This window comes from Erinaceus europaeus, chromosome 2 (assembly GCF_950295315.1).
Source record: "Erinaceus europaeus chromosome 2, mEriEur2.1, whole genome shotgun sequence".
In the NCBI taxonomy this organism is placed as follows: domain Eukaryota; kingdom Metazoa; phylum Chordata; class Mammalia; order Eulipotyphla; family Erinaceidae; genus Erinaceus; species Erinaceus europaeus.
In genome coordinates, this window is record NC_080163.1 from 35,933,132 (window position 1) to 36,221,489 (window position 288,358).

Sequence of the window (288,358 nt, forward strand, 5' to 3'; positions counted from 1 at the left end):
AGTTTGGTAACTAGCCTGAGGTTGGATAAGAATATTGTCTGAGGGAGTCAGGCAGTAGTGCAGCGGGTTAAGCACATGTGGCACAAAGCACAAGGACGGGGTAAGAATCCCATTTGAGCCCGCACTCCCCACCTACAGGGGAGTCGCTTCACAAGCAGTGAAGCAGATCTGCAGGTGTCTATCTTTCTCTTCCCCTCTCTGTCTTCCCCTCCTCTCTCCATTTCTCTCTATCCTATCCAACAGTGATGACATCACTAACAACAACAATAATGACTACAATAAAACAAGGGCAACAAAGGGAATAGATAAATATTTTTTAAAAAAGAATGTTGTCTGAGAGAATGGTGTCAGAGTGGAGAAAAGGGCTAGAAACTTGGATTAGGGCAGGTAGTAACTCCCATTCTTAGTAAAAAAATTCTTGTAGCTACAGTTTACTATTTACCTCCATCCACCTGTTCCAGGGCCCATATATAAATACGGATTTATATTTAGTGCCAAAGCCTGTGTAACCTCTAAATTCCTACTGGTCTGAGTTTATAGCTCATGGTCATATCTGAGGAACATTGTAGGCTGCACTTATTTCAAGACCAGTCTTTTACGAGTGACTGGGCAGGATACCCCCAGATTCCCTTTGGAGACTGGGGCTATCCCTACCGTCATTACTTTATGGTAGAGCCAAGGTCCTGGGAGGGTCCACAAGATGCTGTTCCTTATGGAAGCGACCAGTGGTGGTGGAGAGAGGGACCCTTTAAAGTTCAAAGCCCATCATATGTGTATGGAAATCCAAGGATTCCCTAACTAGGGCCCCAGATGATCAGGTGGTATGATACTGACCAAACAGGCCATTATTAAGTGGGCCAGTCTCCTTATCCAACTTTTGTAGTCCTCTGTTTATCTGATTATCTTGGATTTTCTCTCAGTTGTTTAGGCATTGAGTATCATTTGTTGAACCCAGCCAGAGTTAGGTTTTGGAGTTCTGTCTAGGACTGATATTTTCATATAAAAAGAGAGAATGAGACAGAGGGAAGGAAGCAAAGACATCACAGCACTGAAGACTCTACCCATGTGGGAGGGGCAGGTTCAAACCTGGGTCATGCGCACAGCACTCTCCAAGTGAACTATCTCACCAGGTCTACGTTTGTTTTTTGTTGCTACCAGGGATTCACTGGGGCTTTGTGAATGTACTCACACCACTGCTCCTTACAGACTTTTTTTTTTTCTTTTCCCACATAGAAGATGAAAGACAGAAAGGTAGAGAGAAATACAGAGAGAAGGAAGAGATACCGCAACACTGTTTTACCACTAGTGAATCTTTCCCTTTGTGGTGAGTGGGGGCTCAAACCTGGGTCCTTGTGCATGGTGAAATGTGCTCTCTCCCAGCCCCTGCCCTATACTTTTTTTTTCTCCCAAATGAAACTGTACATTATTTTCTGCATTTAAAATCCATTGTATATACATGCTTTCATTCCACCAAAGATATGTTGAAAGTCATATAATGTAAACAGATAATTGAAACACCATGTCGGGTGTTGGAATATAAAGTCTGTTAGACAACAAGTCCATTCAATTTCATAGAAGGAACACTTTCAGCAAAATGTCTCTTGCTTGTTTTTATGATATACATGGATATCATAAGAAATTATATTGTGAGTTTCATATGAAATTATCATGAGATGTATTAATATGTATATATTCTTTCATTTTTCTCATTCTAAAAATCAATTTCACAATATAGGCTATAATGTAATAGTCCTGTAAAATTAATTACTAGGCATATTTTAACTAAAGTAAAAAGAGATGTTCATATGTGTAGAATAGTACCACAATATTTATAGAAGTAGTGTTAGGATTTATTATAAAGAGAAAAATGAATGTCCAGGCTAATGTCAAAGTAATGTATTGTTTGGAGACTTTGAAATATCTTCTCTAGGACTTTTAAGATTGGGAAGTTCAGGATAAGCATGCCTTCAATATGCATAGAGATTTTTTTATTTTTTGCCTCCAGGGTTATCGCTGGGGCTCAGTGCTTGCACCACAAATCCACTACTCCTAGAGGCCATTTTCTCCATTTTGTTGTTGTTATTGCTGTTGGATAGGACAGAGAGATATCGAGAGAGATGGGGAAAGTAGAGATGGAGAAAAAAAGATAGACACCTGTAGACCTATTTCACTGCTCATGAAACAACTCCCCTGCAGGTGGGGACCAGGGACTTGAACCGGAATCCTTAGGCTGGTCCTTGCGCTTCCTGCCATGTGCATTCAGCCCGGTGTGCTACCACCTGGCCCCCTACATGGAGATTCTGAGGATATATTAGTAAACATGGCTTTTATGATTTATCATTTTATATAAGTTACATTTTTTTCCTCCAGGGTTATTGCTGGGGCTTGGTGTCAGCACTACAAATCCACAGCTCCTGCAGGACATTTTTTCCATTTTTTAGAGGGTAGGGCAGAGAGAAATTGAGAGAGGAGGGGAAGACAGAGAAGGGGAGAGAAAGATAGACACCTGCAGACCTGCTTCACCGCCTGTGAAGCAACCACCCTGCAGGTGGGGAGCCTGGGGTTTGAACTGGGATCCTTGTGCATGTCCTTGTGCTTAAAAGTTATATCTTTTGGGGGCCAGGCGGTAGCACAGCATGTTAAGCACATGTGGTGCAAAGAGCAAGGACTGGTGTAAGGATCCTGGTTGGAGCCCCCAGCTCCCCACCTGCAGAGGGGTCGCTTCACGAGCAGTGAAGCAGGTCTGCAGGTGTCTATCTTTCTCTTCCCCTCTCTGTCTTCCCCTCCTATCTCGATTTCTCTCTGTCCTATCCAACAATGACAGTAATGACAATAATAGTAGCAACAACAACAATAAACAGCCAGGGCAACAAAAGGGAAAAAAATGACCTCCAGGAGCAGTGGGTTCGTAGTGCAGGCATCGAGCTCCAGTAATAATCCTGGAAGCATAAATAAATAAATAAATAAATTTTTAAAAGTTAAATCTTTCAGACAGCAGCTCCATAACTGCTTTGATAATACAAAGATGGTCATGTATTGGCTTAAGTATATTTGAGGCCAGAAATCTTTCAACAAACTCTTGGTATCTGTTTTTCAAAGTCCAGGAAAGCATGAATCACTGCTTATATACAAATATCTGTTTAAATTATAAATTTTCTCTTGGGACAATTTTGTTTGTCTTGTAATTATGCATTGAATTCACCACACTTGTCCAAAGGTAGAATTTTATTGGAAGACAACCATGAGAAGAAAGTATAGACAGAAGGGTATTCACTGTCTCATATGGAAGTTCCTGGCGGGTAAGGTCTCTAGGGAAGCCTTGTTGGGGACTGGTTGTACCAGGGATTGAATCAGAATTCCCATCCAGATTAGCATTTCCTGGGCTGTTACATTTCTACTGAGTACACATAGATCACCTTTTCCCTACAGGCACTGGGTGACACCAGTCTCTGTTTGCTTTTGATCATAATTACTCAGCTTTTTTCCTCTAACCTAGATCCATGCCCCAAGTCTGCAATGATTCTATATCTTGGTCTGCCCTCACTAGATATTACTCACATGTTTGTGAACAAAAAAGGAAAAAAAAAAAAAAGATCAATACAGACCTCTGTCCTTTCCTGCCTACTCCAATGGTCCTAAGACAGACAAGTGTAGTCAAATGACCACCTTTCTGGTCTCCTACAATTCAGATAAAAAATGTCCCCTAAGCTTTATTTTGGCTCTCAAGAATAGAAATCAGAGCTTGGGAGATATCTCACTCAGTAGAGTACATGCCTTATTGCAGATGAGGCTCTAGGTTTGTGCCTTAGTACCACAGAGAACCACCATGGATTGGACCAAAGGAGCCCCAAGGATGAGGAAGCCATGCGGTGGTATCTCTATCTTTCTATCTACCTTTCCCTCTAACCTCCTCTTGTCTTTCCCCCTCAAAAGAAATTGAGGATGAGGCTAGAGAGACAGCTGAACACATAAGAGCATAGGTTTGCAAGGCTTGAAGGCCTAAGTTTGATCCCTGGGACTGCCAAATGCCAGAGTTGAGTAGTGTTCTGGCCTTTTTCCTCTACCCCATTGATTGCTATCTTATAAAAATAAACATATTTTTAAATAAATAAAGTGACTAACAAAATAACTCTCTTGGATAGTGTACTGTTTTTCCATGCATGTGACTCAGGTTTAAATGTGGTTCCCACTAGATTGTAAAGATGCTTTGGTGTTATGGTTTCTTTCCCTTTCTCTCTGTCTTCCTCCACCCCCCTCCAGGGTTATTGCTGGAGCTCGGTGCCTGCTCTATGAATCCACTGCTCCTAGAGGCCTTTTTCTTTTTTCCCCATTTTTTTGCCGTTGTTGTTGTTGTTGTTGTTGTTGTTATTGTTGCATTGATGTCATTGTTAGATAGGACAGAGAGAAATTGAGAGAGGAGGGGATACAGAGAGGGGGAGAGAAAGATAGAAACGGCCCCCCTGCAGGTGGGGAACTCAGGGCTCAAACTGGGATCCTTGCACTGGTCCTTGTGCTTCACGCCATGTGCGCTTAACCCACTGCGCTACTGCCCGACCTCCTTTCTCTATCTGAAAAAATAAACCCAGAGCAGTGAAGCTCTGGAGATGGGGGGGGGGGGGGGGAAGAGAGGAAGGAAGGAAGATTGGGCAGAGAAGGCCACAAAGACCATGGGTATATTCTTTGATGCTGCATTTAGAAGAGTAGAAATTAACTCAGACTCTAAACTAGACCTCAAAAGTAATTATTTTCTATTCCTTCTGAGAGAGAATGGCTCTTTAGAGGTTGACTCATGCTCAGGAACAGGCAAACTACCCCATTTTATACTCATACTCTAACACAGGTATGTGATGGTCTCTGAAATTTCTCCTCTAAAAGTGCCTTGCTGTGGCCCATGAAGTGGTAAGTACAATGAGGAGCATGTTCAACTTGTAAGCATAAAGTTTCAAGTTCAGTCCCCAGCATCATATATGCCAGAGTAGTGATCAGATTCTCCTCTTAATAAATGAAAAAAATGGCACTATTTGTTTTACTGTTTTTTATTAGTGATTTAATAATGATTGACAAGATTGTGAGATAACAGGGGTACAATTCCACACAGTTCCCACCACTAGAGCTCTGTGTCCCCTCCCCTCCACTGAAAGCTTTCCTATTCTTTTTTTTTTAATATTTATTTTATTTATTTATTCCCTTTTGTTGCCCTTGTTGTTTTATTGTTGTAGTTATTGTTGTTGTCGTCGTTGTTGGATAGGACAGAGAGAAATGGAGAGAGGAGGGGAAGACAGAGAGGAGGAGAGAAAGACAGACACCTGCAGACCTGCTTCACCGCCTGTGAAGCGACTCCCCTGCAGGTGGGGAGCCGGGGTTCGAACCGGGATCCTTATGCCGGTCCTTGTGCTTTGCGCCACCTGCGCTTAACCTGCTGCGTTACAGCCCGACTCCCAAGCTTTCCTATTCTTTATCCCTCTTGGGAGTATGGACCAAAATTCTCTTTGGAGTGCAGAAAGTGGAAGCTCTGGCTTCTGTAATTGCTTCTCTGCTGGACATGGACATTGGCAGGTTGATCCATACCCCAGCCTGTTTCTATCTTTCCCTAGTGGGGTAGAGCTCTGGAGAGGTGAGGTTCTGGGACACACTGGTTAAATTTTATGCCCAGGAAAGTCAGGGTGGTATTTGCAACTTGGTAACTGAAAGGCAGTAAGATATAAAGTGGGACAAGTTGTTTTAAAAAAGGAACCCAAAGGTGGGAATAGAGTAGATGAAATTAGGGGGTTTTGTGTTGAAAGAAGCTAGGAAGTCTATTTTAGGTAGATTCCAAGGGGCCCACTGACTTCAGTAATTTTTGCCTGACCCTAAAAATATTGTGACCTAAAAATATTGTCTGGGAAGATAGTGTCAGAGTTTAGAATAGGGTTAGAAAGCTGGATTAGGGCAGAGAGTGCTCCTAAACATGAGGAAAGTATATAATTTTTTTAAAAATTGAGTTCAATTTAAATCTCCCAGCTCTTTGCTTTTAAAGGAGTCACCTGACCTGCATTTTCCCCTCTGCAACTGCCATGGCTTCACCATACCAGGCATCCTTCCCTTTCCATTATTTATTTATTTATCTTGTTTGTTTTTTGCCTCCATGGTTATCATGGCTCGATGCCTGTACTAGGAATCCACTGCTCCTGGAGGCCATTTTTCACATTTTTGTTGCCCTTGTTGTTATTGGCATTGTTGTTATTTGTTGCTTTTGATGGATAGGCTAGAGAGAAATCGAGAGAGGAGGGGTAGAGAGGGGGAGAGAAAACAGACACCTGCAAACCTGCTTCACTACTTGTGAAGCGACTTCCCTGCAGGTGGGGAGCCGGGGACTCGAACTGGGATCCTTACCCAGTCCTTGCACTTGACACCATGTGCACTTAACCGGGTCAACTACTACCCACTGTCCCCCTTATAGAGACAGAGACACAGAGAGCAGAAAGACACCACAACACTGGAAATTCCCCCAATACAGTGAGGACCAGGTTTGGACCTGGGATGCATGCATAGCAAAGTAAGCATACTAGTCAGGTGAGCTGTTCTGCCAACCCTGGTCTGCATTTCAATAGGAAAGCAGTCTTAATTCTAGAACTCTAAGTCCAAGGCTACACATCAAATTGTGTGCTAAACTTGGGACAGAATTGGGTCACAGCATACCATGTGCATGTGGGATGAATTTTGGACATAGGCCCAGAATCAGATAATGCATTTCTTAAATATTTATCTAGAAAATTCTGCCAATTTTATAGAAGATTCTGATCAGCCATGAAAGGACACATTGTTTTAAAATTTATGGGTGCCTGCTTTGCCATGGGTGGAAGCCCCCCTTACACCACTTGAGAATACCATAGCACTGAGAGAAACTTCGTGCTCTGATGTCTCTCTCCATGCCCCGCCCATTTAACAAGAGAGAGAGAGGGAGGAGGGTGAGGGTGGAGAAGGCCACAGCACTGAAACTTCCATCCTTGCAGTGGGCCCTGCTTGAACCTTGGGTTGTTCACATGGCAAAGCAGCACACTACCTAAATGAGTTGTTTTTGCTGGGCCCAAAAGTTTGTTTATGTGTTTGTTTTTGCCAGAGCACTGCTAAACTGAGGTTATATGGATGAATCTGAGACCTCTTGTGCCGTAGGCATGAAAGTGTTTTGTATAACTGCTATATCACACCATACCTCTCCCTTTCTATCCAAAAAATTCAGCTCCAAAGTGGTGAAACCCTGGCAAAAGGGGAAAAATAAAAATTTGCAGGTGTGTATGTTCAACATCTCATGGACCATGTGATTTTAGAACCCTGCCAAGGGTTGATTATAATACATACATCTTTGTTCTTCAAGGGAAATATCAAGTTAAAAAAAAAAAAAAAGAAAGGCTGAAAGTTACTTTTGACTTTCTTAGCAAATCACTCAGCAAAATGAAGAGTATGTTCATTAATCAGGTGATAACATAGGATGCTGAGACAAAGATCAAAAGCAGGCTTACTGGCTAGCCTGTGGGTTCTCACCAGGAAACAGGGACAGAGGAGTGTTTGCTAAATCAGTGGACTCAAAGTACTAGATGGCAACCAGCTGAGTGAGAACAAGAGCGTGAACACATAGGCTGGCAGACCTAAGTGTTAATGACCCTGGAGATATCCTGACCTTTCCAAGCCTCCATTTCCCATCTATAAAGTGGGGGTACTGCTTTATATTTGCCTGGTAAAGATTGAATGAAGCCTGGCACCACATGGGGGCAACACGGACTGTACTGGGGGGATACTAAATGAGATTACGCATATAATTCTGCACTAGGCCATCAGTGAACTCCTTACTTGAACTTCTCCTATGGAGAATATAATCTTAATTAAATCCAATTCCAGTTTTATCTTTAGGGGTTGCTTTCTACACCAGAGAGCTCCCTTAAGCATCCCTGAGGCTTTTGAAAGTTCTTTTCTTAAATTTTTCTCACTGCCCTCAAACATCTAGTGAACATCTGGAGCCTTTCTTCCAGGTAGTGGAGGGAGGGAATCCCATGTGGTGTACATCTGTGTACACTGAGAACTCCTCTACCTCCTCCTCCTCCTAATGAAAAAGTCAGCCAATCACAGTGCAGATCTGAGACCTAGACTTGATATGGAGGATGCTCCTACAAAGGGCTAAGGCTGTCATATGAGTGACAGAGTTGCAGGGGCAATTGGGAAGCTTAAGTCTTGGGTAGTGATGACAGTGGTGGTCCTAACCTCCCCCACCCTGTCCTCTTGCTGCCCTGCCTCCTTTGTTCTGTGGACTGATAGACAATCATACACACTAACTCCTTGTAACTTGACCCTCCTGCTTTGTAATCAACCTTGTGACCCACCCACCACACCTCCTCCTAATACATTTTTATTTAAGTGAGTTAGGCAGAGCTTGAAACTAAGATACTATAGAGCTAAAACACTTTTTAAATACAGTGCCTGTGTTAGGCAGGAGGAAAATCTACCCATATTTTGGTACTCAGAGTTACCTTTCCCCTGGAACAATAATTACTAGGCAAGAGAGCAAGAGATATCTCCCACAGTTGCCCCAGGGCTCAGGGGATACATTCCCTGCCCTTTGATGTAGTTGAAAACCCTCAAACAGGCCTTGCACTAGCAATTCAACACTGGCTCAGGAAACAGGATAAAGTGACGCAGGAGAAATACAAGGCAGTTAAGTTCCTTGTTCGGAGCCACAAACTCCTGCTGTACAAATGAAAACAAAACTTCCTTCAATAAACAAAATCAAAGGCAAGAAATTTTGGGGATTGGATTCTTTGTCCTGCACTAAACAGTGTTGCCCTGGATTCTACTATCTTTGTTTTGTTTCCACATTAGCATGGTCCAGAAGGTCAAGCTAATGTCAGGCTAAGGTGGATGACCCGGGAGAGGCTGCCACCCCATCGCTGATCCCCACAGACAATTCAGGTACCTGCTGAAATTTCTTTCCCTTTTTTTCCCTTCCCCTACTAGCAAATGTCCCTGGAAAAGATCCATGCTGCTGCTGAATCGCCCAACCCCTGATCCAAGCCTTGCCTAGGCAGATTTCATTACTCCCTACTCCACCTAGTACTATCTTGTAGAATGTATGGCCAGTGGTCCAGGGGTTGGCATAGTAGATAAGGCTTTGGACTCTCAAGCATGAGGTCCTGAGTTCAGTCCCCTGCAGCACATGTACCAGAGTGATGTCTGGTTCTTTCTCTCTTTCCAATCATTTCTCATGAACAAATAAATAAAATATTTTTTAAAAGAATGGTCATTTACTTGTCTGTCTATCCTCTTAGACAGACTATGAGCTTTGGAAGGCAAAGAAGAAGCCTGGCAATGTCAAGCTCAAAATTAGTATCAGTGCCTGTTGAATGAATGCATATGGGAGACCAGATCCCAGGTGAGCAGCCATTTCATTCCTCAGTTCTGTGAGCTAATGGCTGGTAGCAACAGCCCAAGGACAGCCATGGTTCTAGGATCAAGTGATTAGCAAGTATATTGTGCATGTATGTGTACTTTGGGAAGGCATAAGGGAGAGTCCAGGCAAACAGCATTCTAAGCACCAAGAGTCTCTCTTATAGACATGATTGTGTAAAAAGAATCATTTAGTCAAACAGCAATTATTAAATGTCCAGGTACCAATCACTGTAGCTTAAGAGACAGAGGACACACATTTTAGGGACCAGAAAGGAAATCATCAGCAGCTTGCCTTCCACTGAGAGCTGCTGCTAGCAACAACCCGTCCCCCACCCCAAGCTGGCATTAGCCGTCCTTGGACTACCTGGTGACTGTGCCCAGGGACAGACTTACCAATGCTCACTAGGGAAACAAGCACTAATGCAACTTTTCCTTCACATCTCTATAATTTCACCTTCTTTCTCTTGCTCTTCTCCTACTCCTACTCCTCTCTCTCTGTCTCTCTCTTTCCCTCTCTCTCCTACTGCTATGATCCTCACTTCTGTACAACCCACTGCTCCAGACAGGCATCTCTTCTCTTTCTTAGATAGAGGATGACAAATAGAGAGACCACTGTGCATGAAGCTTTCCCTGTGCTGGTGTTCCCATGTAGTGGCCAAGGGCTTCAACTCAGGTCCTGGCACATGCCAGTTTGTGCTCTACCAGGTGAGCTATCTTGCAACCCCCTCTTACTCTCTCCCTTTTGTTAGTTTAAACAAACAGATGTGGCTTGCCATACTAGACAGTTTTTTTTTCCCCTTTTGTTGCCCTTGCTGTTTACCATTGTTATTATTGCTGTCATTGTTGTTGGATAGGACAGAAAGAAATCAAGAGAGGAGAGGAAGACAGAGAGGGGGAGAGAAAGATAGACACCTGCAGGCCTGCTTCACCACTTGTGAAGCGACTCCCCTGCAGGTGGGGAGCCGGCGATTCTAACCGGGATTCTTATGCTGGTCCTTGTGCTTTGTGCCATAGGCACTTAACCCACTGTGCTACTGCCCAGGCTCCCAACATAGTTTTCTTTCAGAATAGATTGCTTCAGTCACTTACTTGGGCACAGCAAGAATAGTCTAGCAGTTCTCGCCATGGATGAAAGCAAAGATCTCCAGGAGAATTGATTTGGCTTTCCAAATCCTCTCTACCAGCGGAGCTATGTCCCCCAGTCATACACTTGAAAATGAGAAAAGTGGACCCAGGAGGTGTCCCAGTGGCTCGACTGTTGGACTTAAATAGGATAAGGTTGCAAGTTCAACTCAGAGCATCAGTGTACCAGAAAGATGTTGATTATTTTTCTCTCCTTCTCTCTCTTATGTTAATATTTTTTAAAAATAAGATAAAATGGTGAAGATGGAGTGATAGTTCAGCCTATTGGAGAACCTACTTGCATGCCCGAAGCCCCAGAGGCCACAGGTCTAATCCCAGGCACCACGTGCCAGAGGTGAGCAGTGCTCTGGAGCCTCTATCTCTCTCTGTCTTTCTCTGTCTCTCTGTCGCTCTCTCCTCTCATTTTCTGACAAATCTTAATAAAAATGGTGAATTTCTCTTTGTATGTATATTTAGGTATACATACATACATATAGTTAAGGTTTATCACCAACATTGGTCAATTCTTGTTCAAGATTTTCATATACAGTGCAAGAGCAGCTCTGGTTTATGGTTCTTCTTCTTCTTCTAGCGTTTGCCCTTCTTCCGTAGCCAGTCAACAGCGTCAGGTTGAGCCTGATGTAAAGTTTCAAGACCTCCTTTGAATCTGGAGAGGTGGCAGTCGCTGACTATGTGGGTCATAGTCTGTCTGGAGCTGCAGGGGCAGTTCGGGTCGTCTCTGGCTCCCCAGCAATGGAACATAGTGGCGCACCGGCCATGGCCTGTTCGATAGCGATTGAGGAGGGCCCAATCATAACGTGCTAGGTCAAAGCCGGGTTGACACTTGCAGGGGTCTGTGATGAGGTGGGTCTGTGGTTTATGGTAGTGCTGGGAATTGAAACTGGGAGTTCAGAGCCTCAGGCTTGAAGTCATTTGCATAACCAGTATGTTATCTCCCCACCCACCCCCACCCCAAGGCTACTTGGTGAAATCATTGAGACTATCTAAATTATTCTCAGGACTATCAGGTCAAGACAAATCCCAATTCTGACACTGCACATTATCTGCTCATATGGGTATTTTTCATGAGAGGAAATGATCTTTAGAACTAAACCCAGTGTCTTCCTGCTGAAGAGAGTAGTTCCCTGTGTTCTATCAATTTCTTTGGCTGGGAAAAAAGCAGATAATCAGACCAAACTGAGAATGCACTCCAAAGGTAGCAGTTGTTTAAAAAATATATATTTGTTTATTTATTCCCTTTTGTTGCCCTTGTTTTATTGTTGTAGTTATTATTGTTGTTATTGATGTCATCTTTGTTGGATAGGATAGAGAGGAATGGAGAGAGGAGGGAAAGATAGAGAGGGGGAGAGAAAGATAGACACATGCAGACCTGCTTCACCGCTTGTGAAGCGACTCCCCTGCAGATGGGGAGCCGGGGGCTTGAACGTCCTTACGTGGGTCCTTGCGCTTTGTGCCAAATGCGCTTAACCTGCTGCGCTACCACCCGACTCCCGAGTTAGCAGTTTTTAAAGAAGTTTCCATATATTGCTTAAGGCTATACACCTCTCCTCTAATTGTGACTGTTTTCACCAAATTCGTCTTTCATAATCAGAGACTCTGCTACACTTGGGCAACTCAATTAAAAAGAAGTACATTCAAATATCAAGGAAAAAGACCTACTGTGTAAGAAAAGGGAAATGTATTAGATTAATAAATATATAGTGTGAGTACTTTAAAAGTGTTGTGAGCTTTATGGTGGGGAGGGAATGATATTAGGGTAGAGTTTAGAATGAAATCATGTAAGGGAGAACCCAGTGTGCTGTCTAATAGAAATATGTACATGGAGCTGGGGAGATAGCACGTTTATATTAGATATTAGATTAATAAATATATAGTGTGAGTACTTTAAAAGTGTTGTGAGCTTTATGGTGGGGAGGGAATGATATTAGGGTAGAGTTTAGAATGAAATCATGTAAGGGAGAACCCAGTGTGCTGTCTAATAGAAATATGTACATGGAGCTGGGGAGATAGCACGTTTACCTAAAAGACTCTCATGTCTGAGGCTCCGAGATCCCACATTCAGGGTCCCATGTTCAATCCCCAGTGCCACTACAAGCCAGAGCTGAGCAGTGCTCTAGTCTCTCTATATATCTCTCATTAAAATAAAATTTTTAAAATTTTATGTGTATAGAGTGACCTGGGAGATGGAACAATGGATATAATGTTAGACTCTCAAGCAAGAAGTCCTGAGTTTGATCCCTAGAATCACATGTGCCAGAGTGATAATTTGGTTTTCTCTTTTATTAATAAATCTTGGGGCGGGGGAATTTTAGGTCCTGGTGCATGGTAAGTAGAGGAGGATTTAGGCTGGAGGCTAGAGTATTTTGCAGAAAACTGAGAATTTTATACACGTTGTACCAACAACTGTATTTACTATAAACCATTTACTATAAATCCCAATAAAACTATTTTAAAATAAAAATCAATTAAAAATAAATCTTAAAAGAAAATTTAATATAAATTCAACATATCAAAATGTCATCACTTCACTGAGATATTTTAGATTCTTTTTCATAGTCTTTAAGGTCTGGGGTGTATTTTACACCCATGGCTCATTTTAGTTTTGACTGGACATGCTTAATATGCTCAATAGTGCAGGACTTACATGTGTGAGGAACCCAGATTTTATCTTTAGTACTACATATACCTGAACAGATTTGTGCTTTGGTCTCTGCCTTTCTTTTCATAAAGTAAGATATTTCATAAAATAAAAAAAGATCACAAGTCTGGGGCTTACTGTTGAATGTAAAACATTAATTCCCCAATAAAGAAATTTTTTAAAAAAAATTTTTATTAAGTGCAGGTGGCACAAAGCACAAGGACTGGCATAAGGATCCCGGTTCGAGCCCTGGCTCCCCACCTGCAGGGGAGTCACTTCACAGGCGGTGAAGCAGGTCTGCAGGTGTCTATCTTTCTCTCCCCTCTCTGTCTTCCCCTCCTCTCTCCATTTCTCTCTGTCCTATCCAACAACAACGACATCAATAACTACAACAATAAAACAACAAGGGCAACAAAAGGGAATAAATAAATAAATAAAAAATTAAATTAAAAAAAAATTTTTTTTAAGTCTGGGGCTGGGTGGTGGGGCACCTAATTAAGTGTACACATTACAGTGTGTAAGGACATGGGTTCAATCTCCCAGTCAGCCTCCGGCAAGGGAGAAGCTTCACAAGTGGTGAAGCAGTGTTTTAGGTGTCTCTCTTTTTTACTATTCTATTTCCCCCTTCTCTGCTCAATTTATCTCTGTCCTCCAAAACAAGTAGATAAATGATTTTAAAAATTAAAAAGTTCAGGGTGCCGGGTTGTTGTTTTCGACGGGTTATGTTGTTTTCGCCAGGCTGGCTTCACGGGCAGGTAACAGACGACCAGGGACTCATGGTTGAGCTGTAGGCAGTATCTCTTTATTCATGCAGGACGCAGCACAATCTAAGACGAGCTAAGCTAAACTCAAAGTAAAGTACTCTAAAACTCACAATGCTGTCTTTATATATACTTCCCAAGTAGGGTGGAAACAGGGTGTGACATAGAGAGGGTGGAGAGAAAAGTGACTGGTGACAATCAGAGTGTGACAAAGAGGGGGCAGAGTAGGCGAGAATCCTATCACTGAGCCACAAATGCCCTGGAGGGAGGGTGGAACTTGTTAACAGTGGTTATGTAAATAGAATGAAGTGGTTATATAAATAGAATAGTGTTAAGCAGGGGGGATTTAAACCAAATGAAACAGAAGGGGTCTCATGCATACCAACACCGGGTGGTAGTGCAGTGGGTTAAGTGCAGGTGGTGCAAAGCACAAGGACTGGCATAAGGATCCTGGCTGGAGCCCCCGGCTCCCCACCTGCAGGGGAGTCGCTTCACAAGCAGTGAAGCAGGTCTGCAGTTGTCTCTTTCTCTTCTCCTCTTTGTCTTCCTCTCCTCTCTCCATTTCTCTCTGTCCTATCCAACAACAATGACAACAATAATAACTACAACAATAAAACAACAAGGGCAGCAAAAAGGAATAAGTAAGTAAAATAAATTTAATTTTTTTTTAAAAAAGAACAAGTATTTTGCAACTGAGTAGCATGTTAGGCTATGTGGGGTTCCATCTCAAACCCCAGCACTGCTTGTACCAAAGTATGTGCTGGCTTCTTCCTCTACTCTCTCTCATGTGAAGCCCTCTCATATGTAATCAGTAAGAAATCATATTTTTAGGGGGCCAGGCAGTAGCATACCCAGTTAAGTGCACACACTAACATATGCAAGGATCTGGGTTCAAGTCCCTGCTCCTTACCTGCAGGGGGTATGGTTCACAAGCGGTGAAGCAGGTCTGCAGGTGTCTGACTTTCTCCCTTTCTGTCTACCATTCCCTCTCAACTTCTTTCAAATAAAACAAGAAAAGAAAAAACTAACAAAAAAAAAATGGGAAAAATGGCCACTGGGAGCAGTGGATTCATAGTGCTGGCACCGAGCCTCAACAATAACCCTGGTGACAATAAAAACAAGAACAAAAAGAAATATATTTTTTTAAAGGAATAAGTGTCTTATGACTTGTTTGCAGAGTCATTTATAAAGCTGTCTTTGCACACCAGAGTACAAGTAGTCTTAATGAATTCTGCCTGTATGTAAATGATATTTTGTCTTTTTGTTGTTGTTGTTACCAGGGTTATCACTAGAGCTGGAACTGGAGCTGGGGCTGGGGCTGGGACTGCTGCTGCTGGGGCTGAGCGCTGGCACTAGGAATTCACCATTCCTGGCCATTTTTTTTTCATTTTTATTTTATTTAACAGGACAGAGAGAAATTGAGGGGCAACGAGAGATAGAGCAGGTGGTGGAAAGACACCTGCAGACCTGTTTCACCATTTATGAAGTGTCCCCACTACTGGTGGGGAGTAGGGGCTCCAACCCGGGTTCTTGTACATGGTGATAAGTGTGCTTAACTGTGTGTGCCACCACGCAGATCCTGTTTTTTTTTTTTTTTCATAAATAGTTCCCTCATTCAATAAATACTCCCTGTCGCTGACTATGGATAGGAGTTGTATGTGGTTAAGAACAGACCCTGTGTAGTCGGGCGGTAGCGCAGCGGCTTAAGCGCACGTGGCACAAAGTGCAAGGACGGGCGGAAGGATCCGGGTTGGAGCCCCCGCTCCCCACCTACAAGGTAGTCACTTCACAGGCGGTGAAGCAGATCTGCAGGTGTCTTTCTCCCTTCCTCTCTGTCTTCCCCTCCTCTGTCCATTTCTCTCTGTCCTATCCAACAACGACAACAATAATAATTACAACAGTAAAGCAACAAGGGCAACAAATGGGAATAAATAAATTTTTAAAAAACAAATAAAAAAAAAAAACCAGAGCCTGATATCACTCATTGGCACCAGAAAAATATATAGCCTACCAAAAATATAGACTTCCTTTATTACCCAAAGTTCCATCAGCATTGATCACCACTGAACATTATATGGAGGAATACATACACTTTGGGGCTGTACTTCATAAGCAGGCTTAATGAATATGAAATTATCTTGCCTTTAGGTTAGAGTTTTAAAAATTAATATGAAATTCTGTCTAATGGCAGAAAAAATTGAATTAAAGTCTATCTTTATAAAAGGAGACACAAGCTTCATTCATTAAAGGCAAAAGAAAAGGTTAATGTGACCAGCTTCCATTGCATTATTTGCCAGGGAAATGTGGGCTGTAAACTTTGGGAAAATCATTGCATGACCAGAGAAGAAAGTGTTCAGGTTCACAACTTTTCATTGTGTGCCTGTCCTTGACCATTACCTATTTGTGAAATATTTGTAAAGGGCTGAAGCAGGTTGTAAAGCTTAAGAAATCCTGGACATTTACTGAGTTGAGGCCATACAATGTTTACTTCTGGGAACTAAAGGGTTTGTAGTCTCATCTTCTTCAGATCCTTTGACAAGCAAGTGAAGTAAAATTATTCCCAGCAGAGCCCTACTTGTTTTTTTTCACCACTAATTAAAATCATTCTATAGAGAAGGAAGCAGAATTCCTCCAGGGAACATACCCATTAGAAATAGGAACTCTGCACAAAGCACAAGGACCGGCATAAGGATCCTGGTTCGAGCCCCGGCTCCCCACCTGCAGGGGAGTCGCTTCACAGGCGGTGAAGCAGGTCTGCAGGTGTCTATCTTTCTCTCCTCCTCTCTGTCTTCCCCTCCTCTCTCCATTTCTCTCTGTCCTACCCAACAATGACAACAATAATAATAACTACAACAATAAAACAACAAGGGCAACAAAGGGAATAAATAAATTTAAAAAATAAATATATAAAAAAAATTTTTTTTAATTCTAAAAAAAAAAAAAAGAAATAGGAACTCTATGGGAGTTGGGCTGTAGCACAACGGGTCAAGCACAGGTAGCGCAAAGCACAAGGACTGGCTTAAGAATCTTGGTTGGAGCCCCCAGCTCCCCACCTGCAGGGGAGTCGCTTCACAGGCGGTGAAGCAGGTCTGCAGGTGTCTATCTTTCTCTACCCCTCTCTGTCTCCTCTCCTCTCTCCATTTCTCTCTGTCCTATCCAACAATGATGACAACAATAACTACAACTTATTGTTATTGGAGAGAAAGATAGCAACCTGCAGACCTGCTTCACCAATTATAAAACAACCCCCCTGCAGGTGGGGAGCCAGGGCTCAAACCTGGATCCTTAGGCCTGTCCTTGTGCTTTGTGTCTCATGTACCTATATATACTGTGTTCACCAGCAGTTTGAGTTATGGTAATAAAGATAATAATGCAGCACTTCATAAGAATCTACCTGTTCACCAGGACCTGTGGAAGGATCCCAGTTCGAGCCCCTGGCTCCCCATCTGCAGGGGAGTCGCTTCACAAGCAGTGAAGCAGGTCTGCAGGTGTCTATCTTTCTCTCCCCCGCTCTGTCTTCTCCTCCATTTCTCTCTCCATTTCTCTATGTCCTATCCAACAATGATGACATCAATAACAACAACAATAACTACAACAACAATAAAATACAACAAGGGCAACAAATGGGAAAAAGCAAATTAAGAAAATGTTAAAATAAAATTGCTATATATTCATTTTTTTTACATCTAGATATGAAAAATAGCTTGTTAGGTAGGGTACCTGAGTTACCATGATTATGATCGGGTTTGAGTCCCAGCACCCATGCGAGGTACTATGACAACAGAGGAAACTTCAGTGCCATAGTGTTTCCTCCACTTTCTATCTGAATGAAAAAATGTGGCCTGACCAGGGGTATGGACTACCCTGCCAACGTCCATGTCCAGCAAGAAGCAATTACAGAAGCCAGAACTCCTACCTTCTGCACCCCAGAAAGAATTTTGGTCCATATTCCCAGAGAAGGGAAATGATAGGGAAAGATGATCAGAGGGTTCTGAACCCCAACTCCACCAGGACCTGAAGCATTTGTGACCAGGAATCTTTGTATACCATCACGGAAAGGGAAGTGAGTCTGGAAAACACCAGAGGAAGTCAGGCACTGTTTCACTTATCTGAGAGGGAAGAGGAAAAAACGAACACCTGTAAGTTATAACGTGTAGGTATGACTTAGAAAGTAAAAGGAGCTCCAGTGGTGCAATTGGTTAGCACACAGTATGAAGTAAGGGGCCAGGCAGTGGTGCACCTGGTTAAACACACACATTACAGTGCACAAGGACCCAGGTTCAAACCCCTGGTCCCCACCTGTTTCACAAGTGGTAAAGCATGGCTGCAGGTGTTTCTCTGTCTCTTTCCCTCTATCTTTCCCTCCTCTCTCAATTTCTCTCTCTCTGTAATCCAATAATATATAAATTAAAAGATAAAAAAGGAAGTGAAGGTAGAACCATATAAGTGAATAAAAATAGAATATATATGCATATATATGTATGCACATACACACACAGGGCCAGGTGGTGGTGTACTTGGTTAAGTGCACACATTAGAGTGCACAAGGACCTGGGTTCAAGCCCCTGATCTCCTCCTGCAGGGGGAAAGTTTCACAAGTGCAGAAGCAGGGCTGCTGGTGTCTCTTGTCTCTTTCCCTCTCTATGTCTTCCTCCTCTATATCCCTCTCAATTTCTCTGTGCCTATCCAATAAATATATTTTTTAAAAAGAAATTTTAAAAAGGGACTGATGCAATAATACACACACAGTGGTCCGGGAGGTGGTGCAGAAAATCTGGCTTTGGACTCACAAGCATGAGGTCCCGAGTTCAATCCCCGGCAGCACATGTACAAGAGGGATGTCTGGTTCTTTCTCTCCTATCATTTCTCATGAATAAAAATCTTTTAAAAAATTTTTAAAAAAACACAGAGTGAGATATGGATGGATGGATGGATGGATGGATGGATGGATGGATGGATGGATGGTCAATCCATATCTGTGATGGGGCAAATTACTGCAGTTTCCACAGGAGGGGGATGGGGCCACAGGACTTTGAAGGTGGGAATAGGTTGGAATTATACCCTATTATCTTATAATTATGTAAGTAATTACTAAATCACTTGTAAAAAATTTTTTAAATGTTGCTTAGAGCAATAATATCATAAATGCACAAGATCCCGGTTCTACCAAAAGATATATATGGAAAATGAAAGTAGTGCGCTTTCATCTATCATTTTTATTTATTTATTAATGGGGGAAACAAAACCAGAGCATCACTCTAGCATATGAGCACATGTGATGCTGGGAATCAAACTTGGGACCTCATTCCTGAGAGTCCAACACTCTACCCACCATACCATTTCCTGACTATTCATTACTCCACTTTATTAGCTACAATGAATCAAGTTAAGCTAAAATTTGCTACAGTATTAAAAAAAATTCTTTTTCGTCATCATCAGGGCTTCTATGCTACAAACTAACTTTTTTTTTTTAAGATAAAGACAGAAAAGATTCCACAGCACTTCCTTCATGCAGCTGAAGCAAGACATGAACTTGGATCATGTGTGTGAAAAAACAGGTGCACTATCTTGCCACCTCAGTATTTAAAATTTTTATATAAACTAGGTTTTCTATTTCAGCATTTCTCCATCATTTTATATATGTGCTCCTTTACCTGATGACAGAATGACTTTATTTTTCCCACAGACAGTCTAAATTCAAACGTATTGAGTGGCTTCTGCCCCTGAAACTGATTAGTAAAGTACAAGTATTCAACTTAACAGAGGAACTGATTTAAACTAAGAAAGAGCAGGAAACTCAGAGCTGAAGGTGACACCAGCTCCTGGCATGCCCCATTGTTCTCTGGCATACTAAAGCACTCATCATGCTAGGTGACCGCCTATCTCATCTGGACTAAATACCAAAGCTGAATGCATCAATTTAAGGGTGATGTAGCCTCATCCTTGAATTTCCAGATTAAATCACTGCTGTCCTTTCTCATTTATTTTCCAAACTGGAAGCTTTTTAAAAAAAAAAAAAAAAAAGTAACAGAAGGAAAGCAGGTTTCATATGGGGGAAGCAGTTGGGAGACTAGTATGTCCTCTTCAATTGTGTAGAAGAGAATCTTTGAAGTTTAAATAGAGCAGGTACATTAGTCTTGAATATTAACATAGCCAAATGAGGGGGAAAAAACAACTAGATTTACATATAAAGCCTAAAAACAGGGGGTGGGGCATGAGCCAAGCTTATTAAGTCTTCAGGCTATCCTTTCTTTGTTATAGCATCAAAAATATGCACATTTTTTATTTACCTATTTTATGAGAGAAAGAAAGTAACAGATATAGGGAGAGATTGGAGCACTGCTCAACCATATGCAATGCCAGGGATAAAACCCTGGTCTTCACACATGCACACCATGTGCTCCACCCACTCTGCCTTTCATTTTATTTTTCTCAAAACCTTCAGATTTCAGACCACATTCCATTCTTGGGTTCAGAACTAGATTGTGTGTGTGTGTTTCTTTTAAGCCAGTGCACTGCTCAGCTCTGGCTTATGGTGGTATGAGGGATTGAATGTGGGCTCTGGGAGCCTTGGGCATGAAAGTCTGTTTGCATAACCATTATGCTGCCCTCCCTGACCTAGATTATATTTTTAAAACAAGTAAGCCAAAGAAACCCCTAAGTATCTGGGAAGTGGTTCGCTGTTTGATCAAATGACTTTCATGTGGAGACCTCTGACATTATGTAAGAATAAACAAACACTTCTTTCAGAAAGAAAAAAAAGTAATAAACAGCATTGATGGCTATGAATAATCCTTTAAGATGCTCTGTTTTTCATGCTGTCTATTTAAAAGCAGCTATGTAGGGGGTCTGAGCAGTAGCGCAGTGGGTTAAATGTACATGGCACATGGCATGAAGCACAGGACCAGAGTAAGGATCCCGGTTGGAACCCCCAGCTCCCTACCTGCAGGAGACTTGCTTCACAGGTGGTGAAGCAGATCTGCAGATATCTATCTTTCTCTACTCCCCCCCACCCTGCCCCAGCCTCTGTCTTCCTTTCCTCGCTAGATTTCTCTCTGCCCTACACAACAACATCAATAATAACAACAATGGCAACAAAATGGAAAAAATGTCCTCCAGGAGCAATAGATACATAATACAGGCACTAAATTCCTGTGGTAACCCTGGGAGCTAAATAAATAAATAAATAAAAGCAGCTATGTTAAAGGAAGCTATACTTTTAAAATTTATTTATTTTAATAAGAGAGACACAAAGAGATCAGAGCACTGTTCAGCTCTGGCTTATGGTGGTACTAAAGATTGAACCTGGGACCTCAGGACCTCAGGCATGAGGTTGTACATAGCCATTATGCTATCTTCTCAGCCCAGAAGATATACTTTTTTTTTTTTTAATTACCAGAGCACTGCTCAGCTCTGGCTTATGGTGGTACAGGGGATTGAACCTGGGACTTTGGAGCCTCAGGCATGAGAGTCAGTTTGCATAACCATTATGCTATCTACCCCTGCCCAGAAGATATACTTTTAAATAAGTTCAATTGCATATTGTCACCATTAATCATGTTCTTTCCATTCCAGATATATATATATATATTCCCCCAAGAAGACAAAACTGAGACTTTCAGCCTCACTAAAGAATAATAATACCAAGGATCCCGGTTTGAACCCCGGCTCCCCACCTGCAGGGGAGTCGCTTCACAGGCGGTGAAGCAGGTCTGCAGGTGTCTATCTTTCTCTCCTCCTCTCTGTCTTCCCCTCCTCTCTCCATTTCTCTCTGTCCTATCCAACAACGACAACAACAACAATAATAACTACAACAATAAAACAAGGGCAACAAAAGGGAATAAATAAAATAAATATTTTTTTTAAAAAAGAATAATAATACCTTGTAGTCTAGGAGGTGGCGCAGTGATAAGACTTTTGACTCTTAAGCACAAAGTCCTGGGCTTGATTCCTGGGCAGCACATGTGCCAGAGTGATGTCTGGTTCTTTCTCCTCCTATCTTTCTCATAAAATAAAAATCTAAAAAAAATGATACCTTCATAATAAAGAATAATTACACAAGAGGACTGGCATTTACTTTGAATCTGGTTTACCTAAAACTTCTCCCTTTGTTATATTCCCATTTCTGGGAGGGGAAATGTATTTGAAAGGGAAAAATCGAAAGCAGGCAACACAGTATTTCTATCGGTACGCGCATGTTTGCGATGTGTGTGCAAGATAGTACCAGTAAATAATCCAGAGATGAAGGCCATAAGGATAGCTCGCCTGGAAAGGGTGTCTTGCTGTGACTTAAGTTCAAACCAGGCTCCCACAGTACTGGGGGAAGCTTCGGTGCCGGATGTCTTTCCCACTCTATGCCTTTCTCTTTCTATCTGAAAGTCAGCCCAGAGGTCAAGCTCCAGTAATGGTAGTAGTACTGGAAGGTACTCTGGTTTCTCTTTCATGAGGAACTTTTTTTTTTTTTTTTTTTTTGTAACCAGAGCACTGCTCAGCTCTAGTTTATGGTGGTGCATGGAACTGAACCTGGGACTTTGGTGTCTCAGGCATGAAAGTCTCTTTGCATAACCATTATGCTATTTACAACCTCCCTATGAGGAACTCTTTACTATTTCATTTGAAAATAACCTTTTTGGGGCTGGGTGATGGTGCACCTGATTGAACACACGTTACAATGCACAAGGACCAGGGTTCAAGCCCCAAGTCCCTACCTGCAAGGGGAAAGCTTCACAAGTGGTGAAGCAATGCTACAGGTGTCTCTCTGTCTCTCTACTCCTTCCTCTCATATCTGACTGTCTCTATCCAACAAAGTACTAAAATATAATAAAAATTTAAAAATGAAATAAAATAAGTTGTGGCATATATATATATGTATATATATATATTTCATATATATATATATATATATATGAAAATAAGCTTTTTTAAATCAGTAAAGGAAGGCTGAAGAGATATCTTACAAAGCAAAGTGAGTGCTTTGCCATGCAAGCAGCTGAAATTCTAACCCTAGCACCACACAGAACTTGTTATGGCACTGGAGAATGTGCTGGTGCTGTCTTTTCTTTCCCTTTCTCTACCTGAATGAAAAAAAAAAAAAATTAGCATGTGAGCAGGCTGGGAGCTAGCTCACCTGGTGGACTGCATACTTTACCATGCATAAGAACTGGAGTTTGATCCCCCAGACACCATATGGAAGAACCTACACAAGGGGAGCCTCATAAGCAGTACTGTGACATCCCTCCTGTTCCCCCCCCCCAACAATTTCTTTTTTTCTTTCTTTCTCTTTCTTTCATCCTTTGCCTCCAGGGTTATTGCTGGGGCCCAGTGCCAGAACTATGAACCCATTGTTCCTGGTGGACATTTTTTAAATTATTGGATAGGACAGAGAGAAATTAAGAGGGGAGGGAAAGATAAGAGGGGGAGAGAAAGGGGGAGAGAAAGATAGACAGCTGCAGACCTGCTTCACCACTTGTGAAACAACCCCCCTGCAGATGGGGAACCAGAGGCTTCAACCGACCTCTCTGTGTGGGTGCTTGTGCTTTGTATTATGTGCTCTTAATCCAGTGCATACCTCCTGGCCTCTTCACCTTCTCTCTAAAAAGAGAGAGAGAGAGAGAGAAAGAGGGAGGGAGAGAGAGAGAGAGAAAAAAGGGTAGAGGAGTGGTAGAATTATGCAGGCATGGAGCTCCAGGAATAACCTTGGCAAAAAAATTAAGTTTAATATGTAAGGCAGAAAGGGAGAGAAATAAGAGCACCACCACAGAACACATGTGCAATGGGTAATTCTGGGGGCCTTAGACATTGCAAGTCCTGTGCTCTACCAATGCTCACTGACCATTGCATTGTATACTTCAAATTCTTATTTTTGGGGCTGGGTGGTGGCGCATCTGGTTGAGCACACATGCTTGGATGTGCAAGGGCCCAGGTTCAAGGGCCTAGTCCCCAAGGAGTTAAAGCCTTGCAAGTGGTGAAGCAGTGTTGCAGGTGTCTCCCTGTTTTTCTCCCTCTCTTATCTCCTCCTACCTTATCAATATCTAGTCATCTCTATCCAATAAATAAATATAATTTAAAAATTCTTATTTATTTCTGATCAGAAGACTGCTCAGTTTTGGCTATTGGTAGTGCCATGGACAGAACTTGTGACTCTGTTGATCAAAGTCCTATGTTCTACTGATGTGCTGTCTCCCTAGCCCTGAAGTTTACTTTTATTTTTTTTTTCTCTTGTCACCAGGACTTCACCACTGTGGGATGACTTTTTCAGGGAGAGACAGAGGGAGAGACACCACAGCACTGAAGCAAACCCTTATCCTAGTGCTATAGTACTTCCACGTAGCGTACTGAGGCTTGAACCCAGGCTGTGCACACGGCAAAGCAGGCACCCTCCCAGGTCAGCTGTCTTGTTAGATTTGAAGTATAGACTTTAAAAAGCTAAATTTAGGGAGTTGGGCAGTAGCACAGAGGGTTAAGTGCACGTGGTGCAAAGCCCAAGGATCGGCGTAAGGATCCTGGTTCGAGCCCCCGGTTCCCCACTTGCAGGGGAATCTCTTCACAGGCAGTGAAGCAGGTCTGCAGGTGTCTCTCTTTCTCTCCCCCATCTGTCTTCCCCTCCTCTCCATTTCTCTCTGTCCTAACCAACAACGACATCAACAATAACTACAAAAACAATAAAAACAACAAGGGCAACAAAAGGGAAAATAATTTTTTTTTAAAGTTAAACTTTGTATGAAAAGACAACTCACAGAATAGGGGAAAACATTTGGGATTTATGTCTAGTATGAGACTTTTATCTAGAATATATTTAAAAAAACCTTACAACGCCATAAAAAATACAAATAACCCAATTGGAAAATAGACAAGGGGGCCGGGAGGTGGTGCACCTGGTTGAGAGCACATGTTACAATGCACAAGGACATAGTTCAAGCCCTGGTCCCCACCTGCATGGGTAAAGCTTCACAAATGGTGAAACTGGGCTGCAGGTGTTTCTCTGTCTCCCTCCCTCTCTATCTTCCCCTTATTCTCACTTTCTAGCTGTCTCCATTAGATAAAGAATAAATTTTTAAAAAGGAAAATAGTCGGGCGGTAGCCCAGCGGTTTAAGCGCATGTGGTACAAAGCACACAGACCAGCGTAAGGATTCGGGTTCGAACTCCCGGCTCCCCACCTGCAGGGGAGTCACTTCACAGGTGGTAAAGCAAATCTACAGGAGTCTTTCTCTCCCCGTTTTCCCCTACTTTCTCCATTTCTCTCTGTCCTATCTAACAACAATGACCTCAATAACAACAAAACAACAATAATAACTATAACAACAATAAAAAACAAGGACAACAAAGGGAAAATAAATAAAAATATTTTAAAAATTAAAAAAAGGAAAATAGGCAATGGATCTAAATATTTCTTCAAAGAACATATGCAAATAGTTAATAAACACATGAAAAAATGTTCAGCATCATAGTCAGAGAGACAAATTAATAGCAAAAGATATGCTATACACTCATTAGGATGGCCAGAATAAAAATGCTAGTTGGGGCGGGGGGGGAGTTATATACAATTTTGTTTAATGAGAAGTACAAAGAGAAAGACACAGAAAGAAAGATGAAAGCATTGCTCAGTTCTGGCTTGTGGTGGTGGTGCAGGGTATTGACCATGGGACCTGGGAGCCTCAGGCATGAGAGTCTTTTGCATAACCATTACGCTGTCTCCCCAGCTCTCATTTTATTTATTCATTTGTTCATTCACTCATTTATAATTATGACAGAAACAGAGAAATTGGGAGAGTGAGGAGCGAGAGAATGAAAAGGAGGAACAGAGACAGCTGTAACATTGCGCCAGAACACGTGAAGCTTCTCCCCTGCAGGTAGGGGACCAGGAACTTGAACCCAAATTCTTGCACTTGGTAGCTTGTGTGCTTTATCAGTTGTGCCACCACCTGCCCCTCACCCAAAAATGCTAGTTAAGAGGTAATGGAAATGAAGAGACCCACACACACTGCTGTTGAGAATGTAAGAAGTTTCAGCTGCCTTGGAAACAATCTAGTAGATTCTAAATGGCTAAACAATGTTACGGCTCAGCAATTCCACTCCTAGGTGTTTATCAAAATGGAAATGAAAATATATGCTCAAATAAACACATGTATCACCATTATTCATAATGGTTAAAAGGTGTAGACAACCAAAATATCCGTAAACAAACTAATGGATGAAAAAACAAGACACTGTCTTTGACATACAATGGAGTATAACTAGCCCATAAAAAAGGAGCTGATACATACTATAACACAGATGAACTTGCACCAGGTTAAGTGCACATGGCGCGAAGTGCAAGGACCCACATAAGGATCCTGGTTCAACCCCCCCCCCCCCGGCTCCCTACCTTCAGGGGGGTCACTTCACAATCAGTGAAGCAGGTCTGCAGGTGTCTATCTGCCTCTCCCCCTCTGTCTTACCCTCTCTAGTTTTCTTTTTTTTTTTTATTTAAGAAAGGATTAATTAACAAAACCATAGGGTAGGAGGGATACAATTCCATACAATTCCCACCACCCAATCTCCATTTCCCACCCCCTCCCCTGATAGCTTTCCCATTCTCTATCCCTCTGGGAGCATGGACCCAGGGTCATTATGGGTTGCAGAAGGTAGAAGGTCTGGCTTCTGTAATTGCTTCCCTGCCCTCTCTAGTTTTCTTTCTATCCTATCCAACAATAACAAGAGCAATAACAACCACAACAACAAATAGAAAAAAAAAAAAAAGAAAGTGGCTATCAGAAGCAGTAGATTCATAGTGCTGGCACAAAGCCCCAGTAATAATGCTGAAGGAAAAAGAAAGAAAGAAAAGAAAAGAAAAGAGCTAAGTGGAGGTGGGGAGATAGCAGTAGTGGCAGTATAGCAGAATTGTATGTTTGATGCTCTGAGGTGAGGTCCCAAATTAAATTCCTGGTACCACTATTAGCCAAAGCTGAAGAGTGCTCTGGTCTTTCATTTAAATAAATGTCAAATCAGAAAGCTAAGTGAAAGAAGCTAATCACAAAAGACCACATTCTATGGATCCATTCATATGATAAAGTCCACAACAGGGGAATCTATAGAAACAGATTATTGGTTGCCCAGGGCTAGGAGAGGAGTGAGAGGGGCTAATATACTAAAATTATTAAATTGTGCGCTTCAAATGGATAAAATGCATGGCGTGTGAATTGTAACTGAGTTGATTAAACAGATTCCACTAAGAAAAGATCATTTACAAGAATGAAAAGAACACATTGCATCAGGAGTTACTCTGGGTTTGCAGATCAGGGTTTTAGAAATTCTGCAACAGAAATCATTGCATCAGCCCTAACTCTGTGCCCCTAGGGTCCTTTAAGGTAGAGATTTATTGAAAGCCACATAAAAGCTCTCTTATTTAAACAAGGACCGCTCTGTAATGTAACCTAGACGCTGCCAGCTTTTCTCAGTGGCAGCAGTCTTAAATCCATCTAGGAAGGGGGGAGGGGAACCCTCTATGGTGGAGCAGAGGGCCCTAACTGGGGGGGTGGGAGCAAAGCAAGTGAAAAAGATACTTGACTTCCTTCATAAGGGTAGATGTTTTAAACATATAAAGTAGAAAGTACATTTGAACAGCCTTGAGCATTACATTTTCTTGGGAAATTCTGCAAGGCAATTTTCTATAAATAAAAGCGACACTGCTGCTTTGCCATGTGTTCCACCCAGGTTCAGGCCTGGTCCCACACTGAAGGAAGCTTTGGTGTTGTGGTCTCTTTCAATCTCTCGCTGCCTTTCTGCCTTTATCTAAAATAAGTAAATACATAAATACACAAATAAATGGACAAGTGGTGGCCCAGGGAATGGCATAGCAGCAGATTTTCAAGCATGATGTCCTGAATTTAACCTCTGTCATCTTGTAGGCCAGAATGTTGCTCATCATCTCATGAAATAAAACATCTTTAAGAAATAGAAGTGGGTGGTCCGGGAGGTGGCACAGTGAATAAAGCATTGGACTCTCAAGCATGAGGTCCTGAGTTCAATCCCTGGCAGCCCATGTACCAGAGTGATGTCTGGCTCTTTCTCTCTCCTATGCTTCTCATTAATAAATAAAATCTAAAAAAAAAAAAAAAAAGAAAATAGAAGTGGTGGGTGCTGGTTGGTGGTGCAGCAGATTAAGCGCACATGGTGAAGTGCAAGGACTGCCTTAAGTATCCCGGTTCGAGCCCCCGGCTCCCCACCTGCAGGGGGATTCGTTTCACAGGCAGTGAAGCAGGTCTGCCGGTGTCTATCTTTCTCTCCCCATTTTCCTCTCCTCTCTGTTTCTCTGTCCTATCCAACAACAATGACAACAACAACAATGACGATGATAAACAAGATAAACAAAAAGGGGGGAAAAAAATAGAAGTGGCAGGGCCAGGTGGTGGTGCACACACTACAGTGCTCAAGGACCCGGGTTCAAGCCCCTGGTCCCCATCTGCAGATGGAAAGCTTCTCAAGTGAAGCAGTGCTGCAGGTGTCTCTTTCTCCCTCTCTACCTCCCCCTACCCTCTTGATTTCTGGCTGTCTCTATCCAAGAGATAAGATGTTAAAATATATTTTAAGGGAGTCGCGCGGTAGTCCAGCGGGTTAAGCGCAGGTGGTGCAAAGTGCAAGGACCCGCTTAAGGATCCGGGTTAGAGCCCCCGGCTCCCCACCTGCAGGGGAGTTGCTTCACAGGCGGGGAAGCAGGTCTGCAGGTGTCTGTCTTTCTCTTCCCCTATATTCCCCTCCTCTCTCCATTTCTCTCTGTCCTATCCAACAACAACGACATCAATAACAATAATGACTACAACAATAAAAAGACATGGGCAACAAAAGGGAAAATAAATAAAAATTTTTTAAAAATACATGTTTTAAAAAATTAAAAGTGACCTACATGAAGATGGATGAAAATGAATGAATACTACCATATGCATGACCCAGCTTCAAGTCCAACCCCTGCTGCACTGAAAAAAGCTATGATACTATGGTATCTCTCTCTGCTTTTTTAAAAAAAATTATTATATTTATTAATTTATTGGGTAGAGACAACCAGAAATCGAGAGGGAAGGGGGTGACAGAGAGGGAGTGAGAAAAGACACCTGCAACCCTAATTCACCACTCAACAAACTTACCCCCTGCAGGTGGGGACTGGGGGATTTGAACCTGGGTCCTTGTGCATTGTGATATGTGCATTCAACCAGGTGTGCCACCACCCAGCCCCCTCTCTGCATCTACCTAAAATAGGTGGCCTGGAGCGGTGAGTCTCCAAAGACAACAAACAAGGAGACAGGCAAAATAGCTCACCTAGGAAGGTGCCTGCTTTGTCATGTACATGAGCCGGGTCCAAGCCTGGCCCCCACTACACTGAGGGAAACTTTAGTGCCATGGTATCTTCCCTTTCACTTGTCTCTCTCTCTCAAAAAAGTTGGCCTGGAGTGGTGAAGGCCCTGTGATAACAAGGACAAAGTTTTATTTAATGTGATTAATGACTTATACAAACCTCTGAGCAGCACAGCTAGATTTTATTTATTTATTTGAAAGATAGGAGTAGAGAGAAAGAACCAGACATCACTCTGGTACATGCGCTGCTGGGGACTGAACTCAGGATCTTAGGGTTGAGAATGCAATGCTTTATCCACTATGCCACCTCCCAGACCACTGAGCAAAATGGATTATGTTTTGTAATCCCGAGGCCTAATAATTTCACTTCATGAAGATTTAGGTTAAAAAAAAAAAAGTCTCTTTTACAGAAGTCTCTTTACTTACAGATCAGAAGTTGAGCCCAGACTAGTTTTTAGATATGCTACATTCCACTCTTTGTATTTCCATCTAAAAGCAGTTTTAATCCAAAGAAAAATAAATACCACAGACAAGTGTTTATTCTCTTAAGACTAATAGCATTCTGAATTATCTACATAGAGCTGCAACTCCAAAAGAGTTGTGTTAATTACATTTTTTTTCCTTACACCAAAGATAAGATTCCTATAAAAAATTCACTCAATGAGAAAAATGTGAAGTGCCCCCAAATGATTACATTTGCCTTTGGAAATATAAAAGGCTGCTATTTACCACTTGACATTGCTCCATGGCCACAGAATGTGCTACCTACACAGCTCCTTACAGAACACACATTGCCACATTGCCTCCTAGTTAAAGATTTAGCACAGGGTCCTTTCTCCTCAAGGAAGAGATAGGCACACGTGATATTTATTTTCTCCAAGAGGGTCAAAGTTTTATTTCTGAGGACCATAGGTCAACGACAGGTGCATTTAGTGGCTATCATATCTTCATATTCCTTATAAGCAATTGAGCCATCAGGCTCAATAGTCAAAACACTCAAGGGGCTGTATTTGGCAGGTACACATGATGGTTTGGGCACCGAAGAGTCAAGCTTCTCATAGATGATGTTCTGTACCATGGTGTGAACTGGGGAACCATACCGATGCCCAACTGCCCTTGGACACTCCCCTTTACAATATTGAGGGTTATATCTGTGTGGAGCTACAATCCAGTCATCCCACTTCAGCTGACTAAAGCTAAGTCTAAAGTCATGGAGTTCACACTCATTTTGGGGGAAAAGAAACTGTTTAAAGTATTCACTCAGGTTGAAAGAAGCAGGTGTCAGTGGCTTCCTCAACACAGAGCTTACAGGTAACTGATCTCTTCGGTGCCGGGAAGATTTTACACCCACAGCAGCCTCTCCCCTAGAATGGGCAGACAGACCTCTCTTCTGGTGAGGACACTGTGAAGTTACTCTTTTATAGTGGAGAGAATACCACCTGTGATAAGCCTGAGCACTTGTGTCATTCAGATATAAAAGCAGTAAGGGGCGAACCAGAGGAGTCAAATTAAACGAACTGTTTTGTTTTGAAGGCTGCTGCAGCTGGTCTTGCACACAAGTGAAATTTACAGATATGTGAATATTTCGCTTGTTGGAGGTCACTAAAGGCTGAAGGAGAGTGGTCACATCAATCTCAATCCATTTGCGTTTCTTTTTCAATTCCAACTGTGAATTAAAGGTAAATGAGTACGGTGCACTGGGGAGAGTCTTGTGAAAAAATTGTGGCTCTTTTGTCACCAAGTTGCACTCACATTTAACAGCAGAAGGAAGAGAAACTGAGGTGTTGAAAGTGTAGAGCAAGACTGACTTGAGTAAGTGCTCAACAGCAGTAACACGATCCAGATTAAACAGCAGGTCCACTGCTGGAAGGGTTCCTGAGGAGAAAAACAATCCACCAGTAGTGCTTGAATATTAGTTGAACAGTATAGGAAATAAAGCTAAGGAACTAGTCGTTCATAATATGCTTTCTTTCCCTTTAAAAAGAAATATTCGGGCGGTAGTGTAGCAGGTTAAGCACACGTGGCGCCAAGCACAAGAAATGGCATAAGGATCCCAGTTTGAGCCCCCGGCTCCCCACCTGCAGGGGAGTTACTTCACAGGTGGTGAAGCAGGTCTGCAGGTGTCTCTCTTTCTCCCCCGTCTTCCCCTCCTCTCTCCATTTCTCTCTGTCCTATCCAACAGCAATGACATCAATAATAGTAATAACTACAACAATAAAACAAGGGCAATAAGTAAGTAGATATTAAAAAAAGAAATATTTATGAGAGAGGAGAGGGAAAAAGCAGAAAGATATATATATATAGAGAGAGAGAAAGAACCAGAGCACTGGTCAGCTCTGGCATAAGGTGGTGTCAGGGACTGAACCTGCAGCCTCTGGACTCTTAGGCATGAATGTTGGTACTTTGACAGCCTGATCTATCACCCCGGCTCTTTCCTTTCTCATCTCCCAGGCAGCCATGCAAAAAAAAAAAAAAAAAAAAAGGTAACCAGTACCATAATTAGTTGCCAGCAGCTACAACTGGGTATTTTATGACCAGAAAAAAGGAACAACTTTGGTGGTGAATTAAAGGAGCAGGAAAATCATTATATTCTAAAGTAGAAATCTTAAAAATTTGCTCCAAACATAGATAAGTCATTCTTTTCTTGGAATCTCTAGAGGGGGAGGTGGGGGTGGGGGACACACAAATTTGTTAAGACAACATTCTAAGGCCCAATGGATAGAGTAAAAAAAAAAAATTGGAAAATTTGAGATTAGCAACAAATGGGAGTTACTATAACCATTACAATAAAACAGGACAACAATGAACGTGTGGGTTTGAAATAACCAAAACTGACCTGCTGAATTAGAATCCTTTTTTTTTTCCCTAGCCATGAGCTAGTGAATATAATACCCACTCACCCACCCCCTCAAAAAAAAAAAAAAACTGCTCCTTTCTCTAATATACACAAGGTACAAGCTTAGGAGTCAAACTGTTTGCTAACACTTTGTTCTTGTAAGGACTAACTGTACTAAATGGGGATTTCAAAGTTCCTCTCACAGAAAGCAACAAGGAAAAAAACATCCTGTTTAACAAAGCACAACAACAACTATATGAAGTTCTCTGGGCACATTTCAAGACTCGCACTTGTAGAATGAAAAGAATAAATGACTGGAAATCAAAATACCCGGTTTCCAGTCTTGGTTTTGTGACTTGGATAAGATGCTAGCCTCCAGCAACACCTCTCAGCCTTTTGGGCCATCAAGTCTTCTAACTCTAAAATTCTGTTATTTTAGCCACCCTCTCCCTAGCTCCTGAGAGTATTAGAAATAATAAGATCAGGTACCACTTTTATTTGAATTTAGAAACTAAACAGCAGACAAAGTAAAACACAATTCAAGGAAAGGGGCCTAGCTCCTTTCTGTAATCAAAATGCAGAAGAATTATTATTTTCCCTCCACCCCTGCTCCTACACACCTGTTACGTGGTCCCCAGGAGTCTGTTTGTGCTGGGTACAGGGGGTGAAGAGGCGGACAGTGTTGTAGAGGTGACTTCTGTTGGATTTAGGGATCCCATCCTTGGTAGCATATGCCTTATAGAGCCTCTTCATGTAGCGCAAAGCTCTAGAGTCAGGCTTCAGCCGAGGGGTCTCATCTTGTCCGTCATATAGAACCTTGAAGAGAGGGGGAAGGAGGCCAGGTCTATCCCTCCTGTCTAGGGGCTGCAGCAAAGACCAAGTCTTAGCACCAGATTCCAACTCAGTAGTAGCTGCATTCTGAGCATCTCTTCTAGAAGGCTGAGAACTAAAGCTATTAGGAAAGTAAAGCCAAGCAAAGCAGCAAAACCAAAGGAATTTGCTGAGAAGCCCCATCTTTTGGAAGAACCTGGAAGAAACACTCTTCCCAATGTTCTTTTGAGAAGTAAATGCCTCCATTGGCCTTTTAAATGAATTTTAGCTGTGTAGATGATTGGGGTCACTTCTGTGATCAGACCTCAAGTATGCCTAGCTGGAGATAATTTTTTTTTATCTACTGTATGTCAAACAGCTGATCACATCCTTTTAATCCAATTCATTAGATACAGACTTATTTAGTGCTCTCCCTTTCTCTGGCATTTATGTTAAAGCTCTTAAGTAGTTATACTAAAAAACAAGCTTCGTCCTTGAAAACCCCGAGAAATTGATTGGTCATCTTAAAATGCCCCCCCCCCCTTTTAAAGTTAGGATTCTTGAAATGTTCCTTAGGTACTTGCTGAAGCTTTTAACAAGTAGAAAAGCTAACTAATTATGCATGATGATAGGCAGTTCTGTTGGTATGCAATTTACAGCACTGCGTATAACATTACAGTATTACCCTACCTCTGAGTTCATCCCCACCACCTCTCGAACTGCCAGTTGCTTAGCTACTTACTGTACATTAATTTGCCCAGGAAAAAAAAGTCACAATTGGCACTGAGACTAGATAGCAGAGAAGTGTTAAACTTCCTAGTAGCTTAATACAGTATAGAAAATGAAGTTGCACTATTGTGATGTGCACTAAATAACGAGGGCATCACCTTTAACCCTGCCTCATTTAAGATCTATCCTGATGTTTTCATTTCGGTGTGCACATTTACCTAGACATACTTTGGTTGAAAAGGGTATAGTATTTGCAGGGACTAGCAGGTATGGAAGTTTACTTAAAAAAAAAAAAAAAAGTTTCGGGCTTGCATTTAATCATTCAAATGGTGACAGAAATTTTGCATATATATATTGCTCTTAGCTGTTTTAAGTATTTATTGGAGGGGAGAGCAGGCTAGATTTGCTTTAAGGAAGTGAGAAGCAGACACACACATACACAAAGGTGCACCACAAGTAGCCGAAAGGAGAGGATATTCAGTTTCACCCCCAAGGAGATTATTTGCTGGAAGAAAACAGCCCAGGGCTAGTTTAATGGTTATGCAAAAGACCTTCATGCCTGAGGCTCTGAGGTCCCAGGTTCAGTCCCCATAACACCATAAGCCAGAGCCGGGCAGTACTCTGGTATCTATGTGTGTATCTTTCTCTCATTAAAGTAAAATATTAGAGAGGCCGGCGGTAACACAGCAGGTTAAACACACCTGGCGCAAATCGCAAGGACCAGCATAGGGATCCCGGTTCGAGCCCCCGGCTCCCCACCTGCAGGGAAGTCCTTTCACAAGCAGTGAAGCAGGTCTGCAGGTGTCTTTCTCTCCCCCTCTCTGTCTTCCCCTCCTCTCTCCATTTCTCTCTGTCCTATCAAACAACAGCAACAGAATTAACAACAAGGGCAACAAAATAGAAAAAAATGGCCTCCACGAGCTATGGATTCATGGTGCAGGCACCGAATTTCAGCAATAACCCTGGAGGCGAAAGAAAGGAAGGAAGGAAGGAAGGAAGGAATTAAAAGAAAAAAAAAAAAAAAAAAGTCAGCCCACATAAGATACAGGACCAGTTTGTGCAGTACCTTAGTTGATAAAACATAAAACCATGTTTGCAAAATGTGGACTGGTTGCTTGCCAAGCCTCTCTGGTCCATGGCTAGTAAATAGGGTGATAAAAACACATCCCAACTGTTAAAATGACCAAGTAATCCTAAATTACTCTTGGCCAGCGTGGCCACAAACACAACATTTACACTCCCTCTGCATCAGGCGAGAAAACCAGTCAGCTGCACGGATGGCGCCTCTCTGCTGCAGAAAACACTCACTTCACGGGGGTGTCGGGGCCACTTTAAGGGCGGGGTGAGTGCAGTAGAGGTGGTCCCTTCCTACCCTCCAACCAGCACGAACAACCGTGTGTTTATTAATTGCTTGACAAGGATGTCCCGAGGACATAGTTTTTGTCTCTTGGGGATCCCACGCCAGTGGGTTCTGAGACAGCGGTTCCTAAGAGAAGCCTTAGGTCGGTGACCCCGGTTTGCGTGCTGGGGTCGCTGGCAGGTTGCAAACAGCCTCGGCAGGGTTTCAGCTGCTGGACAAGAGCAGACAAGGCTCGCTCTTCCCCAGGCCTGGGGGGGCGCTCTCCCCGCACAGAGGTCGGCGGAACGCTGTCGCTCGCCGTCATTGTCTGGCCCCGCACTGCCCGCGGCGGCTACTTAGAAAGCAACGCCGCGTGGGGGGCTCAGAACCCGCCCAAGTCCAGTCGCCTTCGACCAGTCTCCACTTTCCGGGCCAAGCACCGCCCACACACCGGGGACGAAGGGGGGGCGGGGTGTTTACTGGGCCAGACCACTTTTCTTCAGATCTGGGGTGTGAGGTGGGTACAACAGTGCTTCTTCCCCCCCAAAACCTTGAGGAAAAATGGTGCTGTCCGGAAGTGACCTCACCATCTACCAGAGTCACTTCCGATTTCACCGGAAGTAGCTGACCGGTAACTCCGCGGGTTCTGGAGGGCGAGGTGACCCCGGTACGGGCATGGGCTGCCGGTCTGGGGTCCGACCCCGATCGCGGTGGCTCCTGGGGGAGGGTTGAGGCTCTGCCCGGGCTGGGAGGGCTGAGGAGAGGGACGCGGCCTGCGGCGGCGCCTCCCGGATTCTGAGACGAGCGGCTGAGTCCACCCTTGGGTTCTGCAGGTGCTGCCGTGACCATGGGCCGCCAGTTCGGGCATCTGACGCGGATGCGGCATGTGATCACCTACAGCTTGTCTCCGTTCGAGCAGCGCGCCTTCCCGCACTACTTCAGCAAGGGCATCCCCAACGTGCTGCGCCGCATGCGGGCTTCGGCTCTCCGCGTCGTGCCGCGTGAGTCGCGGGGGCTAAGGTCCCACGGGCCCCAGGGTCCTGAGGCTGCCCCTGCCGTTCTCCGAAGGCTCCCTGACGTCGCCGTTATCCGCAGACCGCCGAGTGGCGAGCTGAACTGTGTGCGATAAGCAGTGGGCTGTATACTACGAACCACTTTTTAAAAAAAATACATAGTTAGTGTGGGGCCAGAGGGTAGATAGCATAATGGTTATGCAAAGAGACTCTCGTGCCTGAGGCTCCAGAGTTCCAGGTTCAGTCCCCTGCACTAGCATAAGCCAGAGCTGAGCAGTGCTCTGGTGGAAAGATTAAAAAGTATATATTTAATTTTGGGTAGAGACAACGAGAAACTGAAAGGGAGGGGGGATAGAGAGAGACTTAGGGGGCCGGGCGGTGGCGCACCGGGTTAAGCGCAAAGAACAGCACCAGGATCCCGGTTCGAGCCCCCGGCTCCCCACCTGCAGAGGGAGTCGCTTCACGAGCGGTGAAGCAGGTGTGCGGGTGTCTGTCTTTCTCTCTCTATGACTCCTTCCCCTCTTGATTTTTCTCTGTCCTATCCAATAAAATGGGGAATTCTTTTTTTTTTTTTTTTAAGAAAAAAAATGACTGCCAGGAGTGGTGGATTCCAAGTGCCAACACTGAGCCCCAGCGATAAACCTGGAGGCAATGAGAGCGAGAGCGAGAGAGAGAGACCTGCAGCACTGCTTCATTTCTTGTGAAGCTTCTCCCCCACCCGCTTGCCAAGGTGGGGACGGGGGATTGAACTCTGGTTTTTGCACATAGTAACGCATGCGCTGTACTGGGTGCAGCTCCACAAATCACTTTAAAAAATTTTTTATTTATTCCCTTTTGTTGCCCTTGTTTTATTGTTGTTTTGTTACTGTTATTGATGTTGTTGGGTAGGACAGACAGAAATGGAGAGGGGGAGAGAAAGACACCTGCTTCACTGTTTGTGAAGTGACTCCCCCGTAGGTGGAGAGCTAGGGGCTCAAATTGAGATCCTTACCCTGTTCCTTGCACTTTGTGCCACCTGTGCTTAGCCCGCTGCTACCGCCGGACTCCACACAAATCAGTCTTACATGTATACCTCGGGGCAGTTGGGTTTGCTCACCTAGGAGGGCACCTGCTTTGCCACATGAGTAACCCAGGCCTGAATCCCCTGCTCCACATGGGAGGGACTATGACACTGATAATAGCACATTTCTGTGCTGTTGTGTCTTTTCATCTCTTTCTGGTTGAAAAAAAAAATGCTTTGAAAATGGGAGCTGGGAGAGAGAGACATGGTTGGATGACAAGTTCTTCCTGGATATATATGGACTATGTCGTGTCATCTTTATGGATCATCAGACTTCTTAAAAAGTATTTATTGGATAGAGATGGAAATAGCTGCAGGGAGAGGGAGCTGGAGGAAAGCTTCCTGCCTGCAAGTGAGGACTAGGTATTTGAATGTGGTAACAAGTGCACTCAAAAGATGTGCACCGCCACCAAGCCCCCTGCACCATCATCAGATTTAGAGGTGGATTCTTGGAGGGCAGGCAAAATAGCTCACGTGGATAGTGCATCTGCTTTGTCATGGTGCAGGACAGCAGGTTTTGAGCCTGAACCCCAGCTCATTGGAGGTAATGCTATGATGTCGTTGCCGTCACACTCCCATATCCCCCTCCACACACACACGCTCACATATCTAAAAAAGTTGGCTGGAGTAATGAAACTCTGCACTGACAAGATGGGAAAAAGTCTCTTAATTTAATAGCTAGGGTAGTAGGGTTGAGTCTGCTATGAGTCAGAAAAGAGGACTGTAGTGCATTTGTCTTATATGTAATCGCGGTTTATTCTCACTTTTGATTTTTCAAGCTTTTGTGGCAGCTTACCTTATCTACACGTGGGGGACCCAGGAGTTTGAAAAATCCAGGAGGAAGAATCCAGCTGACTATGAAAATGATATGTGAACAGCTCACTTGGAAAGTGGTTTTCAGTCTCCAGAAGACCCTTCTCTGGGAGAAAAGCCTACATGCTAATGTCTTAAAGACAAAATAAATGTGTGATGGTCTACACTGTTGTGATTTTGCAGTTTTCTAAAGATTTACTTATTTGACTTAATCAGAGACTAGAGCATTGCTAGCTCTGGTTTATAATGGTACTGGGGATGGAATTTGGGTTCTCCAAGCCTCAGGCATGCAAGTTTGGTGTGACTGCTAGTATTCAAGTTAGTAAACTCTGTTCCTTAGCATGAGTCCTGAACAGTTGTATCTATAGTCTTGGGGCTTAATAAAGGATAGCTGCCTGCCCTGTGTTCTATAATCTACAAGAAAGTAGCTATAGCTACTCCTGCATCAGAGCATAGTGTTGTTTTCGACGGGTTATGTTGTTTTCGCCGGGCTGGCTTCACGGGCGGGTAACAGACGACCAGGGACTCGTGGTTGAGCTGTAGGCAGTATCTCTTTATTCATGCAGGACGCAGCACAATCTAAGACGAGCTAAGCTAAACTCAAGGTAAAGTAAAACTCACAATGCTATCTTTATATATACTTGCCAAGTAGGGTGGAAACAGGATGTGATATAGAGAGGGTGGAGAGAAAAGTGACTGGTGAAAATCAGAGAGTGACAAGGAGGGGGTGGAGCGGGCGAGAATCCTATCACTGAACCACAAATGCCCTGGAGGGAGGGTGGAACTTGTTAACAGTGGTTATGTAAATAGAATGAAGTGGTTATGTAAATAGAATAGTGTTAAGCAGGGGGGATTTAAACCAAATGAAACAGAAGGGGTCTCATGCATACCAACAGCATAGGAGTGCTGACCCTTAAGTCCCAATATAGATCTAGTAACTATATTGGGATTACTATGTATTGAGTACTCTTCTGAACCATTTGCACAAATAAAGTCTTAAATCACAGCTACCTTTGAATTAAGTATTATTATTCAGCTCACTTTGCAGATGAGTATAGTCATAACTAGGATAATTTGCCTAGTTAGTGGTGGGATTTAGCACTGAAGCTTATGTTTTTTAAAGCTATACTATACTACCTTTCTTCCTTAAAGCAGGCCCTATTTAGCCTGAAGGGGAATCTGCTATAAAAAAAGAGGGGTAAAAATGGCCCCTTGATCTCTAAAATGGGTCAGGAAGCTAGCTACAGAACCCAATAGTGGTTTCTAGATTGTATGTTGCCCATAAAGCCTAAAATATTTACTCTGGTTTGTCACTGGAAAATGTTTACTTGTTGTAGAGCCTTTGAATTATTTTTTTCATAGAAAAGTTACCTTCTCCCTTCTGGAGATGCTAGACATATGCGTTGGCAGGCTCATGCTTCTAGTCCCTACTCCATTTCTAGAAACTGCCTCCTAGTGATAGTTTGTGCTTATCCAGGGCAGCAACTTACATAGTGCACCTTGTCTTCTGACCCACACCATCTTCCTATTTATTCTAGTGATTCCCTCTTTTAGGAACAACGTTAAAATTACTTAAATTTGGGAGTCGGGCTGTAGCGCAGCGGGTTAAGCGCAGGTGGCGCTAAGCACAAGGATCCGCATAAGGATCCTGGTTCAAGCCCTGGCTCCCCACCTGCAGGGATGTCATTTCACAAGCGGTGAAACAGGTCTGCAGGTGTCTATCTTTCTCTCCCTCTCTCTGTCTTTCCCCTCCCCTCTCCATTTCTCTTTGTCCTATCCAACAACAATGACAACAATAATAACTACAACAATAAAAAAAAAAAAATTACTTAAATTTTGCGGGGAGAAATGCCTAGGCATTAGGCAATAGCTCACCTGGTTGCCATGTTCAGAATTGTACATTAAAGCCCTGCATCAGTCACTAGGGGAACACCCCATGGATGGTGCAATGAGTCATGCTGCAGTGTCTACCTTTCGATCTGAAATCTGAAGAATAAAAATAACAGGAATGTGTTGCATGTGTGTGTGGAATGGGAGGCAGTATAACTGAGTTTGACTGGCCTAGACCCTTGAACTTGTCTCCTTATGATACAAACAAGACAACTATATTCCAGAGCTTTGAATTCCTCACCCATAAAATGGGTTAATACAAAGCCTTAAGATTTGTGGCAGGGAGTCTGGGTGGTAGCACAGCCAGTTAAGCATAGGTGGTGCAAAGTGCAAGGACTGGCATAAGGATCTGGTTCGAACCCCCTGGCTCCTCACCTGCAGGAGAGTCACTACATAAGCGGTGAAGCAGGTCTGCAGGTGTCTGTCTCTTCCCCTCCTCTCTCTACTTCTGTCTGTACTATCCAACAACAACAACATCAATAACAACAACAATAAAAAACAAGGGTAACAAAAGGGAATAAATAAATGAGATTTGTGGCAGTGAGGACTGAGATGGTTCACCTGGTATTATTTATACTTTACCATACTTGAGAACCCAGGCTCAAGCCCCTGGCCACCACATTGGAAGCACCATGTGAAGAGGAATTTTTTTTTTCTTCCATGCTTATCAGTGGCGCTTGGTTTCTGCACGATGAACACTGCTCTTTGTGGCCATTTTTTCCATTTTTGTTGATGCTGTTGTTATATACAACAGAAATTGAAAGAGGAGGGGAAGAGAAAGACCTGCTGACCTGCTCCACCATTTGTGAACTGACCCTCTTGCAGGTGGGGAGCCAAGGGCTTAAACTGGGATCCTTGCAATTCTTACTATGTGCACTTAACCTGGTAAGCCACCACCCAGCCCCCATGAAGAGGAATCTTAAGCAGAGGAAGCATGTTGTGGTTTCTCCCTGTCTTACTATCTGGGAAAAAAATCTGCCCCACAAATCTCTAAGGAAAAAAAAAACAGTTTTGTAATGAGTGCTGAGTAATGGCAGGGCAATACCAGTTTAACAAGGGACAGAGAATGTACATGTACGTGACCCAGCGTCAGGCCTGGCTCCCACTCCACTGAAGGAAGCTTTTGTGCAATAGTCTCACTGTCTTTTTTTTTTTTTTTTTTTTTTGATAGAGAAATTCAGAGGAGAGGGTGAAATAGAGAAGACACCTGCAGCCCTGCTTCACCACTTGTGAAGCTTTCCCCCTGCAGGTGGGGACCAGGGACTTGAACCTGAGACCTTGTGATGTGTGCCTTTAACCAGGTATGCCACCTCCTAGCCCCCTCTCTTGTCTCTTAAAAAAATGTTTTGGGGGCCAGAAGGTGGTTCACCCACTTAAGCAAATACAGTGAGGATTGAAAGAGCTCAGCAACAAGAGAACAGAATGACCCCATCCAAAAATGGAGAGAGGATATGAACAGAATAATCACCACAGAAGAGATTCAAAAGGCCAATATACATATGAAAAAATGCTCCAAGTCATTGTCAGAGAAATGCAAATAAAGAACAATGAAGGGAAGGGAAGTGAAGGCAGGCACCACAGCACTGAAACTTTCCCTAGTGCCCAAGAGGCTGGTGACTCAAACCTGGGTTTTGTGCACACCAAAGCGGGTTTGCTTTTTAGATGAGTTAACTATTTTATTAAAATATTTATTAAAGAGAGAGTGGGGGGGGGAAACCAAGCAATATTCTGGTATATGCAATATTGGGGATGAAACTTGGGACCTCATTCTTCCAATGCCACTTCCTGGCCCATATAACTGGGTCTCTCTCTCTCTCTGACACCAAGATTTTCTTTGAGGCTGCATGTGTGCACAATTCCTCCAATTGTAGCAGATTCTTGCCTTTCATTTTCAGGTAGAGGATGAGACCAGCAGGGATGCTGCAGTGCTATTCCACCGCTCATGCAGCTTGCCCACGTAGTTACTCCCGTGTGCTCTCCCAGGGCTCCAAACCAGGTTCTTGCACATGGTGAACTGTGCACTCCACTAGCTGAGACATGTCCTGGCCCATCCTGGCCCTGATCCATTTAAAGGATCACTCTATCTGTCCAAATCCGTAAGGAGGAGATGTCTTTTTGTTGTTTTCGACGGGTTATGTTGTTTTCACCGGGCTAGCTTCACGGGCGGGTAACAGACGACCAGGGATGGTTGAGCTGTAGGCAGTATCCCTTTATTCATGCAGGACACAGCACAATCTAAGACGAGCTAAGCTAAACTCAAGGTACAGTACTCTAAAACTCACAATGCTGTCTTTATACTTGCCAAGTAGGGTGGAAACGGTGTGACATAGAGAGGGTGGAGAGAAAAGTGACTGGTGACAATCAGAGTGTGACAAGGAGAGGATCAGGGTGTGACAAGGAGGGGGGGTGGAGCAGGCAAGAATCCTATCACTGAACCACAAATGCCCTGGAGGGAGGTGCTTGTTAACAGCGGTTATGTAAATAGAATGAAGTGGTTATGTAAATAGAATAGTGTTGAGCAGGGGGGATTTAAACCAAATGAAACAGAAGGAGTCTCATGCATACCAACATCTTTTTTGTTGCCCTTGTTTTATGTTGCAGTTATTATTATTGATGGCATCCTTGTTGGATAGGACAGAGAGAAATTGAGAGAGCAGGGGAGCAGGGGAAGACAGAGAGGGGGAGAGAAAGACACCTGCAGACCTGCTTTACCGCTTGTGAAGTGACTCCCCTGCAGGTGGGGAGCCAGGGGCTCAAACTGGGATCCTTACACTGGTCTTTGTGCTTTGCGCCACCTGTGCTTAACCCACTGCACTACCGCCTAACCCCCAGGAGGAATGTCTTTTAAGGAAGGAGGGACCATTGCTGCTATGGGGCCCTGCCTAAGCCCAACCACCTGGTGTCCCCAACCCAACCTTGTGTGGCTGCTTTACTTGCTCCCCATGTGCAGAGAGAAGCAGAGAGAGAGAAACACCACAACACTGGTGTGTCCTTTTGTGCCATAGCCATGTGTTGCCTGGGCTGGAACCTGGGTGTTAGGTATGATGACACATGTCCGCTACCTAGTGAGCTATCTGTCCAGCACACTTTCTTCTGCAGTGCTCCTGCCCCAAGGGCTTTTATCTTTGGCCTGTTGAACTACAGGAACTCTCCAGTCTGCCAATCTACCTGGTGGAGGTCCAGAGGTCTGTACCAGTTCCAGCCAGGAGGAAAAACAAATACACTTTAGCTTTTTGTTACTTATCTGGGAAGTATTTTTCATTTCAGAACTTCATTTTTTTTAGTGTGCACCTCCTGCTCAGAACAGCAAACAAGCTCTCCTTAGGGAAAGCCCATAGGATCTCCTTCACCTGGAATGTGTTTTAAATAGCTGCTTGTGGACAAGGGAGATAGTATAATAGTTACGCAGAAATTCTCATGCCGGGGACTGGTTAGGCGCTCATAGTACTAAGGACAAGAACCTGTACAAGGATCTAGGTTTGAGCCCCTGGTTCCCCATCTGCAGAGGGGATGCTTCACAAGTGGTGAAACAGGTCTACAGGTGTCTATCTTTCTCTCTCTCTATCTCCCTCTGCCCTCTCAATTTCTCTGTCCAATGGAAAAAAATGGCCTCCAGGAGCAATGGATTCATAGCGCAGGCACTTCTTCTAGCGTTTGCCCTTCTTCCATAGCCAGTCAACAGCATCAGGTTGAGCCTGATGTAAAGTTTCAAGACCTCCTTTGAATCTGGAGAGGTGGCAGTCGTTGACTATGTGGGTCATAGTCTGTCTGTAGCCGCAGGGGCAGTTCGGGTCGTCTCTGGCTCCCCAGCGATGGAACATAGCGGCGCACCGGCCATGGCCTGTTCCATAGCGATTGAGGAGGGCCCAATCATAACGTGCTAGGTCAAAGCCGGGTTGACGCTTGCAGGGGTCTGTGATGAGGTGCTGAGCCCCAGCAATAACCCTGGAGGCAAAATCAATCAATCAATCAAAAGAAACCCTCATGCCTTGGGGCTCCAAAATCCCAGGCTCAAACCTAGTAACACCACCAGAACTAAGAGCTGAGCAGTATTTTGCTAAAAAGCAAGAGCAAAAACAAAACATAACCTGCTTATAGCTATACCCTCTCTCCAGTTTCATCCTTGACACTGACCTCAGGCAGAAACAAAGTCCCAGGGACTTGTCTTCAGAGTAGCAGTCTATAAGCTATTGAATATGCTTTAGTCTTATTTTCTTGTAAATTAATCATTTGAATCCCTGAATGTCTGTGACTGAGAGGCCTTAGAAACCAATAGAATAAGACTAAGAAGGGAAGAGCTGGCCTATACCCCTAATCAAACATATTTTTGTCCTTATGACTGAAATTTTTAAAGTTGCTTTAGGTCTTTCTGCTCCAGGAAGGAACATGCATTTACTGTGTTTGTCCTTTCAGTGAAATGCTTGGTTGTTGCTGGAGAGATGTAGCAGCACTTGTGCACTAGACTTGCCTGTCACGTCGGAGAGGCTCCAGCTTCCACCCCTGGCCCTATCATATGCCAGAGCTGAGCAGTGTTCTAGTCTCTGTTTCTCTTTCATGAAAATAACTTTTTTCCCCCCTTTTTAGTGGAAACAGGGCCTTGAACATGCACAGTTCCACCTCTCCAGGCCACTTTTTTTTTTTTTTTTTTTTTTACTCAAGGGAAGAGAGAGACCGAGACCATAGCATCAAAGCTTCCTCTGTTGCCATAGCACTTCCCATGTGGTGCCAGGGCTTGAACCCGGGTCATGCATATGGTATGTACTCTACTCATTGAGCTATCTCACTAGCCCTCACTAGGGTTTCACTGCACTGGGCTGACTTTTTCAGATAGGCAGACAGACAGAAAGATACCGTAGCACTGAAGCTTCCCTCAGTGCAGTGGGGACTGGCTCAAACCTGGGTCATGTTCATGACAAAGCAAATGCACTATTCAAGTGACCTATCTTGAGGGTCTCTCTCTCTTTCTTTCTATCTATATATTCATTTATTAATTAAATTCATCTTATTTTGATGTGAGACCAGAGCACTGCTTAGCTCTGGGGATTAACCTGGGTCCTCTAGGGCCTCAGGTATGAAAGTATATTGCACAAACCACAGTGCTACCTCCCTAACCCCAGCTCAAACATATCTTAATTAAATACTTGATTGCAGAGAATCCATGATTTTTTTTTTAATTTCAGAGGCCTTTGCAACTATTTAAGGGTGTGAGATGGTTGTAGACAAATGGTGTCACTTTAGCTTAATTCTGTCTAAATGCTGCATTTTCTCTTTCCTCTCTCTCTCCACCAGGTTTATTGCTGAGGCTCAGTAGTGCCAGCACTATGAATCTACCACTCCCAGAAAACTTTTTTTTTCTATTTTATTTGATAGGACAGAGAGAAATTAAGAGCAGAGGAGGAGATAGAGAGGGAGAGGGGAAAAGAGATACCTTCAGACCTGCTTCAGCATCTTGTGAAGTGTCCCCTCCTTTAGGTGGGAGTGGGGCTTGAATCCAGGTCTTGGCACAATGTAATACATGTGCTCATTACCCAGCCCCCTTTAAGTTTTTTTTGAAGTTGGCAGATAAATCACCAGGAAGAGTGCACACGTTACCATGCTTGAGGACCTGGGTTCAACCCCCCCAGCACCACATAAAAGCACCTGCATAAGTAGAGCAGTGCCATGATATCTCTCCTGTCTCTCTGACTCTGAAAGTAAAGGGAAAAAATACACCCCTGGGGTTATACAGATGTGAAAACTCACACACACAAAAATCAGTGAATATATACATATGTATTTTGAGAGCGAAACAAGGGCACTACTTTGCTCTCGTAGGTAATGTTGCCAGAGATTGAACCTCTGGAGCTCTGGAGTCTCAGCCATGCAGTCTTGTGTTCAATGGCTTAGCTATCTCTCTGGTCTGTGTTGCTTTCAAAGGGTTTGATTTTGTTTCATAGTTACTGTAAATATGCACACCGCTACAGAGTTAGGGCAGACATTTGAGGATATACTTTCCATGACAATGGTTCCATCCACAAGCAGTTAACTCATGGGTATTTTTTTTTTTTTAATTTTTTTTTTTAGGAGCCAAGGTAGCATACAAGAGAGGGGCTTGAACTGTACAGGGGAAGATATCATTCCCATGGAGAAGGTGGAACTTAAATGTGATTACCGGGAGTCAGGCGGTAGCGCAGTGCTTAAGCAAGGGTGGCGCTAAAGCTCAAGGACTGGCGTAAGGATTCTGGTTCGAGCCCCCAGCTCCCCACCTGCAGGGTAGTTGCTTCATAGGCAGTGAGGCAGGTCTGCAGGTGTCTATCTTTCTCTCCCCCTCTCTGTCTTCCCCTCTCTTTCCATTTCTTTCTGCCTTATCCAACAACATCAGTAACAACTACAACAATAAAAAAAATGTGAATACCATTGTTTTACTGTGCTTTTTTTCTTTTCTCATTCTTCCCCAGTCTTTGTCTTCCTCTCCTTCCTTCTTTCTACTCAGCTTTGACTAATAGTGGTGCTGGAAGCTGAACCTGGGACCTCAGAATCTCAGGTATGAAAGTCTTTTGAATATGGGTCGGGCGGTAGCACAGCCGGTTGGGTGCACATGGCACAGAGTGCAAGGACCAGCATGGGGAATCCCAGTTTGAGCTCCCAGCTCCCCACCTGTAGGGGGGTCACTTACAAGGAGTCAAACAGTTCTGCAGGTGTCTTTCTCTCCCCCTGTCTTCCCCTCCTCTCTCCATTTCTCTCTGTCCTATCCAACAACAATGACATCAACAACAACAATAATAATAACCACAATGATAAAACAACTAGGGCAACAAAAGGGAAAAAAATAGCCTCCTTGAGCAATGGATTCGTGGCACTGAGCTCATCAGGAGAAGTGAATTTATTGTGCAGGCACTGAGCCCCAGCAATAACCCTGGTGGCCATATGTGTGTGTATTTTTTAACCTTTTATTTATTATTAGGGAGAGAGAGAGAAATTGAGAGGTGAGGGAGAGATAGAAAAGGAAAGAGATAGAGAGATACCTACAGCCCAGCTTCACCACTTGTGAAACTTTCCCCCTGTAGGTGGGGACCAGGGGTATTTTTTTTAATAGAAAAAAAACTACCCGTATTTGGTGCAAGCAATTTCCAAATCCTATTTTTATATCACTCCAGCTTTAGATCATTCCAGGTTCTGGGGAGGCTGTACCGAGTCTGGACCCAACTGACTCTAGGACATTACACTGTTCAGAGGTGTGTGTGTGTGTGTGTGTGTGTGTGTGTGTGTGTGTGTGTTTCTTTTTGCTTACTAATCAGATTTGTATTCTTACCCAATGTTCACTAGGTCACTGCATAGCCTCTTCCCCACCCCACAGAAGGTTGTTCAGTATCCAAGCTCAAGGGTAAATCAGCTAACTATTTTCATACTTGCAGGATTAGATAGGTTTGACATGAGGAAGGTATGCTGTTCAGAGTTCCTCAAATGCAAGCAATGGTATCTCTTTCTAGGCCTGGATGCATGGTCCTGAGTGAGGATTGGAACTAGGACAGAAAGATCTGTGGAAAGGCACCCCTTCCAATCCCAACTCAAAGGTCCATCATGCTATCTGCTTCTCCCTTAGCAGAGACCATGTTGCATCTCCACTTTTCTTGGGGGAACAGGCAGGCTCTTACCAAATAGCCAACCTATAAAGATACTAAAGGAAAGAGGAATCAGTCAAATGTCTAGGTAGAGATTTTTTTTTTTTTTTTTTTTTTTTGCAATTTCTCTCTCTAGCTTATCCTTCTGAGTTACAGGGAGATCTATGAGCCTCCTTACTTAGAATTCACATAGTCATCCCTACACCAAATGTGAAAGTTCTGTCATTTATTAAGTTCCTAGAACTATTCTTGGTCTAGAGACCTGTGGCAGTTTAGTACTCAGACTGATGTTTTGGGTTTTGAAGTTATCTCAGCCCTGTGCCTGCTTTCATAAGGCTGCTGGAAGGTTAGTTATGCTATGTAGGAAACTCCAGATCACTACTGGGAGGAAAGCCCTTTAACTCAGGGTTTGCAATCTTGTTTGTCACCACCACAAAAACTCTCCCAGTGACTTGGGAGCCCACACTCCCTCCTCATTGACATTAAAACAAAACAAAAACAAACAAACAAAAAAACCAACTTATATTCATTTGGCTCACCTGTGGTTTAAGTCCATTGGTTCTGATTGCCCTTCTGGGAGAGGGGAGGCAGCTAGTTTTTTAACTTTTCACAGCTTGATCTCTTTTCTCTCTCTCTTTTTTAATAGCAGTATTTACTTTTTTTTTTTTTTTTTACTTATTTTTAAAAAATATTTATTCCCTTTTGTTGCCCGTTGATTGTTGTAGTTATTATTATTACTGATGTTGTTGTTGGATAGGACAGAGAGAAATGGAGAGAGGAGGGGGAGACAGAGAGAGGGAGAGAAAGATAAGACACCTGCAGACCTGCTTCACCGCACATGCAGTGACTCCCCTGCAGGTGGGGAGCCGGGGTTCGAACAGGGATCCTTACACCAGTCCTTGACCTTTGCGCCACCTGCGCTTAACCTGCTGCACTACTGCCTGACTCCCTTTTTTTACTTATTTTAATAGAGACAGAGATATCAATAGAGGAGGGGGGAAGATAGGAGATAGGCTAAAGCATCTGATCAAATAGTTTCTACTTAGACCTAGACACCCTCCTCACCTACTTCCTGTTCCATTTCCCCTCAATCACTCCAAAGCTAACCTTGTCAAAGTAAGGATTACAAAAGCTGGATAAGGGCAAGAGACTGGCAAATTTAAAGATGTATCTTTGGTCACTAGCAGGCTACCCCATCATCTGGGGCCCTAGAGGAGCCCTGGGATTCCTACACAGACATGATGGGCCTAGACCTCTAACGGATCCCTCTCTCCATGGTCACTGGTCATCTCCATCAGGAACAATGTAGGGGACCCCTTTGCAGGCTCCTACAGGCCCTGGCCCTTGGTGTGGATCAACAATAGTAGGAAATGCTCTGTTCTCTGAAGGGAGGTTGGACAATATGCTTTACCAGTGGAGGAAGGTGGGTCCTGAAATTAGTGCAGCCTGATATGTTTCTAGCTATGACCACAGAATGTGAGCTCAGACCTACAGGGATGCAGAGGTTACATAGGGTCCTGTGCTGACTATGGGCCCCAGATCAAATCAACAAGGTTTACAGTTAACAATATTTATATACTTTCCCGCATTTGGGAGCCACTCTCTTCCCTGATCCAGCTTTCTAATCCCTTTTCAACTATGACACCATCTCCCCAGACAATACCTTGGGTCCACATGCATGTTAGTTGTCAGACTCAGGCAAAAAAGTAAAGTCATGGGCCTCTTGGAATATACCTAAAATAGACCTACTAGTGTTTTCCAAAAAGGAGACCCCCAAATCTTCTTCTGCAGTATTGTCCTTAGGTTCCTGATTAGTCAACAATTTGTTCTGTTTCATATGTTAAGTTTTTTAGCCACCAGGTTCCAGATGCTAACAGGATGCCAACCTGACTTCCCTGGGCAGATGACCCCACCAATGTGCCCTGAAATCCCTCCTCCCCAGAGCTCTGCTCCACTAGGGGAAGAGAGACAGGCTGGGACTACGGATAGACCTATCGAACACCCCTGTTCAGTGGGGAAGTAATTACAGAAGCCTGACCTTCCACCTTTTGCACCCCATAATGATCCTGGGTCCGTACTTCTAGAGGCATAAAGAACAGGAGAGCTTTGGGGGGAGGAGGTTGGAATACAGAGTTCTGGTGGTAGGAATTGTGTGGAATGGCCTTGTCAATATTTCCATTTTTTAAATAAAAAAATTTAAAAAAAGGGGATAGGTTCCTACAGCACTACTTCACCACTCATGAAGCTTCCCCCGTGCAGGTGGGGACCTGAACCTTGCACACGGTAATTTGCACTTTACTGGGTGCACCACTGCCTGGCTCCTCTATAGCTCTATTTAAATTTTTAAGATTTATTTTGGATAGAGACAAGAGAAACTGAGAAGGAAATAGGGAGAAACACCTATAGCATTGCTTCACCGCTCATGAAGCTTTCCCCTAGATCTCCATTCTTTTAAGGTGATCTGGACCAGTTAACTAGGCTGATGGTCCCTTTACATAAACAGGTGATCTGAGGTACTGCAGACCATGACTGTCAAAGCACCTTCCCACAATATGAGAAGTACCTTATTCAACTGTAACACAATAGCTCAGTCCATCTTTCCTGGGCAGGGCTGAAGTGTCAGTGCTATTTCTGAAGACCTCATTACTGGAACTCAATTTTGATTACGTTGTCCTCACTGAACTATTTTTGGTATCAACATGTGGCTTCATGCCAAGCCTCCCTCAGTGGCTTCATGTGACTTTCATAGGGAAGTGGGGGCAGTGCTAACTTTTTGATAAAATGGGTAAGGGTCCAAGCCAACAACATAATCAAAGTCCAAATGAGAAATCAGTAAATGCAACGTGCCTGGAACGTAGGCCTTGAGCACATTCACTTGGTGGTCATTAACTTATTAAATCAATCCTGATCTCAAATATAAACTTTGCCCTCATTTCACCTGGCAGTCTATAAAAGGATACAGGAACAAGTCCCTGGATTTCAGGCTCCAACATCCCCCGTCAAGATGTGGTACTTCAGACTCTTCGCAGTGCTTATGATTTGCCTCTTGTTGCTGGGCCAGGTAAGAAAACGGTATGTGTGAGGATGTGGTAGTGGAGGAATTATAAGGGGAGTCTGAGAGCCAGACTCGGTCCTGAGGAATGGTTCCTGTGCTTTTGAGACTACAGCATCCTGGATATCACTCTTGCAAGGCATGCAGCAGGGTGCCAGCTCTTCTTGCCCAAGGTGAATTTGCCTTTGCTCTACAGGGAGATGGGTCCCCAGTATCAGAGCTAAGCTCATTGAAGAGAAGGCTGAGGAGAATGACCCCATTTTGGAGAGGCATTTCCGTCAGGCCCATTGGGGCCTCTTGCAGGGATGATTTGGAATGCATCACAAGACTATGCAGGTAATCCACAACTAGGGAGCAGGGCTGGGACAGGAGCTTGGCAAGTGAGGCAGAGGAGAATTAACACACCAATATAAGAGTCAAGGTGGGGTGGTGGACTGTTTGGGTTGAAGTTGAAAACTCCATGGAGAACTCAGTAGTTAGGACTCAAGATAAATCCACACAGGTACCATGGAAAAGTGGTAACTTTTCTGTCTTTGATTTTCTCTGAGGTTGGACAGTAGAGAAAGGAAATTAACAGATGTGTTCCTGAGCACTGTTAGAACTTTGTCTTACGGGAGCTGGGTGGTAGGGCAGCGGGTTAAGCACAGGTGGCGCAAAGTGCAAGGACCGGCATAAGGATCCCGGTTTGAATTCCTGGCTCTCCATCTGCAGGGGAGTCACTTCACAAGCACTGAAGCAGGCCTGCAGCTATCTTTTTCTCCCCCTCTGTCTTCCTCTCCTCTCTCCATTTCTCTCTGTCCTATCTAACAATGACAACATTAATAACAACTATAATAATTAAACAAGGGCAACAAAAGGGAATATTTTTTTAAAAAAGAACTTTGTCTTAAACAAGATTTTTCTTTTCCTCTAGAAAAAGCCGTTGTTCCTTAAGCGTGGCTCAGGAATGATGCTCACACCAGAGGGAAAGTGGACAGCTCTCGCCTACAATGCTCCATTCTATGGAATATTGAGACTAACTGAATTTTGACTGGAGATACTTAAAAGTGAAACAATCTTTGTTTTTAATATTTAAAGATAGCACATCTGTGTCTTCTTAGAATGTTGCCATGTAGATAAGCCTAACTAAATTTATCAATTTATTTTTCTATGTATACTATTAAATATCTCAAGGTGAAATTTTAGCAGTCTGAAACTCAAAACTTTGGATGGGTAAAAAGATTCACTTTGCACAGTATATAGAAAAAAAAAGCAGCATTGCTTAAATAAGGTGCCAACTTCCCAATCTGGAAAGTGTTGTAAGAGTTAATGTTTTCTGAAGAATTAACACACTAATAGGGTAAAGGCAAAAGTTTAGCAATAGTTTCATGATTAGTGCTGGCAAGTTTATATGCTGGCACTCTTTTTATTTATTTATTTTCTCTTTTGTTGTCCTTGTTGTCTTTTTATTGTTGTTGTATTTATTGATGTCGTTGTTGGATAGGACAGAGAGAAATGGAGAGAGGAGGGGAAGACAGAGAGGGGGAGAGAAAGATAGACACCTGCAGACCTGCTTCACCACCTGTGAAGCGACTCCTTTGCAGGTGGGGAGCCAGGGGCTCGAACTGGGATCCTTATGCCAGTCCTTGTGCTTTGTGCCACGTGCGCTTAACCCGCTGTGCTACTTACTGCCTGGCTCCCTCTGGCACTCACTTCTAACCAACCCTTCACTCCACATAAGGAATTCTGGAGTGAGGTGTCATAAATAGGAAATGCTGACACTTGCTATCTGATGATGTGTCCACTTGTTTATGACTGATCATAAGGCAGAACTGGAAGAAAAAAATCTAGTTAAATGAAAATAACAAAAAGCAAGTCACCAATAACAGAAAAAAAATTGATATTAACTGTTGGAGCAGGGTAAATTTGGATCTATTCTATCAGAGCCAATAAGCTTAAAAATTTTCCTGTAATAAAAAATAAGATCTGAAATGGTATGACCAAGATTTGTAAAAGGACCCTCTAAACTGGACTCTAAGATGCAAAACAAAATAGGAGTTGAATAAGTGTAAAGAGCACAGTGTTTATAAACTTTAATACAGAAAATCTATTTGATATTTATTAAACTTAGTTTCTCCAGCTATGGTTTGGCATTATACAAAGCATCTTAATGACACAGTAGAGTTAAAAAGATCTTTACAAATTGAAATGTGATACCCTTGTCTCCAAATATTTTAATTGTCATAAATTTGTTTAAAAATACACATAAACGCATGTTTGACACTCTAAACTTTCTATAATCTCAATACCACAAAATACATATAATATACTATTCAATATACAGATGTGAAAAATCTAGTTAGTATATAATACTTTGCTCACCATTAACAGCTTTATTATGTGAAATGCACATACTGATTTAGAAATTCTAGCTTTTGAGCCCCAAAGTACCTCTGAAATTTTAATGTATTGCAACAAATAAAAATCACAGTATATAATTGAAATTTTGGTTGAAAATGTCAGATGCCTAAATATTTTGGATAAAAAAATGTAAAACAAAGATTTGAATCATGTACAAAACAAAGGCATCCTATCAGACACTAACAGTACCTTTCTGCAGAATCAACAAGGCTTTTATTAGTAACATTACGTCCCTTCCAAAACCCTCCCCCAATATCAAACCATTATTAACCAAATAATTTTAATTTCAAATAAAAGGATTTTCAATAAATATATAAGCATTTTCATCCTCCATATACAAAATTTCTTAAAACCATTCAAAATGGAGGTTAGTTAGAATTTTTCGTAACTGTGCTTACCAACCTCACATCTGGTCCTCATAGGTGGTGCCTTTTCATGCACTGCCAATCGGGCCAGCTCTGTTGGTGAGCCCTGCCCAACCCTGTCCCACCCCCCCACACCCCAGTACTGTTGAATGCTCATTTCAATGACTTGCCAGGTGTGTGTGTGTGCATAAAGTTGTAAAAAGGGGACACTTCTTAAACAGCAACAACAAAACTAACAATATGGATAATCAATGGCATTGACTTGGAAGGCAGCATTTCCAAATATGTATTTCGTAAAGAACATAGCAGGTAGACAATTCCAGTGGTTGAAAACTGAGAAGAAACTCCACGTGAAAGCAGTCAAGTCAAAAATGAGTAGTATTAGAATTTCTTGCTGGGAGTGGCGACCAAATTTCATTGAAAAGAAGAGGTTTAGATTCTTTTCCCATTACCTTTTCTAGAGGCAGTTTGTTCTTTTTTAACTAACTATTGGGTTTATTTGAATAGAATCAGCATAAACATTACCTCTTGTCACCTGCCAACTTGGTTCTAGGGTCTAGAAGTCTAAATTGAATTTCTCTTATTAGTCAGTATAAAAAGATATGCTTACAAACATAGTCAGTTTGGCCTCATGTTACAATATATTCCACAGTTATTCAAGACTTGGCTCTTCTATTAATTTTAATTAAACCTTAGATGTGTGATTTTCTTATTGGGAAAAAGTCTGCCTCTCCAACATATGATACATGAAGTTGAAATTAGTTTAACGTGAAATGAGTTATAGGAGTTTATATGGATTTGAAATGTTTTGCTTTCCAATTAACTTAGGCCCTTTTCTTTTTTAAAAGAAAAAAAAATATATCATCATAATGTGCCTAAAACAGTCATCCCCAGTAGATATTCCTTGAACCCAGAGGCAAACTCTTGTAATTCAAAATATATAATGAGGCCGTTTTGTTCAATCAGCAATTGGAAAATTAAATCCTTCCCACCCTGTAAGAGCCCTATTATATTACAGAAGGGCTCAAATATACTTTAAAAGTCAATTTACTACAAATCATCGTAATTAAGCTTTAACAATCTAAAAGGAATACACATTGCACCCTTGGGCATTAATAGTCAAGGTGTCAACAAGAAAGTGTCTTAGATCAATTTAATAAATAATGTGGAAATAGTTGCACTAAGCTAAAATACTAAACACACACATTTTTGACAAACTAATTTCATACATACGTACATATATATAAAGTGTGTATGTGTACATAATTTTAAAATCCCAAAGTTGCATACCCTCACACCTAGAAGAGTGCAGTGTACCTCTCCTCTGTATAACTAGGCATCACTGGCTGGAGCAACCACTGGCTGCTGAGAAGCCCCAGAGCACTGCAGGTCTCCAGAGTCACAACTTTCATTTATAACAGGTGTCTTTTGTAGGCTCTTGCTTTACAAGGCAAGCTCATATATTAAAGATAATTTACCAAAGCTTCTGTCATAAATACAAAATGATGCTGTCTGATCTAGCTGATTAAGCCTTTCTTTACTGAAAAGAAACGATTTATAAACAACAACAACAACAATAACAACAACAGTGAATCTAATAAAGCCACAGATGTGTCAAAGAGCAGCCCAGATGTATATGGGTCCATCCATGCAGGAGCTCTCCAGAGCACAAATGTGTGGGTGTGTGCACACATTACTCTAGATTGATTTTACTTTGGAGAGTTAAATTTGTGATGGTCAATCTTCTCCACTTTTCAGCAACTACAGCTGTAAATTTATCTGAAGTACTCACTGCTAATAAAGTGAGCTCTTGGCTACTTGCCCAGAAAACTGTGGCACGTAGGGAAGAAACAGGCTGACTGCTCCCTAGCCAGACTGGGTTTGGGCTAGGCGGTGGAAGCTCCCATCAACTTAGAGGACTGAGTTCTCTCCACAGCCAATCCTAGGCTGGGCAACTTCAGCCACAGCAATCTGTTCACTGGTTCCCTGCAATGAGTCCAATGGTTTAAGCTGCTGCCTCCTGGCAGACAAGTGTGGTTTAAAGAGCACTCAACAGAGTAATTTTTAAAATAGTTGCTATTTCTACAATTAATTATATATTAGATACAAGTTTCAGACTCAGTAAGTTTTTAGCCACTTGTCAAATTCAGTTTAAAATGGTGAGAGAACACTGAAGACATCTATTGAGGAAGGAGGAATGGTTAGCTATAAAGAGTACAAAGTATGTGCTAGAGCAGATAAAGATGAAGAAAAACTTCTGAAAAGACAGACGCAAAAAAGAGGGAGTGGTATTTCCACAGATTATTACATTAAAAATGACTGGAGCTGGAGGATATAGCACATCAGTAGCACACAAGACTTGCATGCGAGAGGTCTTAAGTTCAGACCCCGGCACCATCAAAATAGCCAGAGCTGAACAGTGCTCTGATGGAAGGAAGGAAGGAAGGAAGGAAGGAAGGAAGGAAAAAAGAAAGAAAGAAAGGAAGGAAGGGAAGGAAGGGAAGGAAGGGAGGAAGGAAGGAAAAGGAATCCAATTACTCAGGATAGGAGTTGCTCCATCACCTATTACTACCCCCATGGGAAAAGTCCTCCATAATGAAAACTTGAAAAATTCATTCTCTAAGAATTTAGAGAATAGAGAACAGAGAGTATTTTAGAGCAGCACCATAAAACATGCAGCAAATTCTCCTTCAATAAAGTATCACTGTGATCACAGAAACACACACTCCTGCTACCTTTCAGAACACACAAGAGACTAGCGTATACTACAACTCAGGGAGCCCCACAGTCTGATGTTACAGGTCTAAAAGTATAGTGTATACTTTTTCCAATTCTGAAACATCAGTGTAAAATTAGGAATCAGAGTCATGAGAGTTAGAGAAGGACAGGACATACATCTATGTGATTAACAGTGACAAGTTTCTTACTACTATGATCACTGAGAAGTTGTCCTTTTAAGGAAAACTGTTCCTAAATTAGAAAGCTATCAGAGACAGTTTCTCCAGGGGAAAGGGGTCAAATTCCACATAGTTTGTGGGTTTCAATCTTTAATAATACGAAAAAAAAAGTGAGGTTTAAAAAAATAGCTAAGAAGCACTTTAAATATGAGGCCACAGGACAATGAAAATTTACTAGTTTCAGAAGTATAAAGGAGACTCAAACACAGAGGATTTACTGCACCACTGGGCTTGGAGACTTTTTTTTTTTTTTTTTCTCTCTTCCCATTTTAAGCCTTAGCAATTTTCCAGAAGTAGCAGGCTGATATTTTTTCCTGATTTGATGGAATTTTTTTTAATAGGAAGGATAAGCTTTTTTTTTTTTTTTTGAAGCAGCATTACCCAATAGGTGAAACTACATTGTATAGACAGGCATTAACTTTTTTGAAAGAATTCATCTTTGTGTGATCCTAAATAAAGAGTTTAAAGAAAAGCTAATTTAACATATGAGAGAAGACCAATTGTATGGGTGATCTGGCCCTAGCGTAAAATCTTCATCTGTAAACAATCCAGTCTTCACTTAAAGGTAAGATTCAAGGCACACCAGACATGACAGGGGCACTAAAAACAAAACACAGAAGGTACAACTCTCACTTTTGACTCCTATGCACACAATGTAGGGAAAGATACTTTGATAAACAACTTTTATTGGGTTGGCTTCTTAAGACTCTACTTCCTGCTCTACTCATCTTCCCAAGTGAGCTCACTTTCAAACACATTAGATATTTTTCTAATGTGAATTTTCTAATCCCATCAGAAACATACAATAACCAGAGTCTTCATAATATGAAGGGAGCAAATATAATATAGGTTTAAAAGGAGAAATTAATCATTTCAATATTGGGCATCAGAACTTGTATAACAAAAGCACACATACCAAGCCCCCAGCCCATTCCTATTATCACTCATTACAAACTCTAACACAAAAGCACAATCTAGTGTGAGGGGAATTTTTAAAACAGATTTCTGAAGAGAAATTTTACCTTTCAAACATCCATGAAAAGAGATGCAAGCAGCAACCATCAGGAGTTGGCTCATTCTTGTTCAACAGTAACTTACTGTTTCAATTAACTGTCAAATGATTAGCAACAAGAACAGAAAGTACATGGTTTTAATAAAATCCATATAACGTTCAAGATTGTCCTTTTATGAAACTTCACACGATATGCTTCTCCTATAAAGTTTGCCTGTCTTTTTATGTAATGCATTAAATGCAAGTTATAGTCACCTTGTGATTGCTATAGTGTTATTAACACATTCACAGTTCTTGAAGTAATGCATACTAAACCAGATACATTTCATTTTACAACCGTGTAGAATGCCATCTTCTGATCGTTAAGTGATTTTCATGCGTAGAAGAATAGCTTTAACACTAAGTATAAATTCTGTAATAATAAAATTGTAGTTAAGATTTGAAATAATATCAGGTAGTAGGTGTAGAAAGAACATGTTCATATTTTAGGTGAACCAACTCTTACTCTTAGAAGAGCTATCACGAAGACATTAGGTAACAAAGCTCCCAAAGTATATAAATAAAAATGTTTACATTAAGTTTATCCTAAATATTCAACAGAGTAAATTTATAGGCAGAAATAACTACATTTCAAAGTATCCTCAAACTGGGAACTTAAAACATTAAAATAAATAAAATTTCAGTTAATACAGTCATGAATTGCAATTGAAATTTCAATCTTACAGTAAATCACTAAAACCATCTTATTCAATGTGCTGCAGATTTAGAAACATTTAAATAAATTTTTCATATGGGGGAAAGAAGAGGTCAACTGACATAACGGCTTTGGGTTGTAAAAAAACAAACAACAACAAAAAAACACAATGCATGAATCAGGGAGGAGAAAACCATTCCTCATTCTTAGTGTCGACTAGGTGACGTATTATGGCAGTTTTCCTTCGTGATGTGACACAGTGTTGTGGAGAAAATCAGAGGCAACGAGGATGTGTTCAGTTCAAGATATCAACTTGGCATCCTGGCGAAGCCAGTGCAGTCCCTGCCGGGTATAACGAACTAGGTCTGTCATGATGCTTGCGTTAAAGATCAGAGGACCCATTACTTTATCCAGTTCAGCAAAGAATTCTACAAAACCAAAAAGACTCATTAAAAGAGGCACACTTTTATGAATTACTGCTTTAAATATTACTCTATAAGATATTATCAATTAAAAGAAAACTTCCCTTCCATACTAAATGCCTGTCCATGTTTAAAAAAGTCATCCCATGACCTCTCAAGTTACATCTTCCTCTTAAGTCACAGCATATTTAAGACAGGCTGTTTGTTCAGAAATTGTTTTATATGAAACAGTATTTATTTTCTTTAATTTCATGAGTGATTGACAGAATTGGAGGGAAAAAGGGGAAGTAGGGGGGAAGGGAAGGCAAAAAAACATCAGAGCAACACTCTTATCTAATAAAATGAGAGAAAAAAAAATTAGGTACTCTTGAGATTAGACATATAGCCTATTCCTAACCTTCCTGCCATAACCATGTCATAAAATCCTTTTTTTTAAAGATAATCATTTTAAAATGTAAGGATAGGAATGCAAGAATTCTCTCATGTAAACAATTTTTTTCTTTACTTTTATTTATTTTCCCTTTTGTTGCCCTTTTTTAATATTATTGTTGTAGTTATTTTATATTATTGTTGTTACTGATGTCATCACTGTTAGATAAGACAGAGAGAAATGCAGAGAAAAGGTAGAGGGAGACAGACAGAAGGAAAGACATCACAGCACTGCTCTAACATTTGTGAAACTTCTCCTGGGCAGGTCTACTTCCATGTGGTGGCTAGGGGTTCAAACATGGGTCCTTTGGCATGGTGTCTGTGTGCTTGTGTGCATCTCTCTCTCTCCCGCTCCCCCACTGCCTTTTCCCTCCCTTATTTATGGTGGTACTAGGGATTAATCTGGTACCTCAGGGGGCACCAAGCATGAAAGTAACCGCTGTGCTATCTCCCTAGGCTAGTCAAATCTTAAAAAAACTGTAATAAGAAATAAGCATTACATATTTTGCAATATGACACAGTAGCAAATGCAGGGGACACTCTTAGCTAAAGTAAATGAAAATCATCTAGAGACTAGCAGGTGGTGTGGCCAGTAGAGCAAATACATTATTATGTATATAGACTCAGGTTCAAACCTCTCTACTTGCAGGTAGGAAGCTTCACAAGTAGTGCTGCAGGTATCTCTTGCTTTTTAAAAATTGCCTCCAGGGTTATTGCTGGGGCTCGGTGCCTGCACTATGAATCCACTGCTCCTGAAGGCCATTTTTTTCCCATTTTGTTGCCCTTCTTGTTGTACTTATTGTTGCCATTGACGTTGCAGTTGTCAGACAGGACAGAGAGAGGAGGGGAGAAAAAGAGGGGAGAGAAAGACACCTGCAGACCTGCTTCGCCACTTGTGAAGTGACCCCCCCACCCCCGCGGGTGGGGGGCCGGGGGCTGGAACTGGGATCCTTAAGCCAGTCCTTGTGTTTTGCGCCACTGCGCTTAAGTCTCTGAGCTACCGACCACCCACCCCCATCTCTCGCTTCTTATGCCTCTGGTACTCATTTGTTATCAAAGAAAAAGGGGAGGGGAAAAAAAGCCACTGGGAGCAGTGGGGTGGTTGTGCTGGTACCAACTCTTAACAATAACTCTCATGGAAAAAATAAATAAAATCAAAGTTTTAAAACAATAAGTATTTTTAAGTGACCTGTTAGTATAAAGGAAATGAAAGGGACAGAAAAATAAAGTAAATAGGGGCCGGGTAGTAGTGGAGCCGGTTAAGCACAAATGGTGCAAAGCGCAAGTACAGGTGTAGGAATCTTGGTTCAAGCCCCTCGCTCAGCAACAGAGGAGAGTGGGGAGGTGGGGGGGGGGCTGTCACTTCACAAGCACTGAAGAGACACCATAGCACTGGCCCACACAATTCATGAAGCTTTCTCTGATGCAGGTAATCCCATGTGATGCTGATGGTTAAACCTGGGTCTGTCTACAGCATGGCAAAGTGTATATTGCCTTACAAGATGAGTTATTTCCTGGACCCCAAACTAGTACTTATTAATTAATTAGTTAATTAATTTATATAAGATTTATATTAGAGCACTGCTCAATTCTGACTAAAGTGGTGCTGGCCACTGAACCTGAAACCTGTGAACTTCAAGCAAGAAATTCTTTTGCATAACAATTATACTACCACCTCAGTCCCCAAAGTTAGTTTTTAATAAAATGATATGTGTGTATGTGTAGCTGGGGCCTCACACATTCGATTTAACCACTATTGAACAGTTTTTTCATTCAGATAGACAGATAGACACAATGCCAACAGTGCTTCCTCAAGTGCCAAAGCACTTCCCATGTTGTGCTGGAATGTGAACCTGGGTCATGTGCTGGCTGGTGAACTCTCTCTCCAACCATAAAGACTCAACTTTATGTTAATGTTGGCATTTCTTCTTCTACCATTTGATCACTAGTTCCATTCTTCAGGGATAGAAATCTTGAGTACTTCTCTACTTTCCCACATTTCGTGGGAAACATTGTATCACAGGACATATTTCAGGCATATGGACTGAGATTCCCTATACATAGATTGTGAAATGACTGTTTCAACAGGCACACATAACATTCATCTTTTTTTTTTCCTTTTTGTGCCTCCAGGGCTATTGCTGGGGCTTGGTGCCTGCACTACAAATCCACTACTCCTAGAGGCCATTTTTCCCTTTTGTTGCCCTTGTTGGTTATTGCTGTTGTTATTATTATTACTGCGATCATTGTTGTTGGATAGGACAGAGAAATCGAGAGGAGGGGAAGATAGACCCCCCCCTGCAGGTGGGGAGCCAGGGGCTCAAACCAGGATCCTTATATTGGTCCTGGCGCTTTGCACCATGTGCGCTTAACCCTCTGTGCTACTGCCTGACCCCCAACATTGATCTTTTTAATATGATTACCTATTCATAAATGTAGTCTGTGATCAAAGGTCACAATCATTGACACTTCAGTACTTTATAAAGGATCTACCTGAAGAAACACTATACAAACATATTTGTAAATAAAAATGACTAAATTAATATGGGATTTATATACCACTTTTCTGCAAGAGCATTAAATACCTTGTAATTTTCAATGAGAGCAATTAAACTTAAGACACAAAACCTCAAATGACCTAATACTAAGGAAAATTAGAAATCTATTCATTTTGTAATCTCTTTTATCACATAACCTTCTTCCAACATACCTAAAAATGTAATATGGACATTTCATATATATAAATCGTCTGGATGCAATACTGCGATTATAGCCAAAGTGACTATTAACCATCCAACAAATATATTATGTTACAAATATTATTTTTATAGTATGAACTACATTTAAAGGTTTATTTATTTATTTATTTATTATCTTTATTGGGTAGAGACAGCCAGAAATCAAGAGGGAAGGAGGGGGGGATAGAGAGGGAAAGAGACAGACACCTGCAGCAATGCTTCACCACTTGTGAAGCTTTCCCCCTGTGGTGGGGACTGGGGACTCGAACTTGGGTCCTTGCACATTGTAACATGTGTGCTCAACCAGGTGCGCCACCACACAGCCCCAAGGTTTTTATTTTTTTCTAAACAGAGGATGAGAGACAGAAAGAGAAAGATGAAGAGAAGGGCTGGGGAGGCAACATAATGGTTATGCAAAAGACTTTTTTTTCCTCCAGGGTTATTGCTGGGCTCGGTGCCTGTACCAGGAATCCACCGCTTCTGGAGGCCATTTTTCCCCCCTTTTGTTACCCTTGTTGTTGTAGCCTCATTGTGGTTATTATTATTACCACTGTTGATGTTGTTCGTTGTTGGATAGGACAGAGAGAGATGGAGAGAGGAGGGGAAGACAGACATGGGGAGAGAAACATAAGACACCTGCAGACCTGCTTCACCGCCTGTGAAGCGACTCCCCTGCAGGTGGAGAGCCAGGGCTCGAACCGGGATCCTTAGGCCGGTCCTTGCGCTATGCGCCACGTGCGCTTAACCCACCGCGCCACCGCCCGACCCCCACAGAAGACTTTCATGACTGAGATTCCAACACACCAGGTTCAATCCCTAGCACCACTATAAACCAGAGCTGAGGAATACACTGGTCTTTTTCTCCATCTCTGTCACTAATAAAATTAAATAAAATACGGGGGGGGGGGGGGGATAAGGAGAGAGAGAGAAGGAAGGAGAGGCACCACAGCACTACTTAACCACTTAGGAAGCTTGCCCCTGTGCAGGTGTTCCCCTGTAGTGGTCAGGGGATCAAAACTGGATCCTTGTGCATGGGAAAGCATGCTCTACCTGGTAAATAATCTACAGTGTGCAATCTAATAGTCTGCAGTGTGCAAAATACACTCACTCTCTATAAAAGCTGCTTTATCAAGTCTATTCATTCCTCCAGAAATCTACTAACCTTTTTGCTCTTTGGAAAGCTGTTCAGCTTGGTCCCAAATTTCGGTGGCGTAGAGAAAGTTGGATGTAACCTGAACATAGCTGGCTGCCATCAGGTGGATCCTGTGTGGAATGGTAACTGAAGAACCACTTGCGGAAGCACTACTGGCCCCAGAAGAATAATTTCCTGAATTGCCTGGTGACAGCTTTGGAGAAACAGGGGAAGGCATTCCCACAGCTTTGCTACACAAAGAGAAACATGAAGCTTATTCACATATGCTGAAATTACTGTAATACAACTTCTTTTTTATGAATTTTTTTTAATAGAGAAGAAGTTGAGAGGGAAGGGTAAATAGAAAGGGAGAGAAAGGTGGGGGGGGGGAGGGAGTGCGAAAGAGGAGGGGGGACACCTGCAACAGTGCTTCTCCACTTAAGAAGCTTCCTCCCTGCAAGCGGGGACTAGGGGCGTGAATCCCATGGTTCTTACACACTATAGTCATGTGTGTGTGCTCAACCAAGTGCGCCATCACTCAGCCCCCCCCCCCCCCCCCCAAAATGTTTTTAACATGGTGCTGGCATAAACTCAGGGCCTCAGCACATGATACCAATGAAACTCTCACCCCATCCAATTAAAAATTAAAAACATTTTTTTTTCTTTTGAGAGACACCAAAGCACTATTCCACTATCCATGGTGAAACAGGGTTTTGTTTTTTGGTGCTCTCACACGGTGCTGGAGGTCAAACATGAGGTCTCAGGAATGGAGGCATGTGCTTTTATATGCAGGCCACCTCCTTAGGCTCTAAAGTGGAAAGGTTGCCAAAGAAGTGCAATGCTTATTCTAGGTGCTTAGCTAGCTAAAGGTTACAGTGACGTATACTCTAATCTAGATTCAGTTACGATGTATGGCATCAGACCAAGGGATGGAAAAGAACTAAGGAAGCCACGCACCTTGTTGACTGGAAGCTAGATCTATTCACTACCACACACCTTCACCTATTTTGGCATGTAATTATTTTTAAATTGGTATAAAAAGTGGAATTAACAACTAACACAAAACACTGTGATGTCAGTTGTCCCCCCCTCCCCAGGGTTATTGCTTGGTCTTGGTGCCTGCACTAGGCATCCACTGCTCCTGGAGACCATTTTTTCTCATTTTGTTGCCCTTGTTGTTGTTATTGTTGCCACTGATGTTGTAGTTGTTGGAAGGACAGACAGAAATGGAGAGAGGAGGGGGAGATAGAGAGGGGGAGAGAAAGATAGACACCTGCAGACCTGCTTCATCTCTTGTGAAGTGACCCCCTCACCCCCCTCCACAGGTGGTGAGCCGGAGGCTCCAACCAGGATCCTTACGCCGGTCCTACGCCGGTCCTTGCGCTTCACACCATGCATGCTTAACCTGTTGTGCCACCATCTGGCCCTCTAGTTTTCTAAATCAACCACAATCATGTCCAATTATCTTTGCCTTAGAAAACACCTTAAATGCTGTCGGGGTAGAGAATTGGATGTGGAGATCTGGGGGGTGAGCATTGTGTGGAGATGTACACCTCTTGTCCTGTGGTCTTGTCAATGTTTCCATATTATAAATGAAAGAAAAAATAAAAATAAATAAAATAAAGAAGAAAAATTGGAAGGTTCTTTTCAGCAGTATTAAAATTTGTGGAAATGCACAAGACCATTAGGGGAGAGGAAAAGGAAAAAGCCAAACACTGGGGATTATCTGGTGAGAAACTTCCTTGTAGTTATAGGGAAAAAATTCAGGGTGTTGGGGTTGGGTGGTGGTGCACTTGGTTAAGTGCTGTTTCACACCTGGTTAGGCACACACACACATCACAGTGTTCCAAGAATCTAGGATCAAGCCCCATGAAAGGGAAAAGCTTCATAAGTGGTGAAGTAGAACTGCAAGTGTGTCTCTCCTCTGTCTCCCTCCTCCCATCTCAATTTCTCTATCCAATAATAAATAAGTAGAAGATATTCACATCAAAGATGTATTTGGAGACTCAACTCCATGGGCATGGGAAACTGAAAAAGGGTAAATAAATAAATTACATGAAAATAAAGAGCTTCTATACATTGAAAGTAACTACATAGGCATAACCTAACAACTAGTAAATGGGAGAAGATATTTGCACATCACATATCCGATAAGCAACTGAACTGAACATCTATACAGAATTGGTACAGATTTATAAAACAAGTAAAAATAACCCAATAAAAATTTGGGCCAAAGAACTAAACGGACACCTGGAGAAATGTTCCACCTCACTTATCATTAGAGAAATACAAATTAGGGAGTCAGGTGGTAGCGCAGTGGGTTAAACACACGTGGCGCAAAGCGCAAGGACCAGCATAAGGATCCCGGTTGCAGTCCCTGGCTCCCCACCTGCAAGGGGGGTTGCTTCACAGGCAGTGAAGTAGGTCTGCAGGTGTCTTTCTCTTCCCCTCCTCTCTCCATTTCTCTCTTTCCTATCCAAGAATGACGACATCAATAACAACAATAATTACAACAATAAAACAAGGGCAACAAATGGGAATAAATATTTTTAAAAAATTTTAATAATAAAAAAAATACAAATTAAAGTTAAATCAAGATACCATCTCACACCTGAGAGAATGAATAATTTTCATTAACAAGTCAGGAAATGATAAATGTTAGGTAGGTTGTGGGGGAAAAAGGAACTCTGCTACACTGCTGGTGGGTATGCAAATTGGTGAAGCCCCTTTGGAAGATTGTATGGAGAGACCTTAAACAAAAAAAATGTAACTACCTTATGATCCAGAAAAACCTGTTAGGTATTGATCCAAAGGACACTCAAACAATAATTAGAAGGGACATATACATCCCTATGTTCATAGCTGCATTATTCATAAAAGCCAAAGAGTGGAAGCAGGCTAAATGCCCATCAACAGATGATTGGTTAAAGAAGTTATGGGATATATATTCTAAGGAATACTACTCTATAATTAAAAAAGATGATATCGTGTCCTTTAGGACAAAAGGAATGAAACTGGAGATAATTATGCTTAGCAAAATAAGAGATGAAAGACAACGTCCATATGTGGAATCATAGAGATCTGATATACATGAACTTACAGCAAGTGAACCGTAAGACTTGTGAGAACTACAGTGATTATCTTTGGGAGGTGAGAGGATGGGGACACAGAACTTTGGTGGTGTGTGTGGAACACTGTAATCTTACAATCTTATAACCTACTATTAACCACAAATAAAAAATTTGAAAGATTTTTAAAACTAGGTGTTTTTTTTTTTTTAACAATAGAAACAGGAATAGAATGTTACTCTGGCATATTCAGTGCTGGAATTGAACTTGGGACCTCATGTAAGCAAGTCTGGTGTGCTACCTACTGTGCCACTCTCAGCCTTAAGATTTTTATTTGTTTCAATGAGAGACATGGACAGAGATGAAAACACTGTTTAGTTGTCACTTGTGGTTGTGCTAGAGATTAAACCTGGAATCGTGAGCCTAGGGCATGAATACCTGGAGCTCTACTATTGAAATATTACCCTAGCAGCAATTCTGCTTTTATATATAAATTAAGCTTGTCGCCTGATAGAGCCAACACTTTACCATGTGAGAGGACCAAAGTTTGAGCTTCTGGCCATTATATGGAAGACGCACAAAAGACTCCACAAACAGTGGAGCAATATTATGCTGTCTACTCTCTCTCTCCCCATCTCTATCAAAAAACAAGAAACTTTTTTAAAAAAGAATGTTTGCTAGGAGCAGTAGAATCGTGAAGACATGAAGCCCCAGTAAAAACCCTGATGGCAAAAAACAAAACAAGATTTGTCATATGTAGTATTTCTTCCTCTCTCTGATAACACAAGGGCCTTGGATATTCACAGTTTTGCCACTCTAGGTTGACTTTTTCAGGCAGAGAGAGACACAGAGATTGACAGAGACAAAGAGAGGGGTAGAGAGTCTAAGGTAATCAACCTGCTTCTGTGTGTAGGACGTTAGGTTCCCTACCAGGTGAGCAATCTCACTGAGTTCATAAAAAATATTTCATAGAATAAAAAAATATACCTACCTTCCCAAGCCAGGTGACGGTGCTTGAGAATTATTGTAAGAATTCTGTGAAGAAAAATAAAATGCATTTAGGAAAAGACAAAACCCCAAATCAATGCTACTTACTAGATACTAAACATATTCAAAAGCATTGGACCTGAATCAATCTTAAGAAGCTTTATAGATTAAAAAACCCATATTTTGTGTGGGCATGTGCGCACACAAACACTTAAGTGTGTAAAAGAATTATTTACCTGAGAACTGGGGGTGTTCAAGAAGACTTAGAGGAAGAGAGAAAAATGAGCTACACTGAGGTGGCTATGGAGGAGGGGAGGAAGCATAGAGAGGTGAGTCCTGCAAAGTAGAAAGGCTGCAGAAAAGCAGATGCCTGTGAGCCATGGAGTTTTTCTGGAGCAAAGGTTTTGACAAGGAACAACAGAGGAGCCTTGGTGGACTTATGGTCAGCATAAGAAGTTTGTACTTGACCCTGCAGGCAATAATAAATCACTAAAGAACTCCAAGTTATAAAGAGAGCAGGATTTAAGGAAGATTTATGTGATACTGTAAAAAAAAATTATAGTAGGTAGAGGACATAGCATAATGACTATGCAAAAAAGACTTTGATGTCTGAGGTTCTAAAGTCCCAGGTTCAATCTCTCATAATACTATAAGCCAGAGCGGTGCACTGCTCTAGTAAAAAAGAAAACAACAACAACAACAACAAAAATACACACCCCAAAACATAGGAAGACATTTTAGGAAACTAAGAAAGTCTAAAGAATGATGACAAACGACCATCTTGAAATAACATGTTAGGTTCCATGATAGAAAAGACTCCATCTACTTAAATATCACCAAGAGCTAATTACTTAAGTAGCTACATAAGTCACAGTCACACACAAGTGCATGTAAAAACTTTCCAGAAAATCTCAAACATAATTTGAAACTTCCCAAATAGTAGTACCTCCCCCTCTATGGCAGGGAAACCATGAAGGTACTTCTAGGATGGGAATAAAAGACTATGAACTTTGTCTCCTCCTGTCTTGATCACTTACCTTTAGATGCTCTGTGAGTGTCTTTGAGTACTTCAGAGCATTTTCCTTCTTCAGTTTGAACAGCCTCAGATATAGCAAAGACTGGCATCGCAGGCTAGCCAATGGAAAAAGGAAGCTTATTTATCAGAAAAGCAGGTTCTGGCTATACCTGCACAGACAGCCTTGGCATTATGTAAGAGTACAAGTGGTTTATGTGAGCAGATCATGGCATAAGGTCAACAATGCTAGCCCTTAGTCAAAACTAAAAGACTTTTTTTAAAATAAACTTTTTTTCATTATCTTTATTTATGGATAGAAACAGCCAGAAATCGAGAAGGAACAGGGAGAGAGAGAAGGAGAGAGACAGAGAGACACCTGCAGACCTGTGTCACCACTCGTGAAGCTTTCCCCCTGCAGGTGGGGGGGACCAGGGGCTTGAACCTGGGTCCTTGCACACTGTAACGTGTATTCAACCAGGCGCGCCACCACCTGGCCCCAAGACTTTTTGTTTTTTTAATGGTGCATACTCCCAAAAGGGAAGGATTATGGGAGTAGTCTTATTTGCTAACATTCAAAGATCAAAATCTAAAATATTATTTTAATACATGTATTAAAAAACTGCTCAGAAGCAGAATATGTACATTAAATTATAATTATCTTAAAAGATAGGGAACTTAATTATAAATATTACATCTCTGGGTGGGGGAAGAGAGCATAATGGTTATACAAAAAGACGAAAAGTTTGAGGCTCCAAAGTTCCAGGTTCAATCCCCAGCACCACCATATGCCAGAGCTGAGGAGTGCACTGGGGAATAATAATAATAAAAATAAATATTACAGCTCTGATGAACAATATACTAGGCTTTCTAACATGGTTCAGAAAGACCCTACTTCATAATGATCAATTACCTTTGTAATCATTTAAACCCCTCAATGACTGTCGTCTAGCTAATAAAAAAGGAAAATTCCCATCACCCAGACCTGTACATGTTCACATTATACTTAAATTTTTTCCCAAAAAAACTGTGTGGTAATTTGATTACTTTCTTTTTACATTAGTCTATAAAGTCTGTGGCAAAAAGAACCATGTTAACTTTCTGTTTGTGCTGTCAAGGTTTTCACTAAGGCTCTGTGCCTGCTTGATACCACTATTCCCAGAAGATTCTCCCCTCAAGCCTCCCCACCTCAACCCTGTCACCACCTCTCCATATAGGGTGAGAGACAGAGAGGGAAGGGGGTGTGTGTGTGTGAAAAAAAGAGACATTATAGCACCACTCTACAGCTCAGGAAGCTCCCACTGTGCAGGTGCTCCCATGTGGCGGCCAAGGTCTCTGCCAGGGTCCTTTCACACTGTGAAGTATGTATTGTGTAGTGTGAACTTGTTCCTAGTCCCCAGGACCATGTCAGTTGTATCTATAACTTCATTTCTAATTGTTAAATACAATGACAAGTTAAGTATCTATAACAAATGAAAAGATAATACCTCCCAAAGACCAAACATAAAAATCCTTTTTTTCTTCTGAGCAAGCCAAAGGTTTGTTATCTAAGGAAGGTATACATGTGCACATACACATAGACCCATACACACATATATGGGGTGAGGGGAGAAAATGGGAAAAGAAATGTCTAGGAAAGCAAATGCTTGACAATGGAAGGTTCTAACAACAGTCCTACTCTACCAAAGTTTTTGTCAAGAAGAGTAATGGGTCAGAGACTGACAACTACTAAAATATCTCAATAGGGATTAAGCTTTTGTTATGTTTCCCTTGGGGCTTTACTGCTCTGGGATGGCTTTTTCAGATAGAAAGAGACAGAGACAGAGGAAGAGAAGGAAAACACCACCATAACAAAGCTTCCCCCAGCCCAGTGTGTGAGAGCTGGGATTGAACCTGGGTGACACTCATGGCAAAGCAGGAGCCCTTTCAGGTGATTTACCTTGCTGGCTAGGAATCAAGTTACTATTTACTTTACCCATTACAGACTTATGATTGAGTAATGAAAGGCTTATTTAAAGTTACTGTCAGGTCAACATAAACAGGACAATTTATAATGGAACTGCCTGAAATGTAGCAGAGGCTGGCACAAACACTTACCAAAGTACTGTAAGTCTTTTATCTGCAGGTGTAGCATCAGGTGCCAAGTAATTCTTTAGCTTCATAGTGTACCTGTGAATTGAAATAACATGATAAAACATATAATGCTCAAATGATATAATGATATAATGTATATGCACATATTACATCTCGGTCTTATGACCTTAATCCTTAAAACATTAAAATCAAAGTGAAACAAAGGCAAAAATACCTACTGAATATAGTTCTGAGGGCAATAAAAGATTAAGCGCATTTTGCCTTTACTCTATATGCATTAACAAGTGATGGTGGTTCCAACAGGTTATTACCTGTTATATAGCCAGGCTTTGTAGCAGGCTCTATAATCTAGATTTGTGAACCATCTACATAATGATGAAATTGGCTAGCAACACATTTCTCAGATTGCAAACCTGTTTTCAAGCAACACATGACTGCAATCAAATTAGACCTTTTCTAGATGAGCCAAATAATACTGCCAATGGTATGGCAAGTTTTCCCACTTACTTGATGAGATCTGCCGTCTCTGAATACATAAGGAATGGGGATTTGGATTCCTGAGCATTTTTCTCTAATGCATTCCCACATTCAATGAAGGATACCACAGCATCAAGATAGTATACAGCTTTCTCAAACCTATCAGACTGAAGAAGAGTAAAGTGATGGGAAATGCACTGATATACAGAAACAAACAACAAATGAAGATCTAAGCTAATTTGATCACATACATAAATATGAGAATATTTACATACCAGTGCATCTGCATTGTGCTTTAGCTTTTTCGCTTCTTGTAAATAATGGTCTGCTGAATAATTTCTGCAATGTAAATTTTATTGTAAATAATACTTGCATACTTACATTTTCATAATAATTGATCATTTAGTCTTTGTGCCCCATAGCTTTCATGTGCTCAACTAAAGAAAGTAAGTCATTACTAAACATTCATTTCAGGCTAAGAGCATGTTACTTACTACTAAAGACTACCTTAACCCTAATTGTCTAAAAGATTTAGAGTATATAATATGAGAGTCAAAGGACTATTCTTTGATCAAAATGGAGAAGACAAGTATCAAAGCTCTCTTTATTTAGGAAAACTCCTGTTTTAAAGAGTGGCAACGGGTAAGGTTCTACTGGAAGATACATCACTTAAACTCCCAGGAGTCATTATGTTACTTAAAGAAGCAATACTGGAACTAGTGGGTAAAAGCAGAATATTCTGTAGAACATGAATTCTTCTAGCTACTGAAATTAAAATCAGTTTCTTATAAGTTGATTTGAACTTATTTTTCTCTTTTAACATTTAAAAATACTTATTTTGTTTACTACATAAGAGATTTTCTTTTTTTTTTATTTCTTTACTGGGGGATTAATGGTTTACAGTTGGCAGTAAAGCACAATAGTCTGTACATGCATAATATTTCTCAGTTTTCCACATGACAATTCAGCCCCCACTAGGTCCTCCTCTGCCATCATGTTACAGGACCTGAACCCTCGCCCCCAACCCACCCCAGTCTTTTACTTTGGTGCAATACACCACATAAGAGATTTTCATATGAGACAGAGAGACAAGCCAGAACATCACTTTAATACAAGAGGTGTCAGGGACTAAATTGGGAACCTCAGGTGTGCAAGGCTGGTGCTCTACCAGCGACTAAACAATTTCTTTTTCATTCTTTTTTTTTTTTTTAACATTTATTTATTTTTTAATGAGAGAGAGAAAAAGATACACAGAGAAAGACCAAAGCACTGCTCAGCCCTGGATGATGGTGCTGCTGGGGGTTGAATCTGCTACCTTCAGTGCCTCAGGTATGAAAGCTTTTTGCATAACCATTATTAGCTGTCTCCCCAGCCTTCAACATTTCTTAAATACATTACAATTCTTTTAAATTTCTCTCACCTGTCATCGAAGGAGAGCTTTGTTCTTCGAGGTTTAGAAGCTTCAGGAGTTGGTGTAGATGAAGGACAGTTAGAAGAACTACTTGAAGTCTTTTCCTGACAATAAATAAATGTAACTATGTTGAAAACTGGGATTATAATGAAAACAAAGATTTCATTAAGTATCTCTCGAACCAATAGCAGGAAGAACATAACATCCTATTGCCTTGAGTAATCATTTCCGTGTATAAAATATCTTTGAGGGAGTCGGGCGGTAGCACAGTTAAATGCAGGTAAGGATCCCAGTTCGAGCCCCCGGCTCCCCACCTGCAGGGGAATTATTTCACAGGCAGTGAAGCAGGTCTGCAGGTGTCTGTCTTTCTCTCCTCCTCTCTGTCTTCCCCTCCTCGCTCCACTTCTCTCTGTCCTATCCAACAACAATGACATGAATAACAACAACAACATAACTACAATAAAAAAAACAAGGGCAACAAAAGGGAATAAATAAATATTTAAAAAAATATTTTGGGGAGTTGGGTGGTAGCACAGCAGGTTCAGCACATGTGGCACAAAACACAAGGACTGGAGTAAGGATCCAGGTTCAAGCCCCGGCTCCTCACTTGCAGGGGAGTCGCTTCACAAGCAGTGAAGCAGGTCTGCAGGTGTCTATCTTTCTCTCCCCCTCTCTGCCTTCCATTCCTCTCTCCGTTTCTCTCTGTCCTATCAAACAATAATGACATCAGTAATAACTACAACAATAAAACAACAAGGGCAAAAAAAGGGAATAAATATCAAAAAATTTAAAAAAGATTAAAAATATATATTTTTTTGAATTTTAGAATGCAAACTTTTTCTCTTATTTTTACTTTTTTTTTTGGTGGAATCAGGGTACATGATTTCACCACTCTCAGCCTACTTTTTTAAGAGATATATATGCAGAAGTATGGTCAGACAGACACACCACAGTACTGAAGCTTACTCCACTGACATAGAAACTCCCATGTGGTGTCAACACTTGAACCTGGTCACCTGTATGGCAATGAGAGCATTTACAGATGAACTCTCTCTCTGGACTCAAGAGTATACACTTTGTTTTTACAGAATGGGTCCAGTCTATATAACCAAAATTATTCATTCTAAAATTAAAGGCATTTCCAGGTTCTGGCCTGGCACTTGTTAAAACATAGTAAAGTAGAAAAGATACAAATATAATAACAGATTGGTGGTAATTTTTGGAGCAATATTTACTGGTTAATTAAAATAGAAGTAACAATATGGAACACTTTTTTTTTTTTTTGCCCTTGTTATTGTCATTGTTGGCATTGATGATGCTGTTGTTGGATAGGACAGAGAGAAATCAAGAGAGGAAGGGAAAAATAGAGGGTGAGAGAAAGACAGACACCTGCAGACCTGCTTCACCACTTGTGAAATGAACCCCCTGCAGGTGGAGAGCCCGGGGCTCAAACTGGGATCCTTCAACCTGTCCTTGCGTTTTGCACCATGTGCGCTTAACCTGCTGTGCTACCGTACCGCCTGACCCTCAATATGGAACATTTCTATATGTGTAGTACTTATCACACAGTAAATTAAGAACATAGTACAGCCATTCATCCTTCAAAAACCTTAAGAAATATGCACTACTGTTAGAATAGAAAACAGTCTAAAGGTGGTTGAGTAACTTGCTTAAATCTAAGCATCTTTTAAGTAACATTCCTGGAACCTGAGTTTGAAATCCACATCTGTGAGATTTCAAAAGCCTATTCATTTTCTTAAGCTTTATTCTGTGTCTTACCAATAAAGTTCTTTATGTAAGGGCTACATAACCCTGCCTGTCTTCCCAACTGCTTGCTTCCTCATCTAGTCGAATGAATATACTTTAAAATGAAAAAGAAAATCACAAATGAGTATAATAAAACCCAACAGTATATAATTTTACTACTTATGTTTAAAATATGTTTTAAAAGAACCATATAATGTTGTTATTATTGTTGTAATAAGAGCTTTTCAGTTCTAATGATTATGACTTACTTCAAATAATGAAAATAAAAGTCTTGGAATCTAAGAAACTATAAAACTCTTTATGTGGGGCCAGGTGGTGGCACACCTGGTTGAGTGCATGTGTTACAAAGTGCGCAAGGGCCCAGGTTCAAGCAACCAGTCTCCACCTGCAGGAGGAAAGCTTCACAAGTGGTGAAGCAGGGCTACAGGTGTCTCTCTGTCTTTGTCTCTATATCTCCTCTTTCCTCTCAAATTCTGGCTGTCTCTATCCAATAAATAAATAAAGATAATAAAAAATTAAAGAAAACTATGTCAGTGTTTATTATTATCTTCTTGAATACTACACTGCAATGTAGTATTAGCACTATAGTTTTGTTTTATATGGCTTGACAGATTTATAAGTGTTTAAATTTAGATTTAATAAAGGAAAGCTAATGTTTCTAAAAAAATGTTCCCAGATATTTCAACATACTTATATGCTATTAAAAATGTTATGTTGCAGCCAGGGAAGTGGCACAGTGTAATAAAGTGTTGGATTCTCAAGTGTGAGGTCCCGAGTTTTGATTCCCAGCATCTCATGTGCCAGAGTGATGTTCTAGTTTTCCCCTCCTCCTCCCCCTCCTTTCTCCTCCTCTCATTAGTAAATATTTCCTTTATGTATATTGGTTTATCTTTGTAAATGACCTTATAGGCATATTTTTATGTGGTATTAGTGAATGAACTCAGGGCTTTACATGTACAAGTTATCACTGAACCACCCCCATTTTATTTTTTATTCAATATTCTTAGGAAAAGAGAGTGAATGAGGAACAAAGAGAGGAGAGGAACACAAAGAGACAACCAAAGCACTGTTCCACCATTCCTAGCATTCTCTCTCTTTTTTTTTATCTTTAGTTATTTATTGGATAGAGACAGCCAGAAATCTAGAGGGAAGGGAAAGGGAGAAAGGGAGACAGAGAAACTTATAGCACTGCTTCACCACTCACAAAGTATTCCCCTTGTAGGTGGGGAGCAGGGGGACCTGAACCTGGGCTCTTGTGCACTATAATGTATGGTACGCTACCAGCCAGTCCCCATCCATATCATTCTCTTGGTAGTGTCCATGGTACTCATATCAAGGATTGAAACTAGGATCTCACATAAGACATGCTCTTTAGCTGCTAGGCCATCTCCTGGGCCCGTATCTTTTGGAACTCAGTTATATATTTTCCTTCAATAATTCCATATATAATAGCCTAAATTGGAAAATGGCAAAACCAGTACAGCATTATTGACTGTTGAGTGCAGTGAGATCTTGTAATCAAAGTAGTCAGGAAGTAGTCTGTATTTTATCAGTAACTTGAGTACCAAATGAGTACCTATAACTAAGCAAATATTTCCTGACTGTCTAGGAGATACTATTAGGTAAAACACCAAATAGACACAAATTTCTGCTTTTAAGAAGTTGACAAACCAATAAGGAAGAGATAATGACTTTCACTTATGAAACAACAGAAGCCAAACAAACAGTGGAGCTCACTTAATGAGAGCATTAAAAAAACATCAGATGAAGTTTCAGAAATAAGCACAGATGTCATAAATTCTATGGTTAATGAATGGGAAAATGAAGAACCAGTTAATAGGTAGATGACAAGTGGGACTGTGAAGGAGTCCAACTGGACAGTCAGATTCTAAAGTTATTTTTAATTAAAACTCTCTTAACTACTACAGAAGGGTATCCAGCTGGAGAAAATGCTTTTTTTTTTGGTATATATCAATTTCAAGAGATTTCACAATTAAAATGATCTCAACTTAAAATACTTAATTATAACATATAACAAGTATAACTAATTGCATTTAACAGCCTAATTTTCTAACTCTGAAATCACAAATAATAGTCCAGTGAATTATAGTCCTAAATATGTAGTTAGTTTCTAAATTTTTTCAAGGAGTTTGTTCCAGATTAGAGCAATTGAGAAAGCTATATAAAGGGGCAAGGTGGTGGCGCACCTGGTTGAGTGCCTATGTTACAATGCTTAAGGACCTAGGTTCAAGCCCCCGGCCCCACCTCAGGGGGAGAGCTACACAAGTGAAGCAGGTATTCAGATGTCTCTCTATCTCTCTTCCTCTCCATCTCCTCCTTTCTCTCGATTTCTAACTACTTCTATCCAATAAATAAGAGAATAAAAAAATAAAAAGAGAAAGCTATATAAATAACCTGGTAAGCAAACTGAGGGTAGGAATCTATTAAATAGCCTCAAAAAGCTCTTCTGATCCAATTCCTCAAGTACAAGCATCAAGAATATTCCCCTAGATTATAAATATACTCTAGAAATAATTCAACTTCCAGCTCAGACAAAACATTTTTTTTTACTGAATCAAAACCAAATGTCATTTTATGTACTATAACTGGTTTATAAAATCTAATTCTGCAATATCCAAAGTCAATTTCAAACTATAGGCAAGAATCCAATTATAGCAACTGGAGTTATTTCAAATTAGAGTACAACCAACTTTTTTTTTTCTCCAATTACAGATTTCTATATTAGTCAATAAGCAAGTGGTCAGCTGGTTTACTAATTTTATAGTTTAAGATGACTACTTGTTTATTATCAAGATTATAGCATTTTGAAAATAAGAATGATAAGCCGAAATATGTAGTGAGATGTTTACAAACTTCTCAAAGTACAGTGTTATTTTAGGGAGGTCACATGGTGATTAGACTGATTTTTCAAAAGGCTCAAATCCCCTCATACCTTACCTTGACCTCCTTAGAGCTACTGGAAGTCTTCCCTTCAGTTTTCTTCTGCTTTGATGTAGAGGAACTGCTTTTGCTGCTGTTACTATTCTCCTTGTTGTTGTTATTACTTGACTTTAAGGAAGACGACTGACTAATAGTCCTCTTCCGAGAGCCATGCTCTGTTTTTGAATCTTTTGAAGGAACAGGCCCAGCAGGAGAAGGCAACAAATCCTTTTCTTTTGCAGCACTTTGCTTAGATGACCTGCCAAACCAAACAAACACCCCTCATTTCTCTACACAATCATATAGGGGTGATGGATTTTTTTCCTTTCTCTTTGTCTACTTTCACAGAAAAAGTTTTTTCTCAATCTGATTAGTAAACATATGCTTTCTACAAAACAAAATTGTAAGTTTCATGAGCTGAGCTATTGTCTGGAAAACCTTATGACTGTACTTCTAGCACGTTCTAAACCCTGGCCTGCCACACAAGGACTATCAATATTGATTGAATAAATGAAGAAATAGACAAATAGTGAATAAAGGCGTTAATGCTAGTAAGTTAGTAATTAGTCTCTGCCATTTATCCAGATAAGCTTGTCATTTACCCAGAAAGTAAATCTTTAATTCTTTTCCTCTAGATTCTCTTTTCTAGAAAAGAGAAAATGTACTCGAATTCTAAATGCTTTCCATCCCTACTAGATAAAAGGAATAGCTTTCAGTATTTGACATACGTATATGTATGTTTGTGTGTGTGTTTGTGTATATATATATATACATATATATATATATATATTTTTTTTTTTTTGCCTCTAGAGTTATCGCTGGGGCTCGGTGCCAGCACTATGAATCCACTGGTCCTGAAGGTTAATTTTTCCCATTTTGTTGCCCTTGTTGATATGTTTGTATATTAATTACAACTCTCCCTTCCTCTCCCTCTCTCCTTCCCTCCCTCCCTCTCTCCCCCTTCTCTCTTATTACCACCAGGGTATCACTGGAGCTTGGTACCCACTAATCCACCACTACCAATGGCCAATTTTCCTTTTCCCCTCCCTCCCTCCCTCCCTCCCTCCCTCCCTCCCTCCCTCCCTCCCTCCCTTCCTTCTTCTCTTTCTCTTCTCTTTATTTGTAGGATATAAAGAATTTGAGAGTGGAGGGGGAGATAGAGATACCTGCAGAACTGCTTCATTACTGACGAAGCCTTCCCCTTGCAGGTAGGGAGTATGGCACTCGAACCAAGATCCCCAAACATGGTTATGTGTACATTTAACCACATGCACCTCTCCCCCTGACCCTCCCCCTTTTTATAAATGAAGAAGAGACTTTGTTTACTTATTTATTCCCTTTTGTTACCCTTGTTGTTTTATTGTTGTCAGCGTTGTTGGATAGGACAGAGAGAAATGGAGAGAGGAGGGGAAGACAGAGAGGGGGAGAGAAAGAGAGACACCTGCAGACCTGCTTCACTGCTTATGAAGCAACTCCCCTGCAAGTGGGGAGTTGGGGGCTTGAACAGGGATTCTTACTCCAGTCCTTGCACTTTGCATCATGTGCGTTTAACCTGCTGCGCTACCACCCGACTCACAACACCCCCCCCTTTAAACCAAAGTACTGCTCAGCTCTGGCTTTTGGTGGGGATGCTGGGAATTGACCCTGTGACCTCTGGGGCCTCAGGCATGAAAGTCTATTCACATAATCAGCATACTCTCTCAGCCCATTAACTATGGCTTTCTATGTGCACTGGGTATTCTCATGGCCAACAGTAAATGATATACATATATCACCACCACATATACAACATGCTGGGGGACATACTCTCTGCTGCTGGATGTCTTATGGCCTGCTGAATTCTTCTCCTCTGTTTTGGGTTTCTTGCTTTCACTGGCTCGGTTATCATCTTCATTCTAGATGAAAAACAGAAAACAGCAAGACCAGGTTTGAGTTTTTATTCCTCTAACTTCAGTTCCCAGCACTAGTCACCCCCAAAGAGCTTCCTGGGATAAATTTCAGAAAGAAGAAAAACAATGTCCAAAAGTTTTAAGGTTGGGAGAAATTCTCTTAGATACAGAGCTCAACCGTTGAAACACATTTCCTAGCCTCTTTTTTTTTAACATTTCTTTTTATATATATATTTATTTTCCCTTTTGTTGCCCTTATTGTTTTATTGTTGTAGTTATTACTGTTGTTCTTGATGTCATCGTTGTTGGGTAAGACAGAGAGAAATGGAGAGAGGAGGGGAAGACAGAGGGGGGAGAGAAAGACAGACACCTGCAGACCTGTTTCACTGCCTATGAAGCGACTCCCCTGCAGGTGGGGAGCCGGGGGCTTGAACCATGATCCTTACTCCTGTCCTTGCGCTTTGCGCCATGTGCGCTTAACCCCCTGCACCACTGCCTGACTCCCTTCCTAGCCTCTTTGGTGGCACCTTTTTAGTTTAATATTTTGAGGGTAAGGATGGGAAATATTCATGAAGCTACAACTAAAATAACTGCCATAATATATACTTTTAGAAACATTTATTATTGGATAGAAACAGAGAAAAATTCAGAAGACGGGGAGACAGAGAAGGAAAGAGACAGAGAAACCTGCAGCCCTGCTTCACCACTCTTGAAGCTTTCCCCCTGCAGGTGGGGACCATATTATACACTCTTTAAAGGTATACAACTCAATGTCCGTTAGTATATTAAAAGTTATAGCACCATCACCACACTCAATTTTAGAATAGTTTCATCATCCTCCAAGGATACCCTGTATACATAAGCAATAATCATTGACCAATCCATTCACCCCCAGACCCTGGTAATGTTATGTTAAATCTTTAGGGATTTGTTATTCTAGGTGTTTTATGTAATAGAATCATAAAATATGTATGGCCTTTATGTCTGACCCCCTTCACCTAGCATTACTGTTTTAAAATTTTATTTATTTTGGATAGAGACAGAGAGAAACTGAGAGGGAAGGGGCAGACAGAGAGGGAAAGAGACAGAGAGATACCTGTAGTCCTGTTTCATTGCTTGCGAAATTTCACCCCTGCAGGAGGTGGGGGCTGGGGGCTCAAACCCAGGTCCTTGTGCATGGTAATATATGCATTTAACCATGTGTGCCACTGGCTGGGCCCTAGAATAACTTTTTTTTTTTTTTAATGTTTCCTTTTTTTTTTTTAATTCCCTTTTGTTGCCCTTGTTGTTTTTTTTATTGTTGTAGTTATTATTGTTGTTGTCGTTGTTGGATAGGACAGAGAGAAATGGAAAGAGGAGGGGAAGACTGAGAGGAGGAGACCTGCTTCACCGCCTGTGAAGCGACTCCCCTGCAGGTGGGGAGCCGGGGTTTGAACCGGGATCCTTAATGCCAGTCCTTGTGCTTTGCACCACCTGCGCTTAACCCGCTGTGCTACAGCCCAACTCCCCCTAGAATAACTTTTAAGGTATATTCATGTTATAGCAAATTAGTATTTCATTTATTTCCCTCCCTTAAATCAAGAGAACTGCTCAGCTGTGGTTCATGGGGGTGAAAGGGACTGAACCTTGGACTTTGCAGTCTCCAGGCAGGAGAGTCTCTACATAACCATTACACTATCTCCCAGACCTTCAGCACTTTGTTCATGACCAGATATATTCCATTAGAGAGATACAGCACATCTTGTTTTTCTATTCATCAATTTAGAGCTATTTGGGATCACTTTTACTGTTTGAGTAATTAATATATAATAATAATAATAATAATGCTATGAATATTCTAGTATAAGTTTTTTTATTATTAGTGATTTACAAAATTACAAAATAATAGGGATACAATTCCACACTGTTCCTACCACCAAAATCCCCATTCCCTCTTTTGGAAACTGTAGTGGTCTCCCAAGGTCACAGATATGGGGTAACTATTATTTCTATAACTGTCTTTTTAAAAATAAATAATCTTTTTATTTTAAAATTTTTACTTATTTATTATTGGATAGAGACAGAAACTGAGAGGGAAGGGGTAAGATAGAGAGGGAGAGAAGCAGCCCTGCTTCAGCACTCATGAAGCTTTCTCCTTGTAGGTGGGGACCAGGGGCTTGAACTTGGGTCCATGACCACTGACTGCAGTGTGTGTGCTTAGCCAGGTGCACCACCACCCGGGCCCTACTATCTGTCTATCTATACATATTTTTGCCCATTTTTGCTATGGTCCTGCATTCTCTTTCTTTTTAAGTTACCTCTCCACCTATTACTACTTTAGAATGTCTTTCCTTTTTATCTCTTCTCTCACTGGGTCCTGATGGAATTGGGTTTCAGAGCCCTCTAGTCATCTTACCTTAATGCTTCTCCCCTTCTAGGAGTATGGGTCAAGTGTAAGTTTTTGTGTGACATATATTTCCATTTTTCTTGGGTATACAGACCTGATGGATTATGGGTTAAACTGCCTTGTAAGTTTCCTTTACTGGGACTTCATGCATGCATGACTTCAGCACTCCTGATGGACTATTTTTTTCCTTTGTTTGTTCTCAGATGATGTGTATAAGACAGGGACAGAGTGACAGAGAAGAGAGAAACTGCTCCTGAAAATCGGTCCATGTACAGTGCTACAATGTGATGGCTGGGGACTCAAACCAAGGTCCTCATACATGGTAGTAGAAACTCTACTGGATAGCTGGGGCCCTAATTGGGGAACCCTGAGATTCCCAAACAGATCTGATGGGCCTAGAACTCGAATAAATCCCTCTCTCCATTGTTAACCGGTCATTTCTATCAGGAACAACAAAACAGACCCCTTTGTGGGCCCCCAAAGGATCTTGCTCTCAACTTGGATCAACAATGGTAGAGAATGTTCCATCCTCCAAAGGGAGGATGGACAATATACTCTACGCTACACCTGAGGAAGATGGGTCAATACTGAGGCAGCAGGGAGTGTTCCTACTCATGACCACAGAATGTGAGCTCATATCTACAGGGATGCAGAGGTCACACAGGCTTCTAAGCTAATTATGGGCCCCAGATGACATCAAATCAATGGGGTTTACAGTCAACAATATTTATACACCTTTCCCATATTTGGGAGCTACTCTCTTCCCTGATCCAGCTTTCTGGTCCTTTTCCCAGCCATGACATCATCTCCCCAGACAATAATTAGGATCTATCTGCATATCAGATTTCAGGTTCAGGCAAAAAAAAAGAAAAGAAAAAAAAAAAACTAGTATAGCCACAGGCCCTTTAAAATATAACTAAAATATGCCTACTGGCTATCTACAAAATGGTGGACCCCTCCAACACTTCATCTGCACTATTCCAGCCTTTAGGTCCATGACTGTTCAACAATTTGTTTGGCTTTGTATGTTAACTCTTCTCAGCCACCAGGTTTCAGATGTTAGCAGGATGCGACCAGACTTCTCTGGACAGAAAACCCCACCAATGTGCCTTGGAGCTCCACTTCCCCAGAGCCCTTCCCCAATAAAGAGAAAGACAGGCTGGGAGTATGGATCGACCTGTCAATGCCCAGGTTCAGTGGGGAAGCTATTACAGAAGCCAGACGTTGAACCTTCTGCAACCCACAATGGCCTTGGGTCCATACTCCCAGAGGGTTAAAGAATACGAAAGCTATGAGGAGAGGGGAGGGGATACGAAGGTCTGGTGGTGGGAATTGTGCGAACTTGTACCCCTCTTTTCCTATGGTTTTGTCAATGTTTCCTTTTTATAAATAAAAAATTAATAAGAAAAGAAACTCTACTGAATGAGTCATCTCCTGACCCTTGTGTTTATTATTTATTTATTTATTATTTTGTTTTATTTCTTACCAGGGCACCACTCATCTCTAGCTTTTAGTGGTACTGGGGATTGAATCTAAAATCTCAGAGCTAAATGTCTTTAACTTTTTTTTTTTACCAGCTCAGGCTTATGGTGGTGTGGGGGATTGAACCTGGGGCTTTGGAGTCTCAGGCATGAGAATCTTTTTGAATAACCATTATGCTATTTACTACCTGTCCTTAACTTTTTAAAGAACTGACAAGCTGTGTTTCAAGTGGTAATATTTTACATTTCTACCAGTACTATATTAAAATTTCTCTACCAAAAAAAAAAACACTTTAAAATATTTCTCTACATACAAACCAACATTGTTATGTCTGTTTTTTAATTTATTTATTTTTTAAAATATTTTATTTATTTACTAATGAGAAAGATAGGAGAGGGAGAGAGAGAGACAGAGAAAGAACCAGATATCACTCTGGTACATGTGCTGACGGGAACTGAACTCAGGACCTCATGCTTGAGAGTTCAGTGCTTTACCAACTGCACCATCATCTGGACCACTTAATTTATTTATTTACTATAGTCAAGTATAATGATTTTTGGAACATCTTTGTTTAAAATTTTATTTATTTATTTATTTATTTATTTATTTATTTATTTATATACTTAATAAGACAGACATTGAATAATACTCCAGCATGAGGTGCTAGACCTCAAACTAGGGGCAATGGATGCACTCAACCTACTAAGTCCTCCTGTTACTGAGATTTTGCTGAAATAAAAGCTACTCATACCTCATCTATATGTTTGTAGGTAAATCTATGTTTTTACATTTCCTGTCCTTATCAGAGCAGAAGTTACAAAGAAACAAACAAAAACATCAACTTCCCAAAGAAATGACAAGATATATGAACAAATGAGAAAAAGGAAACTACATTCTTCATGACCCTTGGCTGGGTCTCCTCTCAGTAGCACTCATTTTCAGAAGTTACTCCAATAGTTAATTCTACCAAATTCAAAAATTCTTGTTTCCTGACTTATATGTATATTTTTAATTTTTAAAAATATATATTCATTTATTTATTTTCCCTTTAGTTGCCTTTGTTGTTTTATTGTTGTAATTGTTATTGTTGTTCTTACTGATGTCATTGTTGTTGGATAGGACAGAGAGAAATGGAGAGAGCAGGGGAAGACAAAGGGGGGAGAGAAAGACACCTGCAGACCTGCTTCATTGCCTGTGAAGCGACCCCCACCCCTGCAGGTAGGGAACTGGGGACTCGAACTGGGATCCTTATACCGGACCTTGTGCTCTGCACCACATGCACTTAACCGGCTGCGCTACTGCCCAACTCCTGACTTATATTTTTTTAAAGGTAAAGAATGAAAGAGACCACAGCACTGAAGCTTCCTTCAATGCAGTGGGACCTGGGCACACATATGGCAACTATCAAACTGAGCTGTTTCCCTGGCCCTACTTTCTATATAATATTTTAAATGCTTGGTTGGGGGGGGATCTTATAAGGAAGAACATAGAATCAATTTTTTTTTTTGCATAAAAAGATTTTTTTCAGGAAATTGAATTTGTACTTCATTTCTTTTTATGGCTGAATATAGGTATGTTCCCTATTACTGAGTTATATCCCCAGACCAAAAAGATATATTTTTTTTACTTATAAGAACCGCCTTCTTTCTCTAAAGAGCAGAATCTATCACATACAAGCTCTTACTTCCTATGATTCTATTATGAGTTGAATCTATGACCAAGTCTATCAATGTGAGACTGAGTCTTAGGGACCAGCAGCTTCAAATGACTTGTTAGTCACATAAAGTGTCCTTACATTAGTTTCCAATAATGGAAACTTATTAACACTAAAAATAGGTTTTAGTTTTTTAGAATTCAAGTTTTTTTTAAATGTCATTTTTTTAGTTTATTTTTTAATTTTTTTATTGTTGTAGTTGTTATTACTGATGTCATTGTTGTTGGATAGGACAGAGAGAAATGGAGAGAGGAGGGGAAGACAGAGAGGGGGAGAGAAAGACACCTGCAGACCTGCTTCACCACTTGTGAAGCGACTCTCCTGCAATTGGGGAGCCGGGGGCTCAAACCAGGATCTTTATGCCAGTCCTTGTGCTTTGTGCCACGTGTGCCTAACGCACTGCACTACCGCCCGATTCCCTAAAATGTCAAAATTTTTTAAAGAATTTATTTATTTATTCATGGGAAAGATAGGAGGAGAGAAAGAACCAGATATCACTCTGGAACATGTGCTACTGAGGATCGAACTCAGGACCTCATGGTTGAGAATCCAGTGCTTTATCTATCCATTGCGCCACCTCCCAGACCACTAAAATATCAACTTTTAAAGATACAATAACTTAAGTGTCATTTTAATATGTACATCATTAATATATCATTTTTACATAGTACCATGACTTTAAGAGAGAAGAACCCTTTGGATCACTTCAATTATTATTATCATTATTATTTATTTATTTTGTCAGACCATTGTTCAGCTCTGGCTTAAGATATGGATGCCTGAACCTAGGGCTTCAGTGTGTCAGGCAAGAAATCATTATGCTCTCTACCCCCACCCCTATCTGACCACTTGTCAAAGGGCATTTAGATTGTTTCCATACTTAAGACTACTGTAAGCAGTGCAGCTGTGAATACTGGGGTACATATATCCTCTCAAATCATTGTTGCCATGTCCATGTCCACTGGATATATGCCTAGTAGTGGTGGTAACACACATATATGGCATAAAGATGATTTAAGTAAATGAACAGGGAAAAAACCACAAATGATAACTAAACTGCCTCTTGAAATTTGTTAAAAATATGATGGTTACAGGATAGAGATGAGGCACAGAACTGTGGTAAAAGGTGTGTGACAATCAGGTGTGGGTGTGAATATTATTCCTCTAAAATGCTATTTTTTATTAGCATTCTTTTTTTTTTCTTAAGATGTTATTTATTTATTTATGAGAAAGATAGGAGGAAAAAGAACCATACATCACTCTGGCACATGTGCTGCTGGGAGTCGAACTCAGGACCTCATGCTTGAGAGTCCAAAGCTTTATCACTGTACAACCTCCCAGACCACACGCTAAAATAATATTTTATAAAATACTCTTAAACTAATGAAAAAAAATTTTTTTAAGAAAATGCTATACTCTTCTTTTTCTCCAGTTGGAGATGCTTTCCGTCCCCTTGCTTCCCTTTATTTTCTGTTCACCAGGGTTACTGCTGGAGCTCAATATCTGCACAATGGTTCCACCATTCCCTATGGTCATTTCCCCCCTTTATCTTTCTTTTCTGATACAGACAGAAGTAGGGAGGGAGGGTGGGAGCTGCATCATGCACCACCACTCATGAAGCTTCCCCTTGCACGTGGGACTACCGACTTGAACGTGGGTCATTGCACATGGTAACATTCGTGCTCTACCGGGTTACATTACTACCTGGCCCCATCTGAGAGTCTCAAGGTCAGCTAGGATTATAATAGTCTGGTTCTAAGACACCTGGTATCTGTTTATCTATTCAGACTGTATTTTATAAAATAATGTTTACATGCTTATCAAGGAAATTATAGTATTCTTCTATACAAATTATTAAATTTTACTCTCTACTAGAAATTCCTTACTACAGTTAAAAAGATGAAGCTTTTCTTCCCAATGTCTCCATCTACATATCCACACTATTCAGTTCTTCATTATGTCTATTATCCTCAAATTACACATTGCTGAAAGTTTTCACATTTTCTGGGTCCAAAAAACCTGATCTTAAATATATTACCAAGTTTTATCTCTAAATTCAAGTCATCTTTCAAATAGTTATGGGTAAGAAGTGGCTATGTACCAGCAGATGTGATTAATTTAGAACTTAGAGATAAGGGTATTCAAAAAGGGGAAAAGAGGACTGGCTCGATGGCTGGAGCACAGGACTAGTGTGTAGGGGCTCTAAGCTCCATTCCTGGCGGCATGGCATATGCTGGATTGTGCTTTGCCTTCCTCTTCTTCCCATGCCCCTCCCCACACTATGGAGGGGGGGAACTGCAGCATATACATACACAGTGAATTGGTGAGTGATATTCCCAAGGACATGTCAAAAGTGGTGAGATAATTATGTTTACCTGAAATTATAAGTTTAAAGTCTGAAGAGCAGGGGGCAGTGGGAGGTGGGGTACCCAGCTACATTTTGTATCACTATGTGCAAGGACTCAGGTTTGAGCTTCTACAGGTGAAGCTTCACAAAAGGTGAAGTATCGGAAGTCAGGCGGTAGCGCAGCGGGTTAAGCGCAGGTGGTGCAAAACGCAAGGACCAGCATAAGAATCCTGGTTCGAGCCCCTGGCTCCCCACCTGCAGGGGAGTCGCTTCACAGGCGGTGAAGCAGGTCTGTAGGTGTCTATCTTTCTCTCCCCCTCTGTCTTCCCCTCCTCTCTCCATTTCTCTCTGTCCTATCCAACGACGATGACATCAATAACGACAACAATAATGACTACAACCACAATAAAAACCAACAAGGGCAACAAAAGAAAAATAAATAAATATGAAAAAAAAACTTTAAAAAAAGGTGAAGTATGTATGCAGGTGATACTCTTTCTCCCTCTGTTCTCTTTCCCTATCAATTTCTCTCTTCTATCTAATGGCGAAGGGGAAGGGAGGGAAGGGAAGGGAAGTCAGGCTAGGCTGGCTGGGAGCTATGGATTTGTAGTACAGGCAATGAGTCCCAGTGATAACCTTAGTGGCAAAAAAAGAAGAAAAAGACATATTTTTTTGGCAGTAAGGACAGGGGTGTTCTAGTCTTTAAAGTGTAGTTGGTTCTTAATTATTTGAAGCAGAGTATATATGTTCTCTTTATAAAATTATTTTTATTTATTTTTAAATATTTATTCCCTTTTGTTGGCCTTTTTTAAAAAAAATATTTATTTATTCCCTTTTGTTGCCCTTGTTATAGTTATTATTGTTGTTATTGATGTCATTGTTGTTGGATAGGACAGAGAGAAATCGAGAGAGGAGGGGAAGACAGAGAGGGGAAAGAGAAATACAGACACCTGCAGACCTGCTTCACCGCCTGTGAAGTGACTCCCTGCAGGTGGGGGGCCGGGGGCTTGAACCAGGATCCTTACGCCTGTCCTTGCGCTTTGTACCACGTGCGCTTAACCTGCTGCGCTACCACTTGACTCCCTTGTTGCCCTTGTTTTATTGTTATTGTTGTTACTGATATCATCACTGTTGGATAGGACAGAGAGAAATGGAGAGAGGAGGGGAAGACAGAGAGGGGGAGAGAAAGATAGACACCTGCAGACCTGCTTCACCACTTGTGAAGCGACTCCCCTGCAGGTGGGGAGCTGGGGGCTCGAACTGGGATCCTTGCTCTGGTCCTCGTGCTTTGCACCACTGTCTCCCATAAAACTATTTTTAAAGAGAAAGGGTTTTTTGAAAATTTGAATTTTGAGGAAATACTGTTTTATAAGACTGTTACTCCTGTGACAACTAATAACATTTAGTATAGAAGAGTAGTCTCTGCATAACTCTCACCTCTATATTGGCCAGCACACTCTCTCAATGGAAGTGCTGGTTCACTTCTTATTTGACTAGAAACCATTCTGCTTTACAAACAGAGATAAGCAAAGGAATGCAAGACTGTTCTGCTGATAGTCTAGATTAGGCCCTGGGCATACCCCCCCATTATATCAATAGTTCAATTAATTGTTCTTTGGCTTACTGAGTGATTCACAGCATTTTAGATTCTACTGTTTTAAAAACAGAAAGGTTTTACAAACCTTATGTTTCCGCTTGCCTTTACTGAAAACTTTTTCTGAAGCTTGTTTCTGAGTCTCTCTGGTGTGCTTTTCTGGCACATTTTTCTTTTCCCCCTTGGGTGGCTCTGTTTCTTTGTAAGGCTTTCCTGGTATTCTAGTCAAGAGATTCAGGTCAATCTTCACAATAAGTGGATACCTGTCATCAGGCTCACTGAGGGGTGAAAGAAGTTCCTTCTCTTCCATAGGAGAGAACATTCGCTGCCGAAAAAAGCTATCTTCTTCCTCCACTGAGGAGGGTTTAACAGGAGTCCTGTTACTTTCAGGGTACTTAGGAGTTTGTGAAGAAGGAGGAAGGCTCTCGCTTTCATCAGAATCTGAGGATGAGGTATCTGTTTCTATGATTTCCCTTGATTTCTGGGAAGATTTACTCGTTGATTTGTATTTCTTTTTCTCTGCTGAAGGGCGTGGGGAAGATTTGGGCTCCTTTTTAATATTGGGTTTCCTTGAGCCTTTGGTAGCTGCTTTGTGTCTGCTGGAGGGCATGCTGGCAGCCATGTCTACAGGGGTTTCACTTTCTATCTTCAGGCCTCCCCGGGGCTCTTCAGTAGCTGCCTTGTCAGCCTTTTTGGGTTGTTTTTTGCCTACTGTTCTCCTCTGTGTTGTGCTGTCACTCTGTGCAGGAGACTTTTGCCTCCCACGTCCACTTTCTGATCCTTTTTGGACAGTTTTGGAGTCTCGTCCAGGAGTAGCAGAACTTGTTTCCTTAGTTCCACCTGTTTCAGTGTAGCTATTACCAGTGCCCTGTTCTCTGCCTTCCTTTTTATAACCTTGAGATGATGGGATATTACTGTCAACGGATGAAGCTGGTGATACTTTATGAGGGTTCACTTTATTCAACCAATTATCAAGTTGCCACTTATTTGTTGGTGGTGGTTCAGGCTGTAAAACAGAAATACATACACTGTTTTTCAATATTAAAGCTTTTATCTACCTTTACAATCTCAAGGGAAAGGGAAAAATAGAATACTTAATGCCACAAAGACATCAGCATTTCATAGTTCTGAATGAATTAAGGGAATGAATATGAATTACTGGTTCTAATCACTTGAATGAGAAAATAAGTTTAATGTTATATATGTGTTCCTGGGATGAATTTTACAAAAGTAAAATTAACAATAACAAAAAATTAATAATAACTGAGCAGTGTGGTGAATAAGAAGGGATTGAAAAAATAGCTGATATAGAGAGTACACTCCTTTGCCAGGTGTGCCACCCAGCTTCAAGCATGGCCCTCATCATACTGAAGGAAGCTTTGGTGCTACGTTTTTTTTCCCCCTTTTTCCCTCTATATCTGTCTCATTTTTTTTCTACCTAGTGAAGTCCCAGGGTTGACCAAAACACAAATGCTGTAAGCACCGAGTTTTCTTTTTTTGTTTTTTTAATATTTATTATTTTCCCTTTTGTTGCCCTTGTTTTTTTTATTGTTGCTGTAGTTATTGTTGTTGTTGTTATTGATGTCATTGTTGTTGGATAGGACAGAGAGAAATGGAGAGAGATGGGGAAGACAGAGAGGGGGAGAGAAAGACACCTGCAGACCTGCTTCACCACCTGTGAAGCAGCTCCTCTGCAGATGGGGAGCTGGGGGCTTGAACTGGGGTCCTTACGCTGGTCATTTCACTTTGTGCCATGTGTGCTTAACCCACTGTGCTATGGCCCGACTCCCACCAACTGAGTTTTCTAACCACACAGTATCAATCCACAGTAAAATGACACTACACAAGAATTTTTATATTCACAGTAATTACATAACATGAATTACCATGATGAAATTAAAAAATATAGTCCAAACTAAATAGATGTAACATTTTAGCAACCTGAAACATGACTTAAAGTATGTTCCTAATCTAGATCAGAGGTTTATTCAAATAACAAGGTAACTAAAATGTTTGTTTCCTTCAAGACACACAGTTCAAGTTCTTTTTGGCAAAATATATAAGCTCCTTTCCTTCACCTTCCATGCTTGAATTAGGCTCCCTACCCCCACCAGAGCACTATACACATCTGGCTATTGGTAGTACCAGGGATTGAACCTGGACTTTATGCATGCAAATCCAGTGCAATACTACTGTGCTTGTTCTCCCCACACCTTGAATTGGGTCTTAACTGGCCATGAATAGGTGCCTTGAAGGGGCTCACAAAAGGTAAATCCTGCCTTCCTCTCACCTCAGGAGATGCACTCTGGGATGGCTCATTTGCCTCGCTGTCACTGGAACTACTTTCACTCTCAGAATCAGATCCAGAACTGCTTTCAGATCCACTGTGGCTGCTAGAATCATCCCTGGAGTTATCTGCTCCTTCACTATTATGGTGTGAAGGTTCAGAGTTACTAAAAGAGATGAAGTATATACATGATCAAAAGATTATACAGTAACAAAAAAAGAACTTCCAACCTAATAACCAACTTTATTTTAGGATCTTAGTATTTGTTGTTATAATTCTATGCATCTAGAACTTCATTAAACAAGAAATAAATCCTTTACATTTCTAATGTGTTGCTTAACAATTCCTTTCAAAAACAAGTTTGTTAAGGTTTAACTAACAAAATAAAAATTCACTCATTTTAGGTGTAGAATTTAATGCACTTTAATTTACAAAATGTATAACCATGAGTAAAATTGATAATATATATTTGATAAGCAAATTATTGTATCACAAATTATTGTATCACTCCAGTGATGGACCCAACCCCTCCAGATAAAACAGGAAATAAATTGGTGCCTACCTCCCTGGTGTACTCCTTGGCATTGTCTTATCACAATCCTAAAATTTAAACATGAGAAAAACATTTGTTATTATATAAAAATTCTCTTTCAGTGTAATGTGAACAGTAATTGTTGAAATCTTAATTGAAAAGCTGACTTCTCTAATGTATGTATCAATATTTATCTAACACTTGTGATAGACCTAAAGAATAACTGGATTTGCCTATAAAATAACTGAGTTATCAGGATTAAAATGAAATGCCTTAATAATTCTTACCAATAATCTCATGGTTCATGAGTATGATCTGATCCATGACAAATGTCAAGGAAAAGCCAATTTTTTTAAAATAAGAAAAATGGAACTTTAAAGACAGAACAGTTAACTATATGTAACAATCCAGTACTGGAAAATAGGAACTTATTTTAAATAACTGGATCATGAGTGTTCTACTGAATTATAACCTTATATAAAATACAATGAAAACAAAGACTATATGAGGCCAGCAAAATCATGTAGTGGTAGACACACCTGTTCCCCATCACTGTCTTCACTGCTGCTTAGTTTTAAGTCATCTTTTAACATACTAGAGGGAAAAGGCAGAAAGGATTATTATTTTTGGAACAGTTTATTATGGCATACCAGAGTATTAAAGTATCTATCAATAATTCCAAAAACAATCACTGTGGTAGCCAAGTACTGAATTGAAAACAAAGAACCAGTAAATCATACAGTCTGGTTTGGTTCACATCAAGAGTAAAAATTGATAAAGGAGGAACTTCACAATTGCACAAATGCTAGCTTTTCCACAAGTAAAACGTTAAATTCTCTATTTAAACAAAAGCCAATTTCTATAAAGTATTATACTCATTTTGGTTATCTCTTTTTCTCTAATTGTATATATATGAACTAATTCGTTATTTTAACAAATTACCATAATTGTTCCCAATAGTTCACTAGACATAAAACTCCTAAAACAGAGGAAGATAGAATGAAGGCAACAGCAATTCTCTTATTTTGTCCTCAGTGTTTCATGAAGAGAGATTTATACAAATGTTGGCAACTATGCAATTTGTGAAAATCCTACTTCATAAATATCTCCTCATGAAAGAAAATACCTTCATAAAAGTAACAATGTTAGATAAGAACCTGAGTTATACAATATCAGTACTAAATTATGTTTTAAAACAAACTCCAAGTCCCAAATCTTCCTTGATCAAAAATAAAAACAATTAAAAAATACAAGCACTATAAGCAAACAGTTCCTGGAATTAATTAACTGTTGCAAATTAAGAATAAAAATTTAAATTTTCCTTAATGCCGTAAGAAAAACTAAAGCAACAAACCACAAGATACCTCTTTGTACTTTTTTGCAGGAGTGAAAATATTAATAGAAGGCTTAGGGAGAATTGCAGCTAGAAAAAAGTTTAATTGCTCATTACCTTTCTCCTTAAAATTTCACGACAAATCTCCAATTAGAAGGAAATCTTTCAGTCCAATAACTACTTGTATTGTTCCCTCAAAGCTTAACCAGGTTCTATATTTGACCCCAGATTTCAGAGTATTACATAACAGATCACCTAGAAACAAAGTAACCAGATGATTACAGAATTATGAAAAGTGCCCTTAAGGCTGGCCTAATCAAGTGGAACAATAAAAATATTTCCTTTCAGGTCAGGACTCAGTGCATCTATATGACTGACTTTTTGTAAGGAAATGTACTTACCCTGAATTCTCTTAGACCTTATAATTTCATAATGACAGTTTAATGAACCTGCTTACACATGTAAATATGCTAGAACCTTTACTAGACTGCTCAAGGTCCAACACGACTGTCCCCTCAGCAGCCAAGGTGATGTCCATATATGTAGTAGACTCACATCAGTTTTTTGCATAGAGATAAACAAGACAACTAGGAATACAACTTGAACTCTTTAATAATGAAGGTAAACTTCCTGCATTCATGTTTTCTATAACAGTCCAACCCTAAACTCAGCTAAAGTAGCTATAAAGTTACCTGAATAGATTACCTTTGTTTTAATTACTAAGTTGTGTTCTTGGAAACTCAGGTGTTTGTTTAAATGGCATTTGTTATCATTCAAAACACAACTGTACTACATTTTGACATATATTCCTTGTTCTATTTAATAGACTGGGGGTGGAGTGGGACTTGGGCAGATAGTTCATCCAGTAGGGCACTGTACTGCTAAGCATGCTGTTCAAGTTCTAGTCCTGACACACACGGTAAGCACTGGGGGGATTACAGTGTTGTGGTGTTTCTTTTGCTCTGAGTGAAAAAGCAGCCTGAGAGCAGAGAAGTTAAGCAACAGGATACAACTGTCACTAAGATTTTAAAATTAATAAAAGCAGAAAAATCTCCAAGATAATACAAACTAGGAGTATGTATTGACCTGCCAATGCTCATGTCCAGCAGAGAATCAATTATCAATTCTGTACCACAAAGAGAACTGTGGTCCATACTTCCAGAGGGATAAACAATAGAGAAGTTTCTTTTCTTTCTTTTTTTTAATTATTATCTTTATTTATTGGATAGAGACAGCCAGAAATCTAGAGGGAAGAGGGAGATAGAGGGAGACAGAGAGACACCTGCAGCACTGCTTCACCACTTGTGAAGCTTTTCCCTTGCAGACTGGGGACCTGAACCTGGGTCCTTGTGCATTGTAATGTGGATGCTCAACCAGGTGCGCCACCATCCAGCCCCCAATAGAGAAGTTTCTTTATATTTATGTATATATATGTGTGTGTATATATGTGTGTGTGTGTGTGTATGTATATATCATTTTTATTGATAAAAAGGTAACACTGACAAGAACTACAGGATAAGAGTAGTATAACTCCACACATTTCCCACCACCAGAACTCTGTATCCCCTCCCCTGTTAGCTTTCCTATTATATATCCCTCTGGGAGTATGGACCCAGGGTCATTATGGGATGCAGAAGGTGGAAGGTCTGGCTTCTGTAATTGCTTCCCCACTGAACATGGGCACTGGCAGGTTGATCCATACTCCCAGCCTGCCTCTCTCTTTCCCTAGTGGGTCAAGGCTCTGGGGAATTGGGGCTCCAGGACACCCCAATAGAGAAATTTCTAATGGAGGGGCTAGGATACAGAACTTTGGTGATGGGAACTGTATTATACCCCTATTGTCTTACAATCTTATAAATCAATATTAAATCACTAATAAAAAGCTAAAAATTAAGGGACCAGCTGGTGGTACACCTGGTTGAGTACACATATTACAATGTGCTAGGATCTAGATTTTAGCCCCCCAGTCTCCACCTGCAGGGGGAATGCTTTGCAAATGGTGAAGCAGTGTTGCAGGTATCTGTCTCTCTCCCTATAACCCCCTTCCCTCTTGATTTTTGGCTGTCTCTAACCAATAAATAAAGATAATAAAAATATTTTAATTAAAATTAAAACAGAAAATATAATACAAACTATGTTGCTTTAATATTTAGCATTTAGAGGTTAGCAGCTTACTAAGACAATCTCATCTTTATGTCTTCTTTATCAAAAAGAAAGAACACATACACAACACCTATGAGAGATGAGAAACACTGGTGATCTCAGAGCAAGAAGGGCAGGCAAACTAAGCTAAATTCAGACCCATTTTGTGAAAAAAGTTTCACTAAACAGTTGCACCATGTCTGCAGCTCCTTTCATGCCATACTAGCAGAACTAAATAGCTAAGATACAGACCATCAGACCCTAAAAATGGAAAATATTCTATTATTTCCATAAAAGTTAGCCTATGTCTGGCCTTAAAAGAAATATATATCCGTTGTTATTCTAAATATTTAGACACTAAAAATAAACTTTTAACAAAACAAAATAAAAACCCCAAACATCAAACTTAATAAGCAATAAACTTACGATTTAGACTGGTGCCCATTTGAAGTTTTAGAAGGATTATATCTTTCTAGAACAACAAAAAAAAAATGTAGAAATCATCAAGTAAGTGTACTATTTAGACAATATACCCTCAAGAGAATAAGTACTGAAATATAATTCTTCATCCATCAAATTAGCAATAATTTAAGATCTAATAATATGAGATACTAGAGGCAACAGATACATACACATGCTGCTAGCAGAATTAGAAACTCATAAAAAACATTTTGGAAGGCAATATGATAATACTGAAATATAAAAGCAGATGTCCAAAACCTAGTAATTGTAGCAAATACAGTTTATGTTATAAGTATCTTCAGAAGAACACATACACGAATGCTCATTATGTTGTAGCTTATAATAGCAAAAGCTAGAAACAAAGATTCACCTATAGGAACTGGATAAATTATGGTACTTTCACAACATAACAAAATTTAACCTATGTTGTAAACTAAAACTGTATCATGTTAAAATTTGAAATAGTGTCATAACTTATAAATTAAAACAACCATTTTAAAAAGAATTAACTAGAGTTTTATATTGCTATAGAAACAGTTTGAAAAGAAAGTAAATGAAAAACCCAGGTAATGCAGAGTAGATATAGCTTATGATCCCAACTGTCAATGGTTTGAAGAAAGAAAGGCAGAAGACAAGATGTTCTTAGAAGACAATCTTCAGAGAAAAAAACATGAACTTCCTGGCCTATAGTTATTTTTTAATACATCAACAATGTCTGGTCCTTTTTTCCTATAACTACAGCTTTAAGGTATAACTAAAATAATGAATATATAATGAGTGGGCTGAGAAGTGGTATACCTGGTTGAGTGTACACATAACCATGCACAAGGACCCAGATTCAAGCCTCTACTCCCCACCTACAAAAAGCAAACTTCACAAGTGGTGAAGCAGGTCTGTGGATGTCTCTATCTCCCTTTCCCCTCTCAATCTCTCTTTGTCCTACCTAATGAAAAAAAGAAAAAGAAAAATGGCTGTAGGAGCAGTGGATTCATAATGTAGGCACCAGGCCTCAGCAATAATGCTGGTGGCAATTAAAAATAATGATAATAATAAATTGTTAATAATAAAACATGCCATTATAGCTTGTCTCTCTATTTTCAGATCACTAAAGGCAGGTTAAAGATTAAAAAGATCAACATTTTGGAGATTGGGAGATAGCTGCCGGGTAGATTGCACACTTTATCTTACTGTGTATGAGGCCCTAGGTTTGAACCCCTGTGTCATAAGGGAGCACCAGGGAAAGCACTGAAGGGTGGAGTGGTTCTATGACTTTTCTCCCTTATGTCTGTTTCTCTCTCATGTCTCCAAAATAAAGAACAAAGATAAAAAAAAAAAATCCTTCTGAGAAACCATCCAGCACTAGTACTGCTCAAAGCTCTGGACTCATTTTCCAATGTCACGTCTAAAAGAATTCCCCCTCCCCCTAAAAGAATTCCACATTTTTCTCTCTCCAAATAGCTTATAGTCAATGAGGATCTACCTTACTTATACAGTCTATTTTTAGCAAAAGAACATTACTTCTGTCACAGAGCTATATGCTGAAGCCCTGGTATTTGCAATAGTTCCTAATCTTTTATTTTTTGCCTCCAGGGTTACTGCTGGGCTCAGTGCCTGCACCATGAATCCACTGCTCCTGGAGGCCATATTTTCCCCCTTTTGTTGCCCTTGTTGTTGTAGCCTTGTTGTGGTTATTAATGTTGTTGTGGTTCGTTGTTGGATAGGACAGAGAGAAATCGAGAGAGGAGGGGAAGACAAAGAGGGGGAAAGAAAGACAGACACCTGCGAACTTGCTTCACCGCCTGTGAAGTGACTCCCCTGCAGGTGGGGAGCCGGGGGGCTCGAACCGGGATCCTTACACCACTGGTCCTTGTGCTTTGCGCCACGTGTGCTTAACCCGATGTGCGCTACTGCCCGACCCCCAATGGTTCCTAATCTTACCACTATCTACGCCCAAAGCCACCATCTCTGGGCACCTCACTTAAAATTCCATGAAGTTAATTTCCTGTCAAGTTTTCCTGAGGCACCAAAAGAAAAAAAGTGAAGAAAGGCTGTGCACCAGATAGCAGGTTTCCTTTCCATACCAAAAGCCCAGGAAAAATACAGTTATAAGAAGAGACAAGCCATGGTGAGCTACTACAATTGTTTTTTCCCAGGAGTCATAGCACCATGGAACCAAGTATCTTTATGAAGGAAATAGAAGAATGGCTCTTGGGTTTAGGAAGTACTAATCAAATTGAATTTATGAATTTTAAACTATTAGTTCAAATACAAAAACAGCTAATTTTATCTCTAATGATCTATAATTTTTTTCAGTTTAAGCATACTAAGATCAGTCTTTGCCCCAGTTCTTATTATTATCATAGTAATTGTTTTAAGACAAATAAAAGAATCATTAAAGCAATATGACCATCAGAAATGAATGCTCAAAAAAAAGTTTAATTTGAAAATTGAAAGGAAAAGGAATACTCACTTTGTTCTCCAGGGCCAAAATTAGACTGCTGAGACTCCTAAAGAAAAAGGGATATAAAATCACATAATGACATTAAGAGAAAAAGATTCATTAGTGAAAAATACTTCAAATTAAACTATTCAATTCCATCTAATCCAATGGAAGACCTATTGAATTCTTAAGTGTGCATAAGAGAAAGAATGCCAAAAGAATTTAATAATACTCTCTGCTCAATCTCAGCAATAATTTAGTCAATAATGAACTTTCCAGAGCTTAGTACAAAAAGTATCAAGCTACCTAATGGTCTGTCTTCATTCATTTATTTCAGCAGCATAAATGGTACCCATATCTTAATTTAGAACTCTGAAAAAACAAATGATGTCAATTTTAGAGTCTTGGTCTTAAGAAAAACTTGAACTAGAAAAAAAAGTATAAGCTGGGGAGATAGCATAACGGTTTTACAAAGACATTCATGCCTCTAAGATGACAAAGATCTTAGTACTGCAAGTTAGAGCTGAGCAGTGCTCTGGTTAAAAATAGTAATGATAGGGAGTCGGCCTGTAGCGCAGTGGGTTAAGCGCAGGTGGCGCAAAGCACAAGGACCGGCATAAGGATCCCGGTTCGAACCCCGGCTCCCCACCTGCAGGGGAGTCGCTTCACAGGCGGTGAAGCAGGTCTGCAGGTGTCTATCTTTCTCTCCTCCTCTCTGTCTTTCCCTCCTCTCTCCATTTCTCTCTGTCCTATCCAACAACGACAACAACAATAATAACTACAACAATAAAACAACAAGGGCAGCAAAAGGGAATAAATAAATAAAATAAATATTAAAAAAAACTTAAAAAAATAGTAATGATAAAAACGAAATAAATAAAAATAATGAAAAACTAAAGGGAAAATAATAATTCTAAAAACTATGTACTAAGGGGAGTATAACTGTATAATCTATTTAGTCTGAAAATCATTACATCAAATTGATAAAACCAGGGGGCCAGGCAATACTGCATTTGGTTAAGAGCACCCATTACAATGCTCAAGGAGCTAAGTTCAAGCCCTTAGTCCCCACTTGCAGTGGGAAACTTCACAAGGGGTGAAGTAGGGCTGCATGTGTCTCTCTGTCTCTTTCCCTCTCCATCTACCACTCTCTTCTCAATTTCTGTCTCTAATAAATATTTATTTTAAAAAAGATTTTAAAAATAAAATAAATTGACAAAACCAAAACAACCCTACATTGTTGTTTCCATGTCATTTTACTATTCCCTTCTTTTTTTTTTATAAGACTTCCAGTTTCTTATAAGACATTAGTACCTTGAGCAAGAGATAGCTATATGTTTTTCTGTAAGTCTTATATTAGCACACTGCTTAGCACCAGCAAAAACAAAGTTAATGTTAGTAAAAGAAACATGACTTTTCCAAACTCAGCTTTTAAGTTTACAGTGCTGATTTTTATGGGTACCAACTGCATTTTTTAAGGTTATTTTGTGGTACAGGATGTGGTATTAAAAACTATACAACCATCCCTAATGGAAGCCTACTTAAATAAGTATAATATTTCTTAAATATAGAAGCATTTGTGAAAGAAAAATCCAAGCAGCAAGAAAGGTAACATATAGTTTGGCTGTTAAAAAAACATGAGCCTAGGTCTAGGAGACAGCTCACCCAGTAAAATGCACACCTTTGCATGGGCAAGGCCCTGGGTTTGAGCCTTGACACCAAATAGGAACATAACAGCACTAGGAGAAGCTCCATGGATGAGTAGAGATGTTAGGATGTCTCTCTCTTTCTCTGTCCATCCTCCTTCCCATCTGACAAAAGAACGAAAAAGTCGAATCCTAGGAGCAGTAAAATCGTGCATGTGTGAAGCCTCAGTGTCTGCCCATGGCCCAGCCACACACACTGTAAGCCTGTAGCTATGATCAACTGATTCTCAACAAGGGTGCTAAGAAATGAGAAAAGAACAGACTTTTCAACTATTTATCGGACAACTGGAGAGTCATATGCCAAAGAATGGAGCTGAATGTTCATTTCATATAATATAAAAAATAATTAACTCAGAATGTGTCAAAGACCTAAGTATAAGAGCTAAATCAACAAAACCCATAGAAGAAAATGAAGTGTCAAATCTTAATGATCTGGAATTTGACAAAGAGCTTTTATACATGACATGAAAACACAAGACAGAAAGGGAACAAAAAGATAAATTGTATTTCATCAAAATTAAAAACATCCTGTACTTCAAAGGGCACCAAGAAAGTGAAAGACAATCCTAAGAATGGGAGAAAATGCCTATGAATCATATCTGATACAAGAATCTAAATAAATATATAAAGAGCTCTTACAACTCAATGATAAAGGTTTAAAAAAAACCAGACACTTCTCTATGGAAGACAATGACAAACACACAAAACTACCATGTTAAACATTTGTTACAGGAAAATGAAAATCAGAGTCACAATAAGATAGCACTTATCACCCACTAGAGTGATAAGAATTAAAAAGACAGATAATTAGGAATATTGATAAGTGGAGAAACTGGTCTCTTACTGGGAGTAAAAAATGGTACAGCTGCTTTGAAAAACATTCTAGCAGCAAACATGACTAAATATATACTGACCAATGACCAGAAAATAGCTCACCCAGTAGCAAACGCACTTTACCATGAACTAGGACCTGGCCACCCATGAGAGAACAACAAAAAGGAGAAGTTCACACACACTGAAACAGTACTGTGCTATTTCTCCTCCTCTTTCTCTGAAAAAAGAAACATTAGGAGTAGCGGAGTCACACAGGCACGAAGTCTTCTGCAAAGCCCTGGCAGCAATACACACACATACTCACTTCCTAGATAAGGGAGGAGAACCACCAAAACATAGCTTCCCCCAGTGATATAGCACTTCCCATTTGGTTCCAGGGCTCAAACCTAGGCCACATGCAGGGCAATGCATACAGGTCCTACCCAGTGAGCAATCTTACTGGCATAGGTGAAAATGTTTTGAAGCTGACTGTGGTGGCAGTTCTACATATTTGTTCTGATTGTTTCTGCCTCAGTCACCAGGGCTTGGGGCCGGCACTAAGAATCTACCACTTCTGGCAACCATTTTTTTCTTTTTCTTTCTTTTAATTAGTTAGGACAGAGAGAAATTCAGAGAGGATGGGAAGAAAGAGGGAGAGAAAGATAGATACCTGTAGACCCACTAGACCACTCGTGAAGTGTTCCCCCTGCAGGTAGGGAGCAGAGGCCTGAATCCAGGTCCATGAGCATATCCTTTCGTGTAGTACTAAGTGTGCTTAACCAGGTGAGCCATTGGCTGGCCCATGCAGTTGTACATACTTGTGAGTATACTCAAAACCATGAATAAACCATAGGATAAGAAAAACCATTTAATCATATACTTTAAGTGGGTGAATTAGATGGTATGTAAATTATATCTGGAGGGGAGACAGAGAGAAAACTCTCTAGGTTGGGCCCAGAGCCCAGGTTCAAGCCCCAGTGCTGTGGTGTCCTCTTCCTGTTTATCTGAATAGAAAAAAAAAAAATTGGTCTGGGAGCAATGATCACATATACATAAGGGCCCCATTCAGTAAACTATATAAATAAATCTCAACAGTGCCATTTAAAAAAAAAAAAATCAATAAATAGAGCAATGGCCAAGGTCATTACTTTGAGTTGTACTAAAAATGAAGAGATTTCCTTTCCTTGAACTGCTACTCATCAAAATTATTTACCTGGTAAATATCCTAAAAGCTAAAAGCCTAAGTTTTTAAGTAAGCACTGATTCCTTTCCCTCAGCTCTCTACCTGACCTCTGACAGTAGTATATTGCATGAAATACTACTGGATTTTGTCTCTAAAACATTAAGTGAAATGATACTTTCTTTTCATCTACACAGCATGGACTTCAGATTCTCACATTTTACTTTTATTTTTGTGGCACTAGAAACAAACAATATCGTCATTCTGGGTTGCTTTTTTATTTAGATAGACACCACAGCATGAGTTTCCTTGGATGCACACAGGGCTCAAACTTGGTCTGTATTCATGGCAAGGCATGCTCTCCACCTAGCAAGAGATCTCGCCAGCCTCCTTACATGTGCCAAATGCAATGGTCAGTCAATGGATTAAGATTTAGTTGCTCTTCCTTCACATAATAGCTTCTAGTTGACCTTTCTAAAGCATATGTCTATGTTGTTATTCTTCTATTTTTCATAGTTTTTCATAGAAGTTAAGTCCAAAGTCTGACATGGTATTTACCTGTGTGAATTATATTTCACAATGTAAAAACTGGGATAAATAAAATAAAATAATAAGTAAATACAGTCGGGGGCTTTATCCTCACAAAGATCATGTCCATCCAAATAATTTAGATGCAAATATTCACACAAATAAAGATAGAATGGTAAACTGATGAAATAGCTCATCTGGATAGGGTGCTGCCTTGCTATGTATGTGACCCAGGTTTGACCAAAGTCCCTACCACATTGAAGAAAGCTTCAGTGCTACGGTTTCTATCTTGATCTCTCTCTTTAAAAAAAAAAAAAAGGAAAATGGCAACTGTGTAAGTATATGAAACCATAGCCCTAGAGAGGAGAGGTAACATGAAATTAATAAGCTCAGTCTTCTTCTTCTTCTAGCGTTTGCCCTTCTTCCGTAGCCAGTCAACAGCGTCAGGTTGAGCCTGATGTAAAGTTTCGAGACCTCCTTTGAATCTGGAGAGGTGGCAGTCGTTGACTATAGTCTGTCTGTAGCCGCAGGGGCAGTTCGGGTTGTCTCTGGCCTGTTCGATAGCGATTGAGAAGGCCCAATCATAACGTGCTAGGTCAAAGCCGGGTTGACGCTTACAGGGGTCTGTGATGAGGTGTTTGTTCTTTACCTCAGCTGACTGCCAACTCTGTTTCCAAGAGTCTGGAACAGAGAAGTTCAATGTAGGCGTAGGAGACCAGATTGGATGATGAGACGTCAGTCAAGCGTTGGACAGGGTAGGCGAAGATATCCGTGTATATTGGCAAGTCCGGTCGAGCGTAGACGTGGGAAATGAACTTAGATGATGCCGCATCCCGACAAATATCTGGTGGGGCGATGTTGCTAAGAACTGGCAGCCATGGAACCGGGGTGGAACGGATGGTTCCAGAAATTATCCTCATGGAGGAATATAATTTGGAATCGACCAAGTGGACATGGGGGCTACGGAACCATACTGGGGCACAGTATTCTGCAGTAGAATAGCATAATGCCAGAGATGATGATTGTAGTGTGGAAGCGCTCGCGCCCCATGAGGAGCTGGCCAGTCTTGCAATGATGTTATTCCTCGCACCCACCTTTGCTGCAGTTTTTATGAGATGTTCGTGAAATGACAGAGTGCGATCGAGAGTAACGCCAAGATAGACTGGCTGGGCTTCATGCCGGATTCTCGTATCGTCAAGCTGCACATTAAGCTCATTAAGCATTGGATCGACCTTCCCGTGGTGCATCCCGTGAGTACCCATTCATTGGGGAAACTGACGATCCTTCCTAGCCAACTGAATCCACATGGATCCCAGTCACTTTCAAAGCCAGCAACAAGCAGCTCCTGACAACTTTCAAGCTGTTGGTCCTGCTCTTCGAGTCCTCCAACTTAATGTTGAGGGGCTGTCCTTTGCCAAACGCATTCTTATTGGTCAATAAGCTCAGTAAGATACAATAACTGTTTTTTTGACTTTTCTTCTGGTCATAACCAGGACTTTACTACTCTCGATTAATTTTTTCAGATAGAAAAAGATGTGGCCACAAGAAATAGCTCAGTAGATAACTCACTGGACTCTCAAACATGAGGTTTCAATTTAGATTCCCAGCATGTCATATGTTATAGTACTGTTCTGGTTAACACCTTCCCATAAATAAGTTAAGTTCAAAGGGGTGAGGGGTAGACAGAGGGAGAAAGCAGGAAGACAGCACTGTACAGAAGCTTCCCCCAGTGATGTAGGGGCTGGACTGAAACCAAGTCCCATGAATGACAAAGCATGAACATTATTCAGGTGAGCTATCTTGCTGGCGGTAACTCTTTCACAGGAACCCAACACACCCATCCAAAAAGATCTGTGTACACATATGTTCTTGGCAGCACAATTTGTAATAGCCAAAACCTGGAAGCAACCCAGGTGTCCAACAACAGATGAGTGACTGAGCAAGCTGTGGTATATATACACAATGAAATACTACTCGGCTATAAAAAATGGTGACTTTATTGTTTTCAGCCGATTTTGGATGGACCTTGAAAAATTCATGTTAAGTGAAATAAGTCAAAAACAGAAGGATGAATATGGGATGATCTCACTCTCAGGCAGAAGTTGAAAAACAAGATCAGAAGAGAAAACACAAGTAGAACCTGAACTGGAATTGGCATATTGCAGCAAAGTAAAAGACTCTGGGGTGGGGGGGGGGGGGTAGAATACAGGTCCAAGAAGGATGACAGAGGACCTAGAGGGAGTTGTACTGTTATATGGAAAACTGAGAAATGTTACGCATGTACAAACTATTGTATTTACTGTCGAATGTAAAACATTAATTCCCCAATAAAGAAATTTTTTAAAAAATTACCCCCTAATAGTCCACAACATCAAAGAAGTGTCCTCTTGAGGCCAGGTGGCGCACCTGGTTGAACGCACATGTTAGAATGCACAAGGACCTGGATTCAAGCCCCCAGTCTGCACCTGCAGAAGGAAAGCTTCACAAGTGGTGAAGCAGTGTTACAGGTGTCTCTCTCTTTCTCTCCCTACTTCCCTCCCTCCCCTCAATTTCTGGCTGTCTCCAATGAATGAATGAATGAATGAATGAATGAATAAATAAATAAATAAATAACTCACATTACTTTACAGGAATCATGTTGTAGAAGTAATAAATATATTATAATAAGTATATTTTTGCAGGAAGAAACAAACAGAAACTCACCCCACTCCATTCTTGCTTTTCCTTTCATATAGGTTAAAGAGTAAAACTTGTTACAAAGTTTCTTTTAGGAGGAAATGCAGATACAAATCATCATCCAGGAAGCCAGGTAATCTACAGGTAACCTACAGATTTCAAGGCCCCTGTCCTCTATATGCTGAAACCTCCCTCTCTTGTTTCTCAAGAGACTTAAAAGAAGTTTCAAGTCCTTCTACCTGTCCAAATATTTCCTGAAACAAAGACACAGAAAGGCAGTAGATCTGAGCATAACTTCTGGCTCTACTGTACTCCAGATTGTAATAAAGTCTCCCCCCCACTTTTTTTTTTTTTTTTGATAGAGATAGAGGCACAGAGAGAAAGTGAAAGAGACCAAAGCATAGAACCTTCCTTTTACATGGTGGAGCCTGGGTTTGGACCTGGGCACACTTGGCAAAGCAGCGCACTAAGTGATGGATTTTGCTCCTCCTCACTCCCTAGGACTGCTCGGCTCTGACTTACGGTGATGATGGAGACTGAACCTGGGAGTTCAGAGTCTCAGGCATAAAGGTCATTTGCATAACCATTATGCTGTCTTCTCATCTGCACAAGTTGAGTGTGACACTGTTTGTCTTTCTATAGTGGGTAGAAAGGGCGATGGGTGCATGTTCCGGTGCACATGCACAGTACTATATAAAAGCCTCTATATGTGTGTGCATGCAAAGGAAGGAAGAGAAAGAGATGGTCAGGAAAGTAAGCAAAGGCTTCTCTAATGATCATTTAGTTTGAAATTTCATGGAAAGGAAAAGGACATTTTTAGGGCAGAGAATAGCGTGTGTCAAGGCCCCAAAAAGATGAATATAAAAGGCTTAAAGGCAATGTAATGGAGGAAAACAAGCTTAACAAATTTAAGCTGAAACTACTAGTCCTAGATGATCCTTAGTGGTGTGGAGTGCTAGTTTCAAACCTGTAGCTGCCTAATGACAGAGTGGTTCAATTTCTCCTTTCAGACAGGACCCATTACATTTTATGGTTGGGGAGATAGCCCAACTGGTATAGCTTAGCACTTACATCCCTGAGGCTTCCAGTTCAATCCATGGAGAATTACGTATAAAGTGGTATTCTAATCTCTTTTAAGATTTACTTGAGAAGAGAGTTTTGTATGAAATTCATACAAGATTTTTAAAATTTTTTTCTAAGGTATTGTTATTGGTTTTTGTTTATTTTTTGCCATCAAGGCTTCATTGGGGTTTCAAGGCCAGAGGACTCTTCCCTACTCCCCACAGAGAGTGACAGAGTAGGAAAGAGTGTGAGAGGGATGACAAGAGATATCACAGTATTGTTCTACTGCCAATGAAGACTCCTCTTTTACATGATTTTTACATGGTATAGGTTTTCTTTATGGGATGATGAAAATGTTCCAAAATTAGCATTGGTGATGGGTATATAAACTACTAATAAATACACTGATAATGTACAGAATTATTCTCACACCAAATCCAAAGACACTGTAAGAAAACTCCAGCAGCCTGGCAAATGGTACAGTGGTTAAAGTGTTGGGCTTTCAAGCAGGGGGTCCTGAGTTAAGAGTCCAGGCACCACATATGCTAGCATGGTGTTCTGTTTCTCTCTTTCCTCTCCCTCATTAATGAACAATAATAAATAAATTAGTAATCATATGGGGTTAGTGTATCAGTAAGGTGGACTTTTGGGGGTGATGGAAGCAGTTTAATTCCTGATAGAGTAGTGGTTAAACAAGTAAGTATACCTATCAAATTTTGAACTGTGCATTAGATATATATGTGTGCTTTTTACGTATAAACAAAGCTGATTTGAAATATAAGTGTGGGGGGGTAGACCTAGGTTTGAGCCCTGACACCACATAGGAACACCACAGCACGGAGAAACTCCATGATGATGGAGCAGTCCTGTGGTCTCTCTCCCAATCTGTTTTTTTCTGTGTGTTTCTGAAATAAAATGGAAGAAGGAAAAAGAGTCAACCCAGGATCTGTGAGCAGTACAAATGCACCCTGGCACCAGAAAGAAAAAATTAAAAGTGGTAATGGCACACATATAGGTAGAAAACTGGAAAGTTGTAGCTCTGCCTGATGTCAATCACAAAAGTAAGCTGAGTAAAGGTAAACAGAAAGTGAAGTAATTTAAAAACCATAACAGAAGAGAAAGATACATTTAATTCATCAAAATCAATGTTATAGACCATAAAACTTAAAAGACTCAAAGCAGGAGGGACATTCTGAGAGACATATTTATAGTATACAGAATAGAATCTAGACTTAAAACAAAGAGGAAAAGAAATAGTGCTAAAATTCCCTAAGTGACAAAAGCAAATTTATACACATGAATCAAATGAATGACAACTGTGATGAACCTCTCTAGCATTCATTTCTTACTAAAAGACTGGTGCTTAAAATATCTAATGGCAGTGTTTTGGGAGGAATAACAGGCAATCCAAGTGGAAATTTTGAGTGATAAGACAATTGTAGAGGGAAATTTGAGAGTATATATTAAGGAAATACTTCCAAGATTCAACAATACTATTTCTCACATTTTACCTGGGGAATAAAGATTCACGCACACAGAAGGCACAAAGAGATTCACTAAATCAAATGTTTATAGAAATGAAAACCTTAACTATCTAAGAGAAAGAACTAAAGGTACACTTATTCTATGGATCAACCAAAAGAAATGAAACATTTATATGTAAACATATTATCTAACAATACAAAAAGGTGTCTAAAACCACTGACTGATCAAAAATACAGAACTGTGCAGAAATACCAGGAAGGAAAAAAACAAGTTTCTATGTAGTGATCACATATACATGTATACAAATACATATGAAAAGGTTTGTAAACATATGTATAAAGGTAGCTGTACTAAGATGGAGGAGGCAAAACTAGAGAAAGGCTCGGGTGCTGGTTGAACTTTTCTTAGAGGCAATTTTTTTTTTAACCAGTGCACTGCTCAGTTCTGGGTGATGGTGGTGTCAGGGACTGAACCTGGGACTTTGGAGCCTCAGGCATGAGAGTCTCTTTGCATAGCCATTATGCTATCTACTCCTTCCTGATTGAACTTTTCTAAGAATGTATTCAATATATATATATCCCCAAGTTCTTAGATTTTAGATGAACTTGTTATTGTTGTCTGAGGAGCCTCGTTTCCCAGTATGGTTGCTATAGCCTATGAAAATGAGTCCCTTGGACAACAACTTAAGAAGTCCCCTACTTGTGGTCTAGAATACCACAACAGTTCAAAACAAACATTTATGCCCTTGAAGTCTCTTCACCATATAATTTTTGAAGCTGCTTGAAGTATCTCTCAAAGTTGTCTGAACTTATTTATTTAATCACTTATATACCACTAGGATGGGCATGGCAAGACAATTTAGAATTCATGTGATTTTAGTCATGCCATTTAGAGTTTTCTTACAGTACCAAAGACATGTTTTATTCACTTACCTTGGTTGGAAAAGGAAATTTAGAAGGTTCTGTTTTGCATGGTGTATGAATAGCCGTTAGAGGGGGAGGCCATGAATGCGTCATCTCCTGAAATGTAATTATTACAGTTTGTTTTCAGCCAGATCAAGGATAAAAATTATATATCTAAAAACCAGATTTATATTATAAATGCTGGTTTCATAACTGTGCCTCCAAAGGTGTGTGTGTGTGTATATATATATATATATATATATATATATATATATATATATATATTTAATCAACAGATATAAATTGAGCACAGTTGTGTGCAGGGCAGAAAATATATACTCCCTGGCTTCAAGGAGCTTAGAATTAACATAATGAGATCTGTGACTATTTATAAGAGTCAGCCTGTAATCAAATACAGACACATAGTAAAATACTACTGAGGATGAACTTTCTGTGGACGGGAGAGAAAGGGATAGTAAGAAAAGCAGCTAGCACTTATTGTACACCCCTAGTTGGGCCAGACACTGTGTTAATGTTTTAAATGATTCAACTAGTACAATGACATTGTGTGGTAGATACCATTATTATCCTAACTCTAACTAAAATAAATAAGCTATTTATTTAAAATCACATTATTAGTAAGTTACAGACAGAATTTCATCCTAGGAAGTCTGACTACAGAGCCCACTCACTGATAGGATATGAATCAGGTAGAGGAGATCAGGAAAGAGATATAGTAAGCACATGAGAAAGACAGACAAACCAGGACATGAGTGAGATTTTATTCAATGTCTTTTTTCTAACTATATGATAAGTATATGCAAATGAATGTTTGGATTAGGTCATTGTGTGTCTGTGTGTGTGTGTGTGTGTGTGTGTGTGTGCGTGTGCGTGCGCGCCATTATAAGCAGAGGACAGAGAGGCATCAGATTTAGATTAAAGAGAAAATATTTTATTTCAGGCATTTAGTTTGAAGCAAGTCATTGGGTAGACTGAGAAAATATTAAAAAATTAAAAGCAGTATAACTGCTAGTAATTCATTCATAGCTATATCAAAAACAAAAACAAAACAAAACTTAGGACAACCTAAGTGTCCAAACCACATTGGGATAATTAAACTGCCAGACTTCATAAAATGGAACACTAAGCAGATAGTAAAAAAATGAGAAATACCCTGATATAATGTTCACTATATAGTAAGTGATGTACACACATTATAGTCTATGTTCTAGGAAATATTTGCATATTAAAAAATCTCTGGAAGATATTTCATACTGGCTACCTTTGAGCAGTAGAAAAACAAGGAAGGAAGAGAAAAGGGCACTTGATAAGAGTCCTGTTTGAACCACTTAAAATAGTCATCTTCACCTTATTTGCACCTTATTCTCTTAAAAATTTGCACCTTATTCTCTTAAAAATCTTTTGAGTAGCATTTCACTTGCTAAAATATTGTATAGCTTTTTACTTCTTACATATTGCTCTAGAAAAGTCAGTTAAAAAAATACAAGTATCATTATTATTACCACCATATTCCTGGTTATTGACACATAGTAAGCATTCAATTAGTATACCCTGAATTATTCAGTTTTTAAGTAAGCATATATTACTTTCAGATTAAAACGTTTTTCTTTGTCTGTGATGAGATTCCTAGTAGCAGCATGACTACAAATATCAAGAGAAAGAGAAAAGAATACAGACCTAAAGTTCTTTGTACAATGCACATAGGAGAGTGGAAGCAAACAATCTTGTTTCACTTTATGAAATATTTCCAGAAAAATTTTCAGTGTTCAACATTGTGCCACATAGTATACCAAAATGTTATCAACAACAAAAAAAAATCTAATTTTTCATCATCAAATAATCAAACTAGATTATTCACAAGGACACGTGTCAAGCCCTGTATAAAATGGCTGAAGAATAATGGTCAGTAACATCAAAGTATCACAATAAAAAAAAAAGAAAATCTAGGACTTTTCCAGGTAGTAAATACATTTTTGAGAATTCAGAGGAAAAGACATCTGTTCTCTTAGGCTTTACACATGACAACTTAAAGTCGAACACTGTGTGATTCAAAGGAAAGAGTTTACTCTGTGGCCTAATGGTTTGTTATAGGAAGACTTCACTAGAAGCCTAAAGAGAAAATATTCCTTATATAACTGAAGAGACAAACAAAATACAATCTATCCAAGTTATTTTTGGAAAGTGAAAAACTGATGAAGTGTAGAGTTTAGGGAAATTCAGGTGGCAAAAATGATCAATCAGTAATGGAAGGGGTAGGAGGGGCCTGTAGAAGATCTGGAATGTTACATTTGGAAGTTATTCTTTGTATGGATCCAAGACTTGCTGAAAAGTTCTGAGAAGTAAATTAACTTATGACTAAAGAATCTGACAGCAATTTAAAAAGCTGATGAGAAGGTTTTGGAAGGAGAAAGGTAAGATAAAGGCTTTTTTTTCTTCTTCAATACAACACAGATATTTTCAATTTCTTTTCAGTTTATATATAATTTTATAATTAACTAGAAGATAAGAGAAAAAAGTGAGAAGAAGGTGGGCTTCTACAATTAACAACATGTGCAAATGATGGTACTATTGATAGGAAAAACTCTGGTAAATATGGGTTTTGGTATGTTGAACATGAAGCAGGGAAAAACCCAAATGGAGAATTAGCAAAGAAGGAATTAAGATATACAAACCCAAACCTAAAGAAGGATATGCAGGAGAGAAGACTGAGTATCTAAGAGAAAAGCTACATAAAAGAGGGGAAAGACAAGTCAAAAAGGGAAAAGTCTGGGTTGGACAGCTGACTCCATTGTAGAACACACATGTTGCATACATGGAAACCTGGGTTTGATCCCAGCACTAGGTTTAATCTACCTATAGCAACATTCACAGAAGAAACAATTGTTCCCAGCCAGGAAAACAAAAATCATTTCAAACAGCAGAAAGAATAGAGAAATCAAATGAAGCACCAGATGAAGAGGGGGAAAATAGCCAAAGAGAGTAGTTTCAGCAGAACAGTGGTGATAAAAGGAAGACTGCAGTGGACTAAAGGACTAGGAGAGAATGAAATATAAGCAGCCAATGGAAGTACTGTTTCAAAAGGATCTACAGTGAAATGCAAGTGGAGACACAAAAATTCAGGAGCTTATACAAAAAGTACAAGTAGTATATGACTTGAAGTTTTCTTTTCTATTGAGCCCAAAACAGTCACTGTCACTCATTAATTCACTGAACTTTCTCTTTATTCAACAAGTAAAAGGAGAATGTACTTTTGAGTAACACGTTGAATTTAAACATATTCCATCAAACACATGCTGTAGTCAGAGAAATCTCATTATAAAATTTTACTAGGATGTACAAACACAAGCTAATTTTCTTAGAAGGCCATGGCAGATAACTTTCATTCTTTTATTTTTTTTATTTGTCATCCTTGATGCTTCAGTGCTCTGGGCTGATTTTTTTCACATAAAAAGAGACAGAGAGAAAAAAAACACTAGAGCATGGAAGCTTCTTCACCCAGTGTTGTGGAGGTACTGGGGTGCAAACTTAAAAAGTTGTTTAGTCTAAGGCATACATGACAAAGAAGGCGACTTCCCAGGTGAGCTATCTTGCCAGCCAAACTTTTGAAAGTTTATTACTACTTTATTAACTGATCAACCTGAGAAAATACAGTTACCTTTGATTCTTCTTCATTTCAAGGAAAACTGTCAAGACCAGATTTAATTTTATTTGAAAACAAAAAGAAAAAGTTCTTTGAGAGAAAGTAGAAGCATATATGGACAAGTGATTCAAAAATCTAAGTATGAATACAAGCAGAACAAACTCAACTGTTTTTGATAGACATTATCAAATTAGACATGGTAAGTAGTCTGTTACTTTGCAACTACAGAGGGAAAGAGGGCAACAGAACATTAAAACTAAAATAAAATGAAACTTACTTTAAGAATTTCATCCACACAGCTCACGTCACCAGAAGCAGATGCCTAAAGAGGAAAAAAATAAATACATAAATAAGATTTGGAGTCGGTTACAGTTAGACTTTGATCATCCATTATATAGATTTAACATTATATGAAGGGCCTGGTGGTGGTGAACCTGGCTGAGCACACACTTACTATGCTCAAGGGCCTGGGTTTAATACCCTAACTTCCACCTGTAGGGGAAAAGCTTCAGGAATGAGGCAGCAGTGCTGAAGCTATCTCTCTTTCTCTCTCATTGTCACCTTCTCAATTTCTTTCTGTCCTATCAAATAAAAAGTAAATAAATCGGGAGTCGGGCAGTAGTGCAGGGCTAAGCGCAGGTAGCGCTAAAGCTCAAGGACCGGAGTAAGGATGACCATTCGAGCCTCCAGCTCCCCACCTGCAGGGGAGTCACTTCAAATGTGGTGAAGCAGGTATGCAGGTGTCTATCTTTCTCTCCCCCTCTCTCTTTTCCCCTTTCCATTTCTCTCTGTCTTATCCAACAACGATGACATCAATAACAACAACAATAATAACTACAACAATAAAACAAAGGCAACAAAAGGGAATAAATGAAAAACAAGTAAATAAATCTTTAAAAATAGTATTAGCAATAAAATAAAATTTAAAGATGTATTTACTTATACTATCATCACTCTTAACTGAAACATTAATTAGAATTTTCAAGTCGGATGCAATTTTAAGTGTAAATTTTCTTTTTTTTGTTGTTATCTTTTATTGGATAGAGACAGAAATTGAGAGGGAAGAGGGTGATAGAGAGGGAGAGAGACAGAGAGACACCTGCAGCCCTGCTTCACCACTCGTGAAGCTTCCCCTCTGAAGGTGGGGACTGGGGGCTCAAACCCAGGTCCTTGCACACCGTAACATGTGCGCTCAACCAGGTGTGCCACCACCTGGCCCCTAACTGTAAATTTTCATGTGAGCAGCTTACAAAAGAAAAATGTTTACTTCTATGTAAAACATATCACAACACTGAGATGCAACATCTCATACCAAATAACCAATATAATTGAAAGACTACTTATCAGGAACACAATAAACATTTTACGACATCTTTCTTAAATCACAAAAAGTTGTTTAGGGAGTCGGACGGTAGCACAGCAGGTTAAGCGTATGTGGCACAAAGTGCAAGGACCAGCGTAAGGATCCCGGTTCGAACCTCCGGCTCCCCACCTGCAGGAGAGTCGCTTCACAGGCGGTGAAGCACGTCTGCAGGTGTCTGTCTTTCTCTCCCCCTGTCTTCCCCTCCTCTCTCCATTTCTCTCTGTCCTATCCAACAATGACAACAACAATAACAACAACAATAAAACAACAAGGGCAACAAAAGGGAATAAATAAATAAAAATCTTTAAAAAAAAAGTTGTTTAGTCGAAGGCACAAACAGGAATTAGAGAGTTGGCATTTGAACTCGTTTAACTCTTTTAAGGATCATGTTGTCTGAAGAAGGAACAAATTACAACGTTATAGTTCTTGCAAGAGCAATAATTAGATGACATATGCTACAAACAAGTTTCCCAAGGCCACAAGAAAGATTTTTAAACGTTCTTAAAACAGCACTCTACATATCCCTGACCCTCCCCCCACTATTTTTAAGTTATGAGCTATGATTTTCAGCTACCAAATTATTATAATTACTATGATACTATATGTTCAAAGATAAAATTTCAGCTACTTCACAATAAATCTTCACCTACTTGATTATTCTGAACAACAGTTATAAATACTATCAGTGTCAAATCACCACTATGTATATGAAGCAGTTGCCTCAGACTTTTTTGCAGTGTAACCAAAGAAAAGAGCCATAGCATCTAAACCATGCATTATTATTTCCACAGACCTGAAAAAAGTCCCAATGATTATCACAATGAACCACAGCCCACATTACTTTCATATAACTATGAAAACAAAGCTAAAGTTTTTAAATAAAATATAAGCTATATTGGAGCCAGGCTGTGGTGTCACCAGTAGAGCACAAACCATTATCATGCACAAGAATCCCAGTTCAAACCCATGGTCCACACCTACAGAAAGGAAGTTTCACAACTAGTGCAGTAGTGCTGTAGGTCTCTCTCTGCTTCCTCTCTATCTTCATTCCCTCTCAATTTCTGTCTCTATCATAAGAAGGGGGAAGGAAGGAAGGGAGAGAGGGGAAAAGAGAGGGAAGGTAGAAAGGGGGGTGGCGGGGAAAAAGGCCAACAGGGGTCATGCAGGCACTGAGCCCTAACATTAATAACCCTAGTGGAAACACACGCATACATTCATTCTCTCCCCCTCTCCCTTTCCCCCTCTCTCTCTGTCCATAAATCAAAAAATCTTACTGGTCTGGTAAATGATCTTCCTCTATAACTGACTTGTTATTTTCAATATATAAAAAATCAATGGGCCCCCAACATGGTAAATGAACCTCTCCCCAAGAGTCTAATGGTCAACTCAAGAAGCAATGTAGTGGCAGTCTGGTGGTAGCACAGCAGGTTAAGCGCAGGTGGTGCAAAGCTCAAGGACAGGCGTAAAGATCCTGGTTTGAGCCCCTGGCTCCCCACCTGCAGGGGAGTCGCTTACAGGCAATGAAGCAGGTCTGCAGGTGTCTGTCTTTCCCCCATTCTGTCTTGCCTTCCTCTCTCCATTTCTCTCTGTCCTATCCAACAACGATGACATCCACAACAATAATAGCTACAATAAAAAAAATCAATGGGGGGTTTGCTGGGAGATGGCTCACTTAATACAGAACACACAATTTGTCATACATTCGACCCAGGCTCGAATCCTGGCCACCATATGGAAACACCTGTATATGGAAATTTCATAAGTTATGAATCAGTGCTGTGGTATCTCTCCTCTTTCCTCCAATCTCACACCCTCCTATCTTTTAAAAATAAATGTATTAATTATTTGTGTATTGGTTAGAGAGAGGGAGAAGTTGACAAGTACTATGGAGACAGAGAGACGCCTGCAGCACTGATTCACTGCTTGAAAAACTTCCCCCAGACTGGAGCTTGTACCCAGGTGTTTGTGCCACCTAGCCCCATTATCCTCTATCTTAAAAAAAAAAAAAAAAAAAAAAAGAAGAGTCTACTAGAAATGACAAGATAACTCTGGTAGCAAAACAAAGAAATAAACAAAAAAAAATGGGGGTTATGTCACTTATACCAGAACTCATAGCTTTAAGGAACTATGTAACAGTCAATTAAAATTCTCAAACTTTTACCTTCTTTTCTATTAAGGTAAACTTTAAGTTTAATGTAAGTTCATGCTAAATTGCTTTGTATAGTCACAATGTAAAAATTCCTAAAAGTGTTATTTACCTCCAGTGTTTGGGAAGGGATTTTCAGCTTGGTGAGATGTGCTTTGCTGCTGGGCTTCAGTTCAGTCATGCTGCTTCCATGGGATTGGCTGCTGTAGTGCTCAGAGGACAGCTTTGGTTCCATGGACTCCTGCCCATCCATGGGCCTCACATAGGCAGTGGGTTTCTGTAACATTGAACTGGACTTTGACATCAATGAAGGGGGGAAAGACTGACTTGAGTGCTGCCCACTTGAAAAAGGTACACGGGAAGGAGAGTCCCAGTTTGCATCAGGGTCCCGAGGTGATTTGGAACGCTGATGTTCCTTGCTATGATGATCATTCCCATGAGACCTGGAATGACTGGAACTTAATGACTGGACAGCCTGTGGTTTTCCAGGACTAGAAGAGCGTGATTTGGAGTGTTCTGATCCATGTTGACCTTTTTTCCGGCTACTGCTCCCACTACTGCTATATGAGTCACGGTCATGCCTCTGACCACTACTGGTGCCACCACTGCCACCTGTACTGGCTCTCTGGCTACTATGTCCACTCTGTAAACCCGAGGATCGTTTCTGAGACTGAGAAGTGCTGGGTGCAGGCCCTACTGGAGTCCATTTACTATTCTGATGAGAACTTCCATGTCTCTGGTCAAAGAAATTTGGGTTTGATTTTTCATCTACTGTTGGTGGTACTGTTGGTTTGGGGATTGCAACGAGCTTTGGTATAGATCTGTCTCCTATGAAATCCTTCATTTCATCGTAGTTTCCAAGCATACTCTGAATGCGACTGGATAGCTTATCTTCTTTACTAGTCTATAAAAAAAAAGCAAAATAAATGTATACAATTATCAGAATTAGAAATAAAAGTGCTTAACTGACTTTCCAAATTACAGAAATAAGTGGTTTTCTTTTTTAAAAATATAATTTTTGTTATTAATAGTTTGTTAGAGGATTATAAGGCTACAATGTATAGTTCCACACCACACCTAGAACCAAAGTTCTATATCCCCCACCCTCAGATCTCCCAAAGATAATCATAGTTCAAGACAAGAGGTTTTCAAAGAGGGAGAATTCATCTTATGGTTAATATCTCAAAATGAACTCCAATTATGTAATAGTTATAGGAAAAGAAAGTACTAAGAATAAAAAACACACTTGAAAGGGTACCGAGAAACATATACAATGGATTCTTTTGTTTATTTTTACCAGCACTTTGATCAGATCTGGCTTACAATAGTGCTGGAATTGAACCTGGCACCTATAGTGTCTCAGGTACTAAAGTCTTTCTGCATAATCACTATGTTGTTTCTCTGGCTCTACAAGAGATTCTTATGAGGGAAAAAAAATTCAAATTCTATTTGTAAAGTTAACAGAATAGTAGAAAAAATTATTTTGGAATACAAAAAAAAGTAACCAGTAAATTGCAGTTCAACAGATTAGCCAATACTCAGTATTTTTGACAATCTATAAAAAAATTTATTTCTTATAATTCAGTGCTATCTTTAGAAGTTAAAACAGAAACTTAATGAAGCAAGTTAAACTCAACTAACTTAAAAAACAAACAAAAGCAGGGGTAGATAGCATAATGATTAAGCAAACAGACTCTCATGCCTGAGGTTCCAAAGTCCCAGTTTCAACCCCCTGCACCACCATAAGCCAGAACTGAGCAGTGCTCTGCTTAAAAAAAAAAAAAAAAAATATATATATATATATATATATATATATATATATATAAAACACAGTGGTCCAGGAGATAGGCAGTGGATAAAGTATGAGGTACTCTCAAGCATGAGGTCCTGGGTTCAATCTTCAGAAGCACATGTACAAGGGGGATCGATCGTTCTTTCTCTCTCTCTCCTCATCTTTCTCATTAATAAGTAAATAAAATCTTTTTAAAAAATAAATAAATCCATTCTAGGAGATTGTAAAGTGCCTAGAGTGCTAGCCTCGCATGCATGAGGCCCTAAATTCATTGTATATGCCAGTTCACCTGGAAGTGTGCACACTTTACTATGTGCAAGGACCCAGTTCTGAGACCCCCACCCCCACCACATGGAAGCACCACACAAAGGGAAAACTCTTAAGAGCGGTAGAGCAGTGCTGTGTAGTCTTTCCTTCTCTTTTTCTCTCTCTTCCCCCTCGTCCTCCCTACCACTCACCCTGTCTTTAAAAAATGCTCCAGAAGTAATAGAATTCTGCAGGTACAAAGCTCTAGGGAAAACACTGGCAGCAAAAAGTCCGCGCGCACGTGTGTGTGTGTGTGTGTGTGTGTGTGTGTGTGTGTGTGTGTGTATTTGTGCTGTGTGTATATAATCTTGCCAACACTGATAGGGTTAAGTGCTTGTACAATGATTCCATTGCTCCCAGAGCATCTTTTTTTTTTTTCTTGACAGAGAGATAGAGTGGAAGAAAGAGAGAGAGGAGCGACACCTACAGCAGTGTTCCAACACTCATGAAGCATCCTCCTTGCAGATGTAGACGAGGGGTTTGAGCTCAGGGCCCAATGTGAGGTAAGATGAATGAGCCACTACTTGGTCCAAATTCTATATATATATATCCAGAGCATTGCTCAGCTCTGGATTATGGTAGTCTGGGGAATGAACCTGGGACTTTGGAGCCTCAGGCATGAGAGTCTCTTTGTATAACCATTATACTAAATACCCCTTCCCTAGAAAACATCTTGTAAGTTTCAATCCTTAAAAAAATCCCTTCTGTTACTGTAACTTATCAAGTTAACAAAAGTCACAAAAAAATTAATATTGAAAAAAAATCCAATGGTAATGCTTTAAAATCCTCGCTATGAATTGTGATTAATAAATTCTTCAACTCTTGAGATTAACAATATACAACACAAGTTTCACTTCTTATTCTTGGATAATAAGAAGGTCCAAGGAGTCTACAAGCTTTAGGACTCACTCAAAATACATGAGAGAAAGAATTATTTAGTGGGAGTCAGGCAGCAGCACAGCAGGTTAAGCGCATGTGGTGTGAAGCATAAGGACCAGCATAAGGATCCCGGTTTGAGCCCTCGGCTCCCCACCTGCAGAGGAGTCGCTTCACAGGCGGTGAAGCAGGTCTGCAGGTGTCTACTTTTCTCTCCCCCTCTCTGTCTTCCCCTCCTCTCTCCATTTATCTCAGTCTTATCCAACAACAACGACAATAAAAACTACAACAACAAAAAAACCAAGAGCAACAAAAAGGAAAATAAATAAATAAATAAATATACAAAAATAATTTTAAAAAATGAAAGCTTTACTGACTACATTTGAAAAAGAGATCAGAACTGAATTACTCTTTTTTTTTTTGCATAACCATTATGCTATCTCTCCAGCCCTCTTGAATCATGACTCTTTTAAAATTGTATTTTATTTATTTATTTACTTATTTATTTTTGGATAGACACAGAGAGAAATTAAGAGAGGATGAAGAGGTAGAAAGGAATAGAGGTAAAGAGACACCTACAGCCCAGCTTCACCACTTGTGAAGTTTTCCCCCTGCAGGTGGGGATCAGGGGCTTGAACCTCAATCCTTGTGCATTGTAATGTGTGCACTAAACCAGGTGTGCCACTGCCTGACTCCACTGAATCATTACTCTTTATCTTGAAGTTGTCATGAGTCAATAATTACTTCAGATATTTGAAAGTCAGTCCCTATTTCATAGTATTCTCTAATTCCATTCCAGGAGGTTCACTTCCTAACAAAGTCCCAAAACCTAGATATAGACCAGTCCCATGAGACAGAGTATATGTTCACACGTATCCATAAACTAGGGCAAAATATATACCTGAAAGCAAAAGTACACAATAGTCTGCAGTGAGTGCCCCCCAACACTTCATCTGCACTATTCCAGCCTTTAGGTCCATAATTGTTCAACAGTTTGTTTGGCTTTGTATGTTAACTCTCTTTTCAGCCACCAGGTTCTAGATGCCTGCATGATGCCAACCAGACTTCCCTGAACAGACGACCTCACCAATGTGTCCTGGAGCTCCACTACCCCAGAGCCCCACCCTACTAGGGAAAGAGAGACGCAGGTTGGGAGTATGGATTGACCAGTCAACGCCCATGTTCAACAGAGAAGCAGTTACAGAAGCCAGACCTTCCACCTTCTGCATCCCACAATGACCTTGGGTCCATACTCCCAGAGGGATAAAGAATAGGAAAGCTATCAGGGGAGGGGATAGGTTACGGAGATCTGGTGGTGGGAACTGTGTGGAGTTGTACCCCTCTTGTCCTATGGTTTTGTTAATGTCTCCTTTTTAAAATAAATAAAAAATTTTAACTATTGGGGAGTCAGGCAGTAGCGCAGTGGGTTAAGCGCAGGTGGCACAAAGCACAAGGAAGGACTGGCATAAGGATCCCAGTTCAAGCCCGTAGCTCCCCACCTGCAGTGGGAGTCGTTTCACAGGTGGTGAAGCAGGTCTGCAGGTGTCTATCTTTCTGTCGCCCTCTCTGTCTTCCCCTCCTCTCTCCATTTCTCTCTGTCCTATCCAATGACAATGACATCAATAACAACAACAATAATAACTACACCAATAAAACAAGGGCAACAAAAAAGGGAATATATACATAAATATTGTAACAGTTGAACACAAACTACACAAGAAGGCAACCCAGTAAATGGGAAAAGATATTTGCGTATCACATCTGATAAATGACTGACATTAAACATCTATTCAGAATTGGTACAGATCTACAAAGTAAAAATAATCCATAAAAAAAGTGAGCCAAAGAACTAAACAGTTGTCTAAAGAAGAGATAAACATGGTCCACAGACACAAGAAGAAATGTTCCACTTCAGTTATCATTAAAGAAATGCAAATGAAAATTATACTGAGACACTCACTATCTCACACCTGAGAGAATGGCTTACATCAACAAATCAGGGAATGACAGGTTGGGGGCTAGGTTGTGGTGGAAAATGGTGGGAATGCAAACTGGCACAGCGCCTTTGGAAGACTGTATGGAGAGTCCTTAACCAAATAAAAATGGAATTATCTTATGACCCAGCAATACCATTCTTAGGCATTTATCCACTGGAGACTCAAACACTAATTACAAGGGACATATGCACCTCTATGTTCACAGCGGCATTATTCACAATAGCCAAAGCAGCAGCTTAAATGCCCATCAACAAACGACTGGCTAAAAAGTTATGGGAAACATATTCCATGGAATATTACTCTGCAATCAAAAAAGGTGATACTGTATCCTCCTGGATAAAATGGTGGAACTGGAGTTGATTATGCTTAGTAAAATAAGTAAAGAAATAAAAGATAACTACCAGATGATTTCATTCATATGAGAAATCTAGAGATCAGAGACACATGAACTCAAAAAACAAAAACACAGAAGCAAGCAAGCTATTCCTAAGACTTGAGAGAACTCTAGTGGTAATCTCTGGGAGGTAGGAGTGTGGGGACTCTGGTGTTGGGTGTGGTATGGAGCTATACATTGTAATCTTACAATCTTGTACCCTATTATTAATAAGAAATAAAGGGGGGAAACAAAGGGAGGACATAAGGTGAAACTTGGACTCGGTGTGGCATATTGGATCAAAGCTAAGGACTCTGGTGAAGGAGAGAAAGGGACAGGTTGAAGAGACATTGGGGTTCTGTTGTGTCTACTACACACCAATCAAGGGGAGGTGAGAGGTTGTACAACATCTATATGCTAATGATTATATTTTAAACTACCACCTTTCCCCAATAAAATAAAACCTAAACAGGAAAAAAAAAAACATTTTAACAACTTATAAATAATAGCAAGGCCAGAAATTAAATCAAACTCATTAAAATGTAATTATAGAATTAAGGTACCATGATTTGACAATTTTGGAACAAATTTCCACAATTTTTCCAGTCCCTTTAACCCTGAAACCCAAATACTAAATTTTGTGCTATGCTCGTATAATTGATATCGGTATAAATACCTTTGAATTGGAAAATCCTTAAAATCCCTGAATGAGTGACTTTCATAGATCTCTTAAATGGTTTCCACAAATAGTAAAAATCAAAATATAAATCTAGTGTGTTTTGTCATTTAGTATTTCATCAGAAGAAAGTCTAATACCATCAATCCATACTATAAGCCAACAATGGTCATTACTGCTATACACATAACATTACAGCTATTATACCCAGCATATGTCTTTAAAATATAAGAATAATTCAAATAGAATCAAAAGTTATCTGTGGTCACAACTGTAACATTAATCATCAGAAAAGGTACCATTCAGTGTTTTTAAATCCTAAATAAAATTTAAAAACAATGGTATACAAATAGTATAAAGTGGGGGTCGGGCTGTAGCACAGCGGGTTAAGCACACATGGTGCAAAACTCGAGGACCTACATAAGGATTACAGTTTGAGCCCCCAGCTCCCCACCTGCAGGAGGGTTGCTTTACAAACAGTGAAGCAGGTCTGCAGGCGTCTTTCTCTCCCCATCCTTGTCTTCCCCTTCTTTCTCCATTTCTTTCTGTTCTATCTGGCAACAACAACATTAATAACAACAATAATAACTACAACAATGATAAAAACAACAAGGGTAACAACAAAAAAAGGTAAAATAAATAAATAGTATAAAGTACTAAAGCAGGGAATGGATGGTGGTGAACCTGGTTGAGCGCTCACATTACAGAGCACAAGGATCCAGGTTCAAGCCCCTGGTCCCCACTTGCAGGGGGAAAGCTTCATGAGTGGTGAAGCAGGGTACAAGTGTCTCTCTTTCTCTCCCTCTCTATCTCCTCTCCCTCCTCTCAATTTCTCTGTCTCTATTCAATAAAGATAATGATAAAATAATTTTAAAAATAAATAAAAGTAAAAGTATTTTTTAAATAATGAAATAAAGCATTACAAGGTCCTTAATGTTATCCTCCACCTCTCACATCCCTCGTTGCTATTCTTTACTTTTTAAAAGAGTGATCTGAATTATTAGCTCAAAGATCCATCTCTGTATGTTGGCTCTACTACTAGTCCTGGGCATGAATTTACCTTTCTGAGCCCTGAGTTAAATAAATTTTTTTTGTATCAATATGCATTATCTGCTGTTTTACTAACTGCAAGATACTAATTACAAGATTGTTCATGTTGTAGAACTTATTCCAACTATAACACTGATTACTGTACTTCTCTGTGTGCATGTAATTTTCTTTTTATTATTTATTTATTAGAGACAGAGAAATTGAGAAGGGAGGGGGATAGAGACAGAGAGACATCTGCAGACCTGCTTCATCCCTCATGAAGTTTTCCCCCTTCAGGTGGGGACCAGGGCCTTGAACCTGGGTCCTTATGCCCTGTAATGTGAGGGCTTAGCCAGGTGCTCCACCGCCTGGCCCCCATGAACATTTTTTAATGAATATTTTACCCCCAGCCCCCACACAAACATAAGCTACAGTCTACTTAAGAGATAAGGAAAAAATATTAAATGATATGCATAATAATTATTTTCTATATTAAAAATTCAAGTTTAAGTACAATGTCACACTCTTAGTGAAAAGGGTATTCAATGAACAACTTACAACTTTGTATGGCTCAGCAAAAAGAGGGGAGTTAGGAGGGAAGGCGTCTTCACCCTGCTGAATTTCCTGATTCCGCCTTTCCCTTTCTTTCATACGCAGCACATTCCGGTCTTCACGGTTCATGTTGCTATGAAGAGAAACATAATATTTACATCACAGAAAGAAAATGATCATTAACTTTTCTCTATTGATTTTGTCAGTTTAATGCTTGAGATTCCCTTTTGACTGCCACATATTAATCGGCACTAGAGCTGAAGTTGTGTTTTGGTGATGGCTTTATCCACTAATACAACATTTTCAACTATCCAGACAGGAAACACCAGCCCAAAATATTAGAATCCACCCCACTGAAACACTTAATGGTATCAATTTTGAAATTGGAGTATTACACCAAAGTAAAAGACTCTGGGGTGGGTGGGTAGGGAGAATACAGGTCCATGAAAGATGATGAATGACATAGTGGGGGTTGTATTGTTAAATGGGAATCTGGGGAATGTTATGCATGTACAAACTATTGTATTTACTGTTGAATGTAAAACATTAATTCCCCAATAAAGAAATAAATTATTTTAAAAAAATCAATTTTTAAAGTACTCTGGTTAGCTAAAAATTCTGCTAAAACTTAGGCAATTGAGAGGGAGGGTAGAAGTTAATAAACCCAAATTCTTAGTATTTCCTATAAACCTTTCATGACTTCCTCTTCAGAAATCTAACTATTCTTCGACATTAGTCACTTACAACCCACACCCACCTACCACCCCTCCCCCGAGGGTCCAGTGCTTTTCTCTACTTTGCATCTACCTTATCTTGATTTCTTTTTGTCCCAAACACAGCTTCCTTGGTGTCCATCCTTATGGCAGTTTGACCTCAGCTTTGCTGTTGCTCTAGATTCCCTAAAAAACGACATTTCTGCTCTAAATACATTAATATTTCAGTAAGTGGCAAAACTGAGGCTTTCAGCAATAGAATCTAAGATTAACTCAGGTTAGTAGTAGTAATTGAAATTGTTTTGAAAAATAAAAAGGATTTGGGGGTGGGAGGAAAATGAGGTCTTCATTTCTATAATCATGACAATGTATTATGTTTTCACTAAGAACAAATCAAGAAAAATAGCCTATCTGTAGCAGCAGAGATTATGGTTAAAATAGATCATACTGACAAGGGTATCCAAGCCCTAGGGCAAGGGATTTCCAGGGACTATGGAACGCATTTCTCTGGACCTGTATTAAACCAACTGCCTTGGCTGTAAAGAACAACAACAATAAAAATAGTCCTGTAGGAGGACAATATGGAAAAAAATAGACTATAATTATGGGATGTTTCTAGCCTTATGACTCATAAATAAAATTTATTAAGAAAACTATTCAATCAAGACTGGGAGAAACTATAATTGTATACTAAAATGGAAAATCAAACTATTTTTCTTTGTAGGACTACTATAAGTGGTTAGAGCACTGCAAATAAACATGCAAAGATCAAACTTCCTGCTTTGCACATTTAGTATCACACAATAAAGCAATTTAGTATTTTTAAAAAATAGCCTAAGTACTCCTAATGGGTAGTCATGTTGTTTCTTATATGTACAAGTCTCTTAGTAAGCTTAGACAATAGATATATTAATATTTTGAAGTACAGGAACTATGTACCTTCGGTGGTATCCCTAGTACTTCACACCATACAGAACCACAAATAGTATCTGAACTTATTAAAGTCCTTGAAATACTTATATTAAATTATTCAAAGAACAAAACCAAAGAGCACTGCTTCTCCAGCAGTTCTATCTCACTGACAATCCAGTTTCAGAGTTATAAGGCTACAAATTACAATGTTATTTGTATTTCAGAGTGCCTAGAGGGATGCTAGTCATGTGGCTCACCTGGTTGAGAGGATCTGGATTCAGTCCCCAGCCCCATCTAAAGGGAGGGAAGCTTCACGAGTGGTGAAGCAGTGCTGCAGGTGTCTCTTTTTCTCTCTCCCTATCTCTCCCTTTTCTCTCAATTTCTGTCTCTATCCAGAAAATATTTTTTAATCATGCAACTTTTTAAAAAATTATATTTATTTATTTTTCCTTTTGTTGCCCTTGTTGTTTTTTATTGTTGTAGTTATTACTGGTGGTGTTGTCATCGTTGTTGGATAGGACAGAGAGAAATGGAGAGAGGAGGGGAAGACAGAGAGGGGGAGAGAAAGACAGACACCTGCAGACCTGCTTCACCACTTGTGAAGCGACTCCCCTGCAGGTGGGGAGCCGGGGGCTCAAACCGGGATCCTTATGCGGGTCCTTGCGCTTTGCGCCATGTGCGCTTAACTCACTGTGCTACCGCCCAACTCCCAAATCATGCAACTTTTGTACCTTTAGTGCAAAAACATGATCCCCACAATAAAATTCCTACTACAATTCAGTAACAAAAATGTTGCTTTTTCATCTTAAACAATGAAAGTTGTGACACTGAGTATTTCTTCTTTTACTAAAGCCAAGACTGAATGACTGCTTACAACGAATATCCCAGCTAGAGTTCTTAGTTTCTTCTGATATTATTTTTACATTTGATTTATCAGTTCTCTCCCACCCCCACATTTTTGAATATCAAGTATCTTTGCCAGAAACAAAGTTTGCCCACAAGGCAGAAATTCTAGTCATCTAAACTCTACTAAAATTAGTGTGGGGAGTCGGGCGATAGCACAGCGGGTTAAGAGCATGTGGTGCAAAGTGCAACAACCCACTTAAGGATCCTGGTTCGAGCCCCTGGATCCCCACCTGCAGGGTGGCCACTTCACAAGCGGTGAAGCAGGTCTTCAGGTGTCTATCTTTCTCTCCCCTTCTCTGTCTTCCCCTCCTCTCTCCATTTCTTTTTGTCCTATCCAACAACAACATCAATAACAACAATAATAACGACAACAATAAAACAACAAGAGCAACAAAAGGAAATAAATAAATAAATATTTAAAAAATTAGTGTGAACAGCCTGGAGGTAGCACAGTGGAAAAAATGTCATACTCTCATGCAGAAGGCCCTAAATTCAATCCCTGTCATCGCATGTGTCAGAGTGATGCTTTTGTTCTTCTTTTCTCCCATAAATAAGTATTTTTAAATTAATATGAAATTTAAGTAAGTCTATTTGGATCTAGCAATTCTACTCTTAGATGTCCAGAAACATCTAACCAAATGTATATACACATTTATGTTCACTGCAGCATTATTTATATAATAACTAAAATATGGAGTCAATCCAGGTGCCCAACAACAAACAAATGGATTAATAAATTGTGATACACATATATACAATGGTCTGTTTACTTAGCTAAGAGAAAAAAATGAAATCTTGCAATCTGCTACAAGGGTCGAAGAAAAGGGAGGCATGCTAATGAAATAATTCAGAAGAACAAATGCTGGATGATCTCACCTATGTGTGGGATAACAAGAAACAACCTGCATAATTTTTTCCACTAAAAAAATTGAACCTTAACCTAATTACAAGTAAACAAATAAAAACGGATTGAGAAACATTCTATGAAATTGGCCTAAACTCTTCAAAAATGTTAATATCAAATTCTAAATGTCCATTCAGCACCACCACCACAACAAAAAGAGGCTGAAGATTACTTTATCTAAACTTCAATTCTCATCTACTCCTGTACTATTATTTATCCTCTCCTCCTCCGCTTTTTTTTTTTTTTTTTACCACCAGGGTTATCACTGGGGCTCAGTATCAACACTATGAATCCACTGTTCCCAGCAGCCATTTTTCCCCACTTTTCCTATTATACTTGATAGGAAAGAGAGAAATTGAAATGGGAGGGGAGATAGGGAGAAAGATAGACATACCTGCAGACCAGCTTCACCACTTGTGAAGCACCCCCCTACAGGTGGGGTCTGGGGGCTCAAACCCAGGTCCATGCATATTGTGATATGTGTGCTTAACTCAGTGTACCACTACCCGGCCCCTTATTTCACTTTTTATTTGACTGAGGGTGAGAGAAACATAGAAGAGAGGGAGGAGAGAAAGACATCTGCAGCACTATTGCACTACCTGTGAAGCTTTTTCCTGGTAGCAGGAAGGTACCGGGACTTGAACCTGGGTCCTTATGCATAGTAATGAGTGTGCTACTACTATATGTCTACAGTCTAGATATCATTAGAATCCTATGGACAACTACTGGTTTATTTATTTGAGAGAACCAGAGTATCACTCTGGTATATGTGGTGCCAAGGACAAAACTAGGGATGGTATGCTTGAGAGTCCAGTGCTGTAGACACTGCACCACTGGCTGAGCTGGATAACATGATGTAAGAGTACTAAAGGAAGGAAAGGGCTGACTTAGGTAGGTGGACTCTGCAAATGTTATGGTTATTGTGTCTCATCCATCAGCAACTAGCAGTTTCACCAAATAAAATGGCATTTATAGAGGAATTTATAGAACTAATGCTGAAATATAAATCTTAAAAGCAGAAATATCAAGAGTAATAAACAGAATGTGACAAATCATTGTAAAAAGGCTTCAGAAATAAATCCAAAAATTAAAAGCCCAGGACTGAATGACTTAAAGGTGAATTCTAACAAATAGTTCATGAAGAAGTAACATGAATCCCTCACAAATTCCTCAAAATAAAAGGCAAAAATACTTCTCAATTCATTCTACAAGGGCAATATTACCCTGATATCAAAACCAGACAAAGACACTATAAGAAAAAGAGACTATAGATTAATAAAATCTTTGTAACATAAACAAATACTAAAAAGTTCTCAGTCAATAAAGAATAAACTAAATCCAGTAATATATACAAAGGATTATAGGGTTGGCCAAATAGCTCACTTGGATAGTGTGCTGCTTTGCCAATGTGTGAGACCCAGATTCAAGCTGTCCCCCACAGGATGAAAGGAAGTTTTGGTGTGTGGTCTCTTTAATACTCTGCCTCTATAAATAATAATAATAATAATAATAAAAGATACAAATCACAACCAAGTGAGACTTATCTCACAAGGTTGATTTAACATTCAAAAATTCTATGCTGGGCTGGAAAGAAAGCTCACTGTATAGGGCACATGCCTTGCCATCAGTGAGGCTCGGGTTCCAAACCTGGTATACATGGGAGTGCAATGGCTCAGGGGGAGCTGCTGTGCAGTGGTTCTTCTCCCTCTTTCTCCTTGCCTACTTGGATGAAAAAGTTGATCTGGGAGAGGTGAGATCACACATATGCAAAGCCAAAAAAAAAATCATATGTCAATCATATGATCAGCTCAATAACTGCAGAAAAACTTCCACAAGTTCTAACAGCCATTCTTCTTTTTTTAATGGAGGGAATTGGGTGTACATTTTCTTTTTTAAAAAAATATTTTGTTTATTTTAACGAAAGATACAAAAAGAGAGGGGGGAGGGGAGGGAGGGAGAGAAAGAGGGAGAGAGAGAGAGGGAGAGACTGATTAGAGGACTACTCAACTCTGGTTCATAATGGTGCTGGGGATTGAACTTGGGACCTCTGCAGTCGTATGCAGCCAAGTTCAGTGTACTATCCATGGTTATTTTCTCAGCCCGTTACAACTTTCTGTTAAGTGATGTGGGAAGTGATGTTGTTAAAATTCCGTACGCTCTTGCCGGCTGGGATAGCTTCACAGGCGGGTAACAGAGACGCGGAGACAACGGCTGGGCAGGGAAGCTGTATTTCTTTATTCAGGAACAACGATTCATAAACTAACACAAACTAATCACCAAACAGAACTCTGCTCTCTTTGCAGCGGCACAAGCACTCTCTCTCTTACTCTGGAACTCAAGAACCAAGGAACTCTGTCTCTCTGCCACTCTCTCTTACTCTGAAAACCTGAAACTCTCGAACTCAGGAACTCCGGAACTCTGACACTCTCGAACTCTCGCACTCAGGAACTCTCGGACTCAGGAACCCTCTCTCGGGGTTCCTTGGGGCGGGGCCAAGTAGGCCCGTGAAATTAACAGGACTGATCCAATTCTCTTGGCGGGGGGAGGGCTAGGACAAACCAATGTAAAGCATACGACAATTCCCCCTTTTCTTTTTAACTAAATGACTATAGTATCAAGGGTGTGGGGTGAACAGAAACCTATATCCTACAGGCATTTTTTTTAAAAAAGAAACTGGCACAAACTAAACTTTATCAGCTTAAAAAAAAAACATTTCTTGCCTCTGGGGGGCGTACTTTCTTAGACGGGCATTTGCATGGGGGTGGGGAACAGCCTAGAGTCCCACAGGCAGCTGGCTGCAACTTACTTACTATGAAACAAAACTTGTTATTAGCATATCTACGTTTCTAATAGAGAAGGAATTTGATACTTTTACATATCAACAACGTCTTTTAACCTTTTGTTACACCCATTCAAGATGGAGACACACCCTAGGTGTGGGCCGGAGAGGAAACCTCAGGCATGAGAATAATTAGCATAGCCATTGTGCGATCTACCATTTCTAATAGAGAAGGTAGTGTTTTACATATCAACAAGTCTATTTAACCTTTTGTTTAGACTAACTTAGTTAAAATATATTGATTGTTAACTAATTTTTACCTTAGACTTTAAATGTAAGTTAATTTTATCTTTATGAGAATTACATTGAAAACCTTTTTCATTTAACTTTGACTAGTAAGAATTTAGCCTTAAAGCTACTGTTTACCAAACTTTAAACATACACATAAACATGGTCATTAATACACAAAGAGAGAAACCTTTGTTACGAAGACATGTCATTTTAAACACGAATTTAAATCTGTACTGTCTTAGTGGTTGGGGGGGGGGGGGTCCACCCTCCGGAGGTGGCTTCCCGCGCAGCTCCATTCCCGAGCAGCTCCACTTTTAGGAATTGCAGGTTGCGATCTCTGCACAAGTCTCTGCGTACTCCAGCTTGTCTGCCTTCAGACCGGACCGGCGGCTGGAGATCTCGTGTGCCCAGTTTCGGCAGGGAGCCCGGGGTTCCGGGAGGCCTGGGATGGTTCCAGAATTTATAGAAAGAGGGCAGGCAGGCCATCTTTGTAGAAGGCATGAGCCTAGGTGCCCAGGGGTGGCGGCCATGATAGGCCGCCGCGGCCCTGCCCCATGGCCCTGCCATGTCTGCTGCCCTGTTCGCAATGGCCGAGCAGCGTGGAGGGATCACGCATCCAGTGCCCTGCGCCACGTGGTGGAGAGCCGGCTCCTGTGGGCTGGTCTCGGGCTCTTGCGTGTTGGCCTCAGGCTCTGGTGTGTTGGCCTCGGGCTCCAGGGGCTCTTGTGTGCTGGCGTCGGCCTCCTGCGGGCTGCGGGGCTGCGGGCGCAGTGCGTGGGGTTGTCTGGGCGCAGCCGGCTGGCTGGCTGTTTAACCAGGTGGAAACGGCAGCTCCGCGCCTCGCCTCCCGCCCGCTGGCTCTTCCCGCTGGCTGTTCTGAGTTTGCCCGAGCGAGTGGAAACCACAGAGTGGTCCAGAGATAAATGTTCCAGAAACAGCAAAACAGTCTCGTGAAGAAAGAGCAGAGGCCTTTGGAGATCTCTTCACAAGCAGAAGAGAAGGCCATAGTGCATAGGTAGCCAAATTGTCTTTACTTATCTGAGAGATGCGCAGGTCAGGTCCACGTGGGCGCCATTTGTTGTTAAAATTCCGTACGGCTCTTGCCGGCTGGGATAGCTTCACAGGCGGGTAACAGAGACAACGGCTGGGCAGGGAAGCTGTATTTCTTTATTCAGGAACAACGATTCATAAACTAACACAAACTAATCACCAAACAGAACTCTGCTCTCTTTGCGGCGGCGCAAGCACTCTTTCTTTTACTCTGGAACTCAAGAACCCAGGAACTCTGTCTCTCTGCCACTCTCTCTTACTCTGAAAACCTGAAACTCTCAAACTCAGGAACTCCGGAACTCTGACACTCTCGAACTCTCGCACTCAGGAACTCTCGGACTCAGGAACCCTCTCTCGGGGTTCCTTGGGGCGGGGCCAAGTAGGCCCGCGAAATTAACAGGACTGATCCAATTCTCTTGGCGGGGGGAGGGCTAGGACAAACCAATGTAAAGCATACGACAAAGTGAACACAGGATGTCATGAATATGAGAAACTCCAGATTGCCTCCTGAGTCAGCTTTTATTCTATATTTTGAGGGGGAAAAAAAGACCAAAGCACAGCTCTACCATCCCTAGTATTCCCTTGGAGATATCTACTATGCACTTAGTGCTGTGGATCAAGTCCAGGGTATCACACATGGTAAGACATGAGCTTTACCCAGGTCCCTAATAAAGATATTTTTATTCCTTTAAAAAAAGTCATCATAGGGCTGTCAAAATAGCTCACTTGGATAGTATCCTATTTGTTATGTTCAAAACCCTGGTTCCAGCTTCCACCATATTGAAAGAAGCTTTAACTGCTATGATATCTCTCTCCCCTCTCTCTCTCTCCTCTCTCTCTCTCTCTCTCTCTCTCTGCCTCCAGGGTTATTGCTGGGGCTCAGTGCCTGCAGTACTAACCCACTGCTCCTAGAGGTCATTTTTTTTCCATTTTTATTGAATAGGACAGAGAGAAATTGAGATAGGAGGGCAAGATAGAGAGGGGGCGAGAAATACACCTGCAGACCTACTTCACTGCTAGTGGAGCAACCCCCTTGCAGGTGGGGAGCTAGGAACTCAAACCTGAATCCTTGCATGGGTTCTTGCATTTCTATATTATATGCACTAAGCCTGGTGTGCTACTGCCCCATCCCCCTTTTTCTCTCTCTCTCTTTCTCTGATTCTATCTAAAAAAGCTAGAGTGGTGAAGTCTCAGAGATGATAAAAAGGAGGAGGAGGAAATGACTACAACAAATGAGGTAAAAAGAATGAAAAATCATCAATAACTCCAAGTTCTATGGAAAATTTAAGTTGAACATTGTTTTTTTTAAGTTGAAAATTCTTAGTTTAAGATTCAAAGCTGTCCACAGTTCATTTCTCACCTACATTTTATAAAACATTCAGGATTTGTATCTGAAAATAATCTATAATCAGATTTCAGTTCTTTTTTTTTTTTAGAAATCTTTTTTTAATTTATTTATTTTCCCTTTTGTTGCCCTTGTTTTTTATTGCTGTTGTAGTTATTATTGTTGTTGCTACTGTTGTTGTCGTTGTTGGATAGGACAAAGAGAAATGGAGAGAGGAGGGGAAGACAGAGAGGGGGAGAGAAAGGTAGACACCTACAGACCTGTTTCACCTCCTGTGAAGCAACTCCACTACAGGTGGGGAGCCGGGAGCTCGAACTGGGATCCTTACACCGGTCCTTGTGCTTCAAGCCATGTGCACTTAACCCTCTGTGCTACCGCCCAACTCCCCAGATTTCAGTTCTATACTCAAGTGATTTAATGTTGGTTGACAAAATTACAAGATAGCAGGGGTACAATTCTACACTATCCCCACCGCCAGAGTTCTGAGTCCCCATTCCCTCCACTGGAAACTGCAATGGTTCTCCCAGTAAGGGTTGACTATTACTTATGTGATTGTCTGTCTGTCTGCCTGCCTGTCTATCTATATTTTTGCCCATTTTTCTATGGTCTTGCCTTTCTCTTCCTTTCGAAGTCACACCTACATCTATTACTACTTCCGAATGTCTTTCTTTTTCCCCCTCTTCTCTCTCTCCTCTCCTCTCCTCTCCTCTCCTCTCCTCTCCTCTCCTCTCTCTCTTTCTCTCTCTCTCTGTCTTGATGGAATTGGTTTTCAGAGCCCTCTAGTGGTCTTCTTCTAACATTTCTCCCCCTCTGGGAGTATGGATCAAAATTCTTTTTGGGTTGCAGAAGGTGGAAATTCTGGCTTCTGTTATTACTTCTCCACTGAGCATGCGTATTGGCAGATCGATCCATACTCGCATCCAGTGGAATAGGGTTCTGGGGAGGTAAGGGTCCAGGACACATTAGTGAGGTTGTCTGTCTACAAGCTTGAATAATTTTTGATGGATGATCAAACGTGTGTGGCCTCTTGTCATGACAGAACGCATCTCATTTATGATTAGCAAGCTCTGACATTTCTGGATGATAGATTGGTTCAAACTGTCCAATTATGACAGTACACATTTGAATTGACTATTTGGTTCCTTGGTAGGAGCTCAAAAAATATGACACCTTTAACATTCCTCTGATGAGTATCTACATCCATTGTTGTTTGAAGTAAATCACTGTATCAGGGCCAAAGCCATTTGCATACCACATTGTTGTATACAAATGACTTATCATCTGTTATCAGTTGCTGCAAAAAAAGGATCATTTTCCTCACATTTAATTAGCATATTGCAGATGTTTATACACACTACCAAATGAACTTCTTTGAGTTCATGAGGAACCCAAATATGGATGTCCAATGTTTCTGGAATCTCTCATGTCATGTGATGTGGGTGTCAATCGATCATTGCCTTTATTTTGTCATCATCAATCTCAGTGGGCCACCCTGACTGGGGAGCAATGTTGAAATCAAAATCACCTGCACAGAATTTTGTCATTGGCACTGACATTCTTGTAGAGCACTGTTACTGTAACTTCACACAACTCTTCATAAGTCTGACATGTATTCCCTTTATGGAAGTAAAACAGTAAAATATGGCAAAAATGCAGTTTGGCCTTCTACCTTCATTTTGTTATAAAGCCTCCAAAACTCAACCAAATCACTCATCTTTTTTTTTTTTTTTTTAGAATGAAGCTAGAACTGTTAATTGTCAAATAACACAGCAACAACAATGACGTGAATGAATCTAGTACTTCCAAAAATGAATTAACACCATGTGTTGCAAAAATGTATCATGACTTTTCTGAGAACCCAGGCATGCAAGTCTGATACTGTATATCAGTAGAGTTATTTCGATAGTCACTAAACTGACCTATTCCAACTATACAGTTTGAGAGCCAGGGAGATAGCTTAGCCTGTTAGATCACTAATTTAAAGGTCTGAAGTCCTAGAGATCAAAGGTTCAACCCTTGGCACTATCGTATGCCAAAATTGAACAGTGCTTTAAAATATACATTCCCCCCCTTCCCTTTTACCTGAGCAATGCTCAACTCTGGCTTGTGGTGGTAGTAGTAGGGATGGAATCTGGGGCCTTTGGAGCTTCAGGCATGAATGTCTTTTTGCATAACCACTATGCTATCTTCCCCCAGCCCTCCTTAAATCTTTCTTTTTTTTAAGTATAGTCTAAGGGCTGGTGAAATTGCTCACTTGGATAGTGTGCTGCCTTGCTATGTGCAAAACCAAGGTTCAAGCCCAGTTCCCACAATACTAATGAAAGCCTTGGTCCTGTGTTTTCTTTCATTCTCTCTTTCTTTCTCTCTCTCTCTCTCTGTGTGTGTGTGTGTGTGTGTGTGTGTGTGTGTGTGTATCTTGATTGAACTAGGAGATGGTGCAGCAGTTCAAAGTCCTGAACTAAAAACAGGAGGTCCTGCTTTTGATCCTGGCATCTGGCACCCATGGGCCAGAGTGAGGACCTGGTTTTCTTTTTTTTCTCTCTATCATTAACAAATGAATCTAAAAGAGATTATCATGGTGAAATACTGTGTTCTATCCCCAGCACAACAAATACTAGAATGAAGTTCTGGTTCTGGTTCTTTAAATAAATAAATAAAATTTTAAGTAGATCTGATAAGATTTGGTGTATGAAACCATGAAATAACCACTGTCAAGACTAACAGAGAAAAATTTTTAATGTTTCCTTATGCTTCCTTTTGGTTTCTTGCTTCTTGTCCCCACCTACTTTGATATCTCCAGGCAAACTATATTATTTTTATTGGTTTATAAAATTATAACATTCTAAAAAAGATATTTATCTTATTTTTAAATTTTATTTTATTTTAGTGTTTTATTCTTTTTTTTAAACTTTGATAGGACAGAGAGAAAGTTAGAGGGAAAGAGGACTGAGAGGGAGAGATACAGCACTGCTTCATCACTCATGAAGCTTTCCCCCTGCAAGTGGAGACTGGGGGCTTGAACCCAGGTCCTAATGATGGTAATGTGAGCACTTAGCCAGGTGTGCTACTGTCCCACTCCCAGATTTATTTTATTTGATTGGGCAGAGAGAAGTTGAGAGAGAAGGGGGATAGAGAGGGAGAGATGTCAGATACCTGCAGCATGCGCCACTGCTCGTGAAGCGCCATCCCCTCTATAGGGGCTGGGGGATTGAACTTAGGTCCTTGTACATGGTAATATATGAACTTAACCTGATTCTTCTGCCTTCACTACTGCTCCTGGTTCCTTCTAATATTTACGACAGTTTTCGGAGTCTAAGTGAGTTTGGGGGTGGAAGTGGGGGCTGGGCAGTGGTGCACCCGGTTAAATGTACAAGGACCCAGGTTCAAGCCCCTGCTCCTCACCTGTAGGGGGACATTTCACCAGTGGTGAAACAGGTTTGCTTTCCATCTCTGTCATCCCCTCCCCTCTGAATTTCTCTGTCCTATGCAATTAAAAAATAAAATAAGTGAGTGGGGTTTTTTTGCAAGTTTGTTTATTTTTATCCCTTCTAGGCCTTTGCTTTGAGCTAACGTCATTGGAGACACAGGGAAAGACACCACAAACTGAAGCATTCGCCCAGTGCCATAGTGTGCACATGTGGTGCTGAAGTGAGAATATATTACTGAATTATATGTTAATATACGTTATTAAATATGGGTCATTGGCATGAGAAAGTTGTGCCCTCCTAGATCAGTCATGTTGACAGATCCCCCCCCCCCCCTTTTTGTAGAAGCAAAGTCTCATCATGCTGTTTTTAGGCTCTAGGTCGCTCTTTTTCATTCAGACACAGAGACAGAGCAGACAGGCAGACAGAAAGGGGCAAGCACTACAGCACTACAGCCATAGCACCGCAGTGACAATGCAGGCATTCTACACAATGAGTTCTCTCTGTAGGCTACTTGTCTTAATTATTTTATTCCACATACAAGTGAAACCACCCAGCAGTTGTCTTTTACTTCTTGGCTTATTTCACTTAGTATAATAACCTGCAGTTCCAACCATTTTGACTGAGAAAACACAATGTCATCTTTCCTAAAGGCAGAAGAGCATTTCCACTGAGTACATAGAACAGTTTCTTTACCCAATCATCTGTCAACGAATGTTTAGGCTGATTCCAATACTTGGTTGTGAACAGTGCTGCTATGACTATAAGGATGTATATAGCCTTTCCAAACTAGTATTTCTGTGTTCTTCAGATAAATGCAGCATCACAAGTTATTTCCATCTTCATTTTCAAAAGAAATCTTTATAGTGTTTTCCATAAGGGCTGGATCAGCTTACATTACCATCAACAACTGTGTAACAGAGTTCCATTTTATCCATATTTTATCACCAACACTTTTGTTTCCAACCTTTTTGATATGCTATCCTTACCAGTGTGCTGACTATGCTTTTAATTTGCATTTCCCTAATGTGATATAAAGCACAAAATGTCCCTCTCCTCTTTTCTAAGTACAGCTATTTCAAAGTTTAACACATGTGCCCTTTCCTCCAAGAAATCCTTCAAGATTCCCATCACTAAAATCACTTTCTAAAGTACTTTTTTTTTTTTGCCTCCAGGGTTACTACTGGGCAGTGCCTGCTCCTGGAGGCAGCTATTTTTTTTTTCCCTTTTGTTGCACTTTTTGTTTATTGTTGTTGCTATCGTTGTCATTGTTGTTGGATAGAACAGAAAGAAATCAAGAGAGATGGGGAAGATAGAGAGGGGAAGAGAAAGACAGACACCTGTAGACCTGCTTCACTGCCTGTGCAGAGACCCCCCCTGTAGGTGGGAAACAGGGGGCTTGAACCAGGATCCTTATGTTGGTCCTTGCACTTTGAGCCATGTGTGCTTAACCCACTGCGCTACAGCCCAGTCCCCTCAAAGCACTTCTTTGTATCCTAGTTAGCACTTAACACTTAGCTTGCGCTAGAATAATTTATAACAGTTCTTTAATTTTCCTTCCCTACTTACTTCCTTATTGTATGTCTTTGGAGAGCAATAACTACAGAGATTATTTGACTTTTCTCTTTCTCCTCCAAGTGCTTAACAAAATAGCAAACAACAGCTCAAATCTTGACAAATTTTATAAAAGTCACAACTGTAGTGTTACAGCCTCAGAACATGATTTCATTCATCTTTTTCTATCCAGTCTCCCATTTCTCCCTAACACTTTTATTTAAGAAAGAAATAATAATAGCATGAGAGAAAGAGAGAAATGAATAACCACAGTCATCACTTTGGCTGGAGATCAAACTCAGGACCTCAGTCTTTGAAGTCTAGACTCCATGCTACCTCCCATGGTGCATTCCCTAACAGTTCTGATTGTATTTGACAATACTAGTAAGAGCAGAAGCTTTTCTTCTTCTTTTTTTCTGCATTTAATGTATTATCAATCCAATTAATGTGCTACTATTGATACTAAATAGTTTTTAAAAGCAACTTTTTTTTTTTTGCCACCAGGGTTGTCACTAGGGCTCAGTATTGGCAGTATTAATCCACTGCTCCCAGCAGCATTTTTTTCCTTTTTTTTCTTTTTTATTATTATTATTTTTATTTTATTTATAAAAAGGAAACACCGACAAAAACATAGGATAAGAGGGGTACAATTTTTTTCCTTTCTATGTTATTTGATAGGACAGAGAAAAATTGAGGAAGGAGGGAAGAAGGGGGGACACAGAGAAAGACAAGACACCCGCAGACCTGCTTAACCCTTGTAAAGTCTTTCCCCTGCAGGTGGGAAATGGGAGCTCAAACCCAGGTCTTAGCTGATGGTAATGTGTGCACTCAACCAAGTGTGCTACTGCCTGACCCCTAAAGCACCTTCTCTAAAAGTTTATCATAGAAGAAAAGGAGAGAAAAGAAAAGACAAACAGGCACAAAGACAATCAACAATCAATTTCTTTTTCTCCCAGAAATTATCAAATGCTCAGCCTAGACTATAAAATTTCAGAATCATACTTGGCAAACTGAGAAGGTGTATAAATATTGAATGTATTGGTCTATATCAGTTGGGGGGGAGGAACAATTTGCTTAAAGGAGCACTACAAGAGAAGCAGGACTTGAGTATTTGTAGTATTTGAGTCCAGCCAAAAGAAAAATAGGTACAAATGACACAATGAAAGTAATTTTATTATACTACTTTAAAAGGCATATAGCAAATTAAAAGTTAAAAAGTAGTACACACAAAAGCTTCTTAAAGTTTACTCTAAAAAGGAATTCTTACTAGTTTCAACTTCATTTGCATATGTGGAACAGAAGTGATAATAAAATATCTAGGGACTTCCTGAATGCAGTTAGTTCCTCAGAATCCTTTAAACAAAGTAAGAAGTTATACAGAGGACACAGTAACAGATTTACAAGCATGAGGTCCTGAGTTCAATACCTGGCATTATATATGCCAAAATGAAGCCCTTGTTCAAGGCTTGTGACATTAAATCAATTCCTATCCTGATTATCCTAAGTTCTGTTAGTAATATTCCACTAAAATATAAACAAGAATATTGTTTTTCAAAGGTTATGGGATACTGTTCTTTAGTCACTGAAATATAGACTTATATGTTTAAATGAGTTAATTATTATGTAAAACATATTTAATTTGAAAGATCCATTGGTGAATAATAAAGTAAGCCTACTTTCAGATTATGTTCTAAGTTCTACTTCTAATATCTCTAAAAAGAATTTTTAAGCAATTCTTTAAGATCTCACGACTATGATTTTAAAATCTGTCTCTTCAGTATACAATACAGACATACACATGATACAACATTAACTCTATAGTTCTGAGTGAGGTAGACAGCATAGTGGTCATGCAAAAGACTTTCACACTGAGGCTCAAGGTCCCAGGTTCAATTTCCAGTACCACCACAAGCCAAAGTTGAGCAGTGTTAAGGTACTACTTCCAGAGTGAATATATTCTGCACTGCACCAAAGCTAAGGAGATAACGTAATAAGCATAATTATACCTCCCCTCTTCAAGATTTGACTGCAGTGATCATGAAAGGTGATAGGTAGGAAGAAGGATGCAAGAAAATGTGATGGAAGAAGAAAGAAAAAAAGTTTAAACATAAAACATAATGTGTACAACATGACAAGAGAGTAAGGTATACTCAGGGAACAGAGGTGGATCAGGTAGATGGAAGCATAGGTTGGGGCAGCGGATGCAAAAAAGAGATGAGACTGGGGATTTATATAGGATGGGACTAGCCCTGTGAGTTTCTCAAAACTGAAAGACTGAATACACTTTCAAAAAAAATAAATCTTCCAGATCTTGACTGATGGGTTTTTAAAATATTATGTTAATAAAATTAAATAAGAACTTATTACACTTGTATATAGCTGTAAAAATTAAATACAAAGCAAATTTGAAAATAACATCAATGCAACAGGTTAGATAGCTTTGTAGAATCTAATATGCAGGTTCAGGTCTGGTTCCACACAAAAACAATTTCTGGGGGTCGGGTGGTAGTGCACTGGGTTAAACACACGTGGCGCAAAGCACAAGGACAGGTGTAAGGATCCTGGTTCGAGCCCCCAGCTCCCCACCTGTAGGGGAGTCACTTCATAGGTGGCAAAGTAAGTCTGCAGGTATCTTTCTCTCCCCTTTTGTCTTCCCCTCCTCTCTCCATTTCTCTCTGTCCTATCCAACAATGAGCGACATCAACAACAATAATAATAAGCACAAGACTACAACAACAAGGGCAACAAAAGGGGGGAAATGGCCTCCAGGAGCAGTAGATTCATGGTGCAGGCACTGAGCTCCAATAATAACCCTGGAGGCAAAAATTAATTAATTAATTAATTAAAATCAAAATTAAAAAAACAATTTCTGTAACCTGACTTAAATATACCTATATAAAAGTGGTTATAAATTCCAAGATAACTCACCTTGAATAGTACAACTGCTTTGTCATGCACATGATCCTACACAATGGAGTAAATGTCCATGTTATAGTCTTCTCTCCCACTGACTCTCTCTATGGGGGGGAGGGGGGAGGAATCAGCCTGGAGCAGTGAAGCCCAGAAAAAAAAAAAGAGTATACTAAATGGATTTAGTGATTTCAAATGCTTGCTTGCTAGTTTAAGGAAATTCAATCTACTAAGCCGGTTAGGTTTTTAAATGTTCATTTTAAAGAGGTCACACTTGTGGGGTGTGCACCGGGTCATACGGGTGGTGGTGCACTGGGTTAAGCACACATAGTACGAAGCACAAGGACCTGTGCAAGGATCCCGGTTCAAGGGCCCAAGTCCCCAACTACAAGAAGGTTGCTTCATTAGCAGCGAAGGAGGTTTGCAGGTGTCTTTCTCTCCCCCTATCTTCCCCTCCCCCCTCAATTTCTCTCTGTCCTATCTAAGGAAACAGAAAAAAATGGCCACAGGAGCAGTGGATTTGTAGTGCTGGCACGATGTCCCAGTGATAACCCCTAGAGGCAAAAAAAAAAAAAAAGCCACACTTCACACTTGTTAACGCTTGCCATCTATCTTGTTCATTTGCCGTACGGACCTTATTGAAATCAATCTACAGGGGGCTGAGCAGTGGCACACTGGGCTGAGCACACATTTTACTATGTGCAAGGACCCCAGTTGGGAGCTCCACTCCCCACCAGCTGGAAGAAGCTTCACAATGATGCAGGTCTGTAGGTATCTATCTTTCTTTCTCTCCATCTTCTCCTGCCTTCTCAATTTCTATGCCCTATCAAATAAAATAGAAAAAAAGGGGAAAAAAGAAAAACTGATCTACAATAAATGCATATTATAACAAAATACTCATACTGCAAACTGTTTCATGTTGATTAATTACAAAGATGAGGTCTACCAAACACACTTCACAGTAAAAACAAGATACCATTTTCGGGGTATTTTGGATTTGGCCTGCCATAACATGACATGAATCCAAATTTACTCATTTTCTTTCCTGTCTGAGCTACTGTAAAATCATCATTAGCATTAAAACTTGGCACAGGTAACACAGATTCTCTAGGGAGTATCTGTTTCTAAAGCAGTCCTTCAGAAGCTACAGAAAATTCATTAATGTCCAAGAAGAGAAATGACAAAATCAGATTTGCAGTTTAGAGGGAAAAATTATTCTGGTAAAAAAGATTAGACTGGCTATAAGGAACCAAGTAAGGCTACTGCCATAATCCAGGTGAATAAGGCAGTATTAGTAGGGGTACAGATGATGTAGAGAAATGTATTTGGTTTAAACCTGCTTAAGGGAGTAGAATATTGGGTCCAGCCAAATACGAGGAGCAAAACAGAAGCGTGAAGGACAACTGGCAGGTTTGTGGGGGGTGGGGGGAGCAATTTATACCAGTGTATTTCTCCAAGGCAAGACAAAAACCTGGGCTTAGAGCTGAGGAAGCTGAATGGCAGAGTGTTCACTTATAAATGATGAACACTTAAAGGGTCTTCCCCATCGCTTCAAGCCTTAAGGAACCCTTCGCTTTTCTGGAAATTCTTCACCCCATTCTCAAGGCTGCAGTCAAGCAACCATGTTACAATGTAACCTGAAGTGTGACCCTATATTCAGGGTCTAGTAAAATCTGAATGCCTACATAAACTAGGCCAACAACCAGAATACACCAATTGTATATCCAGTAGATGCATGTACATGTATGCTTGCATATGTAAGTATATACCTATATATGCACAAGTTTATTTCTATATATACACATATATTGCACAAGCAAAACTTTAAGACAAGAATCCATCAAAGCCCATTTATCTGCTAGGGCAGAAACAAACATGCTTTCTAAAAGTTAACATAGTAAATAAGCACTTGAGGTTTTGTAAGCTACTCAACTCTCTTATAGCAGCCAAAGCAGTCACAGATAATAAAAGGATATACTATCATCAAATAAAACTTTACTTACAATGAAATTATAGTTTCATATACCATAAAATATCTTTTTGATTCTTTTCTATCATTTAAAAATGTGAGCACTAGTCTTAGCTCATAAATCATACAAAAACAGCAGCAGATTGCATGCTAAGGCAATATAGAACTGCTCTCCACTCAAACTCCTTCCAATGCTCTCAGTGTTAGGAAAATAGGGGGCTACCCATCAAAGTTCCACCAAGCTTCTTTAAGAGAATAGAACATAAACTACAATCATTTATCTGGAACCAGAAAAAAATCCAGATTTGTCAAAACAATCTTGATGAAAAGAAACAGAAATGGAGGCATCACACTCCCAGATCTCAAACTATATTATAAGGCCATCATCATCAAAACAGCCTGGCACTGGAACAAAAATAGGCACACAGACCAGTGGAACAGAATTGAAAGCCCAGAACTAAACTCCCACACCTATGGGCATCTAATCTTTGATAAGGGGGCCGAAAGTATTAAATGGAGGAAGGAGGCTCTCTTCAATAAATGATGCTGGGAAAACTGGGTTGAAACATGCAGAAGAATAAAACTAAACCACCTTATTCACCAGAAACAAAAATCAACTCCAAATGGATCAAGGACATGGATGTTAGACCAGAAACAATCAAATACTTAGAGGAAAACATTGGTGGAACACTTTCCCACCTAAACCTCAAGGACATCTTTGATGATACAAACCCAATTGCAAGGAAAACTAAATCAGAAACAAATCAATGGGACCATATCAATTTGAAAAGCTTCTGCACATCCAAAGAAACTATCACACAAACAAGGAGACCCCTCACAGAATGGGAGAAGATCTTCACATGCTATATACATCAGACAACAGACTAATCACCAAAATATACAAAGAGCTCAGCAAACTTAGCAACAAAAAAGCAAATGACCCCATCCAAAAATGGGCAGAGGATATGAACAGCTCACTACAGAAGAGATCCAAAAGGCTAACAAAGCTATGAAAAATTGCTCTAGGTCACTAATTGTCAGAGAAATGCAAATAAAGACAACATTGAGATACCACCTCACCCCTGTGAGAATGGCATACATCAAAAAGGACAGCAGCAACAAATGCTAGAGAGGCTGTGGGGACAGAGGAACCCTTCTGCACTGCTGGTGGGAATGTAAACTGGTACAGCCTCTGTGGAGAGCAGTCTGGAGAACTCTCACAAGGCTAGACATGGACGTACCATATGACCCAGTAATTCATCTCTTGGGGATATACCCCAAAGACTCCATAACACCCAACCAAAAAGATATTTGTACACCTATGTTCATAGCAGCACAATTCGTAATAGCTAAAACCGGGAAGCAACCCAGGTGCCCAGCAACAGATGAGTGGCTGAGAAAGCTGTGGTATATATACACAATGGAATACTATGCAGCTATTAAGAACAATGAACCCACCTTCTCTGGCCCATCTTGGACAGAGCTATTATGTTATGTGAGCTAAGTCAGAAAGATAAAGATGAGTATGGAATGATCCCACTCATCAACAGAAGTTGAGAAAGAAGAACAGAAAGGGAAACTAAAAGCAGGATTTGACTAAATCTGGAGTAGGGCACCAAAGTAAGAACCCTGGAGTGAGGGTGGATATTCAGCTTCCCGGGACAGCGGGGGGAGTTGGGGGTTGGGGAGTGGGATAGGACACAGTCTTCTGGTGGTGAAATGGTGTTTATGTACACTCCTATTAATTTGTAGTCATATAAATCTCTATTTAATTAAGAAGGGAAAAATTGATTTTATGTCTCAAACTTTTTAAAGCACAGACTGAGTCTTTTCAATACATAGGCTGAGTCTTTGATATGCTGACTCACTCAAGAGCTTAGACCAGGGAGAACAGAAGCAACCGGTGGCACAGCTATATATAAATAATGTCAAAGAACATAAATTATGGTGAGGGTGTGTATGATACAGCAAATCCTAACAAAGGGATTTTTCAAAGTTAACCCAATTACCAATGTGATTACAACAATAACTATCTATTGTCTTCTTGAACCCTAAGATAGCAGGAACCTCACATTTCCATTATAGAACCTATATTTCCCCCAGTACTGGAATCTTAGGGTGGGGTGCACTTTCCTGCATGCTTCTCTTAATTCATACCAAATAATATTGTATCCGCTGATCCCAACCTAATCAATGCAAGTACCATCTCAGTATGCTTCACTTCAGACTGTGTCCAGAGACTTCAGGTGTGGAATGACAACCCTTCAGCTTCATTACTCGGGTGAGACCTTTCCTTTTATGGCATTCCCTAATTCCATTCCAGGTGGTTCACTTCCTAACAAAGTCCCAAAACCTAGATATAGACTGGTCCTATGAGATGGAGCATATGTTCACACATATCCATAAACTTGGGCAAAATATATACCTGAGAGCAAAAGTACACAATAGTCTGCAGTGAGTACCCCCCAACACTTCATCTGCACTATTCCAGCCTTTAGGTCCATGATTGTTCAACAGTTTGTTTGGCTTTGTATGTTAACTTTCTTTTTAGCCACCAGGTTCCAGATGCCTGCATGATGCCGACCAGACTTCCCTGGATAGACAACCTTACCAATATGTCCTGGAGCTCTGCTTCCCCAGAGTCCAGCTCCACTAGGGAAAGAGAGACGCAGGCTGCGAGTATAGATCGACCAGTTAACACCCATGTTCAGTGGGGAAGCAATTACAGAAGCCAGACCATCCACCTTCTGCATCCCACAATGACCCTGGGTCCATACTCCCAGAGGGATAAAGAATAGGAAAGCTATCAGGGGAGGGGATGGGATATGGAGATCTGGTGGTGGGAATTGTGTGGAGTTGTACCCCTCCTATCCATGGTTTTGTTAATGTCTCTTTTTTTAAAATAATTTTAAAAAAGAAAATAGGGGGCCAGGTGGTGGTGCACCTGGTAAGCACTCACATTACTGTGTGCAAGAGCCCAGGTTCAAGCCCCTGGTCCCCACCTACAGGGAGAAAGCTTCACAAGTGGTAAAGCTGTGCTGCAGGTGTCTGTCTGTCACTCTCCCTCTCTATCTCACTCTCCCCTCTCAATTTCTCTGTCTCTATCCAAAAATAAATAAATAAATATATACATAAAAAATAGAGAAGGGGGCTGGGGAGACAGCACAATGATTGTACAAATGACTTTTAAACCTGAGGCTGGCTTTTGTTTTCTTTTTTCTTTCCTTTTATTGTCTTTCTTATTTATTAGATAGAGACTATCAGAAATTGAGAGGGAAAGGGGTGGTAGAAAGACAGAGAGATACCTGCAGCACTGCTTCACCATTCACAAAGCTTTCTCCCTGCAGTTGCGGACCAGGGGCTTGAACCCAGGTCCTGCATGTTGCCACATGTATACTCAACCAGGGGCACCACTACTCAACCCCCTAAGCCTGAGGCTTTTATCCCAGGTTCAATACCCAGCACAATCATCAATCAGAGTTGAGCAGTGCTCTGGTAAAAATAAAATAAAATAAAAATAATAATAGATAGATATAAAGAAAGAAGAGAAAGAAAGAAAGAAAGTTCTCCTAGTGAACAGAACTGAAAATGCATTTAGCTGACCGAACACTACAAAAAATTTTTTACTCCATTTAAAATATACAAAGAAAAGAAGGCCATGCAGTTTGAGAGTATTATCATTTACCTTACACTGTAGCCACCCAAGCAAGATAGTGTAAATTTTAAAACAATTATCTTCTGAAGCCAGGCGGTGGTCCACCTGGTTAAGCACTCAGGTTACAGTGTGCAAGGACCCAAGTTCAAGCCGCTGGTCCCCTACTGCAGAAGAAAAGCCTCATGAATGATAAAGCAAGGCTGCAGGTGTTTATCTCCTCCCTCCCCTCTCAATTTCTATGTCTCTATCTAACAATAAATAAATAAAAATATTTTAAATAGGGAGTCAGGCGGTAGTGCAGCAGGCTAAGCACAGGTGGCACAAAGTGCAAGGACCGGCGTAAGGATCCCAGCTCGAGCCTCCGGTTCGAGCCCCCAGCTCCCCGCCTGCAGAGGTGTCGTTTCACAAGTGGTGAAGCAGGTCTGCAGGTGTCTATCTTTCTCTCCCCCTGTCATCCCCTCCTCTCTCCATTTCTCTCTGTCCTATCCAACAATGATGACATCAATAACAACAATATCTACAACAATAAAAAAGGGCAAGAAAAGGGAATAAGTAAATATTTAAAATATATATTTAAAATAAAACAATTATTTACCCATCCCTGTTCTCACAAAATTATTAGCCCCCCCTTCAGCCCCCAACATTATTAATCATTATGTTAGAGATTTTTAAAACTTAGTATTTAGTCCAAGGTTTTCAGTCATTAACAAAGCATGTCTGGTCCTGATTAATAAAGAATTTTACCATTAGTATCTATAATCAGGACAATAGCCTCCAGGTGTTGCTGTTAGATATGAATTTGAGTTATCTCAACAGAAGAGAATATAGTATCTGTTGTTATATATAGCTAAATCACTGCAAAGAAATGTGTGTGTAAGTAGGACTGTATGCCCTTAATATCAATAAGTAGACATAGGATGTATAAGGGAGACAATTAAGTTTCACAATGTCTTTTACTCTACTTCCAAGAATCTGTAGCTAGAACACAGCCCCATACATAAATTGTCTTCTAGTCAAAGTTGTAGTCCAAAGGTGAACATAACCTAAGACTCTCCCCAGGAGGGAGCCAGGCAGTGGTAAATGTACATTACCATGATCAAGGACCTAGGTTCATGCCCCTAGTCCCAACAGGGGGGAAGCTTCACAAGCAGTGGTCAGTATCTGATGATATAAGATAGAACATTCAAAACTAAAAACTTTGATATTACAAGTAGCCCAAGAGGTTGAACAGTGAATAAAGCACTGAGTCTCAAGTATGAGGCCCCATGTTCTATTTCCAGGATGAAACTCTGTTTCTCTCTCTTCCTCCTCTCTCTCTCTAGTAAACAACTCTTTTTTAAAAAAAGATATTGGGAAGTGTTAAAGTTGGTCTGTAGCAAGACAAAACTAACTGAATTTACAAAGAATATTCCTGAGAAGAGGCACTCCTGACCACATTTGGAGCTCCTGGTCCTGTTACTGATTCTAGCTATACTCCAATGGTTTGATTGACTTTCTTAGTATTAATGGAATATGTATTCCCAATAAATTTCTCTACATTTGCATTAGGTCACACTCCTAACTAAAGCAATGTAGCTACTGGACAATCTAAAATGGGTTATTCACTTGAAAGTGTTCTATGCTGCTCGCCCTCAATACTGCACTGAGAGAAGCTTTGGTGCCATGGTCTCTTTCTCTCTGTCTCTCTATATCTGTCTATTTCCATCTGGAAAAAAAAAAATTGGCCTAGACCAGTGAAGTCCCAGTGACCACTTCTCCACCCCCCCCACCCAAAAAAAAGTATTCTGATACAAAGGATTTAAGAGATGGTAGCTGGGACTGGGTAGTAGTGCGGCAGGTTAAGCGCACATGGCACGAAGTGCAAGGACCGGCGTAAGAATCCTGGTTCGAGTCCCCAGCTCCCCACCTGCAGGGGGTCACTTCACAGGTGGTGAAGCAGGTCTGCAGGTGTCTTTTTCTCCCCCTCTCTGTCCTCCCCTCCTATCTCGGTTTCTCTCTGTCCTATAAAAACAATAACAGCAATGAAAAAAGTAATAATAACAACAACGAAGGCAACAAAAGGGGAAAGATAGCCTCCAAGAGCAGTGGATTCATAGTGCTGGCACCCAGACACAGCAATAACCCTGGAAGCAAAAAAAAAAAAAAATGGTAGTTAAAGATATATAACTGAACTCAGTCACCCAGAACAGTAATAAGAAGAGGTCATAGTTAAAATCTAAGACTATCAATACCAAGGGATTAGCAGAGAATTAAAGAGTCTGCAAAGAGCACTGACTAGTGGCATACATGGTTAAACACACGTTAACATCACAAGGACCCAGGTTTAAGCCCTCACTCCCCACCTGCAAGAAGAAAGCTTCACAAGTGCTGCAGCTGTCTCTTTCTCTCCCTCCCTCCCTATCTCCCTTCCCTCTCAATTTTTCTCTGTCCTATCAAATAAAATAAAGTTTAAAAATAAAAGTCTGCAAAGAAGCAGCTAGTAGGAAGAAAGACAGGAAAGGAAATGAAAATAAAAAAGATAGTATCAAGGTAAAAAATGGTTAATAGTACAAAATATAAGAAGATAAAAGGGTGGTCTCGGAGGTGGCGCAGTGGATAAAGCATCAGACTCTCAAGCGTGAGGTCCTGAGTTCAATGCCTGGCAGCACATGTACCAGAGTAATGTCTGGTTCTTTCTCTCTCCTCCTATGGTTCTCATTATTTAAAAAAAGAAAAAAAAAGAAGATAAAAGACAGGGATGGAAGATGTTCCTCAGAGGCAGAACATATACCCTAGCACATAAACAAAAAAATAAAATTGATATAACAGTAAACAATGTCTATATATTTGACAAATTAGAAGGCACAGTACAGAGTAGCTCAGTTTTTTTAATTAATTAATTTATTCCTTTTTGTTGCCTTTGTTGTTTTATTGTTGTAATTATTATTGTTGCCTGACTCCCAGTAGCTCAGTTTTTACTAGGTCTCTCTCTCTCTCTTTTTTTTTTTATATAACCATTATGCTGTCTCTTGCCCTTTTTTTTATTATTTCTCTATTGGGAGATTAATGTTTTACAGACAACAGTAAATACAATAGTTTGTACATGCATAACACTTCTCAGTTTTCCACACAACAATACAACCCCCACTAGGTCCTCTGCCATCCTGTTCCAGGACCTGAACTCTCCCTCCACCCACCCATCCCAGAGTCATTTACTTTGGTGCAGTACACCAACTCCAGTCCAAGTTCTGCTTAGTGTTTTTTCTTCTGATCTTGTTTTTCAACTTCTGCCTATGAATGAGATCATCCCTTATTCATCTTTCTGTTTCTGACTTATTTCACTTAACATGATTTTTTTCAAGCCCCATCCATCATAGGCTGAAACTGGTGAAATTACCATTTTTACTCTGAAAATGTCTAATACTTCTAGTTTATCTATCTCTTCATTTAGCTCTTTCATTTCTTTGTTGATTTTCTGCCTGGATGATCTGTCAAGTTGAGAGAGTAGGGTGTTTAAGTCCCCTACTATTACTATTACTATGTTGCTGTTACTATATTGCTGTAGCTCTTTCAGCAGATGTATTTAGATGGCCTCTCCTTGGGTGCATAGATGTTGATAATCATTAAGTTCTCTTGATTGATTGACTGATCCTCTGAGCATTAAGTAATGTCCATCCTATCTTTTTAAATTTTATTTATTTTAAGGTCTATCATGTCAGAAATGAGTGTAGCTGTTCCTGCCGTGTGTGTGTGTGTGTGTGTGTGTGTGTGTGTGTGTGTGTGTGTGTTCCATTGGCATGTATGGTAGTTTTCCATCCTTTCACTTTGATTATGTGTTTGTCTTGTTGAGTTAGGTGGGATTCCTGCAGACAACATATGGTTGGGTTGTGTTTTCTGATCCATCTTCCTACTCTAGGTGAATTCAGGCCATTGACATTTATTTATATCATAGATTGAAGATATTTTAATGCTATTATTGTAGATTTTTAGAGCATTCTGATATATGGCATGTTTATGGTGATCTGCTTACTTATAGGAGTCCTTTCAGAACTTCTTTCAGGGCAGGTTTGGTGATAATTGATTCTTTCAACTGCTACTTGTCTGAGAAGGTTTTTATGCCTCCATCTAGTCTAAATGACAGTCTTTTACTAGGTCTCTTTAAAGTTACAAGTAGTGTATGGTAAAGAATAAAACAAAACTTTAAGGCAATGGTGCTAGAATTGGGCCTTAAAAATGGTAATGTTCTGTGCTTGCTTCAGTAGCACATATACTAAAAAATGGTAATGTTCAGTGGACACCAGATAGGGCACATGCTTTGCCAAGTATAAGACACTGGGTTTGAATCCTGGTATCACGTTAAGTGCACCATGAACAACACTCCATGGATACGGAGTAGGATTGTGGTGTCTCTTTGCTGTCCTTCTGTCCCTGGGTGAGGGGTCAGAGACTACAAAAGGAGGGAGGGAGGGAAGGAGCCAGAAAGGAAAGGAGGGAAATTGGGCCAGGAAGTTTACTCGGGTATGCATGCATGTCAAAATCCTCGATTCATGCTATCAAAGATAGCACTGCAGTGACCTCGGAAGTGACACTGTGAATAAAGCTTTGGACGTGTGGGCCTGAAGTCCCAAATTCAATCCCTGGCATCACATGTGCCAAAGTGATGCTCTGGTGTGCCCTTGCTCCTCTCTCTCTTTCTCCTAACTAAATACATCTTTTAAAAAGATAACATTGTGGCCTGCGTGGTAACACAATGGATAAGGATTTGGACTTTGGGGCATGGTTAAGTGTGTACATTACAGTGCACAAGGACCTGGGTTCAAGTCCCCAGTTACCACCTGCAGGGGAAAAGCGTCATGATCTGTGAGGCAGGGCTGCAGGTGTCTCTCTGTCTTTCTCCCTCTCTATCCCCTTCCCTCTAAATTTCTCAGTGTCCTATCAAATAAAATAAATATATAAAGTTTAAAAAATAGTTTAAAAATAATAAATAATATTTTTTTTAAAAAAAGACTTGAACTCTCTCTTAAGCATAAGGTCCCTAGTGGTCCGGGAGGTGGAACAGTGGCTAAGGAACTAGACTCTTAAGCATAAGGTCCCAAATTTGACACCCTGCATTTCATGTGCCAGAGTAATGCTCAGATTGTCTCTCTCTTAACCCCTTTCTCATTTATAAAATAAATAAATATATTTTTTAAAAAAGAACATTTTAGCAGGTAGAGAATGAGAGATTCTAGACTGAATGAATGGAAGCAATTGTAGAAGTGTGATGATCCGGGAGTTGGGCGGTAGCACAGTGGGTTAAGTGCACGTCGCGCAAAGCACAAGGACCAGTGGTGTAAGGATCCCGGTTCGAGCCCACCTGCAGGGGAGTCACTTCACAGGCGGTGAAGCAGGTCTGCAGGTGTCTTTCTCTCCCCCTCTCTGTCTTCTCCTCCTCTCTCCATTTCTCTCTGTCCTATCCAACAATGATGACATCAATAATAACAATAATAACTACAACAATAAAAAAAGGGCAACAAGAGAAAATTTTTTAAAAAATTTTAAAAAGAAGTGTGATGATCCATGTACAAGTACTGTTCTGTATTCATGGCTCCAAAACACTATATTTACCCTAATGAAAAGGCAAAGTCATAGCAGCTAGGCAGGTGGCACAGTGGTAGAGCATAGGACTGGGAAACATGAGGTCCTGAGTTTGAACCCTGGGCACTGCACATACCAGCTTCAGTTCTTGTTTTCTCTTAAATAAATCTCTATAATTTGTCCCCCCCACAGAGGTCAGTCCCAGGACAGATCATGACAATATCTGGATAGATAAACCATACTGCATGTCCAGAGAAATCCATTCATGACAGTGCTGGATTATTTTCCTTGATATAACTCTGAGAAAATAATGCATGCAGTTATTTCACCTGTACTAGGAAATGATCTAAGTAATTACTTTAAAACTGTACCCACTAATAAGCTGTCTGCAGCCTAAAAGCACCAGTACAGTTCATCACACTTCAATAGACAAAGTTACAAGAAATGTCTTCTTACAACATTCCTCATGATACAGGTTTTTTTTTAATAAAGTATAGCCAGTGAAACAGGTAGGCATTAAATAAGATTCCCTACTTCAAGTATAGAATAAGTAATTCTAATATCAAAAATTTAAAGTATTTATTTTAGAAATACATTCAGTGATTCTAATTTTTATATGACAGTGTCATTAAAATTCTTAAGGTGAAGGGGCTGGGTGGTGACACACCTTGTTGAGTACATGTTATAATGCATAAGGTTCGAGTTGCCAGTCCCCACCTGCAGGGGAAAGCTATGCAAATGGTGGAGCAGTGCTGCAGGCGTCTCTCTGTCTCTTTCCATCTCTGTTTTATTATTATTAGTGATTTAATATTGATTTATAAAATCACAAGGTAACAGAGGTATACAGCTCCACACTTTTCTCACCACCAGAGTTCTTAATCCCCAATCCCTCTATTGTACACTACAGCAGTTCTCTTAAGGTTGTAGATGTGGTTTAACTATTATTTCTACAATGATCTGTCTATATTTGTATATATTTGCCCTTTTATTACTCTATGATCACATCTTCTTTACCGTTCCAAGTCACACATATACCTATTATGTTTATCCCTCTCTATGTACCCGTCCCCTTCCAATTGCTGGCTGTCTCTATCCAATAAATAAGTAAAGATAATAAAATGTTCTTTAAAAAAAACTCTTCAGGTGAAAATGAACACCAAGACAAAACAGGGAAGCAGAAGATTGGCCAAAATTCAGTAACTGTAATTTTCATTACTGTTACCCACTATGTTAGAATATAATTTTGAATGGCCAAAACAAGTCAATATAGAGAGTTACTACAAGTTTTAAACCAAAGAGGAAGGAAAAAACAGTCAGGTAACAGGTCAGGCTGGTTGTAAGTAGCCTTTCTAGTCACTGGCTATATTTTATTTCACAATAACTATGACTAGCAAACATCCTCCCAGAAATCAAATATAATTGTTTCAACTTATCAAAGGAAATGAAAACGGAAACAGATAAGACATAATGAGGACTAGTGGGTCAAAAACTAGGAAATACATATATATATATTTTTTTTTATATTTTTATTCCCTTTTGTTACCCTTGTTTTATTGTTGTAGTTATTAATGCCGTTGTTTGATAGGACAGAGAGAAATGGAGAGAGAAGGGGAAGAAAGAGGGGGGAGAGAAAGACACCTGCAGATCTGCTTCACCGCCTGTGAAGCGACTCCCCTCCAGGTGGAGAGCCGGGGGCTTGAACTGGGATCCTTCTGCTGCTCCTTGTGTTTCGCACCATGTGCGCTTAACCCGCTGAGCTACAGCCCAGCTCCCTTATTTATTTTCATGAGAGAAACAAAAGCACTGCTTGTTTCTGGCCTATGATGGTGCTGGGGATTGACCGTGGAACCTCTGGGGACTCAGGCATGCAAGTCTGGTGTGCTGTCTATAACCCAAAAGCTAGGAAATGTTTGTATCACATAGAAAAGTTTTGATAGTAAGGTATCTGCAGAATAGAGCTAAAACAAAACATCTAAACCATCAACTGAAAGCACATACTGCAATTTTGGGTCATTGTCCAGGCGTGCCTTCATACTTATGAACACCTCTTTGATTTTATGGAAAACACTACAGAGAGAAGGCTCATATATTTTGAACTCTATTCTAAACCAGTAGATAGTTGCGAAAGAAATACCTGTTTTCTTTGTTCCTATCAGGTACACATTAAACCAGGCTTTTCACTTTAATTCTTCAAAAAAAATTAAGATACATAATTTCCAAAAAGCTTCTGCTTCCGTCATCTTCATAGATGATACTAATTGTTCCCCTTAAAACCATGGTCATTTGTCCAGCTTTCTTTAGATTATCCTTCTGTAAAATCTTAAATTGGATAGCCTGGCAAAATAACTATTTCAAGTTCAAAATATCAAGGTGTAAAATAAGGACTGAGAGTTGTCTTTATTCAGAGAGGTTTAAATGTTAACTCTTGATCTATAGACCCTACTATAGATCTATAAGAAAATTAGAATACTAAGCAGACTGTATCAATAGCTACAAAGAGGGTTGAATAACAGAAGAGCAGAGACTGTATGTCATGTGCCAAAAAGAAAATATTCAATCTTTAAGAATTCTTAATTACATAGCTCAAGCTCAGCACGACAGAATCACCTTTGCACACCCAAATGGTAGACCATTTAATGCTTCTAACCATTTTTTAAACCAGACTGCAAAAGTTGGTTCACATACTTGACTACCTTGTCCTCACTTGACACAAAATTTTATTTGAAGTAAAATCTGCCTACTATTCCTGTAGTGCTAACACCACCTCCCAAAAGAAAGAAAAGTCATCAGCCTACCATAAACTGAATAAAACTATGTAAAAAAATATTTTTTGTTTGTTTCTAGGTAAATCAACTCTATAAGATAACTTAAAACAACTTCCTGAGAAAATATTTATGTTTGGAGCTGGAAAGAAACATAATAAATAAGGATAATAAACCTTAGGTTTAAAAACCAGCTTTGTTATATACATACATACATAAAAAAGTGGCCACTTGCCAAGACGTCTTTATGCACATATGCCCAAATGATTCTAGACAGACACATAGGCCACAAAGGCTCTTCATCAAACGCCGAAATAAGAAAGTTCTCATAAATACTTCTATTTCAATAAGGCAGAGAAGGACGGATAAATAAAAGCAGCACTTTACAAAAGCTTTGCAGGATCGGTATGGAAACAAAAGCTTTGAGGTTTTAACACCCTAGCCCGAAAAACTAACACGGATTGAAAAGGAAAAAAAAAAAAAGTTACATTCACAAGCATCCTATAGATACATTCTGTCCAGTTTAAAAAAAAAACTCAAAAAAGGACGGGGAGGGGTTGCACATCTCTGTTAAAGGGATTGCCCCCCGCCCACCCACCCCCCTTTTAAAATCCCCAGATGGCCAGCATGGAAGAAATCACACCATCCTTTAATTGCCAACTGACTCCCCGAATCAATCAGACTCTCTTTTGAGTGCGGAACGACAGACAAACCCGTCATTTGGGAAAGGGGGGGCGTGGGGGGGGGGGCTTTCGGCTCCCTGCCAAATGCTGGTGGCGGGTGAACGCGGAGGCCCTGTGAGGCTACCCCTGCAGACTCCCATGAACCACCCCGGCCCCCCACACACACACACACACACCAGGATCCATCCTCAAAGAGGGGCCAGAACAGCAAAGTGGAAGGAACAAAGCACTGACGTCAATTACGAGATTAACCCCGGGCACAGGCGGCGGCGGCGGCGGCGGCGGCGGCGGCAGGAGAGGCCTCGACATCCACATCCCCGGGACGGGCTGGCAGGGCCCAGCCGCCACAAGCTGGGGTGGGGAGGGGTGTGGAGGGGGGGAGGGGGGGACCTGAGCTCCACACCCCCACCCCCACCCCTCACCCCCCACCGTCATTCCCATTTTTAGTCAACCCCTAACATGATTTTTTTTTTGGGTCCGGGCGCCGGTGGTGGCGGGGGGGGGGGGGGGGTGCGCCGTGCGCAGGATCGCGAGAAGGAAAGCGAGAACTAGTCAGGCCAGGAGAGCCAGGACGCGGGCCTGCTCGCTCTCTTACCAGAAATAACTTGAAATGTGTGCGTGTGTGCTGTGTGTGTGCGTGTGTGCAGTGCGTGTGCGTGTGTGTGCAGTGCGTGTGTGTGCGCGTGGGGGGGGGCTTCCAAAGTCACAAATGGGCCCGGGATGGGGGAGGGGAGAGGCGGGGTGGGGGCGTTCTGCTGGAAGGAATGGAGGACCAGATCGAGGAATCGAGCAAGGAGGGGGAGGGAAGAAAAGATGAGGGAGAAAAGATGGGGTGGGGTTTTTTTGTTGTTTTATTTTGTTTTGTTTGGGTATGTTTGTTTATTTGTGTTGCTGTTCAGACTGGGCCAGCCATTTACTGATGGGTGTCGGGAAGGGGAAGGTGGACCGCGAAGATGAGGGGCGCCGTCCGATGGCGCAGTCCCGGCCTACAGCACCATCACCCCACCCCACACCCCCTCTCCGTCGGCCCCGAGTCCCCTCCACACACACACCACCACCACCACCACCACCACCACCATCCCCCGGGCGGCCAGGCTCGGCCTTCAGTCCGTCAGTCCGTCCGTCGGGCTGGCCAGTGGCTCTTCTCACCTCCAGTCCCGGCTCCGCTAGGCCCGAAACATCTCCCGGCGGCGGCAGCGGCGGCGGCGGCGCCGGGCCTGCACGTTCAGCCGACGTGCATTCGAGCCCTGTCCGGGGGCCGTGGGGTGCGGGGGCTGCGGCGACACGCTGCTGGGGGGCGAGGGGGGCCTCCGGGGGCTCCGGGCGGCGGCGGCTCCGGAGATGTCGAAAAGCGTCGGCAGCTACGCACCTCACACTGAAGAGGCGGAGGTCCCGCCCCGCTCCATGACGGTCGGACCCGGCCCGGGACAGCCGGCGGAGGCGGCAGGGGCGGGCTGACGAGGGCCTGGCACCGGGATCCCCGCCCCGTCCGCGGGCGGCGGCGGCGGCGGAGGCGGTGGCTCGACTCCCGCAGCCAGGCAGGACTGGCACTGACGCAGCGGCCGCGCCACCCATGTGACCAGGGCCGGGCGGGGGCGAGGCGTCGCCACGTGACGTCAGCCCCCTCACCCCCCCCCCCCGCCAGATCTGCCAGGAGCTCGCGGGGGGCTGGGCCCAGGGGGTGCAGGGCGGGGGGGGGCAGGGGGAGGGTGTTTGGGGGTGGGGGAGGGGGGTGGTGTGCGCAGCGGCGGGGTCGCGCGACCCTGGGCGGGATCCGCACGGGCACCTGCGCCCCCAAGCGCGACTTGTGAGACTTGGCGGCCTTCGCGGCCGGAACCTCTGGGCAGGACCCGGCCTGCAAGTCCGCGAGCGCGCGTGCGCGTGCGCGCTCCCTCCTCCTGCGCGTAGCCGCTAGCGAGCTTCGTGAGGGCGGGGCCGAGATCAGCCAGATGGACAGGTTCTGAGTGAGGCCTGTGCTGGGGGTCTCCCTGAACCCCAAGGCTTCCAGCCCTGCTTCCTGCCCGAGAACAGGAAAACCCACTCTGCAGGCCATTGCTGTTGGGAGGCTGCAGAGAGCCTCGTCGGAACTGCCCCCCCCATCCCAAGAAGCCAGGATTGACCTCCTTGTCTCTTTCTTCATCATCTGAACATATTCTGCCACTACTACTTTTCCATCAGCATTTTTTTAACACTTCCTTCACCGCTTGATGTCCTACAAGTCAGAACGAGAGATACTTTATTATTATTATTATTATTGAGAGTGAAGCAATAGTTAGACACTAACCAGGCTTTTCAAGGGAACTCCTAGAGCCCCGGATGGCACCTGTCTACAAAGATTGCCTTTAGTTCATCAACTTGAAAAACACCTGTCGACTTTTGTCTCTTATTCCTAAGAAGGAACCTCACGAAGCTGGGTATTGGCGGTGGTTCTTTCTTTCTTTCTATGAACTTTGAAGATTTTTTTTTTCTTTTTTCTATTGTACTTGATAGGACAGAGAGAAATTGGGAGGGAAGGGGGAGATAGAAAGTCCTGGAGCCCCACCTCCCCAGAGCCCTCCCCACTAGGGAAAGAGAGAGGCAGGCTGGGAGTATGGATCCACCTGTCAACGCCCATGTTCAGCGGGGAAGCAATTACAGAAGCCAGACCTTCCACCTTCTGCACCCCATAATGACCCTGGGTCCATACTCCCAGAGGGATAAAGAATAAGAAAGCTATCAGGGGAGGGGATGGGATACGGAGTTCTGGGGGTGGGAAGTTTATGCAGTTGTACCCCTCTTATCCTATGGTCTTGTTGGTGTTTCTATTTTACAATTAAATAAAGAAGAATAATTAAAAAACAGAAAGGGAGTGAGAAAGAGAAACACCTGCATACCTGCTTCACCGCTCCTGAATCGGTTCCCTCTGCAGGTTGGGAGCGGGGACTTGAACCAGGGTCTTCCCACATGGCAACGTGTGTGCTTAACCAGGTGTGCCACCTCCCGAACCCAAAGAATTTTTTCTAAAGAGAAGTGTAGGATTTTCGAGGGGCTTTGTATTACAAGGAATGTTCATATGTAAGTTTATTTATTGGCCCTAAAAGCTGTTCATCAATATCAATAAAAGTGTGTTTTCCTTTATAAAATCTGTGACTATTATTTAAGCTTCACTATTGATATCTTTTTTTAAAAATTATTTATTTATTTATTATTGGATAGAGAGAGAAAAACTGAGAGAGGAGGAAGGAGGTAGAGAGGAAGAAAGGAAGACAGACACCAGGAGCTTGAACTTGGGTCCTGTAATGTGAGGACTTAACCAGGTGCACCACCACCTGGCCCCTTTATTGAGATCTTATCTGCCTATCTGTATAAAGTAGCAATGTATCAACCTGAAATGCAAAACAAATGATAATAAAATAGTGTGAAAATAATTACCACCCCCATCCCTGCACTTGAACTACTGGAGTCTTAGTAGCAACCAATTAGCAATGTACACGTATCTTTCCAAAGAAACACTGTAAATGTTCAGGTAAGTAGTTACTTTAAAAAAATCTTTATGAGAGGGAGACACCAGGGAAGCCCAAGGTGGTGCACCTGGTTGAGTGCACACATTACAGTGTGCAAGGACCCAGGTTCAAGCCCCTGGTCTCCACCTGCAGGGGGAAAGCTTTGCAAGTGGTGAAGCAGGACTTCAGCTCTCTCTTTCTCCTTCCCTTCTCCCCTCTGTTCCTAGCACCCCCTTGCATCTAGATTTTTGGCTGTTTCTATCCAATAAATAAGTAAAAAATAATGAAAAAAATAAAATAAGAGAGAGGGAGAGACCAGAGAACTACTCTAGCATATGCTGTGCTGAGAATCAACCCAGGACATCACACTTGCAACTCCTGAATGCTATCCCTGGGCCAAAGTTACTTTTTTTCATACAAGATAACGCTGTATACCTTGTTAGTTACTTCTTTTTTCATTTAAAATGTCCTGGTAGCCTTCAATATCACTACATAAAGAACTATCCTTTCTCTGTGTGGGCTGTATAATATTCCATCATGATTTATCTAACCTTGTAAGTGGACATTTAGTTGTTGCCAAGTAATTTCTATTACAAACACCTTCAACTAATAATCACACACAATAGGCAACTATACCAATAATTTTTAGACTAGAATATTTAGATTAAAAAATACTTGTAATTTGTCCTCCATTAGAAGTTATGCCAGTTTCATGTTTAAAATTCAACCTATGAAGATTTACAAGGTTATATTGAGAAGGAATAAGGAATAGAGTAACAAGAAAAAAAACTTTTTTTTTAGTACATGAATTAAGTACTAAAATAAGGTCGGGGAGATAGCATAATTATTATGAAAGGACAAAAAAACTCACATGTCTGAGGCTTCAAAGTCCCAAATTCAGTCTCACACACTACCATAAGCCAGAGCTGAGCAGTACTCGGTTAAAAAGAAAAGGGAGGGGGTCGGGCGGTGGCGCAAAGCGCAGGGACCGGTGTAAGGATCCCGGTTCGAGCCCCCGGCTCCCCACCTGCAGTGGAGTCGCTTCACGGGCGGTGAAGCAGGTATGCAGGTGTCTATCTTTCTCTCCCCCTCTCTCTCTGTCTTCCCCTCCTCTCTCCTCTTCTCTCTGTCCTATCCAACAACAAAGCAATGTCAACAATGGCAATAATAACCGCAGTGAGTCTGCAACAACTAGGGCAACAAAAAGGGGGAAAAATGGCCTCCAGGAGCGGTGGATTCATGGTGCAGGCACCGAGCCCAGCAATAACCCTGGAGGAGAAAAAAAAAAAAAAAAAGAAAAGGGAGGGGTGTTGGGTGGTAGTGCAGTGGGTTAAGGGCAGGTGGCGCAAAGTGCAAGAACTGGCATAAAGATCCCAGTTCAAGCTTGGGTCCCCCACCTGCAGGGGAGTCTCTTCACAAGTGGTGAAGCAGGTCTGCAGGTGTCTATCTTTCTCTCCCCCTCTCTGTCTTCCCCTCCCCTTTCCATTTCTCTCTGTCCTATCCAACAACAATGACATCAATAATAACTACAACAATAAAACAACAAGGACAAAAGGGAATAAATAAATATAATAAAGAAATTTTTAAAAATCACTTTTCTTATTTATTTTTCTTTCTTTGGTTGATAGAGACAGAGAGAAATTGAGAGTCAAGGGGGAGGTAGAGGAGAGAGAAGGAAAGACACCCGCAACCCTGCTTCATTGCTCATGAAACTTCTATCCTGCAGATGGAGGGGGTTTGAACTCTGGTCCTTGCACATTGTAATGTGTGTGCTCTACCAGGTATGCCACTACTCAGCCACTTACATAAGTTCCACTTAATAGCCAGTCCTTACCAACATGCTTAACATATATACATATTATATTACTTCTCATCTGAAACTCATCCCCTTTTAGTTCATAAGTTTAGATCTTTATAGGAAGTACAAAATACATTTTAAAAACAGAATTTTCTTTGTGGGAAGCTTTTATTTATTTTCCTATATTTTATCTGTGATTAAGACCTAGTTGCAAGATTGTAAAATTACAAGATATAATTCCACAACACATCCACTACCAAAGTTCTGTGTCCCCACTCTCTGTGGGAAGCTTCTAAACTAACATGTCTATATATTTCATAAATACTGATGTATTCAGGTAATCAGTTTATTTGGCTTTTTTTTTTTTGGCTACCAGGGTTATCACTGGGACTCAGTGCCTGCACTAATACACTATTCCTGGCAGCCATCTTTTTTTTCCCCTCTCTTTTTCTGTTGTTGCTGCTGTTGTTGGATAGGACAGAGAGAAATTGAGAAAGGAGGGAAAGATATAGAGGAGGAGAGAAAGATTGACCTGCAGACCTGCTTCACCACTTGTGAAGCAATGTTCCTACAGGTGGGGAGCCGGGGGCTCAAACTGGGATCCTCTCCCCCTCTCTATCTTCCCCTCCCTTCTCAGTTTCTCTGTCCTATCCAATATGTCTAAAAAAATGTCCATACAGGAGCAGTGGATTCATAGTGCTGGCATTGAGCCCCAGCAGTAATCCTGGAGACAAAAAAAAGAAAGGAAGAAAGAAAGAAAGCAGAATTTTTTTATTGTTTAAGTTTTTTTTTCTTTTTTTAAAATTTTTTTGAATTTTATTTTTTTTATTATTTATTCATTCCCTTTTGTTGCCCTTGTTGTTTTACTGTTGTAATTATTATTGTTGTTGTTATTGATGTCGTCGTTGTCGGATAGGACAGAGTGAAATGGAGAGAGGAGGGGAAGACAGAGAAGGGGAGAGAAAGACAGACACCTGCAGACCTGCTTCACCATTTGTGAAGCGATTCCCCTGCAGTTGGGGAGCCGAAACTTGAACTGGGATCTTTATGCCAGTTCTTGCGCTTCGCATCACCTGCACTTTACCCGCTGCGCTACCGCCCGACTCCCATTGTTTAAGCTTTTGTAGGACCTTCCTTCCTTCCTTCCTTCCTTCCTTCCTTCCTTCCTTCCTTCCTTCATATCTCTCTCTTTCTTTCTTGCCTCCAGGGTCATTGCTAGAGCTCAGTGCCTGCACTACGAATACACTACTCCTGGCAGCCTCTTTTTTCCAGTGTTGTTGTTGGATTAGGACAGAGAGAAATTGAGAGGGGAGGAGAGAGAAAGACATGCAGACCTGCTTCACAACTTATGGGGAGTCTGGGGCTGAAACCAAAATCCTTGCACTTCATAATATGGGCATTTAACCCAGTATGGTAACCCTGGGCTCCAGATTTTCTTTTTTAATATGCTCTTTATTATATTAATATATAATTAATAGTATTATTAATTGATTGTATTAATTAAGAATATTAATATATTAATGCCACCAGGGTTGTTGCTGAGGCTTGGTGCCAACACTATGAATCCACTGCTCCCAACAGCCAATCTTTCCTTTTTTAAAAAAATTAGGTAGGACAGAGATAAACAGAGAGAGGATGGGGAAATAGAGAGGAAGAGAGAAAGATAAACACCTGCAGACCTGCCTCACCATTTATGAAATGGACTCACTGCATGAGGTGTGGGAGCTTGAACCTGGTTCCTTGCCCTTGGTAATATGTGCATTTAACCGGGTCAGCCATTGCCAGGTCCCCTAAAATGTTCTTTATTCATTTTCGATAGAGACAGAGAGAAGCTGAAAAAGAAGGAAGAGATGGAGATGAAGAGAAAGAGAGATATCTGCAGCCTTGCTTCACTGCTAGTGAAGCCACCACAGGTAGAAACTGGAGATTGAACCTGGGTCCTTGCATACTGTAATATGAGTGCTCAATCGCGTGTGCCACCACCTGGCCTGTTTGTTTATTTCTCACCAGAACACTGCTCAGCTCTCTTTTATGGTGGTGCTGGGGCTTCAGAGCCTCTGGCATGAAAGTTGTTTTGCATAACCATTATGCTGTCTCCCTAGCCTTGCAGCTTTATTTGTAGTAGCCAAAAACTGGAAACAATTTATATGCTCATCAATATATGAATGGATAAGTATATTTTGTGATCCATACAATGGAATACTACTTATCAACAATATGAACTGTTGATACAAGTAAGAACAAGAATGATTCTCAAGATAATTGCACTAAAAAAAAACACACACACACATAAGAATTATACTGAGAGAAAGTAGGCCAGGTTAGGACCATAGCTCTGCTAGTAGAACACATACCTTGGTGTGCACAGTCTAAATTATTATAATTTATAGTCAACTGTAAACCAGTAATCCCCCAATAAAAAATTTTTAAAAAGAAACGTGCATGTAGGGTCCAGGTGGGACCTGTTTGAGTATACTTGTTTGAGTATACCTGTTTGAGTATACTCAGGTGCAAAGACCTGAGTTAAAGCTGGTGGTCCCCACCTGCAGGGAGGAAGCTTCATGAGCAGTGAAACAGTGCTGCGGGTGGCTCTCTTTTTCTCCCTCTCTACCTCCTCCTCTGCTCTCAATTTTTATCTGTCTTATTGAGTAAAAGAAAAGAAAAAGAAAATGTTGCCAGCAACAGTGGGTACACCGTGCACCAAGCCCCAGTGATAACCCTGATGGGAAAAAGGAAATGTCAGGCTGGGGAGGCAGTATAATGATTATGCAAAAGACTTATGTTGAGGCACTGACGTCCCAGGTTCAATCCTCAGCACTATCATAAATCAGAGCTGTCAGTGTTCTGGTGTGTGTGTGTGTGTGTTTCTCTGTATCTTTCTCATTAAACAAATAAAATATTTTAAAAATTAAAAACAAACTATTTTTAAAGTGTTAATGTCAAACAATAGTAACACTTAAATAAAGAAGGTAGCCTCTTATTGTACATGACATATGATTCCTTTTTTCCCCCCCTATCAGAGCTTTGCTCAGCTCTGGCTTATGATGATGGTGGATACTGGACCTGGGATCAATAGTGCCTTAAGCATGAAAGTTTTTTTGTATAACCATAATGTTATCTCCCCATCCCTAACATATGATTCTATTTATAAAAATTTTTAGAAATGCAATCCGTTCTGTAATTGAAAACATTCTGTTTGCTGTTGTCTTGGAATTGCTCAGTGAGGGGTAGGAAGGGGGTGGCTTAGTAGGAAGGATATCAAGGCACAAGGAAGCACTGAGGAGCAGTGATATAGTTACCTTAGTGGTGGAGATGATTCTGTGCGGGTATAAATATGACAAAAATCAATAAGTCATGTACACTGTGTGTGTATGTGTGTGTGTGTGAGAGAGAGAGAGAGAGCTAATTGCTGGGAATCCAACTGAGGCCCTCACACATGTGAGACATGTCCATAATCACCACACACCTTGTCTGGCTCTATACAATTTAAATTAGTACAATTTACTGTATGGCAACTTTACCTCAACATAGTTTATAAAGAGAACATTGGAAAGTAAAAATAATAATAATAATATGTTCTAGGGGCTGGGCAGTGGCACACGTGGTTGAGTACACATGTTACTATGTGTCAGGATCAGTGTAATCCCCTGATCCCCATCTGCATGGGGGGAAGCTCCTCTAGTGGTGAAGCTGTGCTGCAGATTGCTTTCTCTCTCTCCCTCCCTCCCTGTCTCTTTCTCTGTCTGTGTGTCTCCTCCTCTTCTATCAACTTCTCTCTGTCCTCTCAAATAAAATAAAGGAAAATAAATACATAAGTAAAATATTTCTTAAAAAATAAATAAAATAACATGTTCTATAATCTTAATATTAGAACTATTAGCAATATGGTCACTGTTAAATTTGGTTTTTTAGAGTATTTTAGCTGCATTATCAAGTTTTTATTTTAACTATATTTGTGTTTGTTGAGGTAAACCTTTTACAAAAGTATAAATGTTTTACTTGTGCTACACCTCTCTAACCTATGAGACTACACCACCAAAGACATCCCTTCACCAAAGTCCATGTGACTCCTGTCACTCTTGAAGCCCAATCCTCTTCCCACTTCCAATTTCTTCTAGCGTTTGCCCTTCTTCCGTAGCCAGTCAACAGCGTCAGGTTGAGCCTGATGTAAAGTTTCGAGACCTCCTCTGAATCTGGAGAGGTGGCAGTCGTTGACTATGTGGGTCATAGTCTGTCTGTAGCCGCAGGGGCAGTTCGGGTCGTCTCTAGCCCCACTTCCAATCAGATTTAGCAACACCCCAGTTCCATATTCTGAGTGCATAGGTTTGTCTTTATTAGAATTTTTTTTTCCTCCAGGGTTACTGCTATGGCTGGGTGCCTGCACCATAAATCCACTGCTCCTGGAGGCCATTTCCCCCCCTTTTTATTGCTTTTGTTGTTTAGCAATTGTTGTGGTTATTGTTGTTGTTATTGATGTAGGTTATTGTTATTGTTGTTGTATTGATGTTATTGTTGGGTAGGACAGAGAGAAATGGAGAGAGGAGGGGAAGACAGAGAGAGGGAAAGACACCTGCAGACCTGCTTCACCACCTGTGAAGAGGCTCCCCTGCAGGTGGGGAGCCAGGGGTTCAAACCGGGATCCTTATACCAGCCCTTGTGCTTCATGCCATGTGTGCTTAACCCGCAGCTCTACCACCCAACTCCCTTCATTTGATTTTTCTTTCTTCCTCATTTACCCCATGGAGTCAGATCATATGAAATTTTCATTTTACTTAAGTTCTTTTCCCACTTTCAAACTCTCTAGGCACAGTTCTAGATACCTAAACATTACTGAATTTTTTTTCAAAAGCTATAATATTATTTCCTGCTACTAAAATTAGTCTGACCTCCCTCTCACATTGCCAGAGTCAGTTTACATTTATCAAGTTGTAGTTGCTATTACTTTTATCAAGTACTGACTGTTTTTATGTCAATATTAACTGTAGGTCTGCAAATACAGTGAGCAGGTAGAGACCAAAGGAAGAAGCAGGCCACTACAATGGCAGATGGCAGTTCTAAATAAGTAAGGAAAATCATCTGGCTTGTCTTGGGCCACTGTGACATGGGAGGTATCTACAACTGCCCACCTATTGTACATTTGTGGAGAGGTTTTAAGAAGGTTGAATCCTGTATACTGTCTCCACACTACATCACTATCTCATGCTGTGTCCCTAGGGTGACTCCTGGAAGCACATTTCAAGGGCAGGGAGGTAAAATTGTAGGTCTTCCCCAACAGTCTCAGTGCCTCCCAGATATGCTCATACTTTCCAAAGGGGTCACTTAAGACCCATGTCGTTCAAGTAACTATTAACCTCACAAAATGTCTGTTTGATGAACACCCTTAACATCATGAGTTTTACTAATCTCTTTACTAATTTTATTTCTTTCTAGTCTTCTCTCTTTGTATATTTTTCTGATGGATAATATTAATAATATTAGTTTGATGCTATTCTAGAATTATATTAGTATTACCAGAGCTAACACAAGGAAAGTTACACTTTTTTGAAAATGAGATAATGAAATTTGAGTTACTATGACTCTTCCTTTTTTTTTTTTTTTTCCCCCTTCAGGGTTATTACTGGCTCGGTGCCTGCACCATGAATCCACCGCTCCTGGAGGCCATTTTTTCTCCTTTTTGTTGCCCTTGTTGTTGTAGCCTCCTTGTGGTTATTATTATTGCCATTGTTGATGTTGTTCGTTGTTGGATAGGACAGAGAGAAATGGAGAGAGGAGGGAAAGACAGAGAGGGGGAGAGAAAGATAGACACCTGCAGACCTGCTTCACCGCCTGTGAAGCGACTCCCCTGCAGGTGGGGAGCCGGGGGCTTGAACCGGGATCCTTACACCGGTCCCTGCGCTTTGCACCACATGCGCTTAACCCACTGCGCCACCGCCCGACCCCCCTCTTCCTTTTCTTTTAACTGGAGCACTGCTCAACTCTGGATTACAGCAGTGCTAGGGACTGAACTTGGGACCTACAGTACTTCAAGCAGAAAAGTCTTTTACATAAATCACTGTGCTGGGGCCAGGTGGTGGTGCAACTGGCTGAGCACGTATGTGATGATGCATTTAGACCTGGGTTTAAGCACTCAGTCCCCCCCACCCCTGCAGGGGGAAAGCTTCAGGAATGCTGTAGCAGGGCTGCAATTGTCTTTCTCTCCTCCCCTTTTAAAAATAATCTTTATTTATTTTTTGGATAAAGACAGCCAGAAATTGAGAGGGAAAGGGGGTGATAGAGAGTGAAAAAGAGAGAGACACCTGCAGCACTGCACTCTGCACTCCAGCTGCATCAGCACCCAGAGAGAGAGAAGAAAAAGGAGTGGGACATAATGGAGGTTGTTATGATGTAATGAGTGGCTTAGCAGGTCTGCAGGTGTTTGTCTTTCTTTCCCCCTCTGTCTTCCCCTCCTCTCTCCATTTCTCTCTGTCTTATCCAGCAACAACAGCAATGACAACAATAATAATGACAACAACAAGTGTTGTATGCTTCACATTGGTTTTGGTCTCACCCCCCCACTCTCCCACCCCCGCCTCTGGGAGATTGTGGTATGGCCCCTGCTAGTTTCACAGGCACCCTTCTCCTCGCCCCCAACCCCTACAGACTTCTGAGGAGAAGGATGCAGGACAGATCTGTGTGGTGATTGGTTTGGGTTAGTTTATGAATCATTGTTCCTGAATTAAGAAATACAGCTTCCCGCCCCAGCCGTGTGTCCTCGCTCTGTTTACTGCTGTGAAGCTAGCCCGGCCAGCTGGAGCCCCGAACCCTAACTACAAACAAGGGCAACAAAACAGCCTCCAGGAGCAGTGGATTGACACTGCAGGCACCGAGTCCCAGCGATAACCCTGGAGACAAAAAAAGAAAAAAAAAACTTCACTAGAAATGGTGGTTCTCTCACTCTTGGCAATAAATGAATGAATCCTTTAAAAGTAGTGGTAGGGGAGTCGGTGGTAGCGCAGTGGGTTAAGTGCAGGTGGCACAAAGCACAAGGACTGGTGTAAGGATCCCAGTTCAAGCCCCTGGCTCCCTACCTACAGGGGAGTAGCTTCACAGGCGGTGAAGTGGGTCTTCAGGTGTCTTTCTCTCCCCTGTCTCTGTCTTCCCCTCCTCTCTCCATTTCTCTCTGTCCTATCAAACAACAACAATAATAATAACTACAACAATAGAAAACAACAAAAAGGGAAAATAAATATAAAAAAATATATACAGCAAACCATAACAAAAGGACTTTTCAAAGTCAACCCAATTACCAAATAATGTGATAACATTAACTATCGATTGTCTTTTTGAACCCTAAGACAGCAGGAACCTCACATCTCCACTATAGAGCCCCTACTTCCCCCAGTCCTGGAACCCTTGGATAGGGCCCACTTTCCCGTATGCCTCTCCCAATCCAAACCAAATAATATTGCATCCGCCGATCACAACCTAACCAACGCAACGATTGCCACCTCAACATGCTTCACCTCAGACTGTGTCCAGAGACTTCACGTGTGGAATGACAACCCTTCAGCTTCATTACTCGGGTGAGACCTTTCCTTTCATAGTACACTCTAATTTCATCTCAGGTAGTTCACTTTCTAACGAAGTCCCATAACCTAGATATACACCAGTTTCTGTGAGAGAGAGCTTATGTGCACACGTATCCATAAACTACTGCAAAATATATACCTGAAAGCAGAAGTACACTAGAGTTTGCAGTGAGTACCTCCCTAACACTTCCTCTCCACTATTCCAAGCTTGGGATCCATGATTGCTCAACAAATTGTTTGGCTTCGTATGTTAACTCTCTTTTCAATCACCAGGTTCCAGATGCCACCAGGATGCTGGCCAGGCTTCCTTGGATTGAAGACCCCACCAATGTGTCCTGGAGCTCAGCTTCCCCAGAGACACACCTTACTAGGGAAAGAGAGAGGCAGACTGTGAGTATGGACCGACCAGTCAACGCCCATGTTCAGCGGGGAAGCAATTACAGAAGCCAGACCTTCTACCTTCTGCAACCCTCAACGACCCTGGGTCCATGCTCCCAGAGGGCTAGAGAATGGGAAAGCTATCATGGGAGGGCGTGGGATATGGAGATTGGGTGGTGGGAATTGTGTGGAGTTGTACCCCTCCTACCTTATGTTTTTGTTCATTAATCCTTTCTTAAATAAAAATTAAAAAAAAAAAAAATATATATATATATATATATATATATATATATATATAAATTTTTTAAAAAAATTAGTAGTAGTAGTGCCCTGGGAGATAGACCAGTAGATAAGGTGATCAAGGTCAACATGACCAGTAATAAATAAGACAAATCAATGTTAAGACTATTGATCCAGGGAGTCGGGCTGTAGCGCAGCGGGTTAAGCGCAGGTGGCGCTAAGCACAAGGACCCGCATAAGGATCCTGGTTCAAGCCCTGGCTCCCCACCTGCAGGGGTGTCGCTTCACAAGCGGTGAAACAGGTCTGCAGGTGTCTATCTTTCTCTCCCTCTCTCTGTCTTCCCCCTCCCCTCTCCATTTCTCTCTGTCCTATCCAACAACAATGACAGCAATAATAACTACAACAATAAAACAACAAGGGCAACAAAAGGGAATAAATAAATAAAAATAAATATTAAAAAAAAAGACTATTGATCCAGTTTTCTAGTCCTATTACCAACTCTGACACCATCTCCCCAGACAATATCTTTAGCCCACCTGCACGTTAGCTGTTGGACTCAGGCAAAAATTAGTAAAGTAACGGACCCTTGAAATATACATAAAATAGGGAGTCGGGCGGTAGCCCAGTGGTTAAGCGCAGGTGGCGCAAAGCACAAGGACCGGCATAAGGGTCTTGGTTCAAGCCCCCGGCTCCCCACCTGCAGGGGAGTCGCTTCACAAGCGGTGAAGCAGGTCTGCAGGAGTCTATCTTTCTCTCTCCCTGTCTCCCCCTCCTCTCTCCATTTCTCTCTGTCCTATCCAACAACGAAGGCATCAATAACAACAACAATAATGACTACAACAATAAAACAACAAGGGCAAAAACAAAGGGAAAATAAATAAATATTAAAAAAAAAGAAATATACATAAAATAGACTTCCTAGCTTTTTCCAAAATAGAGATCCCCAATTTTTTTAAATATTTATTTTATTTATTTATTCCCTTTTGTTGTCCTTGTTGTTTTTTTATTGTTGTAGTTATTATTGTTGTTGTTGTTGTTGGATAGGACAGAGAGAAATGGAGAGAGGAGGGGAAGACAGAGAGGAGGAGAGAAAGATAGACACCTACAGACCTGCTTCACCGCCTGTGAAGCGTCTCCCCTGCAGGTGGGGAGCCGGGGTTCGAACCGGGATCCTTATGCCGGTCCTTGTGCTTTGCGCCACCTGCGCTTAACCCGCTACGCTACAGCCCGACTCCCGAGATCCCAAATTTTATCTGCTCTATTTTTACCTTTAGGTTCCTGACTGTTAAGCAATTTGTTCTGCTTTATATCTTTTTTAAAAGTTTTTTTAAAGTATTAATTTGTTTTCCCTTCTGTTGCCTTATTGTTTTTATTGTTGTAGTTATTATTGTTATTGATGTCATCGTTGTTGGATAGGACAGAGAGAAATAGAAAGAGGAGGGGAAGACAGAGAGAAGGAGAGAAAGTTAGACACCTGTAGACCTACTTCACCACCTGTGAAGCGACTCCCCTGAAGGTGGGGAGCCTGGGCTTGAACCGGATCCTTAGCCGTTCATTGCGCTTTGTGCCACGTGCACTTAACCCGCTGCGCTACCGCCAGACACTCTCTGCTTTACATCTTAAGGCTTTTTCGACCACCAAGTTGCAGATGCTGCCAAGACCCCAACTTGACATCCCCGAGCAGATGACCTCATCAATGTATCCTGAAACCCTACTTCTCCAGAGCCCTATCCCAGTAGGAAAAGATAGAAACACACTGGGGTGGGATTGGGAGAGGTCGAGCGGTGGCTCAATGGGTTAAGCGCATGTGGCGCAAAGCGCAGGGACCGGCATAAGGATCCTGATTCGAGCCCCCGGCTCCCCATCCGCAGGGGAGTCGCTTCACAGGCAGTGAAGCAGGTCTGCAGGTATCTATCTTTCTCTCCACCTCTGTCTTCCCCTCCTCTCTCCATTTCTCTCTGTCCTATCCAACAACGAACAACATCAATAATGGCAATAATAATAACCACAAGGAGGCTACAACAACAAGGGCAACAAAAAGGGGGGGCGGGAATGGCCTCCAGGAGCAGTGATTCATGGTGCAGGCACCGAGCCCAGCAATAACCCTGGAGGAAAAAAAAACACACTGGGAGTACAGGTCCATCTGCCAATGCCCATGATCAGCGGGGAAGCAATTACAGAAGGTAGACCTTCCACCTTCTGCACCCCATAATGATACTGGGTCCATATTCCCAGGATAAAGAATAGGAAAGCTTCCCGTGGAGGGGATGGGGTACGGAACTCTGGTGGTGGGAATTGTACCCCTCTTGTCCTACAATCTTGTTGATCATTATTAAATCTATAAGAAAAAAAGTGTATGTGTGTGTGTGAACATTATTTATTTGTAAGAAAGCACGAGATTTGCAACAACATGGATAGAAATAGAGGGAACTATGCAATTTAAAATTAAAATGAAGAAAAAAAGTGAGACAGGGGTCAGGAGGTGACACACCTGGTTGAGTCCACACATTACAGTGCACAAGGACCCAGGTTAAAGCCCCTGCTCCCCACCTCCAGGGGGAAAGCTTTATGAGTGTAGAAGCAGGGCTACAGGTGTATCTCAGTCTATCTCAGTTTCTCACCATCTCTATCCAATAAAGATTAAGAAAAAAAAAAAAGAGGGTGGGGATCGGGCAGTAGCGCAGCAGGTTAAGCGTACATGGCGCAAAGCACAAGAACCGGCATAGGGACCCCAGTTCGAGTCCCCGGCTCCCTACCTGCAGGGGAATCGCTTCATAAGCAGTGAAGCAGGTCTGCAGGTATCTATCTTTCTCTCCCCCTCTGTCTTCCCCTCGTCTCTCCATTTCTCTCTGTCCTATCCAACAATGACGACATCAACAACAATAGTAACTACAACAATAAAAAAGGGGCAACAATAGGGAAAATAATTAATAAAAAAAATTAAACAAAAAAAAGTCAGGCGGTGGAGCACCTAGTTGAGTGCACATTACAGTGCACAAAGGCCCAGGTTTGAGCCCCCAGTCCCCACCTGCAGGGGGGAAGCTTCACAAGTGGTGATGCAGTGTTGCAGGTGTCTCTCTCTCCTCTCTGTCTTCCGCTATCCTCTTGATTTCTGGCTGTCGCTATCTAATAAACAAAGATAATAAAAATTTTAAAAAGGGGAATCGGCTGATAGTGCAGCGGGTTAAGCTCAGGTGGCGCAAAGCGCAAGGACTGGCATAAGGATCACGGTTTGAGGGCCCCTGCCAGCTCCCCACCTGCAGGGGAGTCGCTTCATAGGCAGTGAAGCAGGTCTGCAGGTGTCTTTTCCCCCTTCCCTTTATTTTTCCCTTCCTCTCTCCATTTCTGTCCTATCCAACAATGACGACATCAATAACTACAACAATAAAACAAGGGCAACAAAAGGGAATATTAAAAAAATTTTAAAAAGATGTTTTAAAAAAATAAGTGATAAAAAAAATAAGTGATAGACACACACAGATGCATCGAAGCTTTCCCCATATGGTGGGGGCAGGGCTTGAATCTGGGTTGTGTGCACCGCAAAGCAGTACACTCTGTCCGAGTTATTTTGTTGCTCCCCACTTTCTGCTTCTTTACATAAAATTTGTGACTAGAGAAAAATAGAGATCCTACCTTGTCTTTCTCCAGGCACACCTGTTATTCATTTGAATACTGTTGGGACTTTGCTAGGCTTCAAACCTACCTGGTTCCATAGCTCCTAACAAACTTTTATCACAGTACTGATCCATGACTTGTGAAGCTTCTCCTATGCCTGTGGTGCAGGGATCTTAAAACTGATCCTCATGCTTGATAAACTTGCACTTTCCCTGGCATACCTTTTTTTTTTTAATAGCCACCAGGGTTATTACCAGGGCTTGGTGCCCTCAAAATTTCATCATTCCTGGTGGCTTTATTTTTTAATAGTCTAGGAGAATGAAGAAGAGCCAGAGGGAAGGCAAGAAGATATCTGAGCAATGCTCCACCACTTGTGAAATATCCTCTTGCAGGTGGGGACTGGGGGCTTGAACCTGTGTTCTTGTGACATGGTAACGTGCATTTTACTAGGTGAGTCACTTCCTGCCATCCTAACCACCAGCAGTAAGCATTTGAATCATTAAAAAAAATATTTTATTAATGAGAAAGATAAAAGAACCAGACATCACTCTGGTACATGTGCTGCCGGGGATTGAACTTGAGAATTTACCCACTGTGCCATCACCCAGACCACAGCATTTGAACTAGAATGTTTAAATGCCCTTACTCTCAAAGGATTAAGAACTGCTATTAAGTAGCAAAGAAACTTAATCTTGTGAGTCAAAAATTACGAGATTTATCTAACTGAAAGTGATATAACACTAATACGCACACACTTTTTTCTCCTTCAAGTTAACTGCTAAAAAAGTCTTTACAGACATTACAAAATATTGTAAAAGATGCTTTATTAACAATTTATTATGTTTTCTTGTCAACTGATGCATTATGTATAGGCCTTTCAAATGTGTCTTCATAGGGAAAAATATATACCTGAAAGCAAAAGTACACAATAGTCTGCAGTGAGTCAGTATAAAGTTCCTAATGAAACAGTATCTAATTAAGACTTAGATACCCTCCTCACCTACTTCCTATTACAGTTCTCTCACTCACTCCAAAGCTAACCTTACCAAAGGAAGGACTGCAAAAGCTGAGTAAGGGCAAGAGACTGGCATACTTTAATGATGACTCTTTAGTCACTATCAGGCCACCCTATCAGCTGGGGCCCTATTTGGGGAGTCCTGAGATTTTCAAACAGACACGATGGGCCTAGACCTCAAATAGATCCCTCTCTCCATTGTTACTGATCATCTCTATCAGGAACAACAAACGATATCATCTGTTTTCCATCTACACCATGCCTCGGCCTCGCGTGAGCTTAATGTGCAGCTTGATGATACGAGAATCCGGCATGAAGCCCAGCCAGTCTATCTTGGCGTTACTCTCGATCACACTCTGTCATTTCACGAACATCTCATAAAAACTGCAGCAAAGGTGGGCGCGAGGAATAACATCATTGCAAGACTGGCCAGCTCCTCATGGGGCGCGAGCGCTTCCACACTACAATCATCATCTCTGGCATTATGCTATTCCACTGCAGAATACTGTGCCCCAGTATGGTTCCGTAGCCCCCATGTCCACTTGGTCGATTCCAAATTATATTCCTCCATGATAATTTCTGGAACCATCCGTTCCACCCCAGTTCCATGGCTGCCAGTTCTTAGCAACATCGTCCTGCCAGATATTCGTGGGGATGCGGCATCATCTAAGTTCATTTCCCACATCTACGCTTGACCGGACCTGCCAATATACTCGAATATCTTCGCCCACCCTGTCCAACGCTTGACGTCTCGTCACCCAATCTGGTCCCCTATGCCTACACTGAACTTCTCTGTTCCAGACTCTTGGAAACAGAGTTGGCAGTCAGCTGAGGTAAAGAACAAACACCTCATCACAGACCCCTGTAAGCGTCAACCCAGCTTTGACCTAGCACGTTATGATTGGGCCCTCCTCAATCGCTATCGAACAGGTCATGGCCGGTACGCCGCTATGTTCCATCGCTGGGAAGCCAGAGACGACCCGAACTGCCCCTGCGGCTACAGACAGACTATGACCCACAACAACTGCCACCTCTCCAGATTCAAAGGAGGTCTCGAAACTTTACATCAGGCTCAACCTGACGCTGTTGACTGGCTACGGAAGAAGGGCAAACGCTAGAAGAAGGAACAACAAAATAGACCCCTTTGTGGGCCCCCATTGGACCTTGCCCTCAACTTGGATCAACAATGGTAGAGAATGTTCCATCCTCTGAAGGGAAGCTGGACAACATACTCTATGCTACACCTGAGGAAGATGGGTCCTGAAATTGGGGAAGCTTGGAATGTTCCTACTAATGACCACAGAATGTGAGCTCAGATCTACAAGGATGCAGAGGTCACATTGGCTCCTAAGCTGAATATGGGCCCCAGATCACATCAAATCGATGGGGTTTATAGTCAACAATATTTATACCCCTTTCCCATATTTGGGAGCTACCCTCTTCCCTGATGCAGCTTTCTAGTCCTTCTGCCAGCCATGACACCATCTCCCCAGACAATAACTTGGATCCACCTGCATTATCAGATTTCAGGCTCAGAGGGAAAAAAAAAGAAAAAAGAAAAAAAAAGGGAGTCGGGCGGTAGTGCAGTGGGTTAAGCGCAGGTGGCGCCAAGCACAAGGAGCGGCGCAAAGATCCCGGTTGGAGCCCCCGGCTCCCCACCTGCAGGGGGGACCTGAAACAGGTCTGCAGGTGTATATCTTTCTCTCCTCCTCTCTGTCTTCCCCTCCTCTCTCCATTTCTCTCTGTCCTATCCGACAACAATGACATCGATAATAACTACAACAATGAAACAACAAGGGCAACAAAGGGGAATAAATAAATATTAAAAAAAAACTAGTATAGCCACAGGCCCTTTGGAATGTAACTAAAATATGCCTACTAGCTATCTACAAAATGGAGGACCCCCCCCCCAACTCTTCATCTGCACTGTTCCAGCCTTTAGGTTCAACAATTAGTTTGGCTCTATATGTTAGCTCTTTTTTCAGCCACCAGGTTCCCGATGCTAGCATGATGCTGACTAGACTTCCCTGGACAGACAACCCCACCAATGTGTCCTGCAGCTCCGCTTCCCCAGAGCCCTTCCCCACTAGGGAAAGAGAGAGCCAGGCTGGGAGTATGGATCAACCTGTCAATGCCCATATTCAATGGGGAAGCAATTACAGAAGCCAGACCTTCCACCTTCTGCAACCCACAATGACCTTGGGTCCATACTCCCAGAGGATTAAAGAATAGGAAAACTATCAGGGGAGGGGATGGGATACAGAGTTGGAATTGTGTGGAGTTGTACCCCTCTTATCCTGTGGTTCTGTCAATGCTACCTTTTTATAAGTAAATTTTAAAAAATCCTAAAAAAAAGTGTCTTCAGAGTATACTTAAAATTATGGAAAGTAGATGGTTCTATAAAATTTTGTAAACTTATAAACACACATTTTTCACATATAACTCGTATTTCAAATTTTAAACAAAAGCCTGTTACCTTCAAAAGTAATTTTCAACTACTTTCTCATAAAAAAGAATTATAATTTTAGAGGGCTGGCAAAATATCTCACCTGAGTGCTTGCTTTGCCATCTGCACAACCCAGGTTCAAGCCCAGCCCCTACCAAGAGGGATAAATTTACTAATGTTACTTGCACTTTTGTTTAGGAAATCAGAATAATTTTATTATCATAGACATAAAAATAAAGCACATTTATTAACATTAAGAAAACATCTAGGGATATAGTAATAATGTATTAAATCTTACATAACACTGAGCCAAAAGCATTACAAATTCACTGCTAGATAGTCTGAATGCATTATTCTGAAAACATATCTGGTACATACCACTAGCTTATAACAAAGTATGACATTTATTTCACAGGGAGAAAAATAAAAACTTTCATCACAAAGACAAAGAGTTACTGAACCTCCTCCGTTTTGATTAAATTCTAGAGATATATTTTAGAGGTAAAAATGAAAGACAAGATTTACCTTTAAAGTAAAAAAAGTTTATATATGTATATGTTATCCATTATACTCTTTATGCTCTTACAATGTAAAACATTTAAAGTGTTGAACTCTAGAAATATTGACCAATTAACCTACTTGGCCATACTATCTTCTAATTCCCTTTTGAGAATCACATTAATGTTTTCAGTCCATCAGTCCAACACAGATGCAACAGTTCTACTTCTTTTCCTTCTTCTTTGGTGGTTCATCCTCAGAGCTGCTATCTGTGCTGCTGCTGCTGCTGCTGCTGCTGCTGCTGCTGGAAGAGCTAGAATCTGAGTCCGAATCAGAAGAGGAGGAAGAGCTTGAGGAGGAGGCTGAAGATGATGAACTGGAGGAGCTCTCATCAGTGTCACTGTCCTCGGAGGAGGATGAGGTAGACGTTTCTTCACTTTCTGATGAAGAGTCACTGGCTGAACTATCACTGCTATTACTGCTGGAACTGGTTACACTCTTAGACCTATTAGAGAATGAACAGTTATATGAATGTTCCCATAACACTTAGCAAAATTGGGCTGAGAAATAGAGCTTAACCCGGTAGAGCCACACTTTACCATCAAGTGAGGAATTGGGTTTGAGTCCCCCCACCCCCGCCACCGCCACATGGGAACCCCATGCATAGGGGAAGCTTCATGAACAGTGGAGTGGTGCTATGGTATTGCTCTTTCTCTCTGTCTCTCTTTCTCACCCTTTATGGGGGAGGGAGAGTCTGCTGGGTAATGAGTAGAATGATGCAAAAGTAAAGCCCCAGTGAAGTCCTCCTGGTAAAAATAAAATGTTCAGACTTTCATACCTCAGGCTCAGAAGACCCAGGTCCAATCTCTGGCACTACCACAGACCAGAGCTGAACAGTGCTTTGGTCAGAAATAAATAAGTAGATAAATAGGGTAGGAGAGATAGCATAAAGGTGATGCCAGCAGATTCTCTCATGCCTGAGGCTTCCAGGTTTAGTCCCCCTACCACTATAAGCCACTATAAATCAGAGCTGAGCAGTGCTCTGGGGAAAAAAATAAAAAAGCCTGAGGCTCCTAGATCCCAGGTTCAGTCCCAGACACCACCATAAACCAGAGTTGAGCAATACCTCTGGTAATAATAATAATATAAAATGATTAAATTTAAAGAAAAACAATTACTACAGAGTGATACTCTAATTCTCTCATCAGATAATTAAAAAACTAAAAATAAAAACATCCAGGTGCTAGGAGAGAGTATACTTAGTGCAGACTTTGCCATGCATGAGACCTGTGTTTGAGCCCCTGACAGCATATGGGAGCATCATACAAAGGGAAGTCCCATAAGTAGTGGAGCAGTGCTATGGAATCTCTTTTATTTTTTATTTTTAGATAGAGAATAAAAAGGTTCTCCAGGAGCAGTGGAGTCATACTGGGGTGAAGCTTCAGCAAAAGTTCTTTTGGTAATTTGGACTGGAGTTAGTGTATTGCACCAAAGTAAAAAAGGATTCAGGTCCTGGAACATCATGGCAGAGGAGGACCTAGTGAGGGTTGGATTGTTATGTGGAAATGTTATGCATGTACAAACTATTGTATTTTACTGTTGATTGTAAACCATTAATCCCCCAATAAAGAAATTAAAAAAAAATCCATCCAATATGATATTGAAACTTTGATTGATGCTCTAGGTACTGACCAACTGTAACAATCCCGGCACACAGTCCCAACCACTTGTAAGGTCTTTAACTGAGTGATTTAACTGTCTTGGATGGTGTTCAAGATTAGTATATCTATCATAATGTGTTTGCGTGAATAGTGTTAGAATACAATTATAGTTTATCAACTGTGTTTAGCTAAATATCATGCAGAGTAGTAAATGCTTCTCTTAAGTTAGACCTAATAAAGCTAACTGGTCAATAATTTCTTACCAATAACATTTCCTAAGCTAAGCCAAGAGAAATTACTTACTTTTTCTAGGTGTAAGGACTCTGGAAAGTTGGAGGAAAGGAGAAATGAAGGCAATAAGTTGGCAATAAGTTCCAGACATAGTGAAGAACATAAGATAACAGAATGTTATTTAATCATGATTGCAAACAATAGAGTTCATATTCATCTTATAACTTTTTTTGGTCATTGCTGGGGCTTCACCAATCCAGGATGACTTTTTCAGATAGGCAGATGGAGAGATAGAAAGGGAGAAGGAGAAGAGGAGGAGGAGGAGGAGGAGGAGGAGGAGGAGGAGGAAGAGGAGACCATAGCACCGAAGCTTCCTTCAATAGTGGGGGCAGGTTCAAATCATGGCAAAGCAGAGCACTACCCAAGTGAGTTATTTTGCCAGTCTTTGTTATTTTAAAATCAGTCTTCCCACTTCTCTAACTACTATCACGTTACCTATACATAATTTTTCTAAAGTCACACACACCTTTTTTTCTTGGTTTTTCTTTCAACATTATTTTCTCCAAGGCTGGTAAACATAAGGGAGGGAAAAAAGTTCCTGTTAACAGAGTGATTATACACAGCTCAGAAAACCCTTTTACTTCCCAATTTTTTTTTTTTTTACATAGGAGAAACATTGTGTCTTTTATAACAGACAAATGACTAGGTAGATATGATTATTATCTCTTTTTGTACCTTCCTGTATCATTTCAGCTCATTTACCTCCTAGTGTTCTACTGTAATTTTATTGGCAGTTAAGGCAACAAACCAAATTATTAAGAACATGGACTCTGCAACCAGAGTTGGTTGGATTAACACTAAATATTTTCACTTACTAGATGCATAACATTAAGCTTCTGAACCTTTTTATGCTTCAATCTGTTCATATGGAAAATAGAAGACAGTAATAGTACCTACTTTAATATTACAGATGAAATAATCAAATAAGCTAATAATAAGGAGCTTGGTGTAGTGCCTGGCTTATTATAAATACTCAGACATTAATAAGTACTATAATCTAAATCTGGATTAACTATCATGACACATTTAGTCCCTTAACAGATCCAATAAATAAAAAAAATTCTTTGTATTATATATATATATATATATATATATAACATTTTACCTTTGCTGTAATAATCTATTTTCTCTTTCTTTCAAAGCTTTCTTTAGTTCTGCTGTTCTTGAAGGTCTATGCAGGTATTTTCTTTTTCCTGTACATTCATAAGTCCAATGTCCAAATTCCAAGCATTTCTGACATCTTACATGTTGCTTATTTGCTTCACTACACAGTAAAAAAATAGAACACAGGCCTTAAATTTCTGACTTGACATTTCCTGTTCTAAAAAGCATAAACAACGTGTTAAAACTGTGTTTATTTTTAAAGCCCAAGTCAAAGCACAAGGAATCAAAAATGGGATAAGTTCACTAAGAAGAGAGGAAATAAGATTTTTATTTCATTTTAGTCTTAACTCAAACCAATTAAACGAAGAATGAGTAGAGTAAAACTGAAGCCCAAGATACTTGAGGAGTGGGTCAGAGAGACCTTATCTCATTCTCATGTTTCAATCTCATGATCCAGGTGTCTGTTCCTTAAATACTAGAATATTCCAGACGAGACTGGAAATGTATTGCTGTATTGCTGCTGGTTATTGGAGGAACTCTGACACGAAGTACCTCAAAAATTGGAAGTAGGCAAGCACTGTTTTGATTTTCAAATGAAGAAAATGAGAAGGTTCTACAAACTAGACCAATCAACTTGACACTCATTCTAGGTAACATTCTGGCTGGATTTATTAAATCCATTCAGAAAGAGTCACTAGAAATTAAAGCACTGCAGACTAATTTCCTTACCGGTTTTTGGACATTTGAATTTTAATGTGGAATATTTAGAAACTCATCTCTGTGAACAAAATGGAATGATTAGGAAGACAGATACATCATGGACAGAGACTACTCAAGAGACTGAAGCAACATCTAGTGAGAGGTATCTAGTGATAACCTGTAGGCTTTGACCTTCAATTTGGTCTTGTCAACATTTTAATAAATGATTTGGATGAGGACACAGGTGTGCAGTGTACAAATTCATAGTTGACACAAAGCTGAGAAGAATAATACAATGCATGACTGAATCAGGAACCAAAAATGCCTCAACAGTTTGGAACTCAGTGTCAAATCTAACAAGATGAAATTTAACTAGGTTAGAAGTAAGTCTGACACATAAGTCCAGAAAAAAATCAATGCAAGTACAAGACCAGAGGGCCATATGGGATGATACTCAAGTGTGAAACATTTAAATTTTTTAAAAAAATTTTTAATATTTTTTTCCCTTTTGTTGCCCTTGTTGCTTTGTTGTTGTTGTTGTTGTTATTATTGTTGTTATTGATGTCATCGTTGTTAGATAGGACAGAGAGAAATGGAGAGAGGAGGAGAAGACAGAGAGGGGGAGAGAAAGAGACATGTGCAGACCTGCTTCACTGCCTGTGAATTGACTCCCCTGCAGGTGGGGAACCAGGGGCTCAAACCCAGATCCTTAAGCCGGTGTTTGTGCTTCGAGCCACGTGTGCTTAACCCGCTGCTCTACAACCAGACTCCCACATTTAAAGTTTTTAACTGACTGAAATCAAAGCTTAGGTCAAAACTCAGGAAGTTAGAAGGCAACAGGATTTATTCCCATTCATATGATTTTCTTTTCAATTCAACATACATTTCTTGAGTGAAGGTTTTCAAGTCAAAATTAGATGGTTACCCTGTTAGGAGTAACAGGACTCAGTGAAAGGCTTAGTAGAAGTGACTGTAGGGTCTGGGCAGTGGAAGTGCACATGTTACCATGCACAAGGACCGGGGTTCAAGCCCTGTCACCCCTCCTGCAGTGGGGAAGCTTCAGAGCAGTGAAGCAAGTACTGTAGGTGTCTCTCTGTTGCTCCATCTCCTTACTCTCCTTAATTTCTCTAGGTCCTATCAAATAAAGGGGAAAATAGGCCATTTGGAGTGGTGGATTTGTCATCAGCACAGGCACAGAGCCCTATTGATAAGACTGGTGGCAATAAAATAAATAAATGACTCCAGGGAACACCAAGATTCTATAATCTACTTATATCTGAGGAGAAATTATTACATTATGGAAAATTTACTTTCTGCCTATCCTTTTCTCAAGGGTTTAGTAACTATCTCTAAGTTTCCTACTCAAACCTTTTTCTTTTTCACCAGAACACTACTCAGCTCCAGCTTATGATGGTGCAGGGGATTAAACCTGGGATTTTGGAGACTCAGGCATGAGAGTCTCCTTGCATAACTATTAAGCTATTTGCCCGTGCCCTTCATTTTCTCCCCTTTATTATTTACTTATTTCCATACAGGACAGACAGGCAGAGAGAGAAAAAAACCAGACATCACTCTGGTATATGTGCTGTCTAGGATTGAACTCAGGACCTCATACTTGAGAGTCCCAATACTTTTATCAACTGCACACCCTCCCAGACCACCACCCTTCTCTTTCTTTTCCTTAACTACAATTTTCTACCCTTTATGGAACTTGGATTCATGTTTCTCCTCACTTCCTGAGAGATCAAACATAAACTCTGCCTTAAGTACGTACCCTCTCTTTCTTTTTTTATTGCTACCAGGGTCATTGCTGGGGTTCAGTGCTGGCACCACAAATCCATGGCTCCTGGAGGCCTTTTTTTTTTCTTCTAATTTTTATTAGATAGAATAGAGAAATTGTAAGAGGCCAGGGATGTAGAGGGAGAGGATAGACACCTTCAGACCCGCTTCACTTCTTGTGAAACTGACCCCCTGCAGGTGGGAAGGGGTGGTGCTTGGACCTGGATCCTTGTGCTTGGCATTAGGTGTGCTTAACTGGATCCACCAATGCCCACCCCATATATTTTCTATATATTGTCGGAAAAAGTCATGAAATATTGTATTTTTCTGCTTTTACTTTTTGCCTCCAGGGTTATTGCTGGGGCTCAGTTCCTGCACCACGAATTCACTGCTCCTGGAGGCCATCTTATATATATATATATATATATATATATATATATATATATTTTTTTTTTTTATTCCCTTTTGTTGCCCTTGTTGTTTTATTGTTGTAGTTATTATTGTTGTCATTGTTGTTGGATAGAACAGAGAGAAATGGAGAGGGGAGGGGGAAGACAGAGAGAGGGAGAGAAAGATACCTGTTTCACCGCTTGTGAAGCAACACCCCTGCAGGTGGGGAGCCAGGGCTTGAACCAGGATCCTTATGCGGGTCCTTGTGCTTAGCGCCACCTGCGCTTAACCCGCTGTGCTACAGCCCGACTCCCCTGCCATCTTTTTTTAATTGTTGCTGCTGCTGTTGTGGTTGTTGGATAGGATACAGAAATTAAGGAAGGGAAGACAGAGATGGGGAGAGAAAGACACCTGCATACCTGCTTCACTGCTTGTGAAGCGACCCCCTGCAGGTGGGAAGCTGGGGGCTGGAACCTGGATCCTTGCTCAGTCCTTGTGCTTTGCATTATGTGTGCTTAATCTGGTGTGCTACCTCCTGGACACCTATTTTTTGTTTTTCTATGCAAAAAAAAAAACTTCTCTGACAACCCAATAAGTAAACACTTTCTCCCTTCTGAGTCCCCCAGATCTGCTGTTGCTACTACTTCCCTCTCCCTCTCTCTCTCTTTTTTTTTTTTTTTTTTACCAGAGCAGATCAGCTTTGGCTTATAGTGAAAATTGAACATGAGATTTCCAGAGCCTCAGGCATGAGAGTTTCTTTGCATTACCCTTTCTCCTCCTCCTACCAGAGCACTCCTCAGCTCTGGTTTTTAATGGTGCAGAGGGCTTGTTTTGTTTCTTAGATCCCACCTATGAATGAGATTATTGTATTGGTCCTTCCTTTTCTGCTTTATTTCACTCAATATATTCCTCCCATCCATACTGTAGCAAAAGACTTCATTATTTCTTACAACTATGTAGTATTCCATTGTGTATATATGCCACAATTTCCTTAACCATTCGTCTGTTATCGAACACCTGGGTTATTTCTAAATTTTGATTATTACAAATAGTGCTGCCATGAACAAAGGCATGCACAGATCTCTTTGATGATCATATATTTTTTCTTTTTTTTTTAAGGATTTTTAAAAAAATTTATTTATTTATTCCTTTTGTTGCCCTTGTTGTTTTATTGTTGTAGTTATTATTGATGTCATTGTTGTTGGATAGGACAGAGAGAAATGGAGAGAGGAGGAGAAGACAGAGAAGGGGAAAGGAGGATAGACACCTGCAGACCTGCTTCACTGCCTGCGAAACGACTCACCTGCAGGTGGGGAGCCGGGGGCTCCAACCGGGATCCTTCCGCTGGTCCTTGTGCTTAGCGCCACCTGCGCTTAACCCGCTGAGCTACCGCCCGACTCCCGATGATCATATTTTTTAATATCCCAAAACTGACTTTGTGAGAACTACGATGGTTATCTTTGGGAGGGGGGAGGTTGGAGACAGAACTTTGGTGGTGGGTGGGGAACTATACATTGTAATCTTATGATTTTGTAACCTATTAATCACAAAAAAAACAAAAAAGAAAAGGAGAACACAAGTAAACAAACAAAATAAACTGACTTCAAAACCTTCTTCCTCTACCAAGCATACTACTCTGACTTAATCTTGAGCTAAAGGAGCTCTTCTCAGGGACTAGGTGGTGGCGTATCTGGCTAACTGCACCATGTGCAAGGAAGGACCTGGGTTCAAGCCTCCAGTCCCCACCTGCAGGCGGGAAACTTCACAAGTGGTGTGGCAGTGCTTTAGGTGCATCTCTCTTTTTAAAAAGATTTATTATTGGATAGAGGCAGAAATTGAGGAGATGGGGAGACAGCATAATGGTTATGCAAAGGCACTTTCATGCTGAGGCTCCAAGGTCTCAGGTTCAATCCAAAGCACTACCATAAGCAGAACTGAGCAGTGCTCTGGTCTTTTTTCTCTGTGTGTTATCTCTTATTAAAATAAGTAAGTAAAATTTTTTTTAAAAGAGAGAAATTGAGAGGGAATAGGGAAATAGGGAGGGAGAGACAGAGAAATACCTGCAGCATTGCTTCACCACTTGTGAAGCTTTCCCCCTAAAGGTGGGGGCCAGGGGCTTGAACCCGGGTCATTGTGTACTGTAATGTGAGCACTTAACCACATGCGCCACCACCTGCCACCTGTCTCCCACTATCCTCTCAATTTCTCTCTATTGGATAAGGAAAAAAAAAAGAGAAAATTTAAAAAATAAAGGAGCTCAGGGAGTCGGGCTGTAGCTCAGCGGGTTAAGCGCAGGTGGCACAAAGCACGACCGGCATAAGGATCCTGATTCAAGCCCCTAGCTCCCCACCTGCAGGGGAGTCGCTTCACAGACGGTGAAGCAGGTCTGCAGGTGTCTATCTTTCTCTCCCCCTCTGTCTCTCCCTCCTCTCTCCATTTCTCTCTGTCCTAGCCAACAACGACGACATCAATAACTACAATAAAAAAACAAGGGCAACAAAAGGGAATAAATATTAAAAATTAAAAATAAATAAAGGAGCTCAGGAGTTGGGTGGTAGCACAGCGGATTAAGCACACAGGCAAAGCTCAAGGACCAGCGCTAAGGATCCCAGTTCAAGTCCCCAGCTCCCCCCCTCAGGGGGGGTGCTTCACAAGCAGTGAAGCAGGTCTGCAGGTGTCTTTCTCTCCCCATCTTCCCCATCTCTCTTGATTTCTCTGTCCTATATAACAACAACAATAACAGTAATAACAACACAAGGGCAACAAAATGGGGAAAATGCCCTCCAGGAGCAGTGGATTTGTAGTGCAGGCACTGAGCCCCAGTGATAACCCTGGAGGTAAAATAAAATAAAGGAGCTCTTCTCATTATGCATCAGGGCAAAGTGAATGGAGAATAGAACAAAAAAATAGCATTCTTATATACACATATATGTGTATATAAATGTTAGCAGACTGAACTATCAATATGTGCTACATATGTATAAAAGATGCTGGCATGGGGGCTGGGCAGTAGCACAGCTGGTTAAGCACACATGGCACAAAGCGCAAAGGCCAGAGTAAGGATTCTGGTTCAAGCCCCCAGCTCCCCACCTGCAGGGGGGTCGCTTCACAAGTGGTGGAGCAGGTCTGCAGGTATCTTTCCTCCTCTCTTGTCTTCCAGTTCTCTCTCAATTTCTCTTTTCTACCCAACAACAACAACTATAACAACTACAGCCAAGGGCAACAAAATGGGAAAAAAATTGGCCTCTAGGAGCAGTGGATTCATAGTGTAGGCACCAAGCTCTAGCAATAACCCTAGAGGCAAAAACAAAATAAAAGTGTGGTATTAAATGCTGAGAATGAAGAGTCACCTGTTGTATAACAGCAGTAGAAAAAAAAAGTTTTATAAGAGACATCTGGGATGACTCCTACTTTATCTGAGCCACAGAAAACCTTGTGCCACTCTTTCCCTCATTAGCCATAATGACCTTCAATATGGTGTGGGAAGGGTTTGAAGCTGGGTCATGCACATGGCAAATCTGAGCACTATCCAAGTGAGTGAGCTATTTTGTCCTCCCCAAGATATAAGCCCTTCCCTGCTATTGCTATCTGAAAAAGTCAGCCCTGAGTAATGAAACCCTCAAGATGGCAAAAAAAAAAAAAAGTTCTTAGGCATTTTTTTAAGCACATGCCTTGTATATACCCAATTCCACTGCTTCCAGGCTGACCTTTCCATTCATTTTATTTTAGATAGAGTAGGAAAGAAGTGAACAGAGATGATACACTACAGCACTACTCTACTATCTGTGGAACATCCCCATGTGCCATCCCATGTCGTTCCCATGCATTGTCAGTGCTTCAGTCCTGGTCCATCCACATAGTAAAGTGTCTCTCCCTCCTAGGCTAAGAACTTAAGTTGTTTGTACCAGGGTTATTCCTGGGCCTTGATACAGCTCCACTGCTTGTAGGGTCATCCCCCCCCCCCACTTTTTTCAGTACTTATTTATTATTGGATAGAGACAGAGAGAAATTGAGAGGGGAAAGTTGGAAAGGGAGTGAAACAAACACCTGCAGCTCTACTTCATTTGTGAAGCTCCCCCCCACACACAGGTGGGGACTAGGAGCTTGAACCTAGATCCTTGCACAATATAATATGTGCACTTAATCGGGTGCATCACCACCTGGTCCCAATTTCCCCTTTTCTTTCTCTTCTGACATTAAAATAGGAAGAGAGGGAGAGGCAAAGAAAGATATACAACACAGTTCCACTGCTAATGAAGTTTCCCTGTTGCTGGCCCAGACTAGGGACTTGAACTCAGGTCCTTGAGCACATCATGCGCACTCTATCTAATACACAGCTGCCTGGCTGGAACTTAGTTCTTAAAATCGAAAATGCTTTTTTTTTTTTTTACATCTCAAAGCAACTATGCCACTTTCTGGATTTTTTTTCCCTCCAAATCCTCTCGTGGTTGCTTTTTCACATTCAATCTGTTCAAAAGCCACTTCTTTAGAGATGCCTTTCCAGGTTAACCCAACTAAAGCAGCTGTTTCTTCTTCCATCATCCCTTCCTTCCCAAATCTTATCAGCTCATTCATTACTTTTAAATGTTTAGTTTCTCAGCGGAGAAGCAATTACAGAAGCCAGACTTTCCACCTTTTGCACCCTATAATTTTGGTCCATATACCAGAGGGATAAAGAATCCTAACCTTCCAATGGAGGGGTTGGGATATGGAACTCTGGTGGTGGGAATTGTATGGAATTGCACCCCTCCTATCCTACAATCTTGTTAATTATTATTAAATCACTAATAATTTTTTTTAATGTTTGACCATTAAAAAAATGCTTAGTTTACCCACTTTTCCCACCATTGGAATACAAATTCCCCAAAGACGAGGCTGAACACCTTTTTCTCGATCCCCAACTCCCGGCACAGCGAGGTACGTATCCAATGAATAAAACAATATTGATTAAAGAGAATGAATGGCAATAGGTAAGAAAGCTAGCTTGAGAGAAGACTGCGTTGTAGTCAACTGGGAAGGGTAGGAAAAGCCATCTGGGCTGCATAAAGAGAAGGTTTACATGGGCAAACATGGTGGGTGGGTCGGGGGCTCAGGCTTCCCCAGGCCACAGGTGGCGTAGGCTGGGCGGCAAGGTGGGTGTAGGGACCTCAACCCCTTAGTTATCAACTTCTGCAAGTCGGCTTCGCAGGCTCTGGAACGTGAGGCTCTAGACACACGCCCCCTCCCCAGGTCCCGCCCCGCGGACATTACGCAGCGAGGTTCGGCAGAATCGCTACAGTCAACACCAAACCCAGGGCCCCAGCCTCAGTCTCTCAGAAGAGTCGACGTGTGAGAAAATTCACCATTCTGCCGGACTGCACTGGGATCCGACACCCGCCCCGCATCCCGGGCTCGCTCACCAGCCAGCTGACGCGCTTCTCTCCGCCCTCCCAGCCCCTCCCCCGTGGCCCTCTCGAGCCCTCTCTTACGCTTGTCTCCGGGCTATCAGCCGATGCATGGGAGTCGCCATCTTAACGCGCCGGCGGCTTGCCGCGCTGGATTATGGGGAAACCTCTCAAAGGGGGCGGGGCCTTGGAACCCAGTGAGAACGCCGGCGTGGGCGGGGCCACCACGGCCTGAGGCTTGGGTGCGGCCTCCTGGGGGAAGGCTGTAGGTGGGGGTTGTTCCAAGGTGTTGGGTTGGTTTCCAGTTGGAGGGAGGGAGGGAGGTAAGAGAGCCTGGCTGTCCTGAATAGAGTTTTTGAAAACCTGGAAACTGTTAATGTTGTGTGGATTAGGCAAGGAAGAATGTTCCGGAATGAAGGATCTCTCTCCACTGACAAAAGACTTAAGTAAAATAGGTAGCACCGGCAAGATTGTTCACTTGGATAAAGTAACTGCTTTGCAATGTGCCCCACCCAGGTGTGACTGGCCAAAACCCCCCAACCCCATCCCCAACTGAAGGAAGTTTCAGTACTGTGGTGTCTTTTTGTTTATATCTTTTCCTTTCTATATTGTTTGGAAAAAAAAAATAGAAGTAGTCTGAAGAGCGAAAACTTGTTTGGGTAGGACGGAACCACCCACTAAAAGAAGACCGACTTTAGCAAGCCATCAGGTGTATTCTGTGTGTTTCGTGAGGTTGTTACAAGGGCCAGATGAATCTATACAAAAAAATAAAAATAACTTGTCAACTGGAAAAAATTTTCTAGTATTTAGTGTCAGATCAGCGGGATTTAGCCCCTTAAATTCATAATATTTGAAGAACATAACTTTTTGAAATATGTATACATTAAAACAATCTAAAAGATAACCACTGGTGGAGCACAGGACATCACACGTAGCAGAGTGGTGTTCTGGCCTCTCCCCCTCTTCTCTAGCATGTGAAACAGTCTTATAGGAAGCAAATATAAGTGCATATGTTTTTCATATACAAGTATGTGTATATATATAGATAGATATAATACACATACATACCATATGTTGTATATGTATTTTTTTTTCCTGAGTGGGTCACCATTCGCTTTTTTTTTTTCTTTCTTAAGCAGTGGGAAAGAATGCACTTAAGAATTTGTGTATGTATGCCCAGTACCCCTGAGGGGACTCCTAGGCTATAGGGGGATGGAAGATGGAGCAGGAGAAACCAGGGATTCATGGCACCAAAGCTTCCTTCCATACAGTGAGGGCTGGGCTTGAACACAACACAAGACAAAGCAATATATTATGCAAGTGAACTATTTCACCGCCTTTTTTTTTTTTTTTCCTTTGAGAGAACACACTACAGCACTTCTCCCACCATCCATGTGCTCAGGCTCAAATCCAGGCCTTGCTCATATCATGGCACATACTTTTATCTACAGGGTGGGTTATTTCCTGATCTCTCTTCTTTAAATTAAACGTATTTTATTATATGTTATTTTATTGAGAGAGAGAGAGAGAGAGAGAATTCTCCCAAAGTACACCTCTGCCATTTTCAGTTGGTGCCCGAGATGGAACCCAGGGTCTCAAAGATGCAACCCAGGGTCTCTCTTATCACTGAACCACTTTCTTAACTAAACACCTAAACATATTTCAGCATCTGTAAAGGGACCATGAATTGTCAAATAAGTCAGCCTGAAATCACCATTCCTTTTTAAACATATTGCAAGTCAGAGTTGGAATTCAGATAGTTTGGTCTGTGGCAGGGACACAGTGACTTAAAGTAAACATTCATCAGCTATCAAGGATAAAGAAGAGCTTATCCAAGAGGCCCATTCTCACAACAGGTTAACAGAGTAGATAGGGAAAGAAAAAAAATATGTATACACACACACACACATACACACACATATATATATATACCTACACACAAATATAAGGAATATGCATATTCCTTATACTTCTTGCTTCATTGCTTTAATATACAGATAACACAAGTTAGGAGACATGTCTAATTCACTCTGCTTTGTAGGATTCCTAAAATATTTCCTGTCACCTCCCCTCATGAGTATACAGTATATAAAATCTCCCTACTAGGACTCAAAAAAGTCTGGACCAGTCTCTCATAGCAATGTGAAGATTGTTCCTGACTTGGAGTCCCTCCAGGGCTCAGTCTGATTCTATAATAACATCATCTAAAATGTAAATTTGGTGGGCTGGGAGGTGACACAATGGCTAAAACATTGAACTTGAAAGTTTCAGGCCTGGAATTTAGCCCCTAGAATTCCATGTGCCAAAGTGATATTCTGGTGTTCTCCCTATCTCTCTATATATACATTAAAATTCTTTTTTTTTTTTTTTTTTGGTCACCAGAATTATCATTGGGTCTCAATACCTGCATGACAAATTCACTACTTCCCAGTGGTCATTTCTCTCTTTTCCCCCTTACTTTTCTTTACTTTGACAGGACAGAGTGAAATTAAAAGGGGTGTGGGAGAGAAAGAGAGACACCTGCACCACTCATTGCTTCCCCGTTGCAGGTGGAGGCCAGGAGCTTGAACCCAGGCCCTTGTACATGATAACTAACATGTGCACTCAACCAGGTGCACCACCACCCAGTTCCCATAAAAATACTTTTTTTTAAGTTTAAATTTTGATGGGGAAGATAGCATAACAGTTATATAGAAAGAAAGAAAGAAAGAAAGAAAGAAAGAAAGAAAGAAAGAAAGGGAAAGAAAGAAAGAAGGAAAGAAAGAAAGGGAAAGAAAGAAAGAGGAGAGTCCGGCGGTAGCGCAGTGGGTTAAGCGCACCTGGCACAAAGCGCAGGGACCGGCGTAAGGATCCTGGTTGGAGCCCCCGGCTCCCCACCTGTAGGGGAGTCATTTCACAAGCAGTGAAGCAGGTCTGCAGGTGTCTATCTTTCTCTCCCCCTCTCTGTCTTCCCACCCCTCTCCATTTCTCTCTGTCCCATCTAACAACAATGATGAGGTCAATAACAACAATAATAACTACAACAACAATAAAAAACAAGGGCAACAAAAGGGAAAATAAATAAATATAAAAAAATTTAAAAAAAGAAAAAAAGAAAGGAAAGAGACTTTCATGCTTAAGGCTCTAAAGTTTCAGGTTCAATCCCAAGCACCACCATAAACCAGAATTGAGCAGTTCCATGGAAAGAAAAAAAAATCTAAATTATGTGGTCCTGGAGGTGATGTTACAGTGGCTAGAACTTTGGACTCTCAAGAATAGATCCCTAGTTTGATTATTGGCACTGCATGTACCAGAGTAATGCTCTGATTCTCTTTTATCGCATTATCTCCTCCCGCCCCTCATGCTAAATAAATCTTTAAAAATCTGACTTTTTTCAACTGTTTTTCAGTTAACAGAATTTAGTGCTCTTGCTTACAGACTTAGCACTATACCCATGAGCCACCTCCCTGGTTGAATATAGAACTAAAGAAAAATAGTTCAGGTTAAAGAGGGGGAAGAGTTGCTTAGCATTAGGAGGCATAGGAAGTGATATTATGTGACTTTTTTAAGCTAATCTCATTAATTAAAAATGGAAACTAGTGGTGGTGGATGCAGTGTGGAACTATAACCTGTAATATTACCATCTTGTCAAAAAAAACTATTAATCACCTACAAAAAAAGGTTTTAAGAAAAAGGAAGTTATCTTTAAAATTTTTTTTAATTATTTGTTTTCCCTTTGTCGCCCTTGTTGTTTTTTTATTGTTGTAGTTATTATTGTTGTCGTTGTAGATGTCGTCATTGTTGGATAGAACAGAGAGAAATGGAGAAAGGAGGGGAAGACATAGAGGAGGAGAGAAAGAGAGACACCTGCAGACCTGCTTCACCGCCTGTGAAGCGACTCCCCTGCAGGTGTGAAGCCAGAGCTCAAACCTGGATCCTTAAGCCGTAGTTGAGCTTTGCGCCACGTGCGCTTAACCCCTTGCGCTACCGCCTGACCCTGGAAATTAATCTTTGTTGTTGTTGTTACCTCCAGGGTTATCGCTGGGGCTTGGTGCCAGTACTACAAATCCACTGCTCCTACTGGCCTTTTTTTTTTTCCCCCCATTGGATAGGACAGGAAGAAATTGAGAGAGGAGGAGGAGGTAGGGAGAGGGAAAGGTAGTTTCATATGAGAGAGAAAGAAGAGAGAAAAAAAAAAAAACTGGAGTACTTCTCCAGTACATGCAGGGCCAGGGATGGAATTGGAGCCTCTGGTATATAAATCCTGTGCTCTACCAATGAGATAGCTCCCCCACCTGTGTCTCTGTTTTAATTCCCATGGTTTTATGAAATACCATTTCCCTCCCAGATCACTTCTCAGCTTTGGCTTAATGTTGGTGCTGGGTGGGTATTGAACCTGGGACCTCTGAGTGTAAGTCATAAAAGTCTTTTTTGCATAATCACTATTCTATCTTCTAAGCCTCAAATATCCTTGGTACCTGATACAACAGCTCTACTAATTAACTTATCTTTTCTCTCGATTTTCTTTAGTGCTCCCAGGTGTTTATTTCCTTGAATGCTCGTTAGTCTCAAATTTTCAAGTTTCTCAGAAAATAATATTAAGACTTGTCAGCGAATTTTAAATTTAAAAAAATTTTTTTTAATCACCAGAGCCTCACTAGGGCTTCCTGTCTACATGATTTCACTGTTAACAAGCTGGTTAAAGTGTCTTTACAAAAGACAGTGAAACTGAATGTGATACAAACTAGCTCCACCATGACCAGAGGGGAAGAAAACTGACCATTCCCCTTTTCCTAGAATTCAGAATCTGAAGATTGATGACAATTAAAAAAATGTTTTAGGGGGCCAGGCAGAAGAGCAACTGGTTGAGTACACATATTACAATGCCAAAGGACCCAGGTTCAAGTCTCTAGTTCCCACCTGCAGGGGAAAAGCTTCACAAGTGGTGAAGCAGGGCTGCAGGTGTCTGTCTGTCTCTCTCCCTCTCAATCACCCCTTCCCCCTTGATTTCTGGCTGTCTCTATCCTATAAATAAATAAAGATAAATATTTTTAAAAGAGTTTTAGCCATTTTATTGTGTTTCAAAGTTATTCTTGAAGCTATTCTGGAAATTTCATTGTAAAATTGGAAATTAGTGTAAAATCAGTCCCTTTGTATGCCTTTGCATACAAAGAGACTTTTCTCCTGGTACTATAAAAGAATGTGATCATTGGCTAAGGGAGAGATTCTGAACAAGAAACACCCTTTGTTCTTTAAAGAGGAGTGGCCATGCAATAGGGATTGGAAAGAACCTTTGGACCTTGGTGGGGATGAGCTCTCTGGTCCTCTAAATGCAAGAAAGAAAGTTCTTTCATCAGTGTTTGGATTTGGGGGTTGAAAATGGTATCCACAACTCTCTGGGGTGGGGTCAGAGCTGCCTTTCTCAATTATTTACATTCCCCAAGAGGTTGAAAACTAAATACTTACAATTTGTATTTCATTTTCTTTTTTTTTTTTGTATTTCATTTTCTTATCTTCAAACCCAGCTGCCTGAGCTCCTCAGAGTTATTGGATCTTGGTGCAGCTCTTTGTTGTGACATTGTTTCAAGAAGTAATCATAGAGCTATGAGTTAAGAGTCCAGGATTTGGCAGTAATTTAAACTTTTCTGTAGTAGAAGAAATAGAAAATTGAGTGTGATCCAGGAGGTGGCGCAGTGAATAAAGATTGGACTCTCAAGCATGAGGTCCCAAGTTCAAACACTAGGAGCACACATATCAGAGTGATGTCTGGTCCTTTCTCTTCTATTTTTCTCATGAATAAATAAAATCTTTAAAAAATAGAAAAGGAAAATTGATATGCTGGAGTGAAGGAAACAGAAAAATAACAATGTAGACTTGATGGTGTTCTCTTTGAATTTATCCTTGGATCTCCTCAGTTCCCTTCAGTAAAGCCCATCAGAATTAGGATAATTTGAGGAACACCTCAAAGAATGAATGCTAAGCAGGAAAAATTTAAGAGGAGTCTTTCTCTCCCTCTCTCTATCTTCCCCTCCTCTCTCCATTTCTCTCTGTCCTATCCAACATGGACATCAACAACAACAACAACAACAACAATAACTACAACAAAAAAACAAGGGCAACAAAAGGGAAGAAATAAAGAAATAAATATTTTTTAAAATTAAGAGGAGAGAAATTATATCCTACAATAAGACCTTTATACACATCTTTCCATGTAAACCTTCCATATTTAGACAGTGAGAGAGCTAATTTGGTCATTTGCAAAGGCCTACAAGTGGCTAAACATTTCCAAACTTCCTGTAGTAAATGCATAGCCCCAGTAAGGCTGATGAAATAGTTCACTTGGATTGTGCACTAATTTGCCATGTGCACTACCTAGATTCAAGGCCTACTGCATTGAAGGATGCTTCAGTGTAGTGGTCTCTTTTACTTTCTCTCTCTGCCTTTCTGTTTCTGTGTGAAAAAAAAATATTAATGATGGAGAGGAGAGAAATAGAACCAAAACATTAGCCTGATACATGCCTGTTGGTATGCATGAGACCCCTTCTGTTTCATTTGGTTTAAATCCCCCCTGCTTAACACTATTCTATTTACATAACCACTTCATTCTATTTACATAACCACTGTTAACAAGTTCCACCCTCCCTCCAGGGCATTTGTGGTTCAGTGATAGGATTCTCACCTAATCTGCCCCCTCTTTGTCACACTCTGATTTTCACCAGTCACTTTTCTCTCCACCCTCTCTATGTCACATCCTGTTTCCACCTTACTTGGCAAGTATATATAAAGACAGCATTGTGAGTTTTACAGTACTGTACCTTTAGTTTAGCTCAGCTCGGCTTAGATTGCGCTGCGTCCTGCATGAATAAAGAGATACTGCCTACAGCTCAACCATGAGTCCCTGGTCGTCTGTTACCCGCCCTTGAAGCCAGCCCATTGAAAACAACATAACTTGTCGAAAACAACACATGCCATGTTGGGAATTAAACTAAGGAGCCTTGTACTATGCACTAAATCCAGTGCTCTAGCCACTGTACCATCTCCTATCTGCAAGAATGAATTTTGGATTCATCGTAATACAAAATCAAAATAACTTCTGTAAAATAAAAATGGGGGTCTTTAAGGGTTAATTAATCAATTAATTAAAAAATTAGGGCTGTGATATCATTTTACCAAGTTAAATAAGTCTCTATTTTCAGAGTAGTGGTCTCAGTAACATTCACCTGACTCTTCAGTGAGAATATGGACACTGGAACCTTGAGAATGCATCCTTAAAATTTCATGCCAAGGGAGTCGGGTGGTAGAACAGCGGGTTAAGTGAATGTGGCACAAAGTGCAAGGACTGGCTTAAGGATCCTGGTTCGAGCCCCCAGCTCCCCACTTGCAGGGGAGTCACTTCGCAGAAGGTGAAGCAGGTCTGCAGGTGTCTATCTTTCTCTCCCCCTCTCTGTTTTGCCCTTCTCTCCATTTCTCTCTCTCCTATCCAACAGTGACAACATCAATAACAACAACAATAGTAACTACAACAAGGGCAACAAAAGGGAATAAATAAGTATATAAAATTTTTTTAAGTTTTTAAAAAATATTTATTCCCTTTTGTTGCCTTTGTTTTTTTAAAATTATTGTTGTTATTGATGTCATCGTTGTTGGATAGAACAGAGAGAAATGGAGAGAGGAGAGGAAGACACAGAGGGGAAGAGAGAAAGACACAGAGGGGAAGAGAGAAAGAGAGACACTTGCAGACCTGCTTCATGGCTTGTGAAGCGACTCCCCTGCAGGTGGGAAGCCAGGGACTTGAACCAGGATCCTCATGCCGGTCCTTGCGCTTTGCGCCACCTGCGCTTAACCTGCTGTGTTACTGCCAGACTCCCAGAATAGTTTTAAAAAAATTCATGCCAGTCTTCCAAAATAGTTCACTTGGACAGTGTGTTGCTTTGCCATGCGTACAACTCAAGTTTGAGCCCAACCCCCCACAATATTGAAGGAAGCTTCAGTGCTGTAGTCTCTTTCACTCTCTCTGCCTCTCTCTAAAATAATAATAGTGATAATAATAACTTATTTTATTATTATCATCATTATCATCATTTTATAGGCTGTCAAAGATAAAAGCCAGGTAAGAAAATCAATTTTATTGGGGCTATTATAATAGGGAGAGCACCCAAGATCTAGTGGTTACAGTATCTCAGCAGGCTAGTTTTGCCTGAGACTATTTTTGGGGTTGAAAAAAAAAACACTGGATCACTGTGTGCTTGGTGACAGACTTGGGACTCTGTTTCAGTAAACATGTGCAATGCACTTGGACCAGATACTTGAGTCCTCAGTTTGTGTACCAATTAAATGGACATTTCTTTCATTTTGGTTTTTTATATTTTGTTTATTTTAGTGAGAGGGATACACACACACACACACACACACACACACACACACACACACACACATACACAGAGAGAGAGAGAGAGAGAAAGAGAGAGAGAGAGAGAGGGGCCAGAACACTGCTCAACTCTAATAGTGGTGTTGGGGATTGAATTTGGCACCTGGGAGCATCAGACATGAAAGTTGTTTGCATAACCATTATGCAGCTTCCCCAGCCCCATTTCATTGATGTTTACTGACTTTAAGCCATTGGTGACTTAAAGCCACAGAAATTGTGTTTCGGGAGGTGGCAAAGTAAATTGTTAGATTGTCAAGCATGAGGTTCTGACTTTTATCACTGATATCACATGTGCCAGTGATTTTCAGGTTCTCTCTTTCATGTTAATAAATCAATTAATCCTTCTTTCCAGGTTTTTTTTAAAGTTAATTAATCTTAAATAACAGAATTTATTTATTTATTGGATAGAGACAGCAAGAAATTGAGAGGAGGGAGGAGATACAGAGGGAGAGAGATAGACACCTGCAACACTGCTTCACCATTTATGAAGCTTTCTTCCTGCAGGTGGGGGCCAGGGGTTTGAACCTGGGTCCTTGCACACAGTAATGTGTGCACATAACCAGGCTGCCACCACCCAGCCGCAAACCCCAGAAATTTACAGTTATGTTTTTTGGAGGTCGAATGTCCAAAACCTCTTTGACAAAGCTAAATAAAGTTAGTAGCAGGGCCATACTTGCTCTAGAGGCTTTAGGGAAAAACCTGTTTCTTGTTTCTTTTGCTTTTTAATATTTTAAAAATGTTTGTATTTATTTGAGAGAAACAAGGCATCATTCTGGTGCATGTGACACCTGGGATTAAACTCAGGACCTCATGCATGTGAATCCAGTGCCTTAGCCACTGTGCCACCTCCCAGGCAGTTCAAGAAAAGAGAGAAAGAGGAAAAAAAGAGAGGAAAGAAAGAAGGAAGAGAGAAAGTAAGGGAAGGAGGAAGGGAGGGAGGGAAACACAGAAAGTCAGAGAAGCTAGATCACTGCTCAGCTCTGGTTTATGGTGGTGCCCAGGATTAAACCTGGGACTTCTAGGGCTACATGCATGCAAGTCCAATGCTCTAATATACTGAGATATATTCCCAGCTCTCTTCCTAGTTTCTCTCAGTTTCCGATGGCTACTGAGAGTCTGTGCCATGTGTCTATATTACCTTTGTGTGTATATATGTGTAGGGAAATGGAGGGGAAGGAGGGAAGAGAAGGAAGGGAATAGGAGAGTGGGTGGGGAAGAGTACAGAAAAGGGAAAGGGGAGATAATATGGAAATCAAATAGAAGCTCATGATGTGTTTATCCCTTGAGTCTTATTTAGTGGGAAGGGGGACATGCTATGGGTGAATGTGTTCCTTCTTCCTGACTGCTCATAATTTGTGATATTCCAAGCTCTGCTCACTGGTTCTGGCAGCTGAACTCAATGAGCATATTCTGCTGGAATCCTTAGGGTCAGTGCTCTTTCTTTAAAAATAAACCATTGCCTTCAGTAAAAATATCAGAAAATATATTCTAACCAAATAGTATCTTTACAGGGCCAGTCATCTGGTGTTAAAGAAGGCCATATCATCCACATTTTCACTCTCTGTTGAGTCCCTCATTCTTTTGCAGCAGTCCAAGAACACAGAGTTCTTATCATGCTTTTAGTCTTACAATAGCTCCATAGTGAAAGTATCTTTTGGTCACCTTTTTCAGGCTTGTCTTTGTCTTGTGTGTAAGAGAAGCTCTGAACTAAACCATCTCATCTCTTATTTCAGTCTATCTTGCCACTGCTGTTGCCTTGGACCATCAGAATGAATTCCAGTGCTATTGCCAGGAAAGTGTGTTAGTCATTCTCCTTTGAGTTCAGCTCGTACTGTTGATATTCCAGTGTCAAATTGTACTCGTCTGAGATATATTTAGATTTTGCATTGCATTTGAATGTTAACTACATGTCAACAAGAAAATAAATGGTCATCCTTTAATGGTGAAGTAATATATGAGTAGAATACCACATAAACTTGTTCATAGTAATACTGATTTTTCTTTTTAAGATTTCTTTATTAATTAACATGAGACAGAGAAGGAATGATGGAACTTTATCTCTATAAACATATAATCTTGCAAACCATTACTAAATCACTAATAAGGGCTGGGCAGTAGCAGACCTGGTAAAGTGAACATGTTACTCTGCATGGAGACCAGTATTTAAACCCTTTTCCCCAAGTCCCTGATCAATACCTGCGGTGAAGAAGCTTCATGAGAGGTAGAGCAGCGCAGCAGGTGTCTTTCCTTCTCTATCTCTTTCTCCCTCTTTCTCACCCTTTGTCAAAGAAAAAAGGTGGGGAGGAAGGATTTCTTGTTGTAGTGGAGTCATTGTGCAAGCACTGAATCCCAGTGATAAGCCTGATGGGGGAAAAAAACACTAATAAAAATTAAATTGCAGGGTTGGTGGGTGGACAGTGATGCACCAAGCTGAACACATATTTACCATGCTTAAGGACCTGGGCTCAAGTCCCCACTCCCCACCTGTAGAGGGGAAGCTTCACAACCTGGTCTGCAGGTGTCTCTCTTTCCCTGTCTCTCCCTTCTTTCTCAAATGTTCTATGTCTTAGCAGATAAAAATAGAGAGGAATTAAAGGGGACTGGGGAGACAGCATAATGGTTATACAAAAGATTTTTATGCCTGAGATTCTGAGCTCCCAGATTCAGTCCCCACAATCAATATAAACCAGAGCTGAGCAGTGTTCTGGTCATTTCTTTGTCTTACTCTACCTCTCATTAAAATAAAATAAAAGTATATGTATAAAAAAAAGAAAAGAAAAATACCTGCTTGGATCAGTGGATTCCTAGTGACAGCACTGGGGCCCAGCAATAACCCTGGTAGCAATAAGAGACAAAAATTGTCTTTTTGATATTGCATAATATAGGGACATAGCATAATAGTTATGCAAAAAGACTCTTATACCTGAGGCTCTGAGGTCCTGAGTTCAATCCCCTACATCATTAGCCAGAGTTGAGTAGTGCTCAGGTATCGCAAAACAAAACATGGCTCCTGAGAGGTTTATTCATAAAAATCACTGTGAATGTGAAGGTGAGAGGGAAAAGTCTAGCTAAGAGAATTGGCAAAAGTCCAAAGTCCGCAACTAGGCTACCGGAGACTACCACATGAAGAGATCAGGATCAATCCAGAGAGAGATACACCATCCCTTGTGAATATGCTCATTCGTCATCCATATGCTAATTGTTCCAAATTCCTGTTGGGGTCACAACACTATGGTAGGCAACAACTTAAAGAAAAAAGAGGGGGGTCCAGGAGTAGCACAGCCAGTTAAGCTCAAGTGGTGCTAGCGCAAGGATCCCCACCTACAGGGGAGCCGCTTCACAAGGCGTGAAGCAGGTCTTCCAGTCTCTATCTTTCTCTCCCCCTCTCTGTCTTCCCCTCCTGTCTCCATTTCTCTCTGTCCTATCCGGCAACAACGACATCAATAACAACAATAATAAAAACCACAACAAACATAAAAAAAAAGAGGGCAACTAAAAGGAAAATAAATAAATAGAATATTAAAAAGAGAGAGAACAGTCTGGAAGGTGGTATAGTGAATAAGACGTTGGTCTTACAATCATGAAGTCCTAAATTCAATTCCTGGTATTGCAGGAGCAATGCTCTGATGCCCTCATTGATAACTGAGTAAATAAAACTTTAAAGAGAGAGAGGGGAAGAGAAAGAACCAAAGCACCACTCTGGCACAGAGAATACCTGGGATCAAATTTGGGACCTCATATTAAGTTCAATATTGTAGTCACTGTGTTTTCTCCCAGTCTACTCTCCTTTTAAAAAATTATTAAGGGAGTGGGGCGCTAGCACATCAGGTTAAGCACACCTGGTGCAAAACGCAAGGACTGGCTTAAGGATCCCAGTTCCAGCCCCCGGGTCCCCCACCTGAAGAGTAGTGGCTTCACAAGCGGTGAAGCAGGTCTGCAGGTGTCTGTCTTTCTCTCCCCCTCTCTGTCTTCCCCTCCTCTCTCCATTTCTCTCTGTCCTATCCAACAACAGCAACATCAATAACAACAACAACAACAATAAAACAAGGGCAACAAAAGGGAGTAAATAAGTAAATATTTAAACTTTTTTTTTTTTTTTTTAAATTCAGTGGTTCAGGAGATGGTGCAGTGGATAAAGCACTGGATTCTCAAGCATGAGGTCCAGAGTTCAATCCCTGGCAGCACATGTACCAGAGTGATGTCCGGTTCTTTCTTTCTCTCTCTCTCTCTCCTTGTATCTTCATGAATAAATAAATACAATATTTTAAAAAATCATTCATCTAGCGGTTGTGTGGTGGCCCACCTAGTTGAACACACATGTTACAGTGCACAAGGACCCGGATTTGAGCCCCCAGGTCCTACCTGTAGGGGGAAAGCTTCACAAGTGGTGAAGTAGGGCTGCAGGTGTCTCTCTTTCTCTCTCCCTCTCTATCTTCCCCTTCCCTCTTGATTTCTGTCTGTCTTTATCCAATAAATAAATAAAGATAATAAAAAATCATTCATTTGTATATTCAATAAGAAAGCAATGGACTTTAGCATATGAAATTCTACAGACTCAACCTGGGGTCTCACTCATGCCAGCCCTGTGCTCTACCCATTCAATCACCTCCCTGTAACACTCATTCTATTTGTTTAATTAAAAAATATATTTTTATCACTGCCAGGGTTTCATCTTTATGGATGATATATATGGAGAGAGAGAGAGAGAGAGAGAAAGAGGGAGAGAGAACCTGAAGCACTGAAGCTTCCTCCAGTGTAGTAGAGACCAGGCTTGAAACTGGGTTATGTACATGGAGAACAAGCACAGGACACAAGTGAATTATTTTGCTAGACCACACTGATTCTTTAGTAAGTCACAAATATTCACACATCAGATTCTTCTTTAGTCAGACTATCAGAAAAATAAATTATAATCAGAGGTCACAGGGTCCTTTAAAATCATTGTCTTTGGGGGTCAGGCTGTAGCGCAGAGGGTTAAGCACACATGGCATGAAACTCAAGGACCAGAGTAAGGATCCCAGTTCGAGTCCCCAGCTCCCCACCTGCAGGGGGGTCACTTCACAAGTGGTGAAGCAGGTCTGCAGGTGTCTATCTTTCGCTCTCCATCTCTGTCTTCCCCTCCTCTCTCCATTTCTCTCTGTTGTATCTGGCAACAACAGCATCAACAACAACAACAATAATAACCACAACAATGATAAAAACAACAAGGGCAACAAAAAAAGGGAAAATAAATAAATAAAATATTTTTTAAAAAATCATAGTCTTTATGGGGCCGGGTGGTGGTTCACCTGGTTGAGCGCACACACATTTTACAATGCGCAAGGACCCCAGCAGGGTTCAAGCCACGCCAGTCCCCACCTGCAGGGGGAAAGCTTTGCAAGTCTGAAGCAGTGCTACAGGCGTTTCTGTGTCTCTCTTCCCTCTCTGTGTTTCCCTTCTCAATTTCTGGCTGTCTCTATCCAATTAAAAAAAAAAAAAGAAAGAAAGAAAACATATTGTCTTTGAGGTTTTTTTTCTTTTTACAAATATTTTATTTATTTATTTATGAGAAAGATAGGAGGAGAGAGAGAAAGAACCAGACATTACTCTGGTATATGTGCTACCAGGAATTGAACTCAGAACCTCATGCTTGAAAATCCAGTGCTTTATCCACTGTGCCACCTCCTGGACCACTGTCTTTGAGTTTTAAAGCAAGAAGTAAAGAGCATTTCTACCCCAAGATAAATGAGCTTAATTTATTTGAGAGGAAGCCAGGACAGTATACAATGACTTCTGAGGAATTTGATTGTTAAAATAAATAATGGTTAAACAAAGTTTTGTGGCCAGGATGGTAGTATAGTTGGTATGCAAAAAAGATTTTCATGCCTATGGTTCAGAGGGCCTAGGTCCTATTCTCAGAACCTCTATAAACTAGACCTGAACAGTTCTCTGGCTTAAAAAAATTATAATTTGTAGAAACCAGATAACAGTATAAGTCCTAGGTATGGGATGTTTCCCTTTTCACTCAGAACTGGGCAAGTCAGAACAGAGCAGGGTAGAGTCATATTTCTGCTCTTAGCAGACCGGACTAACAAGCAGGACTTTGGGGTGGAGTTGGAATGTCAGCTGCTAGATGTAGAAAAGGTTGAATCTGGAGCTGGTTGAGAACAGGGTGGAGTCAATGGATAAGGATGTTGTGAGTCATAACAGGAAAATTATTGGTGATCAAAGAGCCTACAGGTTACATTTTCATGATCACAGCAACTTGTGTGGCATGGAGGAATCTGTGTTCTTCCAGAATTGAGAGATTGTTTTTAACAATTACATTTTTAAAATTTATTTACTCACTTATTGGATAGAATCAGAGAAGGAAAGGGAATAGAGAAAAGGAAAGAAAGAGATAACCAGCAGCACTGCTTCACCACTTGTGAAGCTTTACCTCCACAAGTAGGGACCAGAGACTTGAACCCAGGTTCTTGTGCATTATAACATGGGTGCTCTATCGAGTGTGTCACCACTTTGCCCCAGATTTTGAGTTTAAAAAGAGTAAGTAATGATCCTGCAAGCTATGTGTATAAATGTGATCAGCCTAAATAAGGACAAAAGATTTGAACTTTCCAACTTTAAAATAAGTCATGGGAATTTGATTTACAGCACGGTAACTATAGTTAAGAATACTGTATTGTGTTTTGTACTGCTGATGTCTTTCTGTCTCTCTCCCTCAACCCGCTGCACCTCTGCCCAACTCTCCCCTCTACAATTTTTTAATAAAGCACTTCAGAGTCTTTAAAACAGCAATATTAGCCTACTAACATTTCACAGAAGAATGTCTGTGGAACATAGTTTGTGAGACAGACAAAACCTCTCAGTGGCAGAACGAATGCTCCCACATATGACATCCTGGGTTCCATTGCTGGCATCCTCTCATGTCATCCTCCTGCTTCCTAAAAAAAAAAGGCAAAATAAAATTCAAGTATCATATCGAACAGAAACAGAATGGAAGGAAAGTATTCCAAAATATTAAAAGAGAATGACTCTAGTTGAATTACTTCTCTCCCTTTTTTTTGTTTGTTTCTCATATTTACTTTTTTTTATTATTAGTGATTTAATATTGGTTTACAAAATTACAAGATACCAGGGGTACAATTCCACACCTTTTCCACCACAGAATTCTGTGTCCCCACCCCCTCCTTTTGGACAATGTTGTTTTTAATATATATATATATATATTTTTTTTTTAACCAAAGCACTGTTCAGCTCTGGTTTATGGTGGTGCGGGAGATTGAACCTGGGACTTTGGAGCCTCAGACATATACATATATTTTTTGCCAGTATATCTCTTGGCCAAATGTATACAGTGTTTCTTCTAAAGATCACCAAGGGGTGATAATAATGCTGATGCTGCAAAAAGAGATTAGGCGATACATCTTACTTTCTTTTGTGTAGTTTGTTGAGTAGATAGAGTGTTTGAAGGCAGTGAAATGTGGGCTAGGAGATAAAGGTGTCTAGGCCTAAGTAATAATTATTTGATTAGAAAATTTTTGGTGCCTTCTTTAGGCCATTCTCCTGGATTGCTGAGTTTATTAGGTCTAGGTCTAATCATAGAGGACTACAAGCACTTTTACTTTGAGGTACAGAGTTGTCTCTAACTTATAGATATGTGTATACATATAGCCAGTCTTCTAGGCCCTATCCTATATCTAGGATCTGTAACTTTGTTATAGAGCATGTCCTCTGAAGTAGAACTGGGTAGAATCATGTGTTAGGAAAGGTCTCACCAGAGTATTGCAATTGGGAAATCTGACATTTCAGGCTTGGTGTCTCTAGCAAAAAAGAAGTGGCAGCATAATGTGGCATGGTGACATTGGTTGTGTTGATTTAGTTGAGGTCATTAGAGGCAATATAACAGGGTAAGGGAACAAGAGGTGAGGCATCAAAAAATATAACCAAAGGGGCTGGGTTGTAGATCACCTGGATAAGCACACATTACAATGCGCAAGGCGTGAGTTCAAGCCGCCAGTTCCCACCTGCAGGTGGAAAGCTTTGTGAGTGGTGAACCAGGGCTGCAGGTGTCTCTCTGTCTCTCTCCCTCTCTATCATCCCCTTCCCTCTCAATTTCGGTCTGTCTCTATCCAATAAATTTAAAAAGATAATAAAAAAATTAAAAAAGAAATAGAAGCAAAGTCCAGAGTTTCTGGGACTGAGAGAAATAAATATTTTAAATTTTATTATTTATTTTTTATTATTGGCTAGACAGAGAGAAATTGAGAGGGGAGGGGGAAATAGAGAAAGAGACAGACAACTGCAACCTGCTTCACCATTTGTGAAGCTTTCCCCCTACAGGTGGGGAAAAGTTAGATTTCTTTTAAAAAATTATTTATGTATTTATTTTTATCAGGGCACTGATCAGCTCTGGCTTATGGTGTGGGGGATTGAACCTGAGACTTTGAAGCCTCAGGCATGAGAGTTTCTTCTATATATATTATATATATATTCCCTTTTGTTGCCCTTGTTTTATTATTGTAGTGATTACTCTTGTTGTCATTGTTGGATAGGACAGAGAGAAATGAAGACAGAAGGGGAAGACAGAGGTGGAGACCTACTTCACCGCTTGCGAATCAATTCTCCTGCAGGTGAGGATGGGGGGCTTGAACCGGGATCCGGGATCCTTACACAGGTCCTTGAGCTTTGTGCCACGTGCGCTTCTTCTTCTTCTTCTTCTTCTTCTTCTTCTTCTTCTTCTTCTTCTTCTCCTTCTCCTTCTCCTTCTCCTTCTCCTTCTCCTTCTCCTTCTCCTTCTCCTTCTCCTTCTCCTTCTCCTTCTCCTTCTCCTTCTCCTTCTCCTTCTTCTTCTTCTAGCGTTTGCCCTTCTTCCGTAGCGAGTCAACAGGTCAGGTTGAAAGCTGTCAGGAGCTGCTTGCTGCTGGCTTTGAAAGTGACTGGGATCCATGTAGATTCAGTCGGCTAGGAAGGATCATCAGTTTCCCCAATGAATGGATACTCACGGGATGCCACGTGCGCTTAACCAGCTGAGCTACCATCTGACTCCCGGTATGAGAATTTCTTTGCATAACCATTATGTAGTCTATCCCTGCCAAAATACAGATTTTTAAAAAAATTATTTATTGGAGGGTTAATGGTTTAAAGTCGACAGTAAAATACAATTGTTTGTACATGTGTAACATTTCCCAGTTTTCCACATAACAATTCAACCCCGCTAGGTCCTCCTCTGCCATCATGTTCCAGGACCTGAACCCTCCCCTTCACCTTAGAGTCTTTTACTTGGTGCAGTACATCGCAAAGTACAGATTTAGGGGGTCAGGCGGTAGCGCAACGGGTGAAGCGCACGTGGCACGAAGCACAAGGACCCGTGCAAAGATCTTGGTTCCAGGCCTGGCTCTCCACTTGCAGGGGAGTCACTTCATAAGCGGTGAAGCAGGTGTCTGTCGTTTTCTCCCCCTCTCTTCTTCCCCTTCTCTCTCCATTTCTCACTGTCCTATCTAACAACAATGACATCAATAACAACAACAATAAAAAACCAAGGGCAACAAAAGGGAAAGTAAGTAAATAAGTAAAATTAAACAAAAACAAACAAAAAAGCAAAATACAGATTTCAAAGAGAATGAGGAAGGTTCATCGTGGTCTTAGAGTTTAAAAAGGCAAAATATAACTAATATTATAACCAATTTAGCTGGCAATTTGTTTTTCTTTGAAAATCCCATGGTTAGAATTTACTATATTATACTTGACCTCATGCACCATGCTGTATGTCTTTTAATGATGTCTACTAATATCCCATATTTATTCTAATGAGCCTTTATAAAGAACATGAATTTACAGAAAGGAGTGGTGTACTTTTAGAACAGTGTTGATATTTTATTAGTATTATTTTTCGACTTATTTTTTTAATTATTATTTATTTATTGTATAGATACATGCAGAAATTAAGGGGAAGGGGAAGATAGAGAGGGAGAGAGGAAGAGAGACACCAGCAGCATGGCTTCATCACTTGTAAAGCTTTTCCCTTGTAGATGGGGACAGGAGGGTTGAACCTGAATCCTTGAACACTGTAACATAATAAACATTGTGTGCTTATCCATATGTCCCACCACTGGGACCCCAGTGTTGACACTTTAAAACCTATGACCTTGAACAAGCTTCTTAACCTGAATTGGTCTGCAATTATAATGTTAGGAAGAGAAATAACACACATCAAGTGGATGAATTATGGTATTCAAATCACTGAGCACAATGCCTGGTACATACTAGCAGAAGCCAGAGAGTTAACTACCAATACTGTGTCATTGAAGCTTACAAGAGCAGTGCAAATGTAACTAATGGCACTTGTTCACTTACTGTGTTATTAGAGAGGCCAGAAGAGCACCATTTTCTGAGTTTCCTTGTGGGGTGAAGAACTGCAGAAGTTTCTTTACACTATGGGATAGTTGGAGGGGAAGACTATGCATTTGGTTTAGAATTTTTTGTCTCTTCAGTGGAAACCTGAGGACACTACTATGTATTTCAAGTAAACAAAAACCTTCCTGCGGGAGTCAGGCGGTAGCGCAGAGGGTTAAGCACAAGCGGCAAAGCGCAAGGACCAGCATAAGGATCCCAGTTCGAGGCCCAGCTCCCACCTGCCGGGGAGTCGCTTCGCAGGCAGTGAAGAAGGTCTGCAGGTGTCTATCTTTCTCTCCCCCCTCTGTCTTCCCCTCCTCTCTCCATTTCTCTCTGTCCTATCCAACAACGACGACATCAATAACAACAACAATAATAACTACAACAACAATAAAAAAAAGGGTAACAAGGGAAAATAAATATTTAAAAAAAAAAAGAAAAAAAACCTTCCTGCTTGCTTAGAACTAAATTAATCATGGTTCCACGGACAGGCTTTTAACAACCTCTTTGTAAAATACTCACAATGCATGAAAAGAACTTGCTTGAACTATGGTGTCTCCAGCATCAAATATTCTGGCAATTTTATTACTTTTCAAATATGACACTCAGAGTTCTTAAATAACTTTTTTCTGACTTCATTTATTTAAGTATCCCAGAATAACTTCTTAAGCTATAAGTTTGATGATCCAGGGAACTAACTATTTATAGCAGCATGAGCACTCTACATGCTTTATTTTGAGATGGACAAATCATTAAAAAGACTAATAGGGTTGATATTATTAACTTAAAGTATTGCCAAAGCAAATAAGACTGGTAGGAGTGAAACTGAAATATAACCTGGGTGGACATGTTTTCTTTGTCTTTCTTTCTTTCTTCCTTTCTTTCTTTCTTCCTTTTTCTTTTTTCTTTCTTTCTTTTTTTTTTTTTTGCCAATTTAGCTAAAAAGGTGGGAAGGCCTCCCATAAGAAGCAAGGCAGCCACAGATTTTATAACCCAAGACATACTTTTCTAGGCTAGTTACTACTACTATGTCTGCTTCTCCTCTTCCTTCTCCTTCTCCTTTTGCCTCCAGGGTTATTGCTGGGGCTTGGTACCTACACTAAGAATCCAGTACTTCTGGCCTCCTTTTATCTTATTTATTTATTTTTTCCATTTTACTGGATAGAAGAGAAATTGGAAGAGGAGGGGAAGATCAAGAGGGGAGAGAAAGAGACACCTGCAGACCTACTTCACCACTTGTAAAGTGACCCCCCTCACCCTCTGTAGGTGGGGAGCTGGGGGCTCGAACTGGGATCCTTGTGCAGGTCCTTGTACTTCATACAATAAGTGCTTAAGCTGGTGTGCCACCTCTTGGTCTCCTAACATGTGTTCTTTACTGGGTGTGCCACTTCTAGGCTCCTTAGAGTCACAATTTCTTAAAAGTTCTTAAAAGTTGGGGGAGATAGCACTAATGGTTATGCAAAAGACTTTCATGACTGAGGCTCTGAAGATGCAGGTTGAATTCCTACTACCACCATAAACCAGTACTGAGCTGCAGTGATCTGGTCTTTCTCCCTGTGCCTTTCTTTCTGTGTCTGTGTCTGTGTCTGTGTCTGTGTCTGTGTCTGTGTCTGTGTCTGTGTCTGTGTCTGTGTCTGTGTCTGTGTCTGTGTCTTACTTTCTCTCTCATTAGTGAAATAAAATATTTAACCTCCTTGCAGGGAGATTGCCTCACAAATGCTGAAGCAGGTCTGCAGGTGTCTCTCTGTCTCTTTCCTTATCTCCCCCCTCCTCTCTGTCCTATCCAATAAAAGTGAAAAATGGCCACCAGAAGCAGTGGATTCATAATGCTGGCACTGAGCCCCAGCAATAACCTTGAAGGCAAAAAAAATGCATGTTACAGTGTGAAGGGACCCTGGTTCAAGCCTCTGGTCCCCCCACCTGCAGGAGGAAATGCTTCAGTAACTATGAAGCAGTGCTACAGGTGTCTCTCCCCAATCCCCTGCCCTTTGATCTCAATTTTTGTCTCAATCCAAAATAAATAAACAAATAAATATTAGAAAAAAAAGAAATTGTGGCTCTAGGGCTGGGTAATATAGTATAATAAATAATCATTCAAAAGACTTTTAAAAATACTTAATATTTTATTTATTTTCCTTTTTGTTGCCCTTTGTTGTTTTTATCATTGTTGTGGTTATTACTATTGTTGTTATTGATGTCGTTGTCGCCAGATAGGACAGAGAGAAATGGAGAGAGGAGGGGAAGACAGAGAGGGGGAGAGAAAGATAGACACCTGCAGACCTGCTTCACCACTTGTGAAGCGACCCCTCTGCAGGTGGGGAGCTGGGGCTCAAACCGGGATCCTTAAGCTGGTCCTTTGCACCATGTATGCTTAACCCGTTGCACTACCACCTGACCCCCATTTTAATACTTTTTGAATAATATTTATTTTATTTATTTATTCCGTTTAGTTGCCCTTGTTGTTTTATTCTTGTAGTTATTATTGTTGTCATTGTTGTTGGATAGAACAGAGAGAAATGGAGAGAGGAGGGGAAGACACAGGGGGGAGAGAAAGACAGACACCTGCAGACCTGCTTCACTGCTTGTGAAGCGACACTCCCCTGCAGGTCGGGAGCCGGGGCTCTAACAGGGATCCTTACGTTGGTCCTTGTGCTTTGTGCCACGTGTGCTTAACCTGCTGCGCTACAGCCCCGCTCCCCATTTTAATACTTTTAAAAGATAGAAGTAGAGAGAATGAAAGAGACAACAGCAGACCAAACTTCCTTCACATGGTGGGGGGCCAGGCTCAAGCATGGGTTGTGCACATGGCAAAGCAGCCCGCTATCCAAGTGAGCTATTTCAATGGTCCACTTGAGTTGTTTTTAAACATACAAATGCCATTAAGTCCATTCCCAGCGGTTACACAGCTATCATCAACAGAACTTTTTCATCATCCCAACCGAAATTGTACCTATTAAGACACTAATTCTGTCTTCCTATCTGAAAGTTAGTGGTAATTACTGTTCTACTTTCTTCAGATTTATTATTTAGTGATAGAATGAGAGAGAACCTGAGCATCACTTTTGCCTTACACTGATCAAACTTAGGGCTTCAGGTTTACAGTGCTTCTTCTCCCTACTTGCTGAATTCTCTCTACTCACCCATGTTCTATATATATCCCCTCTGCCACCAGTTTCGTGCATGAGTTATTTCATCATGCAGGATCTCTTTCATTTTTTTTTTCATTTTCATTTAGATAGACAAAGGGAGAGAACTCCAACAATGGAGCTTCCCAAGGAGCACCTCCCATGTGGTGCCACTTGAATCTGGTGAACTCTGTCCAACTCCTGCTCTTCGGTCTGTCTCTAAAATTTTGCCCATTTTGGATGCTACGTATAAATGAAATCATACAAATTTGTCCTTTTGTTTACACCTTCCTCTTAGCACAATGCTTTCAAGGTTCATTCCTGTTATAGTTTGTGTTGGGATTCCCATTGTTAGGATATATCACACCTGAAAAATCCATCATATGTCCACAAAGGAAAAAATTACAGTGGAACAACAGCATTCATTTATTTGGGCTTCTTTTCCTTATTGCTTCCATTCCTGTTAGTGTCCTTCCCCCAGCACGCTAATTACACAGCACTTGTTTTTTAAGACAAAAACAAGTTAAGTCAAGCCAAAAAGTGAAAATGGAGACGTAATTTGCAAGTTTAAAGGCAAACAATCTGGGAATTGAGCATTGCTCCTAGAGACCAAAGTGCCTCTTTGAGATGCAGGAAATACAGATTTGGGAAACTGTACTTTCTTTATTCACCTTTTTGTAGTTCTCCATAACCTAGAGACACACACACACACACACACACACACACACACACACACACACACACACGGGTGGGGGTAGATATTGAAAGTCTTTCTCTTAACTGCAAAGCCCTAGTGTCCACCATGGTGTGCATGCAACCCAATTTGCTCTGCACTGTAACCTCGTTCACTTGTTTATCTTGTGCAGAGGTGAATTCAGGTTTTGTGGAGTTTTAAGCTATGTAGTGCTGGGGGGAGGGTCCTAATTAATAAAAAAGGGGGGGTTCACAAGCAATCCAGGGCAAACCACCAGACTTGGATTCCCATTCCCATTCTTATGAGCGGTTTATCAAAAATGCTTGGGGGAAGAACTGTTTTGCAACATTTTATATCGCAAGCTGACTTCTTCCCGACGGCTGGTACATCATAATTTTCAGCAATTTCCTCACTGTGCCAGAGGCCAGGAAGCTTAAGATTTGTGCAAAGGGACCTAGGTGGCCTTGGGGATCTGTCTCTGTGTCCTTTGCATCCAAGCTCAGGGGAGGCAGTGTGCTGGGGGTTGAAAGGCTTAGTTCGCGCAGGCCCCAGTATAAAGACAGAAGCGTCTTAAACAACAGTGCGACAAGGTTAAGGAAATACTGGGCCATGGAGTCCGGCTGCATTTCTCCCCACCGCCGGAGAGGGCGCTGTCTGACTTTGACCGAGTCCGACCTAAACCTCCGCGCAGGTCTTCCACCTCGGCCATGTCCTCTATCCGTCAACCTATCGGGACCCGGGCAGAGAGCGCCCTGCTGGATCCCAGAGATCAGCCCACGTTCTCATTTTGGAGGGGGGATCCAACTGAGTGGGGCGCAGGAAGCCCCATCAGTGGAAGCTTCCTTGCGATTAAGAAAAACGGAGGAAGTAGGCCAGCCACACTTCCTCTACACTTTTCGTGAAACCGACTCCCCTACTTTCCTCAGGAAGGGGCGGTCCCACTCTTGGCTGCGGGGATAGTGCGGGAAGCCGCTGCGGCCAGCTAAGTGCGCAGGCTCAATGGACCTACCCATCCACTCCCACTCTCTGCCAGTTGTCCAGTCCTTTCTCAGCTTCTTGTGGCTGGGCCTGACGTATACAAATACGTAACTGGGGGCGGGACGTCAAGAGGAAAGACTTTAGTAGGAGTTGAGGTCTCGCGAGAACATTCTTTTCCTTCGCAGTTCTCGCGCTGCACCTTTAATCTCGTCGCAACGAGATCTTTCGAGATCTTCTCCGCCCCCGCTACCGGTGCTCCTTCTACGGCCGCTGAGCCGAAGCCGCCGTGCGCGGTGTCCTCCGCAACAGTCTCTCCCTACTGAAGACTAGGTGCTCGGGTGGACAGTCACACGTCCCCCACTAGCCCCGGTCTCCCCCCTCCAGGCCCACGCCGCCCGTTCTTCCACGCACCAGCCCCGCCGGGGGTCCGTGTCCTGTCTCGCCGGCCGGACCCGGGCTCGAGCCCGAGCTGTAGCCGGCGCCATGTCGGTGGTGGGCATAGACCTGGGCTTTCAGAGCTGCTACGTCGCAGTGGCCCGCGCCGGCGGCATCGAGACCATCGCTAATGAGTACAGCGACCGCTGCACGCCGTGAGTGTGGGCCCGGCCGGCCGCGTGCACGGGGGTGGGGGGCGGGGAGGAGCCGCCCGGTCTGGGTGTGCGACCCTCACGACTTGGGGACTGCGGGGCTGGGGGGAGGGGGCACCCCACTTCTGAGCCGAGGGGCTGGTGGCTACGGAGCCCCCTCCCTCACCCCCCAGACGCCAAAGACATCCCCCGCCACCCGGCAAGTGGGGCTTGCGCCTGGGGCGAGGCCTTTCCCGCAAGGCCCTTGCGCTGGGAGAGATGCTGCGGGCGGGTGCTCGGGCCGCTTGGGTAAATGGAGGCCGGACCGAGGGCCTGTTGGAGGGCACAGACCGGGCCCCGAGCGCACCGACGCCGAGTGAACTTTGCACACAGCAGGCGCTTAATAAAGTTGAAAGTGTTGCGGCCACCGCACGACGGTGGGGCGGCCCCAGTCCCACGTGAGTGGGGGCGGGGAGGCGCCCGGAAGCGGGAGCCAGAGCCTGGGAGGGTTGGGGTGGGACGACCGCGGCCATGTATCTCCTTGGGTAGATACCATCAGCCAGGGGGTTAATAAACATGATGCTGCCTCTGTGCCTTTGCTTCACTTCGCATTTTTATGTCGCTTTCAAGTGTCTTTGGGGTCATGCGGTGCACATCCACCTCTAACGTTAGGTTCCACTTGAGCAGGAATACATTCCACCCCGGTGTTGGCTACAATTGTTAATGAATGACTCAGGTGCTCGCTTTGACTCCTAGAATCTATGGCAAGCTATGGGACGAGTAGACACAGACCTAAAAAATCATGAGTCATCACTGTCTTTCCTAGGTTAGGGTAAGAGTTTGCTTTGCTTTTTTTTTTTTTTTTTTTTACTTTTAGGTCTGTTGTCTCCGTAAAACACACACACACACACACACACACACACACACACACACACAAACACACACACATTTTAAGAAGCTCTATTATTTTCTAGGTTCTTAGTGAAGTGATTGGTCAATTCAAAAACCTATGTTCAAAGGCCCGTTTTTCATCCTGAACTCGGTTCTTGGAAATGCCTGTCAAACTAAAGCCCTTCATCTATCAGTTTGATCTTTGCTACCCAAAACGTTTCCCTTCCACCTGTCAAATTTCTGCTCCTGTAGACCTAATTCTGGTGCTTTCTTTGAAAGCCCATACCCAGGGAGTCGGGCGGTAGCGCAGCATGTTAAGTGCATGTGGCTCAAAACGGAAGGACCGGCTTAAGGATCATGGTTCGAGCCCCCGGCTCCCCACCTGCAGGGGAGTCGCTTGACACACAGGCGGTGAAGCAGGTCTGCAGGTGTCTGTTTTCCCCCCTCTCTGTCTTCCCCTCCTGTCTCCATTTCTCTCTGTCCTATCCAACAATGACGACAGCGATAACAACAACAATAACTGCAACAATAAAGCAACAAGGGCAACAAAAGGGAATAAATCTTTAAGAAAAAAAAAAGCCCATACCCAGATTCCAAAGGCAGGTTTTGCCCCTTTTTACATTTTTAGTTATTTTTAATATTCCCTTTTGTTGTCATCGTTGGATTGTTGCAGTTATTATCGTTATTGATGTCGTCATTGTTGGATAGGACAGAGAGAAATGGAGAGAGGAGGGGAAGACGGGAAGAGAAAAACAGACACCTGCAGACCTGCTCTTCACTTGTGAAGCGACTCCCCTGCAGGGGGGGAGCCAGGGACTCGAACCGGGATCCTTCCGGGATCATTACGCTTGTCCTCGAGTTTTGCGCCATGTGCTGTGCGCTTAACCCGCTGTGCTAAGTCTCAACTCCCTCTGTGATTTTATTTAATTTCTGTGTTTAATCTACCAGGAGCAGAAAATGATTTTTATAGTGGTTATAGAAGAATGGATTTAGATCACAGACATACACAAAAACTGTTAATGTAGGCTTGTTTTGGTGTGAGTGGAAGTACCAAACTTGAGACTGTGTGTGTGATAGGGTTTGGATTGGATTTTTAAGGAGCTACTTAAGAAGATCCATGCCTTTCCATCGCAGTTTCTTTGTTTTTGCAACGAGTTCTTCCAATATAACCTGCTTTTGTGCTAAGCACTGCAGGTATTCTGATGAACAACTTCGCAGAATTGGTCCTTCATCATGGAAACTACTAGTGGAAAGATCAGGATTCTAAACAAATAGTACTACTGACTATGGTGAAGGTTAAGATGGGAAAGTTCAGATGATTAAGACAGGGGAACTAAATTAGAATTGAATATGGGGTGGGGATGTAAGGTACTCACTGTATTAAAATGATACCTGGAGGATGAATAAGAATTTACCATACTCTGGGTGGACCTATGGAAGAGCTTTTTTTTTTTTTTTTCCTAATATTTCCTTTTTGTTGCCCTTGTTTTTTTTTTATTGTTGTTGTAGTTATTATTGTTGTTGATGTCATTGGACAGGACAGAGAGAAATGGAGAGAGGAGGGGAAGAAAGAAGGGGAGAGAAAGACTCCTGAAGACCTGTTTCACTACTTGTGAAGCGACTAGGCTGCAGGTCAGGGGCTCTGAACAGGGATCCTTATGCAGGTCCTTGGGCTTTGCACCACGTGTGCTTAACCCGCTGCTCTACAGCCCGACTCCCGGGAGAGTTTTTTCAGGCAGGCTTATCTTAGGAGCACCTGAGGCAAGAGCATCTTGACACTACAGGCTGAAAGGCTCTACTTACTCTTGTACCATTTGAGAGAACGGTATGAGATGAACCTGGAGAGGAGGTAGGGCAGGGCAGGGCAGACTAGATTATGTCAGGACTTTGTAGGTGTAATGATTTTTATCTAGGCATAGTGGGAAGTTATTCAACTATTATCTTTATTGGATAGAGACAGCCAGAAATGGAGAGGGCAGGGGAAAATAGGGAGAGAAAGAGACACCTGCAGCACTATTTCAACACTTGGAAAGCTTTCCCCCTGCAGGTGGGGACTGGGGACTTGAACCATCAAGTAGAAGGTTTTTCATCATCAAGTAGAAGGTCCAGTTCAGGACTTTGTTGTGCTGTATGCCCTGTAGAGTTGTTTGATAACAACTTTTTCGGAGCACTTAAAAGTTTTTAAAAAAATATTTTATTGGGGGCCGGGTGGTGGCGCACCTGGCTGAGCGCACGTATTACAATGTGCAAGAACCCAGGTTCGAGGCCCCAGTTCCCACCTGCAGGAGGAAAGCTTTGCTGAAGTAGTGCTGCAGGTGTCTCTGTCTCTCTCCCTCTCTATTACCCTCTTGATTTCTACTGTCTATCCAATAAAGATAATAAAAAATTAAAAAATTAAAATATTTTTGTTACTAGGTAGAGACAGAAATTGAGAAGGGAGAGGGAGATAGAGAGGGAAAGACAGACCCTTGCAGCCCTGTTTCACCACTTGTGAAGCTTGCCCCCTGCAGAGGCTTGAATCTGGGTCTTTATGCACTGCAGGTGTGCTACTACCTGGCTCCTTGGGACACTTCTAGTTGGGGTTAAGGCTGTAGCCAGAGATGCTATGATTAAAATAATAATTTCATGCCAGTTTTTGTCTGCATCTTGATAGTTTAAATACTATTATGGGCTCTGAAGAGCTCATCTCTTAAGGTTAGAAAGAGCAATAGCTGTCCTAACAAATAACGAAACCAACTTTTAAGTTGATCTGAAGCTGCTTATAATATCCTATTAGAATGTGCATAAGCATTATATTCAGGAATGGGAGACTAATGCTTTTCTCTTAGCTATTATTTCTAGGTTTAGAGGCCAGAAGGATCTTGGACTTGATGTAAATTAACTTTACATTTTGGTAACCTGGAATTTTTAAAAATTGTTTTAAGTTACTGCTGGGGCTTCACTACTCAGGACCGACTTTCGGATAGAGACTGACAGAGGGAAAGACACCACACTCAAACCTGGTTTGTGAATGCTAAGGGAGCTATTTTGTTGGTTCAGCCTGTATTTTGGAATGGAGGGAAAGTAATGTCAGCCAAGCATCAAACGCCTAAATACTTGTACTTATTCCCCTTGAATTTGACATATAGAATAAAATAAAATGTAAAGTGTGGCTGGGGAGATGACTTCACTGGTAGAACATTTGATCTTTGAACTTTCCTGCCTTAGGTTCCTTTTTTGATCCCCAGTATTGCATGCTACCAAGGGAAGGGGTGCTTTGTTCCATGTCCCCCCCCCCCATGTGAAACTCTATAATAAGTAAAATCAATCTTAAAAACAAAAGAAATGGAAGGTAAAGATAGCAACATTATAGAGCTGTAGCAATCTAACTGGAAACATGAATGACAAAGCAACAGTAAATAGAATAAGAATACTGTTAAGGACAAGACTATTAAGAGCAGAATCAAAATAATGGAGTGCATAGGAGAGTGCATATCAGTAGGGGAAAGGCAAGAGTGTAGCTTGAATAAATAGGATCAAAATTCTTGATAGAATTTTTTTAAGGACTTTTAACATAGTGGGTGGTTTGATCTTACTTGACTTTGAGACTACTCTTGGTGGCTATGAGTTTTTCTTTTCTTTTTCTTTTTCTTTTTTAAATTATCTTTATTTACTGGATAGAGAAAACCAAAAATTGAGAGGGGAAGGGGATGTAGGGAGAGAGATTGAGAGACACCTGCAGCCCTGCTTCACCACTTGTGAAGCTTCCCCCTGTAGGTGGGGACTGGAGGCTCAAACCCAGGTCCTTGCACATTGTAACGTGCACTCAACCAACCAGGTGTGTCACCATCTGGCCCCGAGTTTTTTTTTCTTTATTATTATTATTATTTATTTATTTATTTTTATTTAAGAAAGGATTAATTAACAAAACCATAGGGTAGGAGGGGTACAACTCCACACAATTCCCACCACCCAATCTCCATAACCCACCCCCTCCCCTGATAGCTTTCCCATTCTCTAGCCCTCTGGGAGCATGGACCCAGGGTCATTGTGGGTTGCAGAAGGTAGAAGGTCTGGCTTCTGTAATTGCTTCCCCGCTGAACATGGGCGTTGACTGGTCGGTCCATACTCCCAGTCTGCCTCTCTCTTTCCCTAGTAAGGTGTGTCTCTGGGGAAGCTGAGCTCCAGGACACATTGGTGGGGTCTTCAATCCAGGGAAGCCTGGCCAGCATCCTGATGGCATCTGGAGCCTGGTGACTGAAAAGAGAGTTAACATACGAAGCCAAACAAATTGTTGAGCACTCATGGGCCCAAAGCTTGGAATAGTGGAGAGGAAGTGTTAGGGAGGTACTCACTGCAAACTCTAGTGTACTTCTGCTTTCAGGTATATATTTTGCAGTAGTTTATGGATACGTGTGAACATATGCTCTCTCTCACAGAAACTGGTGTATATCTAGGTTTTGGGACTTTGTTAGAAAGTGAACCACCTGAGATGAAATTAGAGAATACTATGAAAGGAAAGGTCTCACCCGAGTAATGAAGCTAAAGGGTTGTCATTCAACACGTGAAGTCTCTGGACACAGTCTGAAGTGAAGCATGTTGAGGTGGCAATCGTTGCGCGAGTTTTTCTTTTTTATAAACAAAGAAGACCGATTAATTGATAGTGATTTGAGGATATAGTACTTTTACATAGACATTTTGAGCTCCAGATGTTAGCTGGTGGAGGCTGGCTCATCTTTTTGTCATACTTCAGATAGATGGCTATCATATCAAGTTAATACCAAACCTGTGTTTCAGCTTCTAAATAATAGGATTCCTACTATTCTAAAAGGCAGCCTTGGGGATTGGGTGGTAGTGCACTTGGTTAAGTGCACATGGCGTGAAGCGCAAAGACCAGTGTAAGGATCCCGGTTCAAGCCCCAAGCTCCCCTCCTACGTGGGGGGGGGGTTGCTTCATGGGTGGTGAAGCAGGTCTGCAGGTGTCTTCTATCTTTCTCTCCCCCTCTGCCTTCCTTTCTCCATTTTCTGTCCTGTCCAACAACAAGGGCATCAATAACAATAATAACCACAACATAAAAAAAACAAACAAAAAACCACTGGCGTGAGGATCCCAGTACGAGCCCTCGGCTCCCCACCTGCAGGGGAGTCACTTCACAGGCGGTGAAGCAGGTCTGCAGGTGTCTCTCTTTCCTTCCTCTCTCCATTTCTCTCTGTCCTATCCAACAATGACAGTATCAGCAACAATAACTACAACAACAATAAAAAAAAAGCAAGGGCAACAAAAAGGAAAATAAATAATAAAAAATTAAAAAAAAAAACAAGGGCAACAAAAAGGAAAAAAAATAGCCTCCAGGAGCAATGGATTCGTCAGATCCCCAGCCAATAACCCTGTAGGAAAAAAAAAAAAAAAAGCAGCCTCTATAGTAAGTTCAAGATTGTAAGTTTTTTTTTTTTTTGGTGTGTGTGTTCTTAAAACATGCAGCTCTGCCTGCACTGGAGAAGTAGCTCACTGGGCAGTTGCAGTGGGGTGGCATCATATAGGAGTGCCATGGCATCATGAGGCAGCTCTAGTATTGTGATTCTCATTGTCATAAAGTATCTGAGACCAGTGAAATTGCGTATGTGTGAAGCTAAAAAAAAGGGAAAAGTATTTTCAAGATAAGAATCCAACTGCCTGCTATGACTTTATATATAATATTTCAATAAAATTTGCTTAAATGTCTGTCTTGTCTTCTAGGGCATGTATTTCTTTTGGTCCTAAGAATCGTTCAATTGGAGCAGCAGCTAAAAGCCAGGTAGAGTTTTGTTTTTTTCTAAAGTGATTGATTTCTCTATTATTCCATTTTGCAACTATTATCATGCCCATTATTTGCTTAGCACTGGTAGGTCCTAGGTATGCAACTGATAGAGATGGACCTGATCCTTAGTCTTAAGTGCTTGAATGAAAAGCATAGCTTTTTAAAATAGCGTGAACAGGGGCTGAAAAATGTATTGGGTATACTAACCATGTGTGAGGGTGTGAGTTTGATTCCTGCACCATGTGTTAGCACTGTGGATGGACTCCACCCAAAGCACTCCTGGATGTTGGAGTGGTGTATTGTTCACCTTTTGTTTCACCCTCCACTCTCAGTATATAGAATTTAAAAAAAAAATTGCATTGCAGAGGCACTCCAGTTTTATCACACATTTGTAAAGCTCTTGACTCATTTCCTAGTGCTATATACAAAAGCTGTCAAGAGCAAACAGCATAATCTGGTTAATGTTTGATACTAAGATTTGCACATTTAAGTAAGGCTGATCTGTTCTTTGATACATAACATAGTATTAACTTATTTTCATCACCAGGGCGTTACTGCTTCAAGCTGACTTTTGCAGATAGACAGAGTTAGAGGAAAGGGAAATATACTGCAGCACCCAAGCTTTCTGCAGTGTGGTGGGGACCAGCTTCACCTTGGGTCATGCTCATGGTAAAGCAGGCGAGCTGTGATAGGGTATCCTTGATACGTTAAAATGCTCATTGAAGTCTGTTTTGGGTGGTAGTGCAGTGGGTTAAGTGCATGTGGCGTGAAGCACAAGGACTGGTGTAAGGATCCTGGTTTGAGCTCCCAGCTCCCCACCTGCAGGGAAGTTTCTTCATAAGCGGAGAAGCAGGTCTGCAGGTGTCTCTCTCCCTTCCTCTATTTCTCTCTGTCCTAACAATGACAACATCAGTAACAACAATAATAACTACAACAACAATGAAAAACAAGGGCAACAAAAGGGAAAATAAGTAAATATTAAAAAAATAAAATGAAGTCTGTATGACCTTTCATCTTTTTTCACATTATTATTGTTGCCTTTAGACTTATTAATTGGAATTCCCAGAAATCATTCTTATAATCATTAAATTGCCTTTATTTTGTAAATAAGGAATCTGACATGTTTGCTTGTTTTTGCATGATTAGAGCAGCAGAATTCTTTTTCTTTCTTTTTTTTTATTAGTGATATAGTAATGATTGACAAGACTGTGGGATAAAAGGGGTACAGTTCTACACAATTCCCACCTCCAGAGTTCTGTTTCTGCTCCTCCCCTTTGAAGTTTCCCTAGTCTTTATATCCCTCTGGGAGTATGGACCCAGGATTGTTATATGGGGAGCAGAAAGTAGAAGGTCTGGCTTCTGTAATTGCTTCTCCACTGGACACGGGTGTTGACAGGCAATCCAAACCCCCAGCCTGTCTCTGTCTTTCCCTAGTGGGTCAAGGCTCTGGAGAGGTGGGGTTCCAGGACACATTGGTGAGGTCGTCTGCCCAGGGAAGTCAGGGTGATGTCATGGTAGCAGCTGCAGTGTGGTGGCTGAAAAGCATTAAGATATAAAGCAGAACAAATTGTTTATTATTCAGGAACCTAACAGTAAGAGTATAACATGAAATTTGGGGTTTTCATGTGGGCGGAGGCTAGGAAGTCTATTTTAAGTATATTCCATGGGCCCCATGACTTTTCTAGTTTTTGTCTGAGCCTGACAGCTAACATGCAGGTGGGCTAAGAGTATCATTAGGATCAGAGTTGAGAATAGGACTAGAAAACTGAATCAGGGTAAAGAGAGGTTCCCAAGTATGGGAAAAGTACATAAATACCATTTAAAAATTATTTATTAAAATTTTTAAAATTAATTTATTCCCTTTTGTTGCCCTTGTTGTTTTATTGTTGTCGTCGTTACTGGATAGGACAGAGAAATGGAGAGAGGAAGGGAAGACGGGGAGAGAGAAAGATAGACACCTGCAGACCTGCTTCACCGCTTGTGAAGCGACTCCCCTGCAGGTGGGGAGCCGGGGACTTGAACAAGGATCCTTACGCTGGTCCTTGCACTATGTGCTATTTACTTATTTTTATGTTACAGAACTACATATCAATAGGGGTTTGAATCCACACCATTCCCACCACCAGAGTTCTGAATTTCCACTCTCCCCACTGCAATCCACCACAGTTCCCTTAAGGTTGTAGACATGGGCTAACCATATTCGCTACAACTATCTGTCCACATTTATACATAGTTGCCTCTCCTTTTTTCTGATTCTATCCTCTCTTCCCCTCCAAGCCACTCATAACAACATAACTACCTCCATATGTCCCTCTCCTTTCCCTTCTTTCTCTCTGGGTGCTGATGGAGTTGGAGTTCAGAGCCCTCTTATCTTCATCCTATCACTTCTCCCCTGCTAGGAGTATGGATCAGGGTTGTTTTTAGGGAGCAGAAGGTAAGAGTTTTGGCTTTTGTAATAGCTTCTCTGCTGACCATGGGCGTTGACAGATCGATCCATACCCTCAGCCTGCTAGAAATATCATCAATTGTAAATCCCATTGATCTGACCTAGGGCCCATGTCTATTCATAGTTAGCACAGGAGCCTGTGTAGCCTCTGCATCCCTGTCAGTCTGAGCTAACAGTTTATGGTCGCAGTGAGGCACATTCGAGGCTGCATTCATTTCAGGAGCAGTCTTTTTGAGTGGCAGTGTGTGTTAACTCAGCCTCCCTTCAGAGAGTGGGGCAGCCTCTACCATTATTCTACATTGAGGGCAGTGTCCCATAGAGGCCCACAAGAGAGTTTATGATGTTTCTGATGGAAATGACCAGTGATGGTGGAGAGGGGGATCTGTTAGAGATCTAGGCCCATCATATCTATGTGGGAATCCCAGGATTCCCTGACTAGGGCCCTGGATGATGAGAGCAGCAGAATTCTTTTTTTTGGCCTCCAGAGGTATTGCTGGTACTCGGTGCCTGCACTATGAATCCACTGCTCCCGGAGGCCATTTTTGTTGCCCTTGTTGTTGATTGTTGTTATTATTATCATTGCCATCTTTGTTGTTGGACAGGACAGAGGGAAATCGAGAGAGGAAGGGTAGATGGGGAGAGAAAGCTAGACACCTGCAGACCTGCTTCACTGCTTGTGAAGCACCCCCTGCAGGTGAGGAGCCGGGGCTAAAACAGATTTTTTTTTTTTGCCTCCAGGGTTATTCTCGGGGCTCAGTGCTTGCACTACGAATCCACTGCTCCTGGGGGCTATTTTTCCCATTTTGTTGCCCTTGTGCTTGTTGTAGTTGTTATTGTTGTCATAGCTGTTGTTAGGACAAAGAGAAATGGAGAGAGGAGGGGAAGACAGAGAGGAGAGAAAGACACCTGCAGACCTGCTTCACTGATTGCGAAGCGACCTCCTGCAGGTGGGGAGCCGGGCGCTGGAACCAGGATCCTTACACCGGCCCTTGCGCTTTGTGCCATGTGCGCTTAACCCGCTGCGCTACTGCCTGACTCCCCAAGAGCAGCAGAATTCTAAGAGTTCTGTTATCCAGCGTGTCTTAGATAATTAAAACTAAGGGGTTGCTTGTTTGACCCCTTTATGGTTCAATCTGGAGTAACATACAGAATGAGTAACTCATTTTCTGCCCTGGTTAGGGCCTGAAATACCTAATTCTAGAAAAAAATGGTGCTTGACTTTCAATTATATTGGTTGTTTTATAATCTCATTTTCAGAATGTTGAAGATATTATAGGATATAGTAGATAGCAAGTACGAGCTGTTATGGAACATCTTCCCTTTAGAATTTGCTAATTCTTCCTGATTTTCTACTTGATTTCATTACTGAGAATAATTATTGTACTAAAGTGGCCACCTAGTTCTAGGTTGACATAGTTAATGTGATAATGAGTTTATTCTTGGCAGGTTACTGAAGCAGGACCTGATTTTGGGAATCTCTTCTTACAAAAGGACTTCTGTTTCTTGACATAGCTGTTATGTAGGGGCACTCCAGTTTTTCTGTAGATGCTTCTAATAGTCACAGCTATTTTGGGAAGGGAAGCTTACAAAATTTTTAAAAAATTATTTATTCGTGAGAAATAAAGGAGATAAAATAAATAAATAAGATAAAATAAATATAAGATAAAATAAATAGAGGAGAGAAGGAACCAGACATCACTCTGGTACATGTGCTGCCAGGGATCGAACTCAGGACCTCATGGTTGAGAATCCAGTGCTTTACTACTGCGCCACCTCCTGGAACAGGGAAGCTTACAAATTTTAAGCATTGTTCTTGAATTATTTGAATGCCATTGTAAGCATTAAAGTAATGTATTCTAGAATAATTAGATACTGTAGACATCAAAATAAAAGTAGTTTGGAAGTTACTTGTACTGTTACTATAAAAAATTACTGTATGAAAGCATAACCTTTTATTAGACATGTAAACCCCTCCCCACTCTCCAAGAAAGTAGATCTTACATTAACGTGTCATCTAACATCCTAAAATAATCTTACCTACTGTTATGGATATATCATCAGTACACAGTCCTGTTAGTAGCTAGCTCCAGTCTATTTCCAGCAGCAGAGGAAGTGGAGAAGTAATAGAGCTATGCACTTAAGCACGGTGTCCTGCATTCAGACCCTGGCACCACATAAGCCAGAGAGCTGCTGCTGCCCTGGTGTGTTTGTGTCTGTCTGTCTGTCTGTCTGTCTATGATTGAAACTCATCTACTCACAATGCAAAGCATGTATCACTGAGCTATATTCAGTCCTGGGTAATTTTTTAAAAGCTAAATACTTATATTAGTGAGATAGAATGTCACTCTGGGGAGTCAGGCGGTAGCTCAGTGGGTTAAGCACACGTGGTGCAAAACACAAGGACCAGTGTGAGGATCCCGATTCGAGCCCCCGGCTTCCCACCTGCAAGGGGGTCACTTCACAGGCGGTGAAGCAGGTCTGCAGGTGTCTTATCTCCCCCCCCCCCCCCCCGTTTCCTCCTCTTCTCTCCATTTCTCTCCTATCTACAACGATGGCATCATAACAATAATAACCACAACAATAAAACAAGGGCAACAAAAAGGGAATAAATATCAAAAAAATCTTGAGTTTTTTTTTTTTAAAGAATGTCATTGGCACATTCAGTGCTGAGGATTGAACTTGAAACTTTATGCTTGAGAATTATCAATAGCACCGCTTCCTAAGCCATGCTAAAATTATTTTTAAGTAACACTTATTAGAGCCTCTTACCTCACTCCACCCCCACCACACACACGCACTGCTCTGTCTGTCTTATGGTGGTGCCAGGGATTAAACCTTGAATTTTTGTGCCTCAACATGAAAGTGTGTTACATAAACATCAGTGCTATTTCATACCGCAGCTAGCTTAATAGAAACTTAAGAACAGAGAGTACTTTTTTTGATGTGTGTCTATGAGACACCATGGTGCTGCTATGCTTTTGGTTTTTTTACTAGAGCACTGTTCAGTTCTGGCTTGTGGTGGAGGGGATTGAACCTGTGACTTCAGAGCCTCAGGCTTGAGAGACTCTTTGCATAACCATTAAGCTATCTACCCCTGCACTGTGCTGTTTTTATTTTTATTTATTTTTTATTATTTTTAAATATTTTTATGATTTTTTTTTTAATCTATTTGGTAGAAGCAGCCAGAAATCAAGAGAAGGGGGAGATAGACACACACACAGAGATAACCTGCAGCACTGCTTCACCACTTGCAAAGCTTTCTCCCTACAGGTGTGGACTGGGGGCTAGAACCTGGATCCTTGAGCATTACTACATGTGTACTCAGCCAGGTATGCTACCACCTAGCTTTCCCTGTGCTGTCTTTTTAAAATTATTATTATTATTTGCCTCCAGGGTTATTGCTGGGACATGTTGGCTGTACCACAAATTCACTGCTCCTGGAGGCTATTTTCTTTTTTTAATATATTTAAAATTAAAAAAAAATATTTATTCCCTTTTGTTGCCCTTGTTGTATTGTAGTTATTGTTATTGATGGCATTGTTATTGGATAGGACAGAGATAAATGGAGAGAGGAGGGGAAGACGGGGAGAGAAAGACATCTGCAGACCTGCTTCACCACCTGTGAAGTGACTCCCCTGCAGGTGGGGAGCTGGGGGCTCAAACCGGGATCCTTACGCCAGTCCTTGCACTTAACCTGCTGCGCTACCGCCCTACTCCCTATGTTTTTGTTTTTAAGTGATGCAGGCAATAAAATTCTGGGCCTCTTGGATATTAGACTTGTATTTTATTGCTGAGCTACCTCCAGGTCCCCACAACACACACTAAGGGTAACGATTTGTCTTTGGGGAGAAGTAGGACAAGCTGGGGTCTGTTTTCAGCCCTCTCACTTTGTGACCAGTACAAATCCATCACTTCTCATTTCACATGCTAGCAGATCTCTTTTAGAAAGGTGAAAGCAAATTGAAATTCAGAAGGATGTTCTGTGGAGTTGAAACAATGCTGATTTAATCTGAGGCTGTTAGCTTTTTTTCTGCTGGTTTAATTATGAGTTAGTCTTTTTATTCTTTGACCTTGATATTATTTATGTTAGGTAATTTCCAATGCAAAGAACACAGTTCAAGGATTTAAGAGATTCCATGGCCGAGCATTCTCTGATCCATTTGTGGAGGCAGAAAAATCTAACCTTGCATATGATATCGTGCAGTTACCCACAGGATTAACAGGAATAAAGGTAAGATTCTTAAGTGCGATTCTGATTCATGCTAAAAATAAAAGTGTTTACAAATGTTTAGGAAAACTTTCTCTTTTAAAGACCATTTACCACTTTTTGGATATTCTAGATTTTTTTGGAAGCCACAGGACTATTAACATTGATTGGATGGATAGGTAGTGGTACTTTGAAGTTAACATTGTTACTGCTTGTCTTGTCTACTGAGGTGCCAGTCTATGTGATTTTTTTTTCCCCCCTCCTTTCAGCGATTGATTTATTGATGAAGGGGAAACGGAAAGAACTGAAACATCTGTCTGTATATGTGCTACTGGGGATTGGTCTCAGGATCTCATGTGATTATTTTATTTTACTTTATTGGAATGACTTGAGTGCAGGCAAAGAAATCAGTACTTTACAGTCAATAGCCAGATACACATACTCTTGACAAAGAACTTTGACCAGAAGATAACTTTGTTCTCTTGTGAAGAACAGAATTTTAGGATCCCCCATTTTTTTATTGGATAGGACAGAGAAGTTGAGAGGGGAAGGGAAGACAGAGGGAGAAAGACCTCTGTAGACCTGCTTCACCACTCGTGAATCATCCCCGCTGCAGGTAGGGCGTGGGGCTCAAACTTGTATCATTGCGCAGTCCTTGCGTATAGTAGTATGTGTGCTTAATTGGGTACGCTACTGCCCAGCCCCTAGTTTTATTTTCAGTTTATTTTTATTTTCTTTTTTCTTTGTGGATAGGACAGAGAGAAATTGAGAAGGGAGGGGACATACAGAGAGAGAGAGACACCTGTGAAGCGACCACCCTAAAGGTGGGGAGCTGAGGGCTCGAACCGGGATCCTTGAGCAGGTCCTTGCAGTTTGTATTATGTGCACTTAACCTGTTGCGCCACTGCCCGACCCCTAAGTTTTATATCTGGGATAGTTTCTTTTAAAGCAGGCAATGGAAGGTTCAGGTGTAGTGGGTATGGTGGGGATACAACTCTGTCTTGAACTCAAATGATAAAAGGGATCCCGAAGGATATTTGAGCTCTCCAGGTGAGTGAGTGTACAGAGATGTGACCTTTGAGATATTCCAGGTGAAAAAATGAGGACTGTAGAACTAAGTACAACATTCAAGAAATGATGGGAATTGTGAGGACAGAGGTAGTCATTTGTGCAACTCATTTGGTAACTCAGTTGAATTTCTAACTGTCAAATGATTGCTAGATAAGACATCTGTGGCTTTAGTTTGAATGGATAAATCCTGGAGTGCATGAAAGTGAAAGAAAAAAGAATAGGGTAGGATTGAGCTAAAATGAGATGAAATCATAGGGATGAGCAGATTTAGTCATTTGCATTGCAAGAACCTTGGGAGAAAGAGACCAGTGAGAAGGCCTGGGGAATATGTGCATCTAACTTACAAGGGTGGAAGAATTGACTAAGACTTAAACAGATAACTAGAAGAAAGGGAACATTAGAGATTGATCACCACAGCTATTTCTCTATTTTTATCATGAAATAAGGGAGGTAACTGGTTGGGAGGTGGTGCAGTGGATAAGGCACTGGACTGTCAAGCTTATGGCAGCATATTACCAGAGAAAAGCTCTGGTTCTCTTTCTGTCTCTCTCTCTCTCTTCCTGCCCCTCACCTCTCTAATACAATAATATAATCTTAAAAAAAAAACAACAGGAAGAAAAATTGTTAGATTCTATACTAGGATAAAGTGTAATCGAGGGATTGAGGACTAAGTTAAGTTGGCCTTCAGGCTGATTTGGAACAGCAGTTAAGAGTGATAGCTTGTGGTCTGTACTGTAGGTGGGAAGCAGGTACATTTGGGATGGGGTTACGATGAGCAGTCTTTCAGTAGTTACCAAGTTGGGTAGAGTTGTAGATTTCCATTCAGGGTAGGATCTCTTGAAGATTCATGCATCATTTATCCTTGATTGAACTATTGTGCAAACTCTCTCCTTGGTACAGAGGCTATAATATCAACAAAACTGACAAAATTCATGTCCTTAGGTAAGATTGAACTCCAGCTGGGTAGTTGATAGTAAAGTCAGCATTGTAAACAAAATAAAACACTTAGTATGTTAAATGGTAAAACATATTTTCAATATTCATTCTTTCTATCAGAACCCCAGTGTCCTTGTGCTTTGTGCCACCTGTGCTTAACCCGTTGCACTACTGCCTGACCAGAACCCCAGTGTCCTTTCATCCTGTCTTCTCCCTTCTTCCCAGAGTCCTTTGATTTGGTGCAGTATGCCACACCCATTCCAGGTTTCACATTGTTTTCGCTTACTGTTCTTTGTTCTTGATTTTTCTTGTATGATAGCCTCTGCTGGTGTTGTGAGACATGTGTTCATCATTTTATGAAAAATCTAGATCATTTTGTTAATTGCAGGTAAAATATATGGAGGAAGAAAGAAGTTTTACTACGGAGCAAGTAACTGCCATGCTTTTGTCCAAACTGAAGGAGACAGCAGAAAGTGTTCTTAAGAAGCCTGTTGTGGACTGTGTTGTTTCTGTAAGTATTGTTCTACACATCATTAGAGAATTGCATGAAGAAGCAGAGAGCAAGAAGATTGTTTTTTTAACTGCAAGTACAATTGTCTTTTACCTTAGGCTGTATTTTTTTTTTAAAGAAATTTTCAAACTAATCTTTTTCAGATATTTTTTCTGCTCCTTAGTTTTTGTTCAAGCCTCATCTGTTACTCTCTTTCAAACCTTATCTCAAAGCTTACTTTCTGGATTTCTTCCTCATTTTTGTCACTGTGTTGGGCACATAGTAACTGCTTATGGATTAGTTGAATGCTTAACAATTTTTTTTTCTTTTTTTCTCCTCCAGGGTTATTGCTGGGCTCGGTGCCTGCACCATGAATCCACCACTCCTGGAGGCCATTTTTTCCCCCTTTTGTTGCCCTTGTTGTTGTGGCCTCATTGTGGTTATTATTATTATTGCCATTGTTGATGTTGTTCGTTGTTGGACAGGACAGAAATGGAGAGAGGAGGGGAAGACGGGGAGAGAAAGATAAGACACCTGCAGACCTGCTTCACCGCCTGTGAAGCGACTCCCCTGCAGGCGGGGAGCTGGGGGCTCGAACCGGGATCCTTATGCCAGTCCTTGCGCTTTGCGCCACATGCGCTTAACCCTCTGCGCCACCACCCGAACCCCTACTTAACAACTTTTAAAAAATATTTATTTTCCCTTTTGTTGCCCTTTTATTGTTGTTGTAGTTATTAATGTCATCGTTGTTAGATAGGACAGAGAGGAAGGGAAGACGGGGAGAGAAAGATAAGACACCTGCAGGCCTGCTTTACCTCCTGTGAAGCAAGTACTCCCCTGCAGGTGGGGAGCTGGGGGTTCAAACCGGGATCCTTAACGCAGGTCCTTGTGCTTTGTGTCACGTGCGCTTAACCCGCTCTGCTACCACCTGACTCCCAGAATGCTTAACTATTTTATGAGTTGCTGAATCAGTTAAGTACTCTGTTGAAAATGTCTTTTTTTTTTTTTGGCCTCCAGGGTTATTGCTGGGGCTCTGTGCCCACACTATGAATCCACTGCTCCTGGTGGGCAATTTTTTTCATCATTGTTGGACAGGACCGAGAGAAATTGAGAGAGGAGGGAAAGATGGGGGGGGGGGTTGTGGAGAAAGACCTGATTCACCACTTATGAAGTGACCCCCTGCAGGTGGGGAGCCGGGGACTTGAAGCAGAATCCTTGTGCGCTACTGCCCGACCCCCCTGAAAATGTCTACTTAGTAGTTTTAATTTGTTGTTATTTGTTATAAGATTGATAGATTATAGTGTATAGTTCCACACCCCCATCAGAGTTCTGTATTCCCACTCTCCCATATCTCAAAGATAACCAGCATAGTTCTCACAAATGTTGGTTTGTTTGCTTGCTTCTGTTTTGCTTGGGTTTGTTTGTTTGTTTTATTTAGTAAGTTGATATAAATCAGATTTCTAGATTCCACATATGAGTGAAACCATCTGGTAGTTGTCTTTCATCTCTTTATTTACTTTGTTATTTGGTTATTCATTTGTAGTTTGCTTTCAGTGTGTAGGAGCTTTTTAGTTTCATGTAATCTTATTTTTTCTTGTTTTCATTTACCATGCCCAGGGGGTTGAGTCTCCAAATACATCTTTGATGTGAAGGTCCAGCAAAGTTTCAGCAACATTTTCTTCTATAAATTTCTCAATCTTTACTCCATTTTGATTTGACCTTGGCATATGGTGTTAGGTGGTGGTCTAGTTCCACTCTTGTACTTTCCCCAGCACCATCTTTTGAAGTGACCCTCTTTACCCCATTGAGTGGATTTGGCCCTTTTGTCATATATTGAGTGGTTATATATGTGTGGGCTTCTTTTGGGGCTGTTGATTCTGCTATATTGAGCCAACTGCCCATTTTTATTCCAGTACCATGCTGTTTTGATTACTGTTGCTTAGTAATATAAGTCTTTTGGCAGGTACATTTTAAATGTGGACTCAGCATAGTAACAGTAAACTTCCAACTTTCTGTAGGTACCTAGTTTCTATACTGATGCGGAAAGAAGATCAGTGATGGATGCAACACAGATAGCTGGTCTTAATTGTTTGCGATTAATGAATGAAACTACTGCAGGTAATAGAAACTATTTTCCATTTGTTTAATCATAAAAGTTGTAAAATCTTAAAGCCCAGAGGTTTTTTGTTTAATTTGCTTGGAGCACTTACCTCCTGGGGAGTCGGGAGGTAGTGCAGCGGTTTAAGTGCATGTGACACAAAGCGCAAGGACTGGCGTAAGGATCCCAGCTCAAGCCCCCGGCTCCTCACCTGCAGGGGAATCCCTTCACAGGCAGTGAAGCAGGTCTGTAGGTGTCTATTTTTCTCTCCCCGTCTTCCCCTCCTCTCTCCATTTGTCTCTGTCCTAACAGTGACATCAATAACAACAATAATTACTACAACAATAAAACAACAAGGGCAATAAAAGGGGAAATAAATAACTTTATAAATTAAAGTCTTTCAAAAAGCAAAGATCAGAATGAGCCCCATTCTGTCTCTTTATCAAGTCTAGTAGAGTATGAACACTATTCATTTATATATAAAAAAAATTGTCTGACTAGATTATCCTCATGGCAGTTACTTTGTACATTATTACATCTACTATTTGGAAAGGAACGTGTGTCTGGAGCAGTTCTTAAAGATAACCTTTGGCTTGAGTTGTAGAGCCTTCCACTTCTAGCACCACATGGGAATGGTACCAGTAGTGATGCAATCCTTATAGAACTAGGCTCTGGTGGCAGTAAAAATAAGTAAATAGATAATGAAAGAAAGCTGCTTAGATGTTGAATGGGAAATAACTTAGCAGTGGAGTTCAGGACTTACACACATGAGGTCTCAAGTTTGCTTATCGTTAACTCATATACCAGAAGTGGGCAGTTCTCTTCTCCTTTTCTTGCTTACTTGTTCTCTTTATTAAAAACAAGCAAACAACACAAATGGGACGGGTGGTGGTGTATCTGGTTGAGTGCACATGTTAAAATGCGCAAGAACCAGGGTTCGAGCCCCTGATTCCCACCTGCAGAGGGAAAGCTTTGCTAGTGGTGCAGCAGTGTTGCAGGTGTCTTTCTCTTTACCTGTCTGTTAACCTTTCTCTCTGGATTTCTGGCTCTCCAATAAATAAATACATACAGTAAAAAATAAAAAAAAAAACTTTAAGAACCAAAACAAGAACAAACACTTTTTTTTTTTTTGTAAGAAAAAATATGGAACGCTTCATGAATTTGCGTGTCATCCTTGCGCAGGGGCCATGCTAATCTTCTCTGTATCATTCCAATTTTAGTATATGTGCTGCCGAAGCGAGCACATCAGAAACACTTTTTCTGACTTAGTGGGCACTAGAGTTAGGAAAGGTATGTAAAGCAGCATCTCAGGAGGGACAGGAAATAAGACAAAATGTATTTGGAAATTTGGAGAAGGGTTTTGGGGCAAATTGCTATAGTTACTGCAATTGGAAATATTAAACCTAAATGAATGTCAGCATTTCATTCTTTGCAGTTAATATTAATGAATAAATTATATGAAACTTACAAAGAATTTATTTTTTAAAATGAATCTAGCTTCATTCACTAGATTTTGTTTTTTCTACTTCTGATTTTCAGTTAACTACGTGTATGACACTTTATATTGAATATTTATATTTATATTGAATTCTACTGTTTCTTCTGTAGTTGCTCTTGCATATGGAATATATAAGCAAGATCTTCCTGCCTTAGAAGAGAAGCCGAGAAATGTAGTTTTCGTAGACATGGGACATTCTGCATACCAAGTTTCTGTATGTGCATTTAACAGAGGAAAGCTTAAAGTAAGTATACTTTTTCCAGAAGACTATTGTATGTGGTGATTAAGAATTTATTTGAGACAGTTTAAATGATTGAGTGGTCCAGTAGGTGGCACAGTAGATAAAGCGTTGTGCTCTCAAGCATGAGGTCCTGAGTTCAGTCCCTGGCAGCACATGTACCAGAGTGATATCTGGTTCTTTCTTTCTCCTATCTTTCTCATGAATAAAAATTAAAATATTTAAAAAAATAATTGAATTTTATTTCACTAATATAAAATTTGCTATCAGTCACCTGAACTCAAAATCGAGGTATGCTAAGGTGGGTTAGAATTTGTAAGCCCAAAATAATTTATCAAGACTTGGCCTGGTGTGAAGCAAAGATCCTAAGTCTTGAAAAAGAAGTTATTAATTCCTGAGCCTTATTTTTGCTAACTATTGTGGGATGACAACATTACTTACTTTGTAAGCTTATTAGGATGCTAGGTGTTTCTGGAAAGGTGCAAGCACTGAGGAAAGTAATTATGTACACAGGGAAGACAGTCTAATAATGTTAAGGGCATGGAGTCGGGCTGGGTTGTGGTATAACTGGTTGAGCACATATATTACTATGTGCAGGGGTACTGGCTCCCCACCTGCAAGGGGAAGCTTTAGTGGTAAAGCAGTGCTGTAGGTCTCTTTCTTCCTTCCCTCTTGGTGGGGAGCAGGAGTTTGTGCATGGCAACTTTACCAGCTGTGCCACTGCCTGACCTCTAAGTTGACTTTTCTCATCCTAAAATAAGTTATTTTCTAGGTTTGGAGCTATCATGAAACTTTCTTGCAGTTCTGTTTCTTTGAAAATTAGACTTAGTTCTACTTTACATACAGTTACTTGTTTTCATGGTTTTAAATAAAATGAAACCACCATTGCAGTGATTGGGAAATGAGAAGTTTGTGATTTATTTTAATAGATGTTAATTATGGAACAATATAATTCTGAATGATTAGAGTTTCCTTTAATCACCAGTAGAATTATTTCTAAAAATTAGGTTATCTTTTCAAGCAAAGAATGTTGTCTATAACTTAGTCTGGATATTAAATGTGCATTTGTGATCATCTTTCTTTTCTCTCTAAATTGTCTTTTACCATTGCCAGTAAGTTTTCCAGTCCCTTTTGGTTCATTCCAGATTTAATTATGAAAATATTCATTGTAAAAGGAAAAGTACAATTTTAACTACTCTTAAATCATATTGTATATTTCATTTTAGACTTTAAGAACACAAAGTTGAAGTCATACTGTATTCAGTTCTGAGTCCTCTGTATTTTTTCATTTTCTTTCAGCTAACATAGTAAAAGTTTCCCTTTTATATATTTTTTTCCCCTCTCTACTTTTGTTAAGATAGAGATAAACTGAAAGAGGGGAGGAAGGGAGAGAGAAGGGGTGGAGAAAGAGAGGCATCTACAAACCTGCATATTAGGTCCTGCAGCTTAACTGATCTGTGTCAGCGAATTTGGGTATTGCATTGTTTTCACCATGATTGTAATAGTGATTCACATGTGCACATTGCCTTGGGTGTTTTTTTCCCCTTTCCTTTTTAACATTTATTTATGAAACAGCGGAGAGAACCAGGGCATCACTCTGGCACATTTAATTCCAGAGATCAAACTCAGAAATTCCTGCTTGAATGTCCAACACTTTAGCCACTGTGCTGCTTCCCAGGCTGCATTGCCTTATCTTGACCTTAATGTTTGCTCCTTCCCTTCTTTTTACTATTGCTTATCCGTTAAATAGAATAAAATTGATTGGTTACATTTTGAATTATTTTTTCCCCCTAAGGTTCTGGCCACTGCATTTGACACAACACTGGGAGGCAGAAAATTTGATGAGGTGTTGGTAAATCACTTCTGTGAAGAATTTGGAAAGAAATACAAGCTAGACATAAAATCCAAGATCCGTGCTCTATTACGACTGTCTCAGGAGTGTGAGAAACTCAAGAAATTGATGAGTGCAAATGCTTCAGACCTTCCTATGAACATTGAATGTTTTATGAATGATGTTGATGTATCTGGAACAATGAATAGGTAACTGATATTTTGACATTAAACCGAGCTGATTTTCCCCCACCTAGTAGCTTTCATTAGCTAATTATTAAGAAATTGTTGATTGTTAATATCAATAATTTCAGTTCTGTAGGTTAAAATTAGGTGCATTTAATTTAGAATCCTGTTCTTTTAGATTTATTTTTATTTAGTTCTTATAATTTTTGGTTCACTATTCTGGGATGATCCCCCCCCCAAGCATAGAAAGAGGGTAAGAACTCATAGCACCAAAGCTTGCTGAGGCTGGCAAAGCACTATGCTATCATAGTGAGCTATGATAGCATAGTTTTGTTTCTTTTGCTTCTCTGCTCTTGTGGTGGTAAGCTATACATTTTTGCTATCTTTATCCCACTACACTTGCCCCACTCTGACTTAGCTATTAATCTGTTTTATTCATTAGCATTTTCTTGAGTAATGTATTATTTGCTCCTTTTGTATTGACTTCCTGCACTACATGTGATAATAGTGTTAAAAGTTCATCTGTGTTCCAACATACATTATTCACTTTTCCTGTATTTATTTCTTTTATTGCTTAATAAACTGTGTTGGACATTAGGACTTTTTCCAACCCCTGCCCACTTCTACAACTTCACTGCTCAAGGCCAAAATTCTCAGGGAGAGGGAGAGACAGTACAGCAACAAAGCTTTTCCCAGTGCCCTGGTACTGCCATAGAGCTGGGGACTCACATTCCCATATATTTCACTGAGGACTTGGGCCTGGGCTCCATGAATGGTAATGTAGGCATCCTACCTGGTGAACTATCAGGCCAGCCCTATTTTTTTTTTAATGTGCTATCCAGACCTTGTATATGTGTGAGATCATTGATGAGTGGCCTCCTTGGGTTGATTTTTCATACATTAGTTTAGAGAGAGAGATCTCAGCAGTTCTGTCATTCCTAAAGCTCCTTTTGTGTCATCCATGGTGTTCTTGTGATTCTGGAGTGGAAACCAGGGCTTTGTATGTGGTAAGGTGCATTCTCTACCCCCCAACCCTCTTCTTCCCTTTTTTTTTTTTTTTTAATGTTATCAGTAATGCTGCTGTGAATACTCATGTGCAGACTTTTTCAAAGTGGTTGTGCATTTATATTCCTGCCAGTTATGTATGAGAGATCCTATTTTTCTATATCCTAACCAATACTTGCTATTACCTGTCTTTTTGAATATAGACATATATTTCACTAAAAGCAGAATGTGATTTAGTGTATTGTCATTTTTTTAATAGAGGCAAGTTTCTGGAGATGTGTGATGATCTGTTAGCTAGAGTGGAGCCACCACTTCGTAGTGTTTTGGAACAATCCAGTAAGTATTTTTGTGTTAAACTGTATGTAACACTCTTGGAAAATGTTGCTTATTGCTCTGCACCCCCCTTCTTACACAAAATGTCACTTTATGAAATACTTCAGTGCTATATTAAACTCATTTTAGAAATCGAGAGGGAAGGGGAAGATAGAGAGCAAGAGAAACAGAGATACCTGCAGCCCTACTTCACTGCTTACAAAGCTTTTCCCCCTGCAGTTGGGGACCAGGGGCTTTAACCCAGGTCCTTGCACATTGTAAGGTGTGTAACCAGGTGTGCTACCACCTGGACCCTTAACCCCCCTCCCCCATCTTTGCATCTTCCACCCCCTTGTACTAAGTAACTTTTTGATACTATACTGTCTAGGGAATTTTGAAAGTTTCCCCAAGAAATCTTATTCACATGTCTTAGTGACTTTTTTCCCCCTTTGGGCAGCTAATGGTTTACAGTACAGTTGCTGGCACATGGGTACAATTTCTCATTTCACCAAGATAGGTGTCTGCAGACTCGGCCTCAGGTTATGTTTGTCATTGTGTTTGAGGTCCTGAAAGCCCCCTCTTACTCCAGCCCCCTCTCTGTTCTCCTTCCCCAGAGTCCTATGCTTTGGTGCAATACACTAAACCCATCCAAATTTCAGTTCCCCTTTCTGTTTTTGTTTCTGAAGTTGGTGCCCATGAGTGAAATTACCTGGTATTAATCCTTTAATGCACAAGGCAGGCTTTCTCATTGTTGTAGCAATGAATAAGGATGTGTAGTTTCTAGGCATAAGCACTAGATGGCAGGCTAGATCCTCCTAGCTAATCCTCACTGCCCTTAGAGAAAGGAAGGTAGAGCAGTTAACTTGGCCTGGGATTGATTTTTTTCCCCTCCATTTTATTGAGAAGTTGATGGGTTACAGCATAGTTGTCTACACATGGGCTCTATTTCTCAGCTCTGCATCACAGGTGTCTGTAAAGCACTCAGCCCCCTCTCCAAGCCTGCCTTTTCCATTCCTTCCTCGGAGTACCTTGCTTTGGTATATAGTACCCCACCCCCAATTCAAGTTTCACCCCATGTTCTCTCTCTGACTCTTGTCTCCCATGTGTACTCAACAAACATTCCTCTTCTCCTGACTCATCCCATCCAACACTTCTTCAGGTTCCAACCATGGTGAGGCAAAGATTAAAGTTCCTGGTCTAGTGTTCAGCCTTGGTTCACCAACATTGTTCATATTCCTATGTCCATTTTCCCCTCACTTCTCTGATGTTTTTGCTTTTGTTGCTTTTGTTTGCATTTCCAGTTCTTTTATTCCACTAGGAGTTTGTTTCCTTCTTTTCATGTAGAACTCCTTTCGGTAATTCTTACAAGTCAGGATTGGTGGTGGTGGATTTCTTGAGTTTCTGCATATTTGGGAAGGTTTTAATTTCTTCTCCATACCTGAAAGATAATTTGGCAGGATAGAGTATTCATGGCTGGTAATCTTTATTTTTAAGTACTGTGAATATGCCATTCCACACTCTCCTTGCTTCTAGTGAATGTAATGAGCAATCTGAAGATAGCCTGATGGTTCTGCCATTGTATGTCAGACTCATTTTCTTTAGTGGCCTGCATTAGTTTTCCTTTTGTTTTCAGATAGTTTTACAAAGATGTATTGTGGCATGGGCTGTTTGGAGTTATAAGCCCTGGATGTTCTTTTGGCTTCCTCTATGCTTATGTCTTCAGAATTTCCCAGGTATGGGAAATTTTTCTCTATGACTTCTTTGAGTATAGTCTTTGCTCCTCTCCCCCCACACCTCATAGAGTTTGCTATTTCACCCAGAATTGTTTCATTTTTCTTGAGTTCTGTACTCAGCAAGTACGGTGGTTATCTTCTATCCTTGATATTCTGTCTTCTAACTGAATTGTTCTATTTATAAGACCTTGAATATAAGCATTAACTCCTCCAGAGCCTCCTTCATTTCATAGCTGTCCATTTGAACTGCTCTTTGTGAATTTTGTAGCTCTTTGGCAAAATGTTCTGAGATCATGGATCTGTGTTTGTATGTTATGTTTGGAGTCTTTAATTGCCTTTATAATAAGTTTTCTGAATTCTAGTTACGACATTTTGTCTACATTCATTTGTTGTTTCATGTTCTCTCTGTGTGTATATGTATATATGTATCTTGTTGAGATGGATAAGAGGTGGGTTTTGGTGTACATATGTGGATTACTTTTATTGTTGTACATAACAAAAATAATTTGTTTTTATTGTTTACATATGTAGATTACTTTTATTGTATAAGATGTAATTATGCTTTGATTTCACTGTAAAACACTTAAGAGTCCCTTAAGTTTAAATGTCTTAATTATCTTAAAATAGAGTTAAGGAAAGAAGATATTTATGCAGTGGAAATTGTTGGTGGTGCCACACGAATCCCTGCAGTGAAAGAAAGGATCAATAAATTCTTTGGTAAAGAACTTAGTACAACACTGAATGCTGATGAAGCTGTTACTCGAGGTTGTGCATTGCAGGTGAGTTTCCTTTCTTTCACAGGTGGTATTTTGAAAATCTTTGTAACAATGAAAGGTTAGCTCAGAGTACTTCATAGTGTAATATTCGAAAACTGTGTTCGAAAGTGGATGTCAGAGGTGGCATTTATGAATGAAACTATACTTACAACATGCAATAAGATGATTCATTTACTAGAAATAGAGGTAAGCCTGAATTTCTATTAGAATTTGGCAGATTGTTAATTTCCTTTATGAAGTAGGGTTGTATATAGTTCAATAAAGGTTGGATTTAATGTGTTTTGGTAAGGAATCATGTAATTTGACAAATGATAAAAGTTTGTAAAATTATGTCACATCAATGGAATTTAGAAACCATTGATTATGGTCTTCTGGAGTCATTACATAGATTGTGATGAACAGTTTACAATGTTTACATTTGTCAAACACAATTAGTTTCTCATTGACACTGATTTACAATACAAGACTTTTAGGGATACATTTTCACACCTTCTCATGATATGTTAACACACAACATTCACCACCAAAGTGCCAATAACATTTTTTTTTAAAATTACTATTCTAGTGTGCAATCTTATCGCCTGCTTTCAAAGTCAGAGAATTTTCTATTACTGATGTAGTACCATATCCTATATCTCTAAGATGGAATTCTCCAGCTGAAGAAAGCTCAAGGTAATAACATTTGACGGTCATTAAGAGAGAAAAAAAAAATTTGTTAATGAGAAAGAGGAGGGGAAAGAGAGAGCAAGAAAGAACCAGAACATCATTCTGGCATATGTAATGCCAGAAGTCGAGCTCAAGACCACATGTCTGAGAGTCTTAACACTTTATTCATTGTGTCACCTTCAGAGCCCTGAGGTGGCACCTCTCCCTTGCCTTTTTCCTTCCTTCTTTCCTTCCCCTCCTCCATCCCTTGCTCTTCTTTCTTTCCCTCCCTTCCTCTCCTCCTTCCTCTTTTCTTTCTATTTACTTATTTGAGGGAGGGAAAAAGAACTAGATTGAACTCAGAACTTTGTGCTTGAGAGTCCAATGACTTATCCACTATAACAATTTTTTTTTAGTTAATCTTCATTTATTTATTGGATAGAGACAGTCAGGAATTGAGGGGAAGGGGAAGACAGACAGAGACACTTGGAGCCCTGCTTCACTATTTGTGAAACTTTTCCCCTGCAGGTGGGGACCAGGGGCTAGCTAGAACCTGGGTCCTCATGCATTGCAGTGTGTGAGCTTAACCAGATGTTACACCACCTGGCCCCTGAAAATTATTTTTATACTTTAACTTGTAAAATTATTACTATCTGCTGTTTTAACTTAACATAAAATTTGTAGCATTTTATTTAAATACTTTAGTCCTAAGAATAATTTTGTCCTATATTAACTTTCCTGAATCTGATCCTCCTGAAATAATTGGTGTCTTTTACTTGTTGATTCAGGTATTTTCCTTTTTAAAGCTTGGTTACATATGTAACTATATGTAATTTTATTGAAAATTTTAATAATCGGGGATGGTGCTAATTGAGGAGGAATTTGAGCTGTATACTTGAAGTTTAGACTATACTGCTAGAAGTGTTAGGACAATCCTGAATCTATGGTTTTCTTTTTGTTTCTTTTAGTGACTGTGAAGTATTTGTAAAAAATCATTGTGCTCCTTTCTCTAAAGTACTCACATTTTATAGAAAGGAACCTTTTACTCTTGAAGCCTATTATAGCTCTCCTCGGGATCTGCCCTATCCAGATCCTGCTATAGGTAAGTAAAGATTTAGGAATTTAAAAAAAAGTGTGTGTGTTTGTGTGTACTTGAGATAAATGGAATAGCAGAATAAATGAAAAGTTATAAAATTTGGATACTTTGTCATATCTTCTAAAGGCTTATTTTATTTACTGTATACAAGAATCTAATGCTCTACCAGTTATGCTGTTTCACCAGCTGCTGAAATTTGAATGTTTTAGATGACAAGTGAACAGGAAAACAAAACTCCACATAACAAAAAACCCTATTCTTGTTTGTTAACAGGTTTAAAGCCAACAGTATGGTGTCTTTTTAATTGAATTTCTCCTGTTGTTTGGGTGGTATTTCTTGGTTAGTGCATGTTATTGGTGTACCTTGTGTGTAATGTGCTTATATGCCTATGAGGAGTAAAGAAACTCAATTCTGACATTTATATTGAGTTGAAAAGTGTTTAAGATAGGGCTGTGTTCATTAGAATATTCAGATTCTGAGAAACTTTTCAGTCTGGAAATTTGTTAGTTGAGAAAGCCATTTGAATTACATGGTAACACCATGCCCAGAATTAGGAAAGTATTAGCAAATATCCTGAATGACATGGAAATTACTTCCCCTAATGTTCGAAACTGAAGTAATTATGGTAATTCATACTTCAGTGCACTGAAAAGCAAAAATTTAATGGAACTTTGTAAAGTAAAAACCTAACAGCTACTCCTGGATAAATGACAAACAGTATGGAGTCACTCCTTTTTAAAGTAGAGGAATATGTGACAAATTGGTGGTACATTATGATGGATTGGAATAAAGGGTTTGAAGGGAGAGACTGTTTATGTCCTTGACTAGGATAAGATAAGACTTTGACTATAAGTGAAACAGGTAGGAGAGCTCTGATTATTTAGTAAGATCCTAAGAGTATCCCGTTTGCTTACCTTCAAAGTGTCATGTTACTGACCTGTTGTTGAGAAGTAGACATAACCTAATATTATGGGCATATTTGAATTTGTCCTCTTAGATGTGTATCTTCTTTTGTCTCTCCCATGTGCTTAGCTCAGTTTTCTGTTCAGAAAGTCACTCCTCAGTCTGATGGTTCCAGTTCAAAAGTGAAAGTCAAGGTTCGAGTAAATGTTCATGGCATCTTCAGTGTGTCCAGTGCATCTTTAGTGGAAGTGCACAAGTTTGAGGAAAATGAAGAACCGATGGAAACAGATCAGAATGCAAAGGAAGAAGAGGTAATTTTGGACATTTCATGCCATTTTACAGTAAATCATGATGACCTGAAGGTGACTTGTAGAAATTTCAAGAAATTGTTTGGTGACAAGGGAAAGATGTTTTGATAGCTTCTGGGAGTAGCTTTATTCTTATCCCTGTAGTATGTGTGCATTAGTCTCTGCGTAGATTTTTTTTTTTAAAATTTTTATTTACAAAAAAGAAACACTGACGAAACCATAGGATAAGAGGGGTACAACTCCACACAATTCCCACCACCAGAACTCTGTATCCAATCCCCTCCCCTAAAAGCTTTCCTATTCTTTATCCCTCTGGGAGTATGGACCCCAGGGTCATTATGGGGTGTAGAAGGTGGAAGGACTGGCTTCTGTAATTGCTTCCCCGCTGAACATGGGCATTGGCAGGTCTGCCCAGGGAAGTCCAGTTGGCATCATGTTAGCATATGGAACCTGGTGGCTGAAAGAAGAGTTAACATATAAAGCAAACAAACCCTTGAGTAATCATGAACCTAAAGGCTGGAATATTACAGTTGAAAATTTGGGGTCTCCATTTTGAAGATAGCTAGTAGGTCTATTTTAGTTATATTCCAAAGGGCCCATGACTACACTAGTTTTTTTTTTTTTTTTTCCCCTGAGCCTGGCATCTGGTATGCAGGTGCAAGTTATTGTCTGGGGAGATGCTGTTATAACTGGAAAAAGGGCTAGAAAGCAGGTCCAGGGAAGAGAGTAGCTCCCAAATATGGGAAAGATGTATAAATACTGACTGTAAACCCCATTGATTTGATCTGGGACCCATATTGAGTTTAGGAGCCTATGGCACCTCTGCATCCTTGTAGATCTGAGCTCACATTCTGTGGTCATAAGTAGGAATGTTTCAAGCTGCCCCAATTCCAGCACCTGTCTTCCTCAGGTGGTAGATAAGGATGGTACATTCTCTACCGTTGCTGATCCACATTGAGGTCAAGGTCCTATGGGGGCCCACAAAAGCATCCAGTGTGTTCCTGATAGAGATGACAATGGAGAGAGGGATCTATTTGAGGTCTAGGTCCATCATGTCTGTGTGGGAATCTCAGGATTCCTCAACTAGGTCCCCAGATGATGGGATGGCCTGATAGTGACTAAATAGTCATTATTAAAGTATGCCAGTCTCTTGCCCTTACTCAGCTTTTGTAGTCCTTACTTTGGTATGGTTAGCTTTGGAGTGACTGAGGGAAGTGTAATAGGAAGTAGGTGAAGAGGGTATCTAGGTCTAAGTAGAAACTATTTGATTAGGAACTTTATGGTGTCTTTTTAGGTCTTTATTCTTGCTAGCTACATATATTGACTCACTGTAGACTATTTTGCATTTTGCTTTCAGGTATATATTTTGCCCATATTTATGGATACATGTGAACATATGCCCTATCTCATGGGTCTTGGTCTATATCTAGGTTTTAGGGCTTTGTTAGAAAGTGAACCAGCCAAAATGAAATTAGAGAATCCTATGAGATTTTTATAGAACTGGAACATAGACTATGAGTTATTCCCCTCCTCCCCCATTGTTGAAGCATGTTCTGAGTCTTAGTTGATTATCTTTTTTTTTTTTTTTTTAACATTTATTTCCTTTTGTTGCTCTTGGTTTTTTGTTGTTGTAGTTATTGTTGTTGTTATTAATGTCGTCATTGTTGGATAGGACAGAGAAATGGAGAGAGGAGGGGAAGATGGGGAGAGAAAGATAAACACCTGCAGACCTGCTTCACTGCTTGTGAAGCAACTCCCCTGCAGGTGGGGAGCCAGGGCTCAAACCGGGATCTTTCAGCCATTCCTTGCGCTTTGCTCCACCTGCACTTAACCCGCTGTGCTACTGCCTGACTCCCAGTTGATTGTTTTTAAGGGCAACAGATTAAAAAAATAATATTAATGAAAGAGCACTGCTCAGCTTTTGTTTATGGTGGTGCTGTCAGATTGAAGAGGTCTTTAGAACCTCAGGCATGAGAGTTTTACTTAACCAGTAGACTGTTTGCCCAGCACATTGCTTTCATACATTGTTATTATGTAGCAGGTAGGTGGTTCTTACCCTTACTTAGCATCAATATTAAATACATTTTAATAAAATGCTGGAGGGGCAGGGTGGTGGTATACCTGGTGAAGTGGACACTTTATCAAGTGCAAGGACTTGGGTTCAAGCTCCTGGTCCCCACCTTCATGATTGATGAAGCAGTGCTGCATATATGTCTCCTCCCCCTCCTCTCAGTTTCTGTTTCTATCTAAAATAAATCAGTAATAAGTAGAATATTAGAAAAAATAATTTTTAAAATATTGCAAAATGTGTTGATGGGATTTGGTGGTGTCTCACCTTATACTTGAGTACTGGGATTTCAGCTCCTGGCCTTTATATGGATGCACCTGCTTGGGGAGGGGGCAGCTTCATGAGTAAGGGAGCAATGCTGTGGTCTCTCTGTCTCTCTTCTGTTCTCAGTTTTTCACGCTCTTGTCAAGATTAAAACAGACAAACAAAAATGGTTGCCAGAAGCAGTGGAATCATGAGCCCTAGAAGTTATCCTGATCACAAAAAGTGAACAAATAACAAAAAGTCTTTCTATTTTTATTCTTGTCAGAAAGGTTGTTTGAGTTGGTCTGGGTGAGAGCCCAGGCAGTTTTAAGAGCCTTCAATGTCTTCCTGATGTTCTGTAGTTCAGTGGTTAATGTGATCTACATGTTTCCTCCCTTTGTCATTATTGTCAGACTTTGTTCTGAAATCTTTTCTATTCAAACCCCCCCCCCCCCAAAAATCATGCACTGATTGTCCTTTTGTGGATAAGGAGTCTGATTTAAAATCTGCTTGAAAAGCTAAAGACTTGAGAAAGATTTTACTACTAAGTAAGCTTGGAGAAATTTGTACCTTCAGATTCTGTTACGTTACACATTGCCTCACTGTTCTGTATTTTATAGTTTACAGAGCAACTCTTTAGTCTGCCTTATTTCTATAAGAGCAGGGCCAGGTTGAGTGTTATTTTCATTTTGCAGATGGATTAACCGAAGCTCCAAGCTGGAAAATTCGGTGTTGGGATAACATGTTATAGCTGTAATGAGTTTTGACCTTCTGATTGAGAGTAGCTTAACAGGATCTTGATACCATGTGTTTTTGCCAGTGTGTCATAAGGTTGCTTATTATTACTATTTCTTATAATGAGAGAGGAGGGAGAGAGAATCAGCATCACTCTGGCATATGGGATGGTAAGGACTGAACTTGAGACCTCATGCTTGAGTGTTCAGTGTTTTAACTACTGCACCACCACCTAGATCCAAATTGCTTAATCTTTTACCTAGTATTTCTGAGTTTTAGAATTTGGTGTGATCTTTTTTTTCAGAAAATGCAAGTGGACCAGGAGGAACCACATGTTGAAGAGCAACAGCAGCAGACACCAGCAGAAAATAAAACAGAGTCTGAAGAAATGGAGGTATGTGTTGTTTATGAATTCATCTTTTCACATATGTGGCTTTGGCAGAGACTGCAGTATCTTAGAAAGTTCCTACACTAGAGATTCCTTGTTTGTTTGAACAGTTGAATTAAAGGCTTATATAATGTATTTGGAAAGTATGTTTGGCAAGAGGATCTTTGAATTTTATTCTAGTTACTAGATGGGAAGAAAAGACTCAGTATCTCTGGAGTTACTAGGTCTGTATTGGTTCACAGTGCTTTCTGAATAGCTGTTAATAGTATCCATTCAGTAATAGTCTTCCTGTTCATAACCTATTATTTTGGGGAAAATTATATCTTATTATTTAAAGCATATGAGACGAGTGAGTGAGAGGTCAGAATACCACCAAGAAATAAGCTACAAATGAGTCATGAAAGTCCTACATTTTACTAGCTGAGAGGAACTCTTGACTGCCATAAATTATCTTTTCCTACAAAGAGTGATATATAACTTTAGATTTTTTTTCCCCATAACTTCAGATTTTGTCAGCTCTCTGAAACTTGTGTCTCTCTCCCCTTTGGGAAAGATCCCCCCCTCCCCCCAGGGTTGTTGCTGGGCTCAGTGCCTGCACCAGAATCCACCGCTCCTGGAGGCCATTTTCCCCCCCTTTTTGTTGCCCTTGTTGTTGTAGCCTTGTTGTGGTTATTATTATTATCATTGTTGATGTTGTTCGTTGATGGATAGGACAGAGAGAAATGGAGAGAGGAGGGGAAGACAGGGGGAGAGAAAGATAGACACCTGCAGACCTGCTTTACCACCTGTGAAGTGACTCCCCTGCAGGTGGGGAGCTGGGGGCTCGAACTGGGGTCCTTATGCCTTTCCCTACGCTTTGCGCCACATGCACTTAACACACTGCACCACTGCCCGACCCCCGATTCATTTTTAAAGTTAAGTTATTTAAATTTTTTTGTTTGTTTGTTTTAATGAGAGGGAGAGGGAGAACAGACTAGAGCATTGCTCAGTTCTGGCATATGGTGACTCTGAGGATTGTACCTGGGGGCTTCAGGTATACAATGTTATGTCCCATGTAATGTTAGAATTCTTAAAAAAAATTTTTTTGGCAATATTTTGATTTTTTTTTCATAATGTGTTATTTCCAGAAGCTCTAATGTGAGAGCTCCAATGCCAAAAAGACATAATTTCTCTCTCTGACACACACACACACACACACACACACACAGAATAGAGCACACTCCTGCTCTGTTGGGACAAGCAGTGGTAGGGATCAAGTCTGGTGTTCATGCATACAAATCCTGTGTATTTCTATTGAGCTACTTCCCTGACCACTGAAATTTGGTCTTTTAGTCAAAAGATACTTAAAGTTTTACTTGAGATGGAGTGCGCATAATGCTGGGCTCTGCCAATTGTGAAGTTCTGTTTATTTTGTTTCTGTTCTTACTTGGTCCTGGTGATGGAACTCCTCTGGCTTTAAGTGTACCAGCAGCCATTCTAATGCTGAGTAACCTCTCTGGGCCCCAAAGTTACTGTTTTAAATGATAACAAATTATAGAAAACTATAGAGAATAAGGATTACTTATGGAATATTTATTTGTTTCTAACTTTGCATATATTGTAAGAATTAGTTGATTTTTTTTTTCACCAGGAAACAGTGAAAAAGCAAGAATTTTTTTAGTTTGTATTTGTTTGTTCCTAATCTTTTTTCTTCAAATTTTAGACTTCTCAAGCTGGGTCAAAAGACAAAAAGATGGACCAACCTCCTCAAGCCAAGAAAGCAAAAGTAAAGACCAATACTGTGGACCTGCCAATTGAGAACCAGCTACTATGGCAGATTGATAGAGAGATGCTCAACTTGTACATTGAAAATGAGGTGGGTATTTCTTTTAAAAGAAATAACAAATTAATGCAACCATAATATTCAAACTCTGTGTGTAATGCATATTTTTGGTTGTTTGAAAAAAATTGTTTTAGATTTTTGGGTTCCAAAAACCAAGTGTAATAGGTTCCATGTAATGTTAAAATTCTTTTTCAGTGATCGATATTTTTAGAAGCTGTGATATGAGATCTCTGACATTGTCTCCCCCCTTTATTTTCTCTTTTGTAGTATTGGGACCTTATGCTCATCTGTGATTTTTATTGCTCTGGGCTGCCTTTTTAGATAGAGAGATACCACAGCATTGTAGCTTCTTCCCATATGGTAGGACTTACCACATGGGACTGGATGGAGCCTAAACTTGGTCTACCTGCATGGTAAGGTACATGCCTTACCCAGTGAATTATTTGGTCCCAGACATCATATCTTTTGGGTGGTATTGTTCTTTTTTGAGACATGTATATGCTTTTTCATTTGATACTGAAATGCTAGAGGTAGAGAGTCATAGAATTCCTAGGAGAAATAACATAGCATTGAAAGCATTATTTATTATTTCCTTGCACAGTTGCCAGTCAACATGTAACTCTTGTTCTGGTGAGTGATGGAGCAAGTATGTTTATTATATTCGTGAGTTTGTCATATGTCCTTTGGATATTTGTATTTTATAGGACATTTAGTAGTTTGATGCTCTATGAATGAATTAAATTTGGTATTCTGTAGTAATAGTACAAGATAGCATACCACTGGTGACATTGAGCTAATAGTACTTGAGGATTTTGTCTTAAATTATTTTCCTAGGGGCCAGGCGGTTGTATACCTGGTTAAGCGCATATATTACCATGTGTAAGAACCTGGGTTTGAGCCCCCACTTCCCACCTGCAGGGGGTACATTTCACAAATGGTGAAGCAAGAGTGCAGATGTCTCTCTCTCTCCCTCTCTATCTTTTCTCCCCTCTCAATTTCTCTCTGTCCTATCAAATAAAATAAAAAGAAAAAAGAAAAAAAAACAAAACAAAAACAAGGATTTGTAGTGCTGGCACCAATTCCCAGCAATAACTGGTGGTAATAAATTTTTTTTTCACCATTTACTTTTGAATTTCTCCATGTTAGTGGTGTATTATTATTATTATTTTAATTTTATGTTGCTCTTTTTTCTAAATACATTGACCTGATCTTTCTAACTTATTTTGAGACTTAATGCTCCAACTTTGATTTCTTGGATGATTTGTAAAATTAAAAAGATTTGGGGAAGGTTTTTATATTTTTATAATTATATTAATACTTAAGAGGATATTATCCTAATTGAGTGCATAACCAATTTACATTATTTTCAGGGTAAGATGATCATGCAGGATAAACTGGAAAAGGAGAGGAATGATGCAAAGAATGCAGTAGAAGAATATGTGTATGAAATGAGAGATAAGCTTAGTGGTGAATATGAGAAGTTTGTGAATGAAGATGTAAGTATGCCCCAAAGTGTGTGTATCCTGTGCCTTCTAGAAGCTGCCTTGAAAGTGTCATAGAAGGGTTATTTGTATCTGTAGGAATACAGTAATGATAGGATTAATTAATAGGATGTGCTTTCTCATGGAATAAGCTTTGTGTTTTGCTGTATATTTCTTTCTCAGTGAGGTATGCCTTGAGGGCATTTGTAATCACTTGTGTTTGCTTTTTTGAAGCACACATTTTGAGATTATTCACATTTTGTTATTTATTTTTCATTGCTGAAGCTTCACTTCTCTGAGCTGACTTTTTCAGATCTGAAACAGAGGGAGAGAGAGGGAAAGGCCACTGCATTGGGGTCAAGGATTAAACCTGGGTCTTGTGCGTGGCAAGGTGGCACCTTCCAAGGGGAAACTATCTTTTTTTAAAATTTCTTTATTGGGAGATTAATGGTTTATAGTTGACAGTAAAATACAATAGTTTGTACATACATAGTATTTCCCAGTTTTCCACATAACAGTTCAACCCCCACTAGGTCCTCCTCTACCATCATGTTTCAGGACCTTAAACCCCCCCCCCTGTTTTTTACTTTTTACTTTGATGCAGTACACTAACTCCAGTCCAAGTTCTGCTTAGTGTTTTCCCTCTGATCTTGTTTTGCAACTTGTGTCTATGAGTTAAATTATCCCATATTCATCCTTTTGTTTCTGACTTACTTTCTTAACATATCTTCAAACTCCATCCAAGATGGGGTAAAGAAGTGAATTCACCATTTTTAATAACTGTGTAATACTTCAGTATGTATATAGACCACAACTTACTCAGCCACTCATCTGTTATTGGACACCTGGGTTGCTTCCAGGTTTTGGCTATTATAAATTGTGTTGCTATGAACATAGGTATACACAAATCTTTTTGGATGGGTATGTTGGGTTACTTAGGGTTTATCCCCAGGAGAAGATTTGCAGGGTCATAGGGTAGGTCCACTTCTAGCCTTCTGAGAGGTGAACTGTCTTACTGACTACTGTATGCATTTACAAAAAAAAAAAAAAAAAAAATTAAATTGGTTTGCTTGCTTATTAAATCATCTCTTCTTTCCTAAATTTGTTAGCTCACTTAATTTTATTTATTTTGGGGCCAGCCGGTGGCACACACGTTATGGTGCTCAAGGACCTAGGTTCAAGCCCCTGGTCTCCTCTTGCAGGGAGAAAGCTTCACAAATGGTGAAGCAGGGCTGCAGGTATCTCTCTCCCCCCCCCCTCAATATCTGTCTCTATCTAATAATAAATAAAAGTTAAATAAAATTTATTTTTTTGAGAGCAGGGAAAGGAGCAAGTATGCATGTGTGCTGGTTTCTGTCTTATGTTGCTGTCATGTATTCTTGGGGATTGACCTGAAGATCTCATGCATGCAATAGTATGCTTTCTAAAAATGAAAGACTGATTCATTTAAATGAACAGTTTTTGATTATGAACATTTCAAACATACTCAGATGTCTCCTAATAACAACAAAACAGGAAACTAAAATCAACATTCCCTTTATCAAGCAAAACGTTGTGCCCAACCTTATTTTTTCTGTCTTCATCTCTCCTTTCCTGCCACATGTCCCACACCTCCACCTCCACCCATGTTTTAAAACTACTCTGGATAAATTATTCTCTATGCCTGTGATTTCACTTGTGACTCAGTTAATTTTTGATCTAATTAGTAACATTTCTTCATCTTTAGGATCGTAACAGTTTTACCATAAAACTTGAAGATACTGAGAATTGGTTGTATGAGGACGGGGAAGATCAGCCAAAGCAAGTTTATGTTGATAAGTTGGCTGAATTAAAAGTAAGTGACTCATTAAAGTGTCTTGAACCCATGCAAAGTATTATCTATATTAGGGGGAATTTGCCTGCTAATTAATGAAGGCAAGTTTGAAAGAGATTGAATTACTATACTAGTCCCAGGTCACTTGGGCCAATTATTTGTCACTTTCAGGACTACATAGTGGCAAAAGTGTATTTCTGAAAATAAAAGAGTTTGTATTTACAGTGTTTACAAAATTAAAGATTAGGTATTTTTTTTTTGGTGGGTCAAGTGACTAGCAAGATTTGTCCATGTCCTAGTGGGCACCAATAATGTATCTGGGCCTGGGCTACTTGTATAACTTGGTTCCTAGTAAATCAAAGAATCAGGTTTTATATTAAAGAATTCAATCATTAAGTCTCAGTATTTAAAGTGCAAAGCATATAATGATGCCTTTTGTTTGAAAAATTATTTAAGTGCACATAAAGGACATTTCACATTCCTTTTTGTTGTCATACTGGGTTGTTGTGACTAAACTTTGGAATGGGATTACTCAAAAGACATTATCTGCAGTTGCTTATTCTGGTAAGAATAGCAAGAACCTTCTATGCATTCCTTTCTGTTAGGGTTGTCCCCATGACATGCACACTCACAATTTCATTGCTCTGGACTGTTTCATTCATATATATAAAGACACGGTGTGCACCTGGTTGAGCACACATGTTACAGTGCACAAGGACCCAGGTTTGAGCCCCTGGTCCCTGTAGGGGGAAAGCTTTCCAAGTGGTGAAGGAGTGCTGCAGATATCTCTTTCTTTCCCTCTCTATCTCCCTCTCCGCCTCAATTTCTGGCTCTCTCTATTCTAATAAATAAAATTTAAAATAATTAAAAAAGAAAAAAACAAATGGTGAGACATGGGAGCACTGCTCTTCCTCCAGTGCCACTGTAGCATTGCTTATGTGGAGTTGGGACTCTAGCCTGAGTGACTTGAGCAGGCAAGTTACCTATTTGTCTTACTCCTTCATGGATATTAAGATTTTGTTTTCCTTTATATCATGAGAGATACCCAAGACACAGCTTGTCTTTTTTTTTTTTTAAATTTCTTTATTGGAGCATTAATGGTTTACAGTTGACAGTAAAATACAATAGTTTGTACTTGTATAACATTTCCCAGTTTTCCACATAATACTTCAGGACCTGAACCTTAACCCCCCACACAGAGTCTTACTTTGGTCCAATACACCAACTCCAGTCTAAGTTCTGCTTAGTGTTTGTTTTCTCTTCTGATCTTGTTTTTCAACTGCTGTCTATGATTGGGACCATCTCATATTCATCCTCTGATTTATCTTACTTAACATGATTATCTTCAAACTCCATCCAAGATGGGGTAAAGAAGTGAATTCACCATTTTTAATAGCTGATAGTACTCCATTATGTATATAGACTACAACTTACTCAGCCACTCATCTGTTGTTGGACACCTAGGTTGCTTCCAGGTTTTGGCTATTACAAATTGTGCTGCTACGAACATAGGAACATAGGTATACACAAATCTTTTTGGATGGGTGTGTTGGGTTACTTAGAATTTATCCCTAGGAGAGGAATCGCAGGGCCATAGGTTGGTCCACTTCTAGCCTTCTGAGAGTTCTCCAGAATGTTCCCCACAGGGGTTGGACCAGTTGACATTCCCACAAGCAGTGCAGGAGGGTTCCTTTGTCCCTACAACCTCTCCAGCATTTGTTGCTGCTATGTTTTCTGATATCTGACATTCTCATAGGAGTGAAGTGGTATCTCGTCTTACTTGCATTTCACTGACAATGATTTGGAACATTTTTTTTTTTTTTTGATGTTTGTTGGCCTTTTGGATCTCTTCTTTGGTAAATATTCTGTTCATGTCTGCTCCCCATTTTTGGATGGGGTTATTTGTTTTCTTGTTGGTGAGTTTGGTGAGCTCTTTATATATTTTGGTTATTAACCTCTAGTCTGATGTATGGCATGTAAAGATCTCCCCCCATTCTGTGGGAGGTCTTTGTTTGGTTTATGGTTTTTGTTGTGCAGAAGCCTTTTAATTTGATGTAGTCCCATTAGTTTATTTTTGACTTAGTCTTCTTTCTAACTGGATTTATATCATTGAAGATGCCTTTAAAATTTAAATGAAAGAATTCTGCCAGTATTTTCCTCTGAGTATTTGATAGTTTGTGGTCTAACATTGTCCTCTTAATACCAGTTTTATTTTCTCCTCTCATCTATACCTAGATGACTTAATTTTTTCCCCTTACTAGAGAGCATTGCTGAACTCTGTTTTAATGTGATGACAGAGACTGAACTTGGCACCTTGGAGCCCCATTATGATGCTGTGTTGTCCCTGTCCCTCACTCCTCCCTATCCCACTCCCATTATGTGACTCAGATTCCTGAATTCACAAGTACTTCAGTATCTATTAGAAAAATATTTTTAGAAACAGACTAGAGTACTGTTTCACCACATGTAAGTCAGATAATAGAGCCTTGGACTCGATGCAAAGCAGGACTCTGTTGTGCTATCTTCTTGGCTCTCAAATTGTATTTAAAAGGAAATATAACCTGTCACGTTTCACACCTAAAGAAAATTGTTAATAGCAGTTTTAATATCTTTATATACTTAAATCAGTCTTCAAAGTTCCTTTTGTTTAGTGTATCACCATCATCAGATGTTTAGTGCTTGGCAAATGAACCTCAAATATTATGCATGTGTGCTGTTGAGCTGCCTCCCAATTTTTTTTTTTTTTTTTTTTTTTTTTTTTTTAGGAGCCAGGGCTTCATCCATGTATGATTTCATCATCCCCAATATAGACAGAGAGAGGGAGATGTAGCACTTTTTTTTTTTTTTCCCCCTCTTCCAGGGTTATTGCTGGACTCGGTGCCTGTACCATGAATCCACCGCTTCTGGAGGCCATTTTTTTCCCCCTTTTGTTGCCCTTGTTGTAGCTTCGTTGTGGCTATTATAATTGCCCTTGTTGACGCAATTCATTGTTGGAGCACCTTTTTTTTTAAAAAAAATTTTTTTTAATTGTCTTTATTTATTAAAGGATAGAGACTGTCAGAAATTGAGAGGATAGGGGGAGATAGGGTGAGAGAAAGAGAGACACCTGCAGCCCTGCTTCACCACTTGCAAAGCTTTCCCCCTGCAGGTGGGGACCAGAGGCTCGAACCTGGGTCCTTAGGCATTGTAAAGTGTGCTCAACCAGGTGCGCCAACCAGCTAGCCGCCGAGACATAGCACGTTTCATGCGATGCCGGGGCTTAACCTTGGTCCTCAGCATGGCAAGAAGTGTGCCTTCCTGGTGTGCTTCTTTGGGCCTTCAGTTTTCACTGTTTTTTTTTATTTGTTGAGAGTGAGAAACACCAAAGCACCATTATACCATCCATGGCTCCCATGTAGTGCCAGGGATTGAATGAACCCCAGGCTTCCTGCTTGATGGTCTTCACACATTGAGTCACCTGTGGTCTCCATTAGTATATTTTATTTTGACTCAGAATCCAAATAAGATTCACACTCCACATAGAATATATTAAAGTCAGTCCTCATATGTAGCTTTAGGATATACTTGGTCTGGGGAAAATATTTAACTATGATATACAGGGATTAAATGTTCATGAATCCATAATCTTGATAAAATAGTAAAAACAATACTGCTGTTAATTTAAGCTGCTCTACAAATATTTGTGTTTTTCTGTTAAGAATCTAGGCCAGCCTATTAAGATGCGATTCCAGGAATCTGAAGAAAGACCAAAGTTATTTGAAGAACTAGGGAAACAAATCCAACAGTATATGAAAATAATCAGCGCTTTCAAAAACAAGGTAACAAGAAGGCATCCTCCTTCCACACCCTTCTCTAGAACCCTGACTTTAGCTAAAGCTTCTCTTTAATACATGACATCTAGAATTCAACAGTACTCTTAAATTTCCTTTTCTTGCTGTATCTTAACCTGTTCTGTCTTTCTCTTTCTGAGAACAATCCAGGCATATAACTTTTATTATATAATTGTTAAGACAGTAAACCACCCAACTTTTTTTTTTTTTTGCCTCCAGGGTTATTGCTGGGGTTCAGTGCCTGCATTACAAATCCACTGCTCCTGGAGGCCATTTTTCTCATTTTGTTGTCATTACTGCTGCTGCTGCTGGATAGGACAGAGAAATCAAGAGAGGAGGGGAAGACAGAGAGGGGTAGAGAAGGATAGCTGCAGACCTGCTTCACTACTTGATGAAGCAACCTCCCTGCAGGTGGGGAGCTGGGGGCTTGAACTGGGATCCTTATCCTGGTCCTCGTGTTTTGTACCATGTGTGCTTAACCCCCTTTGCTACCTACCGCCTGGCCCCCTAAACCACTTAATTTTTCCCCCCACTATGTTATATATATATATATATATATATATATATATATATATATATGCTTTGTAAATATTAAATTCACACATTTTCTGCTAGTAAACTCTGTGTATGTATGTATAAACAAATACTTGAAAATTAAAAAAAAAAAACCCTTTTTTGCCTCCGTGGTTATCACTGTGGCTAGGTGCCTGCAGTACATATCGGCTGATCCTGTGGCCATTTTTCCGGTTTTTTTGAGTAGGACAGAAAAATTGAGAGAAATGGGGAAGATAGGGAGAGAGAGAGAGATGGATACCTGCAGACCTGCTTCACCAATTATGAAGCCTACTTTCCCCCCAGTCACCCTGCAGGTGGGCAGCTGGCCGGCTTGGGGCTCTAACCAGGATCCTTGTGCTATATATTTATACTGTGAGTGCTTAACCCAGTGCACCACTGCCTGACTCACCATGCCACTCTTCTTAAGATCTAAGAAAGGCTACTATCAGAGCTCTTAACTACTTAAGTGTTTTTTAAATATTTTTATATTTATTCCCTTTTGCTGACCTTGTTGTTTTATTGTTGTAGTTATTATTGTTGTTATTGATGTCATTTTTGGATAGGACAGAGAAATGGAGAGAGGAGAGGAAGATGGAGAAAGACAGACACCTGCAGACATGCTTCACCGCCTGTGAAGCGACTCCCCTGCGGGTGGGGAGCTGGGGGCTCGAACCGGGATCCTTACACCGGTCCTTGCACTTGGCCCCACGTGCACTTAACCCGCTGTGCTACCGCCTGACTCCCACCCCAGGTTTTTTTTAAAATGTATTTTCATTGTAAGAAGTATTTTTTTTGTTGCTCCCATGAGGCTTCCCTTATATTCATTATAGTTTTAATTACTAAAGCCACATGCCTCAATATATGGTCTTACAACCAACAATGTGTACATTGTTTTTGCACTATAAAATTAACTTTATATGGTTTTATGTAAAACCTGTATTATTTGGATATAGGAGATAACTCAGCAGGTAGAGCTTGTGTGGAGACCCTTGTTTAACCCACAGCACCGTGTATGTCACCACAGAAAACTCATGGATGGTGGAGCAGTGCTTTGGTCTGTCTCCGTTGTTTCCACTTTAAGGAGAGACAATTAAAAAGTTATTGTAGGGGAGCCAGGTGGTAGTGCACTGGGTTAAGTGCACATGATTAGTTTCTAAGCACAAAGGCCGATGCAAGGATGCCAGTTTGAGCCACCTGCTCCCCATCTGTAGATGGGTTGCTTCACAAGCAGTGAAGCAGGTCTGCAGGTGTGTTATCTTTCTTCCCCCTCACTATCTTCTCCTCCTCTCTCAATTTCTCTCTATCCTATACAACAACAGTGGAAAAATAGATGGCTACCAGGACCAGTGGATTCATGGTGTAGGCAGCGAGCCCCCAGTGATAACCATAAAGGCAAAACAAAAAAAAACAAACAAAGAAAAACTCCAAGTTATTGTACTCATTTGCAAGGCACTCAGCTAATTCTCTGGCATCATGAAAACAGAACATAAGATACTGTTGAAAGCCTTTCAATACAGATTGAAAGCTTCAGATGGCTTCAGATCTATGTCCTTCCTCAGTGTTAAAAGTTGTGGTTATTTTTGGTTGCTTGAAATTTTAAGGAACTCCGAATGCCTGTTTAAATTGTGAAACCAAATCTGCTGTTTTTCTTTAATATTATGCTGTGAGTCGACCTCAGTCTCTGCATTGGCTATACCACATGTATGTCCCATATTTTCCTCACTACCCCTACCCATATTTTTCATCTGGTATGGGTAGAGATAGAAAGAGAGACGAGCGATTGTAACACTGTTTGCCCAGTCATGGCTCTCCTCCAGTGGTGTCTGTGCTGCTTGCACGTGGAGGACTGGATGGAGCCCAGGATCTTGTGTGTGGGTGGTATAGAGTGTCCTCTAGTGGGTGAGCTGTCTTCCAGCCCCCTTCATTTTTGGGAAGATCATAGTTCATAGTTGACTATTTGACAGTTGTGTGGTTGACTGTTGATTGCAGGAGGACCAGTATGAGCATTTGGATGCTTCTGACATGGTGAAGGTAGAAAAAAGCACAAATGAGGCCATGGAATGGATGAATAACAAGCTGAATCTGCAGAACAAGCAGAGTCTGACAGTGGATCCAGTTGTCAAGGCAAAAGATATTGAAGCTAAAATTAAGGTAATTTATGACTTTAAATACTTAATAGTCTTATAGCTTTGTTGCTGTTATTATTTATTGCCACCATAGTTATTGCTAGGGCTCAGTGTCTGCACTACAAATCCACCACTCACTAGTGGCTTTTATTTTTTTTAAATGGAGATAGCAAAATTGAGAAAGGGTAGGTGGGGATGGAGGGGAGAGAGACACCTGTAGAACTGCTTCATTGCTAGTGAAGCTTCCCCTTTTGCTGATTGGGCACTGGGGGCTTGAACCCAGGTCCTTGTGCATGATGCATTCTACCAGATGTACCACCACCTGGCTCCTCACTTATTATTCCTTCCCACCTACCTTTTTTTGGAGAGTGGTATTGGGGATTAGATCTAGGGTCCTTTTTTACAGTGAAAAATGCACTCCACCATTGAGCTGCATTCCCAGCACTATACTAAGATCTTTAAATTAACAAGAGGGGGGTCGTGTGGTGGTGCACCGGGTTCATTGCACACTTAACTATGTGCAAGGACATGGGTTTGAACCCCGCTCTCCACCTTGATAAGCGGTGAAGCAGGTCTGCAGTTGTCTCTCTCAATTTATTTCTGTCCTATCTAATTAAAAGAAAGCAAAAATGGGGGAGTCGGGCTGTAGCGCAGCGGGTTAAGCGCAGGTGGCGCAAAGCACAAGGACCAACAAGGATTCCGGTTCGAACCCCGGCTCCCCACCTGCAGGGGAGTCGCTTCACAGGCGGTGAAGCAGGTCTGCAGGTGTCTATCTTTCTCTCCTCCTCTCTGTCTTCACCTCCTCTCTCCATTTCTCTCTGTTCTATCCAACAACGACAATAACAATAATAACTACAACAATAAAAAAACAAGGGCAACAAAAGGGAATAAATATATATATATATATACAAGCAAAAATGGCTGCCAAGAGCAGTGGATTCATCATGCAAGCACTAAATCCCAGTGATAACCCTGGTGGCAATTAAAACAAAACACAAAAAAACCACTGAGGAAAATCATTATTGCATCTTAGTTTCTATATGGCTGACTTGGGAGTTGAGTGGGAGATTGGTTTTATTAGATTGCCTTTTAAAATTTGCTCTTTTTAGTGCTGTAGGAGGTAGTGCAGTGGGTAGTGTTGGACATTCTGCTCATGCCATAGTGATGCTGTGTTTCTCTCTCCTTCCCTTTCATTCACTCATATATATATATATATATATATATATATATATATATATATATATATATATATGATACTTCTGTTTCTATAAGAACCAATGTTTTCTCTCCTACTATCCTAGGAACTGACAAGTATTTGTAGCCCTATAATTTCAAAGCCCAAACCTAAAGTGGAACCACCAAAAGAAGAGCAAAAAAATACAGAGCAAAATGGACCAGTGGATGGACAAGGAGACAACCCAGGCCCTCAGGCTGCTGATCAGGGTGCAGAAACGGCTGTGCCTTCGGATTCAGACAAGAAGCTTCCTGAAATGGACATTGATTGATTCCACCAATCGTTTATATTAAAACAGACTATTATAAAGCTTTAAGTTGTCAACTTTGTTCTGAATATCAACTAGAGCAATCAAATACTGGAGATTTCTTAGTCAGTTTTTAGGGGGCTTTGGGGCAGGGGATATAAGTAATGTATGGAGCATTTTGACTTCTAAATAGTTAGATACAGAAATTTAAGTGCATTGTATCTTTTTCATAATGGTACTATTTAGAAGCCCAGTTAGTCTTATGAGCTTATGCTTCACTCCTTTTATGTTTAATCATGCTTTTACAAGAATAAGTTTGATTTTGGAAAGTTGAGCTATAGCAGAAGCTTTAACTAGCTATCAAACAGATTTTTTTTTTGTTATGACCTATATGACAAGTACTCTAAATTGTGCTTCAAAAAAAAAAAAAAAAAAATCTGTTGTGGAGATTGCCACAGAAACCCCCTGCCTGGTTTGGGGATGGGTGTGGGGTCTCTAAATCTGAGGGCTAGAGCATGGCATAGCATGGATTAACATAGCAGAACACCAGAGGAATGTTCTGAGCTTCTTCACATTGCACTCCCACTCCACTTCTGTTCCTACCCCGTCTTCTCAAACTAAAGGAGCTCCCATTACAACTACTTTGAGCTGCTCTTGGGAAATTACACCGCTTTACCTGAAGCAAGTTACCTGGGTTTTAGACCTGGAGGTTGTTCCTGAGGAAGTATGCTCACAAACCAACTTTCAACAGTCTAAATAACCGACTATTTGAAAAGGTGGAATTGGATAGATGTAGTCTTGGGTACAGATATTTAACCAAGGAATTGGTTCTTGTTAATTATGGTGCAAAGACCTATATCTTGGCCTGCTTCTCAGGTGAGAGATATTCTGTATAATTTTGAGACTTAGCTTAAAGTCCTCGGACAAGAAGTAGAAGTCATTCACAGTCACATTTGTTAAGTGTTAATATCTGTCATGAATCTGCCAATTTGTATGTGTTAAACAACTGACAGATCATACTCAAAAGATAACTGCATTTTACTGAATGAGTTTGAATTTAGTGTTAAAGAGCCTGACATTAGCAACACTTCACTTACCCCCCTCCTGCATCCACTGTTAGCACCAATTCATTCCCTTTAACTGTTCTGTGGGGCGGGCAGTGTGTTGTTAGTGAGCTATTTTGGAAACCCCCAAGGAAAAGCTTGTATTCAAAGCTGGAGCTGGTACCTGCCTTAGAAACTGTTAAAGCTTTGTTAAAATTTGGTTCTTTGTAACAATTGTTCTTTGTGACAGAGTACATCTCTGTTAATTTTGACCTGTGTTGTTAGAAATAAGATTATATCTTGCATATCTAGAATAAGTTATGGTCCACCTCTGCACTAAAAAAGTTGTTAGCATATTAATTTTATCTCTAAAGTTACAGAAACACACGGCTTAGAGAGGAAGAACTTGGAATTATATTTATTTATGTTGGTGCGTATGCTTCCATGAGGTCCTTGTGGCACCAGGGACTTGCCTTTGTTCTCAGAGCACCCTCCATCCATTTTCTCTGTGTCAGGGGGCAGGAGTTCCAGCTGACCTGCCTTGATGCCTATAGCCTAGGTGTGCAGACTGCAGGATTAAGCCCCTTATGCAACTGATTCAGTCCTTACTGGCCATTTTTTTTTATGTGTGTGTGTGTGGGGAGGGTGTGGGTGTTGGGATGGGGTGAATTTGGAATTTAAAGTTTAAATTAGAAACAAGAGGTTATGGACTATTTGTTCTCTGTTTAGACAGGCTTTAAGACCAATTAGTTGCCAGGCCAGAGAGTGTATGACTTGATGACTTATGTGCAGACAAGCATCTACCCAGGCTGTGCTATCCCTATTGGTTTGTTAAGAGTTCCAGGTTACATTCTTCCACTAAGAAAAAGTTCAGTAAACACGAAACCAATTTAGGAAACATTAATAAAAGAAAGTTGTCTTACACTCAAAGAGGGATGGTTTCCTTAATTTCATAATGAAGTGTGTATGTGTGTTAGACTGCCTGCATGCCTGTGTTTAGGAAGACTTCTCTAGGTGTAAGTAAGCCCTCTTAGTTAGATTCTAGTTAGAGACCTCCAGTCTGAGTAGCAACTGAGGCATAGTACACGGGGTGGCAAGAAACTGCTCTTTCCCTGTACTCATTTTCCTTCCATTAAGTCTACTCAGTTTTCTGGATGCAGGAGTCCTTAGCTCAGTCTTTGCACCTTATTTGGAGAGTTTTGATATTAGCAAAAAGTGGATTAGGACCCCATAAGGGTTAGTACCAGAACTGAATGTGCTGCTACCAGTTGAGTGTGTGTGCATGCATGTGTGTGTGTCCACATGTATATATGCTAACTTGTATGTAGGTGACTGATAATGCTGAAATGGTGCCATCAGAAGAGACCTGAACTATACAGTGTAGGGGCCTAGGTGGGAAGGAGGTTAGAGCATTATTCTTTGGAGTTCAGCCACTTAACAAGTCTGGGGCTAAACTGCTTGGAGGAGTTTACCTTTGAGCACCATTGCCAGTTACTGAGACTTATCTATGGTAAGGTCACTCCCATTTATGACAGGAATAGGCACCTGGGAAAAGTAAGCCTGCTTGTGATCAGGCAGACCATAGTCATTTTACAGAAGTGTTGGGGTTACCTGGAAACGACACCCAGAGAAGAAGGTGCCCCAGGGCAATGCTAGGGCCAGTGATGGGTTTTGCAACGGGATAGCTTCAGCTCTGTGAAGAATTCCCTTTAAGATCCTTACTGGGTTGGTTAAAGATCCAGGCACGGGAGGGGATGGGATATGGAGCTCTGGTGGCAGTAATTGTACCCCTCTTATCCTATGGTTTTGTCAGTGTTTCCACTTTATAAATAAATAAAAAGTTTGTTAGTGGAGCTATCAGATAGTAGACATTAAGTCATTGGTGTAGAGCACTGGTGACTTATCTCAGGCTGACCATTTTAGGGACAATATAACATATGATGAATTGATATATTGAACATGTATATATGATGAATTGGGACAATATATGTAACATATATGATGAATTGGGGGGAGGTTGGAAAATTTTAAACCCACATTGGTGAGATGAATCAAATGAAAGGAAAAATGGCAAGTCTTGATGAAAAATTAAATTACTCCTGCAGGGCCAAAGGTAGCGCAGTGGGTTAAGCACACATGCGAAGTGCAAGGACTGGAGTAAGGATCCTGGTTTGAGCCCCAGCTCTCCATCTGCAGGGGGATCGCTACACAAGCAATGAAGCAGGTCTGCAGGTGTCTATTTTTCCCTCCCCTTCTCTGTCCTCCCTCTCTTGATTTCTCTCTGTTCTATACAGAAATAGTGACAGCAATAATAACGTAAACCAAGGGCAACAGAAGGGGGAAATAAAAGCCTCCAGAAGCAGTGGATTTGTAGTGCAGGCACTGAGTTCCAGTGATAACCCTGGAGGCAAAAACAAAAAAAAAAACCTCTGCACTAGGGTGGGGCAATGGTATAGCAGTTTACACTTTCATGTCCCAAGCATCAGAGGTCCTAGGTTCAATCCTCAGAAGTACCTATAAGCCAGAACTGAGCAGTGTTCTCTCTCCCCTCTGTCTGTCCCCTTTCTCCTTTCTCCCTTCCTTGCCCTCCCCTCCCTCACACATACACCCTGCATGTTAGTTGCTGAGATGCTGAGAAAATACTTAACTTTTGTGGGGGTAACAAGCCAATGTAAAGCTGGCTTCAGGGACCTGATGTTTTCTTCAGTGATCTGGCTTTTCACAATAGATTTATGTACATTGGATCTGCTTCAGTCCATTTTCTTTTGGTGATAATGACTCATTTCTGTATGAGAAACTTAGGCTGTAAAACAGCTTTCTGTGTTGAGGAGGAACCTGAAAAGTATTCACCCAAAAATCAAACTGAATGTGTGTTTCAAGGTCCTCCCCACCCCCACCCCAAGAGATGCTACTAGTGATTGCTGTTGATAAATTTTTTGGCTGTTTGCATCTTAAAACATGTCTAAGTATTTTGGAATCATATAACACTAAACAAGGGTCTTTTAAAAAGAATGACTGTAAGGGTTCAAATCTGGGAAACAGGATGTGATAGATGTGCTCTTAATCTGCAGGAGTCAGTGGAGCTGTTAGTTGGATAAGATCAAGGAGTTAGATCAGATTGTTTTAGGCTGAAACTGTTAGGAGGCAGGGTCTAGTGAATAAGGGATTGTGTTTGCATGTGCCAGCAAAGGGAGGTAGAACCTTTGAAGGAAACTAGGAAGTACAGACGAATGAGTCTGCTAACAGTCATGTTAGGAAGGAGTTTGAGCAAGCAAAAGAAAAAACAAAGACTAACGTAAAATCATGTTGTTACTCATATTTGAGCTTAAATCCTTTGAAGCCTTGGTGGACTGTTGGAATTTGGAATTCTGGATCAATGGCAAAAACAAAACAAAACAAAAAACTTAAATTACAAATTTAAAGGCTTATTTTATGAGACCTGAGCTCTACTGTGTCATTTGTGGTGCCTAGGATCAAACCTGTGAAAGACACACACTATCCATTCATTGAGCCACTTCTCTGGATCCCAAACCACTCATGTTAGAAGACTCTTCTACATCACAAACATTGCTTTACTTTATCTAACTGTACTTTAAAATAACACTCGCCTTCCAAGACAGTGAAATTCAACCAGTTGTTTTATGCACGTGTGCAGTAGCCATAGTTTTGATCCTGAAAGTGTGATATATGAATATAGATATGTTAAGGGGAAAGCTTATATATAGTAGCTTTGAGGTACTGGTAACCGCTAACATAAGTAGTCAAACACCAATCGTGGTACCTAAACCTCTCCAATTTTTAGCTGGGGGGAGCCATGATTATGAATCCTGGGCAGACTGTCCCCTCTCCATGGTGAGATTCCCACCAACCATCCTTGAGCAGACTTCTTCTTCTAGCGTTTGCCCTTCTTCCGTAGCCAGTCAACAGGTCAGGTTGAAAGCTGTCAGGAGCTGCTTGTTGCTGGCTTGGAAAGTGACTGGGATCCATGTGGATTCAGTAGGCTAGGAAGGATCGTCAGTTTCCCCAATGAATGGGTACTCACGGGATGCACCACGAGAAGGTCGATCCAATGCATCCCCTTGAGCAGACTCAATTTATATACCTAAGTAAGTAATTTTTTTAAGTTTCTTATTTGGGCATGTTTCTTTTACCAGAAAGACCTATTTTTCTTCAAAATAATTGTAGGACAATACAATAGCTATAAGATGGTTGTCTCCTTGTATACAGTTCTATGGCCAGAGGGCTAGGCTGTACCCAGAATGACCCATTTGAAGGGTGGGGGGGGGAGATATTTGGCTGGCCCCCTTCCCAAGGCCGTTTTACACACACACACACACACACACACACACACACACACACACACACACACACACACACACACACGGGGAGAGAGAGAGAGAGAGAGGAACACTGCTCAGCTCTGGCTTATGGTGGTACTTTGGATTAAACCTGAGAGCTCAGAGCCTCAGGCATGTGAGTTTTATTTTTTTTAAGGATTAAAAAAAAATTATCTTTATTTACTTGATAGAGACAGCCAGAAATCAAGAGGGAAGGGAGTGATAGGGAGAGAGAAAGAAAGACACCTGCAGCACTGCTCACCACTTGCAAAGCTTTCCCCATGAGGGTGGGGGCCAAGGGCTTGAACTGGGGTCCTTGTGTACTGTAACACATGCACTCAACTAGATGCACCACCACCTGGCCCTGAGAGGTTTTTTTAAAAAAATATTTTTATTTATTTATTATTGGATAGAGACAGAAATTGTGAGGAGAGGGGGAGATAGAGACACCTGTGGCATTTTTTTGAATTTTATTTTATTCCCTTTTGTTGCCCTAGTTTTATTGTTGTAGTAATTATTATTGATGTCGTCATTGTTGGATAGGACGAGAGAAATGGAGAGAGGAGGGGAAGACGGGGGAGAGAAAGACACCTGCAGACCTGCTTCACCGCTTGTGAAGCGACTTCCTTGCAGGTGGGGAGCCGGGGGCTCAAACCAGGATTCTTACGTGGGTCCTAGCACTTTGCACCACATGCGCTGCACTACCGCCCAACCCCCCCTTTTTAAAAAAAATTTCTTTATTGGGGAATTAATGTTTTACATTCAAGAGTAAATACAATAGTTTGTACATACATAACATTTCTCGGTTTTCCATATATCAAGTCATCCCCCACTATGTCCTCTGAAGGACCTGTATTCTCCCCCCCCATCCCATAGTCTTTTACTTTGGTGCAATACCCCAATTCCAGTTCAGGTTCTACTTGTGTTTTCTCTTCTGATCTTGTTTTCAATTTCTGCCTGAGAGTGAGATCATCCCATATTCATCCTTCTGTTTTTGACTTATTTCATTTAACATGAATTTTTCAAGGTCTATCCAAGATCGGCTGAAAATGGTGAAGTCACCATGTTTTATAGCTGAGTAGTATTCCATCGTGTATATATACCACAACTTGCTCAGTCACTTATCTGTTGTTGGACACCTGGGTTGCTTCCAGGTTTTGGCTATTACAAATTGGGCTAACACAGATCTTTTTGGATGGGTGTGTTGGTTTCCTTTAGGATGTATTCCCAAGAGAGGAATTGTAAGATCATAGGGAAGGTCCATTTCTAGCCTTCTGAGAGTTTTCCAGACTGTTCTCCACAGGGGTTGGACCAATTGACATTCCCACAAGCAGTGCAGGAGGGTTCCTTTGTCCCCACAACCTCTCCAGCATTTGTTGCTGCTATGTTTTCTGATATAAGACATTCTCATAGGAGTCAAGTGGTATCTCGTCTTTATTGGCATTTCTCTGACAGAGAATTGAGCATTTTTTCATGTTTGTTGGCCTTTTGGATCTCTTCTTTGGCGAATATTCTGTCCATGTCCTTTTCCCATTTTTGGATGGGGTCATTTGTTTTCTTGTTGCTGAGTTTGGTGAGCTCTTTATATATTTTGGTTATTAGCCTCTTGTCTGACGTATGACATGTAAAGCTCTTCTTCCATTCTGTGAGAGGTCTCTTTGTTTGGGTAGTGGTTTCTTTTGCTGTGCAGAAGCTTTTTAATTTGATGTAGTCCCATAGGTTTATGCTTGCCTTAGTCTTCTTTGTAATTGGACTAGTTTCATTGAAGATGTCTTTAAAATTTATGTGGAAAAGAGTTCTGCCAATATTTTCCTCTAAGTATCTGACAGTTTCTGGCCTAACATTCACATCCTTGATCTTGGAATTTCCTTTTGTGTTTGGTGAAATACAGTGGTTCAGTTTCATTCTTCTGCATGTTTCAACCCACTTTTTTCCAGCACCATTTGTTGAAGAGACTCTGCTTTCCCCATTTAATAGTCTAGGCACCTTTGTCAAAGATTAGATGCCCATAGGTGTGGGGGCTTACTTCTGGGCTCTCAGTTCTATTCCACTGGTCAGTGTGTCTATTCATGTCCCAGTACCAAGCAGTTTTGATGACAGTGGCCCTATAATACAATTTGAGATCTGGGAGTGTGATGCTTCCAGTTCTGTTCTTCTCAAGATTGTTTTGGCAATTCTAGGACTTTTCTGGTTCCAGATAAACATTTGTAGCAATTGATCTATTGTCCTAAACAATGTGGTTGGGATCTTGATGGGGATTGCATTAAATTTGTATATGGCTCTGGGTAGTATATTCATTTTATTTTATTTAAAATTTTTTATATTTATTTTCCCTTTTGTTGCCCTTGGTTTTTTTTTATTGTTGTTGTAGTTATTGTTGTTATTGATGTAATTGTTGTTAGATAGGACAGAGATAAATGGAGAGAGGAGGGGAAGGCAGAGATGGGGAGAGAAGGATAGACACCTACAGACCTGCTTCACCGCTTGTGAAGTGACACCCCTGCAGGTTGGGAGCCAGACGCTCGAACTGGGATCCTTGTGCCGATCCCTGCACTTCGCGCCACCTGCGCTTAACCTGCTGTGCTACTGCTCGACTCCTGTATATTCATTTTAATGATATTAATTCTTCCAGCCCGTGAATATGGAATATATTTCCACTTCTCTGTGTCTTTTTCTATTTCCTTGAGTAGTGACTCATAATTTTCAGTATACAAGTCTTTCACTTCTTTGGTTAGGTTTATTCCTAGATATTTTATTGTTTTTGTTGCTATTGTAAAAGGAATTGATTTCTGGATTTTATGTTCTTCTTAGTGTTTGCATAAAGGAATGTAACTGACCTTTGTATGTTAATTTTGTAGCCTGACAATACTGTATTGCCTGACGATTTCCAAAAGCTTCTTGGATTCTTTAGGTTTTTCTATATATACTATCATGTCATCCTCAAATAGGGAGAGTTTGACTTCTTTTCCAATCTGTATCCATTTAATTGCTCCTGCCTGATTACTATGGCAAGAACTTCCAACACTATGTTGAATAGTAATGGTGATAGTGGTACCTGATCTGAGGGGAAATGCTTCCAGATTTTCACCATTGAGTATGATGTTGGCTGTAGGTTTGCTATATATAGATTCCAGTATCTTGAGGAATTTTCCATCTATTCCCATTTTTTGTAGTGTTTTGATCATAAAAGGATGTTGGATTTTGTCAAAGGCTTTCTCTGTATCTACTGATATAACCATGTAGTTTTTGGTCTTGCTTTTATTGATGTGGTGGATCACATTGATTGGTTTATGTATATTAAATCAACCTTGTATGCCTGGGATAAACCTCACTTGGTCATGATGAACAATCTTTTTAATAGACTGGTGTATTCAGTTGGCTAGAATTTTGTTCAATATTTTTGCACCTATGTTCATCAGAGATATTGGTTTGTAGTTTTCTTTTTTGGTTGTGTCCCTGTCTGCTTTTGGTATCAGAGTGATGTTGGCTTCATAGAAGCTGGAGGGGAGTATTCAATCTTCTGGAAGACTTTTAAAAGTAGAGTGTATCGGGGGTTGGGCGGTGGTGCTGTGGGTTAAGCGCACGTGGTGCAAAGCGTAAGGATCCCGGTTCTAGCCCCTGGCTCCCCACCTGCATGGGAGTCGCTTCACAGGCAGTGAAGCAGGTCTGCAGGTGTCTATCTTTCTCTCCTCCTCTCTCCATTTCTCTCTGTCCTATCCAACAACAAACAACATCAACAATGGTAATAATAATAACCACAACGAGGCTACGGCAACAAGGGCAACAAAAGGGGGAAAAAATGGCCTCCAGGCGCGGTGGATTCATGGTGCAGGCACCAAGCCCAGCAATAACCCAGGAGGGAAAAAAAATCTTAAAAAAAAAAAATAGAGTGTATTAGCTATTACTTGGAGGTTTTGTAGAATTCATTTGTAAATTGAATTCTACAATTCATATTATCTAGTGCCTCCTTATTTAATTTGGGAAGTTTGTAAGTATCTAGGAACTCATCCATTTATTCCAGGTTTTATAGCTTGGTGGCATATAGTTGTTCATAGAAGCCTCGCATGATATGTTGAATTTCTGTGGTGACTGCTGTGGTATCTCCTCTTTCATTTACGATTTATTTGGGTCTTCTCCCTTTTTTATTTTGTGAGTCTGGCTAAATATTTGTCAATTTTGTTCACTTTTTAGAGAATTAACATTTACTTTCATTGATCTTTTGTATGGTTTTCTTTTTCTTTTTTCTTTTTCTTTTCTTTTTTTTTTTTTCCTCCAGGGTTATCGCTGGGGCTTGGTGCCTGCACCACAAATCCACTGCTCCTGGAGGCCATTTTTTTCCCATTTTGTTGCCCTTGTTGTTGTCGTTATTGTTATTTTTGCTATTGGTGTTGTTGTTGGATAGGACAGAGAGAAATGGAGAGGAGGAGAGACAGAGTGGGAGAGAAAGACACCTGTAGACCTGTTTCACAGCTTGTGAAGTGACCCCCTGCAGGTGGGGAGCTGGGAGCTAGAACCAGGATCTCACGCTGGTCCTTGTACTTTGCACCATGGGCAGCTAACCCATTGTGCTACTACCCGACCTCCTTGTATTCCTCCTTATTTTCAATGTTATTTATCTGTACCCTAACGTTAGTTATTTTTGGCCTTCTGGTTGCTTTAGGGTTCCTTTGTTGTTCTTCTTCTAGGTCTTTAAGATGTGCAATCAGGCTGTTTATTTGAGCTTTGTCTTGTTTCCTAATGTGTGCTTGTATGGCTATGAACTTCCCTCTAAGTCCTGCCTTAGCTGTGTCCCAAATATTTTGATAGCTCGTGTCTCCATTTTCATTGAACTCTTGAAACATTTTTATTTCTTCCTTTATTTCCTCTTTGACCCAGTAGTTGCTCAGTAGTGTACTTTTGTGCTTCCACATGTTGGGACTGTTACTAATCTTTTGTTTATTGTTAAGTGTTAGTTTAATTCTACTGTGGTCTGAGAAGATGCATGGGATGATTTCAATGCTCTTGAATTTGCTGATGCTGTCTTTGTGGCCTAACATATGGTCTATCCTTGAGAATGACCCATGTAGTCTACAGCCATACCACCCTGAACACGCCCAATCTCATCTGATCTCGGAAGGTAAGCAGAGTCGGGCCTGGTTAGTACTTGTATGGGAAAATGACCCATGTGGACTTGAGTAGAATATGTATTCCAGTTTCTTGAGATGAATAACTGAAAATGTCCAATAGTTCTAGCTTATCAATCTCTTCATTTAGCTCCCTCATTTATTGATTTTCTGCCTGGATGATCTGTCAAGCTGAGAGAAAGGAGTGTTGAAGTCCCCTACTATGACTGTGTTCCTGTTAATATATTGCTGTAGCTCTTTCAGTAGATGTTTAATATATTTAGATGGCTTCTCATTGGGTGCATAGATGTTAATAATAGTTAAGTCCTCTTGATTGACTGATCCTCTGAGCATTAAGTAATGTCCACCCCTATATTTTTGATTTTATTTATTTAATTTTTTTTTAATTTATAAAAAGAAAACACTGACAAAACCATAGTATAAAGAGGGGTACAACTCCACACAATTCCCACCACCAGAACTCCATATCCCATCCTCTCTCCTGATAGCTTCCCTATTCTTTATCCCTCTGGGAATATGGTCCCAGGGTCATTATGGGGTGCAGAAGGTGGAAGGTCTCACTTATGTAATTGCTTCATCGCTGAACATGGGTGTTGGAGGGTTGATCCATATTCCCAGCCAGTGTCTCTCTTTCCCTTGTGGGGCAGGGCTCCAGGTAATCGGGGCTCCAGGACACTTTGAAGTTGATCATGTCAGATATGAGAATAGCTGCTCCTGCCTCTTTTTGTGGGCCATTGGCTTGTACGATAGTTTTCCATCCTTTCACTTTGAGTCTGTGTTTGTCTTGTTGAATTAGGTGGGTTTCCTGCAGACAGCATATTGTTGGGTTGTGTTTTCTAATCCATCTTCCTACTCTGTGCCTCTTAATAGGTTAATTCAGGCCACTGACATTTACTGATATCAAAGATTGAAGATATTTTAATGCTACTATAGATTTTTAGAGTGTTCTGATATATTGAATATTTATGGTGGTCTGACTGTTGATACCTTTCAGAACCTCTTTCAGGGCAGGCTTGGTGATAGTTGATTCTTTCAACTGTTGCTTGTCTGAGAAGGTTTTTATACCTCCATCTAGTCTGAATGACAGTCTAGCAGGATACAGTAGTATTGGTTGAAAGCCTTTCTCATTGAGCACTCGATAGATATATTGCCATTCCCTTCTGGCCTGTAGTGTTTGTATGGAGAAGTCTGCTGCTAATATTATGGGTTTTCCTCTGTAGGTGACTCTTTGTTTTTCTCTTGCAGCCTTCAGGATCCTTTCTTTATCCTTATTCCTTTTCATTCTAAATATGATGTGTCTGTCTTGGTGTCTTTATGTCTGGGTTAATTCTGTTTGAGAGCCTCTGGGCTTCTTGAACCTTTATGTCTTATGTTGTCTAGATTAGAGAAGTTCTCAGCTATTATGTCCTGAAGAATGCTTTCTTCCCCTCCCTCTCTTTCTTCCTCTGGTAAGCCAATAATGTGTATATTGTTTCTTTTGAAGTTATCCCATATGTCTCTGTTGTTGTTTTAAGTATCTCTTAATCTTTATTTGAGATATCCTACTTCTTTCTTAGTTTTCTCTAATTAATCCTTGATCTTGCTAATTCTGTTTTCAGCCTCATTTATTCTATCCTCTCTCCCCTCTGCTGTTTTCTGTAGTTCAGCTATTTTGTTATCCTGTTCTGATACTGTTTTAGCTTGTTCAGCTAGTTGTGTTCTTAGCTCAGCTATTTCAGCTTTCAGCTCTCTAATAACTTTGAGATAATTAGTGTTTTCTTCCAGAGTCTCATTTGTTATTTCCCCATTTCTGATGACAATTCTTTCAAACTCTTTACTCACTCCTGTGACTATTTCCGTAACTAGCATTTGGATATTGACCTCACTGTTCTGTGCTTCATTTTTTTTTTTTGGGGGGGGGCTTTTAGCTGGACGTCTGTGCTGGTTAATTTAATCAATATTTCTTCTTGTTTTAACCACTCTATACAGTAAGATATGAAGTCCTTCTCTCACTGCTTTTCAAATTACTGATCACTCTTGCCTAGATTGACTTGTGTCTAAGTAAGGTACTTAAAGAATTCACAGTTGTGTAAATTAACAGTTGTTTCAATATTATCTCAATACCTGAGTTGAAGCACAGTGGCTATTAAAACCTCTTTTGTATGGGAGCCTGAGGGTTTTTTAACTATAAGTAGGCTTCTTAGTTTAATCACTCATTCCTGACGAAGAGATAAATCAGGGTGGGAGAGATAACACAGTGATTATGCACAAAGATTCCCACATCCCAAGGATCTAAAGCACCAGGCTCAATTCAGCTGCTCCAGCTGAAAGTACTTGGCCTTGTGAGTTTCCAAACAAGTCCTGTTTATACTCTGGGTTCTGTGGCATTGATTCCCCATGTCTCCCCAATTAATCAGGAGAACATTGTGGAAAGGTTCTCAGTTTATAGCCCCACCAGGGTATAGATCTTCTACTGAGTTTCTGAGCCAGTTCTTTGCCCCAAATGTCAGCACAGAGCCTCCAGGCTGCTGTTCCAGCCTCTTGGGGCAGTAGCGATGGAGACTCACAGTTGCATTTGGTGAGTCTTAGGCGAGTCTCTGCACTCACTGGTGATTTGGTGTGTTCTCAAAGTCGTTCTGGTCCTGTCTTGTTGTGGTCCCAAGTGATCTCCTTAGATGTTCTTAGTTGACCGGGGAGAGGAGAGAAACACAGTTGCTGCTGCTCTGTAGCTGCCCCCCCCCCACCCCAGTCCTTACACACTTTAATGTGTGCGCTTAACCAGCTGTGTCACCACCTGGCTTGCATAAGAGTCTTTTGGATAACCATTATGCTGTCTCCCCAGCCCTCCAAGGCCTGTTTGAATGTAACCATTTAACTTTTATTAGTAGACCAAACAATTGTGAATGTCCTGTATATAGGGTGCTTGCTCTGAAAGTGGCCAACTTATAGAGCAAGATATACTTCATCTGTACTACATAAGTGCTGGGGAAGAGAAAGTTGTGAACATTTGGAAAATCATACTTTAAAAAAAATCAACAAGAGTCGGGTGGTAGGGCAGCGGGTTAAGCACAGGTGGTGCAAAGTTCAAGGACCAGCGGCATAAGGATCCCAGTTCGAGCTCCTGGCTCCCCTCCTGCAGGGGAATAGCTTCACAAGCGGTGAAGCAGGTCTGTGGTGTCTTATCTATCTGTCTTCCTATCCTCTCTACATTTCTCTCTGTCCTATCCAACAACAACGACATCAATAACAACAATAATAACTACAACGATAAAACAACAAGGGCAACAAAAGGGAGTAAATAAATAGATATTTAAAAAATCAACACAAAAGGACCAGGCAGTGGCACACCTGGTTAAGTACACACATTAAAGTGCACAAGGATCCAGGTTCAAGCCCCTGGTCCCCACCTGCAGAGGGAAAGCTTCACAAATGGTGAAGCAGGGGTACAGGTGTCTGTCTGTCTCTTTCCTCTCAATCTCCCCCTCATCTCTCAATGTCTGTTTCTATCCAATAATAATAATAATTACTATTATTATTGAAGGAGAGAGTACCTGGTACTTCATGTACCCAAATCCTGCACTGTAACAACTGCCTCTCAGCCTCTGGAAAACCACCTTAATGATTATGCTTTCAAGATGTAAATCTCAGCAAAACATTTCTGAGGACCAGTTGAATCAGTAGATAACGTGTATCCCAAATCATGGTGTTCTGTTTAAGACTACCAATGGAGAAGATTCTAGGATTCCTAGGTGGTCAGAGGATCAGGAGAACCAGTGCACTGGGACTCATGAAACAAAGGGTCTGTGTGGTCATAGGAGAACCTCTAGGCTGGATCAGGGGCATTTTCTCTGTGGTTGGTCCTGCCTTTCGTCTCATCCTCCAACTCCAGTGCCTCCTGCATCCAGCATGGAATATAAAAGGCACACAGTGAATACTCAGACAATACTTTCAGTAAGAGCTCCCCACCTGCCCTGAACATTAAAGCTACACTGGACACCCTCTTATTCAACCCCTCACTTCCTGGACACGGAAATGTTGAGCAGGTGAAGCACATAAAGCAGGTGGATGATTGAGCCAGGACTATCCTGTTGCTTGGAAGAATGTTAACCTTCTGGAAAAACATGTGATTGTAATGTGGGACTTTTACCTTCTAGAGAAATTTCTCTGAATCTAGCGCTATTTGGAAGAGTATGGGTTGCCTGAGGAATAGATGGAGCTCCTTGGGCCAGTTCTGGTTCGGCCTCATGTGAATCGCGGCATTGAAGCTGCCACGAGAGGGCAGCATTGTGTTTCCTTTGACTTGGTCCAGCTTTATGAGCCCAGTGTTTGGAGAATACAACTAAGCAACCTCTTCTCCTTCAGGGTAGCTAAAAGCAAAATAGGTCTTTTAAACAGAGCCCTCATGCTAGAAAACAGGGGCTCTTTTATTGGGCTTTTCTAGTAACCACTTAGGTCCTTTCCTTTTAAAGCATGCCATTTGCTTGTTAAAATGAAAGACTATTGGACTCACTCCAGATTTTGTGTAGATACCCACCCCAGTGCTTCTTAAAGTCAGTTGGGGATCTTGCTAAAAGGCAGATTCTGATGCAGTAGGTCGGAGTGGGACTTGAGAGCCTGCTGTTCTAACAAGCTCCCAGGTGATGCTGATTGTGGGCTACATCTCAACCTCTAGGAGCTGGAGAATCTTCATCTGTAAGTCTGGGATCAACATCAGTGCTGTCCATCACATGAGATGGCAGATGTGGATGACTCACAAACAAGAGGGATATAGGTACTGAGCACACCAGGCATGTAACTAGCCTTTTGAAGTCTCACTTGCAGAGCAAAGAGCTAGCTGACCAAGGTGTTAGCAGTTCCAGGGCTACAGAGAACTGATTTTTTTAAAAAGGAATTTTATAAAAGATTTATTTTCATGAGAGAGAAAGTCACCACTCGCCTCTGGCATATGGTGGGGATCACACCTGGGATAGCAGGCTTGCAACTCCTGTGTTCTATTGCTGTAATCTTCCTGAATCCTGGAATCGTCTTAATCTGCCAGGAACCCAGACTCCTTTTAAAAAAATCATCTTATTGACTTCCGGGAGGCGTGGTTTATGGAGTAGCTACAATCCTATCTACATTCTCCCCAAAACAACAATTGAACACAACAAGAGATCGAATTGGACACAATCTACAGCTGAAAGAACTATAGCCTTGCTTGGGTGCTCGTGCGTGGCTAGGAGAAACAGGGGGGGTGGGTTGGAAGACACAGTGAAACCCAGAGCTCTGGGCAGGTGGCACAGTGCTGACCCACACCATCTTAGACAGTAGCACAGTTATCAGACCCAGAAGAAAAGAAATTGGAGCTTAAAGATCATCTTATTTGAGGGGGGTTTATTGATTTTTTTTTCTTTTTGCCTCTAGGGTTATCGCTAGGGCTCAGTGTCTGCACTATGAATCCACTGCTCCTGTGGCTATTTTTTTTTATTTTTTTAATTTTTTTTGGATAGGACAGAGAAGTTCAGAGGGGAGGGGACGATAAAGGGGGAGAGAAAGATAAGTAGGGAATCGGGTGATAGTGCAGTGGGTTAAGCGCATGTGTCTCAAAGCGCAAGGACCGGTGTAAGGATCATGGTTCGAGCCCTGGGCTCCCCACCTGCAAGGTAGTTGCTTCACAGGTGGTGAAGCAGGTTTGCTGGTGTCTATCTTTCTCTCCCCTCTCTGTCTTCCCCTCCTCTCTCCACTTCTCTGTCCTATCCAACAACAAATACATCAATAACAACAACAAAAAGGGCAACAAAAGGGAAAATAAATAAATATGTATTAAAAAAAGATAGACACCTGCAGACCTGTTTCACCACCTGTGAAGCGACCCCCCCCCTGCAGGTGGGGAGCTGGGGGCTCAAACCAGGATCCTAATGTGGGTCCATGTGCTTTGTACTCTGTGTGCTTAACCCGGTGCACTACCACCTGTCCCCTGGGTTTAGTGATTTATTGTATAGTTGTTGGCACATAGGTATAACTTTTCACCCCCCCCCCCCCCCATGAGAGGTGGCTGAAAGAACCTTCCTCCCAACTCAGGTCCTTTTCCTCCACCATCACACCACAAGACCTCAATGCCCTGTTCATTCTCTCCTATCCTCTCCTTTTCCAGAGTTCTTTATTTTGGTGTAATACACCACACTGACCTGAAGTTTCATTTTGTGTTTTCCTTTTCTGTTCTTGTTTCTTCTACCTATAAGTGAAATCATCTGCTATTTTTTTTTGGCTTATCTCTCAAACATTCCTTCAGGTTCCTTCCAAGATAAAGCAAAGGTGATTTTATCATTTTAACAGTGGAGTAGTATTCCACTGTGTACATGCACCACAATGTTCTTGGCCACTCCTCTGCTGTTGGACACCTGGGTTGCTTTCAAGTTTGAACTCATGCACTTGAGGAACAATGATGAGCAGCTTCAGGAGCAGAGATCCAGGACAGAGTGTTCTTTCTCTTTCTTCTCCTCCTTTAAAAAATATTTTATTTATTTATTATTGGATAGAGACAGAGAAACTGAGAGGGGAAGAGGAGAGGGAGAGAGACAGAGACACCTGCAGTCCTGCTTCATCACATGTGAAGCTTTCCCCCCTGCATGAAGGGGGCGGGGAAGACCCAGGAGCTTGAATCTGGGTCCTTGCTCACTGTAATGTATATATCCATTTAACCAGGTGCACCACCACATGTCCCCTACAAAGTCTCTTCTGTTCCTGGATGGACCAGTGAATTTACTCTGCCTATGGCCAGAGCTCCCAGCATTTCTGTTGACTTAAATCACTCCCCTTCACTGGGCTTAGTCCCATTGGTAGCCCCAGAAGGGGGCTGTTGACTTCTGTAGAGGGTGGAGGGACTTCAGCTGTGGATTGATTTTGAATTGGCTGCAGGCTTCTGTGGCTTACTGCCCCCACACCTAGCTCAGCCTCCTTACTTTGTGGTAGCCAAGTCCTGAGAAGTATGAGATATGGGGTGTGTTGGGGTTCCCACATCTTTTTCTTAATATTTATTTATTTATTCCCTTTTGTTTCCCTTGTTTTTATTGTTGTAGTTATTATTGATATCATTGTTGTTGGATAGGACAGAGAGAAGTGGAGAGAGGAGGGGAAGACAGTGAGGGGGAGAGAAAGATAGACATCTGCAGACCTGCTTCACCACCTATGAAGTGACTCCCCTGCAGGTGGGGAGCCGGGGGCTTCAACCCGGATCCTTATGCCAGTCCCTGCGCTTTGCGCCACATGTGCTTAACCCACTGTGCTACTGCCCAACTCCCTCCCACGTCTTCTTCACCCCCATCCATTTAAAGGGTGAACTTTGTCTTGGCAGGCTTGATTTCCAAGCTTCTGTAATGCCACATCAGGATGGGGACGAGACAGCTGAAGCAGTGAGGGCCCTCTCTGGGGGTCAGCTCCAGGCCTCTGATTTGATGGAAAGCAGTGACTCAGCTGTGCTTCTAAATCCCCGAGAGTCTTGTCATCAGTTTCTGATTTGGGATGTCTTCAGTGGAGCCTGAGGAATGGGGTCTCTGAAGAGTTCCAGGTGCTGCTGATGCTTCGGTTCTGGCGCTGGAGAATCTGGGCGTTGGGGGAGGAGAGCTGACATGAAGCTGCTGCAAGCTGTTGATTAGCATCAGCCACAGCTGAGGGGGCTGCCGTGGGAGGGAGGTGGGAAGGCAGAGACGGAGCCAACGCCACGATGTTGTGAGGAGCAAGATGGGAAGAACATACCAAGTCAAGTTTTCCATTTCTTTGAAACCACATGGGACCCAGAGGTCTTGGGCAGACTTCATCTCAATTTGTGGTTCTGGCTATGTGGTTCCTCTCCATGGTGTGTTCCATCTCAGAGTGGGTAAGTCTGTGATGTTTGCCCTTGTGTGTCTTGCTCCAGGACAGGTGGAGAAGCCTGAGCAAAGTTGAGTCCCTTCTTTATTTGGACCCCCAATGCAGCTCAGAGACACACACTCCTGCCCACCAGCCTCCATACTCCCACCCTTCTCAAACTGGCCTGGAGGCTCTTCATGGCTAAAGGGAGAGGCCTCCATGTCCCCATGTTCCCAGGTGAGACCTCCGTGTCACGAGATTTCCATTAACTCTGACTCCACTCTGCAGCCTGCTCCACACAGCTTTTAAGACACTTCAAAAATAAGCTCTGGATTGGAACAAACTCATCAAGCAGCACTATCTGCTAATGAAATTGCTTCCTGCTAATTTGAGTTTACAAAATAAATGGCTCCTCACAATCTGGCCTTGCCATGATGGTACCCAAGAGGGGGCTACTGGTAGTGGCCACTGGAGGATGTCACCTGGGAACCATGGCAACCATCAGGGGACTTGAGGGTTGTAATAAATGGAGGAGCCCAGACTTCAGGCACTTGAAAGTGTTAGCTTGTTTTTCCCTTTTGCAAACAACCTCCAAGCTCTGGCCTAGCCTGGGGCTGCAGATATCATTAGGACCCACAGTTTTCTTCATATAGCTTAGTCTAGAGAAGCTGTGAAGCTCCCCACCCCTCTGCAGATGCAGACCAGGGACTTGAATCCTGGTCCTTGCACTTGGTAATGTGTGCTCAACTGAGTGTACCACAGCCCTATCCCTCATAAATATTTTTTTTGGGTAGGGTAGGTGGTGGTGTACCTGTACCTGCTTAAGTACACATGTTATCATGCACAAGGACACAGGTTCAGCCACCGCCCAGACCCCACCGGCAAGGGGAAAACTTCACAAAAGGTAAAGCAGTGTTACAGCTTTCTCTCTCTCTCTCTCTCTCTCTCTCTCTCTCCCTCTCTGTCTCTCTCTCCTTCTCTAACCCTTTAACTTTCTCTCTGTCTTACCGAATTCAGCACATAAAGTTTAACTATTTTTTTTTTGGGGGGGAAGGGACACATGTCAGCCCATACCAGACCTCTAAGAGTGGGTGTCTCAGGGACTTTCAGGTTACATGTGCTTAGAATTGGGACTGGCTTGGCAAAGGTTTCTGGGATTGTTCTCTGAGCAGGTCCAGGGCATGGGCTATGGGGAAAGGCCTATGGATTGAGAAAGATGCCAGGGAATTGTGGTGCTGAGCTCTGGGGAGGGGAGTGTCTCTCCTCAGATTCCTGCCAGTCTCAGTGGGCCAGTGTGTGAGTTGTAAGCAGTGCTAGTTGCCCTGGCTACCTGGATCCTTGATAGGCAGTCTGGGGATGGTCCAGAGGGTCAGCATAAAATAACCCTATGTGTAAACCACACTCAGGAGCACAAGCACCACCTCCTTGTTTGGCCTGAATAAATGTGCCAAGGGCTACATTTTCAAAGGATAGGAGAGGCCAGTCTGCTTCTCCAGGATTCACTCTCCTCACATGTGAACACACAGGGGCTGGTGACCCCTTTGTCTTGCACTCTAGGATCAGGGGCCTTGGATGAGGCCCACATGGCTTGTCCCATTGCACTTGGTGCCAAGGACAGTGAACCTCATTCTTTTCGGCAAGTTAATTCCTTGAGTTGCTGGGTAACAACCAGGACACCAAGTGCATAGTGAAGTCTTGACTTCAGAAACTCAGGACAAAATGACAACAAGCAAATTTCAGATGTACATCTCGCTGCATTTAGCATTTATGAGTGGCAATAAAAAGGAAGGCTGGAATTGTATCTGCAATTCCCAGCCACAAGCCACAGTTTTACATGTTCAAACATCTGTTTTAAGATCATGGCAGAGAGTGTTGGGTGATTGGCTTCCTTTTGCCCTGGACCCATCCGTTAGGGCACATCAACTTTATTAAATTCTCAGGGATTTATTAGTAAACAATATTCAGGGAGCCTGATGCTGCCACATTTCAGGGAAGGAACTAGAAGTAACTTGACCCTCAGTGCTTTCTGGGCAGAAACACCAGAGAGTTTATAACCACTTAGCACTGTTCTGCAAGGAGATACTGCTTAGCCCCTAGGGCAGGAGGTGGGGGAGAGAATCTAGGAGGGGTACTGCTCCCTAGAGATACTGAGGTGCTGGATGGTGGCACAGAGGGTAAAATGCACACATTACCATGCACAAGGACCTGAATGCAAGCCCCTGGTTCCCAACTGTGGAGGGTGGTGGTGGATTGGAGTGTGTGTATGTATATGTGTGTGTGTGTGTGTGTGTGTGTGTATCTGAAGGGAGAGCTTCATGAGCAGTGAAACATTGCTACAGGCTTCTTTTTGCTCTTTTTTCCTTTCTTCATCTCTTTTTCCATTAGGCTTATTATTGGGGCTTGGAACCTGCACAAAAAATCCACCACTCCTGGTGGTCATATTTATTTGACAGAGACAGAGAAACAGAGAGGGAAGGGGAGACAGGGAGGGTGAGAGAGAAAGAGAGACACCTGCTGCACTACTCCATTGCTCATGAAGATTCCCCCCCTGCACGTGGGGACTGGGTGCTTGAACCTGGGTCTACTCTGCATAGTAATCAGTACATCTACTGATTAGCCAGCACCTGGCTCTCAGGGGCTCTCTTTTGAGTCCATTGTTCTTGGTTTGACTCACAGGAGCTTCCTGAAAGAGCTGGAGAAATTCTTCTAGAGGTACATATGCCCACCCAGCTGTTCCCAGTCTGGGCCAGGAATTTGCTCTGTTGTTTCCACTATGACTGACAGCTCCCTGCTATGTGTGTGGGGGCATGACAAAGAGTCCCTGATACTCCTTGGCACTCCAGGGTGACAGATTCCCAGCAGCAAGAATATGACTGGTCATCAGTTCAGACTGTCCTGATCCTAAAGGCCATCCTACCACCCGCTCTGAGCCTGCTATTACTGTCTCTGAGCTCTTCTTCTAACTTGTGAGGCAGGAGTATCTTTACACAGCCTGCCTGCTGGAATGAAACAAGATCAGTGTGAGAAATGCTCAACACCTCACAAGGCACCTGGAGTATCTTGAGGAAATGCTACCTTTCCCTGCTCATCAGGTTAAAGGGCCCTTGGCCTTCAGGGTGAAGGCAGCCCAGCTCAGGCCTCTGATGGAGAAAGGTACCTTTGCTGAAGCAAAATTAACAGTCTCTGGAACCAGCATGCAAATTTGTTTCTCTGCCAGTGTTATGTTTGGTTTTCTCATTTAGTGTGGATTTTGTTGTGCCAGCAGGAGGTGCTGTGGCTAAGCTGTTTGATTTCCCTGTTTGTATATCTTGGTGGGGGAAGGGAGATTTTTTGTCTTGAGTCATCTGGCTGGTTTTGTGACCTTGATTATCAATAGAGGGTCTTCCAGCCTCTGTGGGGCAATAGTAATGGAGACTCAAGAAGTCACATTTGTAAATTGGTGAGTTATTAGGTGATTCCACCCCTCCCCCCAACAATCTTTTTGTTGCTAAAACTCAGACTTGAAAGTGATGTATCTCAGCTGCTGATCTAGTTTGGTGCCTGCCTTCTCTGAGCAATCGCAATTTTTAGTCCTGGAAATCACCCACTCACTTCTTTCCATTCTAAACCACTTGTGTCTGTACTTGTTAAGGAACTCTATTAATTAAGATGACTGAAGCCCAGGCAGCTGGAGGAAGAAAAGAGCCTTTTATTTATATGCGGGCCAGGAGCTCAGATCATTCTGATAACTCTGGCTCTGAACAAAGGGACGGTACAAGCTTATATAGGGGGTGCAGGCTTGAGAGCAAAAAGCATCATTACAGAAGCAGAGGCTGCAAGATTAAGGGGTGGGACTTGGACCCTTTGCTCAGGGTCTGGTTGTCTTCATTACTGTTATCTTTCCTGCATAACTGTGTCTGGGAAAGTCTGGCCTCAGCATAAGATACACTACTGGGGTGGGGGGGTACCTTTTAGGAGGGCAGAAGCTAGCCAGGGTTACAGAAACTGATGTGATAGGCAATTAAAGACAAAATATAGTAGTAACCTTGGTTACTATAGATACAGGTTGGCACATTTGCTTTTTTCTATATTACTTTCTTGGCCTTCTGCTCTGATGTGGGGCCTTTTCAGTAAAAGTTCCGTCTGACCTTCATCATCTCTATTTTGTTTTCACTTGCTCACCCAGTGAAGGCCAGCCTGTACTACCCACCTGAACTATCTCAGACCATTTATACATTCTTAACCCTTTATTTTATTTCCAGTCTTTCTGTCCTTTATTGAGGCTTACTTACAAATGTATCACAAATATATTATAATCATATCCAGGGGCTAAAATCTGGAAATTTCCTATCATACTCACCTGTGGCTTAGTTGACTGTCTTTTTTTTTTTTTTTCTTTTAAAATCATTTATTTAGCTTGGACTGGGAAGTGGTTGAGCCTCAGCTGCCAAACTTCTAGTGTGGTGCCAGAATCCCTGAGTATGGCCTTTTAGGCCTGGTATTCTTTCCCCCATCCATTTCTGTCCACGAGCCACTCATGTCTGTACTTACCTGTGGCTTGGTGAGCTTTTTTTTTTTTGTTTGTTTGTTTAAAGATTTTATTTATTCATGAGAAAGATAGGAGAGAGAGAAAGAACTAGACATCACTCTGGTACATGTGCTACTGGGGATTGAACTCAGGACCTCATGCTTGAGAGTCTAGTGCCTTAGCCACTGCGTACCTCCTAGACCACATACTTGATGAGTTTTCTTTCTTTCTTCCTTCCTTCCTTTCTTTCTTTTCTTTTTTAAGAGATCCTGGCTGTATTTTGTTGAGTTTTCAGGTGATTTTTGTTGCTTTCCCTAATTGACCTGAGAGCAAAATGCAGCTACTGGTACTTTTTAACCACACTTCAGGAAATGCCCCCTGCCCCCCATGTGTGTTTGGAAGGTTACCCTCTCTGGGGTTGCATGTCTGCATCCAGTAAATAGGCCTAAGATTGTTGCTTGCCTCCTAAGGTTGTTATGAGGATTCAGGGAAATGTAAGGCAAACACTAGAAGAAGAAGAAGGGAAATGTAAAAGGCAGTAGCCTTGATGTTCCCTTTTTATGCAGAAGTTTTTAAGTTCCTTTTAGTATAAGTTGCTTGTAGTATGAGATGGAAAATTCCTTGCCCTTTCCCCCTTGAAGAATAGGACCTAATCAGTAAGCCACCGGTTGTTTACCAAGACCCTGCAAACAGGCAGAGCTTATCAGGGCCTTTGCACTAGGAAATTATTTTCTAGGAAGGGGCAGCTGATGGCAGGGGGATGTGGTGACCCTACCTGGCTAGATTCTATTGGTTGTGTGACTTTGCAATGTTTGAAACTAGCCCGTGCTTTGCTTTGAATGGATTATGCTTTTGCTAAGTTTGAAATGATTGGATTTTGTGTTTGCTATAGCCTGCTATTGGATGTAGGTTGATAAGGTGATGTGTTCCCCCTCCCTGAGTGTAGTCTGAATTCCTATAAATTGTGTGGTTTGAGCCTTGTTCAGGGTTGAGCTTGGTAGACGAACATCAGTCACCACTCGGCCCGGATTGCAATTCGTGAATAAACATCTTTGCTTCCTTGCAGTGTGATGGTGGTTAATTCTCGCTCTGTAACAGGAAACTTACTCAGTGGCTCTGTAAATATGGCTATTTCCATTCAAGGGAAACTGCTTCCTCTGAAATCTGGCCCTGTTGGCGTGGTGGAAAGAGAGGAGACAAATCCTATTAGTGTGAGGCACAGGTGGGGAGGGTAAAGGGAGGCCAAGAAATTCACTCCAAATTTCCCTGGGATCGGCAGATATTAAAAAATCTCACCCAAACTCTGAACTACAGAGGATGGTGTGATTAGATCTCAGGCACTTGCAAGACTGGAAGGGCAAAGACATTTTTGGCCTCAAGTGGGAACTTTAGTGTCTGACCAGGCCAGCCTGGCAGGGGACTTGTGCCAGATTGTCTGTCAATTGAGTTCAGAGGTGTGGCCACCTCCTGCTTAGCTGGTCCTGCTTGGGCAGATGTGCAGGGCTGTTCTCTTTGGCACATGTGGGCCTTTCTTCCTGGTGTCTTTAGCTATGGGGGTCACCTCAAACTAGAAGACAAATTCTACCATCTTTTCCTCCTTTACTTTACTAGGAGCTCAGCCTGCTCCAGAAGTAGGGGTTTGACTCTGTCTCCCAGGGTCTGACTGTGGGAAGCCTCTATTAGAGAAAAGCAGCTGCAGAACTGTCAGCAGTGCCAGATACTTCACCTTCCAGTGAGGACTCTGCACCTGCCACCAACATGACTCTGTTCTTTCCTTCCTGGGCTGCAGATACCCCAGTAAAGGGATGGAGGTGGACTTCTGTGGAGGGTGAGTGAAACTCAGGCATTCACCCCACCTGCCTGTGCTGCTCTGAGCCCGGTGTCCCTGAGACAGGGTGGTACAGGCCCCCGTCCAAGTCTCCTTCATACTAATGGGGCTGCTGCCTCATTTATCTGATTTATGTCTAACATTCTCCTGGTTTATACCTTTTCTCAGCAGTTTAATCACGATCCATAAACCTGTCTCCCTAGACTTAGATCTGGAAGGTCTGAGTCTCCAGGGACCATTTTTTTTTTACTTTACAATTTTTTAAAAGTAATTGAAGGAACCCAAACTTTATCCTGCCTGCCTTCCAGTCACATCAGGCATGAGTTCCCAGTGTGGTCTCCCCAGATATTTTATGATTCCCTTTAATATCCATGAACAGGCTGGATCAGGAGCCTTGATGATGTTGGGGGTGGGGTCCTGTGCTCTCTTCGCTTCTCTTCTGGGCCAGGAACTTGTTCCGCTGTCCCAATTGTGACGGATAGCTTCCTGGTATGGGTGCTGCAGTATGACCCTGTTGCAGGGTCAATGTCTGGGGCCTGTAACTCTGGCTGGGCCCTCCTGCCATTACCAAGGGCCCTGCCTTTTCTCCCTGGAGCTGTGTGCTTTAGTATTTCTGGTTCACTCATATGGTCCTCAGCTCAGGAAGAAGGAAAGTGCTCTTTCCCTTCCCTGTGTGTCCTTCCCGACTGTCTGCTACAGCACTACAGAGCTTGCTGGAGAGTGCTTTCTTGCATTCAGGTGGACTCATCAAGGACAGAGCTGGTCACTCCTCCTCTGTCACCACCACACGTGGTCTCCAGTTTGACCCCTTTTCTCTCATGATGGATCTTCTTCCTGGGAGATGCCTTGACATTTTTTAAATGTTTATTTTATTTTATTTTTGAGGAGGTTAATGTTTTACCGTGTAGTCACTGTCACATGCATATCATTTCATTATGCACCTGGCCCCCACAGTTCTCTTTCACCTCTCTCTCCTCCCCTTTCTCCAGAATCCTGTGCTTTGATGCAATACACCATGCCCAGTTCATGTTTCACTTTTTATCCCTCCTTGTCCCTAATGATTAGGTCCTGTTTATAAGTGAGATCATTTGGTATTTGTCCTATTTTTTTCTTATCTCACTTAATACAATGTCTTCCAGTTTCATCCAAGGTGACAACTTCATTTTTTTAAAAATCATCTTTATTTACTGGATAGAGATAGCCAGAAATCAAGAGAGGAGGGGGGATATAGAGAGGGAGAGAGAAAGAGAGACATCTGCAGCCCTGCTTCACCGCTTGCAAAGCTTTCCTTCTATAGGTAGGGACTGGGGGCTCGAACCTGGGTCCTTGAGCACTGTAACGTGTACTCAACCAGATGTGCCACCACCCAGTCCCAGACAACAGGTTTTTAACAGCCGAGTAGTATTCCATTGTGTATATATACCACAGTTTTTTTTTTTTTTGGCCACTCATCTGTTGTTAAACATCTGGGTTGCTTCCTGACATCTTGGGGACACATCCTACCAGGTTGTCAAGCCTGCAGGTCAGGAGCCTTGCTATGCTCAGTCAGAAACAGCTCCCTGGACCCAAGTTTCCTGGGGGTTGCTGTGTGATGTTTTCCTTTGAAGAATGATGGGGTGGGGTGGTGTCTGTGAACTGAGGAGATTATATGTGGGTGTGGGAGCTGCTCATTAGTGTGTATGTGCTAGGTCTGGCTGAGTTTCTGAAGGACAAGCTTGTTGCTCTCTTGTGGTTTTATTGGTGTTCCTCAAAAGGACTTGCAGGGTGGGCCTGGGAGAGCCCTGGAGTATCAGGAGAAATGGTCTGAGCCATCCTCATGGTCTCCACTCTCTGTGGGATAAATGAGCAGTCATGTTGAGAGTCATTTCACTGTTGGGATCAAGGATCATGCTAGGGAGATTAGTGGTGTGACATTTGGCTTGAATCACCTGGATAGTATGTAGTTACTTTGAGAAAGGTGGTTGGCCATGGCATTGGAGCCTTTGTCTTGTCCTTATTATTCATTTATGAGACAGTTATTCAGTGGAGCAGAGGCAATGAGCAAAACACACCCTATGACATTGGCCTGACATGGCTTAGGATCCAGTAGGGTCAGACAGTGGAGAACACACAGATGAAAGCAGCCTCATCAATATTAATGGCTGTTGTGAGAAAAACAGGCTGGTAGGGAAAATTTCCTGCCCAGGCAGTCACACTGGGGTTGAGAAGGTTGGCCTCGAGGTAGTGAGGCAGGAAGGGTGGTGGCTGGTGTGGGCATGGAAGGGAGGGGTCAAGATGAGCTCAAGGGATGAGTATTCTTACTCACAGGGAGCAGGCTGGTAGCCAGCCCTGTCACACAGAGCCACGGAGGCCAAGGGAGAAAATGTGGCATCAGAACAGTGGAAGTAGTATGGAAGGTTCAAAGCAGAGCAATTTACTTTGGCTCCTGACTTAGAATGATAATTAGGAGATAGCGCAGTGGTTGTGCAAGAAGTCTTTCCTGCCTGAGGCTCTGAGAAAGAATTGCTCAGGTGTCAGAGTGGATGGAAGCCAGTTAACAAATGACCACAAAATTCCAGGTGGGGGATGGTGGCCAATGGGACCATGGGGTGGAGGTACTGAGAAGGGCAATTACTGAGACAGACTTAAGTTGCAGAATGGCAAAATAGCTTATTTGGATAGTGTACTGCTTTGCCGTGTATTTGACCCAGGTTTGAGCTTTGACACTCCCACTGCATTGAAGGGAGCTTTGGTGCTACAGTGTCTTTCACTCTCTTTGCCTGTAAGTTGCTATCTAAAAGAAAAGAAAGCCCTCATACCTGTGGACCTTTAATTGTTGACAAGGGGCCCCAAACTATTAACTGGAGAAAGGAGAGTCACCTGAGAAAGTCTTTCAGGCTGGCACTGAGAGTAGAGTGCTGGCTGGAGTAGACACCTGAGAAGCATGTGTGAGGAGTCACAGGGATGAGGGATCATCCAGCCCAGCATCCAGCTTCGTTCCTGCCTATTCACACCAGACTGTACAGACAGCTCTCTAGGGCCCAGAATGCAGGTAGGCACGCACTGGCCTATGCTGGGCTGGGTCTCTAGGCACTAGGAGGCAGGTTCCATCAATGTGGGGGCTGTGGCCAGAGGAGGCCCGCTGCTTTGCCTCTGCCTCTCAGGGACTGTGGCTAGAGTCTACGTGCTTAGCCAGGGCCCCTTTAGCATAAATACTCCTGGACTTTGAAGGTCAGAGCTGTTAATTCCCAGAGTCTGGAGCTATCAGGAGGATCTCTGCTATGCTGATTCATCTGGGGGAGTTCTGGTGAGAGAACTTACTCTGGGGAGGAGGGAAAATGGGCTAGTGTGGTCCTGGTCCCTCCTGCTCATCTGCCTAGGTGGGCAGTAGCTGCTCTGGAAATGATGTCCAGTGTGCTTTGCTTATGGGGAAAATCATTAGTGTTCAGAAGAATAAATTTCCCAGCAGGGCTGAAGCTATCCTTTTCCCTTTTCTTTATTCATTGTTATGAATTGCAATCAAAGACAGTTTAATGGTGAAATTGCTATAAAATGGTGGGGAAAACATTTCTTTGGGTATTAGTTTTGTTTTAGTAAATTACAAAGTAGTGATTTAACATGCCGCCATCAGGATTATTCCTGCCTCCCAGTGGGGTAATATAATCAGCAAGATGTACTATGGTCTTCATTTTCTAGAGAACACAAATAAATATTCTCCCAATATGCACTTGAGTAAACTAAATTACCTGTGACTTTTGATATCTCCTCTCCAGAGCTCAGGATATCACTCTGGAGGGATATCTTTCCAGAGAAAGAGGGAGGGAGGGAAGGAAGGAGGGAGAGAGAGAGAGAGAGAGAGAGAGAGAGAGAGAGGGAGAATGTGTGTGTGTGTGTGTGTGTGTGTGTGGTGGGAAAGGCTCCAGATTCCTGGGGAGTCTGCTGCCAAGGGGACAGAGGGTTCAGGATGGAAGCTGGGGCCAATGAAGAGCACTCCCCCCCACACACCTGGGCCCCAGAAGGGGCCATGTGTGTGCATATGTGTGTGCATGTGTGTGCTGGACTGTCTACAGGGTGCTATTACCTAGAGGCTTGGGCTCAAGGCTTGGGTTGCACAGGTACATGGAGTTCTGCCAGGCCACAGTTTAAGAGTTGGGGAGCAGGTGCCAGGGAGGTGACGCACATGTGTGAGGCTCTGAGTTCGATTACCTGTACCACATTGGAGCAGCAGGGAGATTCTCATGAATAGGAAATGTCTCTTGCTCTCTTGATTTTTTTTTTAACTTAATTTTTGTTATTACTTATTGAATAGAGACAGAGAAACTGAGAGGGGGGGGAGAGAGAGAGAGAGAGAGAGAGAGAAAGAGAGAAACCTGTAGCACTACTTTACCACATGCAAAGCTTTCCCCCTGCAAGTAGGGACCAGAGGCTTGAAGCCAGGTTCTTGCTCATAATAACAACTTCCTAGGCCCCCCTTTTGTTATTCTATCAGAGCCAGCTCTCTCTGGTTTATGGCAGTGCTGGAGATTAAACCTGGGACTTCAGGTTTGAAAATCTTTTTTTTAAGATATTTATTTATTTATTCCCTTTTGTTGCCCTTGTTTTTTTTTATGGTTGTAGTTATTGTTGTTATTGATGTCATTGTTGTTGGATAGGACAGAGAGAAAGACACCTGCAGACCTGCTTCACCGCCTGTGAAGTGACTCCCCTGCAGGTGGGGAGCCAGGGGCTTGAACTGGGATCGTTAAGCCAGTCCTTGAGCTTTGTGCCACTTATGCTTTAACCCGCTGCTGCACTACCACCCGACTCCCAGGTTTGAAAATCTTTTTGCATAACCTTTATGCTATCTCAGCAGTCCTCTTGCTCTCATTCTAAAAAGACAAAAGGGGCTTTGAAAGCAGTTCAGTGGTGATGTGTATGTGTTAGAGTCTCAGTTCCATCTCAGGTACCACACTATAACAAAATGTTTTAATAAATAAAAATGAAATAACTGATAATAATAAAAAGAGTGGGGGCCCAGGCAGCCTGCTGCTGTTGCAGGCTACGAGTGCACCACAAGCTTCCCACCTGGTTATTTCATAAGCACTCCTGAGCCCCTACTGTGTATAAGCTCTTTTGGGCACTCTTTTGGTAACACTCTTTCTGTTTTCCCTGTGGGGAGCTGAGGGATCTGGAAGCTTGAGTGTTCACAGTCACACCAGGGTCATCAGGGGATGCTTTCCTGGACTGAGGTCTGGCTGAACCTTGAAGGCTGTAAGGCAGGGTAGAACATTCCAAGTGGAAGGAGAATGTAGGCAAAGGCTCTAAGACACACAGAGGTATGATGTCCTGGAGCTCTCAGGCAGGGTACTAGGGTGGAGGAGGGAGGGCAGAGGCACTCTTTCTGGGGAGCAGAATGGGAGAACAATGGGCCCAGATGTTGAGGGCTTCTCTTCATGGGTCTTGCCTTGGAGGCGTATATGTATATGTGGCTCTGAGACCTTGAAGAAGACCCTGTGAATGCCCTCTTGCCAGTATGGTGCTGCTGGGAAGCAGTGAGGGGGAAAGAAGCCAGCAGCATTTGGAGTCTGATCTGCTGCCTTGCTTACATTGATCTTCATGCCTTGGGGTTGAGCCACTCATCTCTTTTGAGCCTCAGTTTTTCTCATTTCTAGAATGAGTCAGTCTATTAAGAGCAGTTTCACCTTAAAAAAATGCTGCAGGGGGTGGTTGGTAGAACACTTGGTTACTTGGTTGAATGCACATAGTACCATGAGCAAGGACCCAGGTTCGAGTCCCTACTCCCAACCTGTAGGGGGAAAGCTTGAGTGGTATAGAGAGCTGCATCTCTCTCTCTCTCTTTCTACCTTCCCTTTTCCTCTTACTTTATTTTTCCTATAAAATAAAGACAAACAATAAACATTAAAAAATATGAAGTGGTACACTTGGGTGAGTGCACATGTTACTGTGCCAAAGGACCCAGGTTCAAGCCCTTGGTCTCCACCTTCAGGGGAAGGTTCAGGAGTGGTGAAGCAGGGCTACAAGTATCTCTCTCTCCCTTTCTCTTTTCACTTCCCACTCAATTTCTCTGCTTCATCAAATAAAAGAAGGGAGAAAAGAAAAGACCACTGGGATGAGTGAATTCATTATATAGGCACTGAGCCCGTGCAATAACCCTGGCAACAATACCACCATAAAAATAATGTGACTTGGGAGTCAGGCATAGCTCAGCGGGTTAAGCGCAGGTGGAGGCAATAAAAAAAAAAATGAAAATGTTGGCCTAGAAGTGGTGGGCTCAGATGTACATAAGGCCTCAGGGTCTAAAGAGAAGAGGGGGGAATTAGAGATGGAATAATTTATAAGTGGACAGATGCCTGGTTGGATGGAGATCAGAGAGATGGATAGATGGATATGATTGGGTCAAAAGATGAAAGAAAAACAAGATGGATAAAATAGAGAATGGTGAGCCTGTGTTTGGCTAGAGGAGATTGGACACATTGATGGATAGAGTGGGAAAAGGAGGATGGGTGATTGCTTGGATGGAACATGGAGAAAGGCTGGAAGAAGGGTCTCCTTCCAGCACAAGTGCTGATGGAGGCCCATCAAGGACCTGGCCTCTAAGGGTCAGCCTGCAGAACACATCTCTTCTGATGGGCCTTTGCCCAGTCATGGGTTTCCTCCAGCTTTCCCTGCCTTCCCCAGAGAGTGTTCCTTGCTGTGGCTATGCTAATCAAGCCTCTCTCCCTCATTAGAACTGCCAGCTCCCTGGTGAGCCAGTCCTGTCATTTTCAGGGGCAGGCTCGGACAGGATATGGAAGGGTTGCAGATGGTGCATTTGTTAAATCATGTGTGGGGAATTCTTTTTCTTCTTTTTAAATTATTTTCCCTTTTGTTGCCCTTGTTATCTTTTGTTGTTGTTGTTGTATTTATTATTGTTGTTGTCATTGTTAGATAGGACAAATAGAAATGGAGAGAGGAGGGGAAGACAGGGGGAGAGAAAGATAGACATCTGCAGACCTGCTTCACCACCTGTGAAGGGACCTCTCCTGCAGGTGGGGAGCCGGGGCTCAAACCAGGATCCTTATGCTGGTGGTTGCGCTTCGCGCCACATGCGCTTAACCTGCTGCGCTACCGCTGGACTCCCCATGGGGAATTCTTTTAAAAAAATTTTTTTTATTATTTATTTTCCCTTTTGTTGCCCTTGTTGTTTTTTATTGTTGTTGTTGTTGATGTTGTTGTTGTTGGATAGAACAGAGAAATGGAGGGAGAGAGGAGGGGAAGACGGGGAGAGAAAGACAGACACCTGCAGACCTCCTTCACCATCTGTGAAGTGACTCCCCTGCAGGTGGGGAGCCGGGGCTCGAACCAGGATCCTTACGCCAGTCCTTGAGCTTTGTGCCACCTGCACTTAACCCACTGTGCTATGGCCGGACTCTCGGGGAATTCTTTATGACAGGCCAATCATCTTTCTATCCAGACCTCAGAGGACTTTCCACATGAAGGAATCAAGAATGACTGAGAGAGGAAGAGGGAGAGAAGATGCTTGAGAAAATCTTTTTAGGAGATTCTTTTGGGAGAAGGAAAGATAGAGAGTGAGAAAGAGAAACATCTGCAAACCTGCTTTCCTGTCTGTGAAGTATTCCCTCCCCACAGGTGGGCAGTGAGGGCTTGAACCCATGTCCTTGCACACAGTAATGTGTGTGTGCACTTAACTAGGTGTACCACTGCCCTGTCCCTTCCCCTTTCTTTTTTGATAGAGGCAGAGAGAAATAAGGAGAGGGAGAGGAGGAAAGAAAGGCATCTGAAACACTGCCCCACTTCTTGTGAAACTTCCCCACCTTGCAGGTGGGACTTGAAACCAGGGATTTGAACTTCAAGCCTGAATAAGTGCACTCTACTAGGTGGGTCACTGCCTGGTCTCACAAAAGATTGAAAGTTGAGGAGTAAGGGAAGACAGGCTAGAAAGACACCATTCCTGACCCATGTGGGAGTGTGAAAACTGCCCTCACACACACAGATATGAGCCTTCCTGAAAATACTTTCTTTCAACTATTCTTTCACTGAGTCCTATGGAGGGGGATGGGGTCACATGGGATGCCCGTCTTCTTTGGGGAGCTTTGCCTGGATCCTCTGGGTTGCCTGCAGGTGGCAGGCAGGGCTGTTCCTTTAGTGATGGGTACCCTGAGTGTGAGAACAGATCCATTCCCAGCCCCCTCATCAATGCCCAGGACTTGAGGAAGAGGCATGCTAGGTCTGGCCCTACTGAAGCTCTGATTTTCTGCATCAGCAAAGGCTTTGATCAGTGTACTCACTAGTCAGCTCATCACCATTAATTGAATCACATTTCCAGCAGGATTCCTGCAGAGAGTCCAGTGCAAATGGTGCAGAAGAGCGAACAGGGAGGGGCCTTTCTGCATGCCACAGCGGTTCTGCTCCCGGGGACTTGTCACAACCACTGTTGCTAGCAGCTTCTCCCTCAGGAAGTGTATGACCCTTACAATGGTTCCTTCCCTTTAGTTTAGGACTGCAAGCACTAAACCTCATCCTTCATGCTCTAAATAGTTTATGGATTACTTTTAAAAAAAATTTATTTATTTTCCCTTTTTTGTTGCCCTTGCTTTTTTCATTGTTGTTGCTATTGATGTTGTTGTTGTTGGATAGGACAGAGAGAAATGGAGAGAGGAGGGGAAGACAGAGGGGGAGAGAAAGATAGACACCTGCAGACCTGCTTCACCACCTGTGAGAGAGAGCCGGGGGCTCGAACGGGGATCCTTATGCTGGTCCTTGTGCTTTGCACC

General features: G+C 41.3%; 6 protein-coding genes and 1 non-coding gene across 14 annotated transcripts; 3 read left to right on the forward strand and 4 right to left on the reverse strand.

Annotated features, from left to right (window-relative positions):
* Positions 1-29,595: 29,595 nt before the first annotated feature.
* Positions 29,596-35,835, reverse strand: GDF9 (growth differentiation factor 9). Of its 4 annotated transcripts, none has more exons than XM_060177988.1 (3): positions 35,589-35,835; positions 32,744-32,939; positions 29,596-31,162 (listed from the first exon to the last, which is right to left on the reverse strand). In XM_060177988.1, exons 1-3 carry the CDS (start codon positions 35,589-35,591, stop codon positions 30,201-30,203), a joined length of 1,161 nt encoding a protein of 386 aa, XP_060033971.1. In that variant the 5' UTR covers positions 35,592-35,835; the 3' UTR covers positions 29,596-30,200. The 4 variants fall into 4 exon arrangements, with proteins under 4 accessions (XP_060033971.1, XP_060033975.1, XP_007519981.1 ...); XM_060177992.1 differs by lacking the exon at positions 35,589-35,835 and adding an exon at positions 34,729-35,515; XM_060177997.1 differs by lacking the exon at positions 35,589-35,835 and having other exon boundaries at positions 30,788-30,953; positions 31,040-31,162; positions 32,744-33,166.
* Positions 35,556-38,051, forward strand: LOC103110765 (cytochrome b-c1 complex subunit 8). The gene is made up of 3 exons (XM_007519939.3): positions 35,556-35,668; positions 35,835-36,002; positions 37,854-38,051. The coding sequence occupies exons 2-3, from the start codon at positions 35,849-35,851 to the stop codon at positions 37,946-37,948; spliced, it is 249 nt and encodes an 82-aa protein (XP_007520001.1). The 5' UTR covers positions 35,556-35,668; positions 35,835-35,848; the 3' UTR covers positions 37,949-38,051.
* A 12,275-nt stretch (positions 38,052-50,326) lies between these two features.
* Positions 50,327-51,609, forward strand: LEAP2 (liver enriched antimicrobial peptide 2). The gene is made up of 3 exons (XM_007519918.3): positions 50,327-50,439; positions 50,627-50,766; positions 51,344-51,609. The coding sequence occupies exons 1-3, from the start codon at positions 50,383-50,385 to the stop codon at positions 51,378-51,380; spliced, it is 234 nt and encodes a 77-aa protein (XP_007519980.1). The 5' UTR covers positions 50,327-50,382; the 3' UTR covers positions 51,381-51,609.
* An 878-nt stretch (positions 51,610-52,487) lies between these two features.
* On the reverse strand, positions 52,488-155,110 carry AFF4 (ALF transcription elongation factor 4). 5 transcript variants are annotated; one of them, XM_016186792.2, is made up of 22 exons: positions 154,630-154,992; positions 122,874-122,965; positions 122,073-122,199; positions 114,578-115,369; positions 111,234-111,278; positions 107,326-107,412; positions 96,974-97,010; positions 94,468-94,513; positions 91,106-91,160; positions 90,597-90,634; positions 90,038-90,200; positions 87,836-88,753; positions 78,142-78,230; positions 76,354-76,594; positions 71,638-71,732; positions 70,493-70,556; positions 70,248-70,384; positions 69,744-69,815; positions 67,672-67,765; positions 66,639-66,682; positions 62,610-62,830; positions 52,488-58,286 (listed from the first exon to the last, which is right to left on the reverse strand). In XM_016186792.2, the coding sequence occupies exons 3-22, from the start codon at positions 122,193-122,195 to the stop codon at positions 58,159-58,161; spliced, it is 3,489 nt and encodes a 1,162-aa protein (XP_016042278.1). In that variant the 5' UTR covers positions 122,196-122,199; positions 122,874-122,965; positions 154,630-154,992; the 3' UTR covers positions 52,488-58,158. The 5 variants fall into 5 exon arrangements, with proteins under 5 accessions (XP_016042278.1, XP_060034025.1, XP_060034000.1 ...); XM_060178042.1 differs by having other exon boundaries at positions 154,850-154,947; XM_060178017.1 differs by lacking the exon at positions 122,874-122,965 and having other exon boundaries at positions 154,850-155,110.
* A 19,101-nt stretch (positions 155,111-174,211) lies between these two features.
* Positions 174,212-186,049, reverse strand: ZCCHC10 (zinc finger CCHC-type containing 10). The gene is made up of 4 exons (XM_016186775.2): positions 185,914-186,049; positions 177,579-177,737; positions 176,940-176,981; positions 174,212-175,026 (listed from the first exon to the last, which is right to left on the reverse strand). The coding sequence occupies exons 1-4, from the start codon at positions 185,952-185,954 to the stop codon at positions 174,744-174,746; spliced, it is 525 nt and encodes a 174-aa protein (XP_016042261.1). The 5' UTR covers positions 185,955-186,049; the 3' UTR covers positions 174,212-174,743.
* Positions 186,050-209,601: 23,552 nt separating this feature from the next.
* Positions 209,602-256,934, forward strand: HSPA4 (heat shock protein family A (Hsp70) member 4). The gene is made up of 19 exons (XM_007519915.2): positions 209,602-209,997; positions 216,581-216,638; positions 223,178-223,318; positions 225,690-225,812; positions 227,810-227,909; positions 229,498-229,631; positions 231,421-231,665; positions 232,906-232,982; positions 235,319-235,470; positions 236,033-236,139; positions 237,081-237,214; positions 238,241-238,422; positions 241,770-241,859; positions 243,556-243,708; positions 245,046-245,171; positions 246,883-246,990; positions 250,668-250,787; positions 253,344-253,505; positions 254,782-256,934. Exons 1-19 carry the CDS (start codon positions 209,891-209,893, stop codon positions 254,983-254,985), a joined length of 2,523 nt encoding a protein of 840 aa, XP_007519977.1. The 5' UTR covers positions 209,602-209,890; the 3' UTR covers positions 254,986-256,934.
* LOC132537139 (U6 spliceosomal RNA) lies at positions 229,027-229,133 on the reverse strand. Its single transcript, XR_009548602.1, has one exon. It is a non-coding gene; the product is annotated as a U6 spliceosomal RNA (small nuclear RNA).
* Positions 256,935-288,358: the final 31,424 nt, after the last annotated feature.

Bases quoted from the DNA above. Each gene is read 5' to 3' on its own strand.
- GDF9 (XM_007519919.3), bottom strand. From the start codon at position 33,137: ATGGGGCTTCTCAGCAAATTCCTTTGGTTTTGCTGCTTTGCTTGGCTT. The intron at 31,163-32,743 runs GTGTGTAGGAGC...TTTTCTCCTCAG, and splicing joins TCCTGGGGACCACGTAACAG to GAACCCTTCCAGCAGTGGAC.
- LOC103110765 (XM_007519939.3), top strand. From the start codon at position 35,849: ATGGGCCGCCAGTTCGGGCATCTGACGCGGATGCGGCATGTGATCACC. The intron at 36,003-37,853 runs GTGAGTCGCGGG...TGATTTTTCAAG, and splicing joins GGCTCTCCGCGTCGTGCCGC to CTTTTGTGGCAGCTTACCTT.
- LEAP2 (XM_007519918.3), top strand. From the start codon at position 50,383: ATGTGGTACTTCAGACTCTTCGCAGTGCTTATGATTTGCCTCTTGTTG. The intron at 50,440-50,626 runs GTAAGAAAACGG...TTTGCTCTACAG, and splicing joins GCCTCTTGTTGCTGGGCCAG to GGAGATGGGTCCCCAGTATC. The intron at 50,767-51,343 runs GTAATCCACAAC...CTTTTCCTCTAG, and splicing joins TGCATCACAAGACTATGCAG to AAAAAGCCGTTGTTCCTTAA.
- AFF4 (XM_060178017.1), bottom strand. From the start codon at position 155,055: ATGGGTGGCGCGGCCGCTGCGTCAGTGCCAGTCCTGCCTGGCTGCGGG. The intron at 122,200-154,849 runs GTGCGTAGCTGC...TTCTCTTCATAG, and splicing joins CTCCGCCTCTTCAGTGTGAG to CAACATGAACCGTGAAGACC. The intron at 97,011-107,325 runs GTAAGTGAATAA...CTTTTTCTTTAG, and splicing joins AATTTCCTTTTCCAACCAAG to GAGTCTCAGCAGTCTAATTT.
- ZCCHC10 (XM_016186775.2), bottom strand. From the start codon at position 185,954: ATGGCGACTCCCATGCATCGGCTGATAGCCCGGAGACAAGC. The intron at 177,738-185,913 runs GTAAGAGAGGGC...TTTACTGTGTAG, and splicing joins CTGATAGCCCGGAGACAAGC to TGAAGCAAATAAGCAACATG. The intron at 175,027-176,939 runs GTGTGTGTGACT...ATTCTCTAATAG, and splicing joins AGAAAAACCAAGAAAAAAAG to GTCTAAGAGTGTAACCAGTT.
- HSPA4 (XM_007519915.2), top strand. From the start codon at position 209,891: ATGTCGGTGGTGGGCATAGACCTGGGCTTTCAGAGCTGCTACGTCGCA. The intron at 232,983-235,318 runs GTAAGTATTTTT...ATCTTAAAATAG, and splicing joins TAGTGTTTTGGAACAATCCA to AGTTAAGGAAAGAAGATATT. The intron at 245,172-246,882 runs GTAAGTATGCCC...CTTCATCTTTAG, and splicing joins AGAAGTTTGTGAATGAAGAT to GATCGTAACAGTTTTACCAT.